At 47.3% G+C, this 288,358-nt stretch overlaps 1 protein-coding gene and 1 pseudogene across 1 annotated transcript; both read right to left on the bottom strand.

The window, feature by feature from the left end:
* Nucleotides 1–13,524: 13,524 nt before the first annotated feature.
* GRIK3 (glutamate ionotropic receptor kainate type subunit 3) lies at nucleotides 13,525–235,388 on the bottom strand. The gene is made up of 16 exons (XM_063139860.1): nucleotides 235,326–235,388; nucleotides 107,322–107,498; nucleotides 103,135–103,392; nucleotides 100,739–100,920; nucleotides 89,461–89,514; nucleotides 82,351–82,524; nucleotides 81,165–81,308; nucleotides 73,078–73,185; nucleotides 70,212–70,325; nucleotides 62,944–63,147; nucleotides 49,032–49,255; nucleotides 36,513–36,631; nucleotides 33,253–33,470; nucleotides 16,297–16,519; nucleotides 15,256–15,506; nucleotides 13,525–14,149 (listed from the first exon to the last, which is right to left on the bottom strand). The coding sequence occupies exons 1-16, from the start codon at nucleotides 235,345–235,347 to the stop codon at nucleotides 13,955–13,957; spliced, it is 2,667 nt and encodes an 888-aa protein (XP_062995930.1). The 5' UTR covers nucleotides 235,348–235,388; the 3' UTR covers nucleotides 13,525–13,954.
* LOC134408548 (5S ribosomal RNA) lies at nucleotides 190,215–190,333 on the bottom strand (annotated as a pseudogene).
* Nucleotides 235,389–288,358: the final 52,970 nt, after the last annotated feature.

Consider the following 288,358-nt stretch of genomic DNA (forward strand, 5'->3'; position numbering starts at 1 on the left):
GTGTACAGAGGCCTCTGGGTTATACATGCCTGAATGCAGAGTTTGAATATAAGGTGCCTGTAGCATAGAATGTGCAGCCAGCCAGTAAGATGCCAATGTTCAGTGCTCACTGAAACTCTACTCTATCTTTTACCCAAAGTTCCAGAGGCTGTCTGAATTTAAGTTATGGCTTCTGTTCAATTTAATGATCCCATCGATTTTAATAGGCGACCTGCACACCCATTGAGTTTAATGAGAATGGTACTGCTATTTAAAAAACCACAAAACAAACCTTTTGCAAGTCTCTTTGAGAAACCAAATTTAAAGTGCTTTAAGCGGCTCTATATTTTACCTATTATAGTATTGACCAATTTTCCTCCCCACAAAAGCATAGCCTTGTGAATTCATTGCCTAGTAAAAATCCTGAAAGGCTAAAGCATAACATAAACACTGGACATTTATTCCCTTGAAGTTATATTAGCATTATACTTACAAGATAACCACCACCCCCATTTAATAGGGGAACCAGAACCCAACCAAGGACTACTCATGAACCCATCCCACCACTGGCAGAAATTTACTGCAAGATTAACTAGGTATCAATGAAATGACCAAAGTTTGAAAACTAAAATGTTAAATCTGAATCATCAAGGATGACTTTAAGGGACCCTTTTAAAAAGGAAGAGGTGCTCCCCAGTTCTCTACTTCATCTTTCCCTTCTCAAATACCATGTGCCACTTGTGGGGGAGGCCCCCCACCCCAACTGTGGCAGCCTTGCTAGCTATTCTGTGTTCAGCAAGGATGGTGCAAGGCTGCGCATGGCTTGCGTTGCATCCAGGATCTGCCTTCCGCAAGATGAAGGGACCCGTTTGCAGAAGGTCTCTGTGCCTGATTTTTTTGAGATCCCTTCTCTCCCCCCTCCCCACAGCTCACCCCATTCAGAAGGGTCTCCAGACTCTGTGAAGTATTTTTCAGGGTGCTGGAAGGGCTGCCGTTGGAAGCCAGGGCTGCAAGCAAACCCACTTCTGCCTGTCCAGTTGATCCAGCTTAAATCTGGATCCAACCCTTAGTCTTCAGCCTTGCTGAGAAATGTTTATGGCAATAACAACACGGCTTTGCATAATGGAAATATAATCTGATATTACTTTAGAACTACTCTTTACTAATTCTAGTTGTTTTTATGGCCTTAGCTAGACCTAAGGTTTATCCTGGGATCGTCCCAGGGTCATCCCTGTTCATGTAAATGACACACAGGGGATCCCGGGAGCAGGAAGGGACGACCCCGGGACGATCCCGGGATAAACCTTAGGTCTAGCTAAGGCCTATATCTGCTTTTATATCAGTATGTTAGATATTTCTATGGAAAACATAGAATCATAGAACTGTGGAGCTGGAGGGGACCACAAGGATCATATGGTCTAACCCTCTGCAATATGCAGGAAAACCAATTCAACCATCCATGAGAGGGGGGCTGTCCAGCCTCTTCTTAAAAAACCTCCAGAGATGGAGAACCCCCAACCTCCATAAGTAGTCTGTTCCACAGTTTTATCCTGATATTTAATCACAATCTATGTAGCTGTAACTTGTACCCATTATTTTGGACCCTAATGTCTGTGGCCATGGAAAATAGTTCTTGACCATCTTCTCCATGGCATCCTTTTACGTACCTGAACACGGCTAACATGTCTCCCCTCAGTCTCCTTTTCTCCAGACTGAGCACCCCAAGTTCTTTCAGACTGTCCTCATAGGGCATGTCCTCAAGTCCCTGTATCATCTTTGTTGCCCTCCCCACCCCCTGACCCTGTTCTAACCTGCCAAAGTCCTCCTGGAGATGTGGTGCCCAGAATCGTACGCAAACAATAGAATTCTGTAACCATTTTATAGGGGGCAAACATCTGAGAGCTCTTTATTTCTCCAAAGTTTTGATAGAATCTAAATTGACAAAAGGAAACACTGGAGGTATGTTATGGAGGTGCAAAACAGGATGCCAAAACAGACTCCAAAGTACAATTCAAGGGGAAATATTTAAACGGCTGTATCCTAACTGTTCTTGTCTTTTTGAAATTTGCCTATCTTAAAGCTCTCACCGTTGCTTAGTACTGCAGATTTGGATTCAGTTAGTCAAAAAACATAAAACACAGGAGACCTCTCAAATAACCTCAAAACCTGGGAGACCTTTCTCACCATGGTCAGTCTTCTGGTCAGTGATCCCATTTTGCCTGATCAGCAAGAGAAACAAGAGAAAGATCAGAAGAATCCAGCTAGAAATGTGGAACAAAAGCCCTGAGTAAACTGTCTATTCATATTTATGAGTGTCTTTGCTTGTGCAATTCCACCTTGGTTCCTTTTTATGCAAAATATCCATCGATCTTAGTCAAGGTGCAACAACTGACCAAACCATTTCTCCGATGTCTTTAAGAGGCCTCCTCATGACCTTTCCTTCCAGCAAGCTTTTGCCTTGAACCCAGAGCCGCTCCAGCCACCAGGCGGCCTGAATTCCATTGGCAGAATCTGTCCATATAACGAGTCATTTAATATGCTGCCAAAATGACACGGATTCGGAGTGCCTGCGCTCAGTCTGAACAGAAGAGGCCTCCATTTGGGAGATGTACGGTTATTGCCGCACCAGCTCAAGCGTGACTCTCTGACATCAAGCGTTGTGCAGCAGCCTGCAATTAGAGGGCTGTTATTAAGTGTCATTTCTGAGGAGGGGCTCTTGCGTGGAACTCTTCACCCAACCACGTGCCAGCCTTGCTCATCTACAGGTGGCTGGTGTGTGTGTGTGTGTGTGTTTTGTCAGCCTCTGTTCACTTTTAGCTGCTTTGAAGTCTCTCTCCCCCACCTCCCCCTTTTTCTTCTTCTTCCAATTCTCCCTGTGGATAACATAATGTTTATTGTGTCCATTTTTTCAGCCTTCTAAATGTCCCAGCAGGTTGCAGGTTGCCAACGCTGCAGTGCAAAAATAAGGTCTAACGTGGTGATCAGTCATTTAAAGTAGGGCTGTGCAGTACCTCGGCCAAATCTCTGAAACCGAAGCGAGGCGGGCTGATTCGGCCAGCCTCACCTTGGTTCCGAGGCGGTTCTGGGTCAGCCCGAAGCCAATCGGCTCCAAAACTTTGGGGCGCCTCGGGGCACTTTGGAGCGGCACTAGGCCGCTCCAAACGCTTACCTGCTGCCACCACCTCCTCCTCACTCCTGTCAGCTACCGCCATCGACGCCAACACATCTGAGAAGAACCAGGCCGCAATTTTAAGATATTGTGGGGCTCTGTAGTTTGTGGCCATAGAGGTACTAAACAATTTAGTACCCCTATGGCCACCATAGTTTGTGGCCATAGAGGTACTAATCAGAGCCCCCACGATATATTAAAATCACGGCCTGGTTCTTCTCAGATGTGTCGGTGTTGATGGCGGCAGGAGCAAGGTGGCAGCAGCGGCAATGGCAACAGGTAAGCAGGGAGAGCGGGGAAAGGGAGGCCTTTCTGGGTGCTGGCTGCATAGCCGGCACTCAGAAAAGGCTGAGTCGCCTCAGAGGGCCTGAATCTTGCCTTGGCTTCGGCACCAAGGCGAGGCGGGCAGCCCCCGAAGCTGGTCACCCTACTCCAGACCATTTCCCACTGCCCTGTGAGGTGCAGAGGGAGGGATCAAGCAATAGGGCCTGCTCATCAGTGGCCCCCAGAGTGTGGAATTCTTCGCTCTGGGAAATCCAGGTAACCCTGGGCTCATTGAGATGGCAGTTGAAGACAAATGTTCTTAGGGGGGCTTTCCAAGAAAATGTTTGCTGAATTTGACCCTCTCTTGTTTGGCCGCAGTTTGAGTTTCATTTTGTTGGTGCTAATTATTGTTTAAACTGTTTTATTGCTTGACATTTGGATTGTAGGCCCACCAAAGGATCATACTGGAATGGAAGCCACATGGGATGAATATTTTCATAAACATAGTAAGTTAATGCCGAAAAGCCCCATTTTATAAAACCTACAAAGTGCAAGAGAAGTTTCCCCAATGCACTTTCAAGGGCCTAGTTGCGTATTGATATACTGCAGAGCTTGGGGTTGGAGAGAGAATCCAAAGTCTGCTCCATTTGTTCTTGGATGAATTCTTGTGGGAAAGGAGTACATCTAATTACACGTTTTCCTCTCCTCTCCCTCTTTCTCTCTCTCCCTCTCTTTCTCTCAAAAAAATATTTTTGCCATTTGATACATTATTCATGTCTGGCTTATTGACCCAGGCTGGGAGGCAAAAGGAGACTCCATGACTGACAAGGTTAATGGGGCTCTTCTGTGATTGGTTGCTCCCACTTATGAGCCCTTTTGATGATCCTTTGTATTGCGATTCCACGACAGATGAATCTTCCTCGCTGACCTGACTTGGGCCTCTGCTAGCCAAACGAACCACCGTCACCTTCCCAGAGGCAACCGCCACCACGCACAGACGCCGGTCCAATTATCGTACACCAGGGGCCCATGTGGGGAAAGAGGCATCCATTCCAGACATCAGTCGTTTTCGGCTGCTTTTGACAGCCGCGTTGCATATTGATCAGGGCTCAGAACATGAAAACAAGCCTCCCTTTGATACACTCTCCTTGGGGTGGGGAAGTGCAGGCGTGTGGTGGGCTCAGAGATACTAGAAGCAAGTCAGATTTCAGGGTGACACGATGAAGGACCAGACAAGGACACGGTGTGAAATCTCCCTGTAGAACAAGCAGAGGATATTCTTCCCCCAAACATGCACCATGTTAAGAGATCACCAGGGGTTTTCAAAATGGGTTGCAGTCGTAGATCACCAAATGTCAGTCCTCTAGTCAGTTTGCAGGAAAGTAGGGGATGGTTGTTACCCTTCACCAAAGGTACGGGTTTTTATAATCAGATTAAAAGATAATCTGGTTTAAACTGCCTCACTGTGGACTGCTCACAGACTCCCTCGGAAGAATCATTTCTCAAAATAATAAATATAGCAATAAAAATGGTTGCGAGGCAGGGATAGGGAGAGTCCAGAAATCAAAACTGTTAAAGCCAGTGCGGAACGGCAGCTAAAATGTTGGACTTGGATTCAAATTCTCACAAAGAATTTGAATCCAAATTCGAATTCAAATTCAAAGCAGGGCTTTGGGGGAAGTCTCTTATCCTATCCTACTTCACAGGGGTGCTGGGATGATAAACTGGAACCAAGCTCCTTGGAGGCAGAGTGGGGTACAATTGTGTGAATATAACAATGATGATGATGATGATGATGATGCATATTGGATGCTGTATATTAGCATCTCTTCAAAGGTGCTCTCTCTCTCTCTCTCTCTCTCTCTCACACACACACACACACACACACACACACACACTGTATTTGGAGTCTTTGGGCTGGATGGCATATTTTGAAGCTGTGACTGGTGCCCAACATCAGCACTTGTGCAAGTGGAGTAGTAATATAGATCTCCTGAGCCTTTCCCTCTTAAGTAGCTATAGCTCGTCCCACCCCTACCCCTCTCACTAGGGTGATGAGGGCCACCGGCTTTGCGTTAGAAATGACCCTACTAGCCATGGTAGGACTTCTCCTGTCCTGGTTCCTGCCCAGCTCCCAAAGTTTGCATCCAGCTAGGACATTTCAGACCCTGGACTTTCTGGTCTTATGACGGGGGGCCTTTTAAACAGCCTTGTGTGACCCACCCACTCACATTTCTCTTCACCCTGCCCCCTCCAATCAGCATTCCATGCTCTATAAGTCCCTTCTACATTTCTGGCATGTTAGAACAACAAAAGATTGCGAACCCTGTTTAAAAATCAAATCAAATCAGTGTTTGTGCAGTTTTGCATTTTAAACCAACTTAAATCATGGCACCATCATGGCTACAGGAATAAAATGGAGTTTGCTTCCGATGCCCTCATTGCCCGAAGCTTTCTGGGTGGTCAAGTGGGGAGGGGGGCTGTGGCACCACAGTCCGGCACTGGCTACACCACTGTTTGCATCCTGAAGAGCCAAAGCTGAAGCAGTTCTGAAGGCCATGGGCTGTGTGCAGGGTTATTGGGTTGATTTGTATCAAGGCCATGGTGGGGGAAATTGAACCCTTCTCTCCATGCTGATTCCCCAATGAACCCCCTGCCTCCCCCTCCCCCACCCCAATGCCATCCAACAAGCAGCTACTAACCAGACGTGGTTTTAGACAAAGAATAATGAGGTTCATCAGATGGGGGGGGGGAATCCTCCGCCCTCGCTCCTGCCCCACGATACTTCCTCTTTCTTCCCCGGAGAAGTAAGAGGAACTAAACAAAGACCACATGGCCCATTCAGGGGCATTTTTAATTGTGCCGCCTTTTCCTACACACAACAGGAGATCACAGCACATTCCGTCTCCTAAAAAAAGATGGATTAAAAGGGGTCCATTTTGTGACAGAAATAAGGCAAGGAGGAGCGGGAGGCAGACTGTGTCGTCTAAAGGACGTACGAAAAACCGTGAGTGGGCAGTAGCTAGTGTGCAATAAAACGCTCATCTGATGAACCCCAATATGTTGGGTGATCCACTTATCAAACTTCTACCTAATGTGTAGTTTTGCCCTGAGGTGATTGTGTCTCCCCAGGAGTCATGTGAGAAACCCTCTTTTAAATTGGCCTCCACGTGGTCTTGCTTCAGAAGATGATAACTTCTTACCTTAATCAAAAGCCATCCTTGGGGACGGATGGACTCTAGAACTAACATTTTCAAGGTGTTCCAGTGGTGACCAAAGCAACATTTTTATGCAAAACATGAAGGAGGAATGTTACCTTGTGGTGGCTTCCCCCCTCCACACACACACAAATAGTGGCTTCTTCTTGGTTCCTGTCATGCTACTGGGTTCCCTTCCAGCCGGCTGTCTATTCCCTTCAGAAGGTGAGAGGAATGTCTTCCCCACCTGCAACTCGAAATTGCAGCAAGCTGATAAAAATTGGCATTTTGGAGTTAGGAGAGCTTCTATCAAGCTAATGAGAGATTTTAATTGCATTGAGACACATCAAATGGATGTGGGGAGATAAACAGGTTTTCCCATTGCTTTGAGCTGGCAGGGAGGCTGGAACGTTGCATTTGATACAAACACCTCTGCCTAATGAAAAGCAAAGTCTTTGATAAGAAGAGGGCAAGCAGCAGGCAGGGACGTCCTCTCCCACCCAGCTTCAATCGGAAACACTCAGACTTTTATCAACAGTCTTACAAAGTTGAGGAATTACAGGCTGAATAACACATGCATGTGCGCATGCACGCACATGAGTTGGGAGGTGCTATTACTGCACTTTCCTTCCCTGCATGTGAAAGGCAGGTTCACACCTGCCCGTTCGCCACTGGCCCTTGATTGCTTACAGCTGAGTTTCCAAAGAACCGTCCTGTGTTGGCAGTGATGCTCAATGGTAGCCAGTGCATGTGGAATGTGCCATGCTTGCTTCCTGTTCCACACATGCAAATCATCCCCACTTGATGATGCACACACACACACACACACAGTGAACTCATTGGCCCTGTTCAGAAGACACCTTAAACCACGGCTTTAACCACGGTGAAGAAGGAAAAACAGCCTTATTCACAGTGGTTAAAACTGTGGTTTAAGGTGACTTCTAACAGGGCCATTCTTAGTTATGCTGAACCTGGAAGGCCATCACTTTTTGGACCATGAGGGAAGAAAATACAATCTGCCTCTTCCTGCCCTTTTCAGCCTGCAGCCCCAACTGCTGGGCTGACGCTCCCTCCTTCCTTCAAAAGGCTGGAATGTATAATGGCTTAAAGTGTGCACCAGGGAATCCGCAGTTCAAATCTCACTGCAGCCAGGAGGTCTTGAGGCGACTTTACATCTCAGGGTTAGCCTCTCCCAGATGCAGTGCGGAGACAATAATACCAGCAGCCCAGCTGTTGTGCAGCCTACCAAGATATACAAAGTGCATTGAACACTTGAAATACGTTCTATAAATACAAAGAAAGTGGAACAACTCTACCTGCACATTCCTCCATGTTGTCAGATCAAGTGGGGTCACCTTCTTTATGTTTTTAACTGTTTTCACTGCTTTTAAATTATATATTGTTTTAACTTGGTTCATCGTTTAATTTGTTTTTAACTGTGCATATTTGTGGTTTTATACTGTAAGCTTTTATCTGTATGCTGCTCTGAGATCTTAATGATATAGGGCGGGATATAAATGTTTTAAATAAATAAATAAATAAATAAATAAATAAATAAATAAATAAAATGTACAAGGCCTATTCAGGAGTAAGAAAGACACCTGATGAATAGGATAGAAGCACAGTCCTATACCTGTCCACTCAGAAGTAAGCCCTTGCATTCAGTTCCACTCTCTTGGAAATGTGTATAAGATTGTAGCCTAATGTAAATTATTTTTATTCTATCAGCAGCTGATCTATCTCCTCATATTGGAAAGCTGTTAAGCTATCCTGATAGGGATGCATCTATCCTATTCTTAATGCAGTATGTCATAGAATTTTTAACGTTCCATGCTATGTTACAATTATAATATAAGAAATATCACCAGTGGGAAATGACCCTGCCACATTCCATTCTAGGTGTGCTATGGGGACCCTGCACACAGTAAGCAGTTGTGGGGGAGAAACCACACCGGCCATTTTGAAAATGAAATCCCATTGAAGTCTCTAGCACGTTGGCTTTCACTGGAGAAACTGAAGCCTAAGTCATGAACCGATGGGGTGTTTTCAGCACATGAAGGAGCTTGGAAATTTATACTCCACTCTTTGCACACCCACGCACCATCTATTTACCACATGTGTGCCTCTGTTAGTGTGTGTGTGTGTGTGTGTGTGTGTGTGTGTGAGTGTGTAATCTCTGAGTAACAGAATGCCGGGGGTTTCTTTTGTAGAAATTCTTTTTTATTTAAAATTTAAAACAATGTTACTTCATACAGCAAACTGTGCACTTTGATATATCACAGTGTCTTAAAAAGGAAAATAATCAGATTTCTTCTTCTTCTTTTAAAACGTGAAACGCAATTTGGGGGGGGGATTTTATTTACATCTGCCTAGAATGATCTGCAAGTAACACAGTTACTATGAAACCAAAATTGTTACAAAATGTTTACAAAAAACTATATTCATAGAAATTTCTGCATGTCCACAAAGGAATATTCCCCTGAAAGTCACAGAGACCCAGTTCTGACTGTTGTCGTTGAGAAAGAAGCCAAGAGGAGCTTGGGATAGTCAACCAAAGGGCCATTCAGCAATGATGGTCCACCATTCTCTTAGCCATGGCAAACCGACTGTCCTCGTGTGTCGATGGGATAATAATACTTTTCTGCAGCCCATACGGTGATTAGATGATGCGAGTTTGTACAGTTGTGAGAATAAGTGCGCGTGTTTGGAATGGGACTCTGCATTTTTGTGACAATCTGAAGGCCATCAGCTCATAGTCCAAGGTCAGAAAGTACCTCAAGAAGCCGTCAAGTCTGGAATCTTGAAAATGTAAGCACTGAGCATGAAATACCAGGATTGGGCATCAACTGTTATCAAATGGTGTTCGCTGGGCCTCAGGGAAGCGGAGGGAACTTCTTTTCTGGGACTCCCAGGGCACTGCCCTGGCCAAAGTTCCACCTGAGGGGAAAAAACAGCAGCTCATCCAGAACAATCCCCTTGATAGAGCTGTGGCAGCACTTTCCCCTCCTTGCATTACATTTGAGCATCATTTGCTTACATTTGGAGCATGATCAAAATATGGCTGCAAATATATTTTAATACATTGGAGACAGATGTAAGTTTGTTACTGGTGGCTAGTTGAGGTATGCCCACTCAGTAGCACTCAGGGCAGTAAGGCTGTGCTCCACCCATTACTGTCATGATCAGGCCCGTTCCCCTTAGTATGGGGGAAAGAGTTTCAGACTATCAATTGGAATCAGATTCCGCACCAGAAGAAATAAGACTAGAAATGTACCAGCATCCACAGAAAGTGGGGGGGAGGAGATTCTCCCAGGCTTTTCAGCAGTCAGGGATGAATCTTCATCGGACTTTATCAGTGAAAATGTTAACAACTCAGAATCTCTGGAAACTCAACAATCCTCAGAGGGGGAAGGGACTTCAGAGCTGTCTGATCCCAGAGTCCACTGCAGATTCAAATGGGTGGAGCTAAAAGAAGCAGAGAGGCGATCAGCTTGGCTAGCTTCTTACCAAAGGCTTCTTCAGAGGAATCCTCCTTGAAGTTAAGGGACTCAGGGAAGAGACCTTCCCTTTTGTTGAAAGGACAATTGTCTCGCTTAGTTAGCCAAGTTTTAGCCTAGAGGAAAGTTCCTAGTTTTTACACTCTCTTCAGGTGTGAAGAGATGTTTATTGACTGAATAAAGTTTTGTGGATTACTTGGCAGACCTCTTTATTGTCTTGCACTACAGCACGGGGGCTTGGAAACACAGCACTATCTTACTCTCATAATCCAGTTCAACCTCAGGTTCATTCTGAGGATTTGAAATTCTGCTATTCATTGCTATGCACATGCTCAAAAGATTTGCATAAACAGGCCTGGTGTAGAAGACAAATATATGAAAGTGAACAGAGAGGGGAAGGCTTATGGCAAAGCAAAAAGGAAAAAAAGGCTGCTTTACATGAAGTTCACAAATTGGATTTTGATCAGGTATTGGATAAATTCACCTGGACGAAAGAACAATGTTTGTTCAAAGGCTTCCAAAGACAACCTAAAGGAGGATATTGCTGATTTAATGAACAATTCCTGTTTCTTAGATTTGTTGAAGCTAAATTGGTAACCCAAACCCAAAAATGGAGATGCAAAACCAGCACCAATCCATCACAACATTCAGTTTCATGAGACCACTAGTAGTAAAAAGGCTTTGCAACCAGTGAGGTTTGACTGAACTGAGAATGCTTAAAGTGTTTCTTCTCCTCCTCCTCCTCCTCCTCCACCACCACCACCACCACCAAGGTAAATGGCTTAACTTCTTCTTGGTGGGAAGGAGCGGCATCAATTCCTATCTCTGTTTTCAAGTGCCAAGTGGTAGGGAGTATCTCTCTGAATTGGGTTAAAAGTCACTGTTGCACATGCAGAAGTTCCATGGGTGTCAATGTCTTCCAGCTAAATTGTCCTCTCTTTCCAAGATAGAATTAAGCAGCTGCGGTTAGTTATTTCTATAACTTTAGCTAAAACTGTCGTTGTTTCTGAATCCCATTTCTGCAGTGTTTTGAGTGGCGGGGCAGGGGTCAGAAAGCAGCAGGCTGAGCCACAGAGACATTGAATTGGGGAAAGGAGAGCTGGAGAAAGGCTAGAGAACGAAGAGGAGCCATGCACTTCTCAAGGGAGGCAGCAAGTCAGGGGCACTGGGAGGGAGACGTGTGATATCAGCATTGGTTTGAAAAGACCAGCGAAGGCACGTGCCTGTGCGTGTGGGGAGAGGGCATGGGAGGGGCACGTGAGGGCCGTTCTCTGGTGGTGATTGCCCGCCACTACCAGTCACACCATAATTCAAGCGCCTTCTGGCCCTCAACTCCGGGGCTCCTCTCCCTTCTGGGTCCCTTACAGCACTGGAACCAGGCAGTGGCCAAGGCCTCGGGCTCCGCCCTCATCCCTCACAGCAGGACTGAAATCCACACTCGCCATCTTGAGAAGGCCGCCTTAGCGCTTGGCTTCCCCTGCTGATAAAAGATACATGTGGCCTGGAACCCAGCCTGAGTTTGGGGTAAATTCTCACCTCATCATCCCAGCCTTTTCTTTCCAGAAAGAGAAGCAGCTGCTTGGGGGGGGGGGAGGGCTGTGGCTTGGGGCAGAAGCCCAGGTTCCGTTCCCGGCAGGCCTCACCTCCAGGCAGGGCTAGGAAAGAGCCCTGTTGGGAACTCTTGACCGCTGCTGCCAGTCAGTGTTGACAATACTGGGCTAAATGGACCAATAATCAGACTCAGCATGTTTACTATTCTTCTCAAAATCCCCTTCCAATGTGCGTCCCCCCCCCCCCCGCAGATCCTCCTATTTGGAGAAAAGCAGCCTGAGGGGAGAAAGAGGGAGAGGGAAAGAGGTGGCCAAGAGGGCCCCTTTCTCCTCATCCTTCCACCACTCCTGATTGCAGACTCACGCCGCTGCTTTTTCACTTTATACACCAGGGGAGGGGACGTGCTCTTTGAAGCTGGGTCTCTGGCACCCGGCCGAAAGCTGGGCCAGGTTCTCTTGTGCCCCCGGCCAGCCGAGCCTCTCCCTTTTCCTGTCCACATGCCTGCAGCAGAGGGATGCTGAGACCCCAGTCTGGTCTGCCACGCATCTTTACGCTATTGCACATGGCATGAGTTTGGCCACTGTGGCTGGGACGGAGCGCTGGCAGAAAGCGTGTGGCACGGGCCTCCAAAGGCAGCTTAGGGAAGGGCCTGAAGATCACGCCTGCCACACCAGGATCCAGAAGGTCCATGGTTCTACCTTTCCCTGGCCTGCCCACCCACTTTCCCCAGTGGGATTTCACTTGGAATGTTATTGACTTCTGAAATTTTGAAACTGGAAGCTTCCCTTGCAATGTGTGTGGAGATCACATGTCAAAACAAAAGTTTGGCTCAGTCTTCAGCTGGCTGAACATGGAAAGACGCCGCCTTGCATCCAGATGTGGACGTTGTCAAGCTACTGATAATTTCCCAGGAAACAGAGACCTGCAGAATCTGCTGATGCCACAAACAAGAGCAAGGAGAAGAACGGGCCATTCACTGTGCTCTCTGAAATGGCAGGTGAAGGCAGTCTTTGGCAATTGGGAGGGGGGAAATTCTGGAAGGAAAAAAAGACAACTGATGGGCAGTTCAGGGTGCCAAGAGGAGAGCTATTCCTTTCGAATGGCAGTTTAAGGACTTCTTGTCATGGGTGACTCAGGCTACAGTCCTATGCACACACACCCTGGCATAAAGCCCTGTAGAACACAGCAGGACTTGCGTTTGGGTAACCATGAATAGGGCTGCACCCCAGCTCACCCCAAATTCCCTGCCGCTGCTGGTCTCAGGTAGCATTTTGTCTCACCGCATGGAATGTTGCCAAATCCCACCCAAATGAAATGCCCCACCCCACCCCACCCCTGGCATCAACATGGTCAGCATTTCCCAGTTTCAGGCTTTGCCGGAACGGTGACCTCTCTTCCCCACGGTCTGCGGCCTGGCTTGGTCTGCACAACTGACTTGGCAGGAAGGGCAGCCGTGGGTCCAGGGAGTCACTGTAGGAAGGGCAGCATTCCTCCTCCATGGCAGGTATCCACACCAAGGAGGAGGGGGCGCTGGCTTGGTTGGGAGTGCCTCCTCTCTCCTCTTGCAGGTCCTGCCTTCCCTCCCCTGGCTCAGCCAGATCCTGAAGGTATGGGCTTTCCATGGCATCTCCTCCCCCGAGGAGGGAGCAGGCGCACATGACACCCCCACAAGGCAGGCATGCCGGTGGGAGCTCCTAGACGGGGGCTTCCTGATGGGCGAGTGTTCGGAACAGCACCGAGGCCGCAGGTCAGGAGGAGGCAGAGGCTTTGGCCATGAATGCTCCTTGGGTCCTTGCTCCTCAACCGCCGAACCTCCTGGCCACGCTCCAGAGACATGGGGAAGCCGGCTCAGACTGTGGCCCCTGTGGGACTCCGCACTTGTCATTTCATTTATTGCCATACTTAAAAGGAAGTGTCAGATCCAAGGGCGTTGCGATTCTTCTCTGAACCACAGGAGTCTTTGCCCGGCGTTGTTCCTTCCGTTAGTTTGATATGTAAACATCAAGACTCTTGGATGTGTCTAGCTGAGGAGCGAGGTTTGGGTGCCAAGAGGCCTGCAGTGCCGCTTAAATCTTGACTGAAAAAAACCAAAGAGCAATCCCAAAATGAAGACGTCATGGCCCACGCGCGGAGTTCTTGTTTCCAATTTGGACGATGGCTGTAGTTGCATTAAAGGCCTTGTTCTCAGAAAGAAAACCGCAATGCTGGCTCTTTCTCTGCTTCCGTAGCACGGACGTGCCTTTCCTCCCCCCTCCCATATCCAACGAGCCCCTCCCCAGTTCTTGGCCCTCATTCTGTCATGGGAACACAGGGGTCAGCCCCGTGTTACAGGTCATGTTGTCCTTGCCAGGTAGCCGCCGGTCATTGAACGTGTGCATATTGATCACAGCATCCGTCTTCACCATGACAGGGGGCTGGGGCTTGTGTTTCACACGCCGGTGGCAGGTGAGCGACAGCCGGATCTCGTCAGCCATGGCACTGCAGAAGGAGCGCTGGAGGCAGAGGGCAAGAGGAAGAGGGAGGGAGGGAGGGAGAGACTTCCATTAGATCTGGCAATGGACACACTTGGGCTGCAGTGACCATAGGGAAGGGGCTGCAGGGGGTCGCCTGGAAGTACTTCAGCTAAAATGCATCAGGAGCATCTCCTTGTGTGCCCCCCCCTCACTCCCTGTGTCTTATGCATCGGCCCAAGTGTCAGGGCAACCCCCCCTTAAAACAGTCTTAGGAACAGGTCAGTGGGACATGTATGCCTCTGAATCTGCCGCATGGGACAGAACTGGAACAAAAAAGCAAGTTTCTAGTTCTCATGACGGTTCATGAGAACGCAGAACAAACACAACAACACATTGATGAAACACTTTCATAGGCTTGAAGTGCTTATTTTGTCATGATAGCACTCTTCAAATACTTAAAAGGTTGTCACACAGAGGAGGGCCAGGATCTCTTCTCGATCCTCCCAGAGTGCAGGACACGGAATAACAGGCTCAAGTTAAAGGAAGCCAGATTCCGGCTGGACATCAGGAAAAACTTCCTAACTGTTAGAGCAGTGCGACGGTGGAATCAGTTACCTAGGGAGGTTGTGGGCTCTCCCACACTAGAGGCCTTCAAGAGGCAGCTGGACAACCATCTGTCAGGGATGCTTTAGGGTGGATTCCTGCATTGAGCAGGGGGTTGGACTCGATGGCCTTGTAGGCCCCTTCCAACTCTGCTATTCTATGATTCTATGATTCTATTTTTATATAACTTATCTGGTGTGATGGCATGGGATGCTGCAACCTTGATGAAGCTAAGCGGGTCTAGGCCTGGTCAGTTTCTGGAAGGGTGACTACCAGGGAACCCCATGTACATTGATTCCTGCATTGAGCAGGGGTTTGGACTCGATGGCCTTGTTAGGCCCCTTCCAACTCTATGATTCTATGATTCTATGACTAGTGATTGAGAGAAGGGCCTTTTTGAACACATTTCCCCTTGCTAAGAAGTCTGAGGTCTTGAGGGTTCAGGCACCTCTTTCTAGCTCGGATCGTTTGGGGCCCTCGGCGCATTGGTGAGGGGAATGAAGGTGGCCCAGGCGCATACCACCTGGCGCCCTTGCCAATACCTGCTCTCGCTCGGCTGTCTTGCGCAGCTTGTAGATGAATTCTACAGTGGCTACGAACACGGAGAGGACCAGGCCGGCGGCCAGGACAATGAAGAGCCCGCCAATGTTCTGGATCCCGAGCGCGCTGGCCTCTTTGCTCTCCTCCTCGGGGCACCCATTGCTCCGCCACCATTTGTCCTTCATGGCATGCAGCTTGGCCTCTTCCTGAAGCTGAAGGATCGCAATGGTGATCTTGTCTCTATACGGCGAGCCTGAAGATGCAGAGAAAAGGGGCATCCCATAAGACACAGAGTGACAAAAGCTAAAGGCTCTAAAGCTGCTCTAAAGAACCCAGACAAGCTGAATCGGGCGAATTGGTCGAACTACACACGTCACGGAATCCTTCTTTGTACAATGTATTCTTCCGTTGCTAGTCCCACTGAAGGGCAAGGAGTGTGCCAGGACACTGCCCCACGAGAAACCCTATTAAGCCACCTCTCCACCTTTGGAGGTTTCATATGCTTTGCAGTCATAGGGACTAGAAAGCTGCTTTAAAAATCAAACACAGAGAAACTATCAGGCAGCTGAAATGTTGTGCACAGAACCACTCTGATGGGATCACGGCACACGCCCAGACCTGGCTAAGGTTGGCTTCGGAAAGCCTGTTTCAGAGGTAGCCAAACAGTCAATTCTACACAGTGTTGTGGGCTATTTGGTTGTTTGATTTTGACCGAGGTGGCTATTTGAATGCTTCATTAGACATGTGGCAAGAGGGGGACTCAGAACGGTTTTGGCTCAAGACAAGTTTCATAGTTTGTGCCCAGTATTACACCCTCAGGTGCCTTTCTCAGCCAGCGGACCCAATATTCCTGCAGGGTCTCTTCAGACATTATAGGGAACAAGCTCCTTGCTCCTTGAACGAGGAGCTGCATCCCTTGCAACCAAACCTGCATGTGCAGCACCAATGAGCCCACTCCCCAGCCTATGGCACAGAGAGCCTGCTTTCAGCTGCTGCCCCACGGCACCACCTCGCTCCCCCACTGGGGCTCTGCTGCTCCTCACCCATGGGAGTGCCGATCCCGTAGCCCTTAGAGTCAATAAGCCCCCCAATCTGGGTCAGGTTGCAGTTCCTTTGGGTGATGTACTCAATAGTGGTGGATTCCATCAGCAGGGCGTAGTCAGAGGTGAGGGTGCGCTGTATCCCTTCCTCGTTATTCTTCACAAGAGCCGAAGACTTGCTGCTCATGAAGGCCCACATTTTTTCAAAGGTTGAGATCTTGGATTTCTGAAACAACAGCCACATGGGAAAAAAACAGAAGAACAACACAGCTGTCTTTCTGTACAGTGACAAGCAGGACACACTTTTCAGTCTTTATATCTGCCGCTACCTACTTCCTCGAATTTGCACCACTGTCCAAGGTGGCTCATGTCACAGGAACTGTTTGTGCAACAAGATGTGCCGGTCCCTGAATTCAGACTGAACCAGAACATGTTTGATCCGCAAAACCCTTCTTGTGGAGCCATGTGCTTCCTCCCGGTGGCCCCAAGCCTTACTCAACTGTCCTGTGGAGGGCCCCAGGGTACCCTGAAGGCTGGTGCCTGTGCCCTTCCGTACTGCTCTGGTGTCTCAGCTCTGAATGCTAGGTTTCTTCACAGGGTAAACGCATAGGGTAGATGCTGCGCAGGAGGGGTCTGCAAGGGTCATCTATTTTTCTAAATTGAACTATCCCCATTCCAGGACTGGATGGATGCTATGAACATCACGAATGATGGATTAATTAATTTTGCCTACTTTAAGAAGACAGACATCCAGAAAGAGAGGGGGGAGGGAGAGAGAGAGAGGGCCTTGCTAGACCTACCGGATAATCCGGCCGGGAGTCGGGGTGACGGCATGCTACAGCTAGTGCACACCGTTGCCCTTTTCCACACATCAACACGCGACGGGGCAAGGGAAAGCCCCGTCGCGTGCTCCGCTTTTCCCCCCCTTAAAGGGCCATGTGTGCAGGAGCGCACCGCCGGAAAGTTAAGTGCTTTTTTAAAAAAAATAAAGGGTTCCCTGCTCCCCCTGATTCCCCCCTGATGTGTGATGCCCCCCCTGCCCACTCGCTCACCCGTCCTCCCCCCGTCCGCCATGTCTGTGTCCGTGCCCATTCTTCTTCCCCCGACCCCATCCGCCATGGCTGTGCCCATGACCATTCTTCTTCCCCCGCCCCCCGTCCCCGATGCCCGTGCCTGTTCTTCTCCCCCCCCTCTCCTGCCGGGTCGGTCTTTCCCCCAGCCCCCATCTCCCCCCCCATGATTCCCCCCCCCCCGGCCCAATGGGCACAGCACTCCTATGGAATGCTGTGCCCAGTCTGTGGCTTCTCCCGGCTATTCGCGAGTAAGTGAGCAGCCGGGAAAAGCCACGGAAGTCGCTAGACTTTCCGCAGCCCCGGCCTCAGGCCGGGGCTGTGGAAAAGCCGGGCCATAAGCGAATCCGCTTATCCCGGTTCAAGCGAGGTCTTAGCCCAGCCTGAGCCTGGAATCCCCTGTGCATCATCTGGATGCACAGGAGGGAGACTGGGCCTCACACCGCGCTAAGGCCTCGTCTAGCAACGGCCAGAGAGAGGCTACAGAGGAAAGAGGGCAAACCAGAAAGCAAGGAGCATTTTTTGACCCAAGTAAACAAGCAGGCCTAGCAGCACACTTCACAAGATGCATTTGGCCCACACAAGCAAATAAATCAATACAATGTGTATTTGATGATGATGATGATGATGATGATACCACCATTGGCTATCAAAGTTGAAGAACTATGGCAACAGGAAAAGGTCACAATTATTCCGTTAGTCACATCAGTCATCGGCATCACATCAAAAAGCTATGCAGAAAACCTTCAGAAACTGGGCCTACCAAAATACATCCACACCGACATCCAGAAACCAGTCATACTTAAAACATGCTTAATAGTCAGGACATTCCTGAATCAGTAAAAGGCAGCATGACTTGGCAAAGTCCGTTATGTCCATCTAGAAAACCCGCCCCGAGCAAGAAAAGAGAGATAATAATAATAGCAATCATAAATTGAGAAGGATTTGTATTAAAGATACAATCTAACCAAACCCTGTATTTCTTTTTTAAAAATGATGATAGAATTCATCAATTTGTATCTACAGAAACGTAAATAATTCAACAGCACACACTGCATCCCAATGCATTTTTTCACAACTTGGGAACACAGACTTACACTGCTGTCCTATACATATCTACTCAGAAGAAAGTCCCATTGAGTTCCATGGGACATACTCCCAGGGAAGTGAGTATAGGATTGCAGCCTCAAATGTATTCCCCTCCCCAACCCAAACACACACTGATTTTCTCCAGTCACAAACCAAAGGGGGGAAATGAACCCCCACCCCACCCCCCATAACTAATTTCAGCCAGGCAGGTGCCAGTTCAGAAGGGGAAATGATTCTGAGTTCAGTGATGTCCATAGAGGGGGAAATTAATATTTCATAACCCCCAACCCCAGAAACGAATTTTAAACACTGCATTACAGCAGCCTACCTACAAAAAGGGAAATGTCCCCACCCCATAAACAATTTTCACGGCAGTACTCTGCAGGTCTGTTTGCACAGGTAAGGCAAACAGCAAGCAAGCAACATTCATACTGATAAATCCACAAATTATCAGTGCAAGTCATGGGTGTCCACCCCCATCCTAAATGTATTTTTTAATTTATTTTAACATACACAGGCACACACACGTCCAGCTAGTTGCTGCCAGACTTTTCGGGACAAGAGAGTGTCTTCCTGGGCCAGTAGGCAGTTCAGACAAATGCTGCGTGTTCTGATCTCACGAGGTTACTTTGGAAAACCTGGAAATACAATGGGAAGATAAGCGAAGGAGTTGTGGTGCCTTTTTGTGAGCAGGTGAGGAGCGTGGGGGTGCTGCTGGGCCCGGCCCAGCCCGGCTTCCTGAGGGGCAAGTGGGCCCCCCTCCTCCGGAATTCCCTGCCTCTGGAGGTCAGGGAGGCACCAACTTTGTATTCCTTCTGGTGCCTCCGGAAAACATTGTTGTTCCAGGAAGCCTTGCCTTAGCGACCAGCCACGGTTTATTTTGCACTTTGTTTCTTTTAAAATATACTTTCAATGTGTTTTTATTCTATTTTATTTTGTCTACTGCTCTGAAATTCTGAATGGGGAGCAGTATGTAAATATTGTAAATAAATAAATAAAATAAGTAAGTAGGGTTTGTGGCCAAGAAGCGAAACCAAAAGTGACCCAGGAAATGGGTAGCGGAAATCCTTTTCTTTGGAAACAGAACTCTTGACTGGTTGAAAGTGGAAAGAAAGGCTTGTGGGTTTTCGACGAGGCTGCTAGAAAGCGAAGCAAAGGAACAGAGCTGCTTCTGTTTGTTTAGATATCCTTCAAAAATAAGGCAGTGAGTCAGACTTCATCCGCCATCCGCCATCGTGTAAGTGCTACCCAATGTGCCTGCCTCAAAAGAGACAGGCAATATCCAGGTACTGGCAAGGGTGGGGCACGAAAACATCCCAGCCAAAAATATGGAGGCAGCTACCAGGGCCAGATCTACACCACGCAGGACGTAACACATTGAAAACAGTTTGAAAACGATACACGGAGAGTGTTCGGTACAACTTGAACGACAGGAAAAGCTGGATATAGGGAACTAAAGCAAAATCCTCTATAAGATGTATTAAAATGTAAGCTGCTTACACAATGCCACAGACCGTTATGACTTCAGGCATGATAGTACGGGTCCAAGAGCATTTCTCCACGCACGGCTTTCTAAATATGCTCCTCGGTGAGCAAACGCTGCAGTTTTGAAAGAACCTGTAGGCTGTAACTGTATTGCATTTCCCCTGCCAGGAACATGAGGGATACAGGGCACGTTCATGACCAAAGTTTGTACCAAGTACAAAGACTTCGATGAAGCTGCCAGAGAACACTCAGAAAGTGGGTGGCGGAGTGGGCCACGTGGCGATGCGTCTCTCACTGCTTTCTGTCATGACCAGGGAAAAGCATCTTGCTAGCGCTTTTGCAAGAGCTATAGAGGAAAGCTATAGAAGCTGTGCTCCGTCACTCTGTCGCACCAGCCACATGACCTTGCTCCAAGTTCGTGGAAAGACCAGTACTGCAGCCAACATGATAGACCTTTTACAGTTTCATGTTGAGGCAGGCGATGAAACATTAAGAAAAAGTGGGACAGGCAATGCTAAGAACACATCTGCCAGAATGCATGATGAGTTTATTTACATATTGTTGGTTTATTACATTTCTAATCCACCCAATAACTAATGTTTGCTGGGCAGATTACAAACAGTACAAAATCTAAAATGCCCTAGAACAGTTAAAAATATAAAATACAATCCAAATATTTAAGAGAATAAAAGAATAAATACAACAAAGTTAATAAAGTTGTATGGCCAGAGTTTGAGGGACTATAGTGCTATGAAGACGTAACACCTCCAAGAGGTGTTCTCAGTTTTAGCAGATGAAACAGCAGATAATTCTGGCATAGAATAACTGTCTCTTGGAGTATGATTTGTGGAAGAAAGCGATGGAAGAAAGCTTCTGTCCATGAGGAATTCCTTGGGGTCTTTTCAACCATAGACATAGCCAACCCTATCCTATCTGCTTGTTCTGGATTGGAACCAGATCTCAATAAGTTAGTTGGACAAGGCTATGATAGTTGTTCAACCAGAAGGTGAGCTTCAAGCACAATCCAGGGCAATCTTTCCTCAGGCAACCTTTGTCCACTGCTCATCCCACAGACTTTATGTTCTGGACAGTGTACATGATGTGCGTACTACAGCTACCACCATTAAAGCCATCGTCATTTTTCCCCATGAGAGCATCCGAAGATGGCATCTAATCCCCAACATACCAGTACTACATGAAACACGGTGGACTCAAAAATACAAGAGTATCCATGTGTTTGCAAAAAATTGCATAAGTATTATCTCACAACTCAAGCAATTAGCAGGCTCAAGCAACACCAAGACATGACAACTGTTGTACCAGTCTTTGTGTGCATCATGGACATCTTTAATTGTTTGTCTTGTGATCATAAGCAAATACTCTTTGATGTTAGAGACAGTCACTCAAGATCTGCAATCTGTGAAGTTAGATGTAATGAAATGAAAGCACATATACAAGAGTTGCTGGGAATAATGGAACAACACCGGAGACGTTTAGCACAATAATAGAGAAGTGCAAGGAAGGGGCAGATGAAGTGGACGTAGATCTTAAAGCACCACGACTGACTGTACAACTACAACAACAACAATGAAAACCTGTGGCAATCACCCCAACCTATCCAGAGAACAGTTCTACTGGCAGTCCACCTACATTCCCTACCTGGATTCGCTTATTACCTTACTAATGACTCATTTCAGTGATAAAACCAACCTGCTTACAGTTTGCTGAAACTACATCTATGTCAGGCCTTAGCTAGACCAGCCTTTATCCCAGGGTGAACCCCGGGATCGTCCGTGTGTCCACATGATGCACAGCGGATCCCGGGATCAGGGAGGGATCATCCCTCCCTTGCCCCGGGATACAGCCCTGCACTTTGGGCCTGCTTTTTCTGCAGTCCCAGGCTGAGCCCAGGATTGCAGAAGGTGTGGCCTGTTGCTGTGGCATGACCCAGCTCCATACGATTACTCACGCGGAGCCACGCACGGGGTGCAATGCTCCTCAGAAGCGCTGCGCCCATCGGGGGCAGGGTGGGGGAGCGGGGAAATAAGGTTAATTTTTTTTAAAAAAAACTTACCTCTGCGCACGAGCGTTCATGCGCTCCATCCCCTTTAAAAAATAAAAAATAAATGGCGGGCGCGACGCTTCTCTTCCTGAGGTCTTCACGCCTTATGTGTAAACGGAGGCAACATCTCACGTTAAGTCCAATGCGAGGTCTCCCCTCCTCTCCCCCAGACTTTCAGGTAGGTCTAGCTAAGGCCTCAGATGTACCAAACTGTAAAAAGACCTTCAGGCTCATGCCAATTTCATTCAAGAACTTTACACATTTGAAAAATTTGGGGATGAGTCTGTTACATGGTATATGTTGTGGGCAAAAGGGTAGACCAAAGAAATGCACCCAGCATTGTGTGACCTATGCAACATGACCCTGAGTGAACTACTGGACCATACCAAATGGTTCCCAGCTGTTAAAATGCCCATCCTTACAGCACTTTCTGTCCCAGCTACCAAACACACAATTGAACGATCCTTTAGCACTTTGTGCAGGATGAAGACATGGCTACGTTTGACAATGAGGGAAGATCAATTCTCTGGCTGTGTTTCTTAGATGTCCACAGGGCAAAGTTGAAGACCTATCCCAGGGGGAAAGTATAAAATAAGTTATTGACTGTTTTGGCTAAGGCCCTTAAAGACTCCACCTTTTGTTTAAAGTTGATCCAGTTTGTATTATATTTAGGAATGTACGGATTTTGCAAAACCCATTCCATCAGTGTTTCAGAGATTGTCAGGTACCTTTCGTTCCATCATCCGCACATCGATGGAATCAGATTTATTTATTTATTAAGTTTCTAAATTTGGACAAATTCACATTTGCACACATGCAAATTTGCAAATGCAAAATTGCACACATTTCCCAAAACAGCACATTTTCATGCTTCAGCCTATAGAGGAAATGCACATTTTTGGCTGTTTAAAAAATAAAAGCAGATTTTTCTGTGATGAAATTTGCGCAGAATTCCTGAAGGTTAGAAATATGGTCTGCCAGTCTGCAGGATCCTCCCAACAGGATTGTAAGCCTATGCGGCAGGGTCTTGCTATTTACTGTTTTACTCTGTACAGCACCATGTACATTGATGGTGCTATATAAATAAATAAATAAATAAATAAATAAATAAATAAATAAATAATAAGGGGAGAAACTGTCCACTGTGGAATCCATGGGTCAGATTCATTAAAAAAACTGAACTCATTTGGTTCCATTGTGGATTTCTCCCTAATTATATTTTCCTTTGGGTTATGGATAGACAAGCAATAGCAAAAAAAGAAAAAAGTCTGACTGGTTTCAGACCTTATGTCTGGCATTCACCATGGCCAAGGCAGATCCTGTGTAAAAAGTGTGAAATTCAGCCTTAGGGTTTTTTTTCAATTTGGTTCAGAGTCCTACAGTATTGTTGTTCAATAGACAAATTGAAGCTGCATGTCCTTGCAGTGCCTTACTGTGTTATTGTAAAATGGACAAATAAAACAATTTGTTAGAAGTTTGTTCTGAAATGTCTAATCCCACACAATACAGTAAATCACCGAGAGCTACAGCCCACCACTGTTTCTCTTCAGCATCAGCTAATGGTTTGTGGGGTTTAGTCATATAAAGACTGCAGACAGCCAAGTCAACAACCTGTTACAAGTCATAGATCTCCCCCCGCCCGAATTATTTCTGCAGACACCCATAAGGCAAGCTGGAGGCTTGAGTCAAAGCTGGAATGGGAATGAACGAAAGGAAGAAATAAATCCTCAGAGTTGCTGCTGCTCTCTAACCTTGGACAATCGCTGGAGGAAAAAGCCAGCCTAGGAGAGGCAGGGTCAAATAGCAAAAAACAAAACAAAAAGGGGGGGGGAGAAAAGAAAAAGAATCATAGAATCATAGAATAGCAGAGTTGGAAGGGGCCTACAAGGCCATCGAGTCCAACCCCCTGCTCAATGCAGGAATCCGCCCTAAAGCATCCCTGACAGATGCTTGTCCAGCTGCCTCTTGAAGGCCTCTAGTGTGGGAGAGTGTTACCTACTTTTCTAAATCTGGGTTTTCTTGATGAGCAGGGTACCAGGGTGGGTGCCTGGCTGCCCCCTGCCTCACACACAGAGAAGGAAACAAACCCGCCCCCCGCCCCGCCCAGCATGCTGCTCTACAACAAAGAAAGGTGGGCAGCTCAGAGCCTATGTGCCGGTGTGTCTTTTTGAAAACAAAAAGCTGTAGAAAGAAAGTCAATGTCTTTAGGCTTCGAATGAGTGTTAAGCTAATTCCACCGCTTGAGTAGTTATTCCCCACTCTGTGTGCAGGCCACACTTTGGGCCAAAGTCCCCCTAAGACCTGCATTGGTTTTTTACACATGCCCATATCTCAGTTACATGTCCATGTGAACAAGGGCATGTGACAACACTTGGGGGGGGGGGATATGCAAAATTATATAGCAACACCTCCCACTCCTCCATGCTGAGCAGCCATGATTTCAAAGCCTAAAAACTGGGACGTGTGTGTCATGAAAATGTCATGTTCTCACTCATTGCCATAAAAGTCAAGTCACACTCCAACTGAAAGCATCTCCAATTAGGGGTATGCTTTGATTACATGCAAATTAACTCCCACTTTCCCCACGTCATCTTGGAGAGAGTATATTCTTTTTTTAATAACCCTATTAGTTGTCAAATGTCCACTGTAATTGCTTGCTATTAAAAGCTAACAGTCAATACAGCAGGCAATTAACAACATCAGCTTTTGAAGTTAATCAGGTATCTGTCATGTATTGATTTAAGCGCCAAGCAGCGCTTTAAAAAATCCAAACAGAAGATTTATTGAGACGCAGCACCCTTTGTTATATCTTGATTGGATGTTATAAACATACTCTAGTTTCTAGCAAGTGAATTGCAGTTTAAATTGGGCATTTTATTCAAATTAATACATGTGTCTTGCAATAGCAGTCGATAGGCAAACCATCTGCTAATTTGGGCATCTGTTTTCAATTGGTGACAGGTATACCCTCCATGCAGGTTGACAGGAAACCCTAGTGTGAATGTAACAACTTCCCCCTGCATTGAGAAGGTCTACAGACTCCAAGCACAGCATCGTGTTGTGGAGCGAGACCTCAACATAGGGTGCTCCCTTATACTGAGGACCTTGCTAGACCATGCCAGATAAGCCGGCAGGGAGGCGGGGCGACGGCGCGCTAACTTTAGCGTGCGCCGCCCCGCCTCCTAGACGCACGACGCACAGGGACTACGGAAGCCCTGCAGCGTCAGCCTTTTTTGTTGTTGTTGTTGTAGTTAAAGGGGCCACGTGCGCCCCGAAGCCGCCAGACAAGGTAAGTGCCTTTTTAAAGAAATTAAGCCCCCTCCGCTCCTGATCCCCCCCCCCGCCATCCCCGATGCCTCCCTGGCCACTCTTTCCCCGCCCGCCCTCTCTCTCCCCGATGCCCATGCTGCCCTCCCTCCCTCTCCCCGATACCATGCCCGTGCCCGCTCTCCCTGTCCCCGATGCCATCCCGGTGCCCGGCCTTCTACCCCCCTCTCCTGCCGAGTCCAGCCTTCCCCCCCCCCCCCGGCCCGATGGGCACAGCGCTCGTATGAGTGCTGTGCCCAGTCCGTGGCTTTTCCCGGCTACTCACGAGTAAGCGAGTAGCCGCAAAAAGCCACGGACCTTGCTAGACGTTCCGCCGCCCTGGCCTCAGGCCGGGGCTGCGGAAAAGGCATGCCGTAAGCGACTTCGCTTATGGCGCGTTAGGGGAGGCCTCAGCGCGGCCTGACCCTGGATTCCCCTGTGCGTCATCTGGATGCACAGCAGGGAAACCGGGCCTCACAGCGTGCTAAGGCCTCATCTAGCAAGGCCCTGAGTCAGATCATTAGTTTATGAGTTGACACCGACTGGCCACGGCCCTCCAAGGTTTCAGGCAGGGTCCTTCCCTAGCCCTGTCTAGAGATGCTGGGACCAAACCTGGGACCTTCTGCAGGCAAAGCAGGGCCTCCGTTGCCACTGAGGGATGGCCCCTCGCTGCACAGGCCCAAGGACGTCAACTGAAAGGAAGATGCCACCCTCCAGTCCTAGCTTTGGCCCCAAAGTCTTGATGGCTTTAAAGGCCTAAGCAGCACCCCAAGCTCGGTCCAGAAATGCACAGGTGACCAGTGCAACTGATGCAGAATTGGTACATTACGATTTGCCCACTTAGCCCCACAAGCCTGAGGATCTACGTTTTGTCTCCGTTGCATCCTCTAGGCCGCCTCTTCCTTTCCATCAATCTCCTGATCACCCCCTCTGCCCTTGAGCCTTCTGTGGTCTGTGCTGGAGCAGCCCCTCCCCCCTGGAGCAAGCCCCCTTCTTCCGTCCAAACCCACCTCTTCAGCCAAGCATTTCCTAGATCCTATCGCTTGCACTTGAGCTGCTTCTCACTTGTTGGGGAAGCACTTCTTTTTAATAGTAGCTGAAGTAAAGGTCCCATGGGGGGACACACCACGGCCACGTTCACTCATCCCTCCTGCCTTGCCTGTGTGAATGGACCGTCCCTGAGCAAGCAGCCGAAACAAGATGTTGATATCAGCTTCCATTCACCTCGAACACTAAAATAAACCTTTTCAATGAAATCAGTTCACATGGGCAGCTATGACACTTTTGAAGCCCAAGTAATGAAGAATCCTACATGCATGCGTGAACCGCTCCCAGTTCCTAGAAAGCCGCTTCATCATTTGCTGCCGGAGGTAAAAGTGTTGGGTTTCCATTTGCGCGAGGCTGGAACCAGGCGTCAGGAGCTGCCGGCCATCGAGCACAGCAACTGCCCTTCTTCCCCTCCTCCCTCTGCCCTAGAGTGACCATATGAAAAGGAGGACTGGGCTCCTGTATCTTTAACAGTTGTATTGAAAAGGGAATTTCAGCAGGTGTCATTTGTATATATGGGGAACCTGGTGAAATTCCCTCTTCATCACAACAATTAAAGCTGCAGGAGCCCTGCCCTTTTTTAAATCTGGTCACTCTAGGATAGCTCCTGCAACTTTAACTGTTGTGATGAAGAGGGAATTTCACCAGGTCCCCCATATATACAAATGACACCTGCTGAAATTCCCTTTTCTGTGCAACTGTTAAAGATACAGGAGTCCTGTCCTCCTTTTCATATGGTCAGCCTACTCTGCCCTGCAGCACCATCACATGCTAAAGTCTTCCCACCCCTACTTAGGAAGGAAATAAACTGATTTCCAACTCCATGGCTGAGGCTTGATGGGGAAACAGCCACCTGGTCCCAGTGTGGGCTGAATTCTGCCCACCTGCCAGAAACCTCCCCAAGCCTTCCCCTCTTCCATCCTATTGGACATGATGATTGCAATCATTGAACAGAATGTTCCTTGACCATGAGTTTATCAATCTCAAACTGCAATCCTGTTCTCTCAACTTCTGCTTCACTTTTTCCAGAGGGGTCGTGGACCCGCTTTTGGGAGAAGACGGAGCCAAAGTAGGAATTGAGCACTTCAGCCTTTTCTTTGTCACCTGTTATCAATTTGCCATCCTCATTAAGCAGCTGAACCACCATTTCTTTCCTCTGTCTTTTACTACGCACGTATCTGAAGAAAGCCTTTTTATTGCTTTTAGCATCCCTCGCTAATCCCAGCTCATTCTCAGCTTTAGCCTTCCTGACGCCATTTCGGCATTTCTGTGCTACTTGTCTGTACTCTTCTTTTGTAGCCTGGCCTTCCTTCCACTTCCTATATGTATCCTTTTTTGTTTTCAGGTCTTCTCTAAGCTGTTTGTGGACCCGCATTGGCTTCTTCTGTTGTCTTCTCCCATTTTTCCTTGTAGGAATTTGTTTTAATTGTGCCTTTAAAATTTCCTTTTTAAGAACCTCCCACCCATCTTGGACTCCTTTTTTCATTAGGGTTACTTGCCATGGGACCTTACTTATCATTGTTCAGAGTTTATTAAAATTGGCTTTCCTAAAGTCCAGAGTACGTGACTCAGACTCCCTTTCTATTTCTTCTGTTCTTTTTGAACAAGTTGTACCCTTCAATTACTATATTCCAGTCATGGGAGTCATACCACCAAGTTTCAGTTATACCTATTAAGTCGTATTTGCCTTCATGTATTAAGATTTCAAGTTCATTTCCCATACTGTGGGCATTAGCATATAGACATCGAAGACCATGTGCTTTATAGTCTGGATTCCTTCCTACATTATTGTGAAGACTATTACTGGGCGCCATTAGACCTGTTTTCTCTGTTATGTTGCATAAGCCTTCATCCATTGTTGCCTCCAAGTTTATGTCTCCCTCTGCCATGGGTTTCAGTTTAAATCCCTCCTGATGACGTTCTTCAGGCTGTGGCCAAACACATTCTTCCCAGCCCTTGTGAGGTGCAACCCATCACTTGCCAGCAGTCCATCTTCCAAGAAGCGTAGCCCACAGTCCCAGAATCCGAATCTCTCACGTCGGCACCACCTTCGTAGCCAGTCATTCACTCAAAGTATTTTTCTTTCCCTTTGTTCCTCTACCAAGAACTGGAAGGATGGATGAGAAAACTCTCTGGGCCCCAAAGTTACTGAGTTTCCTACCTAAAACTTCAAAGTTGTGCGCCAAACAAGACTTTCCCCTGGACTTGGAGAACCCAGGTGGGATTGCATAGGGGGGCGCTAAGAGGCAAAGGGGCAGCAGGGAGGCACTCAAGGTGGCCTTTTCTGGACCAGGAGTTTTGGTTACAGAAGGAAATTTCTGATCGCTATCCTGCACTATGGAGAGTGGTTCAGAAGATCCTGGTTGCATTTCCAATATCATATTTGGTGGAATGTGGTTTTAGTGTGGTCTGACTACTTCTCTCCAAGCAAAGAAATTGACTCCAGATTACTAAACGTGGTGATTTAAGACTCATGTTAAGTGACTTTAAATCAGACATTGGGAAACTGATATCACTTCATCAAGCCCATCCATCACATTAAGAATTTACAGAATAGTGAGTTACTCTATCTGCCCTAGTTAATAAATGTGATATCTTGCTAAATGACTATCAGACTTTGAAAAGATGATATCACTGGATCAAGTTCATCAATTATGTTTAATTGAATAAACTAAAAAATGTAATTGGATTTTGAATAAATATTCAATTAATTGTTACTGTTTTGAATTTTATTGTTATTATCTTCCTTAGTGGTCGTTGAAAACCACTATTCTGAATAATGAGTTTTATAGTGTAGGGTAGGGGGCACTGGGCATGAGTTTGTGGAACCAAGGGGGCGGTTACCTGAAAAAGTTTGGGAACCAGTGGGCTTTTAATGGGCATTCTCCAAGTCTTATTCAAATTATAGAGGTGGGGTCAGCTGTTAAAGTACATTTTAAAAAGTCTTTGGGGTCCCCATGCCTCATCTTGAACCTGATATTTCATACTGCTTGAAGGTTGCCACTTGCAGGCTCAGGAAAACTCAGAGCAAAGATATCCTGGTGCATATGTCACATAAATAAATGCTGTGCGGAAGAGGGGGGTGGTTCAGATGACATGCTAAGCCATGGTTAGGCTGCTAACCCTTTTGCAGCAAATGGTTAGTGAGTGTGTTTAAACCAGTGATGGGTCGTGACCCAAAAGTGGGTCACGAGATCAGTCCAGACAGGTTGCAGTAAAGATGTTGCCACCATGTTGGGAAATTGTGAAAGTTGTGACTCCCATGGTGCAGTTTGGGAGTCCAAGGTGGGTCTCGGGACTGGACCAATTGAAGACCACTGGTTTAAACTGTCATTACATAGCCATCATGGTTATGATAACTGTGGTGATGAAGAGGGAATTTCACCAGGTTCCCCATATATACAATGACACCTGCTGAAATTCCCTTTTCTATGAAACTGTTAAAGATACAGGAGCCCTGTCCTCCTTTTCATATGGTCACCCTAACTAAAATCCCACGTATGCATACCTTTGAGTAAACCCTATTGAACAGAAACTTACTTCTGAGTAAACAGATGTAAGACCTCAGAAGTAAGCATAGGGTTGCAGAGCACTTCTTTCCAGTTTGCTGTTTTAGACTTTAAAAAAAGCATCTGAGTGACCATACTATTAAAAGTCAGTTCTATATGTGTTTACTCAGACACTACTTGATCACTACTTTTTAAAGCATTTGAGGAAGGGGTATCTTAGGGTGACCATATGGAAAGGAGGACAGGTCTCCTGTGTCTTTAACAGTCATATAGAAAAGGGAATTTCAGAAGATGCCGTTTGCATGCACGCAGCACCTGGTGAAATTCCCTCTTCATCACCGCAGTTAAAGGTGTAGGATCCCTTCTCTCTTTTGTATCTGGTCAGGAGGGCAGGGTGCCTGCAGCTTTAACTATTGTGATGAAGAGGGAATTTCACCAGGTGCTGAATGACACCTGCTGAAATTCCCTTTTCAATACAACTGTTAAAGATACAGGAGCCTTGTCATCCTTTTCACATGGTCAACTTAGGTATCTTGCATGCATCCCCTCTCCCTTAAAAGTGGGTGGCAGGATCCCCTGGTGCTAAAGAAGTCCACTGAGACCCCAACTGGAGCACATATCTTGCCCCTTGGGCAACTCCCCCCCCCCCAAATATCGCTGTCTTGTAGATGTGTTTTCTGGCTTTGTTCCCCGTTCCTTTTGCCCTTTTGCACAAGCAGCCCTGACAGGCACTTGATGAAATATCAACATTGGTTGGATTCTAACTCTTATCCCAGTAAATAATTCAGACCCTAAGAGCCTTCCTGCTGCATCAGAACAATCCCCAGTATCCTGTGCTCATAGGCAACTATTTCAGGCCAAATACTTGTGGTGTATTAGAACAAAAACAACAACCACAGGGTACTTTTTAAAGCTTTGTTTACTAGGGTGACCATATGAAAAGGAGGACAGGGCTCCTGTATCTTTAACAGTTGTATTGAAAAGGGAATTTCCTCTTCATCACAACAGTTAAAGCTGCAGGTGCCCTGCCCTTTTTTAAATCCGGTCACTCTAGTATAGCTCCTGCACCTTTAACTGTTGGGATGAAGAGGGAATTTCACCAGATTCTCCATATATACAAATGACACCTGCTGAAATACCCTTTTCTATGCAACTGTTAAAGATACAGGAGCCCAGTCCTCCTTTTCATATGGTCACCCTGTGTTTACTAAATTCAAGTAAAATAGACATGCTAAATTATAGCCCTCTAAGGCAGCAGTGGACAACTTGGGGCCCTCCAGATGTTTTGGCCTATAGGTCCCATCAGTTCTAGCCAATTTATCCAATGGTGAGGGATGCTGGGAGCTGTAGACGAAACATTTGGAAGGCCACAAGTTGCCCACCTTTCAAGGGCATCAGAAGTGGTGCAAACTGAAAATGTTCCTATGCAAATGATCCTAATTTGCATTGGGGAAAAATTCCAATACAAATGGAGAATTTCCCTATGCAAATGGAGCTGTATAAGTTAACCTAACTTGCATTCCAGCAAATTTTCCCATTTATTTATTTTTTCCTGGAAAAGCCAGAGAAGAGGGTATGCTGGGAAATGCAGCCTGCATGGCTGATGCCAAAGCACAGGCAGGAGGAAGGCTTTGCAGCTTTAGAGGCAAAGTCTGACCAAACGTGGATCTTCGTTCTTTGCCATGGCCTCAGATACCTCCTGGGTGGCCTATTTATCTCAGGCCTCCTCCTCTCTCCCTTGCACAGGGCAACTGGTAGAAAATAAAAGGGCCTGCAGGGCACGGGGAACCCCTGCCCTCCCACATCCCGGCTCAGGAAATGTTTCCCATGGCAACAGGAGATACGGAGAACTGCTCATTCGGCTGTACAAGCCTACCAAAGCATGTGCGTGATTGTGCATTAGCACATACAAGAAGCAACTGCTGGCATCAACCCAGTTTTTCTCCCTGGACTCTTCACTGATTCTGGTGGATTTCTGAGCTGCCCCTATAGCCGTTTCCTTCCAGGCCAGCTCATTCTCAGAAAATCATACCTTGCTGGTGGATCATACCTGGCTGCCCTCCATTGGAAACAGTATGATAGGCCAGATGATCACGTAGCTCTCTCAAGCAGCACGCGTATGTTATTATGGATGTCTCTCAACAAGGTCTGCTCGTAACAGCTACAGGAGCCTCCTTGTGCAGGGGTACTCTATGTGTGAATGCCGGGGGCTGAGAACAATCAATAGGGCAGGGGGGACACCGTCCGGCCTGTGGACCTTCTCAGGCCTTGCATCTGAGCAGGTGCAGTTGCTGCTTTACCCAGGCAGGCCGGCAGGCAGGCCAGAGGGCTCCTTGGCCCTTTCCCCTGGAGATGCTGGGGTTGAACCCGGAGCCTTCTGCACGTCAAGCAAGTGCTCCACCGTTCCGTGGCCAAGCATCATTTCACTGGGTCTGGTCAAACCTTGTCATAAGGCCCCCCCCTTCCTCCCCACTCCTTCTGACAAAAGGGTTTGTCTGCTTGTTTAGCCACCTTCCACTTCTGCCTGCCTGATTTGTATTTACAGCCTGACGTGGCAGAATTAGCCCCACTAGAGAAGTCATTATTGGGGACTCTAGACTAGGAGGCCAGCGATGGCCCTGGGATGCGCCCGGCGTCTTCGTCAACATTCCCTTGTGCCTTCTCTGACCAGGGATCCCCTCGCTGCAGCGCTCCAGCCAGGCCCGCTGTTTGCTCTGGGAGCAGATTGACAAGCATTTCCTGCCTTCGGGTGGATGGTTCCTTGCCATCTTCAGTATCTGGAGGTCAGAAGAGATTCCCCACCCTCCCCAACAAACCCTAACCAGTGATCTGCAGCCAAACAAATGCATGAACTGAAATCAACATGTGAAATCTAGCTCTCTGGCTTTGCTAGCCTTTGGCTCACGCTCCTCCCACCTCCCAAGCACCCCTCCCCTTCTCTTCCAATGGCCACGCCCCTAACACACACACACACACACACACACACACACACATACATACACACTTTCTGCAGGCTCTCTCTTCTGTGCTCTTTCCAGCCTTTGCTCTCTTCCCCAAGGGTCTGCTGCTCACACAAAGGCAGCACATTCAAACCTTGCCGGAGGTGCCCTTGCAAAGACGAAAAGAAGCTGGAGGTGTAGTCAATATGGGCCAAGTTACTAGCAGGCACATGACTGCTCCTCCAACACTTGCACAGCTCCAACCCAAACCACCTCCCAATTCATTTCTGGGTGCAGCTCTGACATGTTCAAGGAGAAGGAGAGGGGGACGCCGTCCCCTTCAGAGTTCTGCATTTTGGCTCGCCGGTCTTGCCATGATTAATGCTCCAATACTCCTGACTGTGCCTTTCCACGTGTGCCTGGAGGCCGGGATCGAAGCGTTCCCATCTCACCTTGAAGAAGGTCATGGTGGCCCCATCCTTCACGGCTCCATATTCGATTTTGGTTTGCTTGGCCAGGTCATCAGCCGAGTCGATGGGGGACTCCATCCTCTCCACAGTCAAGAAGGCGGCCAGGTTTGCCGTGTACGAAGAGATGATGATGAGAGTGAAGAACCACCAGATACCCCCAATGATGCGAGTGGAGAGTGCTTTGGGCATCAGCTCAGACCCTGTGAAGAATTGGGGATGGGGAGATGAAGGGGTGGAAACAAGTTGGAGGGGGGTGGGGAATAAATGTTATTCATTGCTGGACTATCAGTGTCGCACAATTTAGCCTTTTTTTTAATGTAATTTAGCCAGACAATGGTGCACAAAAAAATATTCATTTTCTCTCTCTCTCTCTCTCTCTCTCTCTCTTTCCTTCTCCCTTCAACCTATATTGTTTGCATAAATTCTCACCCTCTTCCTGCTGACCTTGGGCAGAGCCAGCAATTTATGGGGAACTTCCAAACCAAAGTAATTAACTAAGCAGCTTTTATGTGATTTAAATAGCAAGCCACTTGTGAACTTTTATGAGTGTTTTGTTCTACCATTTAAAATAAAAAAGTGCTTCTTTTATATGGATTGTTTTTCAAAAGGGCTCACTCTAGGGAAATTCTTCAAATATACAAGCTTTTTTTTTAAAGTATCCAATAGTGTGGAAGAGAAATGATCAAGGCTCTAAATAGCAGCTGGAGGTAGGAAAATACCATTAAAAAAAAGGTGTTACAGGCGTGTAATGACTTTGAGCATACAGGGATGAAGGACATTACGGGCTGCTATTTTTGTACTTGCCCCTCCTGGTGCCTATTAAAATCAGAGAATGGAGGAATGGAGTCAGGAGCGGACCTCCGTGGGCAGTTTTGGTCTGAAATTGGGGAAATAAACAGCAGGTTGATGTGGTGCTGTATGAAAGCAACATTGAGACTGATCCCCACGCTGGCTAGGCAGGCAGGCAGGCAGTCCTCAGACCCCCAAGTCCGGAACGTCATAGGAAACGCAGATAGTGGGGGGCTATTGCATCACCACCCCGACATGAAACTTGAGGATCCTTTAGGCAAGCAGCCCCCGCCACTGGCCGCTTTGTCAGGCCCAAACAAGCACCCCATCTGTCAGAGGTGCGCGACCTCTTCAGCCCCGTGGGCTGCGTGTGACGCTGGCTCAGGCCAGGAGCAGCATGCGCACGCGCTAGCAGGCGCGCCACACCCCGCACTGACCCTGGTACAGATGGCTCTTTCTGCTGGGGAATGCCCACGCGCAGCGAAGCCGAGCACCGGCTTTCCCGAGCCGCCGGGTGGAAGAGCACTTTGAGAATGGCTTCATCCTCCCTGTCTCTTCCCCAATGGGGGAAGGTGTGGGGCAGGCAAAGCTGGGAGCCCATGTGGAAGAGCCTCAGCCGGTGTTTGTATTGTTGGGTTTTACAGCTTCACCTTCTGGGAACCACCCAGGGAGCTCCAGCTATTGGGCAGTGTAGAAAGGTAATAAATAAATGAATGTGAGAAAGCAAGCAAGCAAGCAGACAAGCTCAGGGTGGGACCCAGAATACCCCCAGGGCTATGGCCACGGACCTGGCATTGAAAAACAGGCTCTGAGGCCTTAGCTCAGCGGTTCTCAACCTGTGGGTCGGGACCCCTTTGGGGGTCGAATGACCCTTTCACAGGGGTCGCCTAAGACCATCGGAAAACACATATTTCCGATGGTCTTAGGAAACTGTATTGACTGAACTATGTCATGTATCATCTTTTGTATTATTAAAGCTATTGTTATGTATTATTTTCATTAGCAAACCATCCCATGACAATGGATCGTGTAGAGAAGAACGAAAATAATTTTATGGTTGGGGGTCACCACAACATGAGGAACTGTATTAAAGGGTCGCGGCATTAGGAAGGTTAAGAACCACTGCCTTAGCTAGACCTACCTTATAATCCAGGACGGAGGAGGGAAGATCTTGCATTGTGTTTAACACGAGATCCCTCCTCCGTTTACACATGAGGTGCGACGACCTCAGGAAGAGAGGCGTTGCGCCCGCCATTTTTTATTTTTTAAAGGAGAAGCAGAGCACGAACACTCGTGCGCTGAAGGTAAGTGTTTCTTTTAATTTAATTTCGTTTCCCTGCTCCCCCCCACCCTACCCCCGATGGGCGCAGTGCTCCTGAGGAGCGCTGTGCCCCATGCGCGGCTCCGCGTCAGTAATTGTGTGGAGCCGGGTTAAACCGCGGCAACGAGCTACACGTTCCGCAGTCTCGGGCTGAGCCCAAGACTGCAGACAAAGTGGGCCCAAAGGGGAGCGCTCTATCCCGGGGCAAGGGAGGGATGATCTCTCCCTGATCGCGGGATCCCCTGTGCGTCATGTGGACGCACAGGGACGATCCAGGGGTTCGCCCCGTGATAAAGCCTGGTCTAGCTAAGGCCCGAGTCCCAAGCCTGTATGCAGCCCTAGAAACTCTCTCTTCCCCTTCATGACTTGGAGCAGAACCTACTGGAGATCAGGCTGGCTTTATGGCCCAATTGCCAATGGACACTGGAGTTTGCCTCTGGAGGAGCAGAAAACAGGAGGAATCCCACAGCCTCTCTCCGAGCTAAAACCCCAAGGCAATCCTCCAACGCTGACATTCTTCTGGGCCTCCTGATCTCTGAACTCTCCTGGATTCCACTGGCTTAGCTCCACCGCCACTTTCCGGCTCTTTGCCTGCCAGGGGCGGCACTTGAGGAACACAGAAACCAGAAGGAAATCCTGAGGGCAGCGGAGCCAAGCTGGAGAGGTTCAGCTCCACTGATGGGCAGAGCCACTGGAGCCAGGGAGCTTCAGAGCCCTGGGACCCACAGGGCTACGTGATGCTGTCAGGGGAGAAAAAAAAGGGGGAGAGGGAGATCTCCGTCGCCGCACCTAAAAGCCTCCGGCAGCGGAGGAGAGACAAAAGCTGGTCTTGACAAGCACTCCTGTAATTGTTAAGTGACAAACTCCACCGTTTCAAAAACCAATGTCTTTGCTTGTCACTGTGGGATGACAGAGACTCCCAGGCACGGCACGGCTGCATCGTGACAACGAGGAAGAGAAGGTGCAACGTTCTTTTTCTTGCTCCAGAGACTCGGGTGTTTTTTTTGTGTTTTTTTTTTTGACAAGTGCAACTACGTTTATCTTGCACCTGTCAACGAGGAAAACACCAAACACACGTGGTGGCATTCAGGAGAGGCTCTTGTTCAGGGGGGGTGATGGGAGGGGGACCTACCTTGCTGCATAAGCGCTCCCATTCCAAACCAGAAGCTGTTGAGGAGGGTGAAGTTATTCTCCACTATGTCTGACCCCGGGTTGCAGGGGTGGGCGTCGTACCATTCGTAAGGGCTGAACCTGCACGTGGGAAAAGAAGGGAGGCCTCAGTCCCACCAGACACGAAAACCCCTGTGATGGGCAGAAGAGGAGGGAGGGAGGGGCCAAGTGGGACAGGCAGCGTGGACCCGGCAGTGGCAATTGGGGGGCTGCCCCATTCAATGGATTCTGAATCCAAATCTCACTTGGGGAAGCCCAGTGCTTTGTACCTCCCCATTGCCTCTCATCGGGAAAGCAATACATGGCTATAATGTTTTGCTTTTTTGACAGAATTGGATGACATTTTCAGACATTCTGAGGGGACAGTATCGGCCACGTCTCAGTCAGTACGGAGAGGGGTGGACGGGTTGTGCAAATAGCCTTTAAAGTCCGTTCTTTTTGTTGGCAGAATTGGATGAAATGTGGAGGCCTAACTGTCCATTCTGAGTGGATGAATCCTACCAAATTTCAGACAGACAGAGCTGCCGGGTGTGTGAGTGAAAAGGCAGCCGTTAGGTTTCGGAGGTTTTCAAAACAAGGGGTCATTTCCTGCCTTGTGTTTTGAGGAGGAATTTGTATGAAAACAACATGCAAGCATGGAGGGGAGCCGGCTGGGGTGGGTGCGGGGTGGGGTGGGGGCAGCTCGGGAAGAAACCTGCACATTTTATTTATTATAAACATCTACTGCCTTATTTGCTAAAAAGCCATAAAGACTGCACACAGCAATTAAACATAAACGTTTACACAATAAAAATAAGAACATTAAAAACAGTAAAAACATTCGAATATTAAAACTACGTAATTTAAACTATGTCATATGATTAATAATTAATTAAACATAATTAAAAGTTCAGCTGGTTGTGGGGGAGGGGTTAAATCATGGGGGAGGGGCTAAAAAGAATGCACTACCCCCTGTGCAGATGGGACAGATGTGGACATGGACACCCACCCACACAGACACAAATGTCCCTGTGCCCCTAGACCTTCACAAATCTTTGCTCATTCACTTGTCATGGATCCAAAGGTAGCCATTAAGGCAGGATTGTCCGTCACAAGAGGTCTGTAAGCGTGCTCAAGCTCACCCATATTTAGATTTTCGTGCTCAACGTGCAAAGAACTGTGACACAGCTGGGGCCAAGGGGCATTTGGAACTGAGGCATGCTTTTCGCACATGTCCCATCCCCACTGAAGTCATAATGGAGTAGCAGGTGAACACCTCCGTGGGACTGGGCATGTTTAGCCTGGGCATGTTTAGCCTGGAGAAGAGAAGATGGAGGGGAGACATGATAGCACTCTTCAAATACTTAAAAGGTTGTCACACAGAGGAGGGCCAGGATCTCTTCTCGATCCTCCCAGAGTGCAGGACACGGAATAACGGGCTCAAGTTAAAGGAAGCCAGATTCCAGCTGGACATCAGGAAAAACTTCCTGACTGTTAGAGCAGTGCGACGGTGGAATCAGTTACCTAGGGAGGTTATGGGCTCTCCCACACTAGAGGCCTTCAAGAGGCAGCTGGACAACCATCTGTCAGGGATGCTTTAGGGTGGATTCCTGCATTGAGCAGGGGGTTGGACTCGATGGCCTTGTAGGCCTCCAACTCTGCTATTCTATGATTCTATGACCCTTGTGTGTGCACAGAACAGACACATCCACGCATGCATCACAAAGAACACGCAGTCAGACAGAAGTCTGACAGTATTACAGTAGCCAGAGACTAGAGATGCACAGAGACCAAACCAGAGAACGTTGCACTTAAAACAAATTCAAACCTATACAACCAGGACCAAAACTGGGTGGGTAGATGGGTGGCAATGGAAGAGACGCTGACTACATACATAGCTACTAAGGAGCAACAACAAACATTCAAGATAGTCTCAAAAACAGCAAAAGCAAGAACCAAGAACTCAGGGCTGGTGCCAGGCTATTTTGCACCCTAGGCAAGGCGAGCTACTTGCACACACACACACACACACACACACACACACCAAAAAATTGCCAACTTTGATTCAGCTGTTCAAGAAGAGTTTCTGAACTATTATATTTTCCTTTTATTATGTTTTTTTCTTAAAACAGCTAATTTGTATAAAACTGTGACCCTTAAAGGGCAGTACTGTACCCCTCAGAGATACATTTTAACCTATATTAATTTTTGCTGTGTGGTTTTATTCTGGTTGTGCTTTTTAAATTGTATTTCGTATGTGTGTTTTAAATTTGCTGCTTGTTTTTATGCTCTTCGTGGTTTTTAATTTTTGTGAACCGCCCAGAGAGCTTTGGCTATTGGGCGGTATAAAAATGTAATAATTAAATAAATAAATAAATAAATAAATAGTTGGCCTAATGGTCAAGCCGGCCCTGCAAGAACTGGATCTTAGGATAGCACTAGATTCAAAAGAAAGGATTTTAGGAAAGGATTGGTTGGAATAAGCACAGCAATAGATAAGCGGGATAAGGGTTAGGAACAGACACTTCCTGGGCATCACCACAATTCTTTAAATGTTTCCGTTCGGAAGAGAATTAGCAAAGAGCCCAGAACAGACTTGAAGCAAGTCAAGGTACGTAGTTCTTCCCTCCCCCAAAGCGCCATGAGTGGACAGCCCGGGTAAAACCCTTGCCTGAGCGAGACCTGTCAGTCAAAAAACTACACGCCTCCTCTCTCCCTCCCACCCCCCCGGCCTCTGTCCGAGTCTGCCCAACTGGGTTTGGGTTTCAGGATTTGGATGGATCCGATGCATACCCCTGATGCAGAGAATGAAGACTGCAGAACCGTGTCTGCATGTGTGGACTGGCAGAGCCTGGCTGTCATGTTTCTCAGAAAACTCCTGCTTTCGATGGGAGGCAAATGATGAGGCTTGCTAAGTCATCCACAAAGCTTTTATTAAGCAACAAACGTCTCTTCTACCTGAATAGAGTCTAACCTCTTGGAAACGTCCCCCTAGGCAAAACTATGCAAACTAAGCAAGACAGTTGTCTGCTCAAGAAGAATAGGAAGCCATTTCCCAAACGCCCTTAACTTCAGAGAGCCTGGTGCAGAGGCAGGTTCTGGTATAATCAAACCGACTTTCTCACGCCTTCCTTCCGCACCATGTGTTTGAGCTTCCAGCGGACCCTAGCATCGGCTAGCTTGTCGGGACGCTCCCCTCCAGAAGAAAGCTCACTTCCCACTGAGTGTGGAGGATTTGGTCTTGAGGAGATGAGCTCTGGAGAGGGTGGACTCCCAGCTGGGGAATTGCCCGTGAGAGCTTCCTCCCCCACTGGTACAGGCTGGCTGGTGTCTGGCGCTGCGTCTTCTAGTTCTGAATCTGATTCTGATTGATTACCTGAAACATCTTCTCCCAAAACAGGGGCAGTAGGGTTAGACATGACACTGGCACTCACTAAGCCCTGGGGCCTCCGTGCGTCCTGCGTTTGGATGCACTGAAGAGGGGCAGAAGGGAGGAAATTTGGCCCAGTTTCAACAGAGTCTATTTCTGCACTCTGCACTCTTTCCAATTCAGCTGAAGACTGTGGGGAACTTTTGTGTTTTTGTTGTTATTTACTACACCATCAAAGTGTATGGTGCTTTACAGAGCACAAGAGGACAGGTCCCTGCCCCCAAGAAACTTACAACCTAAAATTTGACACAGGGCAGAAAACAGAGAAAGGGGAGGAGAGGGTAGGCAGGGGGGGTGTCAAAAAGGGGAGAAGAATAAGCATGCTGCCACTTGTCACCTTTGTATTACTACTAGCAATTTCAAACAAAGAATGCACAGTTCACACCACAAACTGTGTCCATCATTACCAACCAACCCTCAGCTGTTTCACGTATTTATTATTAGGATTTATACCTTAACCTTCAATCAAATTACCAGGGCGGCTAACAATAAAAATTATTTTAGAAAACACACACACAATCCAATAACAAGTACATAAAAATAAGCTAAACACAGCAAATCGGTAAAAGCAGTGTTAAAATAATATACAGCACTTGCAAGACAGAGGGTGTGAATGGGTTTGGGAGCCAAGTGAAAATGGGAACCAAATGCAAAACATGCCCAGCTTCTCACACGACAGATAATGCAACTTGTACCAGGGAACATGAGATGTGGAAATGACAGTGAAACCCCTATAATATAGGGGTGGCACCTGCAGGAGATATGGGGTCCATTTTCACTCCACCCCCATGAGCTGCAGCCAATAGGGTGCCCCCTCCCCAAAAAAGGGGAGAGAAAAAACACCAGTTTGCCACTGAAAAACGGTGGCAAACCACTCCATAGCGTTACAAAGCACTACATGGGTTAAATTTAGCTTGTTGGGAAGCTAGATTTTACCCTTTTTGCATTCCGCAGCAGCTATGCAGCACTAGTAAATTTGGCCATTTGGCTGCCAGAGATGTCTTTTTTTTTCATTTAAAAACCCTAATTATTTTTAAAAGAACATTTGGGGTGGGATGGATGCTGCATGCAACTACGGACTGCATATTGCCCATCGCTGCCCTATATGAACCGAATGAAATGGAAACAATGAAAGGAGCAGCAACAGGAATGCCTCAGACTGTAGTGCCCAAAAGAGGCTTTGCTGTGGGGACCCCTCTCCCACCGCGGTCTCACTGATGTCAATTCTTCTCTGGCTGGTGTGGATTATGTAACCCACGCTCAGTTCAGGATGCATCAATTGTAGTGCAGGAGGAATGCTCTTTTGCAGCACATCCCACAATCCCTCCAAACCTCCATACGTTGGTGCATTGGCACTATGGCAGACAGACACTAGAAGGCATCAACATTTACATGCACAGGGCTCCAAGTCTGGGATCAGATGTACCCCTTCTGTGAGCATGATATGAGCCTCCCATTCACCCAACATGAGTTACAGAGATTAACCAGCTTACAAAGCTGGCTTCCCCTTTGAGCCGAGGAATATGTCACGTTTCCAAGCCCTCCCGCTGCAGTGCAAGACAATAAAGAGGTCTGCCAAGTAATCCACAAAACTTTATTCAGCAAATAAACATCCCTTCACACCTGAAGAGAGTGTAAACTCTAGAAACTTTCCTCTAAGCTAAAACTTGGCTACTAAGCGGGACAATTGTCCTTTCAACGGAAGGGAAGGTTTTTTCCCCCTGAGCCCCTTAACTTCAGGGAGGATTCCTCTAAAGAAGCCTTTGGTGAGAAGCTAGCTGAGCTGATTGCCTCTCACCTTCTTTTACCTCCACCCGTTTGAATCTGCAGTGGACTCTGGGATCAGTCAGCTCTGAAGTTCCTTCCCCCTCTGAGCATTACTGAGTTCCCACAGACTCTGAGTTGTTAGCATTTTCACTGATAAAGTCTGCTGAAGATTCATCCCTGGCTGCTGAAGAGCCTGGGAGAATCTCCGCCTCTGCTTCCTGTGTAGGCTGGTACATTTCTACTCCTGTTTCTTCTGGTTCAGAATCTGATTCCGATTGATAGCCTGAAACTCCTTCCCCCACACTAAGGGGAACAGGCCTGATCATTTCAGGAACTTCGTTGGGCACTGCCATGTAGAGTTCTCATTTCTGCCATTTCTTCCCCCTCCTGTTTGCTGTAAATCCCCACTCAAAATCAGACAGCTAAGTGTGACCTCTGAGTTTGAGGACAGAAATACAGGTTGTGAGAGGACATCACAAGTGAGGGGAGAGATCCTCAATCCTTCTACACATTTCCCAAAGATCCTGTATTTTCCAACACAATTTAGGATGCAATCCTATGCATGCTGGGAGCTGTAGGACTGTTTAAACAGGCATACCATTGCACCCAGATTAACTGCAGCATAATTGGCATAATTGTTTCAGAACCAAACAGATTAATTATCATCATCACTTTTCCCTCCAGAAAGCCCAAGAGCTTTACAACAACGCAGTCTCCTCCAAACCCCAGGCTGTAATCAAAACTAGGAGAACCAGGGTGGACGTTGGGTGGGTGAAGAGAGAAGCAGCATCAGTACGTTTTATTAATTTGTCTCATTCATCTTTTGGCATTTAAGTAGACACCAAGTTCTTTCATTACAGATGAAAGCCCCCTGTCTCATTACAGGGGGCTTTGGCTTTACCAAACAATAAGGAGCAAATTAATAATAATAATAATAATAATAATAATAATAATAATATCCATGAGCCCCTGCCAAAGGAAGTGAGGCAGGTGACAACTAGGAGGAGGGCTTTCTTTGCTGTGGCACCCTGGCTATGGAATGAGCTCCCCAGAGAGGTTTGCCTGGCACCTACGCTGTATTCCTTCCGTCACCAGCTGAAGACCTTTTTATTTTCTCAGTATTTAAACACCTAATTTAACTTAAATGTAAATTTTGCTGTATTAATTCCGTATTTTAACCTATATCAATTTCTGCTGTGTGGTTTTATCCTGGTTGTGTTTTTTATATTGTGTTTTTAGACTGTTGGTTGTTTTATTATGCTTTTAAGGTTTTAATTTTTGTGAAACGGCCAGAGAGCTTCGGCTATTGGGTGGTATAAAAATATAATAAATATAATAAATAAATAAATAAATAATAAATCTATGTGCAGAAACGGATACAAAAAGGGGTGAACCGAGCCTGGAATTCAAACCCCCAAGCCTGTTCAAGCTTTTGTGCACATGTGTATCAGGATTGTTGCTCAGGAACCCCAGACGTCAGGGCACAGCAGGCTACAACTACATATTGTCATTCACATTCCTGCCTGAGTACACTACAAAGCATCACCAGGCAAAAGTGGCGTCTAGAAGACATCATTCTCCATTGCTCACCTTGATGACATTTGGTGGATTCAGGCTGCAGCTCCATCAATAAGCTTCAAAGCCTTATTAAAAGCTCTGATGGATCAAAATGTCACCATTTCTGATTTCCAAGCAGCCACGGAGCTGATTTTAAATGGCAATGACCTATGACGGAGCTGATGGCGGTCTTTATGTCGTGGTGGCAGGGAGGCAGGTGTACTTCAAGAGCGACACGTGTCTTTGAATTAAGGTGGACCAATTTTGGCAACATTTCCCCTGGAGACAAGAATTCCAGAGATGGGCAAAGGTCAAAAGTGGGAAATGTTCCTATTATCTCTGGGGTTGACAAATCCAGTTTCATTCTGGAGTCCTGTCTGCACCTCCTTTCCCTCAGTGCAGCCTTTGTACAGCCTGAATTATGCGGAAGGCCAGGTGTGGCTGAGAGACATAACAGGGTGAGGATGAAAGGCATAAACGCAGGTCATTTTGAGGGAGAAGTGGTGGTCACAGGAAGTTTAATTAAAACCAAGCCAAGGGGGAAATCATTTGACAGAAGCCTGCTCAGAAAAATAAAAAAATATCCAGTGATGTGACTCGTTATTTTAGCTGGAAATCTGTACAGATTTAATAATAAAAACCTAATAGGTAAGTACGTGGGTGGAAAGACACAGAAACAAATCATAATGGAAGAATGAAAAGTGTGAATTATTTTTTCCCTTTGTGGCATGATCAAATGCGGAAATGGGATGGAATTAATACATTATTCTTCTAACAAGGTTTACTTGTTGTAATGTGTGTGTGTGTCTGTGTGTGTGTGTGTATATATATATATATATATATATATATATATATATATATATATATATGGACATGGACACACCTTGAGCTCCATAGAGGAAAGGATATACATACAATATAAATACAATTAATAGACCCTTCCTGGTCTTGCTTTTTACATTTTTATTGGTTTTATATCTGCTGCTGTTTTATTAACTGAAGAGATCGAGAGCAATGTAGCATGTAGGGCGGGAGGAGGAGGTGGCCTGTGCAGGAGGTCCCAAGCTGTTTAGAGCTGTATAGCTTAAAACCAGCACCCTGGAACAAACTGGAAACCAGTATAGATCACGCAAAATGGGCAAAATGTGTTCCGATCACCTTGCTCCAGTCGATACCCTGACACCAGCAGAGAGCTTGTAAACCTCCCAGAGAGCTTTCCCTTTCCCAAAATGCCACCCTTGGGTGATTTCTAAGTGATTTGGATGAGTAGAATAGACCCCCTACTCCCAAGTAGGAGAGAAAAGTCCCATTTACCTATTTGGGTAAGGTCGCTTACTCAGGGGTAAGGACGAGCCCTAGCCGCTGGTTGGCTCGCCGAGCGCTTGACACGCACACACACACCCCCCTCTTATTTCCTTTCCCCACAGCTCAGTGGGAAACCAGGGAGAGAAATAAGAGGTGGGAAGCTTGCCCATCGGAAGGAATGACAGGCGCCTAGGGAGGGTGAAGCAGGAAGGTTTCTGCCACATAGGCAAGGTGGGACAGGAATGTCCCAGGGGACATTGCGAGAGGGGGGAAACCAGGGATGGAGTGGTGGACAGGGATTAGTTAAAGACAATGGAATACGTGACAGGAAGGTCCCAGATTCATTACTAAGGGAATCATGTGATAATGGAGTTTGCAAAGTCAATAGGGTCTCTCACCCATCTGGGCATGTCAAGAAAACAGGGAGGAGGATCAGCTGTGACAACGTGAGCAACTAACCAATTATTTGCATACAATGTTTCCCCCCTGTATAAAATGAAATGTAAACTTCTGTTCCGGGCCTTTTCCCTTACATTGACAAGGGAGAGGGACCTTTGTACAAAGAGATTTTTGGTACCTGAGGTGGAAATAAACTTTCCTTTTGAAACTGCATCCAGATGCCTTTTTATTTGATTTAATTGGGTTGGAATCCACATTTTTTCTAACAACCATAGGAACCGGGCTACTGGGTTTATTCCAGTGGTAGTCGTTAAAAGGTTTTATAGCTGAAGCAGCATTCCATAGTGGTGAGGTTTAATTGAGAACTTTGTTAAAAATTGTGGAAGTGAGTTCTATAGGCCCAAGAATTGGTTTGAAAAAGAAACATAGGTGGGAAAACCCGTATGCTGTTCCGTTGCATGTGCTGACAGTGGTGGGTTCACCTACAGAGTTCCTTTCACGTGTGGGTTTTAGATTAGAACTACATTAATTGACTGCTACAGCATCTAACCAGAACAAGGCCAGAAACACAGGGCTCTCTGGAGAAAATCCCAAACTGTCAAGAATGCACATTTTCCTCCATATTGTGTGATATGGTGACTCTACTCACATGTTGGGAAACTGAGCATGACTTGGAGCATCCCCAAAGGTCGATCAGGAAAAGATACATTAGATCAATAAGGAATGGAAGAAATAACTATGGTGGGAATTGTACAGAGAGGATTAAAAAAACCATTTCCCCCAAGGCTTCATTATTCCTAGACATTTTACATCTCTAGACTTTGTATAAAAAGGTCTTCTTATTACATAGTATTTAGAAATCATTTTGTGGGGATTAAACGCCAGGTATATGAATACATTGTCTTAAATACAAAAATAAAATATGTCATAATCCAAAGCTGTTAAATTTTTCCAATTTTGCAGAACTGCCCGTCCCCTCTCGGGGGAAAAAAAGCATCCTTGGGGAAAAGAAGAAAAAAGGGGGGGGGGGGAAACCAACCACTAACATTCAAAGCCCTAAAATGGTTTGGGGCCAGGTTATTTGAAGGAACGCCTCATATGTACCTGCCTGGACCTTAAGATCATCCACAGGGGCCCTTCTCCGTGAGCCCCTGCCAAAGGAAGTGAGGCAGGTGGCTACTAGGAGGGGCTTCTCTGCTGTGGCACCCCGGCTGTGGAATGAGCTCCCCAAAGAGGTCCGCCTGGTGCCTACACTGTACTCCTTTCATCACCAGCTGAAGACCTTTTTATTCTCTCACTATTTTAACACTTAATTTTAACTTAAATTTAATACTGTTCTAATCCTGTATCTTAATCTTATATCAACTTCTGCTGCGTGGTTTTATCCTGGTTGGGCTTTTTATACTGTATTTTGTATTTGTGTTTTTAGAGTGTTGGTTGTTTTATTATGTTCTTCATGGTTTTAATTTTTGTGAACCGCCCAGAGAGCTTCAGCTATTGGGCGCTATAACAAATGTAATAAATAAATAAATAAATAAATAAATAAATAAATAAATAAATAAAATAAAAACACTATTTTCTTGGTCCTTCACAGCACTAAGCCTGGTGGGTGATGACAGAGAAGAGAGCCTTTTTGTTGGTGGCACCCACCTGTTGGAATGCTGCCCTGGTTGAGATTTGTCAACCACTGACCTTTACGGTTTTAGGTGCTTGGCCACAAATGGGCTGTTTAGGAAACTTCAGCTCACACACCTTCCTCTTCTTGCTACGAATACGTTTAAGGCAGTTTTCCTTTCTCTGTATCTTCACTTTGGTTTTGGGGGTTGTTTTTGGTTTTGGGGAATTTAGGGAGTTTTTTATGATGGTAGTTTCTGATGGCTGTTTATTGCATTTTGTGGATTTAGGTTTATTGTATATATTTTTATTACTGTAAACTGCTTTGGGTTTCTTTTTTGGGGGGAAAGGTAGGATATATGTTTTTAAAATGGAAAAACTAAACTACATCTTTATGGTGCCTTCCCTCTGAATTATTCTATAAGGAAGGTCGTGCTTTCTGTAGTTAAAGCCTTGAGATGTTAACTTGCTCACGGCCACGCAGGGAATTGCTTTAAACACAGACCCTTAAACCCAGAGGATTCCATCCCTAGAAAACTCTGCTCTGCTCCCTCCCCAATGAGCGGCTGTCTTGCATCAGGCCCTCCCTAGAGGGGAGAGGATGACCCACTCTTCAAATGTGGGGCTCTTTGGAAGCGACTCCTCTCAAAGTTGGTTGATGCACCTGCTAAACTCCCCCCCCCACTCCAACCCCTTTCCAAGCAGCCATTTAGCCAATCCAGATGTGCCAGAGGAAACAAATCCACCTGCTCCCTGCCAAGCTGATTTCCACAACAGCATTACATGAAATTAGGGTATTAGGCGCTAAGCTCAGGTAATCGCCTCCAAATGCTGTAATGGCCCCAGGGAGTCTGCAAAGCATCATCATAGTGGGAGCAGGCGGGGGCGAGGGGCTAATGGGAGATAATGATGCTGCAGTTCTGTCCCCCCCCCCCGGCCACCTTTCCTCTCAGATCCCAGGCTGGACACGCTATTGCAAAAGCAATCTGCAAGCTGACCCCGAGGGGCCTGCCACACCATCACCCGGCAGGCCTCCCACCTCCGAATCCGTTGCTATAAACCAGGAAGATGGAGTTTTTTGCATTTAACTGTTTAATATGCTACAGTTCCTCTTTTACATAACAGTAGAGGTGAGGCGGCTCAGCTCTCCTGCACCCCCCCCACCCCCCCGAAGTGGTGCTTGCTCCTGTGATCTGGCCATTATGAACATCTGCAATGAGCAACATCCCCCTAATTCCAGCACGTGTGGAGTTCTTACCATCCTTCCCCAGCAAGGGCAGGGAAAGCCCCCCCCCCCCAACGATCACCACCTTTGGGAGTGAGGGAGGCAGGAGCCACTCACAGCTCCGTTGCAGCCAATGTGGCGACCCGACACCCCAGCCCTAGGGACTACTGGAAAGACACGGCAGCGGCCAGCCATCAAGACTCAGGGGAGCATCTTCAGTGCTGGTGATAGCCACCCGGAGGTGAAAGCCTGGTCCCATTTCACGCCGCCCCCAAATATGTGCCATGCGCAAAGGATGTCATAACTGGGGGAGGCATTTTGGCTCAGCTCTCATTTAAACGAGCATCCTGTGAGGGTGCTCAGTGCTCTCCAAGAAGGGTGGCCGGACACAAAAGAGGACTGTGCTTCTGCAGCTTTGAATGTTGTGTAGAAGAAATTGCCCGGCAAGCATCACCTGCTGAAATCCCCTCTTCTACACCGCTGTCGGAGAAGGAGGAGCTCTGTCCCCTTCTACATCTGGTCGCCCTTATTCCAGGTCTTTCTGTTGGGCGTGTGTGTGTGAGGGAGAGGGTTGGGCAGGCAAGATCACACCAATGAGCTTGGACAACACCAGCTGCTATCACAGAATCACAGAATAGTAGTTGGAAGGGGGCGATAAGACCATTGAGTCCACCCCCCCTGGTCAATGCAGGAATCCAGCACTGATGTGGCAACCAGACCAAGTTCCCACGCTGGGGACTTGCTAGAGTTCCTGCAGGCTGAAGTGAATTCTGTGGGGCACTGGGGAGCAGAGGAGACTAGCACAGGCCTTAGGGAGGTTCAACAAGGAGCAATTGGCCAAGGGGCTTGCCTTGTGAGCCCAAGAGTGGTGTACGGGAATGCAGGGACGCAGTGGCACAGGAAACTGGTTTACAGGCAGCCCCTTCCCTTCTGATCTGAAGCCATGGAATAGGGATGAGGGAGGGGCCAATGGACAAGGCATTATTTTCCCAGGAAAGAACTCAGCGGAACCCATGGTGAAAGACAAATGACGCGGAGGGATGGTCAGTGGCAGAAACGGAGGAGGAGCTGCTATTAGTGTGTGTGCACGTGTGTATGCATGAAGCAGATCTCAGTCCCCAGGAACCGGAGGGCCTCTGGGGGAAGGCTGCCAGCCTGAGCCCAGTAGCAGATTTTCAGACCCTTCTGCTTGGCAAGCTCCTTACCTGGCGATGACAAAGAGCACGCAGCTAACTCCCAGGTAAGCGAGGAGGATGTACATCCAAATGTCCGGAGACAGAGGGTTAAGGAAGGAGAAGACACTGGGGTTGGTTCCGTTGGCCTTCCGGTAGAGGATGCTGATCCCCAAAGTCATGAAGGGCTTGGAGAAGTCGATGGCTTTCTCCCGGACGTGGGTGATGGTAAGTGGGGCGACCGCCAGATCAGCTTTCTGTGGTGCAGGTGTGGCAAGAAGGGGGAAGGGAGGGAGGGAAGGAGGGAGGGAGAGAGAACAGCTGTTAGAAATGAAGGAGGAAGAGGATGATGCAGTAAGAAGTTCTTTGGTCTCTTTAATATAACCTTTCCCCCCCCCTGCAGGATGGCTTCAAAGATATAATTATTAGGGGGGAAACAGCTGCAGAGGAACTGGAGTGAGCCTTATTGGAGTAAAATATTAAAGGAAACTGCAACATTCCTAGCTGCTGTTATAGAGCAGGCTTGAGGGCAATATCCAGGTGTCAATTTTAGTGGCAACCAATTGTATGATCAACATTGTCCCTTCTTTGCTTTAACAAGAGGGTCCAGACGTCATACGACGCGTGTCTTTTTACACACAGTTGCACCGCAGACAGCATATCGTCTTAAGGCCGAATGACCTGTCACTCTGAGGCATGCCTGTTTTATTTGCAGTGGTCTGGGCAAAAAGAACATGGTGGTCTAAGGGCGATCTGCAGAGTGTGAGATCTGTAAACAAATGTCCTTCTCTTTGCCGTTGATGGGTCTGCATGCATGGATCGGGGCTGTGGTGCCAGTGGAAGGTTTTCTTCATCTTCTCCTTCTATGTCACTTCCCTTATGTTGCTAGGAGGAACATGGGTAGGGTGACCATATGAAAAGGAGGACAGGGCTCCTGTATCTTTAACAGTTGCATAGAAAAGGGAATTTCAGCAGGTGTCATTGGTATACATTCAGCACCTGGTGAAATTCCCTCTTCATCACAACAGTTAAAGCTGCAGGAGCTATACTAGAGTGACCAGATTTAAAAGAGGGCAGGGCTCCTGCAGCTTTAACTGTTGTGTTGAAGAGGGAATTTCACCAGGTTCTCCATATATACAAAGGACACCTGCTGAAATTCTCTTTTCAATACAACTGTTAAAGATACAGGAGCCCTGTCCTGCTTTTCATATGGTCACCCTAAACATGTGGTGAAGTTGGGGGTGGGGGTGCTCTCATAGGGAGAGCACCCCTCCATTTCACCCCATTCCAGGAAACTGCCGGGGAATGCAGCAGACCTCTATTTTTAAAAAACCGGAGATGCAGAGCTGTGCAATTGCTAAGTAAAGGATCAAAGCTCCCTCCACAAACAGGCAGATCCTCCTGCCTTGGATAACTCTGAGGTCATCCGAGGGCCTGCTCTTGGTGGTTCCACAAAGCTCCATCCTCCGATTGGAATCCACCAGGGGAAGAGCCTTCAGCGTGGTGGCGCCCCTCCTGTGGAACTCCCTGCCTCTGGAGGTCAGGCAGGCTCCAACCTTGTACTCCTTTCGGCACCTCCTGAAAACATCTTTATTCCAAGAAGCCTTTCCTTAATATGCAGCTTTGAATATCTGTTTTTGCTTCTTTTAAATTTTGTTTTAACTGTTTTATTGTTTTTATTTTCATTTTATCTTGTACACTGCTCCGAAATTTTTCAATGGGGAGCGGTATATAAATATTCTAAATAAATAAATAAATAACTTGGGATTTTTGCTTCTTCTCAGAACGGTGGGCATAAAGGGTGGGAGGGGAGGGGAGCTATTACTCCCACGCTCCCTCCCCTCCCCACCCGGAAGTATGTTTTTCCATGCTCTGAAAATCCAGGGTTTAGGGGCAGCCAGCTCTGTTGTAGAACTCTGATGGAGCAGCGCCAATTTTGTCATACTGTGGAGAACAAGAGCCATGCGCTTCCCTGCCATCCTTGTCAAGATGAAGCCCTGGTGCTGCAGGAAAAATGCATGGCTGGCAGCCAGTGGTGCACCACCCCTACCCTGCCCCAGGAGGCAGGAAGACAGCTATGGACTGAAAGGGAACTTCTCCCTCCTCCATAAGGAGAAGAGTATTTGAAATTCTCACCTCCCCAGCCTCTTTCATTGGGAGTTTTCGTTTTGTCCCACCTCCCACAAACTGCCAACAATGGAGGGCAAAATACACTTGACACCCTCTCCTCTTTCTCCTTTTTAGGAAAAAAACCCGGCCCTAAACCTTGAGCATTTTTCCTTCGCATCTGACAGTCCCCCTTCCTTGAGCTTAAAACGAACAAATCACCAGAATCTGCAATAGACTCTTTAGGAGAGTCTTAAAAATGTCTCTTGTCTTCAGCAGCTTTCTCTTAAATTGGTTTATTGGGCTGTTGAGTGGGAAGGATTTTAGCTGTAACTTTTAAGGGATTTTAATATTTGTGTTTTAGTTTTATCTGCTGCTTCCGAATGTTTATTATTTGTGTTTTGAAATGTTGTGAGATTGATGTTTTATGGACTATTGGAACCTGCCATAAAAGGCTTTTACTTTTAAAGGCAGGCCTATAAAATGAACTTTAATTACCTGGGGCACAAGGTATTCCTGCACCCTTTTGGGTTGTCCATTGGGGACTCACAACTCAGTCCTCATTTGGGTCATAGCTGGATATCTTGGCAGCACAAGAGAGTCCTCCGTCCCCTCAATGCAAGTCCTCCTTGGACCCACAACTGATGTACTGACATAACCCAGGTTTTTCAGCAAACAAGCCATGTGACAAACACAGCAGCACAGCATTATCCAAGGACAGAAGATGGAGGGAACAACACATGTTTACTTTCGATATTACATAAACTAATGATCTGTGCCACTGGAAGACAAGGTAAATAATGCATATTTCATTGATTTTCCTGGAAAACACAGGGACTGCAGAGCAAAAGAATAAGCAGCCATTACTTTCAGCGGGTTTAGGCCAGCGACTGGTAAATGCCTCATAACAACAGGCTGATTCCAACAACCTTTTCATTTATTGGAACAGAATGGCATGCAGGAATCAGATTTTCCACAAAAATTAAAAATAAAATTTGATGCTTTTGCTCACTGAAATTCTCCAAACATCACTTCAAAGGTCAGTTTGGTTTTCTCCCTGTTTTGTTTTTAATTATTATTTGTTTGAATGGGAAAAGTGGACACTTCCCCCCTATTTAGTAAACGATTTTTTAAAATTGTGCATATTTAAAAAGGCTCTCTTTAGTTTCTTTAAAACACACTTAAAATCGTGCATTTTAAAAAATAGTGCATTTTAAAAAATTTCCATTTTTGAAATTATGCAGCTCACGTTCAGGGTTGCAAATGGAGCATTTTCGAGTGATTTGCGAACCGAACAAAATGATTAAGGATCCCTAATTCTGATGGTAACATCTCTCGAGATGGCTAGCTAGGCAACATTTTACAACAATAACACTAAAATTTGATTGCACCTATGCCCATTTTCAAAACTCCTACCCCTATAATTTGCAGGCACAGATATGCCAAATTTAGGGCATAGCTAGACGGGGCAATATCCTGGTGATCGCCCTGGGATAGTCCCTGTGTGTCCACATGACGCACAGGGCATCCCGGGAGCAGGGAGGGATCATCCCTCCCTTGGCCTGGGATATTGCCCTACCCTTTAATCACATTTTTTCCCCAGTCTCGGGATGGTCCCAAGACCGCGGAACGGAACATGTGGCCATCGCAGGTTGCCCCAGCTCTTCATGAATAACTGTGATAAGCCAGGACCACATCAAGGGTGGGGTGAGGAAAGTTTTTTTTAAAAAAAAACCTCACGGTTTTCGGATGAGCACTCGTGCGCTCCTTCTCCTTGAAAAAAAACAAAATGGCGTCCGCAATGGCGCGCACCGTGTGTAGACGAGGGCGACGATCTCATGATCATAAAATCATGAGACTATCACCCTCAAATCCCGTCATCTAGACATGGCCTTAGATTGGAACAAAAGGAAATGGAAAACATTTTTAACTTGTGTTTTTAACTTGTTGGTTGTTTTATGATGGTTTTAATTTTTGTGAACCGCCCAGAGAGCTTTGGCTATTGGGCGGTATAAAAATGTAATAAATAAATAAATAAATAAATAAACCACAACCACAACTACCAAATGTACTGGGGGAAAAAGAGGGTTCACAAAAGATACATAAATCTTGCCTGTGATTTTTCACTATCTGTACTAAAATTCCTTTACCCCCCTGGAACCCTCAAAGTTTATTTTAAATGTAACATGGCATTTATGTGACAATTCCTCTCATCGGAGAGAATTTGTGAATCTTACCAGAATTTCCTTCAAAATTCTTAGACGTTTTGCACTTTCTTTTCAGCAGCTCTAAACAAAACATTCAAGATTCTCAGAAGAGTGGACTTGGTCCACTCTTTGAGGATCTCCTTCCCACTGTAAGCATCTTTCTCCATGTCAAATGTGGCAAAGAATTAGGCCATGACCGAAGTTCGTCCGTCCGTCCGTTCCTTGGGCAATCATTTTGTCTGCGACCTGCATCTGTACTGCACAATCAATCCCCTAGCATCAGCTGTAAAAACATTTCCAAGCCAGGCGGCCATCAGGACATAATTCACTGGAATTTACTATCCATAAATGCTCGTTTATTGTGAAAGCATTAAATCAGCTGACAAATCATCCCCCAGGGATACAGATTAGGCCTGAGCAACCGTTATCAGTGGGGAGGTAGTTATTTTCAAAACTCCCTTCAATGTTCGTGTTCTTCGTGCCAAGTGGAAATCACAACAGCCCAGAGAAGAACTAACCGTACAGGTGCAAAGGCAATTGTAAAATTTCACCATTTGTCTTCTTGTAAATGAACTTCCCATGGATGGTGTCACTACTCCTATGGGCCGGTTCGTCGATGAAGTTTTTTACAAGTTAAAAAAGAAAATTTTAAAAAGAAAAAAATCTCAGAATTTAATGTCCCCCGTCCCGTCCCCCCAATGATCAACAAAAAACCCCCCTCCCACTGCGACTTTGGGAGGGGCCAAATGGCCTTGAGCTAGAAGGGGTAGTGGGGATTTTCAAATTATTTATTTTTTATTTTATTTTATTTTATTACATTTATATACCGCCCCACAGCCGAAGCTCTCTGGGCAGTTTACAACAATTAAAAATAGTAAACATTAAAAGTATACAAAATTTTAAAACATAAACACAGTATAAAAACAACAGTATCCATTTAAAAACAACAATTCTGGGGTCCATTAAAAACAAACTTAACGTTGTTAAATGCTGTTAAAATGCCTGGGAGAAGAGAAAAGTCTTGACCTGGCGCCGAAAAGATAACAACGTTGGCACCAGGCGAGCCTCATCGGAAAGATCATTCCACAGTCGGGGGGCCACCACTGAAAAGGCCCTCTCCCTTGTTGCCATCCTCCGAGCTTCCCTCGGAGTAGGCACTCGGAGCAGGACCTTAGATGTTGAGCGCAGTGTACGGTAATTAGCAAGGTAATTTTAATACTCTTCTATGTCCTGGAGCCAAAGGCTACAAGCCCAAGGCCTTAGCTAGATGGCGCGAAATCCTGGGGCGATCCCCAGGATGCACAGGGAATCCCGGGATCAGGGAGGGATGATCCCTCCCTTGCCCCGGGATCTCGCTCTACACTTTAGGCCCGGTTTTTACACAGTCTCGGGCTGAGCCTGAGACTGCAGAACGTGTGGCCAAGCACCGTGGTTTGTCCCGGCTCCTTGCAGGGATGGGGTGGGGGGAGGGGGAGGGTTTTCCGTACACACACCAAGCAGTGCAGGTGAGAGGGAAAGTCACGCTCTGCCCTCACCGTGGTGTCCAGCTTTGTAGAACTGCCACACTGCAGCCGTTCCAGGGCTTGGAAGTGGTGGCTCCCCGCTGAGCCAGCTTTGCTCAGCCCTCACCTTTCTCCTATGATTAAGTGGAGGCTTGAGGGGGGGGGCTGCTATTTCTGTTTCGTACCCGTCTCATTTCTCAGGGGCTGCGGAAGCTTTGTGGAGGGGTCTCAGCCCGGCTGATGGGAAGGCCTAGTGCGCTGTGCTCAGCCTCCCCATTCCTGCCCTAAGCAGAAGCAGGTGGATGGAAAAATGGGTTGAGAACAGCGGCAGCTTCTGCCTTGAAGACATGGGAATAAAGAAGACCCAAAGGTTTGGAAGCTAGATGAATTTAGATTAGGACACATGCACAACCTCCCAATGCGGGAACAGGGAACCAAAGAGAGGAAGCACACGCATGATCTCTGCGTGTGCAGGAGTCTAGAATGGTCACAGGCTCGCCATGTGTAAGGGTTTTCTCAACCAGCGAAGGGGCCCTTCCCGGGACAGAGCCAGCTGGGCCCCTGGTCTCGGCCAGAAGGACATTCCTCGTGCTTCTCAGCTGCAGGAGAGAAAGGGGTGGCCCTTCCATGCGCTGGGAGGGAAGAATTCACACAAAAACCTTCCAAGGCATCCGTTGCTGTTGCTGCTATGTTGTTGCTCGAGGCCGGCTTTGAAAGAAAAGACTTCTTAAAAAGGTGCCTTTCCCTCAACGTTGCACTGCCTGCGGCCAGCCCTGTCTGGATCATAGCGCACAGGGCAGAGGGCAGCGCGCACCACTCCAAAACACAAGGGCTGGAAAACAAACAGCAGTTCCATCGCTTCGCGGGCTGCCTGCTGAGGAAACGACGCACTGTTTGCCAGGCACAGCGTTACACCCTCCATTGACTTTCTCAATGAAAACAGTTATGCTTTGAGCAATCTGCAGGCCACGCCGTGCCTTCTGCCAGGGAGCAAGCATCACAGGTTTCTACGGGGCTTCACAGATCTCAGGTTTTGCCAGGCTTCAATGTATAGCCACCCCCAGATCCAGCACATTCTCTACTACCCCACTCTGGCTATCCCACATTGCTACTGGGTCTGAAGGTCCAAACTGATTCTGAATAGCTTGGAATAAGCTGAGAGATGCCCGGATTCTGAGGGGATACAGACCGGCTCATTCTGAGCCAATCCAAAGACAACGCTGGAGAGGGGGGCTGGTGCTGGGTTGCCCAGCATGGCTTCCCACCATCCCTAATTCTGTATCTAGGGGCTTGTCTTGATGAAGGGTTTGCCCCAGGGTGGATTTGGAGTGGCGGCAGGTCATCTACATGATGCAGCCGCCATTGAGAAGCCATCCAGGGGCAAATTCCAGAAACTGCTTAAAAAAAGCGGGGCGCTTACCGCAACTTTTTTGGTTGTGGAGCCAATGGCGCCCCCTGATTGGTCGCCATCAGCTGGGCTGGACAGGGAAGGGGGCAGACCGGGAGCTCCAAGTCAGGCACCACAGGTCCCCATAAATAAATAAATAATGGGGGGGGGGAGAGTAACAGGGCAGCCGGGAAGCCGCCGGTGCCACCACCGGGCTGAGCACCAAGGAGGGGGCAGGGAGGGGGCAGGAATGGGGCAGCCGGCTCTCCTCCCTCTGACCTCCCTCCGGCTGCCCTGTTGCTCCCCCCCCATTTTTTATTCATTTTTTTTTTAATCTGTAGAAGCAAAGGTTCGCATGTACAGATTATAAAAAACAGAAAACCCAAAAAGTGGGTGGGGGGAGGAACAGGGCAGCCAGAGGGAGGTCAGAGGGAGGAGAGGAAGCTGCCCTGCTCCCCCCTCCCTTGGTGCTCGGCCCAGCGGCGCCAGGGGCAAGTCCACATTGGTGCTCCTTCCCATGCAGATGCCAGGAAGGTGCACCAATGTGGGAGCCCGAGGCCTCATGGTGCAGGTGTGCCGCCATCAACACAGGGGCCAGGTTGCACATTTCATTTGTTTAGAAGCACAGATGTATTTTTGAAAGTAGTCTGATGGAAATTGGAAGCTGAAGCTGTTTCCTGGCTGGGTAGGTGTAATACTGAGCATCTATAATTCTCCCACTTAAACTAACCTAATCACACGTTAAGGGAGATAATCCACTCCACTATGTGCAGGCATTCATAGCCCTCTCCAAACTGCATCCAGAGTGCAATTACACCGTTAATTATTTCGTTCATTTTTGCAGGTTCAGTTGGAGGAGGCCTCCGAATTGAAATTTTCATGGAAGACACTTCAGTGGGCTGGGAAATCAGGCTTCTCTCGGACCTCCTTTCTTCACGGTATTATTAGAGCTGCAAGAAATGATGCAGTTCTAGGGCCTCACAGGACTTGGAGCATCTTACATCCCAGATTAATTATCGAATGGCTAAAATAAACTGTAAATGGCTGAGGTCCTATTAATAAAGAGATTATTCAAAGGACATGTCTCCCATAGGTAAGCAAAGTTAACGAGGTCCCGTTGTACTTTGCAAACTGGGATTTTAAAAATGGTACGAGAGTCAAGGCAACGATTCCCATACGGTGACAACTGCAAGTCCCATTGCAGCTAATACGGCCAAACTGGGGGTGACTTTGGATTCTAGGCTCACGTCCACATTCTGCCACTGGTACGGTGTGCAGCTCTGAGCAAAGCGACTTACGGTCTCAGTTAAAATGGAACCCACAGAGCAATGCAGGCGTAGTAATTAATTACTGTTTGCGGAGCGCTTTGAGGGACTCAAAAGAAAAAGATGTTCTCGATAGGCAAGTGGGGATGAAGGCCTAGAACTGCTCCTGAAAGGGTGGTTGGTTTTTAATGGCCCTTTAAAGCCTTTTCTCTCTTGGAAAGGGGCTTTTTGCTTGTTGCTTGTGCAAAAGCATGTGTGTACGTGTACATGTTGGAACAGGCTGAAGACTCAAGCAACTGCGTCAGTAGGCACAAGACTGGGAGACAGAGAGAAGGTGGATTCAGACCACGGTGGCTTCTTCCCAACATTGCAGCTTTCCAAACAGGGGCTGCATGTTGGAAGTCTGCACACGACCTGGAGATCTCCACAAAAGCTGCGAGATGTCCTTCTAGCTGCCACTGGGGACTCCAGAGACAATCAAGTCTGTTTTTGTAGTAAGGTGATTTAAACTATTACTGCCACCCCACCCCACCAATAAGTTGTATTGTACTGTGTGGTAGAGCTCTTCTTATGGTCCCTCCATGTAGCAATATGTGGTGATTAGACTGTCAGACTAGGACTGGAGAGACCAAGGTTCAAATCTAGACTCCTCTATGAGACTCATGGGGTCATTTTGGCCCACTCACTCACTCACTCACTCACTCACTCACTCTCTCTCTCTTTATCCCTCAGCTCAGCCTGCCTCAAATGTTGGTTATGGGGACAACATGGGACTAGGAGAACATGCATGTCCCTGAGGTCCCTGAAGGATGCTGTGATGAAAATGCAACACATTACAAGACAAGCATACATGCATGTGTGGAGAGCATAATATCCTAATTGTCCCTAGCCAATTTGAATTTAGATACAAAATACTTTTATCTGTTAATGATGTCATTAACCGTTATTGATCCATTAATGATGATGAGGGACTGGCCGGCAAGATCACATTACGACAGTCGTTTTACAACTTCATTGGCTGCCAGTCCAGGTCCGGGCCCGATTCAAAGTGCTGGTATTGACATTCAAAGCCCTAAACGGTTTGGGGCCAGGTTATTTGAAGGAACGCCTCCTCCCATATGTACCTGCCCGGACCCTAAGATCATCCTCAGGGGTCCTTCTCCGTGAGCCCCTGCCAAAGGAAGTGAGGCAGGTGGCTACTAGGAGGAGGACTTTCTCCGCTGTGGCACCCCGGTTGTGGAATGAGCTCCCCAGAGAGGTCTGCCTGGCACCTACACTGTACTCCTTTCGTCGCCAGCTGAAGACCTTTTTATTTTCTCAGTATTTAAACACTTAATTTTAACTTAAATTTAAATTTTACTTTTTTAACTCTGTATTTTAATTTTATATCAATTTTGCTGCGTGGTTTTTATCCTGGTTGTTCTTTTTATACTGTATTTTGTATTTGTGCTTTTAACCTGTTGGTTGTTTTATTATGGTTTTAATTTTTGTGAACCACCCAGAGAGCTTCGGCTATTGGGCGGTATAAAAATGTAATGAATGAATGAATAAATAAATAAATTGTCCCCGAGACTCATATTCCTGGGCTCGAGAAAATGAATCTCAAGGCCCATGATGCTCATCTCAAATCACACGCTCTGCATTCTTCTTGGCATCCAATTTTAATCTGGGCCAGAGAAGAATTCCCACCCGCCTCCAAAGCCCTCCCCTTGGGCAAACTCCATTCCTCATAGACTACTTGCAGCCTGCCAAGGACTTGCGAGGTGAGGGCCTCCTCTCCCAGCCCCTGCATGGTGGCAGAGAATCAGAAATGGCTCAGAAAGTAGCTGAGCTGCTTCCAAGTTTTGGTGAAATAACTTGGCTTCTTTCCAGCCCACTCCCAAAGGAGCCAGGAGGAGCCTGAACATCAAGCACTGTCTGTGGAGGGGCCATCAAGGCCTCACAGCTGAGCCTTCTGGGAAGGCTACTGTTAGCTGAAGGGGAGTTCTGTCATTGGCATGAGAAAGGCGACTGCACCTGCTCAGCTGGAAGGCAGAATCTATTTCCATATTGTCCAGGTCAGACTGCATTCGGAGGGAAAAAACTGCATTTCTAAATAAATGAAATTGTACCTCGCACACCTGGTCCTCCTTTGAGAGTTCATTCTCCACTCTGCTTCAGGGTCAGGCAATAAAAGGGAAAGCGCAGATCATCTTCTTGCGGAGATATCGCCTCTGGGATTCCAATCTGCAGGCAGTGGCTTAACTCCCTGAGAGGTAGATTCTTCTGGACTGGATGTGAAGTCAGCATATAGCTCTCTGCTCTCCAGACTGAGTTCCAGGCAACAGAGACTCCATACCCGGTCCCAAACAAGACTCTCTCTGTTATCTGGAAGCTTTGGAAGGATAAAACTCCTTTGCTGAGGGAATTGCATTGGTGTCTATTAACTACCGGGCCAGGTTTGAGGTTTTGGTACTAGTGTAGGAAAGGAAAGGAACCTCTTGTGCAAGCACTGAGTCATTACTGACTCTTGGAGGGACACCAGCTTTTGCTGATGTTTTCTTGGCAGGCCTTATAGCGGGGTGGTTTGCCGTTGCCTTCCCTGGCCATTATTACCTTTCCCCCAGCTAGCTGGGTACTTATTTATTTATTTAAGCATTTTTATGCCGCCATTCAGCCAAAAAAGGCTCTCATGGCGGCTTACAAAAGTATTTCTTGACAGTCCCTGCCCACAGGCTTACAATCTAAAAGATTTTACCGACCTCGGGAGGATGGAAGGCTGAATCGACCCGAGCCGGCTGCCTGAAACCAGGTTCTGCTGGAATCGAACTCAGGCTGTGGGGAGAGTTTCAGCTGCAGAAACTGCTGCTTTACCGCTCTGCGCCACACGAGGCTCTTGGTACTAGTGTACAAAGCCCTAAACAACTGAGAGAGCGCCTTCTCTTTTACCAAACTGCCCAGTCACTGACGTCATTAGAGAGCATGTCTCCTGGTGGCTCCACATGGACCTTTGGCCTGACTGGAGTCCATCAGGAGAATAGCCTTTTGTGTGGTGGCCCCTTCTCTTTGGAACTCCCTGCCCCTGGAGGTCAGGCAGGCGCCAACAGTAGGCTGCTTCCAGCACCTCCTGAAAAGAACTCTGTTCCAGGAAGCCTTCCTCAACTGGCCAGCCACTGTTTTCATCGGTCCCTTGTTTTAAATTGAACAATTTTAATTTGCTCTTTTTAATCTTTCTTTTTTTTACTGTTTTATTCCTACGTGTACTCTATTTCAGATAAGGAGTGGAATATAAATATTCTAAATAAATATAAAAAATAGAAATCTGGTGGTGACCTTTCAGCCCCCAGTGACATATTGGAGAGACCATGTTCTCCCAAGAAAACCTGGCCATTCCTAAAGATCTTGTGGAGAGGTCTCCTCTGTACCAGAATTGTGTTTGGCTGGAAATCTGGGCAGGGCCTTCTCTGTGGTTGCACCCAGGTTTTGGTGAAGACTCAGGTGGAGGTGACAATAGCTCTCGCACTTTAAATAGCAAGATGGCCAGAGGGCTCCTTAAGCCCTCAAAATACCACCACAGTCTGGCTGAGTGCTCCAGCGCACCTTACGAATGGGGCTGTAGCATCGTTCCCAGGGCAGTGTACAGAAGAAAAGGTGGCCGACATCTTCTAAATGGCAAGTGGACTAGAAAAACAGGGAGGATTTAAGAAGCCCACAGGCCAGCCGGCAGAGCAATTTGTATGCGGTACTTTTATTCCCTCACTCAAAAATCTAAAGAATTTCTTGTTAGAAATATTACGTTATGCATAATCTGATTCAAGTTAGACCAACATTCTAACTGTATAAAGTGGGAGGGTTTTTTTCTGCTCAGTTCTATAGCAGTTGTAAATTGGCAGTTAACTGCTCTTCTCTGTGGTGGTGGTGTGTTGTCTGTATTAAGGAAAGGACAGACTGTGTTTTTGCAGTCTCTCGTTAAATTTGTTGTTACTACTTTCTTCAAACTCAACATAAAGAAACACTTTAATATTTATCCTCTGGTCAAGTATATTCCTTTGCTGCTATCTTTCTATGGGCCTTCCTAGACGAGGCCTTAGCGCGCCTTCTGTCCCAGCTTCCCTGCTGTGCGTCCAGATGACGCACAGGGGAATCCGGAGACAGGCCGCGCTGAGGCCTCCTCCAATGCGCCATAAGCGAATTCGCTTATGGCGCGCCTTTTCCCCAGCTCCGGCCTCAGGCCGGAGCTGGGGAACGTCTAGGGACTTCCGCAGCCACGAAAAGCCGCGGACCTGGCACAGCGCCTATAGTAGCACTGTGCCCATCGGCGGGGGGGGCAAAGGCTGGGAGGGTGGGTGCCAGGGTGGGTGGCACGGGGGGAGGGCGGGTGCGATCGCGCCGCGCGCCGCCCGAGCCCGGGCAATGCCTGGCATGGGGCGGCATGCCGCCCCATGCCAGGCATTGCCCGGGCTCGGGCGGCGCGCGGCGCGATCGCACCCGCCCTCCCCCCGTGCCACCCACCCTGGCACCCACCCTCCCAGCCTTCACCCCCCCCCCCCCCCCGGTAAAAAAAACCCCAAAAAACCCACTTACCTCTCTGGAGTCTTCGGGCCGCACCCGGCCCCTTTAAAAAATTTTAAAAAATGGCGGACGCCGCAGGGACGCGACGTCCCTGCGCGTCGTGCGTCTAGTAGCCTGGGGGAGGCGCGCTAACTTCAGCAAGGCCCTATATGTCACATATAACTCCTAACAGGGTTATATAGAGAGAAAATTTCTAATATTTCTCCCCTCCCCACAAAGAATGTCCCCAAGCTTCAGACCTTTCTTGTTGGAAAGAAAGGTCTCAAGAAGGTTGGGGTGGTGGAGCTTTTGCGTAGTTTTTTTATCCACGGTTTCATTTTTATTGCTTTTCCCTTGTTTCTGGTTGCATTTTATGTTTTTATCCTTGTTCGTCACACGGAGTGCGGTTTCACATGGAAAAGCAGGACAGAAGTGTTGGAAAAATGCCCTCTCTGAGGCAGAGTTGCTACGGTAGTTGCTAACGAAATGCTGCAAAGTCGGAATAACTGGGCTGGAGCATTCCTAGATAACCAAAAATCAAGTTCATGTTCTCTTAAGGAACAGTGAGTACCTATCTCTTTGTGTTGATGCTTGCCAACAGAAAATGCAATGTATTCTCTTTTTCAGCTAGAAATTTCCTGCTAGATGGTGTCTACGTATGCAGCACCAAAGAAGATAGTGTATAAAACCTAGCTACCTCCCTTGCGAGGTAGGCACATGCTTTGCAGCAATTAGCTCCTTGTGTCTCTTATTCTGCAGAATAAACATTGTTAGACCCATACTTCATCTCCTCTCCTCCTTGTGTGCTGTATTGGACTTGGTACACCAGGGAACGAGCTATTTTTGCAACAGAAGTATTTTAAAGAAAAATGACCAGTGATCCTATGGATAAAGGTGAAGGCCAGGGTGACCCGGCAGCACATGGACAAATGGCACGAGGTGTCTTACGTGATCGATCAGCTCCCTGATCATGCCATTCCACTGCCCCTTTTCATCCTGGGCGCCATACTTCCCATCGTCCACCAACCGGATCTCATAGGAGAAGCCAAGGATACGGGACACCTCTGCAAGCAGGTCGACGCAGTACCCTTCGAAGCGCTTGTTCCCGGAGAGAACTGTGTCTGACTTGGTGAACATGACAAAAGGTTCCTCCTACACAGTCGAGAGAGAGAAAGAGAAAAATGGTGACATCCACAGCAACCAAGTTTGCATCCTTAGGCCCTTTCTACACCTAAGGATTATCCCAGGAAAATGGAGGGATCATCCCTGCCTGCTCTGTGTGTCATTTGGATGCACAGGGATGATCCCCGGACAATCCCAGGGGAAAAAAGGCAGGTGTACAAACGGCCTTAGTCAAAGCCACGAGTCTTAGAGGTGATCCATGGACTCCGTTCCTGGGTGGCTGCTGCTTTGTTTTATGGCATAAACAGACTGCTTCCAGTTGGGTAATTAGTACTGCCACATCGTGCTTTACCATTTTTGTGGGCCACGATCCAAGACATTAAAACCAATCACTGAATTGCTGTGAGCCGCCCAGAGGGCTTTGGTTATGGGGCAGGGCAGAAATGTCACTCATTCACCAGTGTTGGACTGGGAGTCGGGAGGCCTGGGTTCTAGTCCCCACTTGGCCATGGAAGCTCACTGGCCAGCCTACCTCACAAGGTGGTTGTTGTGAGGATAAAATGGAGAGGAGGAGGATTATGGAGGCTGCCTTGGGTTCCTTGGAGGGGAAAAAGGCAGCATATAAATGTAATAAATAAATTTTATTCATTTTATTTTATTTATTTATTGCATTTGTATACCACCCAATAGCCGAAGCTCCATTTATAATGGAATTATAAATTCAATCGATTTTTTTTTTTAAAGCATGTCTTGGATTTTGGCCTTTGTTTTTAGTTGAGTGAGGTTTCCTATTTTACTGATCAGGAACTGAGAGCACACAACTTGTCCAAGATGATGGTCAAAAGCCAGGGTTCAAGGCCATCTGTTTTGCTACTGGTCCTCATTGCCTTGTCTTTGGTAAACCATCCATGACTATGCTACACAGATAGCATCTCCCATCAAAGAAGCTTTGAAATATTCTTCCCCTATAACCCAGAAAACTAACGTGCATAAACCAACACATACTTTGTGCCATCCCTCATTCACACATTTTCAGAACCTCCCTATTTAAGAGATGCTAGCAAGGTTGAGAGATCTACTGAGTCTCCAGAGTAAAGCAGACTTCTTGTGACACCCCAAATGGGCAGTTTGTTTATTTATTTATTTATTTATTTATTACATTTTTATACCGCCTAATAGCCGAAGCGCTCTGGGCGGTTCACAAAAATTAAAACCATCATAAAACAACCAACAGGTTAAAAGCACAAATACAAAATACAGTATAAAAAGCACAACCAGGATAAAACCACACAGTAAAATTGCTATAAGATTAAAATACAGAGTTAAAACAGTATAATTTAAATTTCAGTTAAAATTAAGTGTTAAAATACTGAGAGAATAAAAAGGTCTTCAGCTGGCGACGAAAGGAGTACAGTGTAGGCGCCAGGCGGACCTCTCTGGGGAGCTCATTCCACAACCGGGGTGCCACAGCGGAGAAGGCCCTCCTCCTAGTAGCCTCCTGCCTCACTTCCTTTGGCAGGGGCTCACGGAGAAGGGCCCCTGTAGATGATCTTAAGGTCCGGGCAGGTACATGTGGGAGGAGGCGTTGGTGGGCTAGGAACAGCACTAGAAGAATACATGTGGCATTGGTGCGCGCGCCCACCCACCCACACCCACAGAAGCAGGTCCTGCGCCTATGAAATAGGCAGAATTGCAGAGCGTTCCGTCCTTGTGCCTTATCGAATCCCTCTAGCCTGTGGGCCAGCTGGAGCGGCCGTAAAGCCCCATTAACCCCAGGAGGCACCAAAGGGAGGCCATCCATATTTAACAGCTGAAGCAGCGGCAGGCACGTTGAAGCTCTGCTCGCCTCAGCACCACTCCTGGAGGTCTCACACATTTTCTGGGGGGTAAGGCTTGAACTCAGCAAGCCACTTATTCACGGGCTGTTTCACAATGTATTACTGGAAATGGTCAGACATTCAATTCGCAAGCTTTCAGGGCTTGCTAATCGATTTCTCTGCGAAGGTGCCCTCAATTTCAGGATCTTCACAGCTCTCCTGCGGCTCAAGGAGAGTGGAAGCGGCTGCTGGGGCAACAGCGGCGTTCTGCCGACAAGTCGTTGCAATATGAGCAGAAGGGTGTGAAAGAAAGAGGGAGGGAGAGGGGGGAGGGAGGGAGAGGGGGGATTCCAGCTCACCCTGCCTTTGCTTCCCCTTTTCTCCTTCCAGCATCACACCAAATATGCAAACAAGGGGCAAAGGGTGTGAGAGCCGAGGGTGGTCCTCCTCCTCCTCCTCCACCACCTTCTCTTTCTCCTCCTCCTCCTCCTCTTCCTCCTCCTCCTCCTCTTCCTCCTCCTCTTCCTCCTCCTCTTCCTCCTCCTCCTAATCCTTCTTCCTTCTGGTGATGCCCAAATTGAAAATGGAATTATTGCTGAACTCAGGGAAATATCACGGATTTTGCTGGCTTTACATCTTGGCATGTAGAACGGCTCAGCCTAGAGAGGCTATCTGGGAGGGGCAGAGATGGAAAATCCAGCAGGGACTGGCAGGCCTCCTCCTGTCCCATGGCTCTGACCCTGAGCATTACAGGAGCTCTCTCTATGCTCTTGCGCCATAATCTGTCATGGCTCTTCTGATTTGCTTACCTCTGCATCCACGGTCAACTCACTGGGATTGCCCGGCACAGCACAGAACATGCATTTAATGCAAAATCCAGCTGCTTGTACCGAACCCTGCACTAGTATTACCATCAACACGTGTGGCTTTTAAAACATTGGACTTCCAGCCCTCATCAGGGAAGTGCAACAATGTCATGACAGTTTTTGCTGAAGAACTGAAACTCGAAAGAGTCCAATACAGGACTCGTGTTGGAAGGAGGCCACGGCATCATAGAATCATAGAATAGTAGAGTTGGAAGGGGCCTACAAGGCCATCGAGTCCAACCCCCTGCTCAATGCAGGAATCCACCCTAAAGCATCCCTGACAGATGGCTGTCCAGCTGCCTCTTGAATGCCTCTAGTGTGGGAGAGCCCACAACCTCCCTCGGTAACTGATTCCATTGTCGTACTGCTCTAACAGTCAGGAGGTTTTTCCTGATGTCCAGCTGGAATCTGGCTTCCTTTAACTTGAGCCTGTTATTCCGTGTCCTGCACTCTGGGAGGATCGAGAAGAGATCCTGGCCCTCCTCTGTGTGACAACCTTTTAAGTATTTGAAGAGTGCTATCATGTCTCCCCTCATCCTCAGTCATCCTCAGCCTTCCTCCCCTGCTTCCTCCCTTCAACAACTGTCAGTCATCTTGCCCTTCTGCAGACCCACCAAACCTCTTTCACCGGTCTCTAACATGTGCACGCACACACAACTGTATTCATTTCATTTCTGGCAAAACTAAAAACAGAGAAAGCATCCAAACAGAAACCCCAATCAGAACAGGAATGCAAATAAATCTTTAGACATTGAACTGAATCTTCCATTGTACATTTGTAGAAACTGAGTTCTGGGGGAGCGGAAGAACTAGGGCATTCTAGTGAATTATTCTGACCATTCAACGCCTCGCCCCAATCCCAAATTCAGCACCACCATCATCAAGGTCTTCAGCATCCCTTCAGCACCTTTAGAGGATGTGCCACAGGGGCCCTTTCTACACCAAAGAATTATCCCAGGAAAATGGAGGGATCATCCCTGCCTGCTCCTGGGATCGCCTGTGTGTTATTTGCATGTGCAGGGATGATCCCAGGACGATCCCTGGAAAAAAGGCAGGTGTAGAAATGGCCAGGGAAGAGCATCACCTTATGGGCCACAGCTTGAAAGGGGACCAGGTACAAAAGGATATGGCCTGAAAAGGTATTTGGGCAAATTAAAAAACATGTTTACTAATTTGTGGCATTACAGCTAGTCGAAATAAAAGTGTTATCCAACTGTTACTTGGACAATTTCCCAGCATTACAAGTGGTTGAATTTGTGGCAGGAGGGGGTGGGGATGGGGGTGGGAAGGAAGGAAGGAAGGAAGGAAGGAAGGAAGGAAGGAAGGAAGGAAGGAAGGCAGGCTAGCAACAGGGCCATCGCCATCACTTTCTGTTTGAAGTGAGCCCAATTTCTTTGCAGTATTCATCTGAGTAGCTTGAAAGCTTGCATATTCCTCTACCAACAGCAGCTGACCCACAAAATATTCTTGAGTTTTACCCCCCCCGCCGCCCTGCGGCACATCGCTGCCACACACATGCTCCCCCTGAAGGCTTGAGACCATCAAGTCACAGGAACTTTCCTGGATCCACATGCAAGAAAATGAACCCCTCTCTTTATCAGGAGCCACACGGATGGCTGGGATTTCCTCCCATGTGGCACTAAACTCTGGAAGCAGCAGCAGTAAACGTAATGGAGATCCAGAAAATCCCACTGGTCTCTCAAGTAGTCCGGCCCGATGCCAAGGAGGGCAACAGGGCTTGTCATGTAATGATCTAGCAGCCCCCTTTGGTGTGAAAGGGCTCCCAGAGTTTGGATGGAAGAAAGTTACCAAACAAAACACGCCGAGTTACCAGAAGGAAAAGGCTGAAGAACTGGGAAAACAAAACAGGTGTGTGTGTGTGCGCGCGCAAAGGTGACCAGGGAATGTGAACAACATGATACTGTTCATCAGTGGAGTCTGGACGAAGAAAACAATGGACAAAGAAACTTCTAAGGTGGGCCTGGAGCCAGAGACAAGGGTTCTAATGGCAGTCAAGAGCCCTGCGGGAAAGGGGATGTCCTTTAGCATCAAGTAAAGCAATTTCTAAAAGAGATAAGATGGGCCCAAGCAATGTACAACCAGGATACATAGACAACAGACATGTTTTTCCACATTGTGCAAAGACGTAGGAGGAATATATAAAAGATACACCCAAAACCAGCAAAACTCTGCGGAAGACACCAAAGAAGCAGCACACCTGGCTGAAATTCCCGTACTCTTAGGTTGCTCTTGGAAGTCAAAAGGCAGAGAGACCGTCTAGAGACAGGAAGTAAGGATGAAAACAACGGAGCAGGCTGAGGGCCGGGCGCATCTGCCATGATGGCCAAGACCATGTCTCAGAAGGAGAACCAATTGGGAGCTAATCAAAGCTTGGATACACAATAGCAGGAAAATAGAGTCTGGATTAATTGTGAGGCACCAGCTAAGGGTTTCAGGCCAAGGCCTCCTTCTCCCTGCAGGCAAACCAGCCCCTGACACTGTGCAATCTCTGTAGAAGCTATCAAAATGGAGGCCGACTGGGGAAAAGACGGTCTCCGGGTGTGCACTTTAAAGGGAGAATCTCTTCAATGTTGCTACAAGCAGCCTTACGTCAATTGCCACTTCCCTCTCTGTCTCTTCCTCTTGACACAACAAGACCCAGCGCCGTGTGAAACTTACCCGAATCTGAACCAGTGGGCCTCATCATAATTCATTAAAGGCTGGATAGAAATTCCTCCTGATCTGATGCCTGCTATCAAATCCAATAGCAGGCTGGTGTGGTAAATCGACTGTGACAGCTTGTGGTCTAGGAGACTGCCTGAGTATCCGTGTGTTGCTGGCTAAGTGAATTACACTGGGCCAGTCTGTCACTTGTGTGCCTAATAGGGTCTGGGCTGGGGCAGGGAATGGGGGGGGGTGTACAAGGGATGCCCAGAAATTTCCAGGAGGAGAGCATTGAGACAAGGCTTTGTTGCCATTTCAGGTGTCCTGGGAAGATGACTCCTAGAGCTTTTAATTGCAGGCAGAGGACTTGTGAAGGATCCGCTCACCCCCTGAACAGCCACACCTGAGGGGCATCACCTACACCACAGTGCTTGCTGGCTGTGATAGCCGACCCTGCCCCAGAGGCCCAGAGGCCAGACCCTCCATCAGGATATATGTTGGCTAGATGCTGGTGGGCAATGGTGAGAAGGGATTGGAGGACTAAAGGAGGATGGGATGGCCAAGGCGGGCTGGAATAACCCCAAAACCTGACTAACACCCCCACCACATTTGGATCCCACTCTTCCGAGGAGACCACTCAGAGCAGGATACATCGTTCCCCCAACCGTTCAATCCTTCTACAACTCTTTGAGTAGGCTGAGGGTACAATCTGATGACACTTTAGTCAACGGAGTGTGGCACGGAAGTACTGCTCTGTGGAGTAGAGTATTCACACTGGGTTGAGTAGTCGTTGTCGCCCCCTCCCTTCTCCATCCTCCTGACCAAATGGCGGCGCTGGTTCCTGCTTACGTTATCGAGGCACCCCCATTCCATGGGGAGGGCATGGGGATGACACGTTAGTCACCATTGACTAACGTGTCATCTGAATGCAACCAGTTGAAGGTTACCTCAGGAGGTTTGGAACCTGGGTCTTCCTGATCAACATACTGCATCACCCTATTGCGGAGCAGGGCCAGACTTATTTCCATCCCTATGTGACATTTAGCATTGCCTGTACCCAGTCCTGGCATATGACGTGATCCTAATTCACTGTTGTCTACTGATGATCTTGGCCACCCTAGCATGGAGCTCCTTGCTTCAGGTGCCTGGCGGGGAAACAGCCAACGTATCACTTCTTACAACTTGTGTGAGTCTGAAATTATTTGAGCTGAGTTCTTCCATGTGGAAACCAAAACCCATTTAACTCTTTTCAGTCTGAACAATGCAGCAATTGTTCAGCTTTCACACGCACCTCAGGACTTGCCTGCGAGGGCCTGTCCAGAGAAGTTTTCCTACGCTGAGCCTGCTCACAGATCACCAACTAGCCCTCAGCCATCAGGGCAGGTGGCTATTAGCTTTCGATTGGCATCCTTAACTGATTGGCCTCAGTGGGCTGGTGAATGGATGCTCTTGCTCAGCTTGGCAATGCCTCTGAACCCGCCCTGCTTGTTCAGTCCTCTGGGCACTGCTGAGGAGAGCTCTGTCCTTCACATCACGGTATCACATCATGTGCAACCATTTTGGCAAAGTGTCCATATGGATAGATTGTCCATATTGAACATAATGCACACGAACACTGCTAAAGTTCTGTATTTGCTTCTCATGAGAAAATGTGGTCTTGACCTCAGAACTGTAAACAGCAAGTAGGAAATATGAGAGCAAAGCATGGCAAATTAGGAGGATTAAGTAGAAGCCTGCTCCCACCTACCAGGATTGTGGTGACCACCAAGGATCTATTGGTCAAGGAATCAGTCACGTTGGGCCCTTGCCTTCGAGAGATTTCGGTGATGTTCAGTCCATCAGAGGGGCTCCATACTCCAACCTGTGATGGAGGCAAAGGCAAAAATGAACAAAATCTCAACCAAGGGGCTATGACCAGACCCATCAGGCCACTGACGAGAGACAGCTTTCACTCAGGGTAGAAGGAAATGGTGGCCAGAGATTGTGAAAGTTCTACATAAGAAGGCAGAAATCAGTCTCTTGTCATTAAGGGAGTTCTTTTACAAAGATGAGATGGGGAACCCTTCTAAGAAGGGAAGGGAAGAGCTGGGCCACCTTTTGCACAAATGGTTACTTCAGCTTTAACACAACTTGGTTTGATTGTAGTGTTCTTACTGAGAGAGGAGACCAAGGGCCTGTTCAGACAACAGGCTAAGTCATGGTTGGGCCGTTAATCCTTTTGCAACAAATAGTTAGTGAGCATGTTTAAACCGTGGTTATGCAGCCACCATAGTTAGGAATGGTTCACCTGACATGTTAAGTCATGGTTCTCATGACACACTAAGCCATCAGGTTTAGCTCAAAATGCTTAACCACCGTAGCTTAGTGTGCAGCGGCCCCACTTTCATCAGGATGAGTACAAACTAGGGCTGTGCACGGACCTCCTGACCTTATTCAGAGGCCAATTTGGAGTTTCTGAATTAGTTCCAAGCTGCCTCGGCCCAGAGGGACCTGATCCGACCCACTTTGGATCCAGTTCCAAATCAAGGTGATACTGTGATGTGAAGCCATTTGGAGCTATAGTCTCTTAGGTGCCTGCCAAGTTGGTGCCTGGGGCCCACAAGCGCATGGCCTGCCCTCTGAGTCACACGAGCCCCCTGCTCCTGACCCGGACCCATCGCGAGTGTTCTCATCCTTCCGCCTCTTCAAGGGAGTCACCATGTTGTGTACATGGCTGCCTTAGGGCCGCCATTTGCAAAGGATTGGTTTATGGAAATAGACGCCTCACCACTTTAATAGAAAACTGCAGCTCCCTTGAAGAGGCGGATGGCTGAGGGTGCTCACGATGCGTCCGGGTAAAGAGCAGGCAGGGGCTGTGCACGGGGGTGGCTGCTCAGCAGGGTCAAGGCTGGCCAACTAGGCTCTCTGGGACTGGGCTTCTGAATCGTTGAGATCGCTCCGAAGCAATACAAACCAAATCCAGCCTGCTTTGGACAGCTTTGGTCCGAATCAAAGACTCATAGAATAATACAGTTGGAAGGGGTCTATAAGGCCATCAAGTCCAACCCCCCCCCCGCTTCAGTTCAGAATTCAGATCCGAATGCACAGCCCTATTACAAATCTCTCAAGTCTTGGACCCAGTGAACAGCTGGATTAGAAAAGGGCAGGAACACACACACACACACACTTCACTGGCTATAAAAGGGGAACAGCCTCAACCTGTGAACCTCAAAGATTTGTTACGACTTAAAACTAATATTATTGTAAATCTCTTTGCTCTGAAAAAGTTAATGTGTACATTGTTTATTTCTCTGCTTAGCTGCACATCTGGAAAAGGCCTAGCAACTGGAAAGTCAAATATAACTCAGCAGAAAAAACGGGACATGTGTGTGTCAAGATTTTCAGTGATATTTCCAGGTATCTTAGGACACAGACCGTACGTTCTGGAAAACCGACATAAGAGGAGAGTGGCACGTTTCAAAGTTTCACCTGGGACAGCTGAGATGAGGTAAAGCCCCCCCCTCCCAAACAACACTTTCTGCAGGTGATGAGTTCTGCATTTCTTTTATTTCTTTAATTTTTAAAAAAATCCTTTTATGTAAAAGTCACTCTTCTTCTTGCCCCAGGCTTCTCTTTTATCCTGGAAAAATCTACATGTTAAAGAAATATCAGTGGGTATGATGGCAAGCAAACAGCCACCCAGACTCCCCCGGCCATCTGCAAAGACCACTTGGCAAAAGAAAGAAGAACGCCCTGCATGGGACTGACCCTGCATGCCTGCATCCGTTGCTTTCTAAAATCCCCTGGCCCCGTCATCCTCTTCCATTGCCACTGCTGCTGTGCTACTTGGATAATACACGATTTGTAATTACACGTGGTTAATACTACCATAATCCGCAAAGTTGCAGGAGGCAAGGAAGATCAGAAGCCCACTGCTAAACCTCCACAAATGTAAGCTATTAAACATAACACAAAAGTACATATTGGGATTTGCTCCCAGTTTGGGCACACCATTAATTCCGATTATCTATTGGCAAGAATTTAATGTCCCGATTCCGCAGAGATTTGACAGGGACACTTTAAAGCTTCTCTTGAGCTGACAAAGAGCTTAAATACACACTCATGTGAGCACACATGGTAAGAACTCTCTGGAAATGATGGAAATCAACCACAGAACTCCTGGCAACCTTGCAGAATAGGGATGAAGCTTCTTAACACCAGAGCCCAGGTAACACTACCTATTGAGCACAAATAGCAATGTCCCACAACTGTCTTGAATTGTCGTGAATAAGAGATGGTGGTGGAGGAAGTATGAAGACCGATCACCTCCAGAAGGTCGAGGAAATGCCTCCAGTGAAGGAGTGCACACCATCGCCCAAAGGCAGCCTGCGCCACGGGCAAATCCAACACTTAGTCCTCTGTATCAGGGGCAGTCAACCTGATGCCCTCTAGAAGTTTTGCACCACAGCTCCCATCAGTTCCGGGCTCCCAGCCAGCATGACTGATGGTCAGGGATTATGGCTTCTGTGGTCAAAATCATCTGGAGGACTGGGCGCACCCGATGCTGTGTGCATGGCGGGAGCTATGCTCGTAGGAGGCCCATGAGAAGCAGGAGGGACGTCAGCCCTACTGACCTTTTCTAGTCCATCTTCCTTGAGGCTGATGATGTCTAAGTCGAAGTCAGTCCTCAAGCCGCTGGTCTTGTTGAAGGCGATGCGTCCAGTTAAGCCTTCCCACTGGGCCTAAAGGGGGCAAGAGCGGGCATGAGGGTGGCCGTGCGCATGCATGTAGGTGGTGGTGAACAAGGTGGACAAGGGAGCCATTCATCAAGCGCATAAATCACAATTCGCTTCAAATTGTACAATGCTTCATTTTAATTACTCCGTACACCGCTACGCTGTCCCTGAACAGCATGGTTAATTCATCATAACCCCCGTCATCATTGCTCAGAGTGCTGAAGAGGCTGGAGTGTGCCATAAATCCCACTACACCCGTAGCCCTGATTTATGCGCACACCTTCTGGGTTCACGAGGGAGAGAAATTAACTGAACATTAGCCAAGATCTGGTCACTAGCCAGTCAGCCCCCTAGAAGAAGGACATTCCCCCCCTCCGCCTTAAGCCAGTCAGGCCCTGAAGGAAAGCAAGGGGACCCTGGATCTTTTTCTCGCACGCCTTTCCAATGCCAACACTCAGGAGACCAGGCAGAAGAGGCCTCTTGGCACGTGCACAAGGCCTTTCCCTCCCTCCATAATTGCAAACTACTGCCACCAAAGTGGCATTCAGGAACGGGCTTCCAGGTCAGAGGGATGCGTCCCAATCCGGCTTCTTCAGCTCTGTCACTTTATAATAAATAGCCCCCTTCCTGTATCACTTCTGCAGCCACACAGAGCCCTTCTGGGGCTGTCAGCACCCTCCAACAAAGCCACACTGGAAACCAGTTATTCACAGCTTGCAGCACCACTAGAGCAACTGCATGCCACAGTGGTCTCTCTCTCTCTCTCTCTCTCTCTCAACACACACACACACACACAGCGTGCGGCTGCAGCAGGTGGCCCACATTTTGTGGCAAGGGGCAGGGAGTGCCCACAGATGAAAGTCTGTTCTAGCCTTTGAGCTTCCACGTGGCTGGGTCTTGCTCCCACACCCAGCAAAAACACTTCCGTGGGCCCTGCCTGAACTTTGAGCCTGGCATTTGCCTGCTGCCACCCATGAAAGGTCAAGCTCTTCCCCTGCTTTTCTCTGATGTTGTAGCGGGGGGGGGGGGGCATGCATTGGCTCCAGCACATTCCCAGATGAAGCTTCTCACACATCAGATTCCCCCCCCCCACACACACCCCTTGTGGACATCAAACTAGAAATCCCTCCCCACCAAATGTACACACTCAATCCCCTTTACAGCTTGAGGTCTCGTCCCCATGACCCCTCCCATGACTTCATTTGTAGTGAAAATGACAATACGGGTTATGATCCGGCCTGAACACTTTCCTCCCTGGAAACACGATTCCACATGGATCGGCTAGGCTCTCTGTCTCCTTAAACCAGGCCAATGTCAGAGGCAAGAAGGTGGCCGTGCTGCCCATGGTCTTCTGCCCCCGCAGTCCCTCTGACACATTCTCTTTTCACGGGGCTCAGCTTTATTCCCAGGGCTGCCGCTGCTGCCGCCACTTCCCCCGTTTTCAACCAGTTGCACATTTGCAAAATTTGCTGCTGGAAGCAGAGATCATAAAGAGGCCACGTTAGTCTTCGAGAGACTCCAAGTTTCTCTGCGAAGGAAGCCAACAATCCCACTGGGGGGGGGGGGCAGCAAACGCTGCTGCTTTTGCCAGTGTGCAACCGACCATCCAAAGTTTCCGCTGCAAGCAGAAAACATTTCCAGGCCAGTTTCCCCTTGCTTCTCTTTTGCAAATTGATCTTTAGACTCTGTTGTCTTTCACCTTCATTGAGGTTTTTCTTAACAACATAACAAGTGCCCTGCTGAATCAGACCAAAGGCCTGCCTGTCCAGTCCGGCGTTCTCTTCACACAGTGACCAATCAGCTACCTTGTTATTGACAAGTAAGGGAGACTGGGCTCTTTTGATTGATTGATTGATTGATTGATTGATTGATTGATTGATTGTACTTCTGTGCTGCCTTTCTGGGACCAACTAAGGCAGTTCACAAAAAGTTCAAAACATAAGAATCCTGGTTGTGTTTTTATATTTTGTTTTATACTATGCTTTTATACCGTTTGTTTTGTATTTTGAATGCTTTTCATGGTTTTAATTTTTGTAAACTGCCCAGAGAGCTTCAGCTATTGGGCGGTATAAAAATGCAATAAATAAATAAATAAATAGAAGTCTCACTCTACCCAATGCATGACACTGGTTCTCTTTACGATGGATAATTTGTCCTTTCCCAATTAATTAGGAAAGAGTTCTCTTGGATCTTTCCACTGTTCTCTTTCTGCCACTGCAGCCTCCCTCTTCGCCGCTTCAGTCTGTTCTCTCCCTAAAGAGGCAGTACATGGGGGGTGGCAACTGCCTAGAGTGACCATATGAAAAGGAGGACTGGCTCCTGTATCTTTAACAGTTGCATAGAAAAGGGAATTTCACCAGGTGTCATTTGTATATATGGGGAACCTGGTGAAATTCCCTCTTCATCACAACAATTAAAGCTGCAGGAGCCCTGCCCTCTTTTAAATCTGGTCACTCTAGTATAGCTCCTGCAACTTTAACTGTTGTGATGAAGAGGGAATTTCACCAGGTCCCCCATAAATACAAATGACACCTGCTGAAATTCCCTTTTCTGTGCAACTGTTAAAGATACAGGAGCCCTGTCCTCCTTTTCATATGGTCAGCCTACAACTGCCCTGCTCCAGGTGCAGACCTAGCGTACCTGCCCTGTGTCCCACCGGCACCCCCCTGATCCCTATGCATCCTTCTCACACCACAGGGAAAGGAAAAACAGGGATTGGGGCTGCTCTGAGGCGGCCTTCCCCCACCTGTGCATCCCATAGGCTCCCTCCCTTCCATTCCCTTAGGGCCAAATGACACATTACTCTACACCAGGGGCAGGCAACGTAGGCCCTCCAGATGTTTTAGCCTACAACTCCCATCATCCGTCACCATTGGATATTTTGGCTAAGTCTGATGAGAGTTGTAGGCCAAAGCAACCTGAAGACAGGTTGCACACCTCTTGGGTGACCCTATGAAAAGGAGGACAGGGCTCCTGTATCTTTTAACAGTTGTGTAGAAAAGGAGACTTCAACAGGTGTCATTTGCAGGCATGTAGCACCTTTTGAAATTCCCTCTTTATCACAACAGTTAAAGCTGCAGGAGCCCTGCCCTCTTTCTGGTCACTCTAGGCAGGGCTCCTGCAGCTTTAACTGTTGCAGAATGCCACTGGAGGTGTTGTGCAGCCCTCAAGGCAGTTCACAAAAAGTTCTGGTCACTCTAGGCAGGGCTCCTGCAGCTTTAACTGTTGCAGAATACCACTGGAGGTGTTGTGCAGCCCTCATGGCTCATACATTTTATTACGAAGCAACTGGAACAAGTCAAGTCTGAAAAAAGCCCAGGAGGGCAACTCAGAAAACACTCGGCTGCAATGATGGAACAATGGTGTTGTCTGGATGCTCCTTAAAAAGTGAATGAACAAAAGATGGCGATTCTCGAGAAATGGGGAAGCAGGAGGGCAACTCTAACGGAGCGGGGTCTTCATCTGAGGCCAAATGTTGCTGTTCTTCTGCCTTTGTCTACCAGACTCAAAGAAGCACCTCTGTGAAATGCCTTTAATTTCATGCACACAATGACAAGGACACCACTTGACCTTCTCCTTGACAACCTGAATAGCACTCCAGCCTGCCTCACCTTTGCATGGTAATTGCTTCCACTCAAGCTGGGACTTTTTCTCCTTTCTAGCCCCCAGAGATCATTCAGCATTAGGCACCTTGAGAAAGGGTGGCAGGTGAAGTGGCATGCAGAGTGGACTTGGGGGGTCAACTGATCCCGTTTCTTTGCTCCGCAATGCTCTGCTGTTCTCCAGAGTACCATTACTGAGTCCCGATGCAAGCATCTGCCTCTTGGACCAGTGCTGCAGCCATCCAGCTTCCTCCACAATTTAGAAGGTTGATGACCTGCCCAGTCACACCTGCTCTTACTCAGAGCCACAGGGTAGAATCATAGAATCGTAGAGTTGGAAGGGGCCTATAAGGCCATCGAGTCCAACCCCCTGCTCAATGCAGGAATCCACATCAAAACATACCTGAGAGGTGGTTGTCCAGCTGCCTCTTGAAGGCCTCTAGTGTGGGAGAGCCCACAACCTCCCTACGTAACTGGTTCCATTGTCGTACTGCTCTAACAGTCAGGAAGTTTTTCCTGATGTCCAGATGGAATCTGGCTTCCTGTAACTTCAGCCCATTGTTCTGAGTCCTGCACTCTGGGATGATCGAAAAGAGATCCTGTCCCTCCTCTGTGTGACAACCTTTCAAGTATCATGTCTCCCTCCGTCTTCTCTTCTCCAGGCTAAACATGCCCAGTTCTTTCAGTCTCTCTTCATAGGGCTTTGTTTCCAGACCCTTGATAATCCTCGTTGCCCCCCTCTGAACACGCTCCAGCTTGTCTGCGTCCTTCTTGAAGTGTGGTGCCCAGAACTGGACGCAATACTCAAGATGAGGCTAACCAGGGCCAAATAGAGGGGAACCAGTACCTCCCGTGATTTGGAAGCTGTACTTCTGTTAATGCAGCCCAAAATAGCATTTGCATTTTTTACAGCCAAATCACACTGTTAGCTCATAATAAGCTTGTGATCTACAATTCCAAGATCCTTCTCGTTTGTAGTGTTGCTGAGCCAAGTGTCCCCCATCTTGTAACTGTGCATTTGGTTTCTTTTTCCTAGGTGTAGAATTTGGCATTTATCCCTATGAAATTTCATTCTGTTGTTTTCAGCCCAGCGCTCCAGCCTATCAAGATCACTTGGAAGTTTGTCTCTGTCTTCCAGGGTACTAGCTATCCCACCCAATTTGGTGTCATCTGCAAATTTGATAAGCGGCCCCTGCACCTGCTCATCCAAATCATTAATACAAATGTTGACGAACACTGGGCCCAGGGCCCAGGACTGAGCCCTGCAGTACCCCCAGTCATTACCTCCCCCTTGTAATTACCACCTTTCAAGAAATACTAGGGAAAGCTGCATCTGGCTGATCTGTGAAGCCAAGTCTAGAAGCATCCCTACCAGGTTCTGGGGCATCCATCTCATCTAGGAAAGTGCATCTTGGCTCAGGACAAGCCACCTACACACACACACACACACACCTCAGCAGCCTGCAAGTCACCTCCTTGCTCAAGACCTAGGCATTAGGGTCACCCACCAGCTCTTTACAGGCAAGGCAGGGACAGTGTGGTTGGGTGGGCAGTGACTGCCAGGCACCGTTGCTAATCAAAGACCAAAGCTGAGGCAAGGAGCTTTGGTTCCCTTACACGGACGTTGCAGGCTGACGGAGGAGCCGCCCGCTGTGCAGTCCAGGAATCTCCTTGCTGTGGCCATGCTATTTGCTGGGGACCCCATGAGCCAGGCTACCTGTTCCCTTCCACCATTTGGCAGTCTCCTGGCAAGTGAACAAGGCTCCTCTCCTCGGTCGTCAACCAGTGATGGGGGCCCTCCCTGAAAGAGCCAAGTGCTTGGATCACACCAGGTGGCAACTGCAGCACAGAGTCACCAGCTCTAAGTCGTCTGCACCAAAAGCATCTTAAGACTGGCTTAAGAGCCCCCACCCTCCCCACTTCCTGGGCCATTGTTCTCCCCCCCACACACACACACACACAAATATTAAGTGAGGGATGGGTGCATTGTTCCCCATCAGCCAGATCCGGGACTTCAAAAGGTTCAACTGCTGTGAGATTTAAAGTGAGCACCAGACGGCCATTTCCATCTTGGCGTGGTTTCTCGTCTAAGAGAACACCAAGAGACGGTGAGCCCTGGAAAGTTCACGACTCTCCATTTTGGCCCCTTGTGATTGCAAACGCAGTTGGCTTCTCTGCCACTCCAATTCGAGTCGCGCTCACTGCACTCCCTTTATGCCAAATTCGGGCAGAAAAGCTGTTTGGGCTGCAGGCAGGCAGATAGTAATTACCCAAAACACAGAGAAAAATGAAGTTCCCACTTCACTCCCCTGACATTCGGCTCGCTCAAGTCCGTGGCTGTGCCAAGAGAGAGGCAGGGCTGTGCCTGCTGCCAATTTCCCCACTACAGTTTCAGCTCTTCGCTAAGTGGCTGACAGATGTGCCGAGCAAACACGCCTCCGCAAGGCAGGAAGACGGACAGAAGGGGACCAAGCGGAGTCGCTACTTTACTCGGAAAGTCTCCTAGAGAGGATGGGAGGAGGTGACCGCAGCTCGGTGGCAGAGCATTTGCCTGGCATGGAGAAGGCCCCAGCTTCACCCCCTGACGTCTCTGATGGGACACGTTTCAGGCAACAGGGCTGGGGAAGAAAGGCCTCTCTCCCTCTCCACCTGGGAAGGGCCTGGAAACCCCCTGCCCGTCGCAGTAGATGATACTGGGGCAGATGGACCAGAGGTCTGATTCAGTCCATGGCAGCTTCAGAAGCTCCTGTGACAATAGGCCATCAGTCCCTAAACAGGGCCTGGCAGGGAGGGGGTCAGTGAAAACACCAGCACAGCGCTCCAGTGGGAAGAAGCGGTCTGGGTCCAGGGACTGGCTGCTCAGTGGAGAGAGAGAAAGCACCTCATGCAGAACAGGTGGAAAGGAGATGGGGGCGGAGAGAGAAGAGTGGGCCCCTTCGTCCCTCTAGCCCAGTATTGTTGGCACTGACTGGCAGCAATGGCTCTGCAGGGCTTCAGGCGGGGTCCTTTCCTAGCCCTAGCTGGAGATGCTGACAGGGTTGGGACCTGGGTCCTTCTGCATGCAAAGCACAGGGGGCTCTTCCATGGCGCGCGTGCGTGCATGTGTGTGTGTGTGTGTGTGTGTGTGTGTGTTTGTGGAATTTCTTCTTTTAACCAAAGTTCTGCTAGGTGTGATTAGCAGAATGCTTAGTTTATCTCTCAGAAGGGACCTCAAAGGTCATCTAATCCACTCACCTGCTGATGCAGGAAATCCATTACAATGACATCCCTGACAGGCAGCCATCCAGGCCTTAGCTAGATGGGGCGATATCCTGGGGATCGCCCCGGGATCATCCCTGTGCATTCATATGATGCACAGGGGGATCCCGGGAGCAGGGAGGGATGATCCCTGAGACCGTGGAACTTGTAGGCGGGCGTTGCGGTTTGTCCCGGCTCCTCACAAGTAACCGTGAACTGTGCATGGGGCGCAGAGCTCCTCAGGAGTTCTGTGCCCATCAGGGGTGGGGTGGGGGGAGTGGGGAAAGTATTTTTTTTAAAAAAACCTCACAATTTTTCACATGAGAGTTTGCACTATGAAAGTGGTATGGAAGCAGTATATAAAAGGCAGGAGCCACACTACTGCTTTATAACGGGATTGAACTGCACTCACAACTGTTGGGGCTCATGGACACATACCTTATACCGCTTTCATACCACTATATCTGCTTGGTGTGGCTCCTGCCTTTTACATACTGCTTTCATACTGCAATATCCTGCTTGGTGTAGATGAGCCCACTGTCCGGAAACGCTTCCCACCTTTGTTTTTCTTGCAATTTGAATCCATGGGACCTGGCCTCTGGAGCAACAGGAAACAAATTTGCTCCATCACCTACGTAACAAGCCCTTCAAATTTCACATTGCTTTTCACTCATCTCTCCTCCAAAGTCCTTCAACCCTTCCTCACTGCACTTGGTCTCTGGGGGCCTTACCAGCATTGGCATCCTCCTCTTGACATTATTTTTGTGTAATGGCAAACTACAGGACAGGACCCTTTCTGGATCACTGGGGAAAACATAACATCGCCTGCAATTTAGCCAATAATAGCAGCCATTCATTGTTAGGAACAAGGGAAGGGCCATTCTGAATGGTTCCCTTCGGTTATTGTTTCTTCCTATTACAGACAGCCTCAAAAATAAAAGGAAAGCAAGCACGTATCTTTCATGGAATCCCATCGATCTATCTCCTAAAGCTTTCTTAGATTAATCCACCAGTACAACCAATCCATGCTTGCAGCACTGTTAAATACTCCGGTGCCTCTCTGGGTCTAGCTGGTTCTGTTGGAGCGCCTGGCTGTTTCCCTTCTCCCATGGAGCTGAAGCGGGTTCTACTTGGCACTCCTCTTACCTCTTTGATGAAATTCATGAAGCGTCCTCCAAACCGCCAGGCTTTATGCCGATGGCACTGGAGGGAATTCACGGTCATTTGCGGAGCCCGTTGGTAGCACACAGAGACGATGTGGACGGCGTCGTACAAGAGGGCTGCATCTGTCTAAAATGAAGGGGAACCGAATTTGCTTTGCTAGCCATTCTCAGGGCAAGGAAGCCATGGGGTTTCCACCAGCAACGATGGTGCTACTACAACACCCTCGGGAAGCGGTGCTGGCCCGGATATTCCTTTCTGTTTGCCTTGTTAGGAGTCGCAAGCTCTCTGTGATATAAAACGGTTTCCATCCTAGAAGCCGGGCCATCTCTGGTCCAATTTGCACATCCCTGTTCCCTTGCTCTCACAACCACACACCTGGGAAACTACAGGGGGAGGGGGGAGGGGAAAGCAGTGGGTGGGGGCAACACTGAGCACTCCCTCGTGCTGCAGCTTCTTGGTTTCCAATGCCCCCCTCCCAACTCTGCTGTTCCCTAGAAGAAGGGGATGTCAAGGTTTTGTTTCACACATCCATGCCCACAGCTGATAAGAGAAACAGTGGGCTCATCTTCTGTCAAAAAGGAGAACCTGACAAAAACATATCTCTCTTTCTCCCTCCCTCTCTCTGGCCATGGCTAGATGAGGGCTTATCCCAGGGATCGCTCCGGGATCATGCCTGTGTGTTCAGATGAAGCACAGGGAATCCTGGGGGCAGGGAGGGACGATCCCTCCATTTCCCTGGGATTTTGCCCTACCCTTCTAGCCCCGTTTTTCCATGGTCCTGGGCTGATCCCAAGACAGTGGAATGTGTGGCCAGGTGTCGCAGTTTGTCCCGGCTCTTCCGCGAGGAGCCAGAGCTCTGTGCCCATCGGGGGTGGGGTGGGGGGAACGGGGACCTTTTTTTTAAAAAAAAAACTTACTGTTTCGCAGATGAGCACTCATGCGCTCCTTCTCCTTTAAAAACTAAAACAAAATGGTGGTTGCGATGTCGTGTAAACGAGGTTGATGATCTCGTGACCATAAAATCGTGAGATCGTCGCCCTTTCACCCCATGTCTAGCTGAGGCCCCCCCACTCTCTTTCTCTCTTAACACTGATGTCCCACCCACCCACCAACCACAAGGCTTTACACACAAGGAAAAAGCTGGAGGAGTTTAAAGTGGGCGTCGTACCATCATCATGCCTGCAATCAACCCTGGTTCGGGCTTGGGGGCTGCCTGCAACCGCTCCATGGACCATTTATCGATGATGGAAGAGACATGAGGGTTCTCCACGTTCAAGATGCGGAAGCCAGTCAGGTTCACTCCAGAGTAGCGATACTGCTCTAGATCTAAGGCGTAAAGATCCTTTAAAAAAAGAGAGAGGGGGGGGGAAACTCATTTCAGTGCTTTTTCTACTTCCTTCTGAGCTTCACTTCATTCTTTGTGGTGAGGGAGGGGCAGGCTGTAGGGATGGACAAAACAAAACAAAACAGCCCATTGAGAAATTCCACGAGTCTTACTGAAGCTCAACTTTCCTTGGAATTCAATGGATGTCTTGCCTGAGCAAGAGCCCTCTATGGCCTTAGCTAGACCTAAGGATTATCCCAGGCAAATGGAGGGGTCGTCCCTGCCTGCTCCCGGGATCCCCTGTGTGTCATTTGGATGTACAGGGATGATCCCGGGATATAGGCCTGGTCTAGCCATGGCCAAAGTTAGTCTCCAGTGATGCTTTAGGAGGTGGAGAGAAATTGGTGTCTATTGCAGCTGGAAGGCATTTCTGTGTCATCATGCAACCCTTAATTATGACGATGATTAATTATACATTTGAAAGGGGGGAAAGAAATAATAATGTGGAAAATTTGACATTAAACCTTGTTACTATTGCAATCTCCAAGCATTAAAAAAAAATCAATGGGAAATGCCAATATTGTCAACACTTCCAGCATCATCTTGTGGCTTTCTGCAAAATATTTAGAGGGTTGGAAGTATGGCCAGGAAACTGATTAAATTTTTGCCAGAATCACTAGATACTGAAAGACGCCTTGGCAATATTGATGGTTCGCACTGATACGATCTATTCATGAGAAAATCTCAAAGCAGCTGGAAAGATAGACAGCGTTTCTTCAGACTTTTCACATGCGTATCCAGGCAATGGAGCACACGCCTGCCTACTGTGAGATCCTTGACGTTGCAGTTTGTCCCAGCTCCTTGTGGTTACTTGCGAGGAGCTGGGAACCGCGCACGGGCCGCAGAGGAGCTCTGTGCCCATCGGGGGTGGGGTGGGGTGAGCAGGGAACTTTTTTTAAAAAAAAACAAGAACACCCTACCTTTGAGTGCAAGAGCGCTCGTGCGCATCTTCTATTTTCTTTTTTAAAAAAGAAAATGGTGGCCGTGACGTCCTCTCCCTCCGAGGTCGTGTGCCGCGTGTAAATATCGCGAGATCGTCACCCCTCCGTTGCGCTAGACCTGTAGGTCTAGCTGAGGCCTTTGTCTATTACAACAGGGGCCATCCACACTCTCCCACTGACTACCTACTTTAATTCTAACAGCCATTCATGCATTAATTTCAATTGCTACAGTGCCTCTGGTCAGGTCTAAGAGAATTGCCATTTGTTTTGTTTGAAACTACAGGGTACCAACAGCCACCACGCATGGCAGGTGATTGAGGCAGGATAGTGGTCCACCGGGTGGAGTCCAGGATCAAGTTGAAAAGCACCCTTCTCCATATGGAAGGCGGCTGGGGCCTTCTCCTTGCTGTTCCATGGGTCACATGTATGTTGGACATCTTACAGGTGCTCATGTGTGCCAAATTTCATACAATCTGTGCAGTGGAATTTCTGTAATCCACTGCTAAAAATGTGATTTTTTCAAGGAAATAATTAAAGCAGCTGCTCAAAGCAAAAAGTAATTTGAGAAGTTGTGTATTCATTCAAGCTCACACTATCCCTTCAAGTGCAAATCTCCCTTACTTTTCTTTTGTTGGTTCTGAAGCTGACACATCCTCAGGCTCTTCCCATTCAGAGAGAAACAGGGAAAGTTGGCTGCCTGCAATACACACATTACCTGGCTGGGAGCAATGTGCCTCAGAAATTGAGTCAAAGCAAAGCCAGAAACACAAACCAGCCCTGAAAGGCGGGACCAGACATATCATATTGGAGAAGTGTTCAGGCACTCAGGCAGACAGGCAGAGAGGCAAGGAGGCAGCTATGCGGGCGGGCACAGAGAGGCTGGCAGAAAGCAAACAAACCGGCCCTGCGAGGTGGGCACAGAGGAGAAGAGACAACAGGCAGCTATGGCCATGGAGCACTGAGAGCAAGTATGCCATAGGCTCGTGGGGTTGACCCATCCAGCCCACCTACATCTCCAAGGCACCAAGAGGGCAGAGAGGCAGGCTGGCCCAGAGAGGCTGGCAGAAAGCACACAAACCAGCCCTGCGAAGTGGGCACGGTGGTTCAAAACATTGACAGTGAGAGATGCTTTGGCATCCCCTTGATAGGAGGCTAGGAGGGGGATTGTTTAAGGGTCCATCTTATTGCACTGTAAGCAGCATAGCCAATATTATTAATAATAATAATAATAATAATAATAATAATAATAATAATAATCCTCTGAGTTTTGTGTTGTTTAGTCTCTCAGTGTCTTCTACTTTGTGTGTGTGTCTCTGCTGTGTGTTGTGCACAAGCAGTATACAATAATAAAACACACATTCATAAAATTCCATCAAAAAACAAGGGTTGAACTGATCTGCTTCAAACTTGGCATGGCTGAAGCCCTACCATGGTGCTAATTTTCATGTCTTTATCTGTAATTTCATTTCCCCCCTGAAACGTGATTACTTCTCAAGGTGTTAAACCCCAATGAGGTTTTACTTTGAACTTTAAAAATTCCCCAAAAACAAGAGATGAACCAATATGCTTCAAACTTGGCATGCCTAAAGTCCTACTTAAGAGCTATCATGGTGCCAATTTTCATGTCTGTCTGTGCTTGAAAAAAGGTCTGAATCAATTTAAATCAATTTGGATCATGCCAATTTGCATCAGACTGATTCGGACCTGTTTCGATTTGATTCGGATCTGTTTCAAAGCCCTCGAATCACTCCGATTTTCCTCGGATTCGGGATTCAGATCCGAAGCGATGCACTGAGAAGCCCCTGTAAGCCTCTCTCACAAAAATCCCTTTATGTTGCAGACATTTCTGGGGCATGTTCTAAGATGCAGTTTAGGCAGCGATTGAATGTGGCAGGCAGGAACCGCAGGTCCAGTGTGCCTCAGTAGCCCTATGCAGGCATTACAAAATTGAAAGCATGGAGGGGACAGGCATGCTGACTCCAGCTCTGACCTCGCCGTGTTGACGAGCAAAGTCTGAAGAGAGGTGGGAACCCTGTTCAGCCAAATGCCGTTCCATCCCTTCCATGGTTTGGGAAACCTGATTGCTTAGAGCTAACAATTATGCAGAAGACTGTGTTCAGCCAAGCATGGGTACAGCCTCTCTTCAGACCTTCCTGTCAATGTGGGGAGGTCAGGGGTGAACGGGCAGAGCTAGTGTGCCTCCTCCATGCTTTCCCTTTTATAATGCTTGCCCGGGGACACAGTTGTCCCTAGAACACCCCCAACGCAGTCCTGTGGCTGCACCAGGTAGTTGCTGATCTTTCTTTGAGGAACCCATTGCTAGGCTTCTTTTGAAAACAACTGGAGTAGGAGAAGGGGAAGCCTTTCACACAGAGGTAGGAGCCATTATTTCTCCACCATCCATGACTTAATTTAGGAACGAAAGGAAAAGAGGTAACCAACCCCCTACCCCGGTTGGTTTTTCCCCTCCCTCCCCAGTCTGTTACTGTGATTTTAGATTGTAAGCCATATGGCAGATTGTCTTGTTTTGTTTCATTCTGTACAGAGCCATGAACATTGATGGCGCTTTATAAATATGATTATTATTATTATTATTATTAATAATAATAATAATAATGGAATGGGAGTCCTGCGACCTTAACAGAAACTATCCCCAAGATGACAGATCTGTACAGCAAGCTCAGCAATCGCTGGGGACATCTAGCATCCTCAACGTTGCTCGTTCAGGATGATTTCCGGCAAGGTTCTACACGTTCAACCGCGCTGTTTTGTTAAAACATTGCCCCCTCCTTGCCAAACGCTTATCTGCAGTGTTTGGAGTCCACTGGGGACCTTTTAGTGTAACACAACAGACTAATTCAATCACCCCCCCCCCCGCCCCCCTGGGCCTTGTACAGTAGAAACGACCAGCTCTGAAAAGAACAGTGCCTGGAGGAACCACAGCTTAAAATATCTTTCCCACGGTACAGTTGTTATTTCAGGGAAGTGGCACTAATTGTAATTGCTTATCTATTAATTTATTTTAATGCTTTCTTGGCTCCCTCCTCCCGCACCCCTTCTTCTTCTTCACCTTTAGGCTTTTACTTATTTGCAAAAAGTGTTCCAGCGTCTCAGCTGGGGCTGATTAATGGGAGGTTATCAGAGAGTTGCGTAAAGCTGCTACCCATAGATAACGGTGGCAGCAGTAATTAAAATGTCTCTTTATTTTGGAGGGAGGATGTAATCTTTTAAAATTAAATGTAGATGTTTCCATGTGTGTGATTTGCTCTGGGGGATGAGATCCTGTCCCAGCGCTGGGTCGGGGCCCCCGGGATGCAGCCACCAGGTAGAGGCTCAGCAGTGCCTAGATAGGAGGTCACCTGCGAAGCCCCAGCAGGGGGCTTTGGGTTCCATCACTGGGGGGGCGGGGAGAGGGCAGAATATAAATGCATTAAAGAAATAAGGAAAAGAAAGACATCTGGGAGGTTGGGATCAGGGCTTTCCACCTCCTCTGCCTCCTTTGTTAAGTCCGCTCCTTCACTCCCCATTTGTAATGGCCTCCGATGAATAGCGTGCATGTTATTTAACAGGTTTATAAGCTGCTTTTTAGGACAAAGTCCCTCGCAAGGCAACATACAAAAAATTAAAGTACAAAACACAATAAAAGACAATTAAAACCAGATAACACCATATACCAAATGGTATCCAATAAAAGCCTCAATTATAAGCTAGGTACATAAATAAGAGCTTTTGTACAAGAGGCATTTATTGTGCACTTCAGGTGTTTACAGTTCTTTTAGACAATCATAGAATCACAGAATAGCAGAGTTGGAAGGGGCCTACAAGGCCATTGAGTCCAACCCCCTGCTCAATGCAGGAATCCACCCTAAAGCATCCTTGACAGATGGTTGTCCAGCTGCCTCTTGAAGGCCTCTAGTGTGGGAGAGGCCACAACCTCACCAGGCTGTCATGACCCTCCAGTTTCACTTTTGTTTTTTAAGAGCGCTTTCTTGAAGGGGGGAGTTAGAGCTGGAAAAATGGAGCATTATTTGTGAAAATGTATTTTCCTACTTGTGTATTTCCGCTATACTGCTGTAGCACAGCTCCACCTAGAGGTTATGTAGAGGAAAAGCATGAACGAAAAGTTCTTTGTATAGAGCTCGGATCTCAATTCTCTAACGAAACCGAAAGTAGATGCAGCAATTTAGTAGCCTCATATAGAAAAGTCTTTAGGGCTGGCTTGAAGGCCTGGTGGACAATGATTGGAACGGAGTTCCACAAGTGAGGGGCCACAGCCACCAGTCTAACTGCTTTGGCAGATGGGAAACAGGCAGTGGGTTCAACATTGGTCTCAGAGCACGGGCAGGTTGATGTGGGTGAAGGCAGCCCTTCAACTCATCTGGAATCAATCTGTCCAATCCCAGCCACTTCAGGCCAACACCAGCACTTCCTGTTGGGTCCGGAAACACACCGGCACTGCATGCCAAGTGCAGCTAGTACAATACAGATGTCACATGACCCAACTGCACAGCACTTACTAGTATTCGAGCTGACACATTTTGCACCACTTGAAGTTTCCAAATAGTCTTTCAAAGCAGCCCCCGCCCAGTAATTTAGGCTGGATGTCACAAGAGCATGGATAACTGTAGCAATGCCATCCTCTCCAGATAGGATCTCATTTGTGGTATCAGCATGTAAAAAGCACTCCTGGACACCGCCACTACCTGAGCTTCCCCAGGTAGTTCTGAATCCAGGAGAATTCCAAAATTGGTGTACTGGCCCTTTTAGTGGGAGAGCAAGCCCATCCAGACCAGAATAGTTAGGTTCCCTACCCACAATACCTCATCTGAATTTGCCCTGATCCATCCCAAAACTGTGTCCAGACATGGGTTCAAGACTACCTCAAAGAGCTGTTGTGAGGCTAAATACAAAGGCTTCAGTGCCTACCGTCTTATCAGCTGCTGCTGTTTGAATTTCAAAGTTACATCACACCTTGGGTGAAATTGAGTTCAGTGGATATTGGGGGGCTAGGTTCAAGTTTTCATAGAATCATAAGAGTTGGAAGGGGCCTACAAGGCCATTGAGTCCAACCCCTTGCTCAATGCAGGAACCCACCTTAAAGCACCCTTGACAGATAGCTGTCCAGCTGCCTCTTGAATGCCTCTAGTGTGGGAGAGCCCACGGCCTCCCTAGGTGATTGGTTCCATTGTTGTGCTGCTCTAACAGTCAGGAAGTTTTCCTGATGTCCTGCCAGAATCTGGCTTCCTGTAACTTGATCCCATTATTCTGTGTCCTGCACTCTGGGATGATCGAGAAGAGACCCTGGCCCTCCTCTGTGTGACAACCTTTCAAGTACTTGAAGAGTGCTATCATGTCTCTCCTCAATCTTCTCTTCTCCAGGCTAACCATGCCCAGTTCTTTTAGTCTCTCCTCATAGGACTTTGTTTCCATCATCCTCACTGCCCTCCTCTGAACACGCTCCAGCTTGTCTGTGTCCTTCTTGAAGTGTGGTGCCCAGAACTGAACACAGTACTGAAGATGAGGCCTAACCAGGGCCCAATAGAGAGGAACCAGTACCTCATGCGATTTGGAAGCTATACTTCTATTAATGCAGCGCAAAATAGCATTTGCTTTTTTTGCAGCCACATCACACTGTTGCCTCATATTCAGCTTGTGATCTACAACAATTCCAAGAACCTTCTCGCTTGTAGTTTCTTCCTCCTTAGAATTACAACCACAATTGTATAAGACTGAGTTTACTCAACTGGGGTCTAGAGCCATACCATGTGCACAAAGGCTCTCATGGAACACGGGTGCTTTCAATAAAAGTAGAGGCTGTGCTAGTTTATTTTTAGCTAAAGCATATCTGTCATCTGCTCTTTGCGACTCTAACCAGGGTGGCTCAATCACTGCCTGAGATTTGTGGAGGGCCTTCAAGACCAGAATGACAGGCGCATGCATTGAGGTACTTTACCAGTGTGGTGAAGATGAAGTGGTAGTACTCTGTCATCATCCCCATCGCCATGGCCTGAGAAAAAGCAAATGGAAGTTCATCAGAAAGGCAGCCAAGAAACATGTAGTAGAAAGAATGAACCCAAAGAGCACCCCGGAACCAGATCCCATGGTTTTGCCACTTGGGACTATTACACAAGCAACCCCCAGGGCCCGAGGCAGCCAGAGAGCACTCCTTTGTCACGCGAGGGTCAGTGTTGGACCCCACAAGAGTAGAACTTTAACCCTCGGCCAATCTGGCCAACCAAGACGCTTTTCTCAGCACTGATCCTCTGATTGACTATGGATGATATAAATATCCTTCCACTTCAGGTCAGCCCCAGTGGCGCATGCTTTATCACAACTCCATGCATTTGAAAATTCTCCGCAAGCTGTGAAAAAAGAAGAGTGCGGTACTGGATGTAGATACGAGTTTCCTATAAAGTCAACTTTCTTCTTTAAAAAAAGCGTCAAGCACTTGGCAACATCAGCTAAAGTCTCAGAAGCAAGATACATCAGACGTCTGGTGGCTAGGAAGTTGGGGGTTCTGTGCCCTGGCCTGGAGAGCTGCTTCCCCCTCTTCCTGGCTAGCAAAATAAATGATGCAAAATAAGCAGAAATCTGCTTCATTTGCAAAACTTACACCAATTGTAAAATCTGGCTTATGTTGACACCACAATTTGGTGCAGCAGATGTATTTATTTGGAACACAGATAACATAACATACCCTTCCCTGACATGTTCCAGCCAGGCAAGTCTAAGCTCCTTGCCCTCTCCTCGGACAGATAGCCCTGCTGCAAGGATGTGCTTGCATTCATTTCTGGAGAAAATGGAAACTGGGGACAGAGCCGCTTTTCATTCATTCATCATGAGTGCACCACATTTTAAGAAGGCCAATGATAAACTGGAGCATGTCTAAGGAAGAGTAACGTGGATGTTGTTGGTGGTAGTGGTGATGGCGAACCAGGTCCTATGTTTCATGGTTGAAAGAGCTGGGGAGGTTTAGTAGGGGGAAGTGAAGATATAATAGCAGGCTTCAAATATCTGGAAGGCTGCCATGCAGAAGATGGAGCAGACACATTTATTTATTTATTTCATTTCATTTCTATACTGCCCAAGAGCCAAAGCTCTTGTTCTCTGTTTTTCCAGAGGGCAGGACTAGAACCAATGGGTAGAAGTTGCAGGGAAGCAGATTTCACCTAAATACTAGGAGAAACTTCCTAACCATGAGAGCTGTTCAGCAGTGGAACAGACACCCTCAGGGGTGGTGGGTTCTCCTTTGATGAAGGTGTCTTAATCTGGGGGTCCTGACTGTGTCGGGTCCCAGTCAAAACGGATTCTTTTGGATTACCAAGATGAAACAAAATAATGCGCAAAAGAATGACAGTTTATTGATAGAAAATGGATGAAGAAGGAAAAAAAAGCAGATAAAGCTCACACCTCTCATCAGCCAATGAAGCTGTCACAGCTGGGTGTCTATCTGGGTCCGCAAGATAGATAAGAAGTCGTTCCTAGGGTCACAACTTTCTCCAGGCATGCATTCTCCCTTGGAGCAAGAGCAAAGAGCAAAACCAGCAGACTGGATTTCATAGGTCTCTCTTCCTAGCTCATGAGCTGACACGCTAGCACCCAGAAGCAAGGGGGGGGGGGGCTTTCCTTCCTGTGGGAAGTGAAACTTATTGGTGTCACAGGATGAGATACTACAGCTGGCCCAAACAGCTTCAAGGTGAAGCTGCACATGTCAGAGAGCTTCTTAATTAACTATAAAGCTGATGGCTAGGCCAAACTATACAGGTCTCTAGGTGGCTACAGGAATGCTGTGAAGTCCACCTTATTGCTCACCAACAAATGCACTATAGAAGGTGTGTAAGCTTAGGCTGAATGGCCATTTGTTAGGGATGCTGTAGTTGGATCCTGCATTGCAGAGCCTGGGTCAAGCAGAACGTTGGACTAGGTGATCTCTAAGGTCCCTCCAACTGTTTCTAGAACCTGACTGAATGATGGGAGATTCAGGACAGGTAAAAAGAGGTACTTCATTACACAGCACGTAATTAAACTATGAAGTTCATTACCGCAAGTTGTACTGATGGCCACCAACTTGGATGGCTTTAAAGGGGGATTAAGTAAACACATTCATGGCAGATAAAAGGATATTAATGGTTATATATTACCTAGTCATGAGAGCTATATATGACCTCCAGTACCTGAATGGTTGGAGAGGTGCTACTGTGTTCATGTCATAGAATCATAGAATAGCAGAGCTGGAAGGGGCCTACAAGGCCATCGAGTCCAACTCCCTGCTCAATGCAGGAATCCACCTTAAAGCAACCCTGACGGATGGTTGTCCAGCTGCCTCTTGAATGCCTCTAGTGTGGGAGAGCCCACAACCTCCCTAGATCACTGGTTCCATTATCGTACTGCTCTAACGGTCAGGAAGTTTTTCCTGATGTCCAGCCGGAATCTAGCTTCCTGTAACTTCAGCTCATTATTCCGTGTCTTGCACTCTGGGAGGATCGAGAAGAGATCCTGGCCCTCCTCTGTGTGACAACCTTTTAAGTATTTGAAGAATGCTATCATGTGTCCCCTCAATCTTCTCTTCTCCAGGCTAAACATGCGCAGTTGTCCTGCTTGTGGATTTTCCCTAGGCGGCTGCTTGGCCACTGTGGGAACAGAACGCTGGACTAGAGAGGCCTTGGGTCCAATCCAGCGTCAGGCAGGGCTCTTCTTATATTCTCCACTGCGCCACGTAGTTTAGATCAGAGAGGGGGTTAGAATGTGCCTCCAATATGCCTTTTTCAATTGTTTTTTCCTATCAGTCTGAGATTTGGCAGGTGTGATTCCAGTCATTCCTAGGTCTGAGCAGATACACAACCACATTGTCTGAATAGGTATTCCCCAACCGTGTCTCCCTGAGGAACCCATAAACCAGCACAGCTGTCTAAAAGTGTATTGTGGAGCCCAGGTAACAGATTTCTGTTTCAGACACCGTTTTTCCGTCTCCTTAGCGAAGTGCCAAGGAAAAAAACAGGCAAAGGGTGAAACATCCAGTTGGATAAGAAGTGTGGTGAAATTGGCAGGGGGAAATTTGTTAAATTTGAATTTGCTTTCTTTATCCTTGCTGTTATGCAGGCCTTTAATATGTACACATACTTGCAGCTAATTAAGGAATAAACGCCGGTGTGCCCCTTACTCATCAGAGGGAGGATTACTTTCAGCACTTTGAAATGCTAATTAGAAATATTTCTAGGGTCAGAGAAGACGGCAGAGGTAAATGGGTGGTTTGGGATGGTTGTGGGTGGGGAGGAGAGCAAAAGCTGTTCTGCTGCATTTGTCAATGACATCAAATCAATTACGACAAATTGAAAGAGCCTGGCAGATTGCACAAAATGCTACCAAAATAGCCCAAGATGGATTGCTGATGCTGGCACCCAGAGAAAAAATGAATGTTTCCAAGGAGGAGAATGGTAGATCGTAAGGGATGGGTTGGAAACTAGAGCCATGCCATGGCTGGCATGAGACAGGGGCTGCAGGGAGCCCAAAATTCAGCGTGCCTCCCTGCACTACTGGGTTATGCAGCAGAGGGCGAGGAACCACCATAGCAGCAGCAGGCCGCCTGCCCACACAATCACTTTGTCTGCTTCTCAAAGACATGCTCGACTTTTTCTGTGTGCACAGTGGTTCCAACCAGGATTAGGGGCAGGAGGAGCAGTGTCCTGCTGGTAGGAAGGGTCAACGAGACTGGGGAGGGGGGTGAGCAGGGAATGGGGAGAGGGAGGGCGGCCAAGGTGTTTGAAAAGCCCGAGAGAGTCATAGAATCATAGAATAGCAGAGTTGGAAGGGGCCTACAAGGCCATCGAGTCCAACCCCCTACTCAATGCAGGAATCCACCCTAAAGCATCCCTGACAGAGGGTTGTCCAGCTGCCTCTTGAATGCCTCTAGTGTGGGAGAGCCCACAACCTCCCTAGGTAACTGATTCCATTGTTGTACTGCTCTAACAGTCAGGAAGTTTTTCCTGATGTCCAGCTGGAATCTGGCTTCCTTTAACTTGAGCCCGTTATTCCGTGTCCTGCACTCTGGGAGGATCGAGAAGAGATTCTGGCCCTCCTCTGTGTGACAACCTTTTAAGTAATTGAAGAGTGCTATCATGTCTCCCCTCCATCTTCTCTTCTCCAGGCTAAACATGCCCAGTTCTTTCAATCTCTCTTCATAGGGCTTTGTTTCCAGACCCCTGATCATCTTCCTTGCCCTCCTCTGAACCCCCTGCAGCTTATCCTGATCCTTCTTGAAGTGTGGCGTCCGGAACTGGATGCAATACTCAAGATGAGGCCTAACCAGGGCCGAATAGAGAGGAACCAGTACCTCACGTGATTTGGAAGCTATACTTCTATTAATGTAGCCCAAAATAGCATTTGCCTTTCTTGCAGCCATATCGCACTGTTGGCTCATATTCAGCTTGTGATCTACAACAATTCCAAGATCCTTCTCGTTTGTAGTATTGCTGAGCCAAGTATCCCCCATCTTGTAACTGTATTTGGTTTCTATTTCCTAAATGTAGAACTTGGCATTTATCCCTATTAAATTTCATTCTGTTGTTTTCAGCCCAGCATTCCAGCCTATCAAGATCACTTTGAAGTTTGTTTCTGTCTTCCAGGGTATTAGCTATCCCACCCAATTTTGTGTCATCTGCACATTTGATCAGCGTTTCCTGCACCTCCTCGTCCAAATCATTAATAAAAATGTTGAAGAGCACTGGGCCCAGGACTGAGCCCTGCGGTACCCCTCGTTGCCTCTCCCCAGTTTGAGAAGGTTCCATTGATAAGTACTCTTTGAGTCCAGGCCCTGAGGTGGTTCCTGGAACGGGCTGTAGGCCGGGACATGACCGAGAGACAGGGGGAGGAAGAGAAGGCCTGAGGAAAACTATTGGAGGTGGCAAAAATATGGGGGCAAGCAATGATGACCATTGGCGGGTGGGGGGGAAGAAGCCCTCAAACAGAGCCAGGAGGTGGAATGGGGTGTGGCTGGCAGGGAGTTCACAGAGGCAGCCGGGAGGCTGGGTTCCACACGCAGGTTTCAACACAAATAAACCATCTCAAGCTGGAGGTCAATCTCCAAATGAAGGAGCCAGGAGGCCCCAGTTGTCCCTGGGATGGAAGAGCACCGAGACCTCCGCTCCAGCAAAGGGACCCTCCCGGAACGCTCGCCGTCATGGGTGTCTTCCGCCGCAGCTCTGAGTCGCTGTCAGAGAAAGCAGGTGTTGGGGGATGCGCAGGCTTGCGATGTGACAGGCAGCAGCCCCCACCTCTAGCCAGAGGGGCTCCTGGCTTTGTGCTGCTTCTGCGGAAATTACTAGGGCAGAATTTCGCTCGGAGGAAGAAGGGAACAGTTTGCAAAGAAGCAGGAAGCTGGGGGCATTGGGAGAGGAGAGAAATGGGGGGAGCAAGCGAGAGAGCCTGCTGTAAGCGCATTTCCCCTGCAATGCTTTTCCTGACCTGCACGGCATTGACGGAACAGCGGGGGGAAAGAGCCAAGGGACGCCATTTCCGAGGTAAGCAGATCATGACAACTTGGCTCAGCAGTCCGTGACGCAGAGGGAAGAGAGCCGTCACATGACCCTGCTGTGTGCTGAAGGGTCAGCTGACTGCTGGAACTAATTTGGGCACAGGCTGAACCCGTCAGGCGGCCACTCTGCCATATGCGCGTGGCCAGGCTTGTTCAACGCACATCTCCATTTAAACAGGCCACTGGTGACTGACTCCAGAAGCTTTTATGGTGGTGCCGTACCTCTGCCTACATCAACCATTGGGAGGGACTTTGGGGCAAGCCACAGTTGGGTGACCACACGGAAAGGAGGACGGGGCTCCTCTATCTTTAGCAGTTGCATAGAAAAGGGAATTTCAGCAGGTGTCCTTTGTAGACATGCAGCACCTGGTGAAATTCCCTCTTCATCACCACAGTTAAAGCTGCAGGAGCCCTGCCCTTTTTAGCTAGAGTGACCAGATATAAAAGCCATATACGGCCATCGTGTCGAACCCCCTGCTCCATGCAGGAATCCACACGAAAGCATGCCTGACAGGGAGATACAGACGAATGTTAGAATAACACAGAGGCTTTGGCTTGGCAAATCTGCACTTAAAATTAGGACTCTGCACCCCCTCCTCGAACCGCTTCGGATCCCAATCTGGACCTTCCGGATCGGGCCTGAACCACTTCAGGTCGATCCAGATCTCCGCTGATCCGCTCCGGAACTGGATCCGGAGTGAGATCCGGAGGTCCGGATCGATATTCGGTCCCCATTTTGCCCCCCTTTCCCCACTTACTTGCTTCTGGCGGAGGCAGGTAAGTGGGGAAGGGGGAACAAAATGGGGGCTGAATAAGTCCCCCTCCCCCCTTACCTGGCTCCACCGTCCCCCGCCACACGGACTGCGGTGGCAGGTAAGCCCCCCTCCACCATTTACCTGGTGCCGGCGCCACCGGTGCCACACGGACTGCAGTGCTGGCGTTAGGTAACCCCCCCTCTCCCATTACCTGCGTCCATAGCGGTCCAGGTGGCAGCTTCAACTGCAGTCCAGGCCTCAAGCCGGAAGCAGGCCCTGCTTCCGGCTTAAGGCCTGGGCTGCAGTTGAAGCTGCCACCCAGACTGCTACAGACGCAGGTAAGCCCCCCTCTCCCCTTACCTGGCTCCGCCGCTATCGCCACACGGACTGTCCCCTCCCCCTACTTACCTGGGACCGTTCCGAACCGCGTTGAGCCGATCTGGACCTTCCCCGATCCACTCCGGAACTGAGCTTTGGAGGTCCAGATCGGCCCACTCTGCTTCGGATCCAGGTATCCGTAATGGAGCGGAGCACACCCCTACTTAAAATCATGTGAACAGAGGCAGGGAGGAAGGGAGGAAGGGAGAGGCGGAATGGTCTGTCCAAATTGACACCCGCCATAAGCAGCTGCGAAGTGGGTGATAGCAGATGTTCAAAAACCAGAAAGCAGATGTGCTCAGAAAGGGCAACCAGTTGCAGAGCCCCGGGGACTGGCTGAGCTGGGCTGGTTGTCCTTTGCCAGGAGGTGAAAAGGCAAATTCTTTAGTTCCTTATACATCAACAGTTTCCAGTGTCAAACAAGAGATTCTGGGGCTTGAATCTTCCTGGGGGGCCATCCCTGCTGATGCCAGTCTGGAAAATGAGGTTGCACAATAGCATGGGGGAAGACACTCTGGATAGGGTTCACAGAGCCACACTTCTTTGTTAGAGCTCTGTGTGTTCCAGAGGTTAATTAGCCTATTCAAAAGCATTCTGGGACTGAGTCACAGCTCAGATTAAGCACAGCCCAGATTTGGTCACTGGGATTAGCATTTTCCCTCTGCAAATCTAGAAGAAGATTTTTTAAAAAATGAAACAAAATATACATTATTTTGCATAAATTTGGCACCAAAAGATCTCACCAAAGAAAGTTACTTTATACTTGTTTTGTAAATACACAGATTGTCTGTTGAGAAAACATACTAGGGGACGTACCACACACACCTCTCTCTTTAAGATGGAAATAGTTTTCCCTGTTTTTTGATGCATGCAAAATAGAAATGCTATTTTAAAGCCCTCATTTGAAGTGAGGTCCATGATCTCAGAGGTTTTGTAAACTACTAACATAGCAAGCTTCATATCAAACTGTGAAAACGGTTTATTCTTCCTCCTGAAAATTAACTCACAATTTCAAATAAATGTTACATTTGGGGGATTTTCAAAAACACTCTGCACATGCTCAAGAGCTCCCTCTACCTCCTCTAGAAGTGCAAGGGGGGGAAATTGAACGAATGCCTGATAATCCTGTTCCACACAGAAAGATTTCACCAACAGTTTTCAACTAGGAGGTGCTGGGAACGTGTCCTCAATGTTCTACAGCTGAGCTCTGGGTCGTAGCTACACATATCTCCCGGAAAGACCAAGGAGGGGTTTCCCAGGCTGTGTGCATCCCTCTCCTCCTCTTCCCCACCCTGGTTTCCTTCAGCGAGGAATGAAGCAGATGGGCCCAATGAACTATAATAGGACTGCCTAATCAGAGAAGAGCACCGAACACAGCCAGCACATGAGTATCAGAAGAGGCAGGAGGTGTCACTTCTGCTCACCGATTTGCAGTATGATCCCTCCCAGCCTCGCGGCTTTCACAGGAAGCTCCCATGAATTGTAGAGCAGCCCAGAGTGGCAGGAGAACGGAGGCCACTGAAGGCCTGGCCAGGCGTGGGCTGGAGAAAGCCACCACGGAACCAAACGAGTGTGGCTGTCTATCCATTCAACCTGCGGGTTTTGCAGCAGCCTGGCTTTTTCTTAGGGTGACCTTATGAAAAGGAGGACAGGGCTCCTGTACCTTTAACAGTTGCATAGAAAAGGGAATTTCAGCAGGTGTCATTTGTATATATGGAGAACCTGGTGAAATTCCCTCTCCATCACAACAGTTAAAGCTGCAGGAGCTATACTAGAGTGACCAGATACAAGAGGGCAGGGCACCTGCAACTTTAACTGTGGTGATGAAGAGGGAATTTCAACAGGTTCTCTATATATACAAATGACACCTGCTGAAATTCCCTTTTCTATGCAACTGTTAAAAGTACAGGAGCCCTGTCCTCCTTTTCATATGGTCACCCTATTTTTCTGAGTCACGTAGATTCTGCGGAGCCTTTTTTTCCCTTTGTGGGGGGGGGGGTTGTGCAAATGTGCAATTCCCCCCCCCAATGTGCAATTTTGTACAAAATTCTTGTACAAAACATCAGATTCTGTCAATTCTGGAGAAAGAATTCCACTCTGCGCCTGAATGCTTTTAAAAGGACCACACTGAGACACAGCGCTTCCTCTGGCCCCTCCCAACAGAATCCACACATTTGCATTAAAACCTTTCTGCTCTGAGAGCTGCAATTTAAGACTTGGTGGATTATTTTGAAAGCCACCTCTCTTCTCCCTTGGCTCTCCCCAACACAAAGACACAAGCTCCTGTTTTCCCACCTGGCTATCCTGATTCTCAGGCCCCTGGCCACCCCCACCCCAGCACACAGACCTCCCTATTCCTTGGCAGACCCTTCATCTGCTGCTCTCAAAGCCCCCTTCCCTCCAGTAGAGCATAATTATTCCCCTCCCTTTACTCTATATAAAATCTCCCCCCACCCACACATAGTGGTGGAAACAATCTTCCTCAACATCAACTGCCCTGACTTTAGGGTGACCATATGACAGGAAAAACCCAGATTTGTCAGGACTTTTGGTAACAAATCCAGGAAAGGGGGGGAATTATGAATTTGAAGAAAAATCCAGATTTCCCCCATCCTCCCCAGCAAAAGGGCAGCTCGACTTTAATGGGAATTAATGAAAATTATAACGCTGTCATTTTTAAAGATAAAGTGATGAAACTTGGCACAATGATAGTTCTAAGGTAGGGCTTTAGCCATGTCAAATTTGAAGCAGATCCATTCATCCATTGATTTTTTAGGGTTTTTTCTTTAAAAATTGAGGTTTTAAAATTATTATTTTTAAAAAAACACATTATTTTTAAAGATAAAGAGATGAAACTTGGCACCAGGATTACTCTTAAGGAGGACTTTAGCCATGCCAAATTTGAACCAGACCTGTTCATCCGTTGAGTTTTAGGATTTTTAAAAAAGTTTGAGGTTTTAGAATTATTTTTTTAAAATGTCATTTTAAAAGCAAAGAGCTGAAAGTTGGCACCATGATAGCTCTTAAGGATGGATTTAGCCATGCCAAGTTTAAATCAGGTCTGTTCATTCATTGATTTTTAGGATTTTTAAAAAAGTTCAAGGGTTTAAAATTATTGTTTTAAAAAGCAATATTCCAAGCCAAAAGTGTGCAGTCCAGCTGGACCATCTGAAGACTTTGGCAGAGACAGAGAGAGAGAGAGAGAGACAGAAAGATTGTTTGAGGCTGGAGACTTTGTTTTGGCTGCAATGACTTAGAGAGATAGACAACAGAGGCTACACAGGCAACCTTAGACACCTGTTGTAACTATCGCCACGGTGCTGGCACGCAATGCAGGGCATTAGAAAGAGGGTCTCAGAGTCGCGTGTTTGTGCAGGAAGTAGACAGGAGTTCAAAGTCTGGATGTGTGAAGTGGTGCCGACGCACAAGCCTTGAGAAGCTAAAGTATGTAAGTGAGAAGTGTGAATGGGCGGAGTAGTATCTGCTGCCCACAACACCCACCCTAATGTTAGAACAGAGAAACTTGTGACAATCATACACAAGTTTTTTAAAAATTGAAATTTAAAAATAAAAAAGCCGGCCAGCTGGCCGGCCAGCAACAAACCCCATTAACAGCAGCAGCAGCTTGCAGAAGAGTGAGGATACAATCAGAAAAGATATTTGAGAGAAGGGGAGAATGTATCACACAGAGTATAGCAAAAGCTTCAAAAAAAGCTACAAAAGTAGGAGTGAGTGAAGTTAATTTCAGATACACTAAATGTCTCCCTTGTTCTTTATTTCAATGATTTTAACAGTAAGACGTTACGTAGAACGGATTTGTCTTAATTGTGTGCTGTAAAATCAGACATGTGACCAAGGCTATGTTCAGATGGTCACACACCCCTTGGTGCTGGATACGCCCCCTGGGGCCAGACATGTTGGTGGGCCCGCCCCCTTGGGGGCCGACCATGTTGTCCTCCTTTTTGGTTTCCAAATTATGGTCACCCTACCTGACTTTGGACATTCCATGAATGGCCATTCCGCAGCGTGCAGCTAAGGATAATGAACCATCTATGACACCACAGTAGCTTAACCGGTGTCCCTTGCTGCTTATCGGTGGCTGCTTTTGTGGGATGTGCTTATTTTTGCAGATCTACAATACTTGGACACCCCAAAAGCAACCACAGTTTGAATGCTGTGTACACTTCTGGTGGGCCCCTTCTCACACTGTAGAGCTGGAAAAGATGCAGGAAGGTGCAACCAAAATGCTCAAGAAACTGGGGCACAAGGAAAAGCTACATGGTTTGGAGATTTTTAGCTTAGAAAAATGGTTACTAGGGGGGATCTGATAGAGGTCTATAATGTTATGCATGATGCGGACAACATGGGTCTCTCTCTCTCTCTGTCTGTCTGTCTCTCTCTCTCTCATCAAACTAGAAGTTGAAGCCATTCAATGGGAGTCTGATTGGCAGGACATTCAGGACATGCGGAAAGAAAGAGTTCCCATGGCTTGAGCAAGGCTCCCTAACCACTATGCAATTCTGGTGTTCTCTCGTCGGCATGCACATGCACACACCCCAAGAGCCCACCTGCTTGAGAATGTGCACCGCCATGGTGTGGGTGCAGTCAAAGATGATCCGGAACTCGCGCCCCCGCTTCATCTCCTTGAGTAAGGGCCGGGTGTCGTCCGTGTCGATTGGCAGCTGGCGGATTTTCAAGCGGATGTTGTATCTGGACGGGGCCATGATCAGCTCTTGCAGCCGGATGAGGCCTTAGAGAGAGCAAGGACAAGCACAAGCACCAGGCACAGTTGGACACGGCCCTCCGGCTCCCCACTCAGGTCCTCTTACTCCCCTCCCCAAAGCAGTTCTGCAAGGGAAGGGGCCGGTGGCAAACAGCTGATGAGATGAAGCAAACACTCGGCGGAAATGGTCCCAAGTGGAGGCTGGTTTCCACAAAAGGGGATCCATGCAGGTCTGTAGGCTGCCTCACATGTGGAGTCCCTCCTGGTCCTCCGGCAAGCTTTCCTGAACATCCACATGGCTGGGGGAATGAGTAAACCAGCTTCACCAGCTGAGTTGTTTGTCTGAATGACCCCTTTGTAGTTCAAAATCCCCTTAGACAATGGGCCAGTTCACAAGAGCAACAGCCCATTGAGGGTTAATTTACCCTCGAGGAGCTGTGGTGTATGCCTGTTGCCATTGTGAATACACAACTTGGTCAGCAGGGATTCTCAGAGGGTTAAACAACCCTTGCTTAACTCTGCAACAGACTGTGGGTTATGCAAGGATTGTTTAACTCTCAAATAACCTGCTCCACCTGGATTCATAGGATAGGACAACCCAGTCAACTCCTGGTTGGGGGTTACATATTCATAATGGCGTCCGGCACACACTGCAGCTCCACGAGGGTAAATTAACCCTTGATGGGCTGTTGTGTCATGCAAACCAGGTAAATTTTGCAATGTTTCATTTTTTCAGTCATGTTCCCAGGTTTGGTGACAGCACCCAGATCCTGGAGGGCAAAAAAAAAACCTCCTTGGGGACAGAATCACAGTAAGCTACCTTCCCAAGGTCAAACAGGTTTGAAACCTCGACAAACTGACTTCTTGGGGCTAATTAATTCCATTGTCGAAAGCACAGCCTGCTGCTTGCAATGATGATATTGCATTAGCCAGAATCTCTCTGCAGAAAACAAAATGTCCCAATCCGGTACCTTCATACCCTGGGTGAGCAATTCACTGTGCCTAGGGGCTGGGGGGTGGGCAGGGGCGTGACTTACATTCACATTCAGAAGTGATAACATCAATGACTTTTTTGTCTCTAACATGAGAAAGGGACTGGATGTGATTAAGGAGCAATCCATGTTAAGCTGCAAGAAAGTCCCGATTATTCTCTTCCGGAAACAAATACTGCTTGCTCAGTGGATACAACACGTGCAGTCTCTCGTTCAATCCCAACATCTCCAGTTAAAGCAGGGGTATACAATGTGCAGGGGGGACTTGCAGCCCCCTAGCCTTAAGTAGCCCTCCCCGTCGCTAAATTGACAACTGCAGCGATGGGGAGAAGCGCAAAACTGTCAGCGGATTGCTGATGAAGCTCAGCAGCAAAGTGCAATTGTGGGCCCCAAAGGCCAAATTTAGCTTTAAAGCAAATCACTGATAGTTTTCCTGCTGCCACCACCGGAATTTGGCAATGCACGGCCACGGGGCGTGGGTGGGTGGCCCCAGGGAATTCAAAGTTGCCCACTCCTCACTTAAAGGATCTTCGGTAACAAGATGGGAAAACCCATCTGCCTGACATCTTGGAGAGAGAGGGGGAGTCTACACACCGTCCCCAGAAGAATCGGAGGAGGAGGCGTGCTTCAGCGGCGCAGACTGCGGGCGGTCTGCTCCAGGCTCCGTTTCCCTTTAGCCAGCAGGCCCTGCGAGAGCTCCCAGCAGCGGGGCTGGGTCGTGGGAGGGAAGAGAGCTGATGGGCAAGGAAAGGGGCGGCGGCAGCAGCGGCAGCCCCTGCGCGGTCCCGGGGGCATGGGAGGCGCCCTCCCCTTTCCTCGCCCGTCCGCTTCCGCTCTCTTCCCTCCCACGACCCAGCCCCGCTGCTGGGAGCTCTCGCAGGGCCTGCTGGCTAAAGGGAAACGGAGCCTGGAGCAGACCGCCCGCAGTCTGCGCTGCCGAAGCACGCCTCCTCCTCCGCCTCTTCTGGGGACAATTAAGGTACATACTACACAAGCGTTTTTGGGGCGCCCTCAAGTGGCTTCGGGGCGCCTTCGGAACGGTGTGTAGAGAGAGTCAAAATTCATATATTCCAGAGGGAAAGAACTTGACATAAAAAAGTGCGATAAAGTGAAATTTCATTTCACTGTGCTTCCTGAAGGCCACCAAGTGACACATGGGCCGTTGTAATGCGACAAGGATCTGTTTACTCCATTAGAATCAATGGAGTGCATTCAATTCTCTGAACAGGCTGCCCCCATCTCCACTTACCTGTGCTGTCGTCATATACCACAGTCGCTGACCTCCACTTCAGGTACTGTACAAGGTCCAAAATGGCATGGCTGAGAGAAGCATAGTCCGGGTAAAGGTTGACATAGAAAGTGTCTTTGTTATCCAAAGGGTGATGCTTCCACCGTAGCTGTATGTGGGGGACTTCCAGTGCATTGCAAATGGACTGGACTGCATTGGTACAGGAGCCCTGGGAAGGCCCAAATATTGCTACAACACCAAGTGCAAGCTGGTCGCAGGCTGCAATGGAAAGGCATCAAGGTCGTCAGTCATACCCAGAAAACAAGGGACACTCAAAGAAGGCGAACGGAAGTCAAATCCATGATCACATGGGCAATTCACATGGCCAGACTGACACTACTGAGAAGGGAGGCCCCGTGACTTTCTGCAGTTTTCAACATGAAATGAAGCATCAGGAGATCGTCTCACTATTTCACCTCCTCAGCAAGTCAACCCACCTGAAGGTTTTCTCAGTACTTATGTGTTTATTTATTTTGGGCATACTTTAGCTTTCCCCTATCAATTACATTTAGGGTTTTGTTCTCAGTGCTTTGGGTGGCTTTGCATGTTATGTCATTTGGCACACCATGTGTCATCAGAATGCCCGTGCTGGTCACATCTTTTCAATGAGGTGTACTGTCAATGTACATATTGTCGGAGCCGCAACCGTCTCCAGTTCTGCATGATGCACACCAGCACTTTCCGTACAGTTGTACGTGTGCTTGAACAGAGGACTTGAGCAGCTGTTCCATGCTCAAGGGCTGCTGTTGCCTTCAGCAGAGCGGGTTCTATAGCCAATCAAGCAGGGAGTCAGTATAATACTGGGGCCCATCCCAGAAGCTAGAACACACTCCATTCACAAGAAAAATAAGAGACGACTGTGAAGTGCAGAGGCTCCAACCTACACCTCGGATTCCATGCAGGCAGGGGCACGTCCACGCCATTTTTGAGTTGAAGAATAAGCAGGAGGCAGCAGGAGGGTTTTCCCATTGTAAGCACAAAGAATTCATTGGCACAGAAAGTCACAGGGAAGCCCCTGCGTGTGTGGAGCTCCTTGTGTACGTTGGAGCCTTGTGGAGTTTCCTGCTGTATCCAAGAAGGAAATGCAACAGCAATGACTATTTTCAGCCATGGAGTAGCAGCGAGCCAATAAATCGTCAGGCTAGCCCATGTAAAATGAAGTTTAAGATACTGAGAAACACACAGGGCCGCATGCTAAAACTCCTTTCCATGACAATAATTTCAAATCAATCTTCTTTGAGATCTAGTTTGCAACTGACCAACCAGAATCAAATCCTGCCTCAACCCTGGCCTATGTGGATAGCTGTGGTCAAGTCCCTACCCTTCAGCCTCAGTTTCTCCAGCCTGAAAAACAGGAAGAGCAGTCGTTGAGGAACAAAATAGAGGCCAGTTTACATTATCCACTTTTACAAGGACCTGACACCCCAAGATGACCAATTCTTATCACCCTTCAAGGGTACTTGTTCTTATAGTAGTTCTCTTACTAATGTAAGAACACATTCATTGGTGATTCCTTTTACTAAAATTCACTGGTGTCTCCTTTTTAGTAGGAGACGTTGGCCATAGCTAGACGGGGTGAAATCATGGGGCGATCCACATGACGCACAGGGGATCCTGGGAGCAGGGAGGGATGATGCTTCCCTTTCCCCAGGATCTCACCCTACCCTTTAAGCGCAGTCTCGGGATGATCCTGAGACTGCGGAACGTGTGGGCGCGCGTTGCAGTTTGTCCTGGCTCCTCGTGAGTAACCGTGAGGAGCCGGGAACCGCGAATGGGGCACAGAGCTCCTCAGGAGATCTCTGGCCATCGAGGGTGAGGTGGGGGGAGTGGGGAAAGTAGTTTAAAAAGCACACACAGCGCTGGAGCGCTCGTGCGCTCCTTCATTAAAAAAAATGGTGGGCACGACATCCTCTTTCTTCCTGGACGTCACGCGCCGCGTGTAAACAGAGGGTGACAAACTCACGATCATAATATTGTGAGATCCTCACCCCTCCGTCGCGCTAGACCCATAGGTCTAGCTGAGGCTGTGATTACCGACATTTTTAAAACCCCTTGAAGAAGGCCTTAAAATAAAAATAGGCTGAAATGCATTGGGCTTTTTAACAAATGAAATATTCCCCCCCCCCCAGCATCTTGAGATATTTTCCTTCCATTCGTGGATCTGTTCTGGATGCTCTCCTGCTTCTGCACCGTTCTGTTTTCTTCGGTTACCTACCTGTCCATTCTTCTGTTACTCACTCTACTTTTCAGGTTGTTTGAAAAAAAAATGATCCCAATGCATCTCTCCAACTGTTCAAGGGAGCCATATGCACGATCCCTTTAAGTGATTGCAAAACCCCATCTGCTCAGATTCTTCTGTTTGTGAGTGCAGGCACACGGAGGGAGGGCTGCCTTTCTTGGGGGAAAGTTTTCAACCATCTTTACTGAGTAATGCGTGAGCCTTGAGTAGCAGAACATTAATTAAACACGAGGGAGAGGTTGGTGAGGTTTTTTTTTGTTTTTTTGTTTATAAACCCAACCTTATTTACTTGTCACATTTCATTAGCGTCATCTGTAAACAGAACCATATAAGAGGCTTTAAAAACTTTAATTAGAAGAACTAGGTTAATTTGGATAAGGTTAGTGCCGTCTAGTCATAATGACACAGGGTAAAGAGTAAGACTTTGGGGGTTCACTAGCCCAGTAGCAGGGATTTCAATTCCCACCCACCCACCCCACACACACAATTCACTTGAGTTCTTGGTATGAGGTCTCCTCCCTCTAGAGACTTGCTTCAGCAATGATGCAGAAGCAACCCAAAGTAAGCCCACTTATTTCTGGTGACTGCATTTTCTGTGAAGCGATGGTGAAAGCGAACATTGATAGAGTTTTCCCGGCTCTTCTATTACTCTTATAGTGAATGAAGGAGGCACTGATACCCCCTGCCTCTAGCCCATCATCCCCAGCCTTCTGTCCATTTCCCTCCTGGTCATCCCATCTTTAGGCCTTTGGGAGGACTTCCATATCCCCTCTTCCTCCTTGGCCATGCTGTTTTTCAACACTGTGCTTTCTCCCTCCACTCTCTTTCCTTGGGCACCAACTCTGTGGCCACCCAGCCAGGTTCAGCCATCTGGATGCTCTCAACCAGCCCCTCCAGTACTCCTGTCCTCTCCAATGGCATCTGGCCTCAGCTGTCCTTCTGCTCTAGGAGGGTCCCCAGACTCCTCCCCCTCCCTCCCTCCCTCTTCCTTCCCCCAACGCCCCATCCTGCCAGAATTGTGTCTTCTCTACCAACCTTTCTCTCGGGCTCCAGCCCTCTCCTTTCAGCCCCCTCCCTATCATTTCTCCACCTCCTGAGTCTTCTTCCTTTTCGGCTTTCCAGTCCTCATATCTCTAGGACTTATGAGAGGTCTAAACTGCAACCAAAGAGCAAGCCAAGGAGCTGGAGCAAGAACATTTCGTTCTTGACAGCTTCATTTCCTAAGCAGCTGAAATGTTCAGAAATCTCCTGTGACATCATACCAGCTCAGCCAATCTGCGACTGCCATAAATGGCCAACACCTTTGATGGAAAGGTTCTGTTGTAGTTGAGCTGCCTAGATTATCTAATTCTCCTTCAACAACTGGTAGAAAACTTATAGATTTGGTGTTTGCAAATTAACGTGTCGAAAGGATTCTTCACTAGCACGAATCTCCTTTAGCCATTCACTTTGCATCAAAACTGCCAGAGTGAGGACTTCAGAACAAGAAAATGAAAAGAAGGGCAACATGATGGCTCTTGGGGCACAACAGGCAAAGACCTGATCAGGCCTCTGGGAGGAGGAGCATGTACCAGTTGCAGCAGAAAAGGAAAAGTGGGGGGAAAGAGGGGTGCTCTTCTCTGATGTTGTTACAATCCCAGAACTGATGGTCACAAGGGGAGAATCCCAGTGGATTCCATGACAACTCCTGAACTTGCTCCCTCCTTCCTCAGGGGTTTCATTACACCGTTCAGACCCACTGAGGAAAAGCAACAGAAATGGATGAAAAGCCTGGGATTTGGGACAGCATTGAGGAGCCAATGAGCCCCCTAGCCCTGCCAGGGCAGCCAAAACCAAAGCTCTGGGCCCACGAAGCCCTTAACTGGACAGAGCCTAAAAGCTGTGGAGCAAGAAACGGCTCCCGACTCACCTTTCTTTGTGGCTTCAAAGCTGTCATGGAAGTGTATCCTCTGGATATCGTAGGTTAAGGTTGTGTTGGGTAACAAAGTCCTATTCCTATTGATGATGTTGGCAGAGAATCGGAAGGCTTGCTCCTCGGCATTCATTATCTGGGCATTCGGTCCGTCTGCATATTCAAAGATTCCTCCTGCAAGAAAATAGCAGACAGTCACCACCAACCAGGTCAAAAATGCTCGAGTCAATGCTCAGATTGCACCTTGAGCACCAGTTCATATGTTTTCTGTAACCAGAGGCATATCACTGGGTGATGCATTAAACATGACACTGTTGAAGAAGAAACATGCCTCCACAAACACTCCAGCACATGTGGACAGATGCATGACAGAGCGATGCAACCAGCCATATTAGCGAATCTGTCAAGCTCATTTTGGGTCAGTTCACTGGATTTCCACAGGTAAAGTCATTCCAACCCATTTCTACTTCAATTTGCAAACCGTATTTTTAAAAAATCATTATGAAAAGATCTGCAGTTTTGTATAGTTTTACAAATGTATCCATTTTAATTCACATTTTTTAAAAAATGTATCCTTCACCCCACCTGCTAAGGTGATTTTGTGCACTCTGGCCCCTATTCTGTGCATGTTTTAAAATATATGCACTTTTGTGCACATTTTAAAATTGCTGGATTTGAGTTCATCATTCGGGAAAGTGCAGACTTCAGCGCACAAGAGTGTTCTGGTCTGTGCTTTGGTTCAGCGAGTGCAAATTAGGTGTGTTCACTTCAAAATGCAAACCAAATGAAACTCTCACGTAATTTATTGCCCTATTGTGTGTTTGGAAGATTCACATCCAGAACCAGTGTCAAGGGTAATAATAATAATAATAATAATAATAATAATAATAATAATAATAATAATAATATTACCCTTGAACACCAGACCTGGCCGCGGCTACTCCCTGCTCAAGCCAAGCACCACCGCTTGATACGCCTGAGGCAAGGGATAAAAACGACCTTCCTCCGAACTATGTGGAGAAAGGGGTTTAAATTGGAGAAGGATTTTAATATATAAAATAAAACACTGTGAGTTATATGTGCTGAGGTGAATTATTGTCAGAGTGGGTGCTAAATGTGTAAACCTCAGATGATAAATACCAAACAGACACGTGGGATTTTTGTGGTAGTTAAAAAACAAAATAATTAAAAATTATTTTTAAAAGTTCACAAGCTTTGTTTCAAATAAAACATTTAAAAACCTTTTTGAAACCTTTCATCCAATCCTTCCACTCATTCACATACACGGTTTCCTTTCTCTCACACAATTGCTCTTGAGCTTTCTTTATTATCTGTATTGATTAATATACATCAACTATGTGCATACCACACTCCAAAGACACCACTCTCTCCACTGACCCTCAAATTTCCCAGAACTTAAGTACCCTAAACACAGAGAGCACTAAAGACTCTAAGAGTACCTAAAAAGTCTCTCTCAATCCCCTCAGTCCTTCCCTTATATATTACTCCTCCCCCATCCCGAGACATTCTAACTCCGCCCACTCAGGCCAACATTCTAAACTCATCACAGACTTACAAACTGCAGACATACATTTGGGAACTGACTTGTGGGATGTAACGCCACAGGGCCCACTGACAAGATTCCACCCCCTGAATGTGCTCCTCCTCTTCCCCACTGCAACCTGTTTGACCACCTGCCTCTTGCTCTAGCCCAGACACAGGGCCGGTGCATCCATAAAGGCCACTTAGGCAGCCGCCTAGAGCACAAAAGTCGCCCTCCCACTCCCAGAGCCGCTCTGGCTGAGTGAGGGCAGCTTCCGGGTGCGCCGTTCGCCCTGCTCCCCAGCGTCCCTGGCTTGGCTTCAGCTGAGCGCCCGCCCAGCAGCCAAAGCCAACCTGGGACACTGGAGGGCGGGGGCGGGCGGCTCCACTTTCTGACTTCCGGCGCACGCCGGACATCAGAATGTGGAGCCACCTGGCAGAGAGGGGTGACAGCCCGCAGCGTGCCGCTTACCTGCTCGGCGGCGGCGGCGGCTCCTTCGCCCGGCGTGATTGCCGCCTCCTCCTCCTCCCCCTCCTTCCCCTCCCCCCGCCACCCTCCCTTCCCTCCACCCGGCCATGTGGCCAGCCTCCCACTTGCCGCTCCAACCCAGAGGACGGAGGCGAAGGGCAGCAGCCCGCCTCGACGCCCCTCAATGAAACTCCGCCGCCACCACGTTCGGGCGGCCAGAGGAGTCGGGCGCCGCGCGTAGCGCTCCTGCTGCCCAGCTCGCTCGCCTTGGGCCGGATCGGGGCGCCAGCAGCCGCCCGCCTGCCAACGGTAAGCCCCATCCCTGGCCCCAGTGTGAGCGGGCTGCGTGGAGCATGTGTGTGTGTGGGGGGGGATACGGTGGGGGGGTGAAAGCAGCTCACCTTGCCTAGGGCGCAAAAAAGCCTGGCACCGGCCCTGCCCAGACAATGGTGGTGGTGGTGGTGGGGAGGAGGAGGAGGAGAAGCAGGCGGCCTCCTTGCTCACTGCCTGTCACAGTGGTAGCGAAGAGGAGGAAGAGGAGGAGGCACAAGAGCAGCTGGTGGGGGGGATAGACTCACTGAGGGGGGAGGGGGCCCATGAAGGGGCGTCCTGCCCTTGGGTTCTCTGAAGCCTGGAGCCGGTGTTGTTCACTTCCCCCGACCTATGCTCTTCATATGCTCTGTGTTTACCGTTGTGTCCATGATGCCCCACAAATGGCAGCTCATGTTTTTAATGACATGTTTTCTCAAATACGATTTTCCCCAGCCTTATTTTCAGCTGTTTTTCCAGTGTTTTGCACCTTTGGTTCTCCTTTGGGCCTTGAGCTTTCTTCACTCTGGTCATTAAGCACACTGGCATTCCCTTGGACTTGTCGATGCCTTTCCCAACCTCTGGTATACGTTCTAGCTGAACGTCTGTTATTGAGGTTTTCAATAACATCCAGGCGTCCTGGGGTGGTTTGACCATCTTGACTTGGCTTCCCAACTTCCCCTCATTACTTCTCTGTTTGTTTTTCTTTTAAAACTGAATGTGACGGCGTCGGCTTCTCTGGGCAACTTCCATTCACATATTTGCTGAATATTACATAGCACTGTGATCCTGGTTTCCAATTGGTTTGACAGCATTTATATCTTGCACCAGGTCCTGGGCACCCGATTGCACGCCCCACCTCAATTCTATGAGCAATTGTTGACGCAGGGAATCTAGAAATGTAACGTTTTGCAACTATTCAACCTGTCCCAACTAGCCCGCTGTGGCATCACAGCTGCTCAGCTAATGACTTGGCCAGGTGACAGGCAGAACATGGTCAATGTATTTCACTTCTCTTCCATAGTCATTGAGTTCTTCCCCAGTCCTTTCCGCCCCCCTTTTTTGCCCACTCTCCTCAGATTTGCCTCCAAGTTCAGACCAGCGGAAACTTCCTTCTGAGCAGGCGCAGGGGAACAGCTCAGGCTGCTGAAGTGTGCACGCCACGGAACGCCGGCTTCTTGCTGTTCCGAAGTTGTTAATGCCATTATCTCTCCCAAAGGCAGAGCCGCTCATGTCTCAGCATCGCAAAGCTGTTCCTTGGCTCGACGTCTTCGAGGCTTGTTTTCGATTCCCCACCGACAGCCTCTCCAACCAAAGCACCAGAACCCAGGCAGAAATTATGTAATTGTATCGCCTCGTTTCGGAGACGCTGGAACAATCTTGTGTCTTTCCTCCTTCTCTCCCCATCCCCTCGCTCTCCCTTGGAACAGTGGAGAGGGACCTAAACCAGGCACTCTCTGATTAACAAGCAACTCAAAATAATTAATGGATGAATGAAATACGCAAATGCAGCCAGGAACAGATGGATCCCTTGGTTCATTAGCAGAAAGCGAGCGCCTCCCTTCCCCGTGTCAGGAGAGCTTGTCGGTTGCTGTAGCTTCACACTGCCGGATCCTTTGCAGCTCTCCAGGCACTTCATTAGATTTTATTGATTTGCATCCCACCCCCACTTCCTCCAGAAGAACGCAGGGAACAGGGCAGGGGAATGATCTGTATCTCTCTCGAACATCTTTGTGAAGTCGACCAGACGGAGAGAGCACCACAGACCCAAGATCAACCCCCTGGTTGCTTGGTGGCTGCATGGGGATTTGCACCCAGCCGTCCCAACCCTTGGCCTCTCAAAAGGAGCTGTTGCACCTAGCACGGCAGGTGTGCACACGCCAATCTCCATTTTGCCACCAAGGTGCCCAAATTCTACACTACCAAAGAAGACACTCTGAAATTTGGATAATGCAGTTTGGCATGCATCTTACATTTTGCTTCTGCTTGCAGTAAGGAGAGAAGAAGGGCAAAATGCAATGGCGACGATTGATGCCCCATGATGGGCTTCGTCACTGAAGCCTAGCCCCCACCATAGCATTTATGTTTTAACCGGCACTTGCCATGATTTTTTTCACGCCTATCTTTGCAGCTGTAGGAGCTGGCAACTTGCTTTGACTATCACAGGTGGAGGTCCTAGCGCTCCTCCATGACCACCACCTCCTTCTCCTCTTCTTCCTCCGTTTCCCAGAGAAGGCGAGAGACACTTCAGGTATGGTTCTAGGTCTGGCTGTTCACAGCTCTAACTTGGCCTTGACAAAGAGTAGCAGCCAGGGTTCTGGAAATGGGAGAAAATGCAGCAAACCAAGCTACTAGGGTCAGTTTTTTGGCACTAGGATGACCAGGCATCTGTCATTTCCCCCCCCCCCAGTCACATTGTGGTTTTCCCAGGCTTTTCCCCCCCAGTCAGTTACCACGAAAAAGACTTCACACATATTTTTATCCTGCTTTACCTCCAAAGGAACTCAGAGTCACATAGACGGCTCCTCCTCGTAGCCTCATAAAAGCCTTGTGAGGCAGACTAGGCTGAGAAATAGTGACTGGCCTTTGCTTGCTCAGTCTGCTTTCTGGGGAAATGGGTATTTGATCCCGGGTCTCTTAGTCAAAGTCCAACGCCTAACCACACTACCTATTCAGCTTCCAAGATCGGGAAACAGGCCTTTGACACACTTCAACCCATTTGAAGGCCTCTGGTTCCTTCCTTCAGGATTCTTGTGTCTCATGTTTTGCTGTATTTATGAAATCATTTTTATATTGGTTTAATACGTGGGATGTTAGCTGCTGTGGGTTGCCCTCAGCAGGAAGGACATAAATACATTTTATTTATTTATTTGGAAATAAAGAAAAATAAACAAGGAAATGTTGCAAGGCTCTGGAGCCCATATCTGAGGAGCAGCATCTCTGGGACAAGTCCCAGGTGGCGCCCAGCTCTGCAAGCAAACGGGGCTTCTCTTCCTGCCCCCCCCCCCCCGCCTCCCCCCCCCCCACTTAGAGATTTCTCCCTCCCTATTGCCCATGAAGTATTTATGAGGCGACAACCCTTTTCCATCACAGCAGCACTCCGACTCTAACTTGAGGGGATCAATTATTCAGAATAATACAGTCAAAGAGGGCCTTCTCATTCGAGCACCACCTCAGAAAGACCCGTGCCTCTGCCAAGTATCCTCCAGCAACAAAAACACTTAATGCGGAGAGACGGGAGACCATCTGCTCCTTCTGCCCAGCGCAGCCTGAGATGTCAGCAAAGATGGGTGAAGCCAGCATCTCTGACAAGACGAAACAGTCAAATGTGGCTGGCTGGCTGACTGGCTGGCTGGCCTGCTCACGGAAGGACCAGGCCCCGCCCTCGCTCCATCCCCCAAGGGTCGGGTACCAACTCAAGCAGCCAAGCCAAGAGAACCGCTGCTTTCTGTCAGCCCAGAATACACTTCCAGTGCCGGGTTCTCTCCCTCATCCCTGTATTATATTGAAATGACAACCAAATTTAGGCTGCTTTGTTGAATAAATAGCTGGTATTGTGTGCGCGTCTCTCTCAGCCTGCGCACCTTTTCAAGAGAAGATTTTCTGTTTCCCAACCTGCCTGCTTACAATACAGTACCGATGCATTAGGACTGGGATTACCTCTGTACTTCATCCAAAATGAATTAACACTCCAGGCATCCATTTGGACATAATAGGCTTTTCATCAAGGAAAGATGTGCAATTGGTATGTGGGAACAAGGGGACAGTTGGGAGCAGATAACCTACTCCAGATTATGCTGAAAGGACTTTGCTACAACCAGAAGGCCACAAAGCAAGCCTGGCCTGCCAGGTCCACGGGGCTCTCCCACACTAGAGGCATTCAAGAGGCAGCCGGACAACCATCTGTCAAGTATGCTTTAGGGTGGACTCCTGCATTGAGCAGTTGGTTGGACTCGATGGCCTTAAAGGTCCCTTCCAAAACTACTATTCTATGATATAGGGAAAGTAGACCATTCCATCCAAATAACCAACCCTAAACAGCAAAGAGCCACCTCAAACATAGGGATGGGGGATAAATTTGCATTTTAATGTGAACGTACCCAATTGTGCACCTTTGAATCACTATCTGAACTGAAACTCACATATCATTCAGAATTCACACTTCTCCAAATCTTGTTAAGGAGTTTGCCAATAAATAATGCATACAAAATGCTTGTCTTACAGAAAAATTCATATAAAAATGCAGATATGAGTGGAAATGATGTTTAAAAATGTATTTCATTAGGAAAATTGTTCGCACACAGTGTATATTAGGCAAAATGCATACAAAAATGCACGCATTTGGTGAAACATGCACAAAAATGCTTTTGAGTTTTCATTTATTTTTTGAAGAAGAAGAAGAAGAAGAAGAAGAAGAAGAAGAAGAAGAAGAAGAAGCTGCTGCTGCTCAATATTTGGGATGAAACTGGAAAAAATCCCAAAGTTCAAGTCCAACTGATTGTATGATTAAGGGGGGAAAATGCAAGAACGAGAGAAGCCAAAACTGCCAGATTCATCCATCCCTGTTTGGACACGATGAGTTGCAAGGAAAAGGGGAAGCAAAGGGCTCAGACTTCTCCCTGACACCCATTTCCCCTGGGAAGAGCCTGAGGGGAACGCTGTTGGCTTCCTGCCCCTCTCCACTGGGGTTGGCTTTTGCAATTGCCTCCATCATTCATAGAAATGGGCTATACAACAGGCCAACCCGTCATGGCCACATGGCTTCCCAGCCCCAATATCCATACATTAGGCACGGACAGCTACGGGGGGAAAGCCTATGTGCGCAGTCTTTACACTTAAGTTGGAATTGTGCATGATCAGGGTTTCAGCTTGCAAGTAAAACTTACACAAATAACCTTTCCTCTGCAATTGCTCTTGCTTAAAGGTGTGGATACTGGGAGCTAGGCCAGGGGAAGCCACCACAGCCGGCAAGGGGCCTGATCCTTGCACTTGCTCAACGTACCTTAGTCAGTGAGGGAGCAGGACTTCTGATGTTGATCAGAGTGCACAAGGAAGGGGGGCATGGGAAGCTGGTGATCTTTAAAGAAACCAGTTCCCAAACAATTTAGGATTTCAAAAGGTACAAACTTTTGCCTTGAACTAGGCCTAGAAATGGATAGGTAGAAAATCTCAAAGGACCAAAGCAAAATGCTCCACCCAGCAAGTCCCAGATAACAATCTTGCAGAAGAATTTTAGATCAACTGAAGTTTCTGGGGACTATTTAAGGGCAGCCCCACATTAAACACATGGCAGTAGTCCATTTGGGAGGTTACTACACTAAAACATGAATGACCATAGCCAGGACAGCCTTCTCGAGAAAAAGACACAGCTGGCAAACCAGTCAAAATAGGTAAAAATCACTCGTGGGTGCTTTGGCCACCTGAACATTCAAAAGTTGTGCCAGATTGAGAAGTATCTCTAAGCTGTGAGCCTATTTCTTCAGGGGGAGCAAGAGCCTACCCTGGGTAGGTTGCATACCACTCTGTGGGCTGATTAATCTCACAACTAATAGCTCTTCCATCTTAACTGGATGATATTGTTTACCCACACATACGCCATGGCTAGACCTGCCGATATCCCAGGGATCGTCCCGGGATCATCCCTGTGCATCCACATGATGCACAGGGGTTCCCAGGAGCAGGGAGGGATGATCCCTCCCTTGCCCCAAAATATCGGCATAGCCTTTTCCCCCTGCTTTTTCTGTGGTTTCAGGATGATCCCGAGACCACGGAACGTGTGGGTGGGCATTGCAGATTGTCCTGGCTCCTCGTGAGTAACCGCAAGGAGCCAGGCACAGAGCTCCTCAGGAGCTCTGTGCCCATCGGGGGTGGGGTGCGGTGAGCTGGGAAAATTATTATTTTTAAAAAAATACTTACATTTGGCAATCAAGCGCTCGTGCGCTCCTTCTCCTTTAAGAAAAAAACCCCAAATGGCAGGCATTACGTCCTCTTCCTCCTAGGACGTCGCATGCCATGTGTAGACAGAGGGGGAGATCTTGCGATAACCATATTGCAAGATCCTCCCTCCTCCGTCGCGCTAGACCCGTAGGTCTAGCCATGGCCATAGTCCTACAGTCGGCCGAGACAACAATCCGGGATTTCCTCTGCCTCCCTAGCATCTAACATAAGTGAGAGAAAGTACACTGATGTCCCCTCAACCCAAACGATTTCCTCTGCTGGCTTCATGTGGGAGAGAAGCTAGAACACAGTGGGACTCCATGAGCCAGTGGCCATGGGGCACAGCAGTAACCCTGCAGCAACATCTTTGGGGATCTATTTATGCATCCATTCATATATTACATTACTATGCCACCCAATAGACAAAGGTCCCTAAAATAAATCTAATTCAATACCAATGCACAAACATTAAACAATTTTAAAACAACAGTAAATCCCAAGACCCATTAAAAACCTTATCCTATGCTGTCAAATAGCTGGGAGTAGCAGAAAATCTTAAACTGGCAGCAAAAAGATAGCAATGTTGGTGGCAGGTGAGCCTCACCATGGAGAGTGTCCCAAAATCCTCCGAGCCTCCTTCAGAGGAGGCATTTGGAAGAGGGCCTCCTATGCTGAATATAGTGTATGAGTAGGTTCATGTCAGGAGAGGTGCTCCACCAGGCTCTGTGATCCCAAGCAGGGCAGCCCTAGTGACACCTCACTCTCCCCATCGCTGCTTGCTGACCTAGGAGGATGACATGGATAATGGTGCTAAATGCTGCCAAGAGATCCAGGAATGGATCATCCTCCAGAACAACCAAGGTGGTTTCAGTCCTAAAACTAGGCCACAACGCAGATGGAATGAGGTCCAGATAATCAGGTTTATTCATGAAATCCTGGAGCTGGCTCCATCTTCTTCTTCTTCTTCACCCCACATGCTTAGCTGATGAAATAAGAGCAAAATAAAAGCTTTCCCCACCCCATCTGGAGCAGGAAGGTGTGGAATATGTAGGGATGGGGGGTATTTATGATGCTCGAGTTCACCAAGATTCACTGATCTCCACCTTGAAGTTTGGACTGCCTTGCCCCTGCCCCGTTTTCTACTGTGATCTGATTTTCTTTTCACAATGCAGTTTAGTAAGCTTCTTCTTTTAAGTGTGCACCCAAATGTGCACTTTCCTCCCCTAAGCTAAAGCATGAAAATGCACATTTAAAGTATGCATTTTCCTAAAATATGCCTTGCGTGAACATGATCACAAACTCAAGACCATTTAAGCTTTTTCCGAGAAGTGTGCTCCCATTCACCTTCAGGGTTGCAAATGGCGCAAATACTGTATAAGTTAAACAAGAAAGAAAAGGGAATTCCTGCCCATGGCGATCCCATCCGTGAGGGTGAGCAGAGCTGGGCAAGTTCACTGCCCTTCCCTCCTCCCCTGGTTTCCAAGGGCTTCACGCCTCCTCTGGCAGCTCAGCCTGGCTCCACCCAGCCTTTCCTAGCCATGAAATGCATGTGGGGGGGGGGACTCCCGGTTTGAGTTCTCGCGGGCTTCCCTGGCTGGGAAAAGGCCGTGCATGTCGAAGCCTCCCTGGCTGAGGATTAGTCCTCCACCCTCAGCCTGCTGTCCCCCTCCCATCCGGGAAGCTAAGGGACATGCCAGGTAAGGGGGAACCCCACTGCTCTCTCCAGCATTGACAGGAGGGAGAAAGGATTCCCCTCCCAGCCCGCCTTCTGGAGGCAGGGTGTCCACGAAGGGAGTAGAGCCTCCATGGAGCAGATGGGGTACCTCCTCGGGCAGGATTGGGCCCATGGGCCAGAGGTTCCCCATCCCTCTCCTATAATCTGGATGGGGTGCTAAGATATGTCTATGATGAACTCACCCTTGGCAGTGCTGTCCCTGTCATAGGACCTGACTGGGGCAACTGTAGTCCGGACAGAGGGCAAGACAAGAACAGACAAGAACCCTCGTATGACCCACACAAGCCTGGGTGCCATGTCTGGAAGGACTCTGACGATCGTGTGCACATGTGTTTCTACAGTGATGGAAGTGCACACCGCCTGCTGCTGCTGCTGCTGCTGCAGCCCTTCCTGCATTAGTGCTCTACTCAAAGGCACCTGCGTGCGAATTCTGGATCCGTTGCCACTGCAACAGCTCCATTTCCTTTTGTGTGACAGCTGCATATTCCCACATACACGTACCTCTGGGCAAGTTTTTTGCAGTCATTAAAGGGCCTAATCACTAACTTGGAGCAGTTGATTAATGCATAATCTTAATCATGATTACACAGTGTAATTGGCGTTAATTTGGAGAGCCAGTTAATTATGAAAATAATTGTCGCAGCTTCTCTGTTTTAATAAAATGGAAGAAATGCGCCTGGGCTATAAATTCAGCCAGGGATGGGTTTATCCCAAGGCTCCGGGAATCCTCCTCCAGGCTCTTATTTGTCCCAAGGAGGGCACCTTTCACACCCCAATGCCAACGCTGGAGGGGCTCAGGAGGCGGGGCCTTGTCTAGAGCTTCCACACTCCCGGGCGCATGGTGGCCCTCAGCAAATACTGGGCTGGCATCGTTATGGGCAGGAGGCCAATGGACCTGATCCCTGGGGGCACATTTCAATTAGTGCTGCTGGCCAATTACCATTCATTCCAATGGGGGTTGTTCAAGATTGGGCCCCATGGGTAACCTATGTTCATCTGCCACTACAAATGCCCCACCACCACCACCACTGTGGGGCCATTCCATGCCAGCTGGCCTTTTGCTACGCTTTTACTTTTAATGAAAAGCACTACACCATCCACGTGTAAGGGCTGAAGAAGCATTATTTGTTTGTTGCAAGATTTTTGCCCCCAACTTGTCACTCCAGTGAGGGATTGTAGTTCTAGGTGGCTTACATCCGACAAAAGAGGAGAAAAACACACCCCAGAAATCAACAAACACGTCATAACCCCTCCCTCCCTCAAACAATGATCGGAGGGATAAGAAAATCAAACCGCAGCCAGGCCAAAGGCCAGCCTGCACAGAAATGTCTTCAAATGATGGTGGAAGACCATTAAAGAAGGGGTGAGAGTAATGCCTTGGGGCAGCGAGTTTCCTAATCCGGGTGCTGGCACACTGAGGGCCCGTTCCTTCAGGCACCACAACTTTGCCAATATGGTGGCTGGACAGACAGAAGGGCCTTGCCTACTGCCTGTAGTAGATGGGCAGGATCCTATGGGAGCACGCTGCTCTTTACAGATCCCAGTTCTTGCAAGCAGGGCTTTCAAGGTGATAACCAGCACTTCGAGTTGTATGTGTGCACTACTGTCTTGCGACTTCTCCTTTTTCTTCCTCTATCTTTTCTTCCATTTCTTTCCCCAAAGGGTCTCGCCAGTCTCCATGCGCAGTTGTTCCAAACACCTCACAGAGGTTTGCTCTTCTCAGGCCATGGCTAGACCAGGCCTATATCCCGGGATTGTCCCGGGATCATCCCTGTGCATCCAAATGACACCCAGGAGATCCTGGGAGCAGGCAGGGATGACCCCTCCATTTGCCTGGGCTAATCTTTAGGTCTAGCTAAGGCCTCAGGGAACCATCAGTTCCCCAGCACATGTGCCACGCACTTAAAGACAAATTCATCATGTCCAAAAGCAACTAACAATGAGAAAGTTACTTATAAAAGAAATCTGACACAATCTTCCGTCTCCTGCCAGCTACCCCACAGACCCAACGTATGGTAATGGCCTTCATCAGCTCCAAAATTCACACTAGATATTTCACTCTCAGCAGCAGCGTGGGTCAAACTGACCCAAACCCACACTTCCCACAACAACTGCAATTGCTGCCTTGCTGTTTCCCTGACTCAGAACTGCATCAACAAGTGAAGCCGTGCTGAAAGGGCAGCTGCAGAGCATTGCTTCACTCCCTCAGGTGCTTTTGTCTCAAGATTTCAGAGCGGGTCACTTAGCAAGAGTGGGCCACTTTGACTGTGAAGGAACTCAGCAGTGCTCCATGGGCGAGGCAGGGAGCCCTGACTCAAGTAGCGTCACCAGCTCCATGGGGCAGCCATCATAAAAAAACTTTGACATCGACTGAGGGAGCAGGACCGAAGCACCCAAACACACAAAAATCCATCCATCATGTGCCAAACCCCGAGAGCAGCCGGACTATAGACAGGGAGAAGAAATAACTTCAGAGAGCTCAAGAAGGTGTGCCAAACCACAACCCTACTAAGGCAGGACGGCGTTGCTTGGGGCCCCCGTTGCTTACGCCCAGGGCATGATCCTGCTGGCATGTTCCAAAATAAGAACAACATGGAAAAACTGGGGCTGGTCCAAACTCTATTATCAAAATGCAACTTTCCAAGTTACACCTCCTTCGACTGTAGGATCAAACGTAGCAACCGTGCCTCTTTTCTGCCTTGAGAGTCTCCAGCGGCATAGAATCTCTCGCCCTTTGGGATGCCCAGAGCACCAGATGCTGGTGTCACTGTGATGGTTGCTGCTGATGTCCTTTCAGGCCGTTGGAGGACAACTCACAGAAACAAGGCGTCCTGATATCATGCACACGCAGGATGTCTGCCCACCCACTGGATAGAAAAGGGATCTTCAGTACTTTTCAAGCAGGGACCACTTTGGATCCAAGCACTACCTCCGAGGCCACTTGGAGACCCGGTGGGTCTTCCTGTTCCCCACCCAAGTCAGGTGGCAACACTGAGCACCAGACTTGGCTGGAGTCCTTCTGGGGCCTCTTCGCCCCCTCTCCCTCCATATCAATTATTATTATTATTATTATTATTATTATTATTATTATTATTTATATAGCACCATCAATATACATAGTGCTGTACAGAGTAAAACAGTAAATAGCAAGGCCCTGCCGCATAGGCTTACATTCTAATAAAACCATAATAAAACAATAAGGAGGGGAAGAGAAAGCAAACAGGCACAGGGCAGGGTAAACAGGCACTGGGTAGGGTAAAACTAACAGTATAAAGTCAGAACAAAATCAAGTTTTAAAAGCTTTAGGAAAAAGAAAAGTTTTTAGCTGAGCTTTAAAAGCTGCGGTTGAACTTGTAGTTCTCAAATGTTCTGGTAGAGCGTTCCAGGCATAAGGGGCAGCAGAAGAAAATGGACGAAGCCGAGCAAGCCAATCAAGCAAGACCTCCCTAGGCAGGCAAATTCCGACACACTCATTTGGTCCTTGGATTGGGATGGGTCTTGTTGACCTCAATGAGTGCTGCAAAGTCTCCCAGCACAGTTCTTCATTGCTCTCTTCCTCACCTGCACACTCAGTTTCCCCTCCAGTAAGCAGTGGCTGGGGAACATAGGCAGGAGAGTGCTGTTGCACTCGTGTCCTGCTTGTGGGTGCCCTATTGGGGTCTCTGGCTGGCCAATGAAGCAAGAGCATGCTGGACCCAACCAGCCTTTCATCTGATCCAGCACAGCTTTCTTATGTCCTGACCGTCTCTTGATTGATTGTGGACTGAAGCTTTGAAGCAACAACCTTCTTTGTCAAAGCAGGCTGAGAAGGTAGCAGGAATATAACATATATCTGGCTGGAGAATGAACAGAGCATATATCAAGTTAATGAGGTGAAGGCGAAAGAAAACAACACCAAAACACACACACACATGCCCTGGCAGCTGGATGACTGAGCACAATCTACATCCAAAACATTGGCCACAGCTAGACCTAAGGTTTATCCTGGGATCATCCAGGGTTTGCCCCTGCCTGAGCACTGGATCCCCTGTGTGTCACCTAGATGAACAGGTTTGACACCTGGATGATCCAGGGATAAACCTTAGGTCTAGCTATGGCCATTCTCTGACATTGCAACCTCCCCAGCAAAACTGGCCATCCGGTTTCAGTCTGGGAGTCAAGTGGAAGAGAAAGGAGCCTGTGCATCAAAAGCAATTGTGGCAATACCTTTCTGTCCCTTAGGTATGTCTGCTGAGTTTGTATGTCTACTGAGTGCAGAACGTTTGACTGAGTGGGTGTGGCTAGTGATGCGGTGAGAGAGGGGAGGGAGGAGTATAAATAGGTTGGCTGAGGGGATTGTGAGTTTAGTTTGGTGTGGCTTGTTTTGGTTTGGTTTTAGTCTGGGAGTTTTAGTCTGGCTTGTGCTTCATGAGAGTGTTTGGTGTGAGGAGTGAGAAGAGATAGAATTTTAAGGGACTTGGGATTGTTGTTTTAAATATAAAAATAAGCAGGTTTGATCTAAATTGAAATACCAAAGATCTGTTAAATTTCAATAAACTTTACTTTGGGTTCTGTTACCACAAACCACGTGTCAGCTCAGATTTATTACCTGCTGTATTACATAGTGTGAAAGCATCTAACAATACACCTGCAGTTCAGTACCTCAGCAATAGAACCTATTTATCAAAACCCCTTTACCTCGTTCCCTCACATATAGGGAAAGGTTGTGTTGTTTTTACCCTTTCCTCAGGCTTTTCAAGAGGTGGCGCTTAGCTTGAGAAGGGTGCGCTAGGCAAGGCCTTCTGCGTGAGGTCGGTGCCGTCACAGCCATCCTCAATGAAGACGTCAACCTGGACTCACCAAATAAGTTTGTTTTAGTTAGAGGCCTGACACGTGCCCATGGCAAAGCCCCACTGGACAAGTCACAAGCCTGTTTTGTCAGGTGGGAACCTGGGACACAATGTCTGCTCATTAACAAACTTAACATTAATAAGCGTATTTGATGAATAATTAAGCCAGGAGCAGCTAAATTTCCCCCTGCCAGCCAGGGGGGGTTGAACATCCCCCCATCGTTTGTCTCCCTCCTCCCAGGGATTGTCATATCATGAAAGAGACTGAGCATTTGTCAAAATATGTAAAAGGCTGGTGGGGGGACGGGGACAGGAGCCCACTCATCAAATATTAACTGTATGCTCTTCTTGTATTTTAAATATCAATTGGCAGGCAGGTTAAGCACTTATTCACGTTCTCTGTTGGATTTCAAAAGCAGGCTAATTGCTCCCTGGAGTGCCTCAATCAGCAAATGAGAGAAGGCCCTAATTAGAACCAGCTCCCCTTTGGATTGCATTGACCGCCAAAACTGTGGCAAGCAGTCTGGAAAGTTTAAAAGTTTTAGAGGGTCAGGAAAGAAGAACTGTGCTGATGCACACCTAGGCCTGGTTCGCACAATTGCAAGGTGGGTGTGGGTGTGGGTGTGGGTGTAATAAGCCACGGTGGCTTGTTAATCACCCTGCTTGCTGGTTGACTGTGGCACACACCATGGATTCTGCGGGGCTTGTTACCCATGGCAACAAGCCCTCCTGGCTGGGTTCTCACAACACAACAAGTTGCACTGCCAAAGGTAATTATGCTAAAATAACACAAAAAAACAACCGCCCCAGCATGCACAACAGGAGAAATAAACCACCATGGTGAAAAGGAACATAGGAACTTAGGAAGCTGCCTTATACTGTGTCAGACTGTTGGTCCATCTAGCCCAGTATTGTCGACACTGACTGGCAGCAGCTCTCCAGGGTTAGGGAAAGCCAGGAGCAAGGGTGACAGGGAGTCCCCCTCAACCTAGAGCTACCCCCACTGGGATTTACCTAGAAACACATCCTCCTCCTGAGAGTCAGGCCATGATTTAAAGTTATCGTGTCTCTATTTTTAGTATATCTATGTTCGCAAACTATAGTGGCCATAATGTTGCGGTGGTGGCAGAAGTGGTGGCAGGAGGCTGGGGAAGGTGGGGACAGAGAGGGAAGTGAGCCTGGTGAGTCCAGTTGATTCACCTGGACTCACAGCCGGCCTTGTGCCAGCTTTCCCGGACAGGCAGGCGGGTGAGGAAGAACGGTCTGGCACTGCCCTGTATCAGCCCAAGGTGCTCCCTGTGCTTCGGTGCCAGTCTGCCTCGGCCTCAGGGCACCTTTGGCCATCCCGGTACTGCTCTGGATTCGGGCCAAGGCAAGCTGAATTGCCCCGGCTTTCTTCAGATCCGGGGAGTTGGGCTGAGGAGGTGCACAGCCCTAATACAAACCAGGTCACAGTCACAGAAGCCCACCCCAATCCGTGGTATTACACCTCAACCCAATCACCAGTCTTTGCTATCACAATTAGGGGTGCTGAAGAAATTTGAGATGGACTAAAATGAGTTTGAATTCCCAAGAATCCAACCTAAGGAATACACCGCAGAGCGGCCTCCCCAGGCTGTGCTGAGTATGCAAACTTCCGTTCTACCCCCACCCCCACTTTTCTGAAATTTATTCAAATTTAGACACAGGAAAATATGCAAGTTTCTGCTGAGACATATGGCCATGCTGGAAAATCTACACAGGGAAAAGTCGAATGAAATGGTAGATAATATGCTAAATGTAAATTATGTAAATTGTTGTGAACTTTGTTATGGAATTATTTACATATTTTTCCACATAATGGGGAAAAATTGAATCCCTTTGTGAGGCTGGAACAATCAATACCGCACAATCCACAAAACACACACAGGCCGGATTTCGCAAAATCTGGACATCCCTAACACAATGTTGCGCCTCCCAACACAAGGTCCCTAATCTGCACTCATTGATTAGAAAGAATCCCCTGGCTCTGCATTCACTAACCTTGGCCATAAACAGGAATGGAAAGTGTGGAGAAATCCACGCTAGCCACACTAACTGTGAACAGATCTGGCTAGAGCTAGCCCCTGAAGAACCATGGTGTCACCACCCAACACAGAGACAAGTGAGCAGACCTGATTTCTGTGGGCTGCTAGCTTCTGTGGACTTATTTGCAGGTTAGGATCAAGGTGTTCAAAGAGTCTAATGCAAATCTGTGTAACATGACACTGTGTATAAGCCCAAACTCAAATCCATCCGCCTTCATAGGACAAACCAAGGATGGGGTGTGGGTGGTTTGGAATTGTATCAAGATCAGCAGCTGAATTTAGCCGGTCTTGGCCAATGTGAGGCTTGCAGGCCAGTAGTATTTCTCTTCTCAACTAGGGCCTAAGGTAAACCTGCATTGTTCAGGAGTATAGAATATGCAAACATTCAAGGAGGGTCAGAGGGATGCAAAACTGGAGAAAACCTGTATCCCCGGCAAAATGGGGTTCTGCAGGGCTCTATCTTATCCCCTATGCTGTTTAACATATACATGAAGCCGCTGGGGGAGGTTATCCGGAGATGTGGACTGAGGTGTCATCAATATGCAGATGATACCCAGCTCTACCTTTCCTTTTCATCAAACCCAGGTGAGGCAGTGGCTGTTCTGAACCAGTGCCTGGGCACGGTAATGGACTGGATGAGGGCTAACAAACTGAGACTCAATCCAGACAAGACGGAGGTACTGTTAGCGGGTGGTTCATCTGTCCGGCGAGGTGATGTTTGCCCTGTCCTGGACGGGGTTGCACTCTCCCTAAAAGATCGGGTCCGTTGTTTGGGGGTGCTCTTGGATCCAGAACTGTCACTTGAGGCACAGGTGAACTCAGTGGCAAAGAGCACCTTTTATCAGCTTAGGTTGATATACCAACTACGCCCTTATCTGGACAGAGATAGCCTAGCTACAGTTATCCATGCTCTGATAACCTCTCGCTTGGATTACTGCAATGCGTTATATGTGGGGCTGCCTTTGAAAACGGTCCGGAAGCTTCAGCTGGTACAAAATAGGGCAGCCCATTTACTAACAGGGACTGGCCGACGAGATCACATCACGCCAGTCCTTTTCCAGCTTCATTGGCTGCCACTCCAGGTCCGGGCCCGATTCAAAGTGCTGGTATTGACATTTAAAGCCCTAAACAGTTTGGGGCCAGCTTATTTGAAGGAACGCCTCCTCCCATATGTACCTACCCGGACCTTAAGATCATCTACAGGGGCCCTTCTCCGTGAGCCCCTGCCAAAGGAAGTGAGGCAGGTGGCTACTAGGAGGAGGGCTTTCTCCGCTGTGGCACCCCGGTTGTGGAACGAGCTCCCCAGAGAGGTCCGCCTGGCGCCTACACTGTACTGCTTTCGTCGCCAGCTGAAGACCTTTTTATTCACTCAGTATTTTAACACTTAATTTTAACTTAAATTTAAATTTTACTGTTTTAACTCTATATTTTAATCTTATATCAATTTTGCTGTGTGGTTTTATCCTGGTTGCGTTTTTTATACTGTATTTCGTAATTGTGTTTTTAACCTGTTGGGTGTTTTATTGTGGTTTTAATTTTTGTGAACCGCCCAGAGAGCTTCGGCTATTGGGCGGTATAAAAATCTAATAAATAAATAAAATAAATAAAACCGGGAAACATAGTGAAGGGATGAGACAGGATAGCATGCGGTATAGTCCTATGTGGTCATGATGTGAATATTTGAATGCTCTGTCTTCTTATACTTCTGCAGATAAAAGCCTAGCATGTCAAGGAGAAGGGTGGTTTCTCCCTGGAAATGAAAGCAAAGAGCTAACATTCCACATGGAGGAATGTTTGTTGGGGCAAAGCATTTAAATATGCGATTCCCTACCTGCCCTCTGAAGTTGTGCAGTCCAGGACGAACTACAGCATCGCAGGCAATGCCAGTGATGAAAAAGAGCTGGACAAAGCCTAAAGCGGCCAGTCCCCTGTGCCTGAAAGCAGCCTGCCAGCAAGGGAAGAAACCAGGAAAACATGAAAAACAACTGGCTCCCCCCCAATTTCATCCAGGAATTTTTGAAAAATCTGGGGAAACTCCCCCCTCCCCAATACCCCTAGGTTTTTGGTTTTTTACCAAAGCCTTCCTATTTCTATTCTCAAGCAGCGGCAGGCTTTCTTTGGAAATTTTGCCACTGACATTTGTTTGTCATTGGCAACATGGGAGAAATGTTATGTCTGAAAGTAAACCTTGAACCTCAACACTGCTCAGCAATCTTCAACCTTTATTCTCCCTGCTTCTCTGCTTGCCAGTTTAGCAGACGAATTGTCAGCCCAAATGCCATTTCTGCAAATTGCTCATCATTGTTTGCATTTACAGGGGCAAATCCCCAAGAAGAGAAGACCCTCTGAAGCTCTCACTTAAGATAAAGAGATGTGAACAAAACCAAACGCAGAGGAGGCATTCAGGAGCTCTTAGCTGCAGTGCAGACTGCCTGCAAATATAAATCACCAAGTTGTTTCACTTTGGCAAACAGCTCCTTTTGATAGCACCACTCTCTTCCCTGCTGATACTGTTGCTGACACATCCTGACAGCATTTGGGACAGTCAACTTTCTTTCCTGCCATCAAAGTAGTCCTGAAAGGAACACCTGCAATTCTGTTCCCTCCCACCCCACGTCCAGATTACGCAGGAAACAGGAGGAAGTGGAAAGGGATTTATCGGAGGCACAAAAGGCCCCCTGCCTTGGGAAATGAACCATTCTACACTGCTAATGGTGATGGTGGGAGAGAATTGCTGTTAGGTGGGAAATGACCCGAACTGAAATATTTAACCACTACTGCTTTAAGTAGTCCTGAAATAGCCCTCAAATTGATCTTGATCTTCCAGTTTTCAGAAGTGTGTTCAAAAGCCGGGGGGGAAATAGGCAGAAGTTAACAAACTGGTGAATATTGGGAGGCCTAAATGAATATGGGATGTGGGATCCCCTCACTTTCACAACCACAACTTTCCCCCTATAATTAGCTTTATTATATTATTTTCCTTCTCTTAAAGTAAGTCCTGTAAGATAGGGTGCCCATATGAAAAGGAGGACAGGGCTCCTGTATCTTTAACAATTGTATTGAAAAGGGAATTTCAGCAGGTGTCATTATGGAGAACCTGGTGAAATTTCCTCTTCATCAAAACAGTTAAAGCTGCAGGAGCTAGACTAGAGTGACCAGATTTAAAAGAGGGAAGGGCACCTGCAGCTTTAACTGTTGTGATGAAGAGGGAATTTCACCAGGTTCTCCATATATACAAATGACACCTGCTGAATTCCCTTTTCAATACAACAAAGATACAGGAGCCCTGTCCTCCTTTTCATATGGTCACCCTACGTAAGAAGATGTGTAAAAAAACATAGCCAGCTTTCAAATAAAGAGCAAACACTTTTTCCTTTCATGCCTTTCCTATTTCTCAAGTCAAGGACGAAACAAAGCATCATACATTTCCCTAACAATTATCAATTATCATTATCAATATTATTATTTCTGTACTGCCCCGTAGCCAAAGCTCTCTGGGTGGTTTACAAAAGATTAAAGCAGTAAAAATGAGATATAAAATATAAAAACAAAACAGACAGTATACATTTAAAAACAGCCATTGAACTTTCAGCCAATGATTAATTTAATAATAATTAAATCATTATTATTAATTTAATAATAATTAATTTAATAATAATTAATAAAGCAAAACCAGGTTTTTTTCTCCACAAAAGAAAAACAAAGTATCGTCCCCACAAAGACAGAAGCTCTGATACTTCCAGAACAGATAGAAAGCTGAAACACATAAAAGGGAACACCAGCACTCAGAATGAAAATGAGTGGACAGGCGGTGCTCCAGAAGAGAGCAACACATGTGCAACATATTGAAGATGAGTCTCCCATTCTCTTGGGCCATCCTCAGGTTGGGAGAGGAGAGGATTTACAGTGGCAGCCAGGTACATCTGAAAAAGGCTAAACCACACCTGTGATAGATTGTTGCAGTTCAAGCTACAGGGGCAAAGACGTGCTTGAACTGAGTGCACTGACCCCAAGTGTAAGGGACAGAGAGTCCGTGTAGCTCAGGCCCTGAAAGGAGACAGGTTTATCAGTCAAGTTCATTACGTGTGACAGGGGAAGAATCATCCACTCAACCCCTCCTGCCCCGTTGTACTCCGCTGTCTCAAGCATGCAGGGCTTGGTCTCTTTCTCGGATAAGAGAGGAGTCGTATTGCTGTCCCTTTAAATACAGAGTGAAAGCTCCTCAACCCTGCCACTTCAGCTTGACCTGGCTTAATATGACAGGACACAGTCGCGCATCTAAAGCAGAAGGCAAGGACTGGCAGGAGGAAGCAGAACGCTCTTCTCCGGGTGATGGGGGGAGTGCTTGATGTGTGCGGGGAGAGCTGTGCCTGGTCCTAAGAGGATGGGATTCAAGTACAAGGACCCTACTGAACAGCCGGAGCCGACGGGGTCATTCCAGCTTCTGGGTACATTCTTCAGCTACTCCATCTTCGCACAGCTCTCTCTACTGTTCATCAGCGGTAACACTGTACATGTCACCATTTCCAAAGTGGAAACAGAGTCTTGTTCGTCTGTTGCAGAAAAAAAGCAACAAGGAGTCTTGTGGCAGGCATCTTAAAGACTAACGCTGTTATTTATTCTGGCATAAGCTTTTTGCAGACACTGTTCACTTCATCAAGTGCATTCTACTGTAAATGTAAACATGTACACACACACACACACAAGCCGATGTTGAAATTTTGAACTTTGACTTTCTCAAGAAGTTGAAACTAATGCGAGGCACTAGAGCACAGTGGCCTACCTTACAGAGTTGGTATAAATAGCACCTTGAAGAGCTAGATAAATGTACTAATAAGGTCAAAAATGTTTTTTCTATCAAAAAATGTTGCCCGCAAGTAACGTGTGTACCAGCGTGCACACATTTGTGGATGCACTTTATCAGGTTCCCAGCACATTGGTTCCCTGAAATTCAGTTTTCGAGCATTCTTCTGTTTCCTGTTGAGGGGGCGGGCTTTGATACTGGCAGCGATGAACGTTCACCATACAGAAGAATGCCCAGGGATCCTTGCCTGCCACTCTTGAGAGTGTGCCACCTCCGAGGGGCAGGTTTGCTGATTCATCCCAGCACAGGGACCACTTGGTCACCCACTCGGAAAAGCCTCTGGTGGGGAGAAGCTGCCTGATGCTTGGTCCTCTCCAAAAGACCTTGACTACCACCTACCTGCACCCATCCCTTACCCCACATTCCCTTTACTGCATAATAAGAGACCTCAGTCCTCTCAAGCACATTGGGAGAAGCACAAGAGTGGTTAAATCTTCCCCAACACATTAAGTAAAGGGAAAGAAAGTCACAGGCCTTTGGCTCTTCCCTAATCTTCGCACTAAGAAGCAGCTTCCGAACGACAACGCAAGATTCATTCCCACATGGGATGACGGAAGGTGGCCGCCTGCAACGTGGGCCCCGGATGCAAAGGCAAGAACATCCTTTCCGGCAAGGAAACCAGGGGAGGCATGTGGGTGTTCAGACAATCTCGCTCAACTCAATGCCATCATTTTTATACTTTATAGAATTCTATTGTATATTTATAGCCTATTGGCATTTATGTGTAAGATTTTTATCCTGTATGCCACCCTGAAAGGGTTTTACCCTTAAGAGCACCCTTAAAATAACTTTACATGAAAAAATAAATAAAAGACACATGCTTCTCAACAAGGCTTCCAGTATGAGAGGGATGTTTCTTGTAAGTTTGGCAGGTGGACATACTTTTCCTGCCTCGTTGCATTCCATAGGAACAGCGGAAACTGCCTTATACCTAGTCAGAGCCTGGGTCGATTTAGCCCAGTATTGGAGACTCTGACTGGCAGCAGCAATGACGCTCCAGGGCTCCAGGCTGGCCTCTTGCCCAGTGCAACCTGGGGACCCCAGGGATAGAACTGGGGGGCACCCAGCATGCCAAGCAGGCCCTCTAGAAGCTCTGGTGTACTCTCTCGTTATCCCCCCCCTCTACTGGCCCCCTGCCTGTAAAATATTACCCCCAAATATTACCCCCAAACTGAGCACAGCATGCCTCTGCGCTGTCTCTCTGGAGTGTCTCTGCCATCCAATCTGCTTCCTCTGACTGGACCGCAGTTGCAGGCTTTTGTGCATTGCTCCTTCTGGTCTTCCTTTCTCCTCCTTAAAGAAACCAGGTCCCTTTAAAATAGGGCATCCAGCAGGGCTATGGAATGATAGAACTCACTGGCAGACACATGCACACACAAGGCACAACAGCGGAGCAGAGAGCAGGGGGGGGATCCGCACGTCGCTCCCAGAGCGCTTCTATGCGATCCCAGTGCACCCCGAAAACGATAGTCTGACTTCCCTGTAAAAGAAACGAGGAAGAGCCGTCCATGCCGACGACAACGAGGAGAGCTCTCCGCTGGCGAGGAGAGCTTGGCAAAAGGAGGGGTGAAGAGCGGAAGAAGCTCTCCACCCCTCCTTCTTTTGCCAAGCTCTCCTCGCCGGGGGAGAGTTCTCCTCGGTGGCAGCGGCATGGACGGCTCTTCCTCTTTTCTTTTACAGGGAAGTCAGACTATCGTTTTCGGGGTGCACTGGAGTCGCATAGAAGTGCTCTGGGAGCGACGTGCGGATCCCCCCCAGGAGTCTGGGCACCTGCTCAGACTAGGGTGACCATATGAAAAGGAGGACAGGGCTCCTATATCTTTAGCACTTGTATTGAAAAGGGAATTTCAGCTGGTGTCATTTGTATATAAGGAGAACCTGGTGAAATTCCCTCTTCATCACCACAGTTAAAGGTGCAGGAGCTATACTAGAGTGACTAGATTTAAAAATGGGCAGGGCACCTGCAGCTTTAACTGTTGTTATAAAGAGGAAATTTCACCAGGTTCTCCATATATACAAATAACACCTGCTGAAATTTCCTTTTCAATACAAGTGCTAAAGATACAGGAGCCCTGTCCTCCTTTTCATATGGTCACGCTAGCTCAGACAGCCCTGGATTTCATCAATTTAGAAATTCTTGATTATCTCTTATAATAAAATGCTGTTGTGTGAGACTACAGTGGGTGAACGTGTCGTGTGAACCTGGACCAGTTTTATCAGATTGGCTTGTTTTTCCCAGGCAACCCACCCTGATAACCCATGGTCTGTAGCATGGGTTGTTTTACCCACAATGAGTTGGGGTATCGTCCAAACCAGTACATGCCAACCCATCACAGAGACACTCACAACTGATCTTCATCAGTACTGACGTCAACGCTGCACCACCCAACACCTGCCCACACAAAGCAAGACATAGCACGATGGGAAGATTATATGGGGAAACGATGGCAGTTTCATTGCACGATCCCCCAAAATACCGTATTTTCCCCATAGCAAAATAGCACGAGAAAAGGGAGGAAGACATCAGACAACAGCTGGTGTTGTGTAAAGCTTGCAGGAAAACCAGTAACCAAACCATGATGATTGCACAAAAAATGCCTGTCTGAAGACTCCCCTGGGCTTAGCTGTGATTTGTTCCCAAAGGTAAAGGGACAGATTAGTTTCTCAAAGTTGAATGGAAACCATAAGACAGGCTATATTAGTGTGACCATATGAAAAGGAGGACAGGGCTCCTGTATCTTTAACAGTTGCATAGAAAAGGGAATTTCAGCAGGTGTCATTTGTATATATGGAGAACCTGGTGAAATTCCCTCTTCATCACAACAGTTAAAGCTGCAGGAGCTATACTAGAGTGACCGGATTTAAAAGAGGGCAGGGCACCTGCAACTTTAACTGTTGTGATGAAGAGGAAATTTCATCAAGTTCTCCATATATACAAATGACACCTGCTGAAATTCCCTTTTGAATACAAGTGCTAAAGATACAGGAGCCCTGTCCTCCTTTTCATATGGTCACCCTAACAAGAGGTGAAGAAAGAAGGAGGAGGAGGAGGAGGAGGAGGAGGCTTGCTTTTTGCTTCACCAACCTGTTTTACACACTCCCAAGAGACACTCTCCTTTTTGTGTGTTCATTTTGGCATTAAACATTTTGTTTTCATTATATTAGATATTTCCTGTCACTTAGGGTGGCAGTATTCTCCTGTGCACAAGCCATTTAATAGATGAGCAGTCAAGTGGCAAAGGAACTACATTATTAATGTTTCTGGTTAAATTAACTGATTAAAAAAACACACACACCCTAGGTAAAATGTACATATCAGCACTTTATGCAGACTAAATGAGAAATTAATGGAATATGGCGGGTGATTTTGTAACAAACAGCAGACAGAAACTGCATGGAAAGGTAATGGGATTTACATGTTAGGGATATATAAACAGGATGAAAGGGCAGACTGAGGCCTTAGCTAGACCTACCAGTTAGCCCCCAACGGAGGAGGGAAGATCTCACTATGTGTTTATCATGAGATCCCTCCTCTGTTTACATGTGACGCGTGACGACCTCAGAAGGAGAGGCATCACACCCGCCATTTTTTTTTTTAAAAAAAGGGGACAGTAGCGCACGAACGCTTGTGTGCAAACGGTAAGTATTTTTTTAAAATTTAATTACTTTCCCCACTCCCCCCACCCTACCCCCAATGGGTGCAGTGCTCCTGAGGAGCGCTGCGCCCCATGTGCGGCTCCCAACTCCTCGCGAGGAATTGCGCGGAGCCGGGTCAACCCGCAGCACCCGGCCACACGTTCCGCGGTCTCAGGCTCAGCCCAGGACCCCGGAAAAACCAGGGCCAAAGTGGAGGGCGAGATCCCAGGGCAAGGGAGGATTCATCCCTCCCTGATCCCGGGATCCCATGTGCGTCATGTGGACACACAGGGACGATCCCGGGGATCACCCCGGAATAAAGCCCCGTCTAACTATGGCTTCAGGAGTTCCCAAAGGATACGCAAGAGCTTAACACCTCCACCAACAGTTGATGGCAAGGGAGGAAACAGACGGAAGTCAAGTCACCTGCATTGTGCAGTAGGAATCTGGGATGTTCCGACCCTTTTGCTTCAACTCTGGGCCCAGATAGCCAGTTGGGAAGATCTTGGAGGCTTCATTCAAAGGTGCCCAACCAAACACAACCAGGAAAGATACAAGAGCAACCTGCTCTCTGTATACAAATCTCTTGCTCATTGAGGGAGATTTGTTCTTCTTTGTTTACCCTACCATAACCCCTCTGGTTTACATGCTTTCCCTTAGAAGTAAGGTGGGCCAGAGAAAGTCACCCAGCCAAAGAGAAACTCTTCAACTTGGCTGTCCGTCTCTCTGTTTGTCAAAGGCTACAAAATGAGGCTGACAGCTCTAGAAAAATACGGTGCTTTGCTGGGGATTATAACCAGGTGTAAAACCTGGATATTTGAGCCATGACAAATGCCATGGCATGAAAACCTCCAGGTCCTTGCCACTGTCATGTAGCAAAGCCCTGAGCGGATGAAAGGGAAATTGAGGTGTGTTGCTGGCAGCTGGCAGCCCCTGTCCACACCTGCCCTTTCTGTTCAGCAACCTCACCATTAGCATGGCCATGCTGGCATCACAGTTCTTCCATTTTTAGCAAGTTTGACACATGCTTGGCTCTGTCTAGGATGGCTGTCCATCTGCCATCGCACTGGAACTGCTTGCCAATTCTGGAGAACTGTCATAAAACATGCCGTTTCCCAGGACTGCAAAATGTAACCTGTGACTCCAGGGCTGCCAGTGGAATCATGGAAGCAAAGAAAGAAAACGTCAAGAGACAAAACACAAAAGATAAGACAGCAGGTGAGAAGAAGGGAGGCACCACGTTTCCAAAGACGGAGTGGCAGAAAAGATACTCTGGGTTGAAGAAGAACGGGTGAAGGCAGCCAGTTGGGCAACAAAGGGAGCAAAGGCTGGCAAGAGACATGGGGACATCTGTCAAAGCACAGACACCCCACATTGCTGTAATGGTGAGGCTGTGGCTTTGCATCTACAAAGGCTTATCAAGAGCCACTCACCTGCTGCAGGTGAGAGGGTGAGGCATAAACTATGTATTGCATTTTTATCCCTCCAAGGAGCAGCTGCTGCTGCTGCTGCTTCTGCTTCTGCTTCTGCTTCTGCTTCTGCTTCTGCTTCTTCTTCTTCTTCTTCTTCTTCTTCTTCTTCTTCTCCTTCTCCTTCTCCTTCTCCTTCTCCTACTCCTTCTCTCTCTCTCTCTCTCTCTCTGTCTCTCACACACACAGCACATAGTTAAATTATGGAACTAACTACCACAAGATGTAATGATGGCCACCAATCTGGATGGCTTTAAAAGGGGGTTGGATAAATTCCTGGAGGCAAAGGCTATCAATGGCTACTAGGCCTGGTGGTTGTGTGCGATCTCCAGTATTCGAGGCAGTAAGCCTGTGTGCCCCAGTTGCTGGGGAACATGGGTGGAAGGGTGCTGATGCACCATGTCTTGCTTGTTCATCCCTGGCCCAATGGCCCATGGCTGGTCGGCCACTGTGCGAACAGAGTGCTGGACTAGACGGACCCTTGGTCTGATCCAGCAAGGCACTTCTTCTGTTCTTCTGTTCTTAAATGTACACAGTTCTCCACTCCTCACATCTGGAAGTCCCAGCTGCCTTTGCAGCTTGGTGTTTGCTTGTATGTTTAACTGGAAGTTGTTGTTTTGACATTTCTGTCAATGACCCACTTTGCCTCTCAAAATAAATAAATAAATAAATATGCCAGAGAGCAACACCCTCACAGTGTACCATACAAGGATCCCCAATCAAGAGAGCAGATCAAAGCACTAATCTCAGATCAAAGGCCTTCAGCACTGCTACAACGGAAACAAATTAAGTGAGCAACAGTTTTCTTGAGGATGTTTGCATTGCTGATTAGCATAAAACAAGATTAAAATGAAACTCCCCTTCCTCAGCTTTCCTAGCATGCTTTATTAATTTGAGAAAAGAAAACAAAATCTACACAACCTCATGGGAATATCAGAAGATCAAGATAAGGGCCAGGAAAATGCCGAATCAACATTTAACTTTGAAAAGAGAGATGTCAGAGAGCAACATTTCCAAGGCGGCTTCGCGGACAAAGATTGAAGGGCAGTTCACACAAGCTTTATTAAGTACAGAACTCAGTACAGTTCTAGACCATAGCTAGACGGGGCGATATCCCAGGGATCGCCCCGGGATCATCCCTGTGTGTCCACATGACACACAGAGGATCCCAGGAGCAGTGAGGGATCATCCCTCCCTTTCTCCGGGATCTTGCCCTACACTTCTAGCCCACTTTTTCCATGGTCTCAGGCTGATCCCAAGACTACAGAACGTGTGGGCGGGCGTTGCAGTTTGTCCCAGCTCCTCGGGAACCGCACACGGGGCACAGAACTCCTCAGGAGCTCAGTGGCCACCGGGGGTGGGGTGGTAGCAGCGGGAAAAGTATTTTTTTAAAAAAACACAACTCACCATTTTTCGCATGATTGCTCGTGCGCTCCATCCGCTTTAACAAAAAAACCACAAAATGGCGGCCGCAATGTCACACGCCACGTGTAGACTAGGGCGACAACCTCACGATCATAACATCGCGAGATCATCGCTGTAAAAAACCCTGGTCTAGCTGAGGCCCAGGTTTTCCCATGGATGTTTGGTTGAACCAGGGTTGTGACCGCATGCTTCATCACACATCCTAACCAGCAGGCTGCTTCAAATGGTTGGGGAATCCTGATCCTTGGGAGATCTTCAAGGCCATACAGATGTTTACCTATCTCAGATGTTTTACCAACAAGTCCCTTCCATTGGCACTTCTAGAATTCTATGGAAAAGAACAATTAAGAAAAAACTAAATTATGAATGTGGACGAAGAGGTAATGGTGACGGAAAGGTAGCTGGAAAGATGTAATGGCAGTAGGTACTGGATGGAAAAGGTGGTAGGTTTGACCTCAGCACACATCACTGGACATCTCGAGATTTATCTGAACAAATTATGGCAATTCCAGCCCAAAGGCTCAATGTGGAAGCAAGTTATGACTCAGTATCCTGACTGAACTCAGTGATGGAAAGGAATTACATGTTATTTTGCCCTGAACTTTTGCTCGCATTCTAAGTAGGGATGGGGAAAACATTCACGTGGTTTGCATTTTAATATGAGCTGACCTAATTTATGCTTCCTTAACTAATACACAAACTGGAATACAATTATCATTGAGTTCTTGAGCTTCTCCCTATCTTGTGATGCAGGTTTTTTTTCATTTTCTTCTTTTTCTTCTTAAACTTTTTTTATTGTCCACCAGTTGCCATGTGGTGAGGAAGTAGCCGATCCCTCCCACATAGACCAAGTCAACACAGTTTGCAAACAGCAAGATGATCTTGTATCAACAAGAAGAGATAAGAGTACCCACTTTTGACTTCTGTAACAGGAGTTCACTTGGCCTAGAACCCAGCAAGAGGAGAATTAGCAGTACAGGCCCCAAATCATCTCCCACCTCAAGTGGAGTCCAAATAGTCCGTCCCCCCCACACTCCTCACCTGCTAGGGCCACAGCTTTAAAAAGTCTGGCTCCAGACACAGATTCCTGGCGTCATCTATCTCACCCAACCCCAGTTGCTTGAACCTACTGCACAGCAGCACTGGACTGGGAATAATAACTAAACGAATTTAATTTGCTTTTTTAATCTTCTTTCTTAGGGTGACCATATGCAAAGGAGGACAGGGCTCCTGTATCTTTAACAGTTGCCTAGAAAAGGGAATTTCAGCAGGTGTCATTTGTAGATATGGGGAACCTGCTGAAATTCCCTCTTCATCACAACAGTTAAAGTGCAGGAGCTATACTAGAGTGACCAGATTTAAAACAGGGCAGGGCACCTGCAGCTTTAACTATGGTGATGAAGAGGGAAATTCACCAGGTTCTCCATATATACAAATGACACCTGCTGAAATTCCCTTTTCTATGCAACTGTTAAAGATACAGGCGCCCTGTCCTTCTTTCCATATGGTCAACCTATCTTTCTTCTACTGTTTCTACCTATGTTCACCGCTCTGGAATCTCTGTTAGATAATTGAGCGATACTTGAGGGAGCGCCTCTCCTTATATATGCCTGCCCGAGACTTGAGATCTGTTGGAGAAGCCCTCCTCTGCATCCCACCAACGCAACACATACGCTATGGTGGAACATGGGAGAGGGCTTTCTCTGTGGTGGCATCCCGACTGTGGAATGCCCTCCCCTTCGAGGCCCGACTGGCGCCAATGCTGACTTTATTCCGGTGCCAAGTAAAACCATGGCTTTTTAACAAAGCCTTTAATGGTTAAATTCACCTGGCTCACACATTGTTTTAACTGTTCTAATTGCTTTTACTGCTTTTAAATTATATACTAGTTTTAGCTTGATTAATGGTGTAAGATGTTTTTATCTATGTATATTTATTGTTTTATATTTTATGATTTTATCTGTGATCCTAGTGATATAAGGCAAGATACAAATGTTTTAAATAAATAAATAATAAATAAATAATAATGATGATGCAAGAACACTGAGGCCTCAGCTAGATCAGGGGGTTTTACAGTGATGATCTCTCAACTTTATGATCGTGAGATTGTCGCCCTGATCTACGCAAGACATCGCGCCCGCCATTTTTATTTTTATTTTTGTTAAAGCAGACTCATGTGAAATTTTTTTTTTTAAAAAAAAAAAATACTTTCCCTGCTCCACCCCACCCCACCCCTGATGGGCACAGAGCTCCTGAGGAGCTCTGCACCCCGTGAGCAGTTCCTGGCTCCTTGCGGTTACTCATGAGGAGATGGGACAAACCATGACACCCGTCCACACATTCTACGGCCTTGGGATCAGCCTGAGACTGTGGAAAAAGAGGGCTAGAAGTGTAGGGTGAGATCCTGTGGAAAGGGACGGATCATCCCTCCCTGCTCCCAGGATCCCCTGTGCATCATGTGAATGCACAGGGATGATCCCAGGGCGATCCCTGGGATATTGCCCCATCTAGCTATGTTCACTGATGGGGCATTTATAGCCTATTTTCTTCCTCCAAATATGCTTTAAACTTTTACACATGGTGGATAATGTGGAACTGGTTGAAAGCTAACCATTGCTGGGCATCTGTTAAAGGGAGTAGGGTTAGTCCAGGCATAAACAAACTCTCCAGGGCCATGTCTACACCAACTGTTTATTCCAGGATAATATCAAAGTCGTCCCTACCGGGCCACAAGCCGCACAGCTGATCCCACTGGAATCTCGGGTCGACCCGTGAGTTATTCAGGAATAACACTGACTGCGTTTGTCATGGTTTTTTCGGCTATCTTGCCCCCCCCCCTTCACGAAGCTGTTGCAGTTCAGCGCAAGCTCCTGGCTCAGCGAACAGTCACCCCATTGTCAGGGGCATGTGCAGGGGCATTGGCGTGTTTCATCGCTGAGTTGGTTTTTTTAAAAAAAAATCTCTGCGCAGGAGTGCATTTTCGACACAGTACCTATCCCCCCCTTGTGTTGCTGCGTGTCTGCGCTGGTGCACATCTCTCAGGAGTTATTAAAAAAATATCCATGCCCCAAAGCCGTCTGCCTAGTCCCGCCCACTTCTACCGAGACATATTCGGAACTGCCGAAATGGGGTGCACGTGCTCCTGCAACAACTCTCCTTTAATTGCAGGGAACATCGGCATTGTGCACCCTACGAGCGCCCATCGCAGAAGCTGCGAAAGGGCTGTAGGTGTGGATTCGGCCCAGGGTAGGTTTATCCTTCTCCCACGTAACCTTGTTTATACAAAAGCCTTACATCCACCAGACGGAGGCACAGCAGAAAAAAACAAGCAAGCAGAAAAAAAGGCAGGTCAGACTCGTGAACGAGATGGCAAAGCCACGGCGGGGGGGGGGGGGGAGGAGGGGAATGTGCGTCTGTGTCTTTCTCATTAAGGTTTACTAGACTGGCTGGGTTGTTCCCTGGCCCTGTGGGTGTGTTACGCAAGTGTAGAGTCTGCTGCTGCCATCTGGAAAGGAATTCAGTATTCAGAGAATCTCGACATCCCACTTTCTGGCCCTTATGGTCATGGAGAAAAGCTCAGAGGCATCCCATCGCTCTCCTCTCCCGGACTTCTTCTCCCTCCCCCTTGATGCCACAGAATTCCAGAGTATTTGAATGCCTGAACTGTGAATGCAGAATTATGTGCATGAGTGTAGGTGTGTGTGCACATGGATGCCTGCATGCATACAGACATGGAGTGAATGGCTTTGGATGAAGTTTTCTGTTTGCAGATTATTATCCCATACAATAACAGCAAACTCATCCTCCGAGTGTGGACCCTTCCGTAGTGAAAGGAACCCCCCTTCCACCTCCAAGAGGGTCGCATCTGCAGCCGGGTGGCGGCACCAGTAGGGTGACCATATGGGAAGGAGGACAGGGCTCCTGTATCTTTAACAGTTGTACTGAAAGGTGAGTTTCAATAGGTGTCATTTGTATACATGCAGCACCTGATGAAATTCCTTCTTCATCACAACGGTTAAAGCTGCAGGGGCTATACTAGAGTGACTTGATACAAAAGAGGGCCGGTCTTCTGCAGCTTTAATTGTGGTGATGAAGAGAGAATTTCACCAGGTGCTGAATGTATACCAATGACACCTGCTGAAATTCCCCTTTCAACACAACTGTTAAAGATACAGGAGCCCGGTCCTCCTTTCCATATGGTCACTCTAGGCACCAATCCTCACAGGGATGCAGCACTGGCACATTTTTGTTTTGATTTGTTGACAGGGACAAAATCAGGTCACCTGCTTCAGGCTTCCTTGTTCCCTCTGAGCTTAGCTGCAATTCTCACAGTAGCCTGAGGCTGGGGCTCAGGCAGAGGGGGGAATGAATTTTCCCAGCAACTATGTATTCCTCCCTGTTGTAATGCAAAGTATTTGGAGGTGAGCTGGATATTGAGTGGGCAATGAAGACCAGATAGTTTGACTAGGGTGACCATATGAAAAGGAGGACAGGGCTCCTGTATCTTTAACAGTTGCCTAGAAAAGGAAATTTCAGCAGGTGTCATTATGGAGAACCTGGTGAAATTTCCTCTTCATCAAAACAGTTAAAGCTGCAGGAGCCCTGCCCTTTTTAAAATCTGGTCACTCTAGTATAGCTCCTGCACCTTTAACTGTTGTGATGAAGAGGGAATTTCACCAGGTTCTCCATATATACAAATGAGATCTGCTGAAATTCCCTTTTCTATGCAACTGTTAAAGATACAGAAGCCCTGTCCTCCTTTTCATATGGTCACCCTAAGTTTGACCAAAGACCTGCTCCTGGTGGAGATGGAAACTTAACAGTCTTTTGGCATTCAAGAAAGCTATCAAGACTGATTTCTTCCAGCAGGCCTATCCAGCAGAATTTTGGGATGCTTTTAGGATGCTTTTAGGATGTTTTAACAATGTATACTATGTTTTTAATCAGTATTTTATGTATTTTATACTTACTGTTGTTCCCCACCTCGATCAAAATGGAGAGGTGGGTAAGAAATGAATTTAGTAGTAGTAGTAGTAGTAGTAGTGGTTTCTTGATACTGATCCACACACCTGCCAACATTTTCACACTCTCCTTGTTGGCCATGGCTATGGGGCCATGATGAGCACCTGCTCTTCAAAAGGTAATGCTGTAGTACTGGCTATCAGCTGGCTTTGGGGGAGTTCACAGAGTGCAGAAGTATAAAAAAACGAACCCACCGAGTGGAGGACACCCCCCCCCCGCAAACACCCCAATGAGGATGGTGCATGCTCAGTGGGCACAGAATCCCGACTGACTGATGTGAGGGGGAAGTTCTGGGAATGTGGGGAATGGAATGGAGCAGCCTGAAAGAGGTTATGGCTGGCTGACTGGAACTCTATGCTGCAACATTCAGTTGCAGGCACGATTTGCTTTAAAAGAATGTCCATATTTTATTTTATTTTTGTATAGAATGAATGGGGCCCTGCATAGTGGGCTCATAGTTTTCTATGCCATACATTTTTCCAACTAGTATTACTGCTGTGATCAGCAGATAAAAGAGGGCTTGACCCCACTTCCCTTGTAGCAGCAGGAAAAAAAGCAATAGTTGACAATCAGCTCATTTATACTACTTGTAGCACAAAACAATATCATAAAACCTCTAAGTTCCCTCCCATAGGTTCCTGAATCATCTGCAGGAATTGAGGCAGATGAAATCCTAGTCATGTTTGGCCAGGCAACAGAACACAGTTTATGAACATAGAAAGTTTTCTTATACTGAAACAGACAGTTGTTGTTTCATGCATTTATTTATTATCAATTGTATATTGTGTATTTCCCATGCTTAAAAAGCACTGGGGCAATGAACAAGAATTAAAAACAGAACTACAGTTCCATTAATAAAATCAGTTAAAAAAATAAACTGCATGAAAAAGTAGTATATAGCTGCAAATACTGAGAGATTCTGGGATATAATGTACATCTGGAACTGTAATGTCTTAACTGCCCCCCTAAAAGGGCCTGCTGAGCCTTGCCATGGAGGAAGAGAGCTCTACCCTGGGAATGCCCACCACCACCACCACCCGGATGGCGCCAGCCAACCTAAGCTCCATGTCATGAGCAACATGCCCAAGAAAGAGCGTGGCAGGAGAGGCATCCCTCTGGGACCTTGACAGCTCTCCCAGGGGTGTGCAGGGCGCTAGACCTGCTGCTGTAATGCTGCCTACTGCATGGTTATGGAATTCAAGGCAGGAGGAACCAAGCACAAAAGACCATCATGCTATCCTGCTAATTTTCATATTATTCATCAGTCCAGTTTAACAGTCTGCCACATTTCATACATCAGAGACTGAGGTCATGGCTAGACCAGGCGATATCCCAGGGATCGCCCCGGGTTCATCCTTGTGCGTCCCTCCCTTGGCCCAGGATATAGCCTTACCCTTTTAGCCCACTTTTTCTGCAGTCTTGGGATGATCCTAAGACTGCGGAACATGTGGCCTGGCGTCGGGGGTTGTCCCGGCTCGTTGTGAGTAACCACGAGGAGCCGGGAACTGGGCATGGAACTCCTGAGGAGCTCTGTGCCCATTGGGGTGGGATGGGGTAGTTTAAAAAAAAATTCACCGTTGCATTTGAGTGCTTGTACGCTCCTTTGTCTTTTTTAAAAAATCCAAAATGGTGGCTGCGATGTCACGCAGCGCGTATAGACAAGGGTGACAATCTCGCGATCATAAAATCGCAAGATCATCGCCCTTCAACCCCCTTGTTTAGCCATGGCCGAAGTGTTTCTCACTCCTTCGGATCATTTTAGCTGGAATTGAACCTGGAACTTTCCGCATGCAAAGCAGATGCTCTGCCACAAAGCTATGGACCCTCGTCTGCCTCGAAGAAGTATTGTGAGTTCCGACAGCGGGTCTCCAAGGCCAAAGTCTTCCCAGCCTTGCTACCTGGTATCCTTTGAAGCCGCGATGGTGGGTACTGAACGGAGGGCCTTCTGCATGCAGGCCAAGTATTCGTGCCACCACTCAGCTATGGACATTTTGGGAGTCACTGGGAAGCCTAGCTTGGTTGCCTTGCAGGTGCCTGAAGTCAGCCTGAGTGCTCGGTTTATGAAGCCAAGTTTTGGAAATACGCAGTTAGAAAAATATTGTATGACTTTTCTCAGACCGGCCGGGGTGTGGTGGGAAGCTTCAGGACGTGCCTGGCCAGGTAGGAAATGTACTAGGCTCAATGCAGCAAAGCAAAGCATTTGCTGGGCACTGAGCATGAGAAACGGAATTCAGCCGAAAGAACCAACCCCTCCCCCACTAACTCCTTGTCTGCCCCAAATATTTACCAGTTCAGCTTGATCAGATTGCTTCTGACAAATGCTGCCAAGGAAGTCAGGATATCTCCAAGCTGACAGTTGCTTTCCTTACAAGACAATAAAAATGGATAAAACAAATTCCATCCAAGCATCACCAGCTCCCAAGCACAATTTGACTGGTTATTGCAATATGTCCTTCAAGCAGGAAGAGAGAAAAGGAGAGGAGGCAGCGGCAGGGGAAAGGATATTTTGGCCAAAAAAAAAAAAGGGAGAAAAGTTTCTGTTTCATCCCATCCATTCTCTGCAGTCAACCCTTCATGAAGGCAAAGATCAAAGGTCCGTAATAAGATTTCAACATTTTTCAAAGGGACTAGCAGCACGCTGAGTAGACTTGAGGTTGCTGTGCCAAATGGGTGATTAAACTGCTATGTCCTGCTATCGTGCCAATAGCTGGGGGAAGGACTGAGATTTAGAGGCCTTATCTTCCATATCCAGGTAGAAAAGATCAGACTTTTTGGTGGCAACATGCCACCAAAGTGTACGAGCACCACGCTTGAATGAAGCAGTGCCAGCCAAGCTGATGGCGAAGGGTGGTTGGCAGTATAGGCCTGGAGTCCAGCCCCCCAGCTATCAAAGTCCCACAATACTAACCAACCCAAGCCCTTTAAACCCAGAAACAGCAGCTGCTGCCATGTTTACTGGAGGAGATTCATCAACTTGACAGTCTTTTAGCATTTAAAAAAGCAATAAGGACTGATCTATTCCGGCAGGCCTATCCAGTGGAATTTTAGAATGTTTTTAGGATTTTTTAAGGATGTCTTAATCATGTATACTATGTTTTTAATCAGTTTTTATGTGTTTTATATTCGCTGTTGTTCCTCACCTCGATCCAAGTGGAGAGGCGGGTAAGAATTATTATCATCATCATCATCATCATCATCATCATCATCATCATCATCATCCTACCTTGGAAAGCTTGGGAAGGGGCACAACATCCCATCCACACTGCACAGAGTGCCTCCAGGTTTACTCCAGGAGTAGTTTCCCCAGTCAAATCCTCATGATGCATGAAGTCTAGAAGAGTGGAAAGGAACCAAGAAACCATCTACTTCAATGCCCTGACCAAAGGGGCAGGATCCTGCAACAGCAACACCAATGACAAAAACAACACCAGCAACACACACTCACACACACACACCTCCATCCATCCATCCATCCATCCATCAGGAAAAAGCTGCTCTGCAGAGAGAGAAAATCGCTCCAGATGATCCAAGCTTCGGCGCTGCCACTGACAAAAGCAAAGTATCTCCAGGGGCACAGATCAATCGAACCTAATGCAAATCCAGAAGAAGTACTAACTGTTGGCATTTATACGGTTCTTTGGGCACTCTGAAGGTCTCCACACGCATGACAATCACGGGATTCTGTGTCTCTGTTTGAAATGTTTGCATCCTCCCATTCTACAAAAGCCGTCAAAGCCTAAAGGTGATCTCTCAGTGTTACCATCACCACACCTTGCTTGGGAGGGCAGGCAGAGTGGGAAGGAGGCTCCAGGACACTGAGTGGGTTTGGGACAGAGGCGAGGTGTGTATGGGAGACGACTTGCTTGCAGTTCTGTCTGTCAGGGCGCAATCCTAGGCATGTTTTGACAGAAAAAGGGCCTACAGTTCCCACGCTAGGAGTTGCAGGCCTTTTTTTTGCCAGATTCGCCTAGGATTGCACCTCTAGTCACTGTGCTTAGTTCCAAACTCTGGAACTCAAATGCAGCCCCTGGCCAGCCTCCCAGCGTGAGTACAACGTTCTGTCTCCCTGTGTTGGTTCCTGTTTCACAGAGACCTCCCTCGCACCCAAACATTTCTATGCATCGTTGCAGGTGTCTAGAAACACACACACACACTCAGTCTGCCACAGTCCACTCGTGAATGGATACCCTTTATTCCAATGAGTTAATTACAAGTCTAGAGCTCAGTCATCAAGCACAGCAACCTCTGCCCACTCCTCTCTGCTTACTTTATTTCTAACCTGCTGACGATTTTTGCTGAACTCAAAACTTTGCTCGCTTCTTCGTGAGTTTTTCAATTGGTCCAAATAAAAGCATTACCCTACTTTAGATTTTATCAGTCTTGCCATAGGTCATAGCTAGGCGGGGCGATATCCCGGGGATCGCCCCGGGATCATTCCTGTGTGTTCACATGATGCACAGGGGATCCCAGGAGCAGGGAGGGATGATCCCTCCCTTTCTCTGGGATCTCGCCCTACACTTCTAGCCCGCTTCTTTCCACGATCTCAGGCTGGTCCCGAGACCGCAGAACGTGTAGGCGTGCGTCACGGTCTGTCCTGGCTCCTCGCGAGTAACCACGAGGAGCCAGGAACCGCGAGGAGCTCTGTGCCCATTGGGGGTGGAGTGGGGGGAGAAGGGAAAGCATTTTTTTAAAAAACAACAACACCTCACCATTTTTTGCACGAGCGCTCATGTGCTCCATCTGCTTTAACAAAAAAACAAAATGGCAGGTGCGATGTTGCGCACCGTGTGTAGACCAGGCAGACGATCACACGATCAAAAAATCGTGAGATCACCGCCGTAAAACCCCCAGGTCTAGCTGAGGCCAGAGTTTAAAGTCCCAAACGGGTGGTACACAATCAGAAATGTTCAATCTTTCTACAGAAACAACCAGCATAATGCAGCTGGAATGGACTCTGAGCAGTAAGCAGACGACATGCTGTCCTGATGGACTCGTGTGTACCCCTTTCCCCATAACTAACGCAAACTAGCAACGAGTCTGGAAATTAAGAGAGTCAATTACAAAGACTCATAATTGGAACTCTTGTGATTTAACACCAATTACAGAAGAGGCAGAGCAGGGGAAAGCTTATTAATGGATGCAAATCCAATTAACGACAAACTTAAGTCACTCTGCAGAATGAAGAATTATTAAGGGGTGAAATGCAAGAATGCTGAACCGAAGCACTAGCTGGTCCTTGAATGGCTAATGAGGGATTGCTGCTGCCTCCCCCACTTCTCTGCATCTACAGGTATGTGGCCCCACAAGCTATCCCAGATGCTTAGCATGGACAACATACCAGAGTATCACTACAACCGCCCTAGTGAACGCACCTTGATCAATGTGGATGCTGGAAACCTGGGCTACAGCCACAAGCTCCTGACACATCTGCAGTGGTCCACCGTTTCCTTCAGGATTTTTACCCAGGGAGCCACATTATGTGACATTGGCAGAGCCACTGGCCAGCCTCGCCAAACGGCTGTGTAGAAAATCCAAAGAGGTCGTCACTGGAGCGTTTGTACAGGTGTCAGGGAAGAGCCAGAGAGTGAAGCAGCTCCTTCTTCCTGCAGCTCAAGCCCAAAGGGTCTGGAGGATGTGGCAACCCTGCTAGGCTGAGAAGCAACTCAGGCTTGGTTGGACGTGGGAGGGGGAGAGAAGGGAAGTGGGTGGTTTTCAAGGCCAGCGTGGTGTGGGTTGAAAGTAGAAAGGGACAAGGGTCCCAGCCAGAGACCCAGGGGAGTGCTGTGGGGTGAGGGTTTGCTCCTGGAGAGAAAAGGGGGGATTTGACCCCTGAGGACAACTTGATAAGAGTGCTTAGCTGGAGCTCTCCATCCTTATGAGGAGAGACTGAAAGAACTGGGCATGTTTAGCCTTGAGAAGAGAAGGCTGAGGGGAGACATGATAGCACTATCCACACACTTGAAAGGTTGTCACACAGAGGAGGGCCAGGATCTCTTCTCGATCCTCCCAGAGTGCAGGTCACAGAATAATGGGCTCCAGGTACAGGAAGACAGATTCCGGCTGGACATCAGGAAAAACTTCCTGACTGTAAGAGCAGTACGACAATGGAACCCATGACCTAGGGAGGTTGTGGGCTCTCCCACACTAGAGGCCTTCAAGAGGCAGCTGGACAGCCATCTGTCAGGCATGCTTTAAAGCGGATTCCTGCATTGAACAAGGGGTTGGACTCGATGGCCTTATGGGCCCCTTCCAACTCTACTATTCTAAGATCCGTCCCCAGTAGGAGGAGGTGGATTGCAATGGCACATAAAGTCTCTCCTGCCCTATTGTCGAATCTGAGTCCAGAATAAGGTCACAGGGGAGTGACGGTACTGTCCCTCAGTAAACCCTGTGAGTAACCCAGTAAGCATGACAGCAGCCTCACCATTCCAGTGCTTCTGACATTTCAAACGAGGAGAAACATGGGAAACACAAATGTCAGAAGCTCATTTCCAAGGTAAGAACAAATGAATGGGACCGTTGTCTTGAAGGAATCAGAAATCAAGAGTACCAAGCATTGGAGCAATGTGCATTGAGCTCTGTCGTGCTGCTCCTCAATAACGTGACTTCTTGGTTTCCCCCCTCCGATCATCAATGTCCCTGCACGTTTTTGTGCTTGCTACTCCCATCTGCACCATGGCCATAGGGGTGTATGATCAGGACTGGATTGTCAGCAGCAGCACGGGCTGGAGAGGGCAGGTCACACGCCTCCCTCCTTCCACCCCGCCAGGCAAGCCACATTTGGAGCAACTCCACTCTGTAATTTCAGAGTCTCACCTCTGAGCAGGGGATCTGTCAGAGCCTGTAGTCCAGTCGATAAGTCTGGGAGGATGTGCATGATGCTGCCTCCTCGGAAGTCTTGACGGAGCACCCACACCTTGGGATTCCCTAACCTGGTGACCAAGGTAGGCAGGGCAGGAATTTAGTCAAATCCCTCCTGATAACTTGGCATATCATGTTAGACTATGCTCATACTGAGGTATCACTTCAGTCTTTTTTCCTCTTCCTTTTTTAAGTTACAAGAAATGACGTCTTGCCAAGGATACTGGCAGGCTTGGGTGTGGGTGGAGGCTGACGTCTGAAATGTGGGGGGTTTGCCCTTCGTGGGCTTGGGGAGACCAAATCTAGGATAAAAGGGAGGTTTAGGATGGGGGTGAGGAGTGGATGGGATAGTGCAACAACCACAGATCCACAATACTAGAAGAGCTGAAGTTCTGAGGAAGAGACCCTGGGGGGACAGGTGTTTCCAGAGCAGGGGCTGGGGATGGCGGGTGTCCTTGGAGGTCCTGACAGAGGCCAGTCCAAGCTTCAGGAAGAGTTCCCTCTCTCCTGTGCATTCAGCCCAAAATCCACGCCAAGCCACACGACGACGTTCCAAACTAGTGTACTGCTGCAATGGATTCCCTTAATTAAAAAAGGGCAGTAACTCATACAAATGGATCTCAGGGCCCTAATAATTAAAATTTATGAGCTGACTGTTTGGAAAAATAAATGTTGCTCTTGCTGTTTCTGTAGAGTATTGTTACATCCCTGGTGTAAGCTAACGCCAGGTCTGGGGGAAGGGGGCACAATCAGAGTCTAGCTGAAGGAGGGGAAACTTGGAAACCAACCCACCAGCACTCCCACATGGCGTGGGGGGAAAAGGGGAGTAGGTGGTATAAGTGGTGCTTCTTCAGCACAATCCAGAGGCATAGTGACAGAAGGAGGGGCTGTAGCCAGAGCTCAGGATCTCCAGGGATCTGCATTCTGCCAGGCAAAAGAGAGGGGCAGCTTCACCCTCCCCACATGCCAACATGTGTCTGAAGGAACAGGATAATGCAGCAGTCATAGAGGGGTCAATACTAGAATAGCAGAGGATCTGAGAAGCAAATCCAGAAAGGCTGCAGTACCAAAGGCCTGTTCAGCTCCCAGATCCAAGCTTTAGAAAACAAATTCGCTCTCTCCTTCTGTCTAGCAGAATCCTTACGCATCTAGTGAGCTTACACAATCATTCTTTACAGTGAAGTGACATCACAGGGTTAGATAGGGTGGCCACATGGAAAGGAGGACAGGGCTCCTGTGTCTTTAACAGCTGCATAGAAAAGGGAATTTCAGCGGGTGTCATTTGTATGCATGGGGAACCTGGTGAAATTCCCTCTTCATCACAACAGTTAAAGCTGCAGGAGCTATACTAGAGTGACCAGATTTAAAAGAGGGCAGGGCACCTGCAGCTTTAACTGTTGTGATGAAGAGGGAATTTCACCAGGTTCCCCATGCATACAAATGACACCCGCTGAAATTTCCTTTTCAATACAACTGTTAAAGATACAGGAGCCCTGTCCTCCTTTTCATATGGTCACCCTAGGGTTAGAAAACATTGTAATGTGCCCATTTGTTACTCACCATTTGCACCCACAAATGCACAGCATTCTCTCATCTTGGGGCAACGCAGTTGAGAAAAATATAATTCCGTAAACTCTCCTAGTTCCATCCCATCTAATTTCAGAGAGCTGAGAGGGGTGGCCGAGGGCAAGCCCCCAGCCGAAATGAACATCAGGTTTAGAGGAGCCATTGTTCTCTCAATTCCCACCTGTAATCTGCAATTTGGAGATAATTAATCTTGAGCTCCCTGCAGGTAGGTCAAGACTTAACTGAGATAAAGTGTTGTAAGAATTAACTGAGATAATGCATGAGATGTCCATCACTTGACTACAATGCACCTGCTTATAAGAAATTGAACATGTGAACTCTCTAAATGGAGTAATGGATGGAGAGGATGAAACTGACGTGGATATTGACAAGAGGGGAATATGCCTCTGCCAGGCTACATAGCGGACAGATGGACCTGTGATGGTGCACAGTTGCGCAAAAGTGGCAATAAAAATATCTTTAAAAAATTACGATAACATTTGTGCACATTTCAAGATCCCAAAACATTAAAATAAAATATTAACATAAATTGCATTATGCAATTGCATTATAAATTGCATTTAAAAAAAAAAAAAAGCAACATTTAAAAATGGCAGAAATCCACAAATTGGTTTGACTTGCTACAGCGTGAGTCCATGCCAGCAGAAGGAAACGGAACAGAATCCGCAAGGCCAAACCAGAAAAAATACATTGAGCGTCACTCCCTGGAAACGGAATCCTCTGACATCGCTAGAGAGGAGTGGAGAATTGGCATCCACAGACTGAGCCCAGGAAGTCACCCACCTGCATGATGGGAGTCTAGTTCCAGTTGATATTCCATTGGCAGATTCTTCCATGGAGTTAATAACATTGTGGCTCTTGGTTACACTAAAAACATGACCTCATCTCCTTATCCCTGAGTCTGGGTGCAATTCCATTTGTTTCTCACAGGATACTACTACTACTACTACTACTACTACTACTACTCCTTTGGACAAGGCACTGTGTTGGGGCAATGACTGCAAGGAAAACCTTCAAGAACTGATGATTCTGCACTCTCTGGTCCTCCCCCTGCCCTGCTGCCCCATGGTGGGTCCAGTTAGCACTTGGCCTTTCTCTCCTGGCTGCTAAAGAGATGGAAGCTGCAATCCTTTCTTCTCCAAAGACCAAAGACTATTCCCATCCTTTCATGATGCTTTGATTTGATTTTCCTGCCCGCCAGTCCCTGATGACTGCTGCTTAGCAACACTAGGGGAAGTCCTGAAACACGCCCATGGGGCACACTAACAGAATGGCCAAGGAGGGAGCCACCCACCTCTCTGGGTGTCAGGTCTACTGATAGGGGGTAACCGAATTCTGTCGGCCAAACAGAACACCGGCCAAACAGAACACCGGCAGAGTGCAACTGTTATGAAGGGCTTTGGCATTTTTTTCTCCCACAGCCCCATCCCTCCCCCTGTTATTTTGTTTAACGTCCACCCTGAATCAGGAGAATATTTGGTCACGCCTTGGTGGATAAGATAGTTGGTCCTAATAGCTTTCGTGCTCTTTGACGGCATGCTCCTTGTTGCCCAACCCCCCTTAGCTAGCTTGCGGGGGTGTGGGGGGAGTCTCAAGGGTCACATTCCCTTCCAATGGGCAGATGGCAGGGTGCTTCCATTAGAGCGGAGCGGAGGCAGGACACAGCAGCAAGGGAACATGGACTCTCCCATTGCCTCAGTGAAGTGGCAGTAATTGCTTTTCTCAGATAAAAAAGAGGCAGCGCTAGAAGCTGAGAACCAAATTGGTGCCACTTTCACACATTCAGCAGGAGTAGGAGCAAAATCCCTCCATGGTTATAAACCATAGGAGATTACAAGGCAATTCCTTCAGGCCCTGCAGAAATCCTCTTCAGCTATCACTTCCTCCCACTTCCACTAAAATAACGCCGCTCCCCCCTCCCCAAACACACACAGCTCCGAGTCAAGGGGGGACTTCCTTGGCTCACATATTCCTCCTCACATGTTTATTTTTAGATGGTGGCTGCAGCTTTCCGCCCTCTCTGCCTGCAGATATTCCTCGCACTTGAGGAGTGCGTGAAAGGTGAGGACTGCCCTCAAAATGAGCCGCCCAGAGGAGATGCTGTCACCTATGGAAACCATTCAGCAGCGGTTGGGTGGCAGGCAGAGTGGGAAATGAGGCAAGACAGTGCTTTTAATCCAAGGTAGCATTCTAAGTTTCCAAAGCTCCTTACTCTGTTTATTGTACTGTTTGCCATCAGACGATTTAGAGATAAGATTATTAGTCCCATTTCACAGATGAAGAACTGAGGATAAAGTGTACACACTCCCCACTGTAAAGAACTCACCAGGACAATCAATCCATTGACTCATTTATCTTATGATCAACTGCAGGCACATTGGATCCTCTAGCCAGCCAGCTGCTTTCCAGTTATACAAATTCCCTTGGACGGAAGACAGGATCCAAAATTGATCTTAACTAGGGGCTGTGCTGACTAGTAGTCTGTTCTGGTTTTGCATAGAAACTAGGCTGTCGCTCCAAATAACAGCCCAGATAGATGCGACGGCCAGGAGTGCCTATTATCAGCTTTGGCTGATACACCAGCTGCACCCCTTCCTAGAGTCGGAAGCCCAAAAGACAGTAGTGCACGAGCTGGTAACTTCAAAGCTCGACTTCTGCAATGTGCTCTACACAGGGCTACCTTTGTGCCTAGTCCAGAAACTTCAACTAGTTCAAAATATGGCAGCCAGGCTGGTCACCGGTACACCTAGGGGTGACCACATTATACCAGTTTTAAAATCTCTTCCCTGGCTGCCAATTAGTTGCAGGGTGAAGTATAAAGTGTTGGTTATCACCTTTAAAGCCCTACATGGTTTGGGTCCAGGCTACCTGTGGGATGGCCTTCTCCCATGCAATCCGCCCCACACACTCAGGTCCTCTGGGAAGAATTTACTCCAGCCAACAAAAACAAGGCTGACAACTATTACCCAGAGGACCTTTTCTTCTGCCGCTCCCATATTGTGGAATGGCCTGCCGGGAGAGATTCGTCAACTTAACAGTCTTCCGGAATTTAAGAAAGCCATAAAGACTGATCCCTTCCGGCACGCCTACCCAGTTGAATTTTAAATTTGCCTTTTAATCATGTGCTGCTTTTAATAATGTATTAGTTTTAAATGTTTTAATCAGTTATATGACGTTTGCATTTGTGTTGTACCCTGCCTCAATCCAGAGGAAGAGGCAGGTAACAAATAAATTTTTTTATTATTATTATTATTATTATTATTATTATTATTATTATTATTATTATTATTATTGGATTAGAGGGAGCAGCAGCCTGTGGTGGCCTGCCCCTGTGGAGAGGGCTTGTGTATTATAGGCCAGAGGCAGGCCTGGAGTGAGAGGTGTGCTGCAGAGTCTTTGGGGAATGGACTCCAAAGAGGAGCACTTGCCCAGACAGGCATGACGGAGAATGGCAGGTGCGGGGCCAGGGCTGGGTGTCAATGACGTTTGGTCAGGGCTCAGGGAAGGAGAGATGTGGGCTGTAACAGAGGAAGGGGGGGCAGAAGGCAGATCAATGCCATTGCAGCTATTTAATGCCGTTGGGAATGAAGATGAAGAAGGTACCAAAGGCCAAGGTGAGTTCTGAGGAGGGCCATTTACAGGAGCAGGAGGAACACAGAGGCAACTGAAGCCTCATCCACACCAAGCAGGATGCTGCACTATGAAAGCGGTATGAAAGTGATATATAAAAGGCAGGAGCCACACCAAGCAGGATATAGCGGTATGAAAGAGGTATATGGTATGTGTCAATGGACCCATACCGCTACAAAGCAGCAGTGTGGCTTCTGCCTTTTATATACCGCTTTCGTAGTGCAATATCCTGCTTGGTGTAGATTAGGCCTGAGCCAGAGATTTGAGTTGATCCATTTGGGCATAATTACAGACAAACGATTTCTAGTCCCATTAGTTAGAAACGCTAGGATGGCCACATTTTCACCAACTACTGCTGTTGCAAATGGTTATGGACAAAGCGATCCTATGTCCCCTGGAAAGCATCTGGGGGGCATAAGATTTTTCCATACGAGGTCAGAGACGCGGCTTCAACCTCATAGCTAGGAAACCAGGTCCCCTCCCACCTCCCCCTTGTAGCCAGCACAGAGATAACTGCACACGCTACCTCTCCGCACTCACAAAATGGAGCATGGAGATGGGGCGTGCCTGGCTGGCTGGCACCTTTTCCTATTGCTGCCCCAGCTTCCTTCCCTTCCTCTCCCCAAAGCCTCCACTCGGCAGGGGAAATCACCTGTCTAGGTAAAATGCAGAGAGGGAGAAGCCAGGTACCTCCAACTCTACACGGGACCCTCATAAGTCCTCAAATTCGACGAACTTGGGAACAATTAAATTGTCACCAACTGTAGTGTTTGCATTGCATTGCCCTTCGGCCCCACTGTTTACATGTTTTTCTCTTGACTTGTATGTATATACACCCATCAACTAAGAATAAAATTTTATACATCTGATGATGTGAACTCGAGTCCAAAAATGCTACAAGTCTCTTTAAGTCTTAAGGTGTTTTTGCTGCAGCAGTGTAACATGGCTGGGGCCTCTCTGGAAATCATCCCTCAAGATACATTCAGGCCAATGAGCAAAAAATATTTGTGGATGGTAACTTCATTGCCTTTCATTAAGTAGAAACGGTGCGAAGACGTTCTTCCTCCTTCCAACTACAAATCAAGCAATTGTGCTTTCTAAAACTCAACGGAGGGCAACGGTTTTGCAGTGACACACATCACTGTTATTATTTCGAAACTGATTTCCAACAATATTTCCAGCTGTTCCGTGGGCTCAAGTAGACTTATGTCATTGGATGCTGGTCACACAGGCAGAGCAACACACATCAGAATGATGCTGGGTCACACTTTGGCCATAGCTAGACGGGGTGAAATCCCGGGGTGATCCTCAGGCTCATCCCTGTGCGTCCACATGACACACAGGGGATCCCGGGAGCAGGGAGGGATGATCCCTCCCTTGTCCCGGGATATCACCCTACCCTTTCAAGTTGCTTTCCCCACAGTCTCGGGATGATCCCGAGACCGCGGAATGTGTGGGCGGGCATCACGGTTTGTCCCGGCTCCTCACAGTTACTTGCGAGGAACTGGGAACCGCGCATGGGGCACAGAGCTCCTCAGCAGCGCTGCGCCCATTGGGGGTGGGGATGGGGGAGCAGGGAAATAATAATAATAATAATAATAATAATAATAATAATAATAATAACAACCTACCTTTTAGCACACGAGCGTTGCTTCTGTTTTCTTTTAAAAAAAAAACCAAAATGGCGGGCGCGATGCCCTCTCCTTCCGAGGTTATCGTGCGCTGCATATAAACAGTGGGGGAGATCTCGCGATAACAATATCGCAAGATCCTCACCCCTCCGTTGCGTTAGACCCGTAGGTCTAGCTGAGGCCTTTGTCTATGCATAAAGAGACATTCAAGGAAGAAGGAGGCAGACACACCCAGGCAATGGCTCCCAGTCTGCTTAAATCCTGAGAAATCGCTGTACCCAGGCCTTGTCCTACCTTTTACGCAATTACTTACTCTCTCCCCTGATAAGCCACTTCCAATATATTCTGCATGTGTGCGTGAGTGAGAGATGGAGTGAGTGCAGACACACACACACACACACACTTATGCACCTTCCCTCAGTCTCAACCTGATACTTCTTTTAATAACTGGTTAAAATTAGTGCAATTCCAACAAGAAAAAGTATGGGGGTGGGGGAGGGGACAGGAAAATCAGTCATCATTTAAAGATAGGCCCCTACCTACCTGCTCCTATACCTGAATCTAGCCATAGAGTACCTTCTCCCAAGCTTTTATTAAATGAACTCATCTTTAACTGTTGAGCACCAGAAGACTTCACAAACATGGTGGCTGTTCAGGGCTCCTCCATCTTGACTCCGAAGTCCTGAGCTTCTTGCAGCAGTCAGAATAATTCTGTTTTCCTATCAGGTCTCATCGAATCCCTCCATCTCTGTCCCACTGGATTTCATGGAGTTTGCTTCCCAGGAAGTCTAAATAAGATCCCAGCCTAAATCAGCAACACACACCGGTTCCATTCTATTTATGCCCTACCTTTCCTCCAAGGACTTCAAGGTCCCTCCACATTTTATTCTCACAACAGCCCTGTAAGGTAGAGTATGATGTGAGGGGACAGTTAGGCGGTCACTGGCCGAGGATCCCAGTGCTAATTGCCTCACATTCAAACCTGGCTCTCCCCAGTCATAGTCTAGCACTCTAAACATTATGCCACACGTTACGTTCTCCGGATGCAAACTGAATACCTGTTTTGACTGATCCGCTGCTGTGCTTTTAATTGCTCAATTAATTTGCCAATTAAAATGGTCATTTCATAATCACAGTGATGAGGGTTTCATAGAGGTGCAATTTCCTCCTAAGAGCAACACAGAGGCTGTGCTTGGACAACATGATAGTCAACGGTGGGGTAATAATCAACACGACAGTTGTATATCTAGGGGGTACTCGTCACACAACATGATCAGCATTGAGTTGACTATTAGTCCACACTGAAAGCTCCATCCGACAAGCATTTTATTGCACGCTCGTTCCTGGGCACTCACGGATTCCTCGGAGGTAGCTCACATGACGTTGTCTGCCTCTCTCGCGCCTTCTGGTCTTCCTTGCGCCACAAGAAAAACCAGAAAAACTACGAAATATTTTTTAGAGTTGCTGCTCTCTCCTGCTGTGTATGGGAGAAGCAGCGGGTTCACAAGGAGGGACTGAATGCCCCTCGTGCCCCTTGTTTACTTCCTGTTTGAAAACAGGAAGTAACTGAGTGTCAGTGGAGAAGCGACAGTAGCCAGCATTAGCCAGCGTTTCTTCCAAGGTATGATGGAGCTTTGAGTTGACTCACTCATCCCCTGCCCTCTCCCCTACACCCAGTCCTCCCACTAGTATTCCATCAAGCCCTTGCTGCCAAAAACTATACTGCCAGCTGGACTAGAGACTCAGTGGAAAACGAAAGAACCAACGGTGTGTGCCACACAACATGACAACTAACAGTGGTTCAAACAGCCAACTCTGCACAGCGTTGGTTCTTTATGTGGGTTATTTCAGCCAAATAACCAACCATTGGTTAAAAAAAATCCCTCCACACAACATGATAACCCACGGTGGGTTAAATAACCAACTATCAACTCTTTAAACCACCATTGGTTATGGCGTTGTCTGAACCCAGTCAGAAAATCCTTTAGGCATTGGGGTGGGGGTGGAGATCAACTCCAGTGACTGCCTGGATGTTGGGACATTCAATAGTTTGCACAGTGCCATTCAGGAGAGATGACTCCAATTAAAAGCCTGCATTTCTAAACCTACCATCTTATACAAAAGCTCCTGTGGAAAGTTCATGGGCCGTATGTGAGCTACCGAAGACCGTAAAGGGGCTGAGAAGCTTTGAAGAAAGCTTGATTCATCTTTTTTTACATGTGGTTTTAATTAAGAATCATGCGGAGCTGCTTGCAAAGTACAGCCGGAATCTTCAGAGTCCAAAATGTCCTAAAATCAAGACTCAGAAAGTTGCATGTGAGGGGAAGCCCCCCCCACTCTCCATAATTACACATGAAGAAATGTGTTCTTTTTAGGGTCTAAAATGACTCAAGGGACTGTCTCTGTTGCTGCTGCTCTGACGGGGAGGCATATTGGTGAAGACGTACGTCCTTAAACAGGCCAGCATGATCTGAATAACTCCCAGAAGATGCTGGAGACACACATAATCTTCTTCACAATGATCTCTGATAAGCAGAGCAAAGCTGGACACGAAGCAAAGATAACCATCAGACTCAAAGTGACTGCAGGAGGCATGTTGGCGCACTGAACGCCACTTTGATTCTGTAAGGGCATAGCTAGACCAGCCGATATCCCGGGGATCGCTCCCGGATACTCCCTGTGCATTCACATGAAGCACAGGGGATCCCAGGAGCAGGGAGGGATGATCCCTCCCTTGCCCCAGGATATCGGCATAGCCTTTTTTCCCGCTTTTCCCGCAGTCTTGGGATGATCCTCAGACTGTGGAACATGTGGGCAGGGGTTGTACCGGCTCCTCGCGAGTAACTGTGAGGAGCCAGGAGCCGGGCACGGGGCCCATCGGAGGTGGGGTGGGGGAAGGGAGAGGTTTTTTTAAAAAACAACAACAACAATGTACAGTTTTTGGACGAGCGCTCGTGTGCTCCTTCTCCTTTAAAAAAACAAATCCAAAATGGCGGCCGCGATGTCACACACCACGTATAGACGAGGGCGACGATCTCGCGATTATAAAATCATGAAATCGTTGCCCTCTGGCCCCCTCGTCTAGTCATGGCCTAAGAAGACGTCAGGGAGAGGGGAGGAACGTATCCAAGGGATGAGAGTCTCTTGATACATCTTCAGACAAACTCTGGATGTGCCCACAGAGATAGTGGGGACAAAGAGAGATGCCTACTCATCTCTGCAAAGAACAACATCCAGAGCGATTAAACTCTATAGAAGGGACTGCTAATGCGGGGAAGACACCTTTCCTTCTAGCTGGGCCTTCCCGAGAGGTGCAATTAGAAGGTGAAGCCCGAAAGTCACAAGGTGAAAATTCTCAGGCTTGCCAATGCAGAAGCTGGAGAGAGACTAATGGTCTCTCCCAAATAAGCAGCCACATCTGGCTTCCAAAGGCAGCCCACCTTCCTCTATCCTGATTTCCACTGGGCTCTGCTCTACACCCCCCCAACTGCTCTTTGAATACTTAATGGGGCTCCTTTACAGTGAAAGAGCTTGCACTGATTCTGAGCCTGTTTTACATGTATTATTTATTGCAGACAGTGAAATGTTATATTTTAGGAGAGAGATCTCCCAATCTTATAAATATGCATAGGGAACGAAAGAAATAGCCAATGGGGTTTGCAATTTTTCTTTTTCTTCCCACTTAAAAAAGACTGAAATATGCTCAGATGCTAATAAGCAGAGACTCTTTTTGGAGCTAATGATGGTTCAACTTGGGTCACCTCCTGCCTGTGTCAAAAGATGCATTAAGATCCACTTAACATAGCAAATAACTCTCCAGTACTTGGGTAGCGACCTTTGCTGTCCGCACTGAGGCACAATGTGTATAAATAGGCAAGAAGGACGGCATGGAAGGACAGTGTTTCCTTCAGCTCAATACCAAAGAGGACTTCCGAAAACAAATATAGTATGTGTGGAAAGGTCGGGGATTTTGAAAGTCAAACACCCAGCATGTGGGACTGTTTAAAATCTAGCATGCTTTGGGGGCATGAAGGCTTCAAGATGAAAAAGGAGGTCAGGAAACTCACTAGGGCCCAGTCCCAAGTTGTCTGGTGCACAAGAGCATTAATTGATCATCTTGTTCTCCTGTATTCGGTTAGTGGGATGCTATGTACGCCAACTGCTCCTGTTTCCTGTCCTGGTACTTGCCCCTACTGAAACACACACACCCGTCCCTATTTTTCACACCTGTTCATTATTCTGGGAAATGGTTGGAGATGCCTTTTAAAAAATAACACTGGAATTCCAGCCCCCTCCCATGAGTCTCTATCAACTTCTAGTGCTACTATAGACCTTTCACACCCTAAGCTGACTAGGACCAGGGACACCCACCCAAACACCCACTCCTATATGATTCTACTGGTGAGATCCATGTTGGACCAACATTAATAGTATGGTGGTACCCAGACTTAAAGCTCCATCCGACCAGCGTTTTACTGCACGTTCGTTACGGGGCACTCACAGATTACTCACATGACGTCATCTGCCTCTCACGCATCTTCCACCCCTTCTGGCCTTTGTTGTGCCACAAAAAAGCCCCAGAGAAAGTCTGGTGGCTGCTCTCTCCTACCGGACTGAATGGGGCTTATTAATTCCTGTTTACAGGAAGCGACATCGGAGCGGTGACAGAGGAGGGACGGGAGCCGCACGTTTGACCTAGATGTGATGGGGATTTTAGGAATGCCCAACAATGAGAGGCCCACCGAGTCTCTCCCCTTTGCGTTTTTGGGAGGGTTGTGAAGACCACCACCCAATTTAGGCAGGCCTTCTATTAGGAATAATGTATACCCTCTTCTAATAAAAAAACAAACCAAGCCATCTCCATTTCCCCTGTGGCTCCGATAATATTGTCTTTTCTTTTGATTCTTTAATCCAGTGTTTCACGACCAAAAGACAGTCTATGCATTTTTAAAATAAATAAAATGCCTGCATTCTCAGTTCTTTGGCTGACGACCTGCTCCTCCGATCTCCACACCACCTGAGGGGAGACAGGTGGGTACACCAGAGCAAATCCCATGTATCTGCATACCACCTTTCCACACAGCACTGCCCTCCAAGAAGTTCATACCAAACATAACATCCGTGGTCTGGCATTCACAAGACCCACTGCACCCAGGCTCTTGCCCGAGAGGATCACCCATGCCCCCCACCACTACCCCCTCAGCCCCTGTTGTTCCGTTAAGAGATTTTTGTTTCGGAGGGGCCTGGGGGCAGGCAAATTGGCTGCGAGCTGCGTTGCTTCTTGTGTTTATTTTTGCTCTTAATCATAGAATCATAGAATCATAGAATAGCAGAGTTGGAAGGGGCCTACAAGGCCATCGAGTCCAACCCCCTGCTCAATGCAGGAATCCATCCTAAAGCATCCCTGACAGATGGTAGTCCAGCTGCCTCTTGAAGGCCTCTAGTGTGGGAGAGGCCACGACCTCCCTAGGTAACTGATTCCATTGTCGTACTGCTCTAACAGTCAGGAAGTTTTTCCTGATGTCCAGCTGGAATCCGGTTTCCTTTAACTTGAGCCCGTTATTCCGTGTCCTGCACTCTGGGAGGATCGAGAAGAGATCCTGGCCCTCCTCTGTGTGACAACCTTTTAAGTATTTGAAGAGTGCTATCATGTCTCCCCTCAATCTTCTCTTCTCCAGGCTAAACATGCCCAGTTCTTTCAGTCCAGTTCTTTCAATTCTCTGCACTGAATTCTAGTTGCTGGTTCGTTATTATATATCATACATACTTTTGGTAGCTGCCATGACTGTTTAAAGAACTAAACCGAAAAGCAGGATATAAATGTGTTTAAAGAAATGAATGGGGTGGGGAGGGGGACTGGAGGCGCTTTTGCCCTCCTGTGTGCCTGCCTGTAAATGCACCCAGGTGTAAATGCACCCAAATGCCAGGCCAAGGCTTCCCTCCCTCCCTCCTTCCTTTGCATCACCTCTCCAGCTAGCTGACTGTCAGATGAGTTGTAGATGCCCTGTAATAACTACAGGCCTTCCCACAGTAACACCCAATAGCCCGGATGATGCTTGAGGAATTCAGAATTGTGGGATCCAGTACAAAATGACTAGATCATTAGACCTCTTGGGCAAATATGTCAACAAGAACTTAAATCTATCCTCTGGACTGCACACCTCCTAATGCTGTGATGCACTTCTTGACAGTTTAAACTTTTCAAAAATGTATTGGGAGAGAACACACACACACACACACACATCAATATGTATTGTGGAGGCTTCTTTGTGTGTGTGTTTTTAAAGCAAATTCACAGGACATTCATTCATTAATTTCTTTTTATACTGTCCAATAGCCAAAACTCTTTGGGAGATTTACAAGGATAAAATCTACAAAATACAATACAATAACGTAGCGCAACTCTATTAAAATACAACAATGTAAAAAGAATGTTAAGCTATCGATTAGCAATTTAAATACCAGGAACTGTTAAAAGGCCTTAACACTTTAGACTGTAGGCCCCTCGGAGCAGAGACCTGTCCTCTGTAAGGCATCTTGCACATGGATGGCAGAAGGAGGAGCTGAAGGAGGTGGCAGCGGCAGAGGAAGCAGTTCCTGAATTGTCACCTGCCAGGTGACAACTGCATCGTTTCATGTGACCATGGAAAACGGGCGACGCATGCCATCAACGAGCCCCCACGCTCCCCTCCCCACTGCTTCCTCCCAGATAGCACAATTCCTGCCCTACTTCTGTCATGGACACAGATGGGCTTCTCTCTCAGACAAATGAGGAAGCATTCGAGGGCACAGCCTTTGGGAGCCTGGTTAATTTCCAGGTCGCAAGAGGTGTTCGGTCCAAACTGAAATCAATTTCTGTTCTTCCTCCAATTTGGCAAGGCTGCCTGCCTGCTGTGGCACTCAAGAGTGCGCCACCCTGTCGACTCCCATTAGCTCCGAAGGGCCAAGCCAGCGATCCAAGGAGCTGGGGAAAGGGAAGGCAGGCTTGTGTCCGGACTGTGGGCTTGAGCATTGCAGGCTTCCTGACAGCAAGTAATATTATTGCACATACAGCTTTGTAACCACGGCGTAACAAGAGCAACGCTATAGTCACTAAGGACTTTTGTAAACTGCCCAGAGAGCGTCACGTCTTCCAGCTCCTCCCCCCGCCAGGCCAATTTTGGCTTTCTGTTGCATTGGCGCAATCGCACCAGTGCAGGAAAGGGCTAGAGCAGCTGGGGGGGGGGGCTGGAAGACATGTTCCCGGAAGTCCAGGAATGCGTCTTTCAGCGCATCCCACCCCGGGCCGATTTTGATTGGCGCTGGGGGCGGAGGATGGAGGATGGGTTCCCGGGAGTAAATTGGGGACCAGTCCCGGTTGCCCCGGAGATCGCCATTTTTCTGGAGGTCTCCAGGGTTTTCCGGGTCATCTGGTCACCCTGGGAAAGGAAAGGAACCTCTCGTGCAAGCACTGAGTCATTACTGACTCTTGGAGGGACGCCAGCTTTCGCTGACGTTTTCTTGGCAGGCCTTATAGCGGGGTGGTTTGCCGTTGCCTTCCCCGGCCATTATTACCTTTCCCCCCGCTAGCTGGGTACTCATTTTACCGACCTCGGGAGGATGGAAGGCTGAGTCGACCCGAGCAGGCTGCCTGAAACCAGCTTCCGCTGGGATCGAACTCAGGCCATGGGGAGAGTTTCGGCTGCAGAAACTGCTGCTTTACCACTCTGCGCCACACGAGGCTCATCTGGTCACCCTAGGTGGTATAAAAATGCAATAAATAAATAAGGCTAAGAGCAATGCCTAAGTGTGGGGGCTCAACTGAGTGGGGAGGGAGGGGGAACAAGAGCCGAAGCGAGGCACAGAGGGAGGAGGAGGGGGCTTCTTGAAGAAAGAGATTCCAATCTGAATGGGCTCAAGCAAATTATGAAAGGAAACTCAGGAAATACCTGTGGGAGCTGCAGTGTGGAGGACTCCTGCTGCCAGTCAGCCAGCCACACCCTGCACCAGGATCCTCCATTACATTCCTCCTCCCAGCCAGTTTTCTGCTTGTTCACCCATGACAGTCAGCACTGTGCGGCCACTGAGGGCATGTCAGTCTGCTTCACTGGGCCATTTAGGGGATCCCAGCCCACCTTAGGGGTCCACTGAGGCTGTTAATACCTCTCTCTTGCATGGTGCCATTTTGCGTACACATGTAATGGCAGTCACAGCCTGAATATTGTGGAGCTGTGCGACAAAATGTTGCAGCGTGGTGCCTCTTTTTAGGGTTCCAGCCACTTCATTCCATTTCACCTCCTACTCCCAAGTCTCTCTCTCTCTTACACCATTCCCTCAAGTTCTTTCACCATGATGTTCAACTTCTTCCACTGATCTTTTCCCTTCAATTTTCCCTAGTATAATAAGTTGGAGAATTGTGTGTTTTTCTCCTCAAATAATATGACCAAGGTATTGCAATTTCCTTCTTTTGATGGTCTTTATTAATTCTGTTGGGTTGTTTACCCTACGTAGTATGTCCTCATTTGTTATTCGGTCAGTACATGGTATCTTCAACATATGCCGGTACATCCACATTTCAAAAGATTTGATTTTGTTCAAGTTGTTTTTCGTAAGCGTCCAAGCCTCCGCTCCATAAAATAATATTGAAAACATGTAGCATCTTGCCAAACAAGTCCTTAGTGTAAGATTAAGGTCCCAATTACATAGCAGTTGTTTCATTTTGACAAACAGCCACTTTGCAGTATTTTCTCCAAATTCTATTCACCTTTTTACGTGGTGGCTGTCTTCCTCTCCTCCCTGGAATGATGCTTGATATGGGGCATTGTGGAAGATGCAAAATCAGGGTCAGGCTGCCCATAGAAATGATGCTGTTGCCACTTGTACTAGCAGCGCAAAAACCTGAAAACCTTTGGGAGGGGGAGGAAGAAGTTGTGCTACAACCGCTGCCAATGGTGATGGAGGGATGAAAAATTGTTGGGAGATTTTCTCCTCCTACTGGAGAAATTGGATGAAATTGTCTGCTCAAGTCCCAGAATAGGTTGGCTGAGCTAACTGGCCCAATTTCTAGCAGAAACTGAACATGGGTGTTGCTGCAAAAGTACCCTCTGGTCTGCTCTGTCCTGTCAGACACAGGCCACAGCTAGACCTAAGGTTTATCCTGGGATCATCCAGGGTTCGCCCCTGCCTGAGCATTGGATCCCCTGTGTGTCACCTAGGTGAACAGGTTTGACCCCTGGATGATCCAGGGATAAACCTTAGGTCTAGCTATGGCCACAGTCAGTTGTGCCTCTTTCACACAAGCTGTGCCCAGGCCCTGGCGGGGTGGCTCTCCTATAAATCCCTCCATCAGTTGCACTAGCTGGCAAACCAAATAGCTTTATTATGCACAATTTAAAACTTTTGCCCCAAACGAAATTGCCTCAGCAGCACTGATATAAGAAGAGTGGATGACTCTGTAGGCGTAACTGCAGATGCAGCACTTTAGAATTCTTTCAGGAGTGGTTTTGAGTTTGATTGTCTTACATAAAACAGCCCTTCACAACTCTGGTCGGATTAAATTTAGGGACCACTTGAGATGCCCCTTACTATGCATTGTTACGAACACTAAATGTTGCATCCTCGGTCCCCACAAATCCCCTTCTCCTGCTCGGGGAAGTCACAATAATTTGGGGAAAGACAGCACGCGAGACTTACCATTGTGTTTGTAATATGTGCTTACATGGGCATGCCTGAGCTTTTCCAAGATCTCAGCCCTCCAAAAACCCAACCAGCTCGCAATTCCCCAACTGTTTCCCTAACATTCTTAGAAATTCCCCATGTTATACTGTGCGAAAGTTTCCAGATGCTACCTGACTCACTGCAAGTGGATGAGGCTTCCAAACATATCCCAAGTATTTTGAAGCGTGGATGCTTAGACCCTGGATTTTAATTATCCTGGAGCTATGTTATTATTGGACAAGATAAGGTCTAAAAGCTAGAGCCCAGGAGGAGGGCATTACAACACTCTTCTTGTGCTTCATGGAAGCCTTGTTCCAACAGTGATTCTGAGGCTGCTGCGTGCAGATGACAAACATCTGTCATCTGTCAGAAACTCCCTAGTGGAAGCACAGCAGAACCCTAACCCTCAAGTTGCAGGTGCCATCGAGCGTACCTCCCGTACAAAGCACAGCACAAGATGGCTTCCGTCGCTCCAAATGACAGCCCAGATAGATGCGACGGCCAGGAGTGCCTACTATCAGCTTCGGCTGATACATCAGCTGCGCCCCTTCCTAGAGTTAGAAAACCTAAAGACGGTCGTGCACGCGCTGCTAACTTCGAGGCTCGACTTCTGCAATGCACTCTACATGGGGCTACCTTTGTGCCTATAGTCTGGAAACTTAACTAGTTCAAAATATGGCAGCCAGGCCTCCTTATTGTTTTACTATGATTTTATTAGATTGTAAGCCTATGCGGCAGGGTCTTGCTATTTACTGTTTTACTCTGTACAGCACCATGTACATTGATGGCGCTATATAAATAAATAAATAAATAAATAAATAAATAATAATAATAATAATAATAATAATAATAATAATAATACCAGTACACCTAGGGATGACCACATTACACCAGTTTTAAAATCTCTTCACTGGCTTCCAATTAGTTTCCGAGCAAAGTATAAAGTGTTGGTTATTACCTTTAAAGCCCTACATGGTTTGGGTCCAGGCTACCTGCAGGATCGCCTTCTCCCATACAATCCGCCCCGCACACTCAGGTCCTCTGAGAAGAATCTACTTCAGCTAGCAAAAACTAGATTAACAACTGTTACCCAGAGGACCTCCTCTTCTGCTGCTCCCAGACTGTGGAATGGTCTGCCGGAGGAGACTCATCAACTTAACAGTCTACTAGCATGCAAGAAAGCTATAAAGACTGATCTCTTCCGGCAGGCCTATCCGGTGGAATTTTAAGATGTTTTTAGAATGTTTTAGGATGTTTTTAACAATGTATATTCAGTTTTATGTATTTTATCACTTATTGTTGGTCCCCGCCTCAATGAAAATGGAGAGGCGGGTAAGAAATTATTATTATTATTATTATTATTATTATTATTATTATTATTATTATTATTATTATTATTATTATTATTCCTGGATGGTTCTGGGCTGTCATTTGCATTCGGATCATTTGTTGCTTTGTGTTTGACATCATTGTTTCCTAAAAAAGATTTTCTTTTCTTTTCTTTTTATGCAGCGTAGGCAGGATCATTAGTGACAACAACTTGGTCTCGGCCTGATGTGGCGCTGAGCAGATACTGGACTATCACCAAATATGGTTCTTCTAACAAAACCACAGGAGTACACAATTTGACTTACTTCCTAGTGACAAGTATGTTGTCTTATGGAACATCCTTAGTGGGAGGGGCACCTGTGGCCTGGGGCACCTTGGTCATTCCTCTTCTCTTCTTGCAGCACGTGGTTATTTGTCGTTTTACACAGGAAGGGGTGTCTGGTCAACGCTGTTGTAGAAAATAAGCTATCGCAAAGCAGTCTGAAAATTAATCAAGCTGCAGTGGGCCTTTCTTCTGAACAAATATGGATAGGTCTAGGTTGCCCACGCCGGTGTTGGCTGAACACCTGCTGCAGTCCTTGACGTGAGAATAATGACTCTTGCTTAACGAGAGCCTTCCTTCCAAAGGTGCATGCAGAGAGCCAGGCTGAAGACCTCTTATTGCAGCTCACTGCTCACCCACCACCTCTTCAACCCCCACCCCAGTTTGGCTTTGGCACCTGCCAGTGCAGGGATGATCCGGCAGTACCCAGGAAAGTCAGCAGAAGAAAGGACATGTTGAACAAGACATGAATTTCTAAGTCAAAGAAGATGGGGGCTCTCCAGCTTAATCTCAGCTTTCGCTTGGTCTAAAATGCAATGAATTAAAGTTTAGTATCTAGTATCAAATAAGGTTTGAGGGGCCCTGGGCAAGGGTGGAATTTTAAATACATGGAATAACTTTCCTGATTGGCAGTCATTCAGATGTGGTTTAGGTAGATCATGATGTGGCTCAAGAGGCAAAGCAATCTCTTATGATGGCCTCCACCCCAGCTGTCATTCTGCAACTGGCTCAAAAGCCTGGACCACAATGGCAAAGACTTCTTGATCCAAAAAAGGATGGAGCCTATGCAACAGGAAAGGAAAGCAGCCTTCCCCAACAAGATACTGTTGTTTTTATATTGTTTTTATGTTTTTTAAATTTTTGTATACTTTTAATGTTTACTATTTTTAATTGTTGTAAATCGCCCAGAGAGCTTTAGCTGTGGGGCGGTATATAAATGTAATAAAATAAATAAAATAAAATAAATAAATAAATAATGTCTCCAGATGTGTTAGGCTACAACTCCCATCCTGGCTGGGGATGATGAGGGCTGTAGTCCAACACATCTGGAGGGCACCAAGTTGGGGGAGGTGGATGGAAAGGGTTAAATGTACTCCAAAGCCCTGGTCACTTGCTTCTCCAGAAGCATGCCAAGAAGTTCTGAACCCAATCAGAAGGAGATGCCACCACTCTGTCGTGCCACCACAACATTAATCTCCATCAAGATCTGAACATTCCCCACCAGTATGATCTCATTACTGTCTGGATTCAACTTTATGTTATTCCCTATCCTTCACTCAACCACAAGCTCCAAGCACTGGTTCAGGACAGGGATGGTGGCTCCTGAGTTGCTACATTCCCTCATCACCTCTCTGGATCCTTCTAATGATGAGAATTATACAGCAGTGCTTCACACAATAAAAATGCCACAGACACACACACACACACACACACACTGAGTGGCATTTCATGTGACATCTCACATTTCATCTGCAAGATAGATTTACACTTCTAAACACTCTTGGAAAAAATGCAAACACCATACCACACATGGTGATGGTAAACGATCTCACAGCTCAAGGAACTAGATGGGCTGACAGCCTACCTTTGAGATGAGATCCCTGAAAGGAAGCCATGCATCAGAGATAACAGAGGAGTGATCTCAGAAGAGAGGGTCGCATAAGATTATTAGGAGGCTGCTTGTGTTCTCGATGGGAGTATCTCAGATCTGAATGTCGTCTGGAGTCCTCAGCCTTCCTTTCTAACTCTACACATTGACACAGTGGACTCTAATGTTCCTTGTCAAACTTAATAGCTGTCAAACTAGAGTCATCCAACCCTCCACTAGCAATAGCTGCAGCTGCAAGAACTAGAGATTGCTTTATGGGAATCCAAGTATTGACCTCATCTTGTTCCAGATTCACGGCCCATTAATTTCCGTGTTTGCGTGCTAAACTATCACACCACCAGGATGGTCATAAGGCAGCACCCCAAGAAGATGGCTGCAAATCTAGAAGATATATAAATAGCCAACCGTCCATTGGGCCATGTTGCCTTTTGTGCTCTAGTTCCCAACTGGCAGCATGTTTTGCAGTTCTCAATGGACTGGAGAAGAACATTAGTTCTGTTTCATTCATTTATTTGTTAAATTGGGTAAAGTCATTCTTCAGGGATGATGAGCACTTAAAAACAAATACAATAAAAATACAAACAGAATAGTACATTCAGAAAAGTAGCAAGCTATAACTAGACCCAATGGAAGACAAACACACAACCAGCTATCATGCACGTGGCAATTAAAAAAAAAGTATTCACCTGGCAATGAAAAAAAAAAAACATTGTTGGCACTAGGCAAGCCTCTGTAGGGACAATATTCCAAATTTGAGGTGATGAGAAAGAACCTCTCTCTAGTCACCATCTACCTGAATTCTGATGGCACCAGGACCTGGGTGGCGGGCTTTGATGATGACCAAAAGATATAGCTAGATTCAGGTGGTCAGAAGCTGCCCTTCAGATAGCCAGGTCCCCCAACATTTTTACTCTAGGGACTGAGGAAGGACTAAGAGGTCAGGTTTGTGGTACCTCGAGCTCAAAGGCTTTGCAATAATTGATTGATTCATCTAACTTTGGTCAGGATATCTGTACAGGGATGATGTTGGCTCCTGGAGGGGAAGGAAAGAAGGCAGCAGGGAAGGAAGTGAAGCCAACTCCAATTTGGGAAGATGGTGCTCTTGTCAACTGCCAGTACAAAGAAAATATCTCTGGCTTTTCCAACCTGCAATGAATTAGCAATTATTGTAGCATCCAAGGTCCACATCAATGTAAACATGGTGGAACCAAATGTCCAGAGAGTTGCATATTGGATTTACATAGTAGAAAAGCACATCAAAGAAAGCAATCCACATTACTAAACATCCCTGGAGCACAAGCCACCTCTGAGGACAAGTTCTTCCTGCTGATCGGAGATTGGAAATAGCGCTTTCAAAAGCTGTACACATCTTTCTTCATCTGCCCTAAATGAAATTATTTAGCACTTGACAATTACAGTCTAGGGAGCCAGGATTTACTGAAGCATAAAGATGCCACCAATAATTTATTGGGGAGGGGCACAGTGAGAGCAACAGAATTGTTATCTTGCGCAGCTTGTAAACTGCACTTGAACCTCTGCTTGCAGCAGAAAATGTGAGCAGCTTGAAGCCACAGCAAGGATCAAACTGTCAACTGCAAGATTGCATTTGGCAGTTGGCTGTAGAAAGTATATTGTGGCCAGAGAGATCTCAGGCCTTGTGGTCAGATCAGGGGACAAAATTAGTTTTCCTGGTTATGAAGACAGTACAGTTTAGAATCATGATTGAAGTGTGTCTCCTGTATGAAGTGTTGACTGGTTCTTTCTCTGTTTGTGACAGTAACTCACTATGTGGTCAGAGTGAAAATCACAGAAAGGGGGAAAGACAAACAGAGCCCTGTAGCAGAAGTACAGATGCAAACCTCTGTTTGCTGGACAGGAGCCCAACATGGTAGGAGGTAGTGCTCCATTCCCCGCTTATGCATCCCATTTGGCTCCAACTTGAATGGAAGATTCAATTGGCCATCACTCCATGGCCCTGGAGTGCCAGGCCATGGGTAGACCAGGCCTATATCCCGGGATCATCCCTGTACATCAAAATGACACACAGGGGATACCGGGAGAAGGCAGGGATGACCCCTCCATTTGCCTGGGATAATCCTTAGGTTTAGCTAAGGCCCCAGTAATAGTGTGGGACCCCTGAATTTCATCCTTTTTGTGTGGGGCGGGGTGGGGTGGAGGGGAAACTCCTGCACATAAACCATGTGTGAGATGCAAGGCAACAACTCCAAAATGACCCCCTATATGAGTAACCATGGCAGTTCCGCCTCTATTTGTGAGGAACAACCACTGCTCTCTCTCTCTCGCTCTCTCAGGATTTCCTGTGCTTTCGCTATCACAACGTATTACTGTAAGAAGAATGCACTTCCTGGATCAGACCATCTCATCCAGTATCCTGTTTCCAAGTGTGGTCAAGTATCTCTGAAATCCCACAAACAGGGGAGGGAATGTTAGACAAAGGTTCTTCGCCCAGGGATGAGATCTAATTAGCCCCAAAGCACGACTCTACTTTCACAACGACAGAGGGTTCAAAAAGCACTTTATTGATTTAAATCAAGATCTGAGCTCTAGAATGGCGAGTGGTCAGACCCCCTTCCCTCAACCCCCAGTTTATCCTCATCACCAAATATTCAAATACACACTGACTCTGTTCACAGTAGTTTGCTACCTTGGCTCATAGATAGTAATAGATCTCTCTGCTATGAAGCACCTCTTGTAGGCTTGAGATCCTGTACCTGAAGAGCCACCTACTAAGACATGAGCTTTCCAAACCGTCTGTTCTTCATTGGAGGCCTTTCTCCATGTCTTCCACTCTCTCCATCCCCCATCCCACCCCCACGTCTCAGATTAGGCAAGTAGCGGCCTGGAATAAGGTCTGCTCAGCTGGACACCTCATATATGGAATGACACCCACAGAGAAGCTTGCCTGCCTCCAATTTTGATTCTATTTTAATACCAAGCAAAGCAGTGAAGGCTGGTCCATGAGGGCAGCTGGGGGGCAGCCCCACCAGGCATAGGAAGCCCCCAGGCCTGCCCCCTCCAGTGTGCTCCTGTATGAATAGACACTGCACGCACTGCAATGTGGGCTCTTTCTGTGCAATTAAGGACTCTAAATAAAGAAAACAAGCAATCCGTGGTGTCTCTTCTAACTCTACAAAACCTGGCGTAGCCTCCCCCACATGGTATGAAGACACAGGATCGGGCCAGCACGGCGGCCTCCTCTTGCACACCACGCAAACGGCTGGGAGATGGAAAGCTGTGGAGGCAGCCTGTCCTCCTCTCTACTTCTCCTGCAGTGACCGAGGAGAAACGAGGGCCAAGGCACCCCCTCCAGGCCGGCACCAAAGGAGGGATGCTGCTGCACCACTCTTGGATACTGAGCACAGCTTGGATGCTGAGTAAGCAAGTGCTCCGGAGGTGGAAGGTTACTTAGAAAGATTAAACTGCTCAGCATGCAGCATCTTGGCCGCAGCTTCTTAAATCACTCTGACGTCTCCAGATTGTGGAAATGGCTGCAGTTTGAAACGGATGGAATAATCCCTAAAAACAGAATCAGGCAGGGAGAAAATGGGTTGGGACGTCTCCCCAGCAGGAGAGGGCTGTTTCCTACCTCTGGCCACAGCTGGGCACTTGGACATGTGCTCTACTGTTGATCTATAGCCCCTCTCCCCACTGCCCACCAGCAATCACAGGGAGAGGCAGAGAATATTATGGACAGAGCAGTCACAGTGGCAGAGGAAAAGGAGAAAGAGGGAGATTCAGAGCCCTGGTTAGGAACTCTGGCTTGGAAGACTGATGTGGTCCACAGGCTCTAAGCATGATTTGAACACTCTGGATCACCTCCAGTTTCCCACAAGGGGTTCGCTCCTACCAGTAGGACCTGCATTACTCATACCTCCAGCCCGTTCTGGGAATCCAAAGGTGCTGCCTGAAACTGCTGCCTGAAGACCTAATCTTAGGCAAGCCCAAAGCCTAGCTAGCCCAAAGTCCCATTCTTTGTTCTCAAAATAATTGTTTATCATTCCCACCACAAAAAAAAGGCAGAAGATGACTCCTGAAACTTCATTTCTAGGAATCATGCCAAACCTTCAAAAAACAAACAAACCCACATACATTCTAGCACGGAACTGTCTGTCACAATGATTCAACTAGCTCGAGACTAGGTTCTGCTAGAGAGAGATTCAATTTCCCATTAGGCCTTTAAAAATTATCTACTTATGCAAACAAAAGTTGCCATCACCTCTAAAAGTGCCTTCTGCTTACAGACTTGCTACTTCTTCATTTGCAAGAGAACCCTGGGAGCTCAGACATAGCCGGAGGCTCTCTCAATGGGAAGCTCTGAACTCCTTGACCCTGATGCCAGGGAAGGTTTGTGGTTATTTGGGGCTGAGGGAAATGGACTCTGCACAAGGTGAAAGGCATATTGCCTCTTTACATCATGTCTTGAAGAGGGAACATTGACAATTGGAAACCATGAATTCTATATCCATAGCTCTGGAAGTCATATGCCACTGAAGCAGATCTGATGGTCTAAATGTGTTCAGAGTATGTATTTATGCCAGCATTTCCGTGTATCACATAATTGTGATGTCGAATATCATAACTGTGATGTTGAACTGTGCAGTGTAAACAGTACTTCAACTGTAGTTAAAAGGCCTGTGCAATTTAACAGGTAGTGCTGGGCAGGGTATTTGGAAGAAAGGAAGGGGGCTCCAAAACTTTATTTATTTATTTATTTATTTATTTATTTATTTATTTATTGCATTTATATACCGCCCCATAGCTGAAGCTCTCTGAGCGGTTTACAAAAGTTAAAAACAGTAAACATTAAAAACAAATATACAAAATTTAAAAACATAAGAAGCATAAAAACAACAGTATCCTTGTGAAAACAGCTATTCTGGGATCAGTTAAAAACAAACAAACCCAACCCGTGTTAAAACCAAAAATCAAACCCTTTATCTTAACCCTTTATCTTTCTCCTGACACATTGGGCTCATCTACGCCAAGCAGATATTCCACTATGAAAGTGGTATGAAAGTGGTATATAAAAGGCAGGAGCCACACTACTGCTTTATAGTGGCATTGATGTGCACTGACAACTGTTGGAGCCCATTGACACATACCATATACTGCTTTCATACCACTTTCATAGTGTTATAACCTGTGTCATGGGCCCCAACAGTTGTCAGTGCACTTCATTACCACTATCAAGCAGTAGTGTAGATCCTGCAGTGCACTTCAATATCACTATAATGCAGTAGTGTGGCTCCTGCCTTTTATATACCGCTTTCATAGTGGAATATCCTGCTTGGTGTAAATGAGCCCACTGTCCAAAAGCTAGCTGTATATGATGCACCCCTGGGCCTAGACAGGCTCTACACAACCCACGGGTCAGATTCATTTTTGTGAAGGTGAGATCAGGACAAATTGTAACCCACCCTGAGTTCTTCTTAGCCAAGGCTGGAAAGAAATCTACCATAAATGAACAGATACCACAGATTATATCAGAGTGATTATTTATTTATTGTTGCTGTTGTTGTTATTTATGATGATATTGCAGAACGCAGCCAGGACACAAGCTCTGATCCAACTGCCTGATCTAAAGGGAACTTCTCTCTCTCTCTCTCTCCCACTCACTCACTCATGCACAAACACCCCCAAACCAACATGCATCTGCTGTCACCTTCACACCAAAATCCAATTTCTCCACCCACAAGTGCCATTTCACAGGGCTGTGCTTCGTTAAGGTCTGCCTGGTCTGCGAGGGTTGGGAAGGCGAGGCCAGGGGTTTCCCAGGCTTCCGGGGTGGGGTGGGGGAGTCTCAAACTGAATTAAAATGGACGGTGCACATTGCTCTCACTTTATAAAAGGCCTGCTTTTAGAGGATGAAAGCTCACCTTCCCCCTTTATACAGTTTTTTGTCCCAGCATGCATCTAATATCTGTGCATTGATGGGGTGTCATGCAGGAGGCGACCAGGAGGTGCTCAGGATTTGCCACATCTTTGGGGAAGGACAAACCACGAGGTCCTTCAGACCCTCCTCCTTTTCTTTCACTACTAACAGAGGCCTTGGAGATCTCTGTAAGGACTAGTTTGGGAGAAGGGAGAATAGAACTCCCCAATATCCATGCATAAAAAAAACACCTGTAATTTTAGAATTCAGGGTGGGGGGGTGGGGAAGGCAAGCAGCCACCTACGAGTCCGTCTGTCTATCCCTCCCTCCCCCCCCTTCCCCACCCTCACCCTGCAAATTTTCTCCCAACACTCAGCAGCTCCTGGTGAAGAGTATAACGCTGCAGCGGCATTTCTCAGGCTATCAAGATCCTGCATTGACTGTGGCAGCTGAATAAACATCAGAGGTGGGTTGTTGGCTTTTCTCCAAGTACACAAACGTATAAACATTTTGCCAGATGCATTTTTCTTTATGTCGGGGGGAGGCCACCCTAATGCATCATGTAAATGGCAAAATGACACTGCAGCTGCCAGAGCAAATGGGCCTTTGTATTAATGGGAGAGACGGGAAAAAGTCCACAGAGATGAAGACAGATACCCAGATTGTAAATGAGTTTACACCAAAAGGCTTAATCTGAGCCAGTGCTCGGCTCCAGGACCTATTTGCAGTGCTAGGGAAGGGCCATGGCTCAAGGGATTGAGCACCTGCTTTGCATGCATAAGGGCCCAGTCTTAATTCCTACAGCAGCTACAGGAACAAAGAATCTCAGGTAGCAACAGGTGATGTGAAGACCTCTCCACCCAGGTGCTTGTAGAACCAGGACTGGGCTGGATGGATTAATGACCCTGAATCAACATGTTCAGTGCAAGAACTCAGACCTAGGAACAGAGAGGAATCATAGAATCATAGAATAGCAGAGTTGGAAGGGGCCTACAAGGCCATCGAGTCCAACCCCCTGCTCAATGCAGGAATCCACCCTAAAGCATCCCTGACAGATGCTTGTCCAGCTGCCTCTTGAAGGCCTCTAGTGTGGGAGAGCCCACAACCTCACCAGGCAACTGATTCCATTGTCGTACTGCTCTAACAGTCAGGAAGTTTTTCCTGATGTCCAGCTGGAATCAGGCTTCCTTTAACTTGAGCCCGTTATTCCGTGTCCTGCACGGAGGATCGAGAAGAGATCCTGGCCCTCCTCTGTGTGACAACCTTTTAAGTATTTGAAGAGTGCTATCATGTCTCCCCTCAATCTTCTCTTCTCCAGGCTAAACATGCCCAGTTCTTTCAGTCTCTCTTCATAGGGCTTTGTTTCCAGACCCCTGATCATCCTGGTTGCCCTCCTCTGAACACGCTCCAGCTTGTCTGCATCCTTCTTGAATTGTGCAGCCCAGAACTGGAGGCAATACTCTAGATGAGGCCTAACCAGGGCCGAATAGAGAGGAACCAGTACCTCAAGTGGACCAGTACCTCACGTGGATTAGCAATAGTTTCTTTATTTAGCATATTTATAGGGTGACCATATGAAAAGGAGGACAGGGGTCCTGTATCTTTAACAGTTGCATAGAAAAGGGAATTTCAGCAGGTGTCATTTGTAGATATGGAGAACCTGGGGAAATTCCGTCTTCATAACCACAGTTAAAGCTGCAGGAGCTATACTAGAGTGACCAGATTTAAAAGAGGGCAGGGCTCCTGCGGCTTTAACTGGTGTGATGAAGAGGGAATTTCACCAGGTTCTCCATATCTACAAATGACACCTGCTGAAATTCCCTTTTCAGTACAACTGTTAAAGATACAGGAGCCCTGTCCTCCTTTTCATATGGTCACCCTAATATTTATATCCCACCATTCCACTGAAAGCTCTCAGGGTGGCATACAATATGGTAAAATGGCTCAATCCTGTGTCTGTTTCCTCAGAAGTAAGTCCCATTGTGTTCAATAGAGCTTACGCCCTGGTAAGTCTGCATAGGAGTTTGGAACCTGCAACAACTCAAACACACATCATAAAAATCTAACATATCAGATGAAACAAAAGATGACACAGCCTTCAGAACAGGGGGGACAGTTCAGTACAGCGCTTCTCCCCAGCAGGGCAAATGCTTGCTGGAAAAGAAAGATGCCTTTTCCAGGTAGCGAAAGGTGAGAAGAGTGAGATGCCAACACAGAAAAGACCTCCTCCCGCGTCCCAGTCAATCACGCCTCTGCCGTGGAGGGAAGTCTCTCCTACAGACCTTCAAAAACAGGCGGATTCATACGGGAGAAGACCGCCTCCTGCTCTTTCTCGATCTCACTACCAATTAATTTTCCTGGGAGACCGCATAGAATATAGAGTACAGAATAATTCTCTCATAGAAGTATTGCACTTAATTAAAGAATTCTTGGTTGATTGATCATCTTCGTTGATTAATCATGTTTGCATAAACTTGCATGTGGATAAAACCACGCGTTGGGCAAATTTTAAAGATAACATTATCGTGTTAACATATTTTTAATTTGTCTTCATCTGCACCTCTCTCTTTGTTATGTGCCATTGCCAGACTGTGTAGATAATTTCAAACTGCTTCGCCTGGTGCACAGATAAAGGGCAATTCCCATTTAGCGGAGTTCCCAGGAGCTGCCGCCAGCCAGAGAAGCCCACATGCATCGCATCCCCCAGCAACCCCAGCGGCTGTGTGTGCTCCACCTCCTCGTGCTGGGCTTATCCTATTCCTCTCAGCAAGATACGCTCAGCTTAGGCATCAGCCCTAGCATAGGGTGACCATATGAAAAGGAGGACAGGGCTCCTGTATCTTTAACAGTTGCATAGAAAAGGGAATTTCACCAGGTGTCATTTGTCTATATGGAGAACCTGGTGAAATTCCCTCTTCATCACATCAGTTAAAGCTGCAGGAGCTATACGAGAGTGACCAGATTTAAAAGAGGGCAGGGCACCTGCAACTTTAACTGTGGTGATGAAGAGGGAATTTCAACAGGTTCCCCATATATGATGCGAGGGAGACTGGAGCAGGCAGGGACCATCAGAGCCTGCTTCAGTTGGAAACCCACCCACCCCGCCAGGGCTAACATCTTCATCTTGTGGGGAAGAAGGAGCTGTTGGTTTGCCCCTGCATTGGGAGATGAGAGGATGGAGCAGGGCCTTCCCACCAGCCTAAACAGTCTCCTTAATTTCTTTTTATTTTCTCCCTCTTCCCTCCCCATCCACTTTTCCTTGTGTGTCATGTCTTTTTTTAGAATGTAAGTGTGAGAGTAAGGACTGCCTTCTTTATTGATACATTGTAAGCCGCTCTGAGAGCCTTTTGGCTGAGGTGCGGGATGAAAATACTCTAAATAATAAATAAATAAATAAATAAATAAATAGTACAAGAAAGGATCAGACTACCATCCTGAGGATCAGACTACTATCCTGAGGATCAGACTACCATCCTAAGGGTCAGACTACTATCCTAAGGATCAGACTACCATCCTAAGGGTCAGACTACCATCCTAAGGGTCAGACTACCATCCTGAGGATCGGACTACTATCCTGAGGATCGGACTACCAACCTAAGGATCGGACTACCATCCTATGGGTCAGACTATCAACCTAAGGATCAGACGACCATCCCAAGGGTCAGACTACCATCCTGAGGATCGGACTACCATCCCAAGAGTCAGACTACCATCCTGAGGATTGGACTACCATCCTAAGGGGCAGACTACCATGCTAAGGATCGGATTACCACCCCAAGGGTCAGACTACCATCCTAAGGGGCAGACCTCTATCCTGTGGCTAAGGATGCATCCAAGAGTGGCCAAGAAAGCTGACGAGATGCATCCTGATTCGATGGGATTTACATATCTGTGCTCATAAAAAGAAATAGCCTCAAGGGAGGGGAAAAATGTATGTGTAGAAAACATCCCCAAGTTTGCTTCCTTTTGCTTAATCATGAGATCATCTGCACAATTGCATTAATGTCCTTTTAGTTAAAGAGTTGAATAAGCTGAGTTCAGAAGTTAACTGAAGTTAAAAGGAAGGCATCATTCTACATCTTAATGAACTTCAGTTAAAGGTAAAGGAGCTTAAATCTGATTGCTGCACCTTCATAAATGAGGCAATGTTCTAATATGCACAGATCACTACAACTACTGCATCTGGATCCACAGTAGCAATGGGGACAACACTCTCCCTCCAACCCAGGCATTGCTTGGCCAAGCCCTCACTGGCAAGGATCCTGCAGGGCAGGGCAAGAGACCACAAAGGGGGGGAGGCATCAGAAGCTCCACCTCTGCACATCTGGTGCTGTGCATTGGAAGGTTCAGTGGACCTGTGCCTCTCGCCCCAACTTTACATGTGCCATCTAAAATGCAAAACCTTCAGACATTACCCCAAATACCCAGGAGAAAGGAGACTCAGGCCATTTCTACACCGGTCTTTTTCCCCAGAGTTGTCCCTGGGTGCTCCTTGTGCATCCAAATGATGAACAGGGGCTCCCAGGGGCAGGGCGGGGATGGACATGGCTTTTCCCAAGGATAAAGAAACCCTGGGAAAACCCCATTCTTCCTGCGGTCCCAGGACGATGCCAAGGACCGTGGGAGTTGTCGGTGCCCATCCCAGCTTCTTCCCTGCTCCCCACAAGTAGCAGGGGTCAGCAGAGGGAAGGAGATGGGCCGGGGGCAGTCCAGGGACATTTTTTAAAACTTATTTATTTATTTATTGCATTTCTATACCGCCCAATAGCTGAAGCTCTCTTACATTTTGCTGGAGCACAAGTGCTGGGACGGGCTCCTGTTGCTTTAAAAAAATGGCAGCCTCAATGGGTGCGACTTCCGGGATGTGGTGCAGCCGTCTGAACACAGGGCGACGACCCCGGGAGCCGGAAATCCCGGGATCAACTCCCCTGTGTCCCTCTTTCTCCTGTAGGTGTAGAAAGGGCTCCAGCCACACTTCTCCCTCTACACAATGGTTATATCCATGAAGGGGGATCTTCTGAAAAACCCTAAGGACACACTGAGCCCCAGCTCTGCTTGCAATATTCAAGCCCTCATCCATCCCACCCACCCCATCCTAGTGACAGGCACATATGCTAGTTTATTTTCCTTTTATTTATTTAGCCTTGGTATTTGTATCATGGCTTTTAACAAGCTAAGCCATGGATAAAAGCTGTTTAAATAAAGCATGCATTGTTCTCTCTTTCCATGTGCATTACCCATCAAGAAGCCTCTCCTTTGCTTAAAATTTTTAATACCAACTGTCCATCTCACATGAACACTCCATGAATGGACTCCATGCCATTTGTACAGGAGATGTTATTGGTGGACTGGAGCCTGCCAGCCAGCACAGAAGACAGGCTCCACAGGAATGTCTGGTGCTGCTCTTCCTAGAATCATAGAATCATAGAATCATAGAATCATAGAGCTGGAAGGGGCCTATAAGGCCATCGAGTCCAACCCCCTGCTCAATGCAGGAATCCACCTCAAAGCATCCCTGACAGATGGTTGTCCAGCTGCCTCTTGAATACCTCTAGTGTGGGAGAGCCCACAACCTCCCTAGGTCACTGGTTCCATTGTCGTACTGCTCTAATAGTCAGAAAGTTTTTCCTGAAGTCCAGCCGGAATCTGGCTTCCTGTAACTTGAGCCCGTTATTCCGTGTCCTGCACTCTGGGAGGATTGAGAAGAATGCCCTCTACATGGGGCAGCCTTTGAAGACGGTTCGGAAGCCACAGCTTGTGCAGAATGCGGCGGCCAGATTGATAGCTGGAATAGGGAGGTTTGAGCATGTAACACCGATTCTGGCCCGCTTGCATTGGCTGCCTATACGTTTCCAAGCCCAATTCAAGGCGCTGGTTTTAACCTATAAAGCCCTACATGGCTTGGGACCGCAATACCTGATGGAAAGCCTCTCCCAACATGAACCTACCCGTACACTGCGCTCAACATCTAAGGTTCTCCTCCGAGTGCCTACTCCGAGGGAAGCTCGGAGGATGGCAACAAGGGAGAGGGCCTTTTCAGTGGTGGCCCCCCCAATTATGGAATGATCTTCCCGATGAGGCCTGCCTGGCGCCAACATTGTTATCTTTTCGGCGCCAGGTCAAGACATTTCTCTTCTCCCAGGCATTTTAACAGCATTTAACAACGCTAAGTTTATTTTTTAACGGACCCCAGAACTGTTGTTTTTTAAATGGATACTGTTGTTTTTATACTGTTGTTTTTATGTTTCTGATGTTTTTAAATTTTGTATACTTTTCAATGTTTACTGTTTTAACTTTTGTGAACCGCCCAGAGAGCTTCGGCTGTGGGGCGGTATATAAATGTAGTAAAATAAAATAAATAAAGAGATCCTGGCCCTCCTCTGTGTGACAACCTTTTAAGTATCTGAAGAGTGCTTTCATGTCTCCCCCCAGTCTTCTCTTCTCCAGGCTGAACATGCCCAGTTGCTGCCACCCTGCAGGCTCTTTGCTGTGTGCTAATTTCTCAACATCTTGGAATGGGAATCAGTCATCACATTTAACAGGAAATATAACAGGGGCAATATATTTCAGGCAGCACGAGCAATTTGTTTTGCAGAGGCTATAGCCCCAGTATATCCTAAGCTAAATAGATTTCTCCTTCTTCTTCTATCTGTAGCACAGATAACCCCATGTGTTTAGAATTTTGATGTCAAGCTATTTATGGAATGAATATAAATATGCACAAAACAGTGTAACTCCAGGGCTTGAAACCAGGCAGAGCATGGCCGAGTGCAGATGGAAGAGGGGCCCGGCTGTTCTCAGGGGAGCAAAACAGAGATGCCCTCAGACCCGACATCATTTTCCCAATAACCCACTACCAGCAATGTGGACTTCAGCCATGAGGGCACCTTGGGTAGGAAGTCATTTCTTCCCATTTCTGCCTGTGGCTCTGGGCCCCACGGGTGCTCCTGCTCCTGAAGGCTCATCCTATCGCCAGTGGATACCAGCAGGACCTACATACTCCTGACTCAGCCAGATGTTCACATCTATGTTTCCTCTCCACAGCAGGGATGGGCAACTTGCAGTCCTGCAGATATTTTGGCCTACAACTCCCATCATCCCTCACCTCTAGACAGCTATGCTGGCAAAGGTTGACGGGAGTTGAAGGCCAAAACATCTAGAGGGCAATTTTGTTTTACAATGACTTTGGAAGGGAAGCACATCTCACTTGGTCACCCTGGTGGTTGACTTCTGCCATGGAATGGACAACCCAGGACCTCTCAGCTGCTTTCAACATCATCAACCATGGTTGACTGGCTAGAGTAAAATGTGAAAACGTGCAGATTATCCCAAAATGTACACTTGGGGTGGGGGGGGGTTGCACATTTGTGCATGTGTGGATTTGCACAAATTCGCAAACTAAAAAAAAAATCTGATTCTGTTAATGGGTGGACGACAGAATGAAAGGCACCAAAGAATGATTCAGGTATGCTGTCTGGGCTCCAAGGCCAACATTAAGAACTGGCAGGCTCTCCTAACCCTATATACTTGGCTACAACCCCCTATAGCCCTTAATAACATGTATTACTACTACAATCAATTTCACAGCCCCATCTACGTTTCCCCAAAACATCAACACACCAGGAGACTGGATAACAACACTAGACCATACCACAAAGTTGTCGTACCCTACTTTAAACCCTGCCTCCTGCAAAATTGGAATAACAGTATCGAACTACTTTGCAGCAATGGTGTACCCCAAACTTTCTCATCCAGAGTCCTGCCTCCTGCAAAATGGATATAATAACGATAAACTTTTATGTGCACACATTGTCAACATGATTTTTTTTTAATGGTCAAAAATTCAGGAAAAAAGTATTAAGACCTGAGTTAGAAAGATCATGAACTGTCTTTCCTGATAACTTCTGTTTTTGGAGAGACACACTGGCTCTGTGCAGACAACACACTAAGCCATGATGGTTAGGCATTTCGAACTAACCAAGATTGTTTAGCTTGTCATATCTAGGGCATTTTCTTAACCACGGTGGCTACATAACCATGGTTTAACTACTAACCACATTCTTCAAAAGGGTTAGCAGCCCTAACCATGGCCATGTTGTCTGTCAGACCTCCATGGTTAACCAAGTGCTGCCATAGAGCTCTGTGGCAAGAGCTCTATGGCCCTGCCGCTCCTGCCAGACCTCCATGGTTAACCAAGTGCTGCCATAGAGCTCTGTGGCAAGAGCTCTATGGCCCTGCCGCTCCTGCCAGACCTCCATGGTTAACCAAGTGCTGCCATAGAGCTCTGTGGCAAGAGCTCTATGGCCCTGCCGCTCCTGCCAGACCTCCATGGTTAACCAAGTGCTGCCATAGAGCTCTGTGGCAAGAGCTCTATGGCCCTGCCGCTCCTGCCAGACCTCCATGGTTAACTAAGTGCTGCCATAGAGCTCTGTGGCAAGAGCTCTATGGACCTGCCGCTCCTGCCAGCACACACATTTATTTATTTATTTATTTATTACATTTTTATACCGCCCAATAGCCGAAGCTCTCTGGGCGGTTCACACATGACATGGCACTCTCCATTCCCACCCACAGTACACAATTAGAGAGGTACACAGTGAATAGGAATAAACGGACTCATCTCAGTCCACGGTTGCCAGAGGCTTTGCCAAACCTTTGTCACCTCCCACCTCCAGTCAACACACTATGTGAGCCACTGGACTGCCCTCCATATCCCATTCGTGAGCCGCCATTATGCATAAAAATAGTGGGTCATTCTGCGTAAAAGGTCTTTTACAGAAATGGCAGCCATATAGCTGCCATTCATGCAAGATCAGAGGCATTCATTCATTTAACTCTAATCTTTCACAAATGACGGCTACAGGGCACCACTTGCATTAAAGACCTTTTACTCAGAATGAGCCGTCATTTTTATGCATGACAGCTCGCTAAGGGGACAGGCAGCCACATGCCACTCACCGAGCCATCCAGCAGCAGCAGGCAGCCACAAGGGTTCGTGAACCCCAGTCCGGCAGGCCAGGCAGTGGGGAGTCTGTTGGGACTCCACTCCTGTATCGGATGCCTGCAACAACCCCAGCAGGGAACAAAGATGCTTTCGATCCCATGGTGCCCTGAGCACTCCGTGTTCCCAGGCAGAAGCACCTGTGGCCACCACATAAAGCACAGACTTCCCCGCCCACCCGGCTGATGGCCGAGAGGCACAAAAGCCTCTTCCCATGGTTCTCCAAGTAGTTACAGGAGAGGGGCTGTTCCTGCACCCTCAGCAGCACAAAGAGACGTTACACACACGCAGGCAGGGTGCTTACTGCACATGTATCAGGAGCACTCAGCATGGTTCGTGCTAACCACCATGCACTGTGGTTATCCTAAGCACCCTTCCCCAAGTAATGGCTGAATAGGCCAGTACTTATCGCACTTCCAGAGTCTGATCCTAGCGGCTGCAGGTTCCAAACTCCAAAGTAGTCAGCACAATCAGGGATCAGGCAAAAGGCAAGGTCTCAACGGTCCAGGTCACAAGGCAACGCAGCCGAGAAGGCGTAAGGTCCAGCCCAGAGATTCTCATGCCAGGAATCAGTCAAGGAAGCAATCCAGAGTCAAGGACCCCAAGATTCGGGAAAGCATCACCAACGTGGTTCCCAACAACTCTCAGCCTTACGCTGCTGTTTCTATGCAGAGGCTGTCAGAGGCACACCTGACCTTCACCTGTCAACTGTTAGTGATTGCAGTTGAAAAGGCGCTCCTTGCAAACAAGACTCCTATGCACAAGAGGACCTTTTCTCACCAGGAGGCCTCTGGCTCTGTCTAGCACTTCTTCTGAGCTTTTGCCTTTTCAGGTGCCTAAGGGCTGGGGGGTTTCTCTGCCTCCACCTCTAAGGCAGAGTCCTGGTCCTCCACAGGTGATGTCTTCATGGCAATCACCTCTTAGGGCCCAGACTCTGCCTGGCCTACTGGCAGATCATGGGATGGCTGGCGGTGGGTGGTTCCTGGCTCTTCGGGATACTAGTTTCTCACAAAAGGAATAGGCAGAATAGAAGCTGCGCCTATTATTATTATTATTATTATTATTATTATTATTATTATTATTATTATTATCCTGCCTTTTGCCCAATACTGGGCCTCAAGGCATCCTTACAAAATTTAAAACATATACACTTTAAAACCTAGGAAAAGAAATGTACAAAAATTAAAATTAAAATAAAAAAATTACAATATTTATTTATTTATAACATTTATATCCCGCCCTATATCAGTAAGATCTCAGGGTGGCGTACCGATAAAAGCCTACAGTATAAAAACAGTAAATATGCACAGCTAAAAACAAATTAAACCATAAACCAAGTTAAAATGATATATAATTTAAAAGCAGTAAAACTATTAAAACAGTTAAAACAGTTAATAACATTAAATGTTTAAAACACACGACAGTTTTACAAGACCTTAACATAGATGGAGGACCAGATTATACTCCAAAGGCCTGTCGGAACAAACAAGATTTTGCCTGCTTCTGAAAGCACATCAAGGAGGGAGCCAGACTAGCTTCCCCAGGAAGAGAGTTCCAAAGCACTGGAGCAGCCACCGAGAAGGCCCTCTCCCATGTTCCCACCAAGCGCGCCTGTGAAGATGGTGGGACTGAAAGAAGGGCTTCTCCAGAAGATCTCAAAGCACGGGCAGGCTCATAAGGGAGAATACAGTCTTTCAGATAACCTGGACCCGAGCCACCTTTTCCCTCATATCTTAGGAGAATGCCTTATACTGCCTTATACTGAGTCAGACCATTTGTCCATCTAGCCCAGTGTTGTCAACACTGACTGGCAGCAGCAACTCTCCAGGTTTTAGGCAGGAGTTTTTCCATCCCTACCTGGAGATGCCGGGGATCAATCCTGAGCATTGAATATTGGGCTCTACAAGGGCTAGAGACTGACTTTAAAAACTGAAAGCTGGGAATTGGAGATTATAGCTCATTGGGGTTGGCCTTCCTGCAGATGCCCATACTTGGGACCTGCTTGTTTGAAGCACTGCCTACACCTGTACAAATCTGCCCATCTCTTAGGATCTAACATGGAAGCCCCGCTCAAGGACTTTTCTCGAAGATCCCTCAGGTTGGCTGGCACAAGACACAAGGCATTTTCTGTGATGGCTCCATATTTCTGGGAAGTCCTTGTAAAGGAGGTGCACCTGCTGCCTTCTCTGGCTGTTTTAAACAGTCCTCAAAGAGCTGGATATTTCTGTCCGTCTCCAACTCAACAACGGCGCTGGTCTACATTTTATGAGTTGTAAGTTTAACTGTCACGGATATTTTTTTTGGTTTGTATTAAAATGAAATGTTTTATGCTGCTGTGTTAGTTCATTGTAGTTTATTGTTTGATGGCTTTTCCTTGTAAGCTGCCTTAAGAGGGCTTTTGCCTTGAAAGGTGGCGTAGAAAGAATGAGCTCCTTAATAAAGACGCTGCAAGTCCCCAGCTGCCGCCGCCCCGCAAACTCTCCTCAGCTTGACTCAGAATGGGCTCAGCTAGCATGTATAATTTCCCTGCCACAAAAAAGGAAAAGGAAAAAATAGCTCATATGTCCCACTCTCAAACTCACGTTGACATTCAGAACCCCTGTTGTCCTCTGAGACATCACTGGGAGCACAATCCCAGTCCAAATGCCTTCCTTCACCATGAAGGAACGCCTCAACCCCTCCCGTAACCCACCAGCAGTAGAGCCCTCCCCCCACAGAAGTGGGAACAGTGACTACTGGTGGGGGGCAGGTTCCAGGTGCCTGGGAAATGTAATTTCCCAGGTTGCTCGAGAACTCAAGTGTGATGTCCGGCAACCTGGAAGCTGTGTGGTCTTGGACTCCTTGCACCTGCGATTCAGCCAAACACACTCGGGACTGTGTCCAGCAGCAATGACACCTATGACACGCCATTCTCAGGGCTGTTGCCATCTCTACGGAGTGGTCAGGCATCCTGAAAACTATGGCCATCGCTAGACCTACCGGGTCTAGAGCGACAGAGGAGGGAGGAACTCACAATATGGTTATCACGAGATCTCCCCGTCTACATGCGGCACACGACGTCCTAGGAGGAAGAGGACGACGCGCCCGCCATTTTGTTTTTTGTTTTTAAAGGAGACGGAGTGCACAAGCACTCATGAGGGGTTTTTTAAATGAAAATTACTTTCCCTGCTCCCCCCACCCCACCCTTGATGGGTACAGAGCTTCTGAGGAGCTCTGTGCCCCGTACTCGGCTCCAGGCTCCTCACGGTTACTCACGAGGAGCTGGGAGAATCCGCGACGCCCGGCCACACGTTCCGTGGTCTCAGGATCATCCCAAGACTGCAGAAAAGGCAGGATTAAGGGGTAGGGCAATATCCCAGGGAAAGGGAAGGATCATCCCTCCCTGCTCCCGGGATGCCCTGTGCATCATGTGGACACAAAAGGACAATCCTGGGGCGATCCCCAGGATATAGCCCCGTCTAGCTATGCTCTGTATGTCCAAAGGAGTTTTGCTGACTGACAAATAGTCAGTTAATTTTCTAAGCCAGTGTCTCGGGAAATGGCATTCAATTCATAATACATCTGAGCGTTATAAGCTGGAGAAATGTGTATTTTGAACCAGGTAATAACAAACTGCAAGAACATCACTGCTCCAACTGTTAGTGGGTCAACCTGAGACCTTGGAGAACCATGGCCAGAGAGCTCCAGGAACGTCTCCATCATTTGATCCCGGGTGCTTGTATATGCGAGTGCTCTTGATAGCAGGATCACGTGAACTCAGCCCTGAATGCAGCCTGCTCCAAGCGGAGCGGATAGGGGCCCGTGTTTGCCACCATGCTGGGAGCAACCCCTGCCTTATTCTCAGGTGCCAAGGAGGCAGAGGCAGCTTTGGCACAAAGTGATTCTGGTTCAGGGAAAGGCTCCCAGGGCAGAGCTGGGCCTATGCGGTGTTTGGAGTGGGTGGGGGGAATCACCCCTGAAGATTAGGGGTTGGCACATTTCTCAGAAAAAGGCTGGCTTACCTGACTTTAAATTACGTAATTTAAATGCATGAGCCTCGTGTGGCGCAGAGCGGTAAAGCAGCAGTTTCTGCAGCCAAAACTCTCCCCACGGCCTGAGTTCGATCCCAGCGGAAGCTGGTTCTCAGGCAGCCGGCTCGGGTCGACTCAGCCTTCCATCCTCCCGAGGCCGGTAAAATGAGTACCCAGCGAACTGGGGGAAAGGTAACTGCGACTGGGGAAGGCAACGGCAAACCACCCCGCTATAAGGCCGGCAAGAAAACGTCAGTGAAAGCTGGCGTCCCTCCATGAGTCAGTAATGACTCAGTGCTTGCATGAGAGGTTCCTTTCCTTTTTTTCCAATTTAAATGCAATAAATAAATAAATAAATACGTGGCCAGAGGCTTCCCTCTTTTTTCCCAATTTACAAAGCAAACGATGAGGCGTGCTGATGTCCCAGGAACGTTCCGCCCCAGGAAGTGCAGCCGGGAGACTGTACGGAGTCTTGCCACCACTACACACAGCAGGAAGCCTTTTTTAAAAAAAGTGTTAAAAGAAAAACCCTCCGTCACCTTGTTTAGCCTACTACTCCGGTCCTGAGAAATCCCCACACCCCTTACCCAAAAGCCACCAAACCGTCTCCCCCACCCACCCCGCTTTGTGTGGAGGAAGAATTGGGCTTGCAAAAGAGGGAGGGAGGGAGGGAGGCAGGGATCTGACCCAGGGTCATGATCCCTACCAAGCTTCCCAGGGCCTTTGGGGACTCCAAGTTCCACCGGTGGGGAAGTGACGCTGCCTGTGCAGTTCCCACTGAGGGAGAGGCCTGCCTGGGGGCACTTGCAGTCTCCCACCACCCCTTTCCCCTGCCCTTGCCCAAAGTTAGTTTCTTGGTATTCGGGAAGGGAGGGCGGGGTGGCAGCTGCCTCTGCTGCTTGAGTGTTTCTGAGAACTTGTGCACAATCGCCGGAACTGCAGGCAAAGCCTCTTTCCCTTCTGGGGCAAACCCCGGACAGGTTCCAGCAGCCCAAAGAAGACAGCGACTAGACTAAATGGATCAATGTCCTAACTCCATTGTCTGCCATATGGGCATTATATATATATATATATAAACACTACATGTGGGGGGGGGACGGCGGGGGAATGGGATACAACACATTTTACATTAGACATTCTTAGAAGCGAACGTTACAAGTCTTATGCTTTTGGTGAAGTCTCTAGAGTCCCAAAGAGAGTCATAAAAGGAAAATAAAAAAACATACCAAGTGCAGAGTTGTTGTTTTTAATGGTAGCAGCAGTTCAGAATTGCCAAATTATTCACAATCTTTGCAGGTCTGTATCCACAAAGAGGAGTTATATATCACAACACCGATAACATCTATGTTGTCCACAGTGAATCACCACAGAAGTCACAGGGGGAAATCACTCCTTTGCAAATGCCTCCATATCACAATCTCCCCACATGTGGAAAAATGGCACATGGGAGAGATTATTCTGTTATACAACAGCTCTGCCAAGGCACATATCACCAGTGCTGCAGTCTGCCTTTTGAACAGAAGCAGAAGTCTGGCCTAGATTCACACAGCAGACGGGTCACATTCTACCTCTTATTAGAAGAGGAGTCCAGGCCTGAAGCACTATGAGCTTCAGGTTCAATAACTCATCATAAACCCATCGCTATAAATTGCATTTCTGTTTTCCCATTGTTAGGTGAAGGGAGTTAAAGATGTTTACAGATCTATGAATAGCCTGTCAAAGAAGGCACTTTCCCATAAGAGATGAAGAGCAGGAGGGAGAAAGAGTTGAATCGCCCACTTCAGGAAATGCAGAAATGCTTTATGTAGCACTTAGCAGAAAGGTTCCCTCGCACGCTACAGGTTTCCGTGGTAAGTTTGTAATGTGGTGTGCAATAGAATGCTTGCTTCCACGCTTAACCCTGGGCAGGCAGGCGGGCAGGCAGAGAATGAGTAATTGTGTTCCCATTTGAAAGCAGGGCTCCTGCACAAGAGAGCAGATGCACAGGGCCCTTTCTGGCATTTGCTTTGGCTGCCAATGTGATGTTTCCTTATTCATAATTTCAAGATACACAGCAAGAAGCAGCTAGAAAATGGTCCAGTATGCAGATGTATGCATGTGCATTTCAGTTTTTATTGTTCGATGTGTCCTCCGCACACATTGATCATCATTAGAACATATAATGTGACATTAACTGCTGGACTAGAGGCTTAAGGAACTGACGGATACTTTACAGCCGATCTGGCACGCTGCAGGCTTAACCTTAGGGAAGGGCTGAACTCAGTAGAAGAGCACATGCTTTGCGCGCAAAAGGTCCTATCTCCAAGTCGGAGTGCGAAAAGGCCCCTGTCTGAAACTCTGGAGAGGTGCTGCCAGATAGTGCAGACAAAACTGATTTAGCTGGACCAATGGTCTGACTCAGCAGAAGGCGGAATCCTATGTTGGTAAACCGACCAGTCCTTCTGGAAGCCACTCTGTTTATTTAGGTATCATTTGCAAGGGTGTCTCTTCAAGTGCTTTGCAGGAATTAGCCTTGCAGCAGTTAGCACTGTTTTACTCTGTACAGCACCATGTACATTGATGGTGCTATATTAATAATAATAATAATAATAATAATAATAATAATAATAATACAGAAGACCACTCTCTATCGTGACAGTAATTCTGAGTGCCAAAGCCCATGCAAATGGGCCGTGCTCTGTACCATTTTCACCTTTGAAGAGATTCACTGAAAGCTGACCTCCTGAACTCCTTCGCTCAGTTGACCAGCAAGGCTCTCTGAGTCCTTCGCTCCCCCAGCAGCAAAGCCGCACCACATTGTGCACTTCTGTTTTAGGGCCTTGCTAGACGGCAGGTTAGCCTGGTGCAAGGCCTGAGCTTGTCTCTGTGCATCCAAATGACGCACAGAGGATCCTGGGCTCAGGCAGGACTCAAACCGCCCTGGCCCCGGGCTAACCTGCACCACTTTTGGCCCAGTTTTCCCCGCGGTCTTGGGCTCAGCCCGAGACCACGGGCGTGTAGACGGGTCCGCCGCCTTTCCCGGCTACCGCATTTACACGCGAGTAGCCGGGAAAAGCGGCGGACGGGCCGCAGTGCTCCCGCTGCTGCCGATGTCCCCGGTCCCCATTACCCGCCGCCACCGAGTCCCCGGCCTCTGATGCCCGCCACTATACATTCTAGAATGTATAGATTCTAAACATTTTAGAATGTTTTTAGGATGTTTTAATCATGTATGCTATGTTTTTAATCAGTTTTTAATGTGTTTTATATTCACTGTTGTTCCCCGCCTCGATCCAAGTGGAGAGGCGGGTAAGAATTTTTAATTCTCTGAGCCAAGTCCCCGGCTTCCGATGACCACCATATCTCCCAGCCGGGAGATATGGTGGCGCTGGGCATCACAGGTCGGGGACATGGCAGCGCCGAACAATGGAGGCTGGGGACATCGGCGATGGCGGGAAACCGCGGCTGGGGACATCAGCGGCGGAGGGTAATGGTGGCTGGGGACATCGGGGTGGGGGGAGGAAATCGGGGGAAGGGGGGAGCAGGGGTCCTGATTTTTAAAAAAAACAACAACTACCTTTTCCAGAGGTGCACTCCTGCGTACGCGGCCCCTTTAAGTAAGAATAAAAATGGCAGACGCGCTGGGGCTTTCCTAGACCCCATCGCGTCTCATGTGTAGATGGGGCTGACAGGCCGCGCTACTTCTACCCTCCTCACCACCAGATTTTACGGTAGGTCTAGCAAAGCCCTTAGATTCATGCTGCTTTCATCTTTGGAGATCATCCATTCGTGTTTGTTCTGCCCTCTGAAAATCCCTATTGTGGAGCATAATGAGTATTTACCATTCCTGGCACTCCCACCCAGCCTGTTCCCTCTTCACCACCAACCACCACTATTTGTCGCTCAGTGGCCAATCACTGCAGTCTGCTCCTCCCACTAGTGTTGGAGCCAATGGCCTTTGGCTTACTTGTAACACATCATGAAATTATAGGGCTGAAAGGTGTCCTGGACCACACATACAGAATAGAATGATGCACAAAGCCTACAGCACCCGGTATTCCCAGGCGCTCTCCCATCCCAATACTAACTAGGCCTGACCCTGCTTAGCTTCTGAGACCAGACAAGTTTGGGTGCATTCAGGGTAGTATGGCCGTACAAAAATTATGCACAAATAGTTTGCAAGTGCAACTCCCAATAGCTCAAGTCTGGCTAAGGTTTATCCCAGGATCGTCCCCGGGTCGTCCCTGCCTGCTCCTGGGATATCCTGTGTGTCATTTACATGAACAGGGATGACCCCGGGACAATCCCGGGATAAACCGTAGGTGTAACTAAGGCCTAAAACAATCCTATATAAACAACGTGAGTTTAAAATGGTGGTATGGGTGGAGCTCATTACAAGAGCTATTCCCACAGAACTGACACCCACTGAGTTCTGCGGGTATTTTCCAACTCTGTGGAAGATACTACACCCGAATTCTGGAGATGTTGCTGCAGAGGACAGACTGCAAGCTTCCTCCAGTAAATGCCTGCTGAAAATTAATAGCCAAACGTTTCAGCAGCTGAGGCCATCCCACCGTCCCACCACCCTCCTTTCTGGGTCACCTGATGAAGCAACGATGGGGCAGTGTTCCCTATTATAGCACACCACCAAATGCATTATGTCTTTGTTATGCTAATGCCACAGCGCCGCACAATTTAAATAGCACTTCCAGAAAAATTAAGTATGTTCATTGACACAGCGAAATGTTTTCACCCTCCGTGTAACCTTCACAGTTTCTGTACAAAATCTATCAGTCAGTAAACTATTCATCTGTGAATGCTTACCAATTATTATGCTAATGCTTTACAATACGTTACTGCCGATTCTCCCTAAACGCCAAGAAACGCAGCCGTCTGGCAATACCTCACCCGTATTATAGCCCTATCAATAAACAACACAATATTTGCAACTGGATTTTCAGCTGCACCGACGGAATGATGTCTATTCTTCTTTCTAGCTATTATTACTATAAGTTAGTGCCAAGAAGAAGAAAAGGAAGTAGTAGAAGCAACAAGCCTATATGCAGAGAAAAATATGTATTCTAGAACTAAACTGAAACCATCTGTTAAGTTTCATTTTTACTTCCATGATTTATAAAAAAAGCTCCTCAGTTTTGGTGTGTGTGTGTGTGTGTGTGTGTGTGTGTGTGTGTGCTTTTAATGGTATCCTTGGGGAGGGGGTCACCCAAATCCTTGACAATGGAAGGAAATGTGCTAAGCCCCCCAACAAGCAGTTTTTAAACGTATCTATACATTCTAAAATGAATAGATTCTAAACATTTTAGAATGTTTTAAGGATGTTTTAATCATGTATGCTATGTTTTTAATCAGTTTTTAATGTGTTTTATATTCACTGTTGTTCCCCGCCTCGATCCAAGTGGAGAGGCAGGTAAGAATTTTTATTTATTATTATTATTATTAACAACAACAACAACAACAACAACAACAACAATAATAATAATAATTCTCTGAGCCATGCACAAGATACAGCTCAGGGAAACTCCTGAAGCTTGACAGCAAAGGTGCTGTACAATCCTGATGAAGATGGATGGGTGATACGTGAATGACTGTGTGTGTATATGTGTGTTATATATGTACGTTTGTATGTATATATTTATGTTAGGGGTAATGTGGGTTGAATGGTTAAGGCACATTAACAACTGTGCACAGTCACCATACCTTGTTGAGAATGTGCGGATAATCTGTTCTTAAATGGGAAACTCTGCAATTTCCTGGGTCAATATAGATGCTTTCCAACAGACCTTGGGGAATTTGCACATCTCAGCAGCATTTCATCATAGTCCCCCATAAGCACTGGCGAATGTACTTGGGCATGTGCATAAGCCCTTCTGCCAGGCTAGCAAGAGCCTCACGGCATCCCTGCCCCCAGAGACAGGCCAGAGGCAGGGCGTCCAGAGAGTAAATGAAAGGCCTCTGCAAAAGCTTCAGTTTCGTCAGTTGAGCTGGGCCAGACAAGTGCAAGGACTGCAAAGCTGCACTGCCCTCGAGGCTCAAGACACACCCTGAGCTGGGCTTTCCTTAAGTGTCTGCAGGGTCCGAAAACCAGCCATTGCGTCCCCTTGTTTAAGGCCTGATCTACACCAAGCAGGATATGACACTTTGAAATCATTTTGAAAACTGGATATGGAGTGTGTCCTGGGCCCCAACAGTTGTCACTCCTGTTATAAACCGTTTCAAAGCAGCAATGTAGATCCTGCCCAGGACCGGGGCGGGGTGGTGGTGGAAGGGGGGTCACAAAGGAACCATTTTTATTCAATGTGAAATTTGTTTAACTATTCAGCAAATTGTTCTCCTTCCTGATTCATGCAGCTCTCCAGCACTATTTAACAAAGCATACCAAGGCCTCGGGCCAGGGTGTCCTCACCACCACCACCCCGCCCCCATCTTTTCTACTAAGCCTTTCCCTTGAGAGGTCTAGACCACACAAGGCTCCCAATCCAGGCTGGCTGGAACACTGAACAAGCGCACCCTAAAGGATGGGGCACACTGCAACTTTATGTTTCAGCCCCACTTGTCCATCATTAAGGGGCAAATTACTAGGGTGACCATATGAAAAGGAGGACAGGGCTCCTGCATCTTTAACAGTTGTATTGAAAAGGGAATTTCAGCAGGTGTCATTTGTATATATGGGGAACCTGGTGAAATTCCCTCTTCATCACAGCAGTTAAAGCTGCAGGTGCCCTGCCCTCTTTTAAATCTGGTCACTCTAGTATAGCTCCTGCACCTTTAACTGTTATGATAAAGAGGGAATTTCACCAGGTTCTCCATATATACAAATGACACCTGCTGAAATTCCCTTTTCTATGCAACTGTTAAAGATGCAGGAGCCCTGTCCTCCTTTTCATATGGTCACCCTAAAATTACATGTGTTATAACAAAATTGTGAGAGTTTTGTTTAAATAAAAAGCATCCTTGGGAGGCTGCAATTCTGAACAGAGGAGCCGCACTTAACCCTCCCCCACCAGCTGTTTTCACATTCAAAATGGCCCCAAAGATATTCTTCTCAATATGGTCCTGGGGAAGTACCTTGGGGCCATTTTGAATGGAAAAATAGCTGTTAAAGCTAGGGTCAGGAATACACACACATGCATACACATAGTAGGTAAGAATTGTGCTGCTATAAGGGCTGCTTTGTTTTTAAACAGCATGTAATGTGCAGACTGTTCTGTTCAAGTTCTTCAAGGACAGAAAACTCTACTGGAAAATTATCTTCCTATATGGCTTGGGTTCAGGTTATCTGAAAGACTGTATTCTCCCTTATGAGCTTGCTCGTGCTTTGAGATCTTCTGGAAAAGCCCTTCTTTCAGTCCCACCATCTTCACAGGCGTGCTTGGTAGGAACATGGGAGAGGGCCTTCTCGGTGGCTGCTCCAGTGCTTTGGAACTCTCTTCCCGGGGTGATGGGCTTTCGGAAGCAGGCTAAAACTTGTTTGTTCCAGCAGGCTTTTGGAGTATAATCTGGTCCTCCATCTATGTTAATACCTTATAATTTTGTTGTGTATTTTAAACGTGTATTTAATTGTGTATTTCCTAGGTTTTACAATGTATGTTTTAAACTTTGTAAGGCCGCCTTGAGGCCGAGTATTGGGCAAAAGAAAGGATAAAAATAAATATAATAATAATATAATAATAATACTGTGAGTGCCAGCTTTGGCCCTTCTTTGATCCAGATGCATGTTAACAAGAGCTCTTCTCATCCTATCTCTCCTCTTTGAAGTCACCTCGTTCTCTTACGCCTGAACCAATTCACGCAGCAATGCATTCATCATGTTACGAGAGCCACATTGAAAGCTGACCTTATGAAGGAATTCACCATGAAGTCTGCCTCCTGGTTCAGCAAGGCCAGGTGATACGGGGAGCATCATGTGCAATGGGAGGGCAGCTGGGCACAGAGACGATCCTACCCCAAAACGAAAAGACTCCCTACACAAGAGAAGCAGGCACATCCCAGAGAATAATGTTTTAGCCACAGTCACGTTCTCAGTAGGCTGGTAATATTCCATGCACAGGATGTGTTTCTACCTTAGGGAAATGTGTGATGCCTGAGGGTACCTCTGCCCCAGAAAGACCACGTGCTATTTTTGCACTTTGGAGTCAGCCCTGAATCTTCCTGGTGTGCTGGCCAATAACGTCAAAATCAATCAAAAGGCTTGTTGTCAGTTTTAGAACCAGAGCATTACATTGCTCCAAGAGCTGCTAAACAGTTTTCTTTTCCTTTTCCTTTTAAGTACTCATGGGGAGGCGGCAATCGCATTCTGATAATCCAAATGGAAGGAATCCCTATAACCAACTCTGAGCCACTGTGGATGCTTCAATCCATAGATCAGTTTCCTATTTTCTCAAGGACTGCTCACAATGTTACCCATGACAGAGCCAGTTTCTGTACAACGAAAATAGTACTGGGCTTTAGCCTTCCTGATGCCATTTCGGCACTTCTGTGCTATCTGTCGGTACTCTTCTTTTGTAGCCTGGCCTTCCTATATGTGTCATTTTTTGTTTTCAGTAGGGTGACCACATTTTGGAAACCAGAAAAGAGTACAACATGGTCTCCCACCAAGGGGGCGTGCCCACCAACATGTCTGGCCCCAGGGGGCGTGTCCAGCACCAAGGTGGGGGGGAATGCCCACCCAAACAAAGCCACATATGGAGAAGATCTTTCTAGCATGAGATCTGCCACTTGCATGCTTGCCTCTTACCCTTCCTGGCTGATTAAATTTTGAGCCTGTTGTGGCGGCTCAGCTTCAAAGGTCCTGGGATGAAATGGATTATCATCCTAGACCCATTTTAATCCACTTCAGGCCAAGTCTGGGAATGATCACCTTGGTAGATGGAGCTACGCCGAGAGCTGGATGGTGGGGGGTCAGCTTTAAAGGGAGATTAGGCAAATTCATGGAGGAGAAGGCTAGTAATAGTTACTAATCATGATGGCTAACTGGGACCAGATGCTGAAACATCTGCACTGGTTCCCAGGCTGTGCCTGGTCTCAATACAAAGTGGTAGTATTGACTTTTAAATCCATTCCGTGCGGGACTGGGATACCTGACCGATCTCCTTTCTCCATGAGGCTACCTGTGCCTGAGGTGATCTTCAAAGTCCCTCCCTCAGGAGTCCCCACCATCACAAATGTGGTGGATGGTGGTAACTGACTAGGAAATGCTCCTGGCACCAAAGACCTTTTTCTTTCCCCAGGCATTTCTCATGGTGCACATTGGTTTTATGCTTTTTCCAGTTGTTGATTATTATTATTTTGCTGCTTTTTCATCCGTTGCTTTAATTTTATTGTTGTTGCTATTTTATTGTATTTACATGTGCGTATTTTTGTATTATGTTTTGTAAGCTGCTATGGGAATGTTTTTTGAAGGGTGTGGTATAAATACACTAAATAATAACACACACACATTCACTTTGCAGGCTTAACACAACAACAACAACAACAACTATAAATCCCTCTTCTAGTTAAAAGCACAATTTTAAAATGATAAATAAATACTACTGGAGGAAACAAATATGGAACATGTTCCCTTCTATGCAGCCCTAAAAAGAGCTGTTTGCAGTTTATTTACAAGGAAGGTTCCTTTCTCCTACCCCACAACAAAGGGAGGCCCCAATAAAAGGCATCTCATGTACAAAGGAGTCAAACATGCATAGCGCTGTGATAACAGCTGTAAACAGAACTCTATAAGTCATTATAGAGTGTGTATTCACATGATCTGCCATGAATGCCAGAAGAAGGAGGATGGAGGCAGCTCCCCTTCGCAGGATGTCATTCTGCACTCTAACTGCTCCATTAATCATCCTTCTGAGGCACCCAGATCCTGCCTGCTTGGGGTCAGCCACAGACACTTCATAACATTTTACACAACTAATTCCTATAATTTATGAGGCAGCAGAAATGACAATTTCAAGTTCAAGTGGCGCATGTGTTGACTTCTGGTTTCTTCAGCAATCCGTCAAGAAATCAACCAGTCATTTGCTACGTGAGAAATTAAGGGCCATACACCTGATTGAGGTTAAAACTCCACACCTTGCACACACCGAAGAACATTGTGAAGACAAGACAAGGAAGCGCATATCATCTTCATGCTAGACACTGCATGGTTGAAAAGACATTTGGAATCTTTAAAAAGAGGAAAGAAGGAAGCTGGATTTTAGACTTTGCCTATTTAACTACCGTATTTCTTCGATTCTAAGACGCCATCGATTGTAAGACGCACACTAATTTCAGTACCACCAACAGAAAAAAAGCTTTGATTCTAAGAAATCATAAATGAGGTATAAAGAAATATGGGATATTGCTATTAATGATAAAATTAACATGTAACATGGAAGTTAGAAGGGGAATGATAAAAACGAATGATTTTGAAGGAATATGGAAACAGTTTTTAGAATTTGTATTATTAAAGGGGAGAGGGAATACACCTCCAGAGGAAGTAATAAGATTTTGGAAATATGAATAAGATCCCAGGGTTGGAGGCAGCACACTTATGTTAATTATGTTATTTTTAAATGGAATTAAGTTAGAACATATGTTTATTAAATTGTTTACTTTATATTATTGTGTATTATGGGGCATTGTTTTATATTGTATTGTTGTATTGTTTGGATGTTTTAAAAATAAAAAAATATTTTTTTAAAAAAAAGAAATAATAAACGCACCCGTGATTCTAAGTCGCACCCCGTTTTTAGAGATGTTTATATGGGGGGGAAAGTGTGTCTTAGAATCGAAGAAATACAGTAGCTCTGATCCATGCTTGCTCTCACCCTGCCCATTTCAGTTTTGTTGGGCTTGCCAGTGTGACCTGCTGGCTCACCGAAATGTTTTCCTGCACTGAAGTCTTCCCCAATTTTCTGAACATCACCCGCCCAACAATCAAAGTCACCTTGATGGCTTCTCTCTCCAAATCAACAACTGTGGACAACATTAAACCCAGGAAAAACTACACATCATTCAGTGCTCACAAGTGAACAATTCATTTGCAGCCTGGCACACAGCAATGGAAAGGCCACAATCAATTCTTTGTTCCTGAACATAATAGTATTTCATGCTGCCCCAGCAACAGAAGTTCCAGGACAGATGTTTACAAGGTCAAGTTGCTTGGGAAGAAAGACATTGGTGACAAATCCTGTTCTTTGTAACAATTATATAGAGCAGATTATTGTGGGAAAGGTGGGGAGTTCTTAATCAAACCCACAATCATGAATCTTTCACTTTCTAAAACAGTACCTAATGGGGGCACCATGAAAGAAAAGATGACAGGGTCCGTCTGCTTCCCTCACCCCATAATTAAAAAACGAAGTAGGTTATTTATTAATTTATTTGCAATACTTATCTATTAGATAGCCTCATGTGGCGCAGAGCGGTAAAGCAGCAGTTTCTGCAGCTGAAACTCTCCCCACAGCCTGAGTTCGATCCCAGCGGAAGCTGGTTTCAGGCAGCCGGCTCGGGTCAACTCAGCCTTCCATCCTCCTGAGGTCGGTAAAATGAGTACCCAGTTAGCTGGGGGAAAGGCAATCACGGCCGGGGAAGGCAATGGCAAACCACCCCACTATAGGGCCTGCCAAGAAAACGTCAGCGAAAGCTGGCGTCCCTCCAAGAGTCAGTAATGACTCAGTGCTTGCACGAGAGGTTCCTTTCCTTTCCTATCTACTACCCAATAAATGGTTCACTGGGAGGTGTAAGTAACAATTTTTAAACCATTAAAAATTATATGAAGCCGAGGCACCTGCTAGTAGACCCAATACTTCAGAATCATCAGCCTGGAAGCTACTTATGCTATCCCAGAAATCTCTTTGCAATCTTTTCAGGCAAACTCCAAACTCATTTTTCTCCTTCAGCTCATTGTCAGACTGCAAAACCTAAAATGTGATGTACATTGAGGGCACTCTATACATTAACTAACAATAAGGATGAACTATTTCTTTCAGCCCCTACCCAGCCAAGTGGGGTGTGACACAACTTCCCATTGCTAGTTGTAAGCGCCAGGACAGGTTGTTAAGTGGGACCATCCACCAGAAAGAACCAGGCTGAGCAAAAACTGAAAGACCACGTGGGATGCCTTGCGCAGAGTCACAGAGCACGTTCAGGAGGATTTCAAAGAGAAATGAGGAGGAGGAAGACTGGTCCATTGCATAATAGTGGGTGGTTCCAACCTCTTGGGCAGGGATGCCTGTAATCAACGCCTACCCATCATTCAATCAGTTCTGGAACATTTCCAAGAAAGGAGCAGCCAAGGGGAAGAAGGGAAGCAGAGTCTGCCAGAGAAAGGAATTAGATTATGCTGGGAGAGGCCTCTGACCTCCCAAGTGCCTCTGAAGAGTTCCTCTTCCTCCTCTCTTCTCTTCTCCAGTGTTGTTTTGCTGCAGCTGGAAAAGTGAAACTCCAAAGTGCCAACTCACAGGATCCCTTGCATGTGGAGTGATGAGGCCATAAAACCCAAGGAGAAAGTTAAATAATTTACCATAAATATCTACAGCCCTCAAATTATTCTCTGCTATAAGCACCCAAGACTCCAGCAATCTCTGCATTCAGCATGCCGCAGATGGCAGCGGAGCCAGACAAGAGAGCCCTTGACAAGGCTCTATGGCTGTAATTACTCCTGACACAGCTGCAGTTTATGCCAACGCCTCCTTTGGTTAGGCAGAGGCAGGGGGAGAGCAGGACATACATCTGAAAAATAAGGGTTTTTCACCAGTTGGACAATAAGGCATTTGAAATGTAAAACAAGAGGAGAAGGGCACAACTTTCACGGCAGGCACTCTCTAAAACTCCAGAGTAGAAGGACGGGGACATGCTCAAATGGAAGAACAGATTTCCAGCGGTAATTAAAAGCAAATTCATTCCGATTACAATGCTAATGGAATGCTGAGCACCTGAAACCATCTAGCCATTGCTCCCATTCTAGTTGACAGTTCAATGAGAAACATCTGTACCTTTCAAGAATAGAGAACTTTGGAGGATTAAAGAGAAGAAATGCGGTTTCAAACATGGACTCTCTAGGGGAGATAGTTATGGAGGGAGAAGAGGCTGTCAGAGAATAATTCAGTGGCTGAGTTCGGACTGCACGTTAATCAACAAGGGGGGGGTAATAGGAACAGAATGGGAAACAACCGTTGATTAGCATGTAGTCCGAACGCAGCCAGTGTCCACTAAAAATTGTCGACCTCACTGTGCACCTCTGATGCCAGATCATTTAGGAACAACTTAACTCACCATGCAGAGCCTTGTGGAACTCCACAGCTCATAGAATCATAGAATAGTAGAGTTGGTAGGGGCCTATAAGGCCATCAAGTCCAACCCCCGGCTCAATGCAGGAATCCACCTCAAAGCATACCTGAAAGATGCTTGTCCAGCTGCCTCCTGAAGACCTCTAGTGTGGGAGAGCCCACCACCTCCCTAGGTAACTGGTACCATTGTCGTACTGCTCTAACAGTCAAGAAGTTTTTCCTGATGTCCAGCCAGAATCTGGCTTCCTGTAACTTGAGCCCATTATTCCATGTCCTGCACTCTGAGATGATCAAGAAGAGATCCTGGCCCTCCTCTGTGTGACAATCTTTCAAGTATTTGAAGAGTGCTATTATGTCTCCCCTCAATCTTCTCTTCTCCTGGCTAAACATGTCCAGTTCTTTCAGTCTCTCTTCATAGGGCTTTGTTTCCATCCTAGTTGCCCTCCTCTGAACAAGCTCCAGCTTGTCTGCATCCTTCTTGAAGTGTGGTACCCAGAACTGGACGCAATACTCATTCCCCTCTGCTGCCAGGATGGTCCACTCATTCCTACCCTCTGCCTTCTGTTGTTTAACCAGTTTCAGGAGAGGGACCACAGCTCAGTGGCCGAGCACAGGGCTGGATGCCACAGACATTTGCAGGTTTGCTCCTTGGAGACATCTCTAGTAAAAATGATCAGGTGGGAAGGTCCCCTGCGGAGGCCCTGGAATGCCACTGCCAATCAAAAGAGAAAATGGTGGCAAGATGGAACAGTGGCCTGATTGGGCGTCAGACATCTTCCAATGCACTAATCCACGAGACAACAGCCACTGGATAAGAGGACAAGGTAGGTTTACTCAGGAAGTGCAAAAGCGAGGAAACCCCCGTAGGGGAGTAAAAAGAAGCCAAAGGCAAAGGTAGAACCAGGCAATCTTCAAAACGGAATATTTACAAAAGTTTATTTACAGTGCCAAGGTGCCGCCTACACGTTTCGAATGCAAACTGCGCTCTTCCTCAGGGCTGTTACTCCTCAGGGAAGTTCAGGGCTTAACTGAACTTCCTCAGAGTTCGTTAAGTTAAGCCAGAGTTGAAGGATTTTGTCCGAGCAGATTATGCCTACAGAACCCATCCATCCACATGTTTGTCAACAGTCCAAAATTATGGTCTCCATTCCATCTGGTAAGAAAACAGCAAGGTCATCCAACTGACCTTTCTGTTTGCTCCAGCCTCTACAGGGAGGAAATTCTGTGTGTGTTTGCCATTCCAACATTCTGCATAGACCACTGAAGACTTCGCCGCCTTGAGGCCTAGTATTGGGCAAAAGGCGGGATAATAATAATAATAATAATAATAATAATAATAATAATAATAAGACAGCAGCTATTTTACTTGGGTAGCATAAAAAAATCTTTGCCTCATGCTATGTCCAAATCCCTTTATTTTACATATACTTTTCATGTTAAAAATGTAGAAATGAAATTTGGACATTAAAATATAGTCCCATAGGGCCAGGGGAGTATGGAGAGTGGGTCTACTCCAGCCTTGTTCTGAGGGCCAATCATGCACGCCAAAACATTTCTACACATTTTAGGCAATTCAATAGAGTGTGACTTTAGGTCAGCTGATGTTAATAAATGAGTTGAACCCCCCACCCCACCCCAACCAAGCTTCTGTATATAGTTGACTGCAAAATACTACTTTCATAAATGGGAGACTGCCAGGCAGACCACACCTCTAACCCAACGGATTTGGCCTTCCAATGTCAGGGATTTGGACCCCTTTCCAAAAGGTGTTAAGTAGGGTGACCATATGAAAAGGAGGACAGGGCTCCTGTATCTTTAACAGTTGCATAGAAAAGGGAATTTCAGCAGGTGTCATTTGTATATATGGAGAACCTGGTAAAATTCCCTCTTCATCACAACAGTTAAAGCTGCAGGAGCTATACTAGAGTGACCAGATTTAAAAGAGGGCAGGGCTCCAGCAGCTTTAACTGTTGTGATGAAGAGGGAATTTCACCAAGTTCCCCATATATACAAATGACACCTGCTGAAATTCCCTTTTCTATGCAACTGTTAAAGATACAGGAGCCTTGTCCTCCTTTTCATATGGTCACCCTATGTTAAGAATCCTGCCCTGACATTTTATATTGCACAAAATTATAGGCAGCCATGATTAAAGCCTTCCAGGGGGTTTCTCTCTGGTTCCTTCCTAACTGGAGGGGAAAACCCAACCAGCGCCAGCTCCAAGTTTTGCAGGGCCCTTGGGCAAGCCACCCCCAGTCAGCCCCCTCCCTCAGTGCGCCTACTTTTCCACTGCCATTGCCAACAGCTAGTGCTGCTCTTCATCCTCCTTCCAATCATCACTACCACTTGCTTGACATCTAGAGAGCCAGTGAGTGAGTGGGCCACGGCGTCTCCTGCTGCTCCTCCTCCTCACCACCTCCATTGCCCAGGCCAGAGCGAGAGATCGGTGAATAACCAGGCTGCAATGAGGAAGAGGAGGAGCAAACTCCAGGGGGCTCCTGTCAGTGGGACCCACTAGGGTGAGGACCCCGAACGCTTCATGTTCTCAGCTCCTACACCCACATGACTCAGGTTATTCAGGTTATACCAATACACACATGACTCAGCAGACCCTAGCGGCTGTCCTCCCAGCCAATTACAGGAAGCCCCCACAGATATTTTTTCATAACTTTCAGTTTCATTTCTCTAGGAAGGCATGCTGGGAAATGGAGCTGGGCGCTCCCAAGCGCTAGTTAAAACTTGTTCACATTCAGGTGCACCACTGCATTCAACTCATATATTAAAGTATATTTGATGAGATTGCAGAAGTGTTAAGTATACGAGGCACAGCATTTTAAAAGGTTTGTTTTAAATATGTACTTAATAATCCCCTGCTTTGAAAATGGGCCATGGCATCTATTACATTCCAATTAAATCCTTATTGATTCACTTAATTAAAAAAAAGGGACTATAACGAGTTCCAAGATACTTTGCCTTTCTGGTCTCCAAGCTCCACAATCTCTCTCACACAAATTAATGCTCCATTACAAACTCCCCCCCCCCCAACCCCGCGTGCAACACACACACACTTGCTTGTCTTTTTAATTAGCCTCTGTTTGCCCATGAATTGTGATGCTGGGTGATGAATGATGGCACAGGGTGATGAGATGGTGGGCACTTCTCAGCTGATTCCAAGATCAATGTTGTTGAGCTGTGCCCAGGAGGAGTCATCTCATTGTGCAACATGTATTGTAGAGCTGATAAGGAACTCTCCCACCCATGTTATTTGGAATAGAATCATAGAATAGTAGAATTGGGAGGGGCCTATAAGGCCATCGAGTCCAACCCCTTGCTCAACGCAGGAATCCACCCTAAAACATACCTGACAGATAGTTTAGGGTGACCATATAAAAAGGAAGACAGGGCTCCTGTATCTTTAACAGTTGCATAGAAAAGGGAATTTCAGCAGGTGTCATTTGTATATATGGGGAACCTGCTGAAATTCCCTCTTCATCACAACAGTTAAAGCTGCAGGAGCTATACTAGAGTGACCAGATTTAAAAGAGGGCAAGGCACTTGCAGCTTTAATTGGTGTGATGAAGAGGAAATTTCACCAGGTTCCCCGTATCTACAAATGACACCTGCTGAAATTTCCTTTTCAATACAACTGTTAAAGACACCAATTAAAGCCTGTCCTCCTTTTCATATGGTCACCTTAAGATGGTTGTCCAGCTGCCTCTTGAAGGCCTCTAGTGTGGGAGAGCCCACGACCTCCCTAGGTAACTGGTTCCATTGTCGTACTGCTCTAGCTGGAACATTCCAGTCAGTTTCTCTTTTCAACACACACACACACACACACACACACACACACACCGATGATCCAATGATTGGTTACGGAATACAGGGATTGGCCAAAGTACTGTCTGAGAAGCCATAAAAAAGATTTTGAAGAGATGCAGGATTCTTGCGACATTCCTCAGTGCTGTGGGGAGAAGAAATGTTTCAAAAAGGAATTCAGAGAAACATGGGGCTAGGGGACCCTCTTTAAGTCTGTGTCAAAGAAGACTAGCTATCAGGTTGTGAAGCGTGGGTGAGGGTCCAGGTGAGGGTCCAGGTCTGTTCTATCATGAATGTGAGAGGCAAATGATACTGACAGCTGGAAAGTTAAGCAGCAGTTTATTATCTTCAGTGGCAGGTTAGGAGCACAGGTGGGAGTGAATCTGGAGAAAAGGTGTAGAAGAAAGATCAAGCAAGAGCCACATTGCATCCAGAAGGTCCAAAACACTATCCAATTTGGCCAGATTGGCATTGCCTCCTGAATGACCATATTCTTTGGTGCCAGAATATTATAAGGAGCTGCTCCAAATTAGAATTCCGCAGAGAAGCTTTTTAGGGGCTATCCTGAACTATTAGAAAGGCAGTCTGAAATTCCTGAAAGCCAACCACAACCTAGGGAGTATAAAATGGCATCTGGTTTCTATGATTCGACTGCCTGAGAGGGTCACAAGGCAGACACTCCTTCTGATAGACCCAAAGCATCAGGCACAAAGATATCCTACCTGTAGGATGTAACCCCACCAGCAGCAGCCTCAACAGCAGCAACAGATGAACTGGCCTGTTTAATAGATGGTGTAGTGAATTGGTTGGTGAGCAAAAAGGTGGACTTCACAGCATTCCTATATGCCATTAGAGACTTGTGTACTCTGGCTTAACCAGAAGTTTTATGGTTAAGTAAGCAGGCCTTTTATATGCCTTAATTGGTTCCAAGCAAGTGCAGTTCTATATGCTAATGCCTAGTTACCTCCCCCTTTTGAGATAGGGAATAGAACCCCACCGCCAAGAGCTGGAATATTGGAGTCTCTCTCTCACACTGGAAAAGCAATTAGTTTCCCAGGCTGGAATGCTTCAAACACCTTTGGGAAAGAGAAGCCCCTCCGTTCTCCTGAATGTCTGTGTGCTGACCTTCACCTCCTGAGTGTAAAAGAGACATCTAAAAAATCCAAATTTGCAGGATTTGTCCTTTGGTCTTGCTCCAAGGGGCAATGTGCGTGTGGCCAACTTGGAGAACTTTTACCGGTCCTGGAGGAATGACTTCTCATACTTTGTCGGGACCGGGGGGCGGGGACAGAATACAAGCAGTGTGACTGAGAACTGCTTTGTCAACTGAAGGAGATAACTTTCTTTGCAATTTTATTCTGTATTGATTTTCTATCAATATACTGTCATCTTTTTTGCTCCAACGGCTTTGTTTCATCTTGGTAATCAAAAGAATCTATTTTGACTAGGACCTGATCGAATCAGAATCCCAGATCAATACAGATGGATATATTCTCTCTCTATCTAAATTACAACCAGAGAATAATTTCCAGAAGAATACCTATGTTACCCTGTTGCAATAACAAGAGAGTCAGATTAACAGATTTATTATGGCAGAAGCTTCCTTGGGGGGGTGGGAAGTGCTTATCTTTCCTGAGATGTGTTGAAAAGAATCTTGCCAATATTTCTTTTCTATCTTGAAACGTTCCAAATGCATTTCCGAAACGCGTTGGGAAGAATAAAATACGTAAGTGCCTTCTCCTCTTGCTGTTTCCTAGAAGCTTCCATGGATCTGAGAAGTTGTATGAAGCCTATCTTGAGTGCAAAAGCCCACACTTTATGGATCTGAGGAAGACAGCCCATGTCCATGGGAGCTTCTGCCACCAGAAATCGGTTAGTCTTTAAGATGACACTAGAATCAGAGAACAGGAAAGATAACACAGCCTCCTGCATTGACATACTCTACTTATTCTTGGGTCCCAGAACATCTTCAGGAGCTGTTCCAGGTGTTCAGCTGATGTTGCCTTCACACAAGAAGAGTCATGTGTCTGCCACATTTGCCTCAGCTTGTGGGTGAGCATGTTTATTTTTTATTTATTTTATTTATTTATTGCATTTTTATACCGCCCAACAGCCAAAGCTCTCAAATAAACATTTAACCTCTCAGGGGCTTAAAAGCAGTCTGGCCACCACACTCACCCAAACTTCAGACACAGTGCACCTGACCTCAAAGGGAAATAAATATTCACAGCCTTAAGAAGCTGTCCAACAGATTCACAACCCCCAAAATAGAATACCCAAGACTGGATTCTTCTTCAGCACTATGGAGGTTATGGTGTTTAGCTCCAGGGCTATATCTGCATCTTTATGTCCTGGGACTAACTTGGGCTACTGAAAAGTGCTTTTGAGCCTCCCTCTACTGTTGGTATACATATGGGAAAGACGGAAATTACAATACAATGGTGCCAGCTTTCTGAGTCCATCTAAGAGGAGGGCAACGAGGATGATCAGGGATCTGGAAACAAAGCCCTGTGAGGAGAGACTGAAAGAACTGGGCATGTTTAGCCTGGAGAAGAGAAGGCTGAGGGGAGACATGATAACCCTCTTCAAGTACTTGAAAAGTTGTCACACAGAGGAGGGCAAGGATCTCTTCTCGATCCTCCCAGAGTGCAGGACATGGATTAATGGGCTCCAGGTACAGGAAGCCAGATTCCGTCTGGACATCAGGAAAAACTTCCTGACAGTTAGAGCAGTATGACAATGGAACCAATGACCTAGGGAGGTTGTGGGCTCTCCCACACTGGAGGCATTCAAGGTGCAGCTGGACAATCTTCTGTCAGGGATGCTTTTAGGTGGATTCTTGCATTGAACAGGGGATTGGACTCGATGGCCTTCCAACTTTATTGTTCTATGATTCTATGGCCGTACAGGAAGGCGGATTTGCAATTTCAACCTTACTGTGCTTTTTGTACTACTTATAAACAGAGGAGTTTGTTTTCTCTCAAATGCATGGTTTCCACATTGTATATGTTTGTGAAACGTTTTACTTTTAAACAAAACAAAAGCATTGCTGTGCACAATCCTATGTATGCCTACTCAGAAGTTAACATAAGTTCTTATGTTCTTAAGTCCCAATGAGTTCAATGGGACTTACTCTCTGGCACATGGGCATCGGGTTGCAACCTTAGCACAACCTCTTTACACAGACCTCTCTTTTCTAACTTTAACCGGTGCCATTTTTTTAAGCGTTAGGACATCGTGTCCTGGTTCTCGACCCGGAGCCTTCAGACATCGGCCGAATTTACATTACTGTAGCTGTAACGTTATAGATAGCTCTGGATGACATCAGTGATCACGTGATGTGTTCCTTATAACGTTGTACAGAAAGGTTTTGTACCGTTTTACCTTTCGTTGTAACACTTCTGCGTCGTTAAAACTTATTTCAATGTGCTCGGTTGTTACGATGTCTTCTGTGTCACATTGCAAAACTAATGTCACATGATCCCTCACCGGGCTTCCTGTCTGATGTAACTCTACACGCCTTCAGTAACTGTTGTTAGAATTGGTGAACCGAATGTGTTAAATCTTTCTCATTTTTTAAACATTATTTCCATGGCATTATATGCAACCTACCTTGGGTAAAACCTTTTTTAAAAAATCTTTTTATTAAAGGATGTGCATATGTGCATCCTTAACTTAACTTTTTTTTAAAATAAATTAAATTAGAAATTGGCTACGCGCACATGCGCATCCTTTAATAATTTTTTAAAAAAAGTTTTTACCAGAGGTAGGTTGCATGTAATGCCACGGAAATAATGTTTAAAAAATAAGAAAGATTTAACACATTCCATTCACCCGGCATCCCTACACTTTCCTCAAGAGACAGACAACTCCGACAATCCACAAACCACTCTCTCTGAAGAACTCCCGCCACAAAGATTTGAAATTAAGAGCTTGCGCATAAAGGAATGTTAGCTAGAGAGACGCGGAAAATACAGAAACAAGGAAGTGGGAGGCGCAGAGAAAGGACAGTCTGGGAATTGCAAGGATCACAGAAACGAGAAGAAGAAACAACACAGACAACGGAGCAACGAACAGTGTGCTCCGCAACGTTACAAGAAAAGGTAAGTAACGCTACTGAGCAACGGTATACAAAGGCTCAAAAAATCGATATAAGCAGAAGTGTAGATCCACACATCGGGTCCTTGAGCAGCAGATGCTCTGTGGAGGAGTTGGGCTTCTTTCCTGGTCCCACCCAAATAAAGGGCCCACCCTTGATTCTGCATCCCATCCACTCCAGGGAACTCCCACCGCCAGACATCGAGAAAAGGCCTCGGCCTCCTCCAAAGAAGCACGGCCCTTTGTCCCCACATGTACACTTCTTACAAAGGCCTACAAAAGTCATTGTCACCCAGAGGGGATCTGCAGCCAGCAATTTACTGCTAAATGCTGCAACACAGAATTCACTCCTAAATTGAAGTAATTGAAGAAACATGCAAAGCAGTCTGCAAATTGGGCAGAGAGGAGGCTGAAAGCTTCTCAAATCTAAGTGCTCACCTCCAGCAGCACCCTCTCAAATGATGCTACTCATAATTTACATGCTTGCGCTCTCGCTCTTGCTCTCCGTTCCATTATAGGAAAGACCTACAGGTGGCTTTTAAAGGGCATTCGATTATCACCATGTATTTATTTGTCTGTGACATGCATAGTTGTGTCTGGGATACAGCTGCTAAGCTGTAATGCTAACAAAGAATTTCACAGAAAATTCTGTTTTCAGAACACAATGCGATGTGACATTTGTGGGTGGGGGCAAAGGTGGAGAGCTATGCCTCTGGTTCTCTCAGCTGACAATCAACGCTAAAAAGAAAAGCTCTGGCGACAGAAGGAGAAGTGAAAGCCCGAATCGCACGAACTTGGGTTTGCACCCAATGCTGAAGTAGCCTCAAAGAAACGCCCTGCTTGGCCAAGCCGCTGCCTTGCAGATCAATATTCAGAGGAAAAGTTGCAGGCAAAGGACAAAGCCTGTGCATGCACACACACACACACCCTAAGCATCTGGGGCAGGGTTCTCATCAACCCTCCTCCCTCATTCCTCTAAGGTTGCCAACTTATGCATACTTACCGAAATAACTCCCATTGAATGCAATGGACCTTTCTTCTGAGTAAACATGCTTAGCATTCTATTGTAATATGCTGGACACAACCCTGTAGAAAGCCAGCAATAAAGGCAAGGTATCGGAGAAATGGGAGAGTGAGGGCAGGGCATCACACCAAAAAGAGGGCAAGGTAAGGGCTAATTTGCCCTTAAGAGTGTTAAAGCAGCTTGCCAGCTTCATCACAAGGGACACTCGAGGTGCAAAGCTAGCTCTTAGCTCTGGCTGCAGCAGAGAGCTTTGGGTGCAAGGAGGGAGGTCTGCTGCCTAGCAGCCTGTTGGAACCCTGACAGGGTGGCCATGGGTAGGATCCAAGGGGTGCCTTACTTCTAGCAATGAGCACCACTGGTTCCTGGTGGGTGCACACACGGCCAGTGGTGGCAGTGGTGCACATGCAGCCCCTATAGCACTTCTGGGGTAAGCCCCTACACAACCAGAAATGCAACTTGCTGGAAGGGGCAGGTCATGCCTTCCAGAAACTTCCATTTCCGGTCATTTGGGGGTTTGCCCCCGGGAGCGCTATATCACTGCCGGTGGCAGTAAGGGCTGCTAACGGCAGGGCACTGTCGGATCCCACTCCAGCCGTCCCTCTTACAGTTGTCAAGGATAAAAATCCACTTTGGTTGTAGGGCAACTCTGTTTTATTTCTAAATTTTGCAGCTATACATAAGCATTAGAATTAAATAGAAATACAGTACATCTCACTGTAGTGTGAAAGACTGTGACCAGGTAACCTCTGTGCCTTCCTCAGTCTCCTGTCCAGGTGCTGTTGATGGACAACTTAGTTTATTGTTATTTTGTTAAGCATTTCAAACTGTTTTAAATGTTTGTATGCCCTCATTGCCTGGGTGTCTTGTGTATAAAAAGACTAGTGTGTTCAATATGTTCAGTAGTGATTTCATCCTGGACTGATTTACTGTTCCATTTTATACTTCTGGCTGCTTAGCCAGGAAGGCTATCTGCTTATGACTCAGTGAACTTTGAATCTGGACAGCGAAGGGCTTGGCAATCAGTGTTATTCATCTCCTTCTACTTACATTCCGGTTCTCCAGGCAAACAAGAATCTTTTTATCAAAAGGTTATTTTATTAAAAGGCAGTTAGTATACACAAACTTTCAAAAGGAAATCATAAAAAAAAGAAATATACTTACTAAACACTCTCCCCAAGCTAAGACTGTGAGTTTCTTTGTTTAAGGATTTATATGCCACATTCTCTACCCTTCACATGGTACAACAACCACCTTAAAGGTACAGAAATAACCTGAAGAGTGAAGTCCAGTTTAATTACCTATAGTTAAAGTAATGTTAGCAACCGGACAGTAACACCACAGCCAGAGGTCCCGAACTTATCCCAAAGCCAAGATGAAACATCTTTCTTTTTTTTTAACCCCACACATCATGGCAGAGAATGGGATATGTCAGACAAACTCAGCTCAGGATTCCCCCTTTAAAACAGTAAGAGAGACATCGGAGGTTGACGACATCATGAAAAGGACCCACAAACTTCTGTGAGTGACCAATCATGAGCGTGCAATAAATCGCTTGTGTGGAGAAGCTCTAAGCAAGTCAGTTGACTGAAAGGGGGAGCTCTATAATGGCCTGGTATAAATCAGCATAGCCCCAAAGAGTTGCCTTTCTTCAGCACTCTGTGACAAAAAGCTTTTCACAGAAGGAAGGGAAGCTGTCACTTTGAGCTTTGAGCACAATGCACAGCAATATTGAATTTAAAATTCCAGCACCTAAGGTGGCTACTGTTTGAAACCTGAAGCTAGACTAGAGCCATGGCTAGACCAGGCGATATCCCGAGGATCGCCTCAGGATCATCCCTGTGCGTCCACATAACGCACAGGGCATCCCTGGAGCAGGGAAGGATGATCCCGAGACCACAGAACATGTGGCCAGGTGTCACAGTTTGTCCCGGCTCCTCACGAGGAACTGCGAGGAGCCAGAACCCGGGGCGCGGAGCTCCTAAGGAGTTCCATGCAAGTCGGGGGTGGGGTGAGCAGGGTTATTTTTTTAAAAAAAAACCTTACATTTTCATAGGAGCGCTCCTGAGCTCTTTCTCAATTAAAATAAAATAAACAAAATGGCGGACATGACATCCTCTTCCTTCCTAGACGTCGCACACCGCATGTAGACTGGGGGGTGGGGAATCTTGCAAACATAACATCACGAGATCATACCCCTCTACCCCCCTTGTCTAGCCATGGCCTAGATGAATCTTTGTCTGATTCAGAACAAAGTCAGTTCTTATGTTCTAAGCTACCTTTCCAATCCTACTCTTCCAAGTATTTTCTCCCTTTGGCCTTAGGTTTTTTAGCCTGTGCTTGGTTAGCAACTGTTCTCGCCTTCATAGCCAGTACAACTGCCTAGTTCTCAAGTCAAGTGAATCAGAAATGTTATATATGCAGCAGATCCTGCAGCTGAAGAGCATAGGAAGTTAAACAACAGAACGAAATAGATATATATGCCTTTTGCTTTGTTTGGTTTCTTTTTTAAAGTGTAGCTCCTTCATTTTATACTGTTATTTTATACTCTGAATGTTTTTAATTTTTGTGAACCGCCCAGAGAGCTCCGGCTATTGGGCGGTATAGAAATGTAATAAAATAAATAAATAAATAATAAAACAGCCCCATGATATTGCTGGATTAGAATAAGAGAATCATGGAATTGTGGAGTTGGAAGGGACCACAAGGATCATCTCGTCCAACCCTTTGCAATGTGCAGGAAAACCAATTAAACCATCCATGTATTTTGCATTCCAAGCAATATGGTTCACACATTTTCTTTCATAGTGTTGTCCTGTGAAGAAAATATATATCAAAATTGCCCCTTTGCTGTTTGCAGTATCATGCAAGCGGAGAACCAATTGACCTTGCCAGCGAACAGTAACAGGTGGTTATCCTAACCCCCTCCTCTTGAATACACAAACACTTGGCTGAACAAACAGAGTCATCAGTAATACTTTCCTTTGTATTTCTCTGCAGACCCATTTTCCTTCACTCTCAGTGTTTGGTAATGTCAGTGTTTGGTAATGGTGATCAGTAATGTCTGATGATTGGAAACCACATAGACCTATGGGTCTAGCACGACGGAAGGGTGAGGATGTCGTGATATTATGATCGCGAGTTCGCCCACCTCTGTTTACACACGGCGCACGACGTCCAGGAAGAAAGAGGATGTCACGCCCCCATTTTGTTTCGTTTTTTAACGAAGAAGGAGCGTACAAGCGCTCGAACGCCGAAATGTGCGGGTTTTCTTTTAAAAAATTAATTTCCCCGCTCCCCACACCCTACCCCCGATGGGCACAGAGCTCCTGAGGACCTCTGTGCCCCATGCGCAGTTCCTGGCTTCTCGCGGTTACTCGTGAGATGCCAGGACAAACTGCAACGCGTGCCCACATGCATCATTCTATGGTCTCGGGATCATCCTAAGACTGTGGAAAAAGTGCGCTTAAAGGGTAGGGCGAGATCCCGAGGAAAGGGAGGGATCATCCCTCCTGCTCCTGGGATGCCCTGTGCATCATGTGGGCGCACAGGGACGATCCCGGGACAATCCCTGGGATAAGCCCTAGTCTTGCTATGGCCAAAGAAACCAAGAAAAAGAGCAAATGTGCTTTTCCACTTAGGAACATAGTTAAAATGGTAAGTCTAGGGAGCATGAATGATCTCTGGTAACCTTTCAGTCCAAGAAATAGCTCGGAGGTCCAGTCGTGATCCCTTCGCTTCTCTTTCAGCTCTCAGCCCACTCATAATGTCTATCCTCTTCTTTCCAGACTCTGTCAGTGGAAATCCAAGGTCTTGAACATGCCAATTATTTCCCAGAATGACTGATTCAAGAGTAATTATCACTATTATAAATTGAATCAGATGGTTTATAACAGCCATAAAACATACAACATAGCTTTAAAAGAAAAAAAAAACTTCATTAGCTCCCCTGTGGTCTACAAGTAATTTTCCTCCAATAAAAATGCACACACACAGTTTTGTTAGGTAATGATCATCAATAATCCCTCGCACAGACATTTCTTTCTGGCAAATACATTTCGTCTGACGATGGCAAGGTTTATCATTCCCCCCACCCACCCACACTCCAACCCCTTGGTTTCTCCAGGTCTTCTTTCAGCAATGCAAACTGCCAAAACAATTTGAGCGATTCCTGGTGTAAGCAGCCATTATTTATATGGAAATCGGTTTCCCACACAACTCTTTGAAAGTCATGGATCATCAGCAGCGACTCACACAGAAGTGACCCCAATAATGCAGCAAAATGCGTGTGCGAGAGAGGGACAAAAACTGACAGGCAAAGCTAAATATGGACGGATGCTCAAACTGTTGGTGGAAGAGGACTAATCTATTCAGAAGACATTGGGAAGACCTTTTGGCTGTATCCGCAACTCGGTGTCAGTGCTTTACAACGATGACTGCCCCAGCTTAAATGGAGGCAACCGTTTGTGTTCTTTATAATATGAAAGAGATGCTAAGTACCTGGTGCCAGCTGTGCAGGAAAAGCAAGATTGCAGCACTGCAAGCCGGAGGCAAGGTGGCCTTTAAGGTCAGACACTTTAAGAGGAAAATTAATGTGTCTGCAAGAGCAGAGCAACTCTCTGGCCATTGCAGGCAAAGCAGGTTCTGGAGAATGAGGCTTCTTCTGAAAGACAACTTGCCGCTCCAGTCCCAAGGAGGGGTTCATACCCTTGATAGTTACCACAATCCCCACCTCTGTGAGGCACCCAGGCCCATTTCACCCTTCGATGAATTGTCCAAGAGTAAGAAAAATAAACAGGCAACAGCAACCTCAGACAGAGGAGAAAATGCACACAGGCCACCCAGAGGACTCTTGAGGGCCGAATTTTTTTAAAATAGCACTGCTGGTAGATCCCCACCCATCGCTGACAGGAACATACTACACAATGTCCCTGCTGTGAAAATACGCACGATTCAGGAAGCAAAACATTATGAAAGCATGAAGCAACATAGCATGAGAAAGAGGAGAATGCTCTATGGAACAAGGTGATAAGGAAAACTGAAAGTGCCCCTGATGAAGCCCCTCAATTTGAGGCGAATAAATTGCTCACACACACTCCTGACACTTTCCCTCTAGCCCTCACCTTCGTGCCTTTAAAAACAACAAGACACAGAAAGCCCCAAGGCTGTCTTGATCTCTTGGAACACAGACTTGGAGACGCACATTGTTTAATCTATTTACCATCGAAAGCCCTCTGACCAGGGATTTCTGAAGGGTCAGAGCATACTCTGGAATTCCTATTTCTCCTTGAGGTGCTTATCAAAGAACAGAATGCAACGTTTTGTCATAGGCTGCCAAAATATGGCATTGTTTGTGTAAGAATGGGTTTCTGTTTATGGAACATGTATGGGACTTGTGATCAGTCACAGGAGGGAGGAGGGAAAAGTATGACTTCATCAGAGCAACTTGGATGAAGTATAAAAGTATGCTGATGTGGATGATAGAGAGTTTTTGCCATCGGTTTGTACGAGGCAAGGGCTTTCTCCTATGGGCATAGTTAATAAAGAATCTCTGTGTCTGGACCGGTTGTGAAGTCGTTCCTTCCCTTATCAGGTCTGGGGAATTTCCCTAACAAAGGAAACTGGTATGGGAGTTCCTATACCTGTAGTCCAAAATAAATCTATGGTTTATCAAACATCACAGTTTGATAGAACTGCCCGTCTCAATCCAAAAGATTTTCTTGACCTGGTAGATGACAGCAGTCGATATTAACAGTAGTATCCTGTATGTATGAATACTGCTATTCTGCACAACCACACCAAAAACACAAAACAGAATTCAGCTTCATAAGAATCGCATCTTTCTTTTAAAAACAAATGAGCTGAAGATCAAGTTTCTTGCCCTTGCTTTTGCAAATATAAGCTTGAAAGTATGTCGGCAAGCGTGTCTGGTGAATTCTCAGAAGCTGGGAGAGGGGCAGTGAAACATTTTTGGGGTGGATGGGTTGGGGAAGGACTGGAAAGGAATTCCACTATCCTACATGGGTGCTGTGTCCTCCCCATTGCTGGCAGAAAATAAGAGGAATTATGGTTCACAAAACACAAAACATAGCCTTTCTATACACAGAATTTGAGTTCCCTTTGTGCAGAGCTTTACTAGTGTAGCAGAAGACACACCATCCTGCTTATCTTGGATGGCCCGTCTCATGCAGTCCCACCACCATCACAGGCACGCCTGGTGGGAACGCGGGAGAGGGCCTTCTTGGTGGCTGCTCCAGTGCTCTGGAACTCTCTTCCCAGGGAAGCTAGACTGGCTCCCTCCTTGATGTGCTTTAGGGAGCAGGCAAAGACTTTTTCGTTCAGGCAGAGCTTTGGCGAATAATCTGTCTGTGCCAAGGACTTTTAAAACTGTCATTTTAAATGTTTTAATATTGGAACATATTTAATATATTTTTAACTTTGTATATTTCTATTTATAGGTTTTAAATGTATATGTTTTAAATTTTGTAATGCCGCCTTGAGGCCCAGCATTGGACAAAAGTCGGGATATAATAATAATAATAATAATAATAATAATAATAATAATAATAATAGGCAAGTTAAAGAATGAGGCATCATTTCTTGCAACCAGCCCACAAGCTGGATCATCATACGATGGTGCCTCATGTTTCTAGAGCAAAACAGTTTCATTTCTTATCTGGTGTTCAGATGTGTTCGTTTTGAATAATTCCAGCCATTTTGCCAAAGGCTCTGAATATTGGTGAGATCCTGAAAGTATGAGCACAGCTTTGACATACAGTATCCACCATCCCAGCTGTTCATCTCTCTCTCTCTCTCTCTCTCTTTCATTTTCATTCTCTCTCAACACAACCAACCTAATAATCAAAAGGGGAATTGTTGATCTTTATCATCTCTGTCCAGTCCTTTCAAGGGATCAGAAAAGGTAGGCACTTCTGTTTAGACTTTTCTTTAACATAAACCTATTTGCCCTGCACCTGTGAACAATGATCCATTTTGCCAGCAGCACAAAATGGCAGGAAGAGGCTCTCCTTCCAGTCAGGGAAGGGCCAGAACTCTTCACATCCATACATTGAGAAAGAGAGATGGGCATTTGGAATAGGGGAAGAAGAACAGCAGCTTATTCCTGGAGAAAGAGAAAGATTTAATTAGGTTGAGAGTTGCCTCTGAAAAAGTACTAAAATTAAATGTGAATTCATAATGGACAGTATTATGGATAATGAGATGCAAATTGGGCTGGGTTACAGCTTTTAGTGTGCAATTTGCTTTCTCTCTAATTGGGAGAAATGGATCCGGCCCCAGAAGCCAGGTACTCAAAATGTAAAACAGCCTCACAGCAGGGTAAGGAAATGGTTCCACTCCAAAATCAAATATCCAAAGCAACATTAATATTTCAGTGTAACAAAACAGAGCAAACAGCAACCTTATTTTAGCTAAATCTTCAGCCAAGCAAAACAGATAACACACACCAGCCCTGTGTGAACAGGAGCAGCGGAGCAGCGTCATCTGGCAGCCGGGTGGGGGTAGGGTTAATGTTCTGAACAAATCTGCCCAAGATGGTTTCCGTGCTGGAATGTTTTCAAAGCATCTGCAACCCCGCTCCTTTCAGGGTTAGTGGGAATTTCACACATCACAGGTCAAGCCTTCAACAAAAGTCAGAATGCTTAGGGAGACGGCCCACGTGCCATCTTAGGGGTGCTTCACTCACAAGAACAAAGGCAAGTAGGCTAAGATTGGTTAAGTTCACCTTCCCCAACCTGATGCCTTCCAGATGTTTTCAACTTCAACTCCCATCATCCAAAGCCAGCATGGTCAATGGATAGGACTTCTAGGAGCTGTCGTCTAAAACAGGATACATCTGGAAGACCCCAGTTTGGGGAAGCTTGGGTTAAGTCATTACAGACAGTGATTAATTACATTCCACATGGCGTCCTACAAATCAAGCACTCGCCTTGCTGCAAAGATCAGGCCTTCTGGGATCCATCGACATTTATGGGCCCAAGACTGAGGCTGCAATCTTACACCTACTTACATGGGAATAAACCCCATGAAACTCCATGGGACTTGCTTCTGAGTAGCTGTCTATAGGCCGCATCATGAATTTGATTTATTTCTACCAATTGATTCATGGGCAGTATCTCTTCTTTCGGAATGTGTGCATTCATTTTTAATGCTACCCTGCAAACCATTTCTTGCAAAAAAAAAAAAAATCTCTCCCAACCCCCCTACACACACACACAGCAAGAAGATCAGCCCAGCTGTCTAGTGGCAGAGTGGAATCCATTAACAAACTTCAGTTGGGGATTTCTGGAATACTCCGGCCCATGCAGGCAGAATGCTGCCCAAAATCCAGGAGAATCTGCAGAAGTGAATGAGGGACCTGGCTGAGGGAGCAGAAGCTCAACATGGTCCTGGCAGTGGTAACCAATGCAGGACTGAATGGGAGAAGAGCCTGCTGAAAGCCACACAAGGTACGGAGGTCCTCCAAAAACAGCAAAGAGAACGTTGGCCAACACCCAGCGCATGCTAGCCAATGGCCATTCAGCCTGGCAGGCCTAAGTCCTCTGCCTCCAGCCTCAAATGACTGTGGCTTAGTAAGAACATGTCATAGCCCTGCAAGCAAACCCCATGTTTTCACACAGTCATTATTATTATTATTATTATTATTATTATTATTATTATTATTTATTGATATAGCGCCATCAATGTACATTACTTAACACTGTCTAACTGCAAAGTACAGAACACCATTAGCAGAACACCATAACGGTTGGACAACTGCAACCTTCTTCTCTCTGGCCTTCCTTCTTCTCACATCAGTCCGTTGGTTTCTGTTCACCACTCTGCCGCAAAGATCATCTTCTTGGCTCGCTGCTCCGACCATGTTACTCCGCTTCTGAAATCTCTTCATTGGCTTCCAATTCACTTCAGAATCCAATATAAACTTCTCCTGTTAACCTTCAAAGCTTTTCACGGTCTAGCTCCGCCCTATCTCTCCTCTCTCATCTCACACTATTGCCCCGCTCGTGCTCTTCGCTCCTCTGATGCCATGTTTCTCGCCTGCCCAAGGGCCTCTACTTCCCTTGCTCGGCTTCGTCCATTTTCTTCTGCTGCCCCTTACGCCTGGAACGCTCTTCCAGAACATTTGAGAACTACAAGTTCAATCGCAGCTTTTAAAGCTCAACTAAAAACTTTTCTTTTTCCTAAAGCTTTTAAAACTTGATGTTGCTTGTACTTTATACTGTTAGTTTTACCCTACCCTGTGCCTGCTTACCCTACCCTGTGCCTGTTTGCATTCTCTTCCCCTCCTTATTGTTTTACTATGATTTTTTAGATTGTAAGCCTATGCGGCAGGGTCTTGCTATTTACTGTTTTACTCTGTACAGCACCATGTACATTGATGGTGCTATATAAATAAAATAATAATAATAATAATAATAATAATAATAATAATAATAATAATAATAACGCATCTGCTCTTTTTGTATGGGGACATTTTGCACAAAAGTGTCTGAAAATATGCTGATGAACCAAAGCAGCGGAGACAGACCTATCATGGCTTTCCTGTGCTTCCTCACCACACGCCCTGCCCTGTCCTACCACCGTGGACAGAATCCACATTCAAGGACAGTCAGAACATCTTGCATTGTCTATGTAAACACTTTCAAAAGTACTTCAACATTAGCCTGTCCCATCCTATGGTGTGCACAATTTCTCATTTTCAGTCCAAGTCCCTGGTGTATTTGTTCCATGCTGATGTTAGAAAATAATGCACAGAAAAGTGAAAGAGAGATATGGAACCATTGCAGTGTTATCTTTCCTTCAAATGATTTTTTTAAAATTAAAAGTTTACTGTTGTTGGTTTGGTCTGTTATTGAATCAAGTAACTGATTAAAGCCTCCCAAAATTGCATATAAAAGAGGTGCCTCTTAGAGGCTATTGAGGAACGTGAATGAGAACACAGTTTCATGCACAAAGGCTACCTCTCTTTGTTTGGGTCATAAGAGCCACCTTGCCGATTTTCTTTTTATTCTCTATATTCCCAGTAACACAAAGAACCAAAAAAGAAAAAAAAAGCAGCAGTCCTTTCATTTCAGACCCATCAATTAAAATCTTTTCCCCAATGATAAATCAAACCTTTAGCGGAGTGTGTGCCTTCACCTCCCAAAGAGCAAAAGGTTCTCAGGTCACATGACAGACATTGGTAGTTTTGGTTTTGCCTTTATGCGTTAAGAATAAAAGTTTCTAGAAGGTGAAAACCTAAAGCAAGGGGGGGGGGACTCCAAAATATCCTCAGGACACAAAGCAGAGGCTAAAATCACAGGCTGGATTTATAGCTTTGGCACTGATAGATTACTTGAAAGCATTAGGTAGATAAAGTAATTGATTATTCAATAAATCACACTGTGCCCCATGAAAGCAGTTTTTTCTCTTTTTTTTTAAGGGCAAGGAGAAGAAATATACTAGTCGGTAGTGAGCAGGCAAGGAAATTATTGAGTGTGCAAGGAGAATGGCTGCCCATGATTTGTCACACATGCAAAGGCACATGATTTTAACAATTCATCTTGAAAAAGCTACCATTTGCTGGGACATGTTGCAGAGTGGGGTGGGGGGAATATACAGATAAAGAATTACTTTGTACATTTGCTTAAGTGCAGAACCTCAAAAAGGTCGACCGGGTCACCCAGTGTGGCTTCTCTCAGCAACGCTCCAGTAAAAAGCTTCTGTAGCTCAAACCTGTCCCAAAGGACTGCTGCTGACCCTTGATGTGTGGCTTTAATGTTAATACTGATGGGGAAGGAGAGAGAGCAAGAAGACAGCGATTGTGCAAGTGGGGAGGAGAGACTCCAACATGCACTCCCTGAAATTACTGGAAAGCAGGGTTGTGGCAGAGTAAAGGAATGAACACACACACAAACACACACACACAAAAAAAACCCAATAGAGCAACACACTCCCTATGGGGACTAATAAAGCTGCTGAAACCTAATCCCCCCTACACACACACACACCTAAATTGTTCATCCCTGGCCGATGGCTGGTTGGCTACTGTGTGAACAGAGTGCTGGACTAGATGGACCCTTGGTTCTAATGTTTCTGAGATCAACAAGACAAGAGTTAAGGAAAATGGTTGTATTTACAAAATACTATCGCCAATGCTTGAACGCCTATAATGAACATTGAGAGTGCAGAAATAGCACATAAAAACTAATAAGAGCCATATAGTATACAAGTGTGCACAAAATAGTTTAAAACAAAATAGTTAAAAACAGATCAAACGCGTTTCGACAGAGGTGTTTTCTTCAGTGACCCCTAAATAGAGCTTCTGTGTATGTATATAAAAAAAGGGCTGACTCCAATTATTTTGTAAATACAGCCACTGTATTTCTTCGATTCTAAGACACACTTTTTCCCCATATACACATCTCTAAAAATGGGGTGCGTCTTAGAATCGCGGGTGCGATTATTATCCTTAGAATCAAAGCTTTTTTTCTGTTGGTGGTACTGAAATTAGTGAGCGTCTTACAATCGAAGAAATACGGCGTTTTCCTTAACTCTTGTCTTGTTGATATTAGCCTGTTTTGTCAAGGACCATACCCTTTTTTCTAGACTTATGTTTCTGAGAACATGAAAAAAGCAGAGCTCTTATTTTAACTAAGGCCAAAATGGAATGTGTGTCTGTAGCTGCTGCTGCTGCATCAGTGCTCTCGATTTAAATCGTTCTGTGCACCTCACTCTGCATTAGAATCATAGAACCACAGAGTTGGAAGGGGCCCATTAAAGGCATCCAGTTCAGCCACCTTCTCAGCACAGGACGGCCATTTCAATGGCAGTCCAGTCTGTGCGTGAAGGCTACCACCAGCGACAGGGAGCCCACCCCCTCCCTAGGCAGCTGGCTGCACTGCCTGGCTGCTCTGACCATTAGGAAGGTTTTCCTGACCTTCAGCTGAAACCTGCTTTCCTGTCACTTAAACCCACCCTTGTTGATCTTGCGCCCAGCTCTTCTGCCCTGTATAACGTATGGAGAGGGGATGAGGTTAGAAAGTTGGGTGGGTGGATCTAGACCAACACAGCTATTCTGGGGCAGGGTGCTATTTGCCCATCAGTCTCCTTCCCCCACCGGTTTGCAGGTGTGAAAGAGTGTGGCCTGACTGCAGGGTGTCACTTCCCGGAGGCTGCTGTAGCGTTCAGACCCACTCTTGCTTTGAAGGAAAGGGTTTGCCACAAATGCTTGCAGGTAGCCACAGGACCAGCGCTACCATTAGGCCAACTAGGCAGCCGCCTCGGGCGCAGACCTCAGAGGGGCGCAGTACTGACCTTTAAGGGTCACAGTTTTATACAAATTAGCTGTTTTAAGAAAAAACATAGTAAGTTCAAATATTATGCTTTTTATTTTTTCTACAAAACATCTGTTCTTAAAAATCGAAGTTAGTGATTTTTGGGGGGTGGTGGTGCAAGTAGCTTGCCTTGCCTAGGGCACAAAATAGCCTGACACCGGCCCTGGGTAGCCAGCTCTTAGGTAGTGCAAACACTAGAAGAAAGAATGGTATCAGGGACATCTGAGAGAGGCACTCTCTCACCCAGGGACAGGCTTTGGGGGATCGGCTTTGATTCTGCACACAGCTGCAGCTCTGCCCCCTGAGTTGGGAGCAGCCACTCAAGTGCACCAGGAAGCTGCAGAGTTGTGCACATCTAACCCTGATGAGAGATCGGGCCAGCAGGCACCTGGAGAGCTACACTGGCAGTGCCAGGGACACCCAGTGGCCCAGGCTTGGGCATCGGTGTCCCGGGTTCATGCCTCTGTGGCAGGCTTCCCATCTTCCTTTGTACACAGCATCTCGGTGAACTCCAGTTTTTCCAGCTGTGCCTTGAATAAGAACTTTCAGCCACCCAAGAAGGCAGGGCTGGTAAATCCCCAGTGACAGGTCACCAAGGCCTGATTTGCCAACGGTTTTCATTTATTTATTTGAAGTGTGAAGATCTTGAAGTTCCAAGCTTTCAACTAAAAGCCTCGGGAACAGCGAGCATCCACAAAGGGACACCCACTATATTTAGAACACTCTCTTATGTTTTCATCAACCGGAGAGGCAAAAAGCCATGACTTTTTAATGGTGGAACTGCAGCGCAAGGCATCTGAAATCGTCCTCAGGCACCGCAAGACTCCCACCCCTTTTCCCAGCACATCCCCCTTCTCACGCTTTGCACTCCTCTGGTCTTTGTTTTCTTCTTCCAAACCTGCCTTTGAGCTTCTTCCTACCTGCTGTTCTAGGGGCAGCCTCTTGCATCCACCACACACGGCTCCTGCACAACCTCTTCTCCCTGCTCCCTGCCATTTAACTCTCTCTGCTCTTTTATCCTTCTCTGACTTCTCGCTGAACTTCTGTCCTGCCCGCTCTAGCTCGCAAGCCGTCAAGGCGGGGAGCTTGTCACTCCTGGGGTCCCTTCCTTTCAGCACTAGCGGCATGGCACGGCACGTGCGCCGTCTCCCCCGGCAGCGAAGAGAAGCCCAAGAGGCAGAAGGGCTCAAGGCACAGTGGTGGAACGCCATGGAAGTTTCAGGCAGGAGGGGAACAGAAAGGCAGTGGGCCGCTGTGGGCATCTCACCGGCAAGGACACTTTTGCAATCTCACCCTGTGCAACTGGAGGAGCCACAGGGTGACAGCACCTTTTACCCCCACCCACCGTGGAATAAGACATGGGAGGGAGAATCAAAGGCAGCTAGGCAAGGTCCACAATTCAACAAAATGGCAGGAAAGGAGCCCACTAAGGAGCCAAAGTATTACCCAAGGAAAGGAGAGATGCAAAGCTCATCAATTTATACAGACAAGCAACGTGGTTTCATTTTCTTTGGTCCGGTATATAGACAGTGGTGGAGATGGTGCTGCTGGTGGTAGTGGTGGTAGCGGTGGTGGTGGTATGGTTGTTATTATTGTTGTTGTTGTTGTAATATTCAAAACACACATAGTTCTTCTCATAAGCCAGTCTGACCTGTAACATCTCCAGCTAAGAGTCCTTTAGACTGAAACATGACTTTTTTTTAATCACCTGAAGAGATTTGGCAAAACAGAAGTGCCAGTTCTTCAGATGCAAATGCACACCTGCACAACGAGTTCTTTTGAAAGCCTGCTGTACACGTGCCAAAGAAAACAATTCCTCATTACGAAATTCAGCCCCACTGCGAACAGGCTACTCCTGCTGCAGCCACTGGGAAAGTTCCCTCAGCTCACGTTCTATGGGATGGTCAGATGGTGGAATAATATAATTCTCACCATTGGGTTCGCAAGTACTCTAAACTCAGTGCAGAATAGTAAAAGGCAAGTCTGACACCAGGTCTCAATAAACCTCCCTGGCTTAGCTCAGCTTGTGGCTTATTCCAGGTTTTATTTACTGTTTTATTGCAGAAGACAAAAGATGACAGGCATCTATTTATTAAACTGAAAAATACACAGCTTACATCAGGCGTTTCTGTTCTCATCATGATCCACTACAGTACCTGGTTCTGCCCTCACTGAGCTTGCTGCTTTGGAATTATTTCTCTCTCTGGCCATAGCTAGACAGGGTGCTATCCCAGGGCAATTCCCGGGATCGTCCCTGTGCGTCCACATGACGCACAGGGGATCCCGGAAGCAGGGACGGATGATCCCTCCCTTGCCCCGGGATATCGCCCTACCCTTTCAGCCTGCTTTATCCACGGTCTTGGGATGATCCCGAGACCACGGAACATGTGGGTGGGCGTCGCGGTTTGTCCCGGTTCCTCGCTGTTACTCTCTGCATCATGCTGCCACCCATGGAGGTGGAAGCAATTGGACGTGGTCCTCATGGCCTAACAGAGATGGACTGTTGGATGTGGTGTGGTAGTGCTGCTTTCAGCAAGGGTCCTTTCTCTCTCTCTCTCTCCCTGAAGTGAGGGGCAAGACTGGAGCATCTGGAACATGGACCACTTACACTTCCATTCTCCAATCTGCCACAGTTTGGAGGATCAGCAATGAGCTGTATAGGCACATGTTCCATCCTCCTGCACCTGGCCCCACCCACTACACAGCTTAATAAAAGACTTTCAGATTTCTACAAACCAGATTGCCCCACAATGTCAACACTGGCAAACTGTGGTTTGAGCAATTCCTCCAAACCAGCATTGCAAGCCAGATCCAGCATGAATTTGAAGGATCAGAGGAAGTGGCATCTGAACACAGCCAATATTCACTCCATGAAGGCCAAAAGCAGCTCCTGAGGAGTCCTGTGGGCACACAGAGCTCAGAAGCCCCCTCTTCAGACAGAGAAGGGGATCAGGGTGTGCCGCATTCACCCCCAATCATTGGCAGGCAGCACAAAGCCTCTGGACTGGCTGGCTGGGCCTCATCCTGGCCTTCTGCCCTTTGCCAGGTCAGCTGAGCAGGACCCTGCCTGCTGCACATCCAGCTGCAGCACTTGCCCTACCTCCCAACAAAGCACCAGAGCCAGTACCAGCTTCCAGATCCAGCAGCTGACCTCAGGAACTCTGGGTTATGGAATACCGGCTCAGGGGTGGATTTGGGTACAGCTGCCCCCAGCCTCGGCCTCACCTGCCATGACTGCTGCCCCCTCACAGCCCAGAATACACATTTCGGACTACAGGGAGAGCCATGAAATTGTAAGTTGTGACTGATTCACAAAAGCACTGGCATTGTCACCAAGGCATCCAGAATGCACAGCAACCAATGTGTACTGCATTCACCGGTTCAGCCACCATCAGCTGCTCATCAGGATTTTTTTAATGCCAATCAGCATCACTTGACCATCACCAGCCAGACTCCTCCTTCACATGCACAAAACCACATGGAGGGAAATCATCCATGTGAATGGGACACATCCTGCAAAACTTATTATGAGAACCAGTCTTTAGCGTCTAGGGATTGAGAAACACACATAGCTTGGAGAGGAGAAAAGTGGGCATTCACTTGCAAGGACAGTGAAGTCTGGAGGTCATATGCCATATGGCCTCCATACAAAGAATTTTAGCAGGGAACCTCACCTCTCTGCTATCAGCAACAACCCACAGGCTTCACAGGCATTCCAGATGGCAACATGGGGCTCAGCTATACCAAGCAGGATATGAAAATGGCATATAAAAGGCAGGAGCCACACTACTGCTTTATAGCGGTACTGAAGTGCACTGACAACTGTTGGGGTCCATTGACACATACCACTTTCATACCGCTTTCGTAGAGCAATATCCTGCTTGGTGTAGATGTGTCATGGGACCCAGCAGTTGTCAGTGCACTTCAGTACCGCTATAAAGCAGTAGTGTGGCTCCTGCCTTCTTTATACTGCTTTCATAGTGGAATATCCTGCTTGGTGTAGATGAGCCCATGGTCTGTAGTAAGAAGTGTTAGCATTCTTGTCCAGTTTCTGAACTGCACCTAGTTTCTCCTTACTATGGATAGTACCTTGGTTTCACAGGGTTCAGAGGAGGGGGAAACATGTCTTTGTTTTGGGCAGGGAATACAATGGAGGACATAAAACACATCCAGTTGCCTACATGAAACCTTTCTAACCGTACGAATGCAAAAAAAGGCTACACAATGCAAAGCCTGAGACTGTGGGAAAGGGTGGAAGTTAGCCACAAGCATTTACAAGCACGAGAGGCATCATTCAGCAAAAGCAAAGAGAGGCTAAATGGTACAGGTAGGAGGGCAGGCTGTGGAGATACGTCTGAAGTGTCATCGAAACGCAGTGCCCTCTGCTGGCGATGCACCATTGAAGCACCAGCTGCCAGTCAACACCCGCTGTGGAGTTTGCAGCAGATCACCCCCCTCTCATTTGGCATTATTAACATAACAGGGGCTTAAGAGCTGTCATGTTAAAAAGGGCAAGATGGAGTGAGTTAGCCTGCCAGGTGGGCAAGAGAGCTCCTACCAATACCGAGTCAAGTCAAAGAGCGTTATTATAAAGCACTTCTTCAAGAGAGAACAAGACACTAACAGTAGGGTGACCATATGAAAAGGAGGACAGGGCTCCTGGATCTTTAACAGTAGCATAGAAAAGGGAATTTCAGCAGGTGTCATTTGTATATATGGAGAACCTGCTGAAATTTCCTCTTCATCACAACAGTTAAAGCTGCAGGAGCTATACTAGAGTGACCAGATTTAAAAGAGGGCAGGGCACCTGCAGCTTTATTGTGATGAAGAGGAAATTTCACCAGGTTTCCCATATATACAAACAACACCTGCTGAAATTTCCTTTTCATGCAACTGTTAAAGATACAGGAGCCCTGTCCTCCTTTTCATATGGTCACCCTAACTAACAGGCAACCACAGAACATAAAGGTGCAAAGTGAGAGAGAACAGCGGGCTGTGTTCTCGGTGCCAGGTTGGCACCACCTCCCTCCGAAACCCCACAGTTTCCTTCTCCCGGGGTGGCATTGGGTAATCCCAACTCCGAAAAGGGAGAGCGGGGTTTCCTGCAGCCATCCAGGTACCCATGGTGCAAGGTGACTAATCACCAGTCACCTACCAGCAACTGCCCCCGGATTGGCCCTGGAGTGCCAGCAGCTGGCAAAAGAGACATACTTATGTCAAAGCTCATACTGTTGAGATTTGTGTTTACATTTTGTGATTCTGTGTTTCTACAATTGTATATCATTATTCTAATGTGTACTATAATTGTTTATGGTTGTTTATTACGTTATATAAACTTTTGTTTGGTATAAGTGTTCACCCCTTTTTCATTTTTTCATTTTTTTTTACTATTTTTAGTATATTGCATATTACTATAGTAGTTGTGTGCCTTTGGCACTCGTGGGGTGTTATCGGAAGAGCCATACTGACATCACTTTGATTGAAAAACTCAGGGTGTGTTCCTGACTTTTTCCAATCCGCAGCTTCGCAGGAAAGCCCCACAGTGGCTGTGAAGCTGCGCCTACGTCGTATCACTGATGCAGCGTAAATCCGCAGCCACTGTGGTACTTTCCCCATGTACAGACAGCCCCTGGTTGAAGTGCATTAATTGTATATGGATCTCCTGCAGTATGGAGAATGGTAAACAGCAACCAAATTGGTTGGCCAGAAGATTAGAAGTTACATCTGTACCTGGCGTAAAGAAATAGACCTCAAAATTTCAACTTCCCACCTAGTGTATTTCTTTTGAGAATGAAGCAGCTGTTCCTGAAGCAAAACCCACTTTGATGAAACAGCCCGTAGCATTTTAAGAGAACAAGGCCAACAACTGGTCTGTCCCACCCTACTTCTAAATTCTGGGCTTTCCAAACCCCACCTCAACGGCAGTGTGGTTCCCCGTTCTACTCCCAGGCCTTAATAGTGCGTACACGGTTCTCACGAGAGCAGGGATTAAGTAATTAGATTTGCCTGCCACGAAGAGGGAGCATTGACACTCAAGCTTGAAATTCATCTTGCTGCTGTACAGTTTACACCGCCACCCTCCCACCTAACAGGAATTACCAGGTACTGTGTGACCTGAAATTAAAAGCACCTGCCACGATCAGACTCAAGCAAGAAAGGATGGAGGGCGATTTCAGAAGCACAAGTGGCAAAAAAGAACAAGAGCAAAAAATGCCAGAAACAACAGAGGCTTTCTGGTTTCTGTAAAAGAACACATCCCTTCAAACACCTGAAGGAAAGCATAAATGGGGCTGGGGGAGGTGAGAGGAAGGGGCTTTGCTTATGCTAAGGGACAAATGGCTGCACACCGGCAGGTAAAATTCCATTACGTGTAAATAAGAGCTTCACTCCAAATTTACATATACACACGACGGAGCCCAGAATGTCAATGGTGACGAGGAATATTCAGGCCCGACACTAAATGACCTTTCCAGCTTTTCCAGTACAATTTTTATGCACGGTGTAGACTATGCAGAGTTTACATTCACACCAGCAGCAGCCATTCCAACAGGCTGAGATTAGGGAGAGGAGAGGAACAGCGGAGCCAGCCACTCCGCCCGCCCTGCTATGCGAATGAATCCCCCCCTCACACACACACACAGTTGTTTTTTCTTTGTGTGTTGCGTCATTTCAGATTGTAAGCCTGCAGGCAGGGATTGTCTTTTTAAATTGAGTATATGCCAGCTGCCCTGGAAGCCTTTTTGGATGAGGAACGGCATAAAATTATTTCACACACGCATAGCTGTGCAGCAATAGCCTCTCAAAAATCCTCCCCACTCTTCATAGGCAGAGAAATGGGGTGAACAATTTCACCCAATTTCTCCAGGGCGAGGAGAGATTCTCCCAACAGTTTCTGACAGGTAGAACTCACCACTGGCACAAGCAGCACAGCTTCTTTCTCTTTTCCCAAGGGTTTTTGCACTGCTACTCTGAGGCCGTAGCTAGACCTAAAGTTTATCCCAGGATTGTCCTGGGGTCAAACCTGTTCATCTAAGTGCCACACAAGGCATCCAGCGCTCAGGCAGGGATGAACCCGGGACGATCCTGGGATAAACCTTAGGTCTAGCTACGGCCTAAGTGGCAACGGGCCGCGGTTTTGCACACACGCACCCCACCACGCCCCAGACCAAGCATCATTGTGGGGGGGAAAGGGAAGGCAGCCGCCACATCAGAAACAAAGGTGAACAAACTTTGGAGAAAATTCTAGGAGAGTAGGGAGAAAAGGGAATTTTCAGGACATTCTTGAGAAAAATGTCTCCTGAGCAATTTAGGCTCAGCTCTGATTGTCATTCTCCAAGGTCTTCGAAACATTAAATTTCTGAGGGGAGATTGTAGATACATCTTATCTCTAATGCATATGTTTAGAATACCACTACTTTCCTGAAAACCATGTAGCCACGTGTGAGGGGGGTAGTATTGTGTACAGATCCAGGGAAGCAGCTTTGCTGGCGCTGTGTCAAAACCTACCCTCCAATTTCCTTTTTTTTTCCCCATGAAAGAGGCTTCCATTTTTCTGCCTCATTCTCAGGCGGTTTTGTAATTTATTTTGAATGTCTTTTGGTGGTGTTTTTGAGCTTACCTAATCATTGTGAAGTGGCTGCTTTTTCTTTCTTTGACATGCCTCTGCATTGTTCTGCAGCCTCCCAGGCTGCCTGTATTTTTCTGGTCTGAAAAAGCCCTATGGGAGGAATTACCTCACGATGAAGTGCAGGGAGCTGAGGAGACTACAAGCTACAATGAAAGACAGGACAATCGTCCTCTTGGCCACCTCATAAGAAAAGTCAGCATGAGGACCCCAAACCCAACCCATGAGTATTTCTCCAAAGTTTTCTTCTCCTTTGAATTTCTTTTTGAAAGCAATTACTTTTCTATCAAATTGAATGAGAATGGTCGAGGGGGGAGGAATTAGGAGGAATTTTCGGCACAGCACTAATATGCATAGAGAGTGTCCAATAATAATAATAATAATAATAATAATAATAATAATAATAATAATAATAATTCTTACCCGCCTCTCCCTTTGTATTGAGGCGGGTGAACAGCATTAGCAAAACAATACAATAGAAATCGAATACATAAAATTAATTAAAAGAGCATATTAAACCAATACAATCTCAATGGGAATACACTTACAGGCATTTGCCTCAATCTTGGCTACTATACTCTCATAGGCAGCACATAATTTTTCATTGACTGTTTTGCCTCTAGGGGCTTTTTCTAAGCAGTACCCCGAAATATTAGGATGTGCATACAGAATTTCTGTTTAATTTTGAAAGCAGGTATGGCAAAATGCAGCCTTACAACATGCACACACACACACACACACACACACACACACACATGCTTTGGCATGAGGAAGAACTCTGTGGGACACGTAGGCTTGCTTCCAGCATTTTATATATTGATTGGTCCCTCAAAAAGATACTTCTCCGCCTCCCTTCAACCCAAGGGCTGGGATGTATGGGGTGCTTTCAGATCCAACCTGGGGTTGAATCTTCTCTTGTTAAGTTAGCCTGAATATGAACAGATTTTTTTTTTCATTCCATTTTCTTCCATCTCTGTGATTAAAAGGGTTTTTTTTAAGGGATTTGGAATTTCTGAGCTGGCAGGGACAGTTCCTCAAGTTAATGTTTTCTAACTTGGTTGTTCCATTCCCAGGTGGCAAGAAACCACTTGTCTGAAGCTATTTGCTTTGCGCAGGGAGGGTACGCGGGGGTTGCGGGGGGGGGGCATATTGATCTTCATTCAGTTTGTGTCTGCTCCTGTATAGCTAAGCTTTATCACATCAAGAGCCGCCAACGCCGCAAGGGTTCTTCTCTCATTGTTTTACACTCACCGAGACACGAACCCACAGACAGGCTTTGTGGCCCCGTTTGACTGTGGTGACACATCAAATCACTGCTTTGGAAAAGAGAGAGCCCTGCACAGACCGGCTTGCACCGATGAGAAGTTATCACGTCACCCTGGCCCAGAATCCTAATCCTGTGGAATTATCCTGACAAGATCACCCCTGATCTTGCAAACAGTTCTGTACCCGTTTCACTTCGATAGCATTGATTTTCAATTATGTTTCCACAAATTGGGAGCCAAGCCATTGTCTTTCAAGGCATCGATCCAGGTTTATAGTGGGACAAATCTGGCAATGCTTCTTTGTACTGATGGCAGCTACTGAATTAAACACTGCAAGAAAGACGGAGCAAGCAAGTGGATCTGTGGAGGATCCGTTTCTGTGTGCAGAATCAAGAATGGCTTAACATAAAACATCTAGGAATGTGGGATATAATTATTACACACTAGAAGGGGCTTGCTTGCTATCCAAGACCGCTCACCTTCATATAACATACAACACAGATGGCTTTCCCAACACACAGCTATGTCTGCACCTGTTGAACTCCAGTCCTATGATATCTGGAGGCCTATTTACACCATCTATCACTGCTTCCAGCCCCCACCACCAAGATTTCCTCCAAGCTATTAATCGTATTCAAGACAAAATAATATATGAAACTTTTTACCCCTGATAGATCACAGAACACTATCAAACAGATGCAACTGAGCACTGTAGTCTTCAATAGCGAAATTATTATTGGAGGAATGGAGAAAGAGAAAGCTGTTAAATTCCTTTGAGGGGAGGGGAGACCAAAAATAACATTTCTAAAAAGAAAAGAAAACAGAATAATAAGTCCTGAGAATAATAAGCCTACCTCTCAAGGAAGCATAATTATGAATTGAAATTGTTCACAACACATTTCTATAAAATAATCAATGAACTATTTTATTTCAGCAGCTTTAACCGCCCACATGCCTCCCTTCTGTGTTACTTGCTTTTTATCCAAACAATTGATGGCACAACCTCTTTTTTCAGTCATAAATTAGCATAACTCATCTCTTATTTCAGCCCATTTGTTTCAAAACCAGAATTGTGGCCCTGGTCCCAGCTTCCTTAGACGCTAATGGCAAAATAGCCCACCCCTCTCCTTGCTGGGATTGTAACAACAGCATACACAAACAGAAGAAGCATCTTTTCCAACAGTCAATCTGCAGAACGCACTGGCAAGCCAGCAACGCAGCACTTTTACTCAGAAAAGACAGAGGGCTGCTGTCTGTGTGAGCACTCCGGGGCTACTTGTAGCTACATGTTGGCAAGGTGCCGGACCAGCTCCTATGCTTTCACACAACCTAATTTTCCCATTCAAGTCTACGCCACCACGGCACACACAGGTGACAGAAGGCTTGTCCAGGCATATTTTCATGCCCTGGATCCAGAGTGGCCACTTGTACAAATACAAGGATCCCTGACAACATGACCTTCCTCTTTCAAGTCTACACTTTTACCCTGATCCACAGCATATTTGATATTTTTTTTAAAAAAATTACCCGTTTTAGACATTCCAAATATTTGACCTATTTCAACAAGGCAGAATATTAATTGATGCTTCCGTCAGACGATTTATTTGCCACGGCAATCAAAATATGAAACGTGCCATCTGAAGGCTTCATACAATTGAAAAGGCTTTGCCGTCTCCTTTAGCAAGGCTCATTCCCAAATGTCTGTAATGTGATGGGCTGCAAAGAGGCACTGGGGGAAACTGAGGTTTCGTGCAGCGTCGGCAAGCCCTGCTGAAGGTGGAGTGGAAAAAAGGCAGGCAGGCAGGCAAGATGTGTGCTTAAAGTAAAAATGCTGAATGAGTTGGGTTCACATGGAGGCACTCACGACAAACAACAATACTTCCTTCAATAGCATTTGCAAGCTACCAGAAGCCATCTCAGTTGCACCAACTGATATTCATATAAAACAGTTGGGTTATTTCAGATTTACCCTGTGCTGATTTGCAGTCCTCATGACTGTAACGGCAATTACATTTGCACCAGGCATAATAAATCACACTCTAAAAATATTATGCTCAAAATTACACGACAATTGCAGGATAAAACCTAAAGATTTTCCAGTGAAAAATACGTTCATACTTAGTTTGCACATAATACAGATTAAACTAGTTTATTCCCAGAAAGAATATAAGAAGATACTGTGATACCTTCTTTCTCAATGGGGAAAAATAATTTCAAGAAAAAACGTTATTTCAGGCTGGTGCACCAGAACCACAGACACACACACACACATACCCAAAAAAGGCTCATTTTGCTTGCAATCTCTTTTTCAGTATCAAATCTTGTAACCAGGCAGTAACATTCAACAAGCTTCTTAATTTTTACAACTCTTTTCTATCTCTAGTTTATTGTACAATCTGATTTAAGTCAACATGAAGTGACAACAAAATTAAATTAAGAAACCAGGGAGGAGGAAATCATTGAATTCCTAAAAAGGGAAGATGACAGAACGGCATAGGAAAGCTCTGTTGACTTTGATCTAAACCTGAAATTGCTGCGGTTGCTACAAATTCTCTTGTCATTCTGTCTTTTCAACTCCCTTCCCTCATTTAGCATTGTAGAAAGGACATTTTTATATAGTTTTAAGCGAATGTTTTTCTAGCTAACATTTCAAAAATTAAACACCAGGCACTTGTACCCAGCTCCAAAGGAAAAGCCCAACAAAGCCAGATTTACAAAACAACATTTTTAAAATTATTCTTTCTCCTGCATATCATGGTTAAATGGTGTGCACTTGACAATCAGTATTGGCACAGCAGCACTCGAATGCTTCTCGGTAAATAATGCATCGAAGCAGAATGTAGCATCTAGAATGCTGTGAACAGCCGCTTCTTCTCTGTTCTCTCTACAAAGCCGTTTTAGGTGCCTTTTCACTTCCTAGAAAATGTCACTCCATAGGAGTGTCGGCTACATCCCCCTAAACAATGATTTCAATTAAATATCCAAACAGAGACAGAGTATCCACTCTTAAGTGGCACAAACACAACAGTACCAAACAACCAGAGTTGACATACTTTAGTTGTGTTTACAACCAAGGCTAAGTCCACAGACTATCAAGAAATGTCCATGAAAGTAACATAGCTGCTCTGGCCACAGACTTCGAGCATATTGAACAATCTTCTCTCCTCCCAGTTAATTTTTGCAATGAATTGAGAGGCACCCTTTAGCGCAGCACTTGCATTAGAAGTCAAGTTGAACCCATTTGGCATCTGAAGCACAATGAATGCAATTTTCACAGAGTAAAGCCTGTTGGCTTCTCAATCCATAGCCCCTCTACCAACGTGAAAACATTAAAGTGTGTTGATGGACACTGGGAGCAACCCGTTGAGTCTTACTCTGGCAACATACATGTCACAGCATCTTAGGAACATAGGAAGCTGCCTTATATTGATTCAGACACTTTAGTCCATCTAGCCCAGTATTGTCGACACTGACTGGCAGAAATGGCTCTCCAGGGTTTCAGGTAGGATTCTTTCTTAGTCCTACCTGGAGAAGCCAGGGATCGAACCTGGGAACTTCTGTGAAGTTGTCCAGCAGCCCAAGCTGACATTCAGCCAGCCCAACACAAAGTGAACCAATCAGATGCAACCTGAATACTGAATCCATGCCAAATACAGCAGGTGCCAACCACTTCAGCCTATGAAGGCACTGCGGAAATACAGCGACTGAAAGACGACGGTCCCCATGGACTCAGGGGGTCATGTGAACAGAGCACAGCCCCAGAGCCATCTTTCTTATACAACACCAAGCTTTGCTGGGGAAACAACGTGGGCTGGACAGTTTCATCACTGTATGGACAGCACTGCAAATGTAGAATCTGGAACTCATGTTGCTGAAGCATCCACGGCCACTCAAAGCAACAGGGCTGTCAAAGCAGGCCACGGCCACTGCAATCCACATCACACACACACACACAGGAGGGTCAGCAGAATTTGGATTTAACTGTCAGCAAGTCAAGGCCCAATTGTCCATTATTTGAAAACCATACTTCCAGATGGATGGAGGGAATGTATCGAACTGAAGAGAAGAAGAGAGATATTCACCAAAATTACATAGCAGTTTGTCCCTCCAAACATATTTGCTCTGACCAAATGCTATTGGATAATGTGGCCACAGCCCCCACACCGGGCAGCTCGGCTGGAGACAGCTGTCCCAGTGCCAGAGGAGAACAAAGCCAACTCCTGAGAATCTATATGCATAGAGGCAGCTGCCTCAGGCAGAGATTTTTTTGGGGGGGGGCAGCTCTGTTACATACAAACGCAATAGTGCTCTTATGCGGCACCCTTTCTCTTAAGTGGGGGCTTGTGCAGGAGACTTTCCCAGCAGACTGTCTGTGCCTCATGTTATTTATCGGGTGGAATTTTTCACCACAGGCACCAGCTTTTATTTGATTTGCTATGTCCACCACCACCGCCACAAATGCCATGCAATAAAACCCCCTGTGATAATTTGCGAAGACAAAGCAAATGCAGCTATTTAAACACAGGGCAGCCCCTGAGATTAAAGCATTTGGGAAAGGAGAGATCTGGTCATGTTTTATTTTAATTAAGACGCGAGATCATGTTTTCACTTTTACCATTCACTTTGTCACACATTCAGGTATTTTACCGCCGTCCCGCTCCTGGGTTTCCCTTCCTTGAGTTCTTCCATCAAACAAGGGGAAGGGTTCCTGCAGGCCCAGTCTTCCAGTATTCGTTTTAATTGGAGGTCAGTAAATGTGGCAGCAAGCGGGCTCCTTGCTTCGATTAACACTATCTGGTACTCGATTGGAGGGGGGAGTCCAAATCCAGAGGGAAGGGCCCCTTAAGTGCTTGCTGGAAAGCAGCATCCGAATTCAAACCTCGACATTTAAACTTCCCTCCTGCGCCCAGAAACGGCTGGGCGTCTGCCTTTCCCTCGGCAAGTCCCTGGACCACAGTAGCCCTTTAGCGCAGCACTTGCTGGCCCAGGGCGAAGAAGCCTCCCGGGTAGCATTCTTCCAAAGCAGCGGCCTCCACACACCCGAAGCGCGTTGCAGGCGCTGCCAACCAGCCCAACTTTGCTCCACGCCAAAGCTCTTCTCCACCAGCACAAAAGGGAAAGGACCAAGCGAAGGGGGCGGGGGGCGAGAGACGCCGCCTCGCCGCTCTGCCTTCTTGACCTCTGACTTACAAAAGTTTCTAAACCAAACTACTTCTGGAAGGGTAGCGGGGAGGCACACACACACACCCCGACCTCTTCTGGAAATCCCAACTCCCTCCCCGGGGCGCAGCCGCTTGGCCCACGGACAGCCCACACCCACAACCCCGCGCCTTTGCAAGGTGAACGCGTTCGGCCTGTCCTGCGCTCGCTCCCAACACGAGCGCAACTCGCGCCAAAGCCCAAGCCGGGGCTAGGCTCGGGCTGCCTGGCTCCGAAGCGACGCCCTCCGCCCCGTTGCGTTCCGCGTTTCAGCCCCTTGCAGGCGGGGATGGGGGAGGACGCTCCCCTCCGCTGAGCAAGCGCCCCGCGCCCGAGTCCGCTCCGCAGCGCCGCGGAGCAAGCGCCCCCGCCCTGCAAACGAGCCCGCGAGCCGCCCGAGTGGACTAGCCAAGCCCCCCGCGCCCAGCCAAGGCCCCGGCGCCCTGCCCTGCCCCGCCCGCCGCGCGCGCTCCGGGGGCCAGGGCTCCCCCGGCTGGCCGGCCGCTCACCGATGCGGATGACATGGGGCATCCCGTGGCAGGAGTGCAGCCAGACGAGCCCGAAGAAGAGTCCGGCGGCGGCGGTGGCGCAGGAGCGGGCCAGCAGCAGCAGGAGCGGGCGCGGGAGGCGGCAGCAGGTCAGCATCCTGGGCGGGCGGGCGAGCGAGCGAGCGAGGCGCGGCCAAGCCCCAGCCCGGCTCCGGCGCCCGCTACACCTCCGGCTCGGCGCGGGCGGCGGCGAGGATGGGGCGCCCGGCAACTAGGCGCGGCGGCGGCGGCAGCGGCGAGGGCGCGTCCGACTCCGGGCTGCCTGCGCCAAGCGCAGCGGGGAACATCGCCCTGGCTCCACGCAGCGGCGGCGGCAAGGCGAGGAGGAGAAGCCCCGGGAGCCGCCGCTGCCCCTCCCGCCGCGGGCTCCCCCGGCCCCAAGGCGCTGCTCTTCTCGAGGCGCCCGCCCGCCCGCCTGCCTGCGCCGTCCGAAGCCCCAGAAGAAGAACGGGCAGAGCCGCTCGCCGCCGCCGCCCGCTCTGTGGCTGGCTCGCACGGAGCCGTCCCCGCGCGCCGCGAGGGGGAGAGCACCAGGTGCCTGCCTGGCTGGCAGGAGGATACTCTCGGCCGAGAGGTGCCGGGGCTCAAGCCGCAGAGCAAGGCACGCCTTCCGCCCGGGAAGTCCTGCCCCCTAAGCTCGGGCGAACCGAGGCCGGTTCAGGAAAAGCCACTCTGCACATGCTCAAGGGCACGCCTTCGTTTCTCCTTCGCCAGACGCTTTCCCCCGGTTCCGGTGCAGAGTGTTGCTTCGGGGGCGGAGCCCGGCCAGCGGAATAAAACTCCCGAGTCCAAAATGAAGTTTTCCTTTCCCCAAAGGCTGCAGCCCAGAGGAAGCAGGGACCCGGAAGCAGGGAGGTTCGCGGGGTTCCACCTGAGCACGTGTCCTGGGAATCTCGAAGGGAGAACCCCTGCCCTCTGACCACGTGCAGAGTGCCAGCCGCTCCGGGCCCGGGATTCGGGGGCTGCGCTCCTGGGAGGCGAGAGCCCTGGGCGTGGGGAGGTCAGGCCGGGTCGGATCGCGTCGCTGCAGGAGGAAACCAGGATAAATTCCAGCCGGGCCAACCGGGCGGGCAGGCGGCTAAGGCGAGACGAGGCTGGCTGGCTGGCTTGCAGAGGAGGAGGGCTGGTTCGGGGCGTGTCACGGGACTTGCCAGCGGGGAGGATGAGCCGCGAGCCACGTTCACATGGCTGGCGGCCCCCGGGTTCGACTCGCTCGCTGCGCCATCGCCTGGGCGCGGTGGGGGGCAGCCTGCAGGGGAGGCGGGGAGTCCGGAAGGGCCGGGATCGCGCGAGTGTTACGGGAGGAGGAAGATCACACGTGAGGGGGGGGGGGGCGGGGAGTGGGGACGACGACGACGCGCTTCCACTTGAGAGCCAGCCGGCGGAGGCGATCACCGCCACAGTCCGGCCCGGCAGGTCTCGGGATGAGCAGCTGCCCCAAGTCAGGAGTCGAGGAAAGACGGGGCGATAGATTTGGGGCGGGGGGGGGGAGAGAGAGAGAGACGGTCTTAACCCGCTGGTGGCTCGTAGGTTCAACTCTTGCTGCGGGTTCAATTGCTGACGATTGAAAGCGGACTTTGAGAGCAGGTATCTGCTGGTAGCCAAAGGGCGGGGGGAGCCCTGGGAGTAAAAGGGATCTGTGCGTTGCGTGGAACAAATGGCGGTGTGTGTGTGTGTTAATACCCGGCTGGGGAAAGCAACTCGATCCCTCGCGAGCATCATCCAGGGGCTGCCGGGGCCTCGTCATGGCACCTGCAGGCAGCCAGAAGTCGTGGGGGTGGTGTGAGATTGGAGCTGCCTGCCCCCTCCTAAGACATGGGACAGGCCTGTGAGGGGGGGGGGGAATCTGGGGACTCCCCTTCTCTGCAAACAGGCTTGCTGACTCCACACAACCACACTTGGCAACCCCTTGAGGACCTGGGATCCCAAAGCAGAGACAAGCACATGATTTTATCCTTCGATGGTTCTCGCAGAGTTGCAGCCGCAATCAAAGGCTGGAGCGGTTGGGAGCCTCGTGAAATTGCTCGGCATCTGCAAAATGAATACATTTGTTCCAGGCAGGAAGAATCATTACCTTGATCAGATGTGATCATTCTGCATGGTAAAGGGCGAGTAAACCCACCCACCTGCTCTTGTCGTGAATTCAAATAGAGTGGTTTGTTCCCTTGTGCAGCAGGGATCCACAAAGGGCTTTCGTGCATCTTCTAGAGTCCAGACAACGGTGACAGGGAAATCTGAAAATACCCCATTAAAACCCCTTGTCTGTTGTGGAAATGTGCCCAAACACCCAGAAATATTCTGATCCCTTCCCCCCTCCCCTTCTTGTTTTAAATTTGGAGACACAGAAAGCCTCTTTGGCCGGCTGCTCAAGGCTGTTTTGGCTCCTTATCTGCCATGGTCACATGTTGCTTTTTCCTCAAACACGTCTGCTTTGTGTTTAGGAACCAGGACAGACATGAAGGCGCATTGCTTCATTGTTTACCACCTAAGTCGCCTGACTGGGCATTTTGTACCGGTCAGAGCATACTCTGGACTCTCAATTTCTCCTTGGGAGGGGGCTTATCAAAGAACAGAATGCAACATTTTGTACCGGTCATAGGCTGCCAAAATATGGCATTGTTTGTGTAAGAATGGTTTTCTGTTTATGGAGAACGTATGGGACTTGTGTTCGGTCACGGGAGGGAAGAGGAGAAAGTATGGCTTCATCAGAGCAGCTTTGATGAGTATAAAAGTATGCTAACGTGGATGATGGGCAAAGGGTTCAGCCTTCGGCTCGCTGAGGGTGAGCTGTTCTCCTACATCCGTAGTAAATAAAGCCTCTGCTTCTGGATCGGTCTGGAGTCGTTTCCTTCCCTACTGGGTTTGGGGAAATTTCCCTAACAACGGGATAACGCCAGGGAGGGCAGTTAGATGTCTCTGTGCTCACAGGTGTGTGTATGTCGTACCAAAACAGTTCTCACACACCCCTGCATGCATCTAACTGCCCTCCCTGGCGCTGTCCCGTTGCCTGGACTCTAGAAGATGTCTGATAATAGTCCCAATCTCAGCTACAAAAGCAGTTATGCTGGAACAAGAACAGGACAGCGCTGTAACCCCCTAAAGGACAACAGTTGTGCATTGGTGAGCTTCATTTCACACCTTTGCAGCAATACTTTGCACATGGAAAGTCCTTGGCTCCAGTTTTTGGCATCTCCATCTCCAACCTTCAGCATCTCCGGCCTCATCTACACCAAGCAGAATATTGCACTGTGAAAGCAGTATGAAAGTGGTATATAAAAGGCAGGAGCCACACCAAGCAGCATATAGCGGTATGAAAGCGGTCTATGGTGTGTAAACTGCCCAGAGAGCTTCGGCTATGGGGCAGTATATAAATGTAATAAATAAATGTGTCAGTGGGCCCCAACAATTGTCAGTGCACTTCAATACTGCCATAAAGCAGTATGGCTCCTGCCTTTTATATACCGCTTCCATACTGCTTTATTAGTGCAATATCCTGCTTGGTGTAGATGAGGCCTCTGTCTGAAAAGAGAGGAGCAGCATGGCTGGGGAAGTTATTTCTGTCTGAGTTTTTGGAAGGCTGCTGTCAGTCAGAGCATGCAATATCAGCCAAGATATTGGGTTAAATATCCAAAAAGCAGAGGGTTAAATCTGAGAGGTACTTCTGGGAGCATAAATGTTCTAGAAGTGGAGCCAGGGGGATGGATCTCAGTCATATCTTGTGGGCCCAGTAGTCAAGCCCAGCATAAAAATTGTATATTCACTGAAACTGTACAGCTTAAAAACTCCACACAACCGCTCCTGCTCACTGACCCCAAAGAAACCAAGTCAGCCAATCCATCCCCTTTTTTCTCGTAATTGGGCACAAAGGCAGACCTAAATGGTCCAACAGAGGAGAAGGACTCATGTGGATGGCCTGGTTCAGACAACACGCTAAACCATGCTGCTTTGTGGTTAACCAGCATGGTTTAGCGTGTTGTCTGAACCAGGCCTATGTGTTTGCATCTGATTTGTGTGTTCAAGCGCTCTGTTCCTGACCCAGCTAAGACTGGGATGTTGTTAATACTGCTGCTGCTTGGGTACATAAAAGCATTTCATGTTCTCACACCCGTGAGCAAAAGTGCAGATTTATGGGTAGGACTCAGTCCTATTAATTTAACGCCAGCCTTTTCAAGTACAAAGGGAAACTGCTTACAAGAGAGGACAAATGTTGAAACATTTTATTAATCTCTAGAGAGGAGGGGGGAATTGCTGATGGGACAGAGTATTTTCAAGTCCAAATCAAAATACTGTTTGAAAGATGAGCCGCCTGCAAAGAGGTGTGAAATAAGCAGTTTTGCCTTGGGGGCTTTTTAGTTTCCAACACTAATGAAGACAAAAGAAGGACTTTTAAAAAAATAAAAGGGAAGTGGGTAAAATGGTTCTTGGTTGAATTAGCCACAGCCACATGCATTTTGTTTAAATTTATATGCATCAGGTATAATGCAGCCACAATCAATGTGAGTTATGAGGCCCTGTGTATGCATTACAGAGATTCATGTGCTGGAGTTTCTAAAACAACCCAGTGTAAAGATGCTTGGATTTGGCAAGGACAGATTTCTCAGTCTGGAGTGCCCTCTGCTGAAATGTTCCCAAGTTCTTCATATTTGATGGTTAGAAGCTTGATTGATGGGTTTGCTAAATTGAATTTACTCCATTGGCCATGTGTTTCCCTTTATACACACACACACTTAATAGAGAAATCAGTTTTGTAAAAATAAAAAACTTTAAAAATATGGTACCTGTTCCTTATTAACCTAATTTGTTCTCTCAAGCAGTTTAATGCAGATTTCTTTTTTTTAAAAAAGACCTGTACGTGTATTTTAATAAGAATAATTTCGTATCAAAGTCATTGCAAAAGGCATAACGCAAAGTAAAAATAGAATCTTTTATCAGGCCAATGACTGAAGATCAGGAAAGTGAGTTCTAGCCCTCATTTTCCTCGCTTCAGTTGGTTACACGGCTGTCTCATAATATCCCATTCATGCAGCTTCTTCCTGTCTTGTCTGTCCAATTTGGCTATGAACCTCCTAGTCAAAGGTTCAAGGACCCCATTCCAGATGTGTGTGCTTAGGGTGGAAAGAGGGGGCTGCATTTCACTCTCATGATGAAGCAACTCATATTTGGATCAGAATTTTAGGCCATGGCTAGATGAGGGCTTATCCCAGGGATCACCCCAGGATCATCCCTGTGTGTCCAGGTGACGCACAGGGGATCCCGGGGTCAGGGAGGGATGATCCCTCCATTTCCCCAGGATTTTGCCCTACCCTTCTAGTCTGGTTTTTCTGCAGTCCAGGGCTGATCCCGAGACTGTGGAATGTGTGGCTGGGCATTGTGGTTTGTCATGGCTCCTCGCAAGTAACTGTGAGGAGCCGGGCACGGGGCACAAAGCGCCTCAGGAGCTCTGTGCCCATTGGGGTTGTGTTGGGGGGAGCGGGGAAAGTATTATTATTATTTTTAAAAACTTACTGTTTCACAGACGAGTGCTCGTGTGCTCCTTCTCCTTTAAAATCTAAAACAAAATGGCGGCTGCAATGTGTCACACGGCACGTGTAAACTAGGGGGACAATCTTGCGATCATAAAATTGTGAGATCGTCGCCCTTTCACCCCCTCGTCTAGCTGAGGTCATAGATGCTTTTGAAGCTTGAGCTCTGAAACATGAGCAGCAGCCCCATCCTCCGCCCACCCACATACCCCCACCCCAACTTGCAGGTACAGCATTGGTGCCCTAACACAGGGGTCCCCAACCCCCGGGCCACAGACCGGTACCGGGCCACGCAGGTGAGCTGCTTTCACCCACCCACCCCCGCCCCAACGTACCTGGGTGTGGGGCACCATCTCGCCTGCCCAGCTGAAGCGAAGTCAAGACACTGGAGTGGGGGGGGCAGGGGGGCTTCCCAAAACCATCCCCTCAACTCCTCCCCACCCCGGTCCGTGGAAAAATTGTCGTCCACAAAACCGGTCCCTGGTGCCAAAAAGGTTGGGGACCGCTGCTCTAACATGTAAAGTGTCAACTCACAGTTGGCACAAAATAAATGTTCAGTGTAATTGTGTTTGAAGAAGAGAGCAAACAGGCACTGTAGGTTTTTCTAATGAAAAGAGCCTTGGAAAAATATGGAAGATTGCGGTCAAGTGAGAATATTTGGGTTTCTCAAGTCACCGTTAGGAATGTCATTGTTTAATTGTGATAGTAGCACTTTTGTGGTTTTTGTTGAGATCAAAATGAAGCTGTTTGACTTTAGAAAGGAAGAAAGAAAGAAAGAAAGCTTCCTTGCAATATTAGAAAGATATTGGGCATCTAAATGGCAAATGTAGTTCAATGTAAGCAAGTGTAAAGTGATGCACGTTTGGGCAAAAACAACAACGACGACAACAACTCTCGACTTCAAGTATAACCTGATGGGATCTGAGCTAGCAGTGACCAGCCAAGAAAGAGATCTTGAGGTTGTGGTGGACAGATCGATGAACATTTCAACCCAGTGTGAGGCTGCTGTAAAAAAATAAATAAAGGCAAACTCCATGTTGGGTATAATTAGGAAAGGAGTTGAGAATACAACTGCCAATATCATACTGCCCTTATCTAAATCTATGGTGCAACCACACTTAGAATACCATGTGCAGCTCTGGTCACCATGCCTTAAAAATGCCATTGTAGAGCTGAAAAAAGCGCAGAAAATGGCAAATAATTGATTGAGGGGCTGGAGCATCTCCCCCATGAGGGAAGGTTGGGATTGTTTAGCTTTGGGGGGGGGAAGGCAGGTAAGGAGAGACATGATAGAGGTGTACAAAATTATGCATGGTGTAGAGAGGGAGACTTTCCCCCCCCCCCCGCCTCATGATACTAAAACCCAAAAGGGGTCATCCCATGAAGCTGATTGGTGGAAGATTCCAGACAGATAAAAAGAAGTACTTCTTCACACCAGTTTGGATGGCTTTAAAAGAGAGTTAGACAAATTCTTGGAGGAGAAGGCTGGTATCTTTGTCTGTCTCTTCTGCCAAGACTCTCGTTCACGCACTGGTTATCTCTCGGTTGGACTACTGCAACCTTCTCTCTGGCCTTCCTTCGTCTCACATCAGTCCGCTGGTCTCTGTCCACCACTCTGCCGCTAAGATCATCTTCTTGGCCCACCGCTCTGACCATGTCACTCCACTTCTGAAATCTCTTCATTGGCTCCCAATTCACTCCAGAATCCAATATAAACTTCTCCTGTTGACCTTCAAAGCTTTTCACAGCCTAGCTCCTGCCTATCTCTCCTTTCTCATCTCACACTATTCCCCCGCTCGTGCTCTCCGCTCCTCTGATGCCATGCTTCTCGCCTGCCCAAGGACCTCCACTTCCCTTACTCGGCTTCGTCCATTTTCTTCTGCTGCCCCTTACGCCTGGAACGCTCTTCCAGAACACTTGAGAACTACCAACTCAATCACAGCTTTTAAAACTCAGCTAAAAACTTTTCTTTTCCCTATAGCTTTTAAATATTGAGTTTGTTCTGACTCTATACTGTTAGCTTCACCCTACCCGGTACCTGTTTACACTTCCCTGTGCCTGTTTGCATTCTCTTTCCCTCCTTATTGTTTACTGCAACTTTATTAGATTGTAAGCCTATGCGGCAGGGTCTTGCCATTTACTGTGTATAATCTGTACAGCACCATGTACATTGATGGTGCTATATAAATAAATAAATAAATAAATAAATAATAATAATAATAATAATAATAATAATAATAGTCCTGATGACTATGTGCTATCTCCAGTAGAAGTGACAGTAAGCCTGGGGCACATGAGCAGGAGGGTGCTGTTACACTTGTGTCCTGCTTGTGAGTTTCTTGTGCTGGTTGACCACTGTGTGAACTGAATGCTGGACTAGATGGAGCAAGTTCTTATGGCATGAGTAAAAAGGCAGGGTTTTGTCTTATCCTATGTTGTTGTTGTGGCTGAAGTCAACTGAGGACTGTCTGGAAGGAGGAGGAAAGGAAGGTGGAAGCAGCAGGTGGTAGAAGTCAGGAACTTACTAGACAAGCAGGTAAGCTGGAAAGCAGGCCTTAAAAAGGAGAGTTAGCAAAAGCAGAAGCAATGCCTATGGGGCCTGGGGGCATTACTCAGGTTCCACCAACAAACGGCAAAGATTGATCCAGTCTAGGGTGACCATATGAAAAGGAAGACAGGGCTCCTGTATCTTTAACAGTTGCATAGAAAATGGAATTTCAGCAGGTGTCATTTGTATATATGGGGAACCTGGTGAAATTTCCTCTTCATCAAAACAGTTAACGCTGCAGGTGCCCTGCCCTCCTTTAAATCTGGTCACTCTAGTATAGCTCCTGCACCTCTAACTGTTGTGAGGAAGAGGAAATTTCACCAGGTTCTCCATATATACAAAGGACACCTGCTGAAATTCCCTTTTCTGTGCAACTGTTAAAGATACAGGAGCCCTGTCCTCCTTTTCATATGGTCACCCTAATCCAGTCGCTATATATCTCAGTGCAGGCCCAGATCACCATCCCAAGCTGTGCCCACTCCATCTTATTGGAGCCCTTGAGAGGTTTTACAGCAAAAGGTAGAGTCTGAGTGGTTCCTTTGTGAGGGCAGGACATACTGACTCAAGGGATCTGAACCACCTATTTTGTCACATCCCAGAAGAACATGGAAGTCTTCCTTCTTCTACACCCAGGCCCATGAACTGCTCCTCAGATGGGAGACAGAGGGCTCATCTACACCAAGTAGGATATTCCACTAAGAAATATAAAAGGCAGGAGCCACACTACTGCTTTAAAGCGGTATTGAACTGCACTGACAACTGTTGGGGCCCATTGACACATGCCATATGCCGCTTTCATACCACTTTCATAGTGCTATATCCTGCTTGGTGTAGATGTGCCATGGGCCCCAACTGTTGTCAGTGCATTTCAGTACCACTATAAAGCAGTAGTGTAGATCCTGCAATGTCCTTCAATGCCGCTATAAAGCAGTCGTGTGGCTCCTGCCTTTTATATACCGCTCTCATACCGCTTCCATACTGGTAGGTGAACACCACATAGTGGTGTAGGTGAACTCAGAGACATCCTGGCATTCTCTTCTCTGGCTCACTGTCTAGGCTCTGGCGATAGGACAACATACTTCTTTGGGCTTGAAATGGGATTTTAATTCACATTATATCTGTTGGGGTGCTGAATCTGATTCAGAATGCCCCCCCCCACTCCATTCTCTTCCCCTCTGCCAAAAGATCTTGACACGAATTTCAGGGTTTCTGTTCTTCCTCATGTGCCAGGAGCACTATTGGGAAACCAAGGTGCAGCTCCTGCATTGTGAATGTCAGCCCTGACGCCTGCCTGCCCTTGCTGAAGACATTCCTGTAGATTTGTCAAGGAAGCAAAAGCTATGGTATAAAGTCATTACTGTACACCTGGAAAGAGAGGTAAAAGCAAAGCAGGAAAATATATGATCACAGTTGCCTGCTCAAAATATGCCCTTGAAAGAAGTACAGCTCTACTGTGTGGTGTCAGTTTGAAATGAACGCACTTCCATTGCAAACCCAATTGCAAAAACCACGTTCATGTGCAGAGCTGCTGAAAATCTGAGCGAGATCAAATTCCAGATCTAGGCACCGTTTCACCAACTCTAGTCTGCAGGCTGGAAGCTGTTGATTTGACATGAAGGGGGGCAAACAAGGCTGTGTGCCGTAGCTATTTGGGCTTCATCAACTCGACCGGCATCCTGTGGCACATGTTGTAGGCTGAGATCTTGGAAGCATTCCCTCTGAATCCTACCTTGCAAATCCAAAGGACTTGCCTAGCGTTGGTCTTAAAACATGATGAGAGGCATCCCGTTTTCTCTGATTTTATCCCAAGCATTTCCTGACACAGCAGCTGCTGCTGGTCTGGCCCTAATTTTTCCCTCTTGGTGCAAAATATATTAAAGAGGAATCAAGGACGATGAGGTGACACCCACCCCCTGCCCCTGCCACTCAAGCTTGGACTCCTAAAAGGACAAGCCTCAAGAAACAGCCCTAAAGGAGCTGGTTAACCTTTGCCAGCCATCCTGCCTGAGGGCAGATTTATTGTGGCCAACACAGAATGTGAAAGGAGGGAAATCATTAGGACAGCAAGGCAGACGGGAAGCATTGTTGATATCACTTATGCCATAGACTCTCCCTCCCGCCCTGCTGGATGAAATGAATGAATGCTGCTGGTGCTGTTTCAGGCTCATCAAGTGGAACTCTATGAGCTTCACACCAGTCCAAAATCCCTGCTCCTCAGTTTAACACCCTCAAAACCAGGTCATTTATCCTTCTTTCTCTGAGGCAAGGGGAGCTGGGAGAGTGAGCAAGTGGGGGGGGGATTTCTTGTTGGGGATTATTAGGAAAGGGATCAAAAAATTAAGCCATATATAAATCTGTGATGAAATCACACTTAGAATATGGGGTTCAGTTCTTGTAGGATCTTGTAGACCTGAAAAAGGTGCTGAAAGGGATAACTAAAATCACCTGGGCCTCGTCTGTACGAGCCCAGCAGAGCGAGTCGGGGCTCAGCTGCATTGACACGCCTTCCCAGCGTCTATATAAAAAGGAGCGCAGTTGCAGGTTTACAGGTGCCGCCACCGCGCCCGCACACCCGAGGTACCTGGGAGCATCTGCGCCCCCTCCTCTCTCGTAAGTGGTATTTTTTTTAATGGGGAAAGTGTTTTTGTGTTTTTGTTTTGCTTAGCTGTAAATGTGAAGGATCACATTTACAGCTAACCAGGGGTGGGTGGGTGAAGGAGCGGAGATTCGTCAACTTAACAGTCTTTTAGCTTTTAAGAAAGCTATAAAGACTGATATCTTCTGGTAGGCCTATCCAGTGGAGACCAGAAGTACACTGCCTGCATGAGCCTAGACACTTTGGGCTCCATCAAGCCTACTTTTTTCCTGGTTTGCCTCCACGATTTCCACCTCCATTTCATTAGCGCATCAAGCTCCCTTTCACATGTGTTTGTGTTATTGACACCTCTTTTGTCAGCAAGTCCTCCCTTCAAAACACATGCCCCCAACAAAGGACATAGCGCAAGGATGGCAATACATGGGGCAGTTTAATCCCACATGCAGGAAATAAACCGGACTTTCCCCACTCTAGGAAATCACAGAAAATGGAGGGGAAGAGGTGGGGTGACTGCAGGACAGGCATGATGTCATGTGAGTACCGTGCTGCAAAACGGCAAACCAGGCATGATGTGAGTGCAATAAAATGCTGGTGTGATGGAGCCCTCTGTTTCTAACTGTCAGGGCTAACAGCTACTGACAGATACTTCCTCCAGAAAGTGTTCAACCCTTTGAAAATAAGTTATGTCACTGGAGGTCAGGTTCATTATTCCGTGAAAACACTTCTCTCCCTTTTCGCCTGGGAACATAATGACAGCAGTACACGGGAGGGAGGAACGCATTTATTTCGCAGGGAGGAAAAATAATCCAGACTTTCCCCGCTTCAAAAAGAAATGAAACATGGAGGGGAAGAGGCGAAATGAGTGCAGGACGTGGACGACGTCATGTGAGTACCGGGCTGAAAAACTGCCTACCAGGCATGGCGAGTGTGCGATAAATTGCTGGTGTGATGGAGCTCAACATAAGACCTGTGTGTCATTATTATTTTTAGCACAACAGACAAACTTCACCTGCCAGAAGGACTGGTTTGGTCCCAGGACACTCCTTGCTGGGCTTCTTTGTCGGCTTGCCATGGATGCTTGGGAGCTAGGTTTGACAGAGAAGCCACGGATGTTTTTATGATGTATGCCGGTGCTATGCAATCATTCACATACATTTTCATCCCCTTTCTGTGGAAGCAGGAAATCACCTTTCATCTTTCTTTTCTCCAAAGATATTTCAAGCCAGCCCTTGGGGTTGTTGGCTGCTTACAACTGACAGCCATTAATTGTGCTGGTTTTATCAGGCGAGAAAATTAGAGCCTGCAGATTTGGGGGCTGCTTGACATTGTCCTTGTATGTAGCCTGTTGGCTTTTTGACATGTTTGCTTTCACTCTGTCCAGCAATCCCAGAGCCGAAGGAAGCACAAATTGTTCATGTTAGATGCAAGGAAGTCCCTTTTCCTCCTGTTGTGGGTGAATGGAACTGGGGCTGGCCTGTCTTTTAACGTGTTAATTTTATTGTTATGGTTCATAGGAAAAGGGAGATAAGCGGTCCAGCTGCATGGGGGAGAATGGTGATGCCAGGAACCGCCTGAGGCATGTCCGCCCGGCCTTGAGAGACATTAACATCTCAGGCGGAGGTGTGAAAGATCTACATATGAGAAGCCAAAGGGAGGGGGGAAGGAGTTGGAGAAAAGAAACTATAAAATATACTTTGTGGGGGGAGTTCAGCACGGTTGGCTGACTCCAAGGCTGGGTGATGTATGAACTGTAGTTTTCTGGCTTGCTTTTTCTGGGTTCTTATATATATGCATGTTTTAATAGTTTTAGTTGCTAATCCCGTGTAACCTACCCATTTCCTGAAATAAATGGTCTTAAACCTCCAATTTGTGAGCTGTGAGCGTTTGTTCTGGGGATCTGTGCTAAATCCAGTCCAAGGGCCGGCTTTTGCTGGTGCGTGCTCCTTTACAGCCCCAACTTATGAAACATCAAGAAGCAGAAATGCCAACCCAAAGGGACATCCACAACCCACTGGAAAATGATTCAGGCCAAAGTTTGGAGTTTCTTCATGCCTATTTTTCCTCCATCCATTAGTATGTGATAAGCATTAGTATGATGTTTAGCTAGTAAATTGTGGGGAAACCAGCTTTGCCACAGAGGGCATCATCTGTGCCATGTCAGTCCTGCTGTTGTGGAGGCTGCCTGGATGTACCCTTGTCCTCACATCCCCTTGAAACATGGAGCCCCTTTAAACCCAAGGTCAGCATTTTCCAAATTCTGAATTGGATGGAACTGCATCATCCCCTTCTGTTGGGGGCAGTGATTGGTAGTGACAGCTGTTACCCCTCCCCAGTTCCAGCTCTATCCCACAAGCCACCTGTCAGGGAATAGAGTCTTAGGCCTCAGCTAGACCGGGGTGTGTGTGTGTGAAAGGGCATCGATCTCACAACTTTATGATCGTGCGATCGTCGCCCTCGTTTACACGTGGCACGTGACATCGCAGCTGCCATTTTGTATTAGTTTTTAAAGAAGAAGGAGCGCATGAGTGCTCGTCTGCGAAACAGTAAGTTTGTTTTTTTAAAAAAAAAAAAATTCTCCGCTGCCCCGCCAATGAGGAGCCCTGTGCCCCGTACCAGGCTCCTCGCGGTTACTCGCAAGGAGCCGGGACAAACCACAACACCCGGTCAGATGTTCCGCAGTCTCAGGATCAGCCTGGGACCACGGAAAAAGCTGGCTAGAAGTGTAGGGGGAGATCCCAGGGAAAGGGAGGGATCATCCCTCCCTGCTCCCAGGATCCCCTGTGCGTCATCTCGACGCACAGGGACAATTCCAGGGCAAACCCCAGGATAAGCCCTCATCTATTTATTTATTTATTTATTTAAGGATTTTTATGCTGCCATTCAGCCAAAAAAGGCTCTCACGGCGGCTTACAAAAGTATTTCTTGACAGTCCCTGCCCACAGGCTTACAATCTAGAAGACATGACACAAAAGGAAAGGGGATTGGGAGGGAGGAGGAGGAGGGGGAAAAGGAAAGCAAATTCAGGCACTACAATCTTAGTTGGAAAGTTCAGCAGTTACAGTTGACAGCAGGAGGGAGCAGGCTCTCAGCTGGAGCTGGACCCAAGCATGGTGGAGAGGTGCCTGGCTGCTGCTTCCTCCCTCACTGGTGGCCTCTGCAGAGACAGTTGGTAGCAGGAGGGAGGGGGCTCTCAGCTGGAGCTGGACGCAGGCACGGTGGAGAGGGGCCTGGCTGCTGCTTCCTCCCTCACTGGTGGCCTCTGCAGAGACAGTTGGTAGCAGGAGGGAGGGGGCTCTCAGCTGGAGCTGGACCCAGGCACGGTGGAGAGGTGCCTGGCTGCTGCTTCCTCCCTCACTGGTGGCCTCTGCAGAGATAGTTGGTAGCAGGAGGGAGGGGGCTCTCAGCTGGAGCTGGACCCAGGCACGGTGGAGAGGTGCCTGGCTGCTGCTTCCTCCCTCACTGGTGGCCTCTGCAGATCTAGCCATGGCCGTTGTTACTAACCATCCATTAAAGCTTGCAAAAGAGGTAAACATGATTGCTTCTTCTGACAAGAATCAAGCAGATATGGCTTTTACTTCCATGGATGGTGCAATTTGATATATTTGTAAGCTGGGAGGAGAAATGTGGGTGGTGAATGTATGCACTCCATATCAAGCAGCAATTCCGTTGCCCAAGAATAGAATCGGGTTTTTTTTTTATTAATTACCTTATAACAATCTGGTGTTTATCTAATATTTTTAAAGTGTCAGGGATAAATGCAGGGAGGAGAATTTGCAAGACAGAATATTAACTCGTACAGAAGGCCAAATCTTAGTTTCTTGACCTGTGAAAATAACCTAATTGGTTGAGGAAATTAACGTGATTGCCAACTTCACTACTGGCGTACAGGGAGCAGGAGTGGCCGTGATTTATGTCTACAGAACCCTAAAGGTAAGAGCAGAGGAAGCACCGTGCACCAGGGATCCAAAGACTCTGCAGATCACCTAAAGTGTTGGGTCTGTGGGTTGGCCAATGGAGGCTAGGAGCTCCGATTTCAGTGGGCCTCTGAATCCCTTCTCGGTTTCAGTCAGAACCATCCAGAACCCTAGAGTAGCTGTCCAGATGCTGAATATGATTCAGCACCTTGGGCACCTCCTTTAGAGTTCTGGCTGTTTTTGACCAAAACCCAGAATAGATTCACAGCCCCACCAAAATCAGAGCCACCAGCCACCAGTGGGGTTAGTATCTGGCCCAATATCACCCAGTGGTTTTATGGCTGAACAGAAATTCAAATCCAGTTTTCTCCAGGCCTTTCGCAACGCATTAACCACTGCATCATACTGTATTTCATGGAAGAAATACAGCTTGGAAGATTATCTGACCATGACCCACCCATGAGGAAATGTCCTGTCAGAACATGTGTTGGATCAAAATCAGATAAAACTTCCAGCAGGACATAATAAAAATACATGGTTTTCAGTATTCAAACATTCACCAGTAGTGACCTGAGGGAGTTCTTTCCAGGAACATTTTACCATCTCACCTGCTGTTTGGGTAAACAAGCCTCCCACCTCCCTGACCCTGCACATCTGTCTTAATTTCTACCCTTGTTCTTTCCTGTTTGTATACCTGTTTCCAGACCTGACCTTGCCTCACCATGGCTGTCTTTGAGCTGTGGCTTGACATTGGCCCTGGCCCAGCTGTGCCAAGCAGGCCTTGCAAATGCACCCAAGCTCTGTCTTCTGATGAGCCTCATGTGGCGCAGAGCGGTAAAGCAGCCGTTTCTGCAGCTGAAATTCTCCCCACTGCCTGAGTTCGATCCCAGCGGAAGCTGGTTTCAGGCAGCCGGCTCGGGTCGACTCAGCCTTCCATCCTCCCGAGGCCGGTAAAATGAGTACCCAGTTAGCTGGGGGAAAGGTAATAACGGCCAGGGAAGGCAACGGCAAACCACACCGCTATAAGGCCTGCCAAGAAAACATCAGCAAAAGCTGGCGTCCCTCCAAGAGTCAGCAATGACTCAGTGCTTGCACGAGAGGTTCCTTTCCTTTCCTTCTTTCTGGTGGATTCATACCAACATTGCTCCGTGGTTGGGGCAGCCCCTGTTCTGCATTTAAAATCCCCCTCTCTAGCCCCACAAGTCATAAGAGGCCAAACACTGAATTTCCGCATTTGCAATTTCTTGTTAGAGGAGCAAACGCTTGAGGGGACTTGGTGAATAAGCGCAATAGCACTGGGCTGCTGAAACACCCCCACATTTCTGTTCCAGGGCTCACTCTTGTTTTTTGGCCCCCATGGGTTTTAAAAAGAAAACTTCCATCTGTTTTATTGACTACAAACTCCAGGATGGGATTCCGTTCAACACGGCAGATGGGAAACGGCATGTAAATTTGCAGGGTTGAACTAACATAACTCACAAAACGTTAATCTTTTTTGGGGAGGGGAAGGTTTGGGGGAAATTCACCACTTGTTGATTTTGTAGGTGCCTGGTCTCAGTCGCTGACACTTAATCCCTGGTGGCTTACGTGGAGTCTGGTGAAGGGGCAGTGGCGTATTTGGCTGTGGCACCAGGCAGTAGGTGAGGTTCCGGCCCTGAAGATCTGGATGCTCTCCCTATTTCTCATCAAACCTTGGCAACAGAGCATGAGAATTCTGTGTCTAAACATTCTCAATAAACAGGTTACTGATTATGCTTTCAAGTAGAAGTTCCTGATTCAGTCCCTGCTACCTCCTCCAGTTAGATCTCGGACAGCCCTGCTGCCAAGCGTGGGAGACAGACGAATGGTCTGATTCAATATGAGGTGGCTTTGTATACATTCTGAAATGTAGGCCATAGCTCAGCCATAGAGCACATGCTTGGCATGCAGAGGGAACCAGGTTCAGTCTCTGGTGTGTGTCCATAGTGAAAAGAACCTCTGCCATCAAGGTGGGACCCATTGCCGCCGAACAGCATATACAAGATGGGAATAGATGGACCAGTCGTTTGCCCCAGTAGAACATAGCTTCATACAGTTATGCATGATGGAATCAAGGGGGGCTCTCCCACACTAGAGGCCTTCAAGAGGCAGCTGGACAAGCATCTGTCGAGGATGCTTTAGGGTGGATTCCTGCATTGAGCAGGTGGTTGGACTCGATGGCCTTGTAGGCCTCTTCCAACTCTGCTATTCTATGATTCTATGATTCTACACTACTGCTTTAAAGCGCTTTATAACAGTTTTGACAACTGTTGGGGCCCAGTACACACTGCATATACAGGTTTCAAAACATTTTCAAAGTGTTTTAAAGTGCTTTAAAAGCAGTAGTATAGATCTCCCCCAAGAGTGTGACTGACGGTGCTTCCACATGAAGCTTTTAGTGTGCAATTGCCTTGCTTCATTCACAGAATTTTACGGGGGTTGTCTTCCATTGAATCCGTCTTGGGCTTCCCCACTGCTGCTTCTGTCTTTTCTCTTTCCACAGAAAATCCTGATAGTAGGCCGCTTGATGGTAGGGGAGGTACTATAGGCCCCAGAGTATTTGGCAACCAAGGATATGGTTACTCCCTAAGCAAAGCTAGGCAGAGGTGGGAATACTGATGGCACAAGATGACACATGACCCTGTGCATCAGGGACGTAAGGCCAGACTTAGCCACATCATTCTAATCAAAACTACACATGACACAAAACTGGGAGGTCTGACTAACCCCCATGATGACAGAATGAGACTGCAATTTGATTTGGACAGGTTGGAAGACTGGGCTGAGAGGGACAAGTTGTCCTTTAACAGGGAGAAATGTAAGGCATTGCATTTAAGGAGGAAAATGTAGGGTACACCTACAAGATGGGGGATTCAAGCTTGGAAGCACTACATCAGAGAAGGATTTGGGTGTGGTTGTTGACAGCAAGCTGAACATGAGTCAGCAATGCGAGATAGCCGCTAAAAGGGCTAATGCAGTTCTGGGCTGCATTAGAAGAAGCATTGTCTCAAAGACGCATGAAGTCCTGATTCCAATACTCAGCACTAGTGAGACGTCACCTGGAGTATTGTGCACAATTCTGGGCACCACATTTCCAGTAGGACATTGACAGAACAGGTTCAGAGGAGGGCAACAAAGATGATACAGAGACTTGAGGACAGGCTGAAGGAACTTGGGATGTTCAGTCTGGAGAAAAGAAGACCAAGGGGAGATTTGTTAGCAGTGTTCAAGTGCATAAAAGGGTGCCACAGGGAGGATGGTCAACTGTTTTCCATGGCCACAGGAAGTAGGACCCGGAATAATGGGTATAAGCTACAGATACCTAGATTTCAATTAAATATAAGGAAATACTTCCTGACAGCAAAATCTCTAAAACAATAGAACAACCTACCTATGGAGGTTGTGGGTTCTCCATCTCTGGAGGCTTTTGAGAAGAGGCTGGACAGCCACTTCTCATGGATGGTGGAACTGGTTTCCCTGCACATTGCAGAGGGTTGGACTAGACAATCCTTGTGGTCCTTTCCAACTCCACAATTCTATGGTTCTACGTCATCAGAAGCCCTGGGTTAATCAAGCACTGACTTCATTATGCAGGCATATGTTAGCCCTGACATGACTTCCCCAGCTATGATTCAATCATCACTCCAAGTGCATTTCGCAACTTTGTGGAAAAGTCACCATTTTGAAAAGCTACAGGATCAGCATTTTCTTGATTGGTTTGCCCATCCCAATTGCCCCTTTTGACCTTCACAATAATTCTGGCCAAGAACATGCCCAATTTTTTGTTCTCAGCCCAGAAGGCCTATTGAAGTCCCCTTGGAAATGTTTCCTAGACCCGTTGTGGTTTTACCATATCAGACCTCATTGAGTCTTTGAAGACTTTGTTTAAAAAGAATTTGGCTTCCAGGACCTCATGACTACATTTCCTCACATCGTTGGGACCAACATGGACCATGACAACTGACTCTCTACTATGCTATCTAGACCACACATGATATCCACAACCCTTGCACAAGGAAGGCAATTCACCGTATGGTCTACACACCTGTCACAATTCTATCTCCAGAGACTTGTTATCAGGATAAAGGTTTCTTTTTTATCACATTATGTTAATTGGCTTGCCCAATGCCAGGATATTTGTGTTGTCAGCAGCAGCAGCTGTTTTGTGAACAGCCACTGTTAATATGTGATTGTTAGGGTCAGTACCCTAATTTCCCACTGACCTCACTGCTTACAATTCCCCTCCAAACCTGAAACTTTTGGTAACACTGCATGCATCTGATGAAGTGGACTCTAGTCCATGAAAGCTTATGGCAAAATAAATGTGCTTGTCTTTGAGGTGCCAACTAGACTTTATTGTTGGTTTTGCTGCAACAGATGAATACAGCTACCCCTCTAGTATTCTTTTGAGTGATCCATGATATGAGTTGGAGGAAGAGGAAGAGGAAGAGGAAGAGGAAGAGGAAGAGGAGGAGGAAGAAGAAGAAGAAGAAGAAGAAGAAGAAGAAGAAGAAGAAGAAGAAGAAGAAGAAGAAGAAGAAGAAGAAGAAGAAGAAGATTGTGGTGTCTTGCTGGGCCCAAGTGTCAAATTGCTCCTTAGTGCCTTTTGGCAGTGAGCGAGCTGGCAGAATTGTCGTGGCCTTGTAGATTTGGAGTAGGAAGGAGAAGCACAACTTCTCCAGCCTCTCCAGAGAAAGTTTAGCTCACCTTTTCTCTGATCTCCCCAAAATGAAAAAAAGGACTTTCTCTTCTGCAATGTAAGTTTTGAAATCTGAACGCCGCATTTCCAGAGTTTGAATTTGAGTTGTGAGCTTTCAGGTGCTGCTGGTTTTAAATATAAGAGTGAGGGTGGGTTTTCTCTCTCTCTCTCCCAATTTTGTTTTCTGTGGGGATCCTGTCTCTGCTCACATTGGCAGGAAAGATAGCTCAGCATAAGCAGTTGTGCATCCAGTGCAAAAGTCTCAGATAGCAAAGGAACAGAGGCCTCTTGTTGGTGTCTCAGTAGCCAAGAATATGCAAACAAGACTGAGGGAGACAAAGACCGGGTTCTGACCATCAGCAGGGGAAAGGACATATTATATGTTGTTTCCTCTGCCACCATGTATGCCGGTCTTGTGACCGGCATTTCAATAACTACCTACACTGCATCGCGAGCTGTCATGTCCTCTGAACCCAGTATGTGGTGCAGCAGAGCTGGCTTTTTGCCCACCCTACAACCCATGGCTTGCAGTAGGGTTATGGGGTGGGTAAGAAATCATCCCCGCCATGCCAGGTTTGGACAGCACAGCATCCCGAAACATGGGGAGGGAGATAACTGCCTTGTCTCCCCCACTGATCATCCGAACGCAGCCAATGAGAGATGTGTTACCTTTATTTCTCCACCCTGCTAGGCAGCCTACTACAGTCTCTACATTCCATGGATGTCACACAAAAGGAGATGCAATTATGTAGCTGCCTGTTTAATAGTTTAAAGATCAAGCATACAGCAGCCCAACCAGCAATTAAACAAGGAGAGATTCATTATGAAATGGAGAGAAGAAAGAAGTATCTTCTGAGTAGATTAAAGTCTTACACTAATAAGTCAAAGTGTGCCAGGCCAAGGGTAACGGCATTTTACAAATCAGGTTCCAAATGAAGAACACACGGCCAAGAGAGAGAAGGAGCTCTGACAAAGCACGCAGAATCCTGATCAAAACTGACTCAGAGCTGCAAGCTGCCTGGTTTCAAAGGTTACAGGCAAGGAACAGCAATGAAAGCAAAACTAATTCAGCTGGAGCGCCATCACTCCAACTGCTGCGTGAGAAAAGCAAAGGAGGGTGAGGTCCCCTTGCACAAGTGGGGGGGGAAGGAGGACAGATTTTCTCCAGGTGTGGATGCTTGAAGTCTTTTGAGTACTCACAGAATGCCCCGGTATTTCCAGCCAGACAATTCAGGCTGTAATCCTGTGCACCTTTACTTGAGAGGTGGCCAATTCAATGTAATAGTGCTTATTTCTGAGTAAAGAAGCCTAGGATTGCCCTGTCCTTTGTGTATTCCATAGGGTGACCATATGGAAAAGAGGACAGGGCTCCTGTATCTTTAACAGTTGTATTGAAAACAGAATTTCAGCAAGTACCATTTGCATGCATGTCGCACCTGCTGAAATTTCCTCTTCATCACAACAGTTAAAGCTGCAGGCATTCGGATCTACAGTTCAGGTTATGATGTAAAGAAGAATAGGATGCATAAAGGTGAGTCATGCTGAACTTCACACGCCCCCCCCCCCCACTGCTTCTGTCCTGAGTCACCAGACATCCATGGAGCCTGGGTGTTTGCCCTGAGTGTCAAGTTTGCCCCGAGCAGAGGAAATCTCATTCAATTGGATTAACTGTTTATGTCTTTGCTTTTTATGAAACTTTTCCCGCACGGTGCTGTTTTAAGCCGTGTCAAAATAAATTCATAATGTTTCCTTCACACTGACCTTGAGGCCACTACGTTTTCTTGTAAGATGGGAAAGTGAGGCACTGGCCACTCACCCAGACCCACCTGAACCCATCGCTGTCCAAAGTGGGCCATAGCCTTTGTCTGCATGCCTAATGCTTAGGGTGACCACATGAAAAGGAGGACAGGGCTCCTGTATCTTTAACAGTTGCATAGAAAAGGGAATTTCAGCAGGTGTCATTTGTATATATGGAGAACCTGGTGAAATTCCCTCTTCCTCACCACAGTTAAAGCTGCAGGAGCTATACTAGAGTGACCAGATTTAAAAGAGGGCAGGGCACCTGCAGCTTTAACTGTTGTGATGAAGAGGGAATTTCATCAGGTCCCCCTTATATACAAATGACACCTTTTCAATGCAACTGTTAAAGATACAGGAGCCCTGTCCTCCTTTTCATATGGTCACCCTACTAATGCTCCATCCATCCACCAGACCACAGGCTGACCTAGTTCACACCATCACCATGGGGTAAACAACAGCCATGGGGCTGTAGTTGGGTTATTTGAGGGTTGTTTCCCCACCCCCACCCCCAGAAGCCATGCCACCCAGGTGGGTGATTGATTAGGCAAATGGTGTCCAGCATGTACCACAGCTTGTTTAACCCCCTGGTAATCATGCAAACCAGCCCATTAACTCTCTGGCTGAGTTTGGACGATGCACTAATCAACTGGGGGGTAATAGGAACAGAATGGGAAACAACCCTTGATTACTGTGTCTTCCGAACTCAGCCTCCCTCTCTCTGGGCCTGTTTGCATGATTGCCGCTGCCCACGGGTGAGTTGTGGTGCGTGCTGGTAGCCATTTTGAATATTCAAGCCATGGCTGCTGGTCACTGTGACTTATCATGACATCCAAACCCAGTGAGAGTGGGTTGCTGGTGCAGCATTTGTCAAAAATAAAGAATACATATCAAATATTAAATTAAGTTTAAATGCAGGCCGATGGTTGTTCTTTCCCTAAAGCTGATGAAAATCTTCTGGTCTCCAGTCATTGCGCTACTTCCGACGGCAAAAAGATGATCCAAATAGGAGATTATCTTTCAACCGGCAGCAGAAGCCAATTGTTTTTTTATTATTTGTTTTTAAAAAGGCTCTAGCATCTTTGGACAAATGCCTATTACTCAAACATGGGGTGGAGAACAAAAGGAGAAAGAAGGCATTCTTGCCAGTGGAATGGTCTACAAACACAGTCATTTCCCGAGGGTCAATAGCTCTTCCAGGCCTTTAACCCCAAATTACTGACACTCTCATCAAGGTGAGCACTGGCCTTTTTCTAGCCTGGCCCAGCATCTTCTTAGCTGCATTGGCAATTAGCCTTTCCAAGAAGAGAGTGCACTAATAGCTTCTTCTTCTAAGTGCCTCGTCATGATGGCAAATTAACTGGTGTGCAAGAGAGCAGCATTAACTCTAATAACATAGCCTTGATACATGCCCTGACCTTACACGCCGGGAAGGAGTGCAGGTCTGCAGCCAGAGTTTTCTGCTTCTGCAGCCTGATTTCAAGGAGCCATTTGGGGACACAAGCAGGCCACTGGTTTCCATAGTCACCCCTTGCTTTCCTCTACTCAGAAGGCTGACAAGAGGAGAAACATTACTTACCCCAGATGGATGCTCCAGGTCCTTGCATAGGCAGGCAGGAGGCTGCATTTCCTATACCAACACTGCTGTGATCCACAGGACACATGAGGCCTGCAACCATATGACAGAGAAAAACCTAGATTTGTTAGGATTTTTGGTAACAAATCTGGGAAGGGGGGCAGGATTATGAAATATGAAGAAAAATTCAGATTTTCCCCCATCCTCCCCACGCAAAGGGCAGCTGTACTTTAATGGGAATTAACTTAAATGCTTACAGCACCATCATTTTTAAAGGTAAAGTGATTAAACTTAGCACCATGATAGCTCTCAAGGAGGGCTTTAACCATGCCAAGTTTGAAACAGATCCATTCATCCATTGATTTTTAGGATTTTTTTGTAAGTTTGAGGTTTTAAAATTAACCACCACCCCAAGTGACACTGCCTACTGGCACCCAGGCTGGGGCTTTGCGTGGGGCAGTAGTAAGTTCAGCTTGTCAGCAATCCATGGCTCTTATTCTACTGCTTGCTGGATTTTGCTCAAGTTAGGCCCATGTCTCAGGGCCCCACGCCTCTTGCTCCCCACATTTCAGCTCTCTGGGCAGCCTACAGCTGTGCACCACAACAGGGGTTGGTTTGATGTTTCCTGCTTCCCAGCCAGCCCTGGCCTGCTTCACCCAAAGAAGCTGGATTTCTCATGCTTGCTGCTGAGCTCTCTCACCAGCCTCTATCAAGAGCACAGACCAAGTTCAATCTCTCAATGGCATATCTGCAGAATCAGCATTCTCTGGTCCAAGTTTTTCAAGGGAAAATTGAAGCCATACTTCACCAGGTTCTACAGATTGAACCCCAGGTACAAGAGCCCTTGTAAATAACTTCACCGAGAAGAAGTACCAGGTGGTTTCTCCTACAAGCTAGCTGCACTTTGGCAGAAGATCAGGCCCTCCAGTTGCTCCAGGCTGCAGGTACTCCTTCCTTCTGTGCACTCAGTGTTGCACTTCAGGCACCCTTCAGATCCAAGGATCCTTCAGCTCCATCCGCATCCATACCCTCCCTTAATGTTTTTGTCCTCAAACTCCTATTGAATCGTTGTCCCAGTCTAACATAATCACATGCAAGACTTTCCGGTTCTTTGTTTCCACCTTCCATAAGGATTCTGAGGGACGATAGGAGTTGTAGTCCAAAACATCTGGACTTTGGGGAAGACTGCTCTAAAATATCTAAATGCTTTTTCCCTTATTCAGAGGAGGGCAACGAGAATGATCAGGGGTCTGGAAACGAAGCCCTTTGAGGAGCGGCTGAAAGAACTGGGCATGTTTAGCCTTGAGAAGAGAAGGCTGAGGTGAGACATGATAGCACTCTTCAAATACTTGAAAGGTTGTCACACAGAGGAGGGCCAGGATCTCTTCTCAATCCTCCCAGAGCGCAGGACACGGACGAATGGGCTCAAGTTACAGGAAGCCAGATTCCGGCCGGACATCAGGAAAAACTTCCTGACTATTAGAGCAGTATGACAATGGAACCAATGACCTAGGGAGGTCATGGGCTCTCCCACCCTAGAGGCCTTCAAGAGGCAGCTGGACAACCATCTGTCAGGGATGCTTTAAGGTGGATTCTTGCATTGATCAGGGGGTTGGACTTGATGGCCTTATAGGCTTCTTCCAACTCTACTGTTCTATGATTCCATGATCTTTTTTTCTAATCTCTTTTGTATGACACTCGGGGCCTGTTCATATGACACAGTAACCCACAGTGGGTTGCTCAAAAACGTGATTCACAGTGTCTTAGCCTGTCATATGTCTTAGCCTGTTATTCCTACCCGCAATGTGCAGAATGCCCACACCTGCTAACCATCTTTTGCAGGATGTTTAGCCAGCTTCTATGGTGGTTTCCATGTTGTCTGGTGGGAACTCCATAGGCCTTTGGTCTTGTTTTGGCAAATTCTTCTTTCAAAAAAATGGTGGTGACCATAGAGTCTGCCAGCAAGAGCGACTGCCACCACACACTTTCTCTATAGTCAGTGGCCATTTTTTTTTTTTTTTTACTGGAGCAGCTACTGGGTGCCAGTTTGGGGCATAGAGGATGGTGATTAAATTGTGTGGAGTTACAGGTAACCATGGAAGGGGGTAACGAAACCATGTGGCACTGTGTGGGTCCACAATCGTGTGGCAGGCCCGCTTGTCATGGTTCCGTTACCTCCCCCCTCTGTGCTCATCTGAACATGGCCTCAGTGTCCTATTACAGCGGGGCTGAAAGCCCAAAGGGCAGGACATGGGTAACAAAGAACCAGTCACTGCAGGGTAATGTGAAAGGCCATCATTCTCATCCTAACTCAGTACCATCTTCTGTTATCTTAAGATGAAAGCAAATGTTTTTGTTGAGACATTTATTGTCACTTGATCAGGTTATATAGATTTAGCTTGGCCTTGTGAATCCTCCTCAGTTTAGTAGAATTGCTGTCAACAGCTCTGAAAAATGGGATTGCAATGGAAGGTTTGAGGTTGATAGCAGAGGACGGCCAATGAACATGAGACTGAATCTGTAGAATACGTACTTCTGAAACTGAACGTTTACTTAAAGAACAGATCACAATCTTCGCTTCTACTTTTTACAGAGAGAGAAAACTGGGGGAGCTTCTCTTAGGTCCATCATGCAGGGAAGGGAGGAAAGAAAAAGGCTTCCTTTTAGGTCAAGAAAGGAACATAGCAATACAAAACAGTGACAGGGAGGCAGGGGGAGACCAATCACCCATTGGTTGCTAGGCAGTGCCTACTATCTCTTCCCTGGCCCCTGAGGGAGTGTTTCATTCTACTGACCCCCGACCCCCGGAGTTATCCCGAAAGACTTCAGGTGCAAAGTCAAGTTAAACTTTGCATGCACATGCATCATCATCTATCCAAAACTTCTCCCTCCAAAGTTATTCTTCTGTTATCGTTCTTCTAACAGGCTATACAGTTTCTAAATAAATAAATATTAGAAATTTCACAAAAGGAGGTGGAATGTGTACCAGTAGGCCTGCTAGAGAGAGCCACATGGAGAGTCCGAGAGGCTTCTCAGAATTCTAACACAATGACATATGTGTGTTAGAACAGCAGGGAGCTCTAGCAAGCAATTGAGGCACACCTGACATCTCAGGCCGTAGCTAGACCTAAGGATTATCCCAGGCAAATGGAGGGGTCGTCCTTGCCTGCTCCCAGGATCCCCTGTGTGTCATTTGGATGCACAGGGATGATCCCGGGACAATCCCGGGATATAGGCCTGGTCTAGCCATGGCCACAGTCTCTGCATTGACTTGCCCATTTGGAATGAGAAACGGTTTCTATGGCACTAGAATGAGCTTGAACATGGGAAGCAGAATGTGAACTGTGATCTTCCTACATATGAAGTTGCCCTGTTAGGAGCCAAACTATCTGTCGACCTAGTCTACACTTACTGCTCACCAAGGTCTCAAGCAAAGCTATTTCCCAGCCCTGGGAGCTGAGATTGTTTAACTGAAGATACTAGGGATGAATGCTAAGCATACACTTGATAAGCACTTTTGGTGTGTGCTTTGATCTATGATTGGTCTCTTTGGTTGCCGGGTTCTGCTTATTCCAGGGCCAGGATTGGATGGAAATCCTTGGGGGAAAGATCATACTGCAGCCCCTTTGTGAGGGGAAATCTGCACATCTTGGGACATCTGGCTTGGAGGATGCTCCATCCTTGGAACTTGGGGGGCCTGCCTGAGGTTACCTTCTGCTTCAGAACCACCCTGCCTGGAGACCAAGAACAGAGGTGGCAAGAAGGGTTGACAGAAGCCCTCATCAGCAGGTAGGAGACTCAGCTGGAAGCATGAGGTCTCCCTCACCATCGCACTGTGATGATTATTTATAATTTACTTTAAAAAAACCTAAAATATACTAAGTGCTAAATTCAGAATAAAAACCAAAGGACAACTCTCCAACCAAAATACTCCCAGAATTAGGTAACCCCCTGTTCAAGGCTTCTTATAAAAACTGTGACGCTGCTGGTGTAACACCTACCTTGCCACCCTCTGTTACTTACCCCTACTTACCAGCTGGGTAGTCCCCCTGTTGATCAACACTCTAGTTTTAAAATGTTCTTAACCATTGAGCAGGAGTAAATCCGAGTAGTCTGCCTGTGTTGCTCTGTTGGACAGCTCCCCTGGGAGGCCCTGAACCTAAGGCTCAGGGATGGGATGTCAACCATCAGAGAAAATACTAACGCAGGACTTCCAAAGAAATAACATTATCCTGTAAAGACTGACTGAATAGGAAGGGGAGGCTGAGTCTGCAGGTGGTTTTTGTTTTAAAAAAAATGTTTGTTAGAATCCAAACTTTGTAGTGTTTGTTGAAAACTTCTCATTGAAGATGGGAAGTAACGCTAGCTAGTGGCATGTTTCTGAAGAAAAGGCAAACACGGGTGTGAGAGAGGTAAGAGAAGCCGTCTACAGAGGTACTTTTGTACCTGCATGAGGAAGTTATTGTGTTGGAATTGCACGATCATTTCATGCTGCTTTAAAAATTACGTTATAATGGGAGCATTGAAAAGCACCTAGCCTTCAAATTGCTGGCTGTTCAGCGGGGGGGTAGTGCTTTGTTTATTTAATCAATGGGGTGCATGGCTAATGGATTGGAAAAGTTAGGCTCCAAGCTTGAAGGCATTAATAACTCTTCCATTTGGATGATGAAATTGATCAGCAAGCCTAGCCTATTTCTGAACGATTATTGTAGAAATGTGGGAAGTAAAGTCAATGTTTAAAACCAGCCCACTCCCACTCCCCCCCCACACACACGCACACTCACAGATGTCATGCAAGAATACTTGCCTGCAGACTGGAAAGCAGAAGATTGGATGGACAAGATAACAGATCATTCATAAATTGCATTGTGGCTATTGAGCGCTGAAAATGAACTATAAGTTGCATTTGCTATTGATTTTACTTTTTCGTTAGAAACAATAAGGCTGACACATAGAATGGAGGAGAACAGACTCTATTGATCCTGTTCCTTTTTGAACAACTTTGCTGCAGAATTTGAGAACTGATTTTAATGTGGGATTTATGAAGTCTATTTTTTCTTTACTACAATACACTTGTTGGCCACGGGGAGTATGATTCATCAAAATTGAAATAAGGCCTTCAGAAAGATGGCATTTTTGTAAAAGTTTGCCAGAAACAAAAATATGAAATCTAAACAGTTCTGATTGTGTTCTTCAAAGATATGTCAGTAAATGCATTATAAGTGACAAGACAAATACAGGATGAACCCTGCCCACCTCCAATTATCTTTTTTTATATTTGTGCTGTAACTTGGTGGATCTACATGGTACACCAAGGGGATGTCTACACAGCGTTCCGAAGGCACCCCGAAGCCACTTGAGGGCGCCCCGAAAACACTCGTGTAGTACGTACCTTAATCGTACTAGAGAGGACGGGCGAGGAAAGGGGCGGCGGCGGCGGCCCCTGCGCGGTCCTGGGGGTGTGGGAGGCGCCCTCCCCTTTCCTCGCCCGTCCGCTCTCTTCCCTCCCACGACCCAGCCCCGCTGCTGGGAGCTCTCGCAGGGCCTGCTGGCTAAAGGGAAACGGAGCCTGGAGCAGACCGCCCGCAGTCTGCGCTGCCGAAGCACGCCTCCTCCTCCGCCTCTTCTGGGGACAATTAAGGTACATACTACACGAGCGTTTTTGGGGTGCCCTCAAGGGGCTTCGGGGCGCCTTCGGAACGCCGCGTAGACGTGGCCCAAGTGTCATCTTGGCTTTTGTGGCACTTTCAGCCAAATGAGCGTGGGCTGTCACTATGCCCCACCCCCACACATATATTGATCTTGGAGTCACCAGGTGGCTGGAAATGAGAATAAGTCTGAAGGCGTTCAAAGAAACTAACTTGTGAAAATTGCTATGGCCATGATGTCCAACATTCATGGGGCCCCTTCAGACAATCTAGTTCCACAAACTTCCACTGGGAAGTTTAAATTTAGGTGAAGGCTATTACCCTATGCATTTATCTGGGAATAAGCTCCATGGAGCACAGTGAGACTCATTCATTTATTCATTTGTGAAAACAAAATTATATTTACAGAGTGTTTTTATACTGCCCATAGGTTTGCTCTGCGTGTTGATCTATGCAGAGTTCAGCATAGAGTTAAACTATGGAATTCATTACCATAAGATGCAGTGATGGCCACCAATTTGAATGGTGGTAAAAAGGGGTTAGAGACATTTCTGGAAGCGAAGACTTATCAACCATTAAGAGTCCTGATGGCTCTAGACTACCTTCAGTGTCAGAGGTAGTATGCCTATGTACACCAGTTGCTGGGGAACATGGGTGGGAGGGTGCTGTTGCATTCATGTCCTGCTTGTGGGTTTCTCATGGGCAGCTGGTTGGCCATGGTGTGAACAGAATGCTGGACTAGATGGACCCTTAGACTGATTCAGCAGGGCTCTTATAGAGTTAAATGGTGCGTGCTAGCTCACAGCTCACAGACTTGAGCCTTGATAACAACCACAACAACAACCAGAAAAGAGTTTGGCAGAATGTAGCAAATACGAGCTGAGGAGTAGGTTCACTGTGTAATGAAACAATCTTATGTTCAGTGTCACCATGTGCTAATAAATCCTGCACCAAGCCGCCCAACCTGCGTTCCCTACTATCCAAACAGGTTGCGTGAATCTGCTCATATTTTGCAAAGGGTCCCCCTTTCTGACAATGTTGGCTTTTAAATCAGGTTAAGGATTTGATTTATCCAAAGACATCTGTTGTTCTGCACATGTCCCGCTTTGCATCAAGACAAGCACCACTGTGCTAATAAGACGGCTCTTCCTTCCATTTGCCTCTGATTCACGCTGCACGCTTCCTTCCTAAATACACCTATTTGCTTCCGCCTCCCCCTCCACTCCTGGATAATAACAAATAGGCAGCACTTCACCCATGAAGGGGACCCCATACTCCCATTCTCCCCCTCCCCTCCTACCTTTTGAGAGGCCCCAAAGACCCATCAGCAGTTCAGGTCTTCCTTACGTGCAAAAAAGAAAGGTAATCACCCTTCACGGGTGAGACACTCAATGGGGAGTCATGTCACATAATTCTAAATTAAACCAATTCTTTTTCTGTTTTTTAGTGCTTGCTGCCTAGAAGGGAGTGGAAAGGTGGAAAGAGTGTCTGTGACCCAACTGGGTGGGAAGGCTTTGGCTGGCTGCCAAGGGCTGCTGAGGCCTACAGAGGAGCACTTGTCATGCCCACCAGAAGGGCGAGGGGATTGCAAATGAAAGAGGCCCTGATTCCTCAGTAAGATGTGCCCACAGGCCAGGCAGCTCCCACCCACCCCTGGGCTCAATGTCGTAGAGGTGGCGCAGTTATTTCACAGGGCCCATGGAAGAGCCTGAACTGCCTTCGGTACGCATGTGGAGTGGGCATCTCTTATTGAAGGGGCCTCATGGATACCTAGCAGATCAGGGAGAAAGCCAGGCTAAAGCTGACCCCTAAAGCTTTGCACAGGCAGGGGATTTGGGACACGGGTTGTGGTGTGGACAGTGGGAGGTATCTGTAGAGGCAGCTAGGGGAGAATAAGGTTGAGCTGTGTCTGGGTGGCTGCTCCGCTTTGCTAGTGCTTTGCCAGCAGCCTCCTTTTGTTGCTGTTGCCGGAAGGTGGGGGTGCTCAAAAGGCTTCTCAGCTGCCCCAGCCTACGACTGCCCCCCACCCCCGACCATGATCCAGGTGGGGGCTCCAAACTCACAAGCACACAGGTGAAGATTTTTGTGTTGTGAGATTTCCAGAGCAGCTGATCTTCAGTAGAAACTGTAAAAATCCTTATTATTTAATAAAATGAGTAACTGCTGTACAAAATTAAAAAGAACCCAGGCCCTGCCCACACACGTGCAGTCCAAGAAGACAGACAGACATGGCACAGAAAGGAAACAGGCAGTTGAACACAGAACCGGACCAACTGGTTGGCTCTTTGGCATGTGGTTAGGGGTGTCATGTTCTGAATCCACAAAACTGGGACAATATTGGGGGGGGGGGGGCTAGGATTTTTTTTAAAAAAAAACCTGAGCAATATGTAAAGGTCTAGAGAAAGAAAGAAAGCTATCTAAGCTTTAGTTATCTAACACTGCAATCCTACTCAGAAACAAATCCTATTAAGTTAAATAGGGCTTATTCCCAGGTAAGTATGCATAGGATTGCAGCCTAAAGTACTTAAGCACCTGCAAATAAATAATAGGCAAAGAACAGTTTAAGCAAACAAACAGAAAAAAAATGACACTAAATTACATTTCTCCACTAGTTCTCAAAACCTAGAGGAGATTTCAATATGGAGACTGACACTCCAGTGAACAGGCTCAAGGCACCATTTCGGAGGTTGGAATTTCTCCGGCCGGCTGGAACAGGGATCTGGGATTCTGGACTGACTGGCCGGGACATTTTGGAAATGCTTGGAAACTGTGACATTCCCGGTTTTCCGGGACGTATGGCAACCCTACATGTGGTGGACATTTGAAATACCCCCACCCCCTAGCTCTTCTACATTTCCCAATATTGAGGTGGTCTTGGTGTTCACTTGACACCATGGATCCCTCCTAGTCCCCAGACAGAGTTGAACAGCAGCAGTGGCTGCAAAGAAGCCCCGTGGTCACAGCACCTGTGGATGCCACCCATGGCCCTGGCTGAGGAAATGCAGCCAAGAGCGCCTGGGAGCCACATATCAGCGTGGGGAGGTAAAACGGTGTACGTCGTTTGGGGGCGAGGAATGAGGGGTTTTGCCACGCTTACTGTGAAAGTGGGGGGCAGCTTCTTTTTTCTTTTCTCCCCTCCTCTACACACCCTTAAAAAAAAACAGAATAAAGCTGGCTGCCTACGCCTGCAGGCAAAGCAGAAGTCTGGGCCGACACTCTTGTTTCCTTGCAAAGTCTGCTTCCATGATGCTCATCCAAAGAAATTAGGAGAGAGGAAAAACCCACCATCACAGCATCCAGACATTTTTTTGCACCCAGAATGCAGACACAGGCAAATGGTTTGAACTAGCACCCACCCACCCGCCACACCCTGTTTATTCCATTTACAGACAGATGTGTATACATAAGCAACTGTGCAGAATATTCTGCTTTAGGCTAATAGGCAATTACTAGCTGTACCCAGCATAACATATGCCATTGTAGCATATCAGCCTTGGACCGCCTGCCCAGCTCGTGTAAGATTAGGCTGGGGCCGGGACTCACAGCAGGCAAGCGGCCTCCCACCTGGCCACCAAGGGTCCTGGCCTTGCCTCGCTCATGATCCGGACCCTCTCCCTGGGGTTCCTGTCAGCCTTGGGCTGCCCGCCCAGCTCACATGAGATTAGGCCGGGGCCTTGGCTCGCAGCAGGCGAGTGGCCTCCCACCCAGCCACCAAGGGCCCCAGCCATGCCTCACTCATGCTCTGGACTGTGGCGCTACACCCTTCATGGGGGGGGGGAGCAAAGAGGCAGAAAGGAGGGTAAGATTACCTTGGAAAGCTCGGAGCCTGAAGGGCTGGAGGGGGGCGTGGTCTGGATACAGCGCTGTCTGGCAGACCTGGGGGGCAGGGAGGTCAGAGGGAGGGGGAGCAGGTGTCCCCCTCTTCCTGGGGTTCCTGTCAGCCTTGGGCTGCCCGCCCAGCTCACATGAGATTAGGTCGGGGCCTCGGCTCGCAGCAGGCAAGCGGCCTCCCACCTGGCCACCAAGGGCCCCGGACATGCCTCGCTCATGTTACGGACCGTGGTGCTGGCCCTCTTCATGGAGAGGGGGAGTGAAGAGGCAGAAAGGGGGTAGGATTACCTTGGAAAGCCTGGAAGAGTCGGGCGAGGGGCTTAGCAACCTGTATCAGCTGAAGCCTTTACGGAAACATACCTAAGCATTTTATATAGAGAGATGCCTGATTTGGGGAGGGACAGCAATTAATCCAACCCCTTCCCCTAAGCAGCACCTCTTCAGATGAGGAGGGAGGTGTTACCCCACCTCAGGGCCACAAAACTGAGTGAGTGAGTCAGGTTAACCCCAGTGGTGATCCTTTTCCTGTTCAGAGCCCCCACAGCCCTAAACTGCAGGTCTTGTTAGTCATCCGTCGCCTATAAAGGTGTATCTGTCAATCAAATGTCTTTATTCAGTCTTTAACAGCTTAGACTATTTCCCCATTTGGGTTAATTGGCTAGATGGGAGCAATTTACTTGTGGGGAAAACATAAACACATGCACATACGCACGCAGGCATACACTCGCCAGTGCTGGAAGTGACGTTAAATGAATCGGGGGGGGGGTGAAGGCTTTGGTGCTCCCTCCTGGAACAAACAGAGATTAGGTTCTGGCCTAGAAGAAGCTCTGCTGTTACTGCTACTGCTGCTGAAAGGCAGTCATGGAGGTCATGAGCCACACACACAGAGAGAAATGGTCAGCCTGTGTCCATCACCCTGAAAGATTGGGGCACGTGTCATCACAGGACCTCACACAAGGGAGCGGACAAGGAGCAGTAGTGATGGTGAAATGCCATCCTTCCATTCTGTCATTGATGGCAAGACTCATCCTCTATATTTCTTCTCCCCCAAAATACAACACCATGGCCCTGTTCAGAAGACACCATAAACCAACGTGGTTAAGGCCTTTTGGTTAACAAAATAGCCTTATCAACCATGGTTAAAGCCTTAACCACGGTGGCTAAAGTGTCTTCTGAACAGGGCCAATGAAAACAGTCGCATTAATCTGAAGAGCATCTGATCAGCAAGCATCCTACACCCTTCTGGTGATGGCTTTCTTATGTGGGATGGAAAATGCTGGGCTGGGCGCATGAAGAGAGTGTCAGGGACAATGAGCTTTATCACACCAGCGTTATACTGTGCAATCACTGTGAATTGCGTGCAAAGGACTCCAAAGTTTTCGAGTTTATAATCTGCTTTTATTGTGAAGTACTCTGAAGTTTTCCAATTTATAATCTGCTTTCATTGTGAAGTACTCTGAAGTTTTCCAGTTTATAATCTGCTTTTATTGTGAAGTACTCTGAAGTTTTCCAGCTTATAATCTGCTTTTATTGTGAAGTACTCCCATGCATCCTGCTTTAATTGTGCTATAAAGGGAAAAGAATCGAGGTATTTAGCTACTAGTTTTCAAGCGAAGCATTTCTTGTTTTTCGAGCGGCCACTGGGGGCGCAGGATCATGTTTAAAGAGAAATTAAACAAATGCTTACATCTGCATAAGTTTTAAAGATAAGGACATCAAATTGGCACAGTAATAGATATTAAGGAGAGCTTTAAGCATACCAAATTTGAATCGGGTTGGGTCATCCATTGATTTTTTATGATTTTTTACATTTCCCCCCTTAAACCCGTTTCCTGGTATGCAATGGATCTTCAGAACACTGCCACACGGGGTGTGATTTAGCTAACAACAACAACAGCAGCAACAGCTTAGCGCTGTAGGGGATGATTTGAGGGAAACAGGTACGTGGGATGAAGCTCAACATTTCTGTGTCCTCCGTGGGAGAAGTATTGGGCTGATGGTGAAACTGGGGAGGGTGTGGAAATAAGAGCAGGCTTCAGCTCTGGAAGGGTGCTGAGTGGGGAGGGAACCGTGCTGGTCCAAGATGAGCATCCAACTGATTCTCTCCCCACCCATGAATGTGGACGCAATTTCCCAGGAATTCCTCCTGCGCCCGTCTCATGGCGAAGATGCGGCAAGCATCGTGGTGGATGGTGTGCCTCAAGGACCGGATCCATCTGTCCATCTTGCATTGCTGTCACCCTTCAAGGCACTCAAATAGAGGCGCCTCTCCTCAGGTGGGAGGCCACCACAGAGGACAATACAGGAGATGGGTTATAAGTAAGCCATCAGAAAGTTTTTGAAACAACCAGATGAGAAAAACCTGCCAGGCCCTTCGCCTTTGTTCATCTTTTTCTCTGGAATGAGCGGTGGCTCATTTTTGCCCAGCTCCGACTCCTGCCCCTCGTCTCCCACTTTTTCCTCACCATTATTTCCCTTTCAGGGGCTCTGCCGGATGAACCGGAGGATTAGCGCTTTTCTTTCCTTTCCTTCCTTCCTTTTTTTTTTTTTTTGTCAAACCCAAACAATATCTGTGGATTGTTGCGGTGCTATTGACAGCTTAATTCCTTCTCTTGCGCCTTCCATCCTTCATTTATGAAAAGCACTGCAATTATCCCCCGGCCTGTTGCTGGAGAGACCGTCATACAGACAACTGAAAAGGACCCCAAAAGGGAGCACCTGATGGTGCAGAATAAAGGGTTTCTATTGAGCCGTGTTTCTAGAGGTCTGAATCCTCCATTTGCCTGGGCACTTAGTGCCTGTATGTGGAGTGGGGCTCTGCAATGATTTGCAACAGGCTTGGCAGCGTTCCTGCTTTTCTGTCTACAACCAGGCAATTAACGGCACTAGCTCAAATCATTTTGATACCTCAGAGGGAAATCTACACACACACACAAACCCCACCCCAACTGTACTAATCAACAGGGTGTACAATCTGCATGAATTTGCACCAGCCCAGTGGAAGCACTCAGGCCCTTTGCAGGGAACATGGATGGGAGAGTGATGTTGCACTCTTGGGTTTCCTGTGGGCAGCTGGTTGGCCACTGTGTGATGAGAATGCTGGTTGTCACACAGAGGAGGGCCAGGATCTCTTCTCGATCCTCCCAGAATGCAGGACACGGACTAATGGGCTCAGGTTACAGAAAACCAGATTCCGGCTGGACATCAGGAAAAACTTCCTGACTGTTTGAGCAATATGACAATTGAACCAATCACCTAGGGAGGTCGTGGACTCTCCCACACTAGAGGCATCCAAGAGACAGCTGGACAACCATCTGTCAGGGATGCTTTAGGGTGGATTCCTGCATTGAGCAGGGGGTTGGACTTGATGGCCTTATAGGCCCCTTCCAACTCTACTATTCTGATTCTATGACTAGATAGACCCTTGGCCTGATCCAGCAGGGATCTTTTTATAGCTATAAATGCAACCTCCATCTTCAGAACCAGCAGGCTATGAGGACCAGGTGATGCAGAGCAACAGCACCAGAGAAATCTGTTTTCTTCGTGGTCTGCTTTTATGTTACCCAGAGACAACGTTTTGGCCACTGTGAGAACTAGGATGCTGCACTACATGAATCTTTGGTGTAATCCACCAGCAGGGCTCTTCTTCTGTTCCCCACTGCACTCAAACTTTAAACTGTTCGCCCTATTCTAAAAAACAAGCCCATACCTTGACCCATCCTCACCTTCAACTACCCTCAACTACCATCACTAGGTTACACCCTAGTTTGTAACCTTTGTCTCCACATGCCTGGAGTGGAGCATACTACTCCAGCTCTCTCAATGTTCAGTCCTGCAACTCCTATTCTGCCCCCACAAGCTGCTTCCACCCTCTGCGTTCCACTGGAACTGCCCTCACCTAAATCACCAACAATCCCCTGACTGCCAAGTCCAAAGGTCCTCATCATCCTTGACTTCTCTGCCACCTTTGATACAGTTGATCTCTCTCTCAACAAACACACACACACACACACACACACACACACACATAGGGTGACCATATTTGGGAAACCAAAAAAGAGGACACCTAGTGTGTGTGTGGGGAAGCAGCTTTCTGAGTCCTGCAGAAAGTACGTTATTCCCCCGCCACCTTAAAGAACCCGATTGGAGTGGAGGAGGGGAAAGGATTTCATTCTGCACCACCACCATCCACTCCAATTGGGGCCTTTTCTATAATGTCCACGAATGACCCACTTTCCCCTTTAAGACCTCAATTGGAGCTCGGGGGGGGGGGGGGAATGACGTGCCTCAAGAAAGCATGTCATTCCCTCCTGCCATGCTAATGGCAGCCTTAAAGAGGAAGGTGTGTCATTCCAGGACATTATTGAAAATTATAGAAAACCCCCCCTGACACCATGGAAAGAACAAAAACCAGGACAAATCCGGGGAAATCCTGACAGTTGGTCATCCTACACACACACATTCTCCCCCACCCCACCCCACCCCGCAACTTCCTTTCTACCCTAAGTCTCCAAGATTCTGTCCCACTCTAAAAAGAAATCTGCCCATGGAAGTCCATATATGTACATTGACTCATCCTGCTGCTTTGGAGGGATCAAACACAGCATGTAACTCTATAAGCCCATTCAATCTGCATTGGTGCCCTGTTTGTTTCTGTACCTTAAAGCCTTCTCACGTGGATGTCCTCCCCTATGCTCATTCAACTTCAGAAGTTTTTCTTTGGATCCTCTCACCAGCTGTAATACCCCCACCCCCATGCAGAGAGGACTGTGTGGCCTCTTTATTATGAGAAGAGGTGCCAGCTCCAGTTTTTGCAGGGTCTTCGGCAAGACACCCTCAATGGCCCCCTCCCTTGGTGGGGTGGGATCTTATCAGTGGGGCCCTGCTACCTTGTGGGTCCAACCATGCCTACCCTTGAAATTGGCCTGGATGAGATGCTTTCTGGGGTGTGGTGAGGAGGGCCCAGCCCTTTAAGTGGGCCTTTGAGGGAAGCTGAACTGATAACCAGTTCTGTTTGCTGATTCCATTCTAATATTGTGTCATGTTGTTTGATTTTGTTTTGATTATTGTATCTCTATGCTTTGACTTGCCCTAGTGGAAGAGAAGCAGGATAAACATTTGCTAAATAAACAAGTTGGTCTAGAAGGTACACAAGGAAGCCAGAGAGAGAGAGAGTGGTCAGGGCGAGCAAACAGGAGTTTGTCGGGGGGGGTGTAGTGGAAGAGGAGACCAAGGTGAGGAGGAGAAGAGAGGCCTCAAGTAAATCCAGGAGGCTGCCTATTCAAAGTGGCCGTCCGCTTGCCATGTGCTCCTGAGAGCTGTGGTTGAAGGGGCATGTCCTGAGATCTGGATTGCTCTCAGCAGCTGAGTGGGCAAGGAGTTTCATTCTGTTTTGGACTCAGAACAGAGCAGAGCAGAACAAGCTGCCCCAGTTGGTCTAGAAGGTACACAAGGAAGCCAGAGAGAGAGAGAGCGGTCAGGGCGAGCAAACAGGAGTTTGTCAAGGGGTGGTGGTGTAGTGGAAGAGGAGACCAAGGCGAGGAGGAGAAGAGAGGCCTCAAGTAAATCCAGGAGGCTGCCTATTCAAAGTGGCCGTCCGCTTTCCATGTGCTCCTGAGAGCTGTGGTTGAAGGGGCATGTCCTGAGATCTGGATTGCTCTCAGCAGCTGAGTGGGCAAGGAGTTTCATTCTGTTTTGGACTCAGAGCAGAGCAGAGCAGAACAAGCTGCCCCAGTTGGTCTAGAAGGTACACAAGGAAGCCAGAGAGAGCGAGAGCGGTCAGGGCGAGCAAACAGGAGTTTGTCAAGGGGTGGTGGTGTAGTGGAAGAGGAGACCAAGGCGAGGAGGAGAAGAGAGGCCTCAAGTAAATCCAGGAGGCTGCCTATTCAAAGTGGCCGTCCGCTTTCAATGTGCTCCTGAGAGCTGTGGTTGAAGGGGCATGTCCTGAGATCTGGATTGCTCTCAGCAGCTGAGTGGGCAAGGAGTTTCATTCTGTTTTGGACTCAGAACAGAGCAGAGCAGAACAAGCTGCCCCAGTTGGTCTAGAAGGTATACAAGGAAGCCATCTCCCAAAGAGCGAGCAATCAGAGTGAGCAAACGGAGGCCATGGCTAGACCAGGCGATATCCCTGTGATCACCCCGGGACCATCCCTGTGCAACCACATGATGCACAGGGCATCCTGGGAGCAGGGAGGAATCATCCCTCCCATGGCCCAGGATATCGCCCTACCATTTTAGATTGACGAGAGCGACAATCTCACTATCATAAAATCCCAAGATCGTCGCCCTCCAACCCCGTCATCTAGCCATGGCCAGAGAGCAATCAGGAGTTTGTCAGGGGGAGTTCATCAAGGGAAGGGAAGGGGGAGGTCCCTAACAAACAAACCAAAAATTGGGGGTTTTGTAACACACTCATATACTAGAAGACTCTGCTGTTAACCTTCAGGGAGGACAGGACAGAGCACAGCCTATTTCAAAACAATCGGAAAGGCAGAAACAAAAAGGGAAAGGAGTCTCCAGTGGTGGTGACCTGCAATGGGGCATGTCACCACCACTGGTGACACACCACACCACAATGGTGGTGTGCGCAATGTTTGCATTCCTGCCTGAGATCAACATGATGTACACATGCAACAAGTGCAAGCTGGTTGCACTATTGGAAGAACAAGTGAGTGTACTTGAGCGACGAGTGTCTACCCTCCAAGGAATAAGAGAAGACGAAGAGTTCTTCGACAGAACGGTGGAACTTCAGCAGCAGAGAGAAGCACAGGAGGTGGAAGAGCAACAGCAAGTTGAAGCAGAAGTGGGGAACGCTGAAGAAGAGGAAGCTCCCTGGAAAAGGGTGGCAGTTAGGGAGCAGAAGAACTAGAAGACGCTCTGAACCAGTGGAACCACTAGAGCTATGGAACCACTGCCCCAGCTCTCCTGTTCTATAATTCTAAGTATATTAATTATTAAAATAATTTATTAGCCACCTTTCCAGCATTCAAAGATGCATATGGTGAGAAATAAAATAAAGAATGGGAAAAAACTCAGCAGCAAAAACAACCAAAGAAACAGTACTAGTAAAGTCAAACAAAATTAGTCATCTGAACTAAAGACCAAAGGAAAGAAATGCATTTTGCACCCCTCACTACATCCTCCAGAAGGGCAGTGAAGGCCATGGATTACGGATCTCAGTGGGGGACGTTTGGCGCATTTGATGTGAAGGCGTTGTGCCTCACTGTACACAGTGCCCACTTTGCACGGTGTTGACACTCAGAGCAGGGCCTGAGACAAAACTGTTGCTATTCTCAAAATTAGTAACAATGGAGTCCTCTGGGATGTATTTTCTTCAGACACTATCACATTCATCCTACTCTCTAGCATTTAATTATTACGCAGCAGTTGCTACACTTGCTTCAAATGTTTTGATCCCTGCATTGTGGGGAAGGACCCTGCACTCCAAAATCTAAATGAGTTTTTTTTTAAATGCAACTCAAATGAAAAATAAGATGGAAAAGAATGAGGACTCATGCGAGTACAAATGATAATTGTGGAGCAGCCTCAGTGAAAGCAGTTCATGTGTGCTTCTTTTCAAGGAAAAATGAAGGAGTGTGGCCAGATGTTGCTGAAGGAACTGTGTTTGGGCACTAGGAACATTCTTCTCTCTCCCTCCCTCCCTCCCTCTCCCTCGCCCTCACCCTCTCTCTCTCTCTCTCCCTCCCTCCCTCCCTCTCTCTCTCTCTCCCTCCCTCCCTCCCTCTCTCCCTCCCTCCCTCCCTCCCTCTCTCTCTCTCTCTCCCTCGCCCTCGCCCTCACCCTCTCTCTCTCTCTCCCCCTCCCTCTCTCTCTCCCTCCCTCCCTCCCTCCCTCTCTCTCTCTCTCTCCCTCGCCCTCGCCCTCACCCTCTCTCTCTCTCTCCCCCTCCCTCCCTCTCTCCCTCTCTCTCTCTCTCCCTCCCTCCCTCTCTCTCCCTCCCTCTCTCTCCCCCTCTCCCTCTCCCTCCCTCTCTCTTCCTCTCTCTCTCTCTCTCTCTCTCTCTCACACACACACACACATACAATCTCCTTGACCATTTAAAAAGATATGCAAAATGGAAAACATTAAAAAGCCCAAAACAGGATCTTTGTTAAATTTAAAACAACAACACACCAAACCTTTATGGAGAATGTTCTGCCAGTGCTTTCAAAGAAAATACTTTGTCAGGATTGGCTGGAGGCAAAGCAAATACCCCTTCAGCGAAATGTATGGAGCCAGATGTTCTCTCTGTAGTTCAGCATCTTCTGCTCAGCGATGAATCACTTTTCACTCGGTAAGATGGATGCCCCAGCAAGCTCCTCTCCTCGTGTTAGAATGGCTGTAGCCAAGGCAGGTGCTACGAAGGAGAAGAGCATCCCACCAGAGCTTCAGGTGATCACAGAAGGGGGCAACTGGAATGCTTTCCACATCCCCCGCCCAGCGGCGTTCTGGGGCCCTCCTCAGCCAGCCGGAATGCACCTTGCAAGGCTCTGGAGATCTTGTTCAAATCCCAGCTCAGCCATGCATGAAGTTTCTGGACCATGTCAGCCTACCTTGGCCAGAGTCCAATATCCATCAAATGGGGAAGACCTGGCCTGCTGGAAAGGGGAGTAGTACATGTGGGGAGGGATTTTCTCATGCAGATGTGCTAAGCAATATTCCTCATAAAGATCAGCTCTTCTTAGCCTCTGTTTTTGTAGGTGATGTTGGACCATGGCCATTTCAACCAGTCTTTAAACATAAGGCTGGATTTATACCTTGGACACTCAGGGAGCAATCCCATGCAAGTTTAGACAGGAACAAGTACTACAACTCCCAGCATCCCCCAGCCAGCCAAGCTTGGAGCTGTAGGATGTTTTTTCTGCCTAAACATGCATAGGGCTGCACCCTCAGTGGTTTTGCAGTGTGCATCCATATGTGAAGTTTTCCCACAAAGAACCTGTTCAGGTCGCGGTGGCATTAAGCATTTTGAGCTAAACACATTATGGCTTAGTGTGTCGTGTGAACCATTCATAACCATGGTGGCTACACTCATTTGCTGCAAAAGGGTTAGCAGACTCACCATGGCTTAGTGTGTCGTCTGAACAGGCCCAGAGTAGCTGTCTTGCAGACGTCCTATACTGATGGGTTCCTCTGTGCCGTGCAGGCTTCTTCCGCCGAGCTCTCCAACCCGGGTGGCTCTTTCGCCGGCAGCAGGAGACCGGCGGGGAGGTGGGCAATGGCGGCATCGGCGTCAAGGACTCACCAGCGAAGCCGCCGAGCCCTGGAACTCTTCGCCCCATCCCCGCGAGGGGCGATGCGGGGCCGTTGCCGCCGCCTCCGCCTTCGCCTCTTCTGTCCAGGTACGTAGGCAGGATCTACACAAAGACTTTCGGGGCGCCCTGGAGGCACACGCAAGCGCCTTCAGGGCGCCCCGAGGAGTCTGTGTAGATCCGGCCCCAGTGAGCATGACTGAAACTTTGCCCGCAGAGTGCAGGCTGCCCTCTAGAATTCAGGAGCTTTGTTTGCTTTGGCACGGAGGATTTCAGTCATTTGGCTATTCAGCCTGCTCCCAGTCAAGTCAGCCATATCATCTGAACTCAGCCTGAGGGGGACCTGGAAGCTCACCTCTCACTGGAGGTACAAAGGCAAGTGAGGTTCCAGGCGGCTGAAGAGAGGAGCTGCCATCCTCCTGACTGGTCTTAGTTTCAGGCACAAACCAGTCTGAGGTGAGCCAGGAGGAGCTGTGGACAAAATCCATAGCCAAGACCAAAGAACAAACCAAGAAACAGGATAAAGGACCAAGCCCCAATCCAGGACAACCAAAGGATACAGGAACATACATGTCCTCATGTTTGAAGGACATGTATTGAAGCAAGGTTCAGCTTGAATAGGAAACCCTGTTATACTTCCCCCTCTGCCCCATCCAGGTGGGTGGAGTCTGTTTAGGGCTGGGGAGTCCTTCCATGAGAAGCCACCTGTAATTCAGTGGCTTTCTCACACATTGGGGCAGCTATACATAGACCCTTCCTGAGCAAGGTGCTTGAGCGGGTGGTTGCAGGACAAGTCCAGGCACTCTTGAATGAAATGGATTATCTAGATCTATTTCAATCGGGCTTCAAGCCTGGCTTTGGAATGGAAACTGCCTTGGTCGCCCTGTGGGATGACCTTTGCCAGGACAGGGATGGGGAGTGCGACCCTGTTGATTCTCTTGGACCTCTCCGCGGCTTTCAATACCGTCAACCACGGTATCCTTCTGGATAGGTTGTCTGGGTTGGGAGTTGGAAGCACTGTGTTGCAGTGGTTCCACTCCTACTTGGATGGTGGATTCCAGAAGGTGGTGCTGGGGGATTATTGCTCTGTGCCATGGCACTTAGGCCATGGGGTTCCACAGGGCTCTATTTTATCCCCTATGCTTTTCAGCATTTACATGAAACCGCTGGGAGAGGTTATCCAGAGATATGGGTTGAGGTGTCATCAATACACAGATGACACCCAGCTCTATCTTTCCTTTTCATCAAACTCAGGAGAGGCAGTGGCTGTTCTGAATCAGTGCCTGGGCATGGTAATGGACTGGATGAGGGCCAACAAACTGAGACTCAGTCCAAGCCAGACAGAGGTACTGTTAGCAAGTGATTCGTCTGTCCAGCTAAGTGATGTTCACCCTGTTCTGGAGGGGGTTGCACTCCACTTAAATGATAGGATTCGTAGTTTGGGGGCGCTGATGGGTCCAGAACTGTCACTTGAGGTACAGGTGGACTCAGTGGCAAAGAGCACCTTTTATCAGCTTAGGCTGAGATACCAAGTACGACCTTATCTGGACAGAAATAATCTAGCTACAGTTATCCATGCTCTGATAACCTCTCATCTGGATTACTGCAATGCGTTATACATGGGGCTGCCTTTGAAAACAATCCAGAAACTTCAACTGGTGCAAAAGAGGGCAGTGTGTTTACTAACAGGGACTGGCCAATGAGACCACATCACACCAGTCACACCAGTCTTTTTCCAGCTTCATTGGCTGCCTGTCCAGGTCCAGGCCCAATTCAAAGTGCTGGTATTAACATTCAAAGCCCTAAACAGCTTGGGGCCAGGTTATCTGAAGGAACGCCTCCACCCATATGTACCTGCCCAGACCCTAAGGTCATCCTCAGGGGTCCTTCTCCATGAGCTCCTGCCAAAGGAAGTGAAGCAGGTGGCTGCCAGGAGGAGGGCCTTCTCTACTGTGGCACCCTGGCTGTGGAATGAGCTCCCTAAGGAGGTTTGCCTGGCACCTACATTATACTCTTTTCGACACCAGGTGATGGCCTTTTTATTTTCCCAGTATTTTAATAGTTTATCATTTTAGTCTGTTTGCTGTTTAAAATCTGTATTTTAAATCTGTATAAATCTCTGCATTGCTGCTTGGTTTTATCCTGGTTGTGCTTTTATATTGTATTTCTACATTGTGTTTTGTTTTAATATTTGTGAATCGCCCAGAGATCTTCAGCTATAGGGCAGTATAGAAATGCAATAAATAAATAATAAAATCCCAGCAGCTCTTGACAGCTAGCAAGGACTTGTGAGAGATAGATGCCTGGCGACTAAAGCAGGGTGGGAAGAAGATAAATCTGGATCTACTGTAAATCTCTGGGTGATTTGCAATCGATGGTTGATTTGCCATTGACTCCCAGTGGTTTGACTATAGCAGCAACAAAATGATACCCGGTCCACAGCTCCCTAAATCAGGGGTGCAGAATCTCAGGTTTGGCCCACCTGAGGCTCTCAATACAGAGTTCCCCAGATGGCTACATCCTCTTCACTGGCTACACCCTGGTCCACTGACCTCACCCCCTGGCCTTGATGCTTATTGTACTTAAGGTAAGGATTCCTCCTCCCAAGTAAGGCCCCCAAGTAAGAATGAGCTCCTACATATGTGAACATAGGAAGCTGCCTTATGCTGAATCAAACTCTTTGTCTATCTAGCCCAGTGTTGTTGACACTGACTGGCAGCAACTCACCAGGGTTTCACGCAGGAAATTTCCCAGCCCTACGTGGTGATGCTGCTGGGGATTGAACCGGGAAGCTTCTGCATGCATAGCAGGGCCTCTATCACTGAGCTGTTGGCCCTCTCCTCTAACCAGTGTGACCCTTTTCTGCTCTAGAAGTCTTGTCTGATTCTGACTCCAGAAGAACTACCAAGGACTAGAGAAATTACTTCACCTTCAATGCCAAGTGCAGCCCTGGAGGTATGACCTACCCAAGGGGGATAATGAAGTAGTCCAATAAAAAAGGATGAAGCAGAAACACTGACCCCATCTACAACATGTTCATACATTACATCACACTTACTTCCTAAAGTAGGGTGACCATATGAAAAGGAGGACAGGGCTCCTGTATCTTTAACAGTAGTATTGAAAAGGAAATTTCAGCAGGTGTCATTTGTATATATGGGGAATCTGGAGAAATTTCTTCTTCATCACAGCAGTTAAAGCTGCAGGTGCTCTGCCCTCTTTTAAATCTGGTCACTCTAGTATAGCTCCTGCAGCTTTAACTGTTGTGATGAAGAGGAAATTTCACCAGGCTCTCCATATATACAAATGACACCTGCTGAAATTCCCTTTTCTATGCAACTGTTAAAGATACAGGAGCCCTGTCCTCCTTTTCATATGGCCACCTTACTAAAGCATACCTGACAGATGGTTGTCCAGCTGCCTCTTGAATGCCTCTAGTGTGGGAGAGCCCATGACCTCCTTGGGTAACTGGTTCCATTGTCATACTGCTCTAACAGCCAGGAAGTTTTTCCTGCTGTCCAGCTAGAATCTGGCTTCCTTTAACTTGAGCCTGTTATTCCGTGTCCTGCACTCTGGGAGGATCGAGAAGAGATCCTGGCCCTCCTCTGTGTGACAACCTTTCAAGTATTTGAAGAGTGCTGTCATATCTCTAGTGTAAATGACCTATAGGACAGTGCCAATAGCATAAGTTGGTGCAACAGGTTTCCCTGGAAAAGCCATTGAACCAGTTTAAATTACTGGCATAGCACTAGAGGTCACTTGTGTCAATTGCATAAGCAGAGAGGCAACATTGGATACTGCCCCTTTGAACTTCAACACACTATACAGAACCTGGGCAACCGGTGCCATTTACCCTGCATTCATGCCAGTTTTCCATTCATGCCAGTTTTCCATTCATGCCAGTTTTCATCTCAGCAAAGATCAAAGGAGCTGCAGTTGACATCAACCTCAGCAGTTTTTCAAGTGCTGCATCTCGTAGTTTGTGGCCAATCCAGGACAGTTGAGATCAGTTAATGGAGTGATTTAAACTGCTCCCTTGACAGTCATTGAAATATCTGTACAATCTAGACAAGGGGGGATAGAGGAAGCATGATTTCCCCCCCCCCCAATCTCTCTCTGCTGAATAAATAACTCAGTGTGCCAATCCATGGGATTCAGCTCATTACTTAAGTAACTACTTGAACATTTTAAATGCTCCTATATTTCTTGTGGAGAATAAATTGCCCAGGGAAACATGCAGATTACAAAGGCCTAGACTCGAGCACAGCTGATTTCAATTTTCCCCCTGCTGAGGTTCTGGCCTTCAAACGCAGAGGTGCAGAAACGGCAGAACTCTTGTCTGTCCAGTTTCTCCGGTCTGGATGGAACTTTTTGCTTGATCCATCTTATTGCAGGCCTTGGTGTGTCATGTGTTGTATCGATACATAGCAAGGAGTTTTCACATAGCATCTCTCCTAGAGTACAGAGTGAAGGACAGGGAGGGGAGAGCCCACTCTCTAACTTACCTGCTGTACTGGATGCTGTTGTGACTCACTCTTAGGCAGCCCATTCCCTTAGGATGCTGCATGTGACCCGGCTGGGAAATGGCAGGGACAGAGGACAGGCGGTGACAGGGGTAGAGACGCAGATGGGGGCCTGCACTCTGCCTAGTGAGGAAGAGGCGTCTAAGGTGCCCAGGGTTCCACATAAGGCCATTATTAAGATCAGACTAGCCTGAGCACCAGTGACCACGAGCAGGCCTGGGCAATCATCAGACCCTGCTTAGACCTAAAGGTTCAGCTGAAGTTTGCTCTGGTCAAGCTCTTCTCTGACCTGACTTTGACCAAGCCCCTGCATTTCGGCTCTTCGCCATCTGCTTCTTGACCCCACCGCCTGCTGCCTTGAGGAGGCAGCTCTGTCCACACAACTAGGCAGGTGCAGGTGCTGTCGGTTGCTCTGTGCTCCAGGTGAGCCCCTCCCCACCTTGGCCCTTTCTACACCTAAGGATTATCCCAGGAAAATGGAGGGACCATCGCTGCCTGCTCCCTGGATACCCTGTGTGTCATTTACATGCATAGGGATGACCCTGAGACGATCCCTGGAAAAAAGGCAGGTGTAGAAACGGCCCCAGACTTTGCCCAGAACCCTGTGGGTTTTTAGCTGCCTAGAAAAGGACAGATGTCTCTGGACCCATGTGTGAGAGGTAGTTGGCCCAGGCTTGGGAACAGTTAACAATCCACCTCCTTGACATTTTCAGAAACTTTGCTGCTTATAGAAGTGTTGAATGATTCATGCACTCCAAACCGCCTCTGGGCCCAGCTCTGCCTGTAAACAGGCTTGCAAACTACAGTGTCTTAATGTGCACTTCACAGGAATCCCAAAACAGACACTTTCAGCCCCCCCCCTCCCATCTCTCACATCACCAGCAACATGCTGAAGGGTTTGCAGGGACCCATGGCATCTCACATTCATATTCTGGAGGCTGTGCCTCAAGCCACTTCTGCTAATTGTGCCTGATGAAGTTTCTGTGTGTCCCATATCCCAACTCCCTTTAACATTGCACTTAAACCATGTTACTAGAGTTGTCAGGAGCCTACAAGGAAACAAAGGACTCCACTTACCTGCTGCATTGGATGCTGTCATGACCCACCCCTGGCCAGGGCATTCCCTAAGAGGAATTCTAAGAAGAAACGGGAAATTAAAAGAGCATAGGGACAGAGCATCTAGATAGGAGCATGTGTGGAAGAGTTCACTGTTCTGGTGTGCACCTTGGACAGAAAGACAAGGATTCAAAGCCTTTCTGGAGATGGCAAAGTCCACTTGGAGCCAACAACTGTCACTACACAAACTGTGGCTCCTCAAAATGCACTTGGATGCTCTTTGGAAGCACTAAATGCAAGCCAGTGTGGTGTAGTGGTGAGAGAGTTGGACTGGGAGTCGAGAGATCTGGGTTCTAGTCCCCACTCAGCCCTGGAAGGTCACTGAGTGACTTTGGGCCAGTCACAGGCCCTGTTCAGAAGACAAATTAAACCACTTTCCACCCAACCTATCTCACAGGGTTGTTGTTGTTGTGAGGATAAAAATAGAGAGGAGGAAGAGGATTATGCCCTGATTTTCCAGGGTTCAAGATCACGTGCAGAACCTCCACAGATGTGATGAAGAAGAGGGGTTTATGAATAGCATTCATACACATTTTATAAATGTGATGAAGAAGAGGCATGCTTGCCCTATACAGGTATAGAGCCAACTAGAAATTACAATCCTGTGATTTAATGGATCCACTGATAATGGCAAAATGTGGGGTAGAGGCACACCTGTCTATGCTGGGCAAGAAGATAACCTCTGCCAAAATGATGGTCTTGCACAAACTTCTGTTTTTATTTCAAATTATCCCTGTCCCCCATCTTCTGCCATTAAGCTCAAGAAATGTCAGAACATGCCATTTTATAAAGAATGGTAAAGAGGAAGACTTCCAAAGTTAGTGTTATATAGACATCAGACCTGGCGAGGACGGGCAGTTTCCAACCTTAAATTGCATTTCACTGCGTTTCAAATTTGGCAACCCATACCACCAGGCTACAGAATATTGATCGAGGCCCAATTGACATGGCCAACTATGGATCACTTCCATTCATAAAACTCCTATGTGCCCGGCTTGCTAAGACTGGGAACTCATATTATGCAGCCACATTATGAGTGTGGGAACCCTGGGCCATGAGGCATGCACCTCCCTTTGACCCTTTTGGTTCCCCCTCAGTTTTGGGACTCAGCCAAGTGCTTCCAACATCAAGGCTGGACTGAGGGGCGGATTATTTATTGACTGGTTGATTTTGGTATAAGAGACTTATTTGTGGGAGGCAAATGGATTTGTGTAGAAACCTTGTTTCTATATAATCAAGAAAGTTCTTTTCATAAAGCTTTAGTTTACAAAAGTGAAATCCTGAGGTCTCTTACCACGTTCAAACTTTTATGTATTGATCAACGTGACACCCTGAAGGGCACCATTTCTCTTACTTATCGATTGTAACTGGACGAAAGCTGTGGTGGTTCCATTGAAGTTTCCATGGGAAACTGACCCTGATATGCCATTTACATATTCTCAATGGAATTGGATCTGATCACATCCTCCACTTAGAACTATTTCAGCACATCTTAGAGTAGAGAGGCCACTTTGAAGAGCATACTCTAGTAGTACCATTCTTCTCTTGTTAAAGTAGCACAAACCGATGGCAGTATATCCCCTATACGCTGGAAGGAGTGTTGGTCTAGGGGCATGCTCCTCCATTTGTGGCTCCTTCATCTGTAGTTGCTGAATTCTGGAAAGCTGTACTCCAAACACTGAATCAAATAACACACTAGTCTATCAAACATTGCATGTTATTACTTTTGTTTTCAACATTCGCTGGTGGAAAATAAGAACGCAGGACACACAAAAATGCTGAGACTGCTACTTGCAGAGCATGATTGGAAGTTGTGCTTCCTGGAAAATGCCTGATTGTCTATCCAAACTTAGTGAAAAGCCAATGCGCAAACTGAGAGTCCTATGTAGGCAGAATCATATGATGCCTTTGCTTAGGGTGACCGTATGAAAAGGAGGACAGGACTCCTGTATCTTTAACAGTTGCATAGAAAAGGGAATTTCAGCAGGTGTCATTTGTATATATGGGGAACCTGGTGAAATTCCCTCTTCATCACAACAGTTAAAGGTGCAGGAGCTATACTAGAGTGACCAGATTTAAAAAAGGGCAGGGCTCCTGCAGCTTTAACTGTTGTGATGAAGAGGAAATTTCACCAGGTTCCCCATATATACAAATGACACCTGCTGAAATTTCCTTTTCTATGCAACTGTTAAGGATACTGGAGCCCTGTCCTCCTTTTCATATGGTCACTGTACCATTGCTACTACTTAGGCCATAGCTAGATGGGGCAATATCCCGGAGATCACCCCGGGATCATCCCTGTGCATCCACATGATGCACAGGGGATCCCGGGAGCAGGGAGAGACGATCCCTCCCTTTCCCCGGGATTTTGCCCTACCCTTGCAGCCCAGCTTTTCCATGGTCCCGGGCTGATCCCGAGACCGCAGAACGTGTGGCCAGGCATTGCGGTTTGTCCCGGCTCCTCGTTGTTACTCGCGAGGAGCCGGGAACTGTGCATGGGCCGCAGAGCTCCTCAGGAGCTCTGCACCCATCAGAGGTGGCATGGGGGGAGGGGGGATTTTTTTTAAAAAAAACTACCTTTGAATGCACGAGCACTCGTGCGTTTCTTCTGTGTGTGTTTTTTAAAAGAAAATGGCTAGCGTGATGTCCTCTCCCTCCGGGGTCATCGCACGCCACTTGTAAACAGAGGGGGTCGCGATAAAAATATCGCAAGATTCTCACCCTTCCGTCGTGCTAGACCACGTAGTCTTGTCCTCCTTTTCATACGGTCACCCTATGTATATGTCCCTGTACGCCACACTGAGCATTGGTCCATAGGCCACACTTATGAACAAGGAACTGGTGATTTTTTTCCACATCCACACACTCACAGGACAGTGTCTCCTACAAGATACCGGAGTATTGCCTCTGCCCCAAATGCTACATTTTTTGCACCAGACGCTGTCAAACATGGTAGCTTCATGTCGATACACCTATAAATTAATACGGAATTGAGGTACTCACCCCAAACGAAACTTTTGGCCATCCAAATCGTACACACACGCACATCCAGGAGGCCAGCCCTTAGAAGATCCCATAGCATCGTGTTCAGCCCAATGCTTTGTTTTTGTGGTGAACAACAGTAAGAGTGCTGGACCCCAGCAACAGCTGCCAATAGGCATATGCTTGCACAAGGAACTGGGTCTGTGCAGCCCCAAATAAGCTCTGGGTCACCACAAATGACACATCCACGCCACCAGGGAGCCACGAGTGTCTCTCCCCACAGTGGTTGTTCTTCTCCCAGCAAAACTGAATGTGTGACCAGCTTCCCAATTTAAAAATCCCAGGGAAGTACATGTCTCCGAATGACGCGTTTTTTAAAAATCATCTCTTTGCAGATCTACAAACCAGTTGTATTAATTGTTCCTTTAGATTACATGGGATTGCTCCCAAAGAATGTTAATGTGATTTCCTTTTAACTGAACTCAAGTTAATTTTTAATCAAAACTGACAGGAGCCATTTAAACAGGTGCCACCGCTTTGGAGATGCTTGAATCCAGGATGAATATTAAACCAATTGAAACCGTTCGCAACACTAATACCATTTAAAGATTAACAAGCCACTGAGTGGCAGCAGGTTTTAAGTATTAATGGTCCCCGGGAAAGGCAGGCTTTCCCTGAAGGAGAAGACACACACGCACCCCCTCCCCACACTCAGGCAGCACAAGATGCATGTGCAAGGCTAGGCACAAAGAGCCAGTGAGGCTTCTCCTAGAAAGGAAAACGGAATCAAACTACCGCACACATAAAATTAGATTGGTAAGTCAGACAAGAGTGCTTTACTAGGAAAAAAGCAATGAGCGATTTCCAGGGACATAGAGAGCACGTAACTGTCTGAAATCCTAGCGGGCATTTGTGCCCCCAGCCTAAATGAAAGATTCCCTTTCAATGCGAGCCAAATATCTGTCTGCTTTCTGTTCAGCGTTTCCTACAACTGATTGGTGTTCATAAATCACCCTTCCAGGGAGATAAAGGAAATACTAACGAGAGGAGGCCGGCTAATTTGGAAAGCAACAAACAGCTGGTGTGTAGGCTAGCCACATCAGTGGGCTGCTGGAATCCTGGAGTAGCCCTGGGAAGGCTGGCTGATTGTCCGGGAACTCTGGCGCCTGCTCTGATCTTCAGGTGCATCCTCATCCGGGATCTAGAGCTTCATCCCACATACCTGTTTCCCTTGAATTATCCCCTACAGTGCTAAGCTGTCAACGTTATTGTTGTTGTTGTTAGCTAATCACAGCCTGGGGTCCAGAGATCCTTTGCATACCAGGAAATGGGTATAAGGGGGGAAATGTAAAAAAAATCATTAAAAATCAACAGATGACCCAATCTGATTCAAATTTGGTATGCTTAAAGCTCCCCTTAATATCTATTATTGTGCCAATTTTGATGTCTTTCGCTTTAAAGCTTACGCAGATGTAAGCATTTGTTTATTTTTTCTTCAAATCCTGCTCCTACGCCCCAGTGGCCACTCGGAAAACAACAAATGATAGGCTCGAAAACTAGTAGCTAAATATTGCACTTCTTTTGGTTAAGAAGCGCAATTAAAGCAGGATGCATGGGAGTACTTCACAATAAAAGCAGATTATAAGCTGGAAAACTTTGGAGTCCTTTGCACGCAATTCGCAGTGATTGCACAGTATAACGCTGGTGTGATAAAGCTCTCAGTAAAGCAATCTCAGTTTTAAGGTGCCGGAGCCGGATTCACGTGGGCGTTCAAGGCACCCCAAGGATGAACTTCCTCACCATTCTGCCTACAGTGGGCTGCAGCTGGAAGCAGAGCGCTGCAACACCTTGTCCTTGCTTGGCTACTTGAGAGGTTGACATTTAAGGAACATTGATCTGCTGAAATGCCCCCTGCCCTTTCACTCTGCTCAGCCGGCAATACACGACTGCGGGGGTCTGCTACAGACGCATCCCTCCTCCAGCTGGTTTCAGGGGGCTCTCTGAACAGATCTCTCTCTCTGGACCAATCACATAAATCAATTAGATCAGAGCACTTGGCTTTAAACTGGACATTCTGGCCTTGAGAACAGGTTGGGGGAGGGATGCAGGTATCAAAACAACTCTCAAAACAGTTTCTAGACAGAAGGAGAGAGGAGGATTAGGGCTCCATTTTAAAACACACCTGCCCCTGGCCCTGCTCCTTGTTCTGTAATAGCAGCCCAACGGGTGGAACGTTAACAGGTGACGCTTTCCTGGTATGGAGAGTAGCGGTCGGGAAAGTGTCACCGGTGACATTTCTGTGTGTCTGACACAAAGAAAGGCCAGGCACAGGAGAAGGGCCAGCGGGAACCTTTGGCATGGATGCTTGAACAGCCCACAGAGCTGAGCTGTGGACTCTATTCATGAGAGTAGCAGGACAGGTGGATGACAAAAAGTGTGAAGTGGGTGGGTGGCGCATTTTCACTGAGAAAGGCAGCATTGGGGTCTCTCGACAGCTCATTGCCTCACATGTCTCTCACCTGGGCCCCCTAAAAACCTGGTATATCCATTGTTCAGCCATGGATATACCAGGTGGCCAACTAGGGCCATAGCTAGATGGGGCGATATCCTGGGGTGGTCTCCAGGATCGTCCCTGTGAGTTCACATGACACACAGGTGATCCCGGGATGGGGGAGGGATGATCCCTCCCTTGCCCCAGGATCTCGCCCTCACCTTTGAACCCGCTTTTTCCACGTTTTGGGGCTGATCCCGAGACCGCAGAACATGTGTGTGGGTGTCGCGGTTTGTCCCGGCTCCTCGCAGTTACTCGCGAGGAGCTGGGACCCTCAGGAGCTCTGCGTCCATCGGGGTTGGAGTGGGGAGAGCGGGGGAATTTTTTAAAAAAAATAAAAAGACTTACTTTCTGTGCACAAGCACTCGTGCGCTCCTTCTTCTTTAAAACAAAAAAATGGCGGCCACAATGTCGCGCGCTGC

The sequence above is a fragment of the Elgaria multicarinata genome, chromosome 13, assembly GCF_023053635.1.
Source record: "Elgaria multicarinata webbii isolate HBS135686 ecotype San Diego chromosome 13, rElgMul1.1.pri, whole genome shotgun sequence".
Lineage (NCBI taxonomy): Eukaryota > Metazoa > Chordata > Lepidosauria > Squamata > Anguidae > Elgaria > Elgaria multicarinata.

Coding starts and splice junctions, on each gene's coding strand:
- GRIK3 (XM_063139860.1), bottom strand. CDS start 235,347: ATGCCCCATGTCATCCGCATCG. Junction 107,499..235,325: donor GCCCCATGTCATCCGCATCG/GTGAGCGGCCGG, acceptor ATTTTCTTGCAG/GAGGAATCTTTGAATATGCA. Junction 36,632..49,031: donor GTGCTCTTTGTCATCGCCAG/GTAAGGAGCTTG, acceptor TCCCACGTGCAG/GTTCAGCCCTTACGAATGGT.